This window comes from Saccopteryx bilineata, chromosome 8, assembly GCF_036850765.1.
Source record: "Saccopteryx bilineata isolate mSacBil1 chromosome 8, mSacBil1_pri_phased_curated, whole genome shotgun sequence".
Classification (NCBI taxonomy): domain Eukaryota; kingdom Metazoa; phylum Chordata; class Mammalia; order Chiroptera; family Emballonuridae; genus Saccopteryx; species Saccopteryx bilineata.
In genome coordinates, this window is record NC_089497.1 from 86339886 (window position 1) to 86603174 (window position 263289).

At 39.9% G+C, this 263289-nt stretch overlaps 3 protein-coding genes and 3 non-coding genes across 16 annotated transcripts; 3 read left to right on the forward strand and 3 right to left on the reverse strand.

The window, feature by feature from the left end:
• Nucleotides 1-306: 306 nt before the first annotated feature.
• On the reverse strand, nucleotides 307-78113 carry PRKCI (protein kinase C iota). The gene is made up of 18 exons (XM_066241077.1): nucleotides 77775-78113; nucleotides 52643-52764; nucleotides 46123-46212; nucleotides 43595-43645; nucleotides 41442-41527; nucleotides 39975-40115; nucleotides 39307-39361; nucleotides 37704-37762; nucleotides 27426-27602; nucleotides 26904-27001; nucleotides 25171-25257; nucleotides 21669-21804; nucleotides 9951-10038; nucleotides 8850-8975; nucleotides 7558-7637; nucleotides 6279-6368; nucleotides 5790-5905; nucleotides 307-2926 (listed from the first exon to the last, which is right to left on the reverse strand). The coding sequence occupies exons 1-18, from the start codon at nucleotides 77873-77875 to the stop codon at nucleotides 2839-2841; spliced, it is 1791 nt and encodes a 596-aa protein (XP_066097174.1). The 5' UTR covers nucleotides 77876-78113; the 3' UTR covers nucleotides 307-2838.
• Nucleotides 3678-3782, forward strand: LOC136312366 (U6 spliceosomal RNA). Its single transcript, XR_010726961.1, has one exon. It is a non-coding gene; the product is annotated as a U6 spliceosomal RNA (small nuclear RNA).
• Nucleotides 78114-103048: 24935 nt separating the features above from the next.
• PHC3 (polyhomeotic homolog 3) lies at nucleotides 103049-184518 on the forward strand. 11 transcript variants are annotated; one of them, XM_066241883.1, is made up of 17 exons: nucleotides 103070-103101; nucleotides 103890-103979; nucleotides 106399-106564; nucleotides 111591-111746; nucleotides 113252-113329; nucleotides 128686-128844; nucleotides 130889-130987; nucleotides 140525-140771; nucleotides 147828-148699; nucleotides 148985-149032; nucleotides 153530-153680; nucleotides 156965-157215; nucleotides 158921-159080; nucleotides 164719-164833; nucleotides 168971-169103; nucleotides 169195-169426; nucleotides 175924-184518. In XM_066241883.1, exons 3-17 carry the CDS (start codon nucleotides 106421-106423, stop codon nucleotides 176076-176078), a joined length of 3000 nt encoding a protein of 999 aa, XP_066097980.1. In that variant the 5' UTR covers nucleotides 103070-103101; nucleotides 103890-103979; nucleotides 106399-106420; the 3' UTR covers nucleotides 176079-184518. The 11 variants fall into 11 exon arrangements, 10 of the variants coding, with proteins under 10 accessions (XP_066097978.1, XP_066097981.1, XP_066097980.1 ...); XR_010726912.1 differs by lacking the exons at nucleotides 103070-103101; nucleotides 103890-103979 and adding an exon at nucleotides 103123-103796 and having other exon boundaries at nucleotides 175924-183614; nucleotides 184011-184518; XM_066241881.1 differs by lacking the exon at nucleotides 103890-103979 and having other exon boundaries at nucleotides 103049-103101.
• TRNAP-AGG (transfer RNA proline (anticodon AGG)) lies at nucleotides 133992-134067 on the reverse strand. Its single transcript has one exon. It is a non-coding gene; the product is annotated as a tRNA-Pro (tRNA).
• On the forward strand, nucleotides 170378-170525 carry LOC136312374 (small nucleolar RNA SNORA57). Its single transcript, XR_010726967.1, has one exon. It is a non-coding gene; the product is annotated as a small nucleolar RNA SNORA57 (small nucleolar RNA).
• GPR160 (G protein-coupled receptor 160) lies at nucleotides 179983-223812 on the reverse strand. Its single transcript, XM_066241894.1, has 3 exons — nucleotides 223672-223812; nucleotides 190611-190722; nucleotides 179983-187871 (listed from the first exon to the last, which is right to left on the reverse strand). The coding sequence occupies exon 3, from the start codon at nucleotides 187799-187801 to the stop codon at nucleotides 186794-186796; it is 1008 nt and encodes a 335-aa protein (XP_066097991.1). The 5' UTR covers nucleotides 187802-187871; nucleotides 190611-190722; nucleotides 223672-223812; the 3' UTR covers nucleotides 179983-186793.
• Nucleotides 223813-263289: the final 39477 nt, after the last annotated feature.

Below are 263289 nucleotides of genomic sequence, written 5' to 3' on the forward strand. Positions count from 1 at the left end.
CATTTCTCTTTTGGATCAAACTTTTATATACTTTTTTTTTTAAGTTTTTTATTTTATTTATTCATTTTTAGAAAGGAGAGAGAGAGGGGGAGAGAGAGAGAGAGAGAAGACAGAGAGAGAAGGGGGAGAGGAGCAGGAAGCATCAACTCCCATATGTGCTTTGACCAGGCAAGCCCAGGGTTTTGAACCGGCAACTTCAGCATTTCCAGGTCCGACGCTCAATCCACTGTGCCACCACAGGTCAGGCCAAACTTTTATATACTTTAAACAAATTTCTGATGTTATATAATTAAAAACTGTCCCATCTTGATGGATATTAAGCATTTTATTTAAAGATTTTAAAGTAAAAAAAAAAAGGTACACAAATACAGACTACATTATGATGACCAAGGCAGTATATTACATGACAAAAGTCAAAACAAATTAATAAAGCAAATGTATAAACCAAAATACCTGATAGCCAATTTAGGCTGCATACACATAAAATGATCTGACCACATGCTTATACAAAATAAATTTTTTCTTAGGACACCATTCTGTCTACTGCCTTTTATCCCTGGTGAGTATTTTCAGAGAACTTCTATATAATATAAAAAGAATTGGCATGGCACTTAAAGACTACAAAAAACAGAACACAATTAAAAACATATTTGTAATGCAATTCTGTATAAAATATACACAGTAAATCTTATTAGTTTTTAAAAAAAGTTTTAAAAACAAAGACTGCCCTGAATAATGGTTAAAACCTCATCACAGAAAAATGCTCATTGTTTGCAACATTATTGGTAAAAAACTGAACTTTTTTTTTTTTTGAGAAGATATCTATCATGAAGAAGTCATTTATTTAAAATAGTAGATAAAATTGTAATCCACTGCCTACCCCTTCTCAAAAGGTTTTATCATGAGTACATTTTCTAATATTTAACTATAGGACAAAATAAAAGAATAACTCAAAGTTTTCTCAAAATGTGGTTCAAAGACCCAACAGAATTCTAAGGTAGGCCCAGTAATATGATTTTAAACAAACTTATTCCAGATTCCAAAATTTCAGAAATAATGCCCAAGGGCCTAGGGGAAACAGCACCACCTAAAAGCAAGATCATAAGCATATTTCTGACATAAGATGTCAGAATTTTCTGTAAGTTTATGATTTGAAGTGAATACTGCTTTTTGTTTTAAAACAAGTTTCAGGTATTAAAAGAAACATATATACCTCTTAAATAAACATGTGGATGTATATAAACGTTTTTCTTTTGAGGTTTTCATTGCTTTCAGACTTATTTAAAGAAAAGAGTACATAGAGGGCCAGAAACTTTGGAAAAACTACATTTCTAATGAAACATAGCATCCAAAAATGAAGATATTAAATGCCAACAAATTTTAAATCATTCTAAGTTAAAAACATGATAGCTTTCCTCAAAATTCAGTTTTACTAAGATTGGGCAATTATAAGTAATCTATATGATTATGGTTACTTTTTAAGTCCCTTTTCATAAAAAATATTAAAAATAAACAACAGAAGGGTACTATCTCTGGTATCCCTTTAAATAATGCATTGCTAAATACTAATATCAATAAAACATAATCTGAAGAACTCTACCCCTGAAATGTATTCTACTCTGTATTACATGTGTTAACCTACTTAACAAAAACTTGCTTAAGGAGTTGGAACTGTGATGTGTGTGAGTGTAAGTGTGTGTCCTGAACATTTATTCGTGTTTAGTATATTTCATGATTTCACTGAAGACTCTATAAACAAGGTCCAAAAGTATGAATAATGTGTTTGGGGGTAAGAAATAAGCATGTTTAATACATTGTTTGGAAGATAAATTCTTTTCCTTGTATTAAATTATAAGGAAAAATGGTAGACATTCCGTCTCAACTGGATAAATGGAATATTTTTATAAGTCTGGAAATAAATAAGTGCCTTCTTATTTAATCCAACCACAAAAAGCAACTACGAGATTTACTCTCCAATAAGAAATAAATATTACCATTGCACATTTTTGTATCTACTTTAAATTTCTATTTTTTGCTTTCTATATACTAAGACATTTTCCATCCAACTGCATCCTGGATCCTTAAATTACATTTACTATCATTCCAGTTAAAGTTTTGGCTAAAGGAACTAGCTCAGAAGCTAACCCCTTACAATATTAAAGAAATCATTTGTATTAGTTTTTAAAAAATAGCTAATGATTTGAAATCTGATTCTTAATAAAATGTGCCTATTTTTTCCCTCAAGACGAATCTGCATTCCCCAATTCTTAGCAAGCAATACCTTTTATTACCAAGCAATTTAATAACTGATGCCTTAAAAATCAGTAATTATCCAAGGCAATGATAAAATTTAAAGCCGAATTTTTAAACACAAAGAATTCAGAAACTAACAGGTGATATAACAATTTTGAATTAATTTTTCATTCCAAAATAAAATACTGAAATGACTTAAGGAAGAATGACAAAAATCAAAAAGTCATGGGAGGCTTATGATGTTAAGCCACCGTGTGCCTCAATGCAACAGACACTCTTTAAAAAGCAGTGGTAAGTAGTTCCTTCAAAGGAAAGAAACAACCTTGTTACTCACCAGTAGGCTGTTAGATTACCAGTAAAACTAAATTCTGACATAATTGTCTGGAAACTAGTCTAAGTTTATTTTCATAGTTAAGCTGAGATGTATTAATTGACTCTTATAGTCAATAAATAAGATATTGAGTGATTTTTTTGTAGGTGGCAAATATCAAATGGTTCATCATATCCAGGCTGGTAATGGGTTTTTCATGCATTAAGTTGCATTAAGTGGCAAAACAATCAAAATGCAAAGTTGAGAAATGAGGATCAGACACATTCTTCCGCAGACATCAAAAGAGGATTGATATACTCAAAACCTTCAAATTCGGACTGATCAATCTTCCTCACAATATCACTGTTGGAACAAAAATAAATTGTCACAATCAAGACTTCAACATATTATTTAAATGATAAAATAAGATTAAGGAACAAAGAGTAAGGCTAATTTATATAAATTATGAAAAAAGTTTTACAAGTGTTTAGATTAATCCCAAAACATTTTCTAGAATAATCAAGAGTCCAGAATTTTTAAAAAGGCTAATAAATTCACAAACAACTTTAGAACCAAAAGATAGTCCAAAAACGAAGGCTGAGATTTAGGAAGGCACAAGTTGTCACAATTCTAGTTAATCTTAACTTTTGACCTGCAAACATTCATAGTTATGGGTAAACCCAGGTATGAATTAGTATGCAAGTTAGTAGTCACCTCAACAGCCAGATGGAATATATAGTGAAGAAAAGGCCCAGAAGAAGTTAACCAAGAGGAAAAAGGCAAAGGCAATAGGAACAGGTATACTGAGAGCCCTGAATAAAGAGAGAACACCACAGACAGGTAACAGGGCATGGGAGGGGGAAGTAGAACATTCTGTACTCTACTCTGGGCTTCCCGTTAATTTCTAAGAAGAGTGAGCAGTACTACCAAATATTTTAATACTTTAGTGTACACATCACACTGCAAAGCACAAAGTCCACACATGATATAGACCTGTCCTTCAAAGAATGAAGGTCCCTTAAATTACAGAAAGCTACGAGAGAAAGCAGTATCAGTTCAATTTCACACAGGACAAGCTAAGCCCTATTCTAACCACAGTTCTACGGAAAGGGTGGAGCTCGCTCCAGCAGCACGTACACTAAAACTGGAAGAACACAGCAGCTTAAGATGGCCCCTGCGCAAGGATGACGTGCAAATTTGTGAAGCGTTCCATAGTTTTTTGAGAAGTACGGACTGGCAGCTGCAGTACAGCATGGGAAATACAGCCAATAACAGTGTAATAACTATGTATGGTGCCAGCCGGGTGCGGGAAATGCCACAGGAACACCTGGTGGAGTATGTGACCGTCCAGCCACTGTGCTGTACACCGGGAATGGATACAGAATGATACTGAATGCAAGCTGTAATTAAAAAAAAATAAAAAAAGAATCAAGAAAGCAAAGCAAAACAATAGTTGAAAAAGTAAAAAAAAAAAAAGATGGCATTCATTTTACAAACACTTACTGAAGCACTAAGGTGTAGGAGAAAAATTAGGATATTTGAGCATGTTTGTAAGCAGAGGAAAAGAAGCTGAAAAAAGAAATTAAAGAAGGTGGAGTAATGGAGGCAACTGACAAAATAAAATCCTGAAGGAAAATAAGGGAACAGGTCTAGGAAAATAAGGGAGAACCCCTTGTAAAAAAAGGATAGCCTTCCAAGAATAGGGAAGAAGAAAAAGGTTGAGAAGAGTTAGAGAGCAATTCTGAGATGCAAGGTGGCCTAAAGTCAGCTGAAAAGGGAGCAAGCTCACGCCAGGGCGGCCTCAATCCTTGCAGTCAAGCTAAGGCACGGTTAAAGTATTAAGAGTGATGGAGACAGGGATAGGACTGAAGGCTTCTAAAATGTCGAGACAGTCTGGATCAGCTGCTATGAGAAATGGAATGGGAATGAACAAGATGTAAATGAATACCATGCTGTTAGGGCCTCCTTGAGACAAGAGAATGAATCTGTAATGGCAGGTAAAGGAACAAAACATCCCCAAATTATTCTAAGCCTGATTTTTAAAAGATGTGAGATAAACACAGAAATACGTCAGATCATTGCTGCCTGGACTTGATAAGCTGATGTAATCCTTTTAAAAAGCAATTTGGCAATACATATCAAGAGCTTTAAATTTTTATACCCTTTGAACTAATTCCCTTTCTAGAAATCTATCTTAAGGTAAGATCCAGGAACTCAAAGACGATCATCACCCAAATGAAAATCAGTGCAGCAGAGTGGAAAGAGCACAGGTGCTAGTCACTCAGATCTGGTCTGCGCCACAGCTGTGCTCCCTGAAAGTTAAGTTCCTTGGCTTAAACTCCCTGAGCCTTGGTTTCCTCATCTGTAAAATGAAGATGACAATAACTAGGTTTACAAGGTTGTTTTGAGAATTAGAGACAATGAGTGTAAATCAAAGCAGAAAATAGCAGTTATTGTCATCACTTATAATGGTGTAATAGATTCAAATGTCTAGTAAGTGAGTGGTTAAATAAATTATAGTATAATCCAGTGATTTTCAACTGGTGTGTCACAAGAATTTTTAAAACATGCAATATGTGAATAATTAGTCAGGGGTACTGATTTCTTTTCCCAGTTTGTCAAAAAAAAAAAAAAAAAATCAGCCTGGTGTGCAGAAGTCCCGGGTTCGATTCCCGGCCAGGGCACACAGGAGAAGCGCCCATCTGCTTCTCCACCCCTCCCCCTCTCCTTCCTCTCTGTCTCTCTCTTCCCCTCCTGCAGCCGAGGCTCCATTGGAACAAAGATTGCCCGGGCGCTAGAGTGGCTCTGGTTGCAACAGAGCGATGCCCCGGAGGGGCAGAGCATCGCCCCCTGGTGGGCAGAGCGTCGCCCCTGGTGGGCGTGTTGGGTGGATCCCAGTCGGGCGCATGCGGTAGTCTGTCTGACTGTCTCTCCCCGTTTCTAGCTTCAGAAAAATACAAAAAAAAAAAAAAAAAAAAAGACAACAGTTAACACTGGTTAATAGCCATCTGGTATGAATGAATCAAAATTATACCTTTTTTTCTGTCAAATTGGCAAAAAATTATTTTTTGGTGTGCCACAGAATTTTAGTAATTAGTTTATATGTGCCACAAGATGAAAAAGGTTGAATATCGCTGGTATGGTCTGATCATAAAACATTGTATAGCCACTAGAAATGGGATGTTCAAAGAACTTTAAAAATATTTCAGTCTACAGAATTACTTACTCATCATCTGGAGTGAGCTGGACCGGTTCATTAGTAAACTGAGAATCAAAGTTGTCCAAACCAAATTCCCCAGAAATATTTGGTTTAAAGGGAGGTACCACCTGTTTTTGCTCCATCTAAAAGACATATTGGATGACAGCTCAAGCCTGCATTCTTAGAAAAATTCTACCTATACATTTCTCCTCTGCCCTCAGCTGTTTCCCACTCTTATCAAAGTGCATCTCTAGGCAAGGTGCTACAATATTAACATTGATGGAAATGCCTTACAAATCTGAACACTGATGCAGGTCTCAATAATTATACAACCTGCTCCATTGAATTAATATCTAAGCTTTTATTGTTTTAAAAGCTTTTCAAAAAACATGTTAGAGAATGGTTTTAAGTAAACTGAGCTGTGATTCACTAGTTTTTCAATATTCTTTCAAGGTAATAAAATCTGGCCCAAGATAATAATGAAACCTAATACAGAAACAATCACAATTTACATACCATATCCCAATCAACATTTCGGAAGAAGGCATGTGCCTGAATATCGGCAAATCCTGTTTGAGGATGACAACCCAATCGTTCCTTTGGGTCCTATGGTAGTAAGAGATATTTCAAAAGTGAGTGAATATCATGCTTTAGAAAGAGTACATCACCTTTGTGACCTGTGTTTTGTGTCTATTAAATGATACCTGTGACTGGCATCAAAAGTAAAGACAGTCTTGTGGAACCGAGTCCTCAGACCTGTGGAGTATTGATGCTAAATCCAGGGAGGTAGTGTCAGAAATAAGTTGAAATGTAGGACACACAATTAGTGTCCAGAGAGTTGGAGAACTGTTGCTGTGGGAAAAAACCCTACACGTTTGGTGTTTAAATGTTACGAGTAAAAACAGTTCAAAATCATAACTTTAGATAGATCCTAAAACTCTGTAGCCTACCATCTGCAATAAACAGTCTGACCAGGTGGTGGCACAGTGGACAGAGCATTGGACTAGGATGCAGAGGACCCAGGTTCGAAACCCAAAGGTCTGGCTTGTGCGCGGGCTCATCTGGCTTGAGCGTAGGCTCACCAGTTTGAACAGTGTCACTGGCTTGAGCATGGAATCATGGACATGACTCCAAGGTCGCTGGCTTGAGCAAGGGGTCGCTTGCTCTGCTGTAGCCCCCAGTCAAGGCACATATGAGAAAGCAATCAATGAACAACTAAGGTGCCGCAACAAAGAATTGATGCTTCTCATCTCTCTACGTTCCTGTCTGTCTGTCCCTATCTGTCCCTCTCTCTGACTCACTCCTCAGTCTCTGTCAAAAAAAAAAAAAAAAAAATGGATGTATTCAGATTTGTTAAGAGCTAAGAAAATTCATTTCTTCTGAATTTTATCTAATCATAGGATTTGGGAAATGATAAACTGTACAAAACACTTCTGCTCAAGTGCAATAAGAGATTCTATGAATACTAATCAAAGAAAATTAAAAATTAGAGCAGAAAGTATAATTGAGACAATCTCCAAAGGTACAATTTTTTCCAAAATTTAGTACATGGTATCTATTATTTACATTAAAAACACCAAATGTAACAGATAGCTGAGGGTAAAATGGCAAAATGGAAAGGGAAACATCTCAGTATCTAATGTCAAATTCCTCTTTGGTGAAGAGACAAATTCCAGATCTAACTAAACAAAATGACATCTTCTGACATGTTGGAGTTTTATATTCTTGAACGTCTCCTTCTCAGTCCCATCTATGCAGAGATAAACCACTAAAGACTTTTATACAAGATTTATACCTTGTTGAGAAAACTCTTGAGGACACTTGCAGCTTTTACAGACAGAGAACGTGGTATGCGAATTTGTTTTTCCAAAATAACTAGAAAGATAAAATAATGGCATATTAACCTTTTACATGCTTTTAATCTTTTAATTTTTATGAGATATTTAAAAAATTTTAGCAGAAAAAAATAAGCCATTACATACACTACTTAAGTGTCTCCTGTGCATTCCCAGGCCCTTCACTCTTCCTTCTCAGAAAGCCTCTAATCTGAGCAATGTTTTAAACCATTTACATGCATGTTTTATTCTTTGACTACTTTATTGTGCCTTAATTCCCTCACCTGCAAAATTGGAATAAACATAATACCTGCTTCATAGGGTTGTTATGAGGTGTAAATGAGGTAATATTTGGAAAATGTGTGGCACATATTACTATTGTGGATTTGACTGGACATTGCCAAATTATTCTTCAAAGATGTGTTGGTTTTCTCTCCCACCAGCAGTCTATGAATTCCAGCTGTTCCACTACCTCACCCACATTGGTTTTATAACACTTTATAATTTTTCCCAAATGTATGGGGTATGAAAATGTAGTTCATTAATGTTTTAACGCACATACCCCTAATTACTGGTGACATTAAACATCTTTCTATATATTCCATGGCCATTTGGATTTCTCATTACATAAAAAACTTATTCATATCCTGTGATGACCTTTATTATTAAACACAGAATTTTATGGCAATCTTTTCACTTCTTTAGACTGTGTGTTGGTGTTCCTATGATTATCAGCTTGTTCCTGTTCTGGCCAATTCTGTGTGTTCCCAATGGTGGGGCTTTTTTTTTATTTCACCTTTTGATTCCTCTTATCTTCTTGGTACTCTACTTTTTCCCCATATTGTTCTTGAACTTATGTACTCAACCTCCGGTTCATGTGGAAAGACTGTCCTCTCTAGCCAAAGGATTCCTTCCTCCAATTACTGTTTGCGATATATATATAAGCTGAAGAAAACTACATTTTGAGTATGAGACGGTAACTGGCAAATGGGACTAAAGACTTCACAGGTAGAAAAAAATGTATAGAAAAAAATCAAAGCCTCACACATTAATGAGTATATTGTCCAGATTACTTTCTTCTTTCTTATTAAAGCAGCGGTTTAAAGCACCGTGGCTTTAGGCAACCCCTGTGTTTTGGTCGACCCCGACCCACAGATTGAGAACCGCTGTATTAAAGTAATAAACTGAGCCATCCGCATTCACGCTCTAGAATATATAATTTACAGAGAATCTGTAAAATACGGCAAATTACCTTGGAAGAGATAATCCTCCGTGTTCTGATCAGGATTATCCGAGCTCCCAACAATATCAAACGGAGACCTTCCTGCCATCATCTCAAACATTAGCACTCCCAGAGCCCACCAGTCAACACTGAAACCTTCAAAAAAAGAAAATTTAAAGCAATAAATTACCCAATTTGCATATTTGGAAGTCATTAATTTGAGATTCACTATATTACATGAGAAAGTAAACTCTAAATGCATTATAACCATTATGGTAGGCAAAGAGGATTATAAAGCATATTTCATTTAACAAGGGGAGGTACCAGAAATATAACTTTAAAAAAATGAAACATTAAGTTTCTTCTCCCAAATAAATCTATAATTTCAGACTCATATCCTGTATCTAATATTTTGTTTTGTGGATATAATTAAATTGCATTTGAGACTAACCTTCCTGGGTCTGAAACTTGATCTTCTGCTAGCTGATTACAGATCCGTGAAGGACCTTGGAATCAGATTATGAGCAGCTATCGGGAGTACCCACCATCCTCTATGTCTGCTGAAAGGAAAGGTCCAGAACTGAAGCAGTCAGATGTTTTCTTAAGATTTAAGATAAACATATCCTCTGGTTCCTGACAAGTGTTCAATCTTTCCACTATCCTTCCAATTCCTTACGGAAATATTCCAGGAACTCTGAACAATCTTCTTGAGGTTCATGACTCTGGAGGCACATGGATGAAGTTTAAAATTCCTACTCTGCCACTTTCTAGTTGTATGACCTTGGGGAAGTTAAACTTTTATACATTAGTTTCCTAGTCTGTAAAATGGGAATCAACAGTGCTTACCGCATATGATTGAGGGGATTAATTTATGGAAACTGTTTACAATGGTGCCTAGTAACCTTTAGTGCTTGCCACTAGTAAAACAGCTTTCAAATCAGTACCCCCAAATACTGTCAAAGTCCCACTGTCTCCAACCTCACAGTATGTGCTTTAATGTGAGTTTTAAGGGAATCAAGAAAGTTTATATTAACATCAATACTGAAATGCAATAGTATACTATAATGCAATTTGTACCACATTAAACACCCTTCTAGAACATAGCTAAAATACCACCTATTAATTTATTACCATAATCTTCTCCTCTCAAAATTTCAGGAGCAATGTAATTAGGAGTACCACAAAAAGTGCTGGTTGTATCTCCTGGCCGTAATCCTTCCTTTTAGTAAAAAAAGAAAGAAACAATGAGATCCCAAGATTCTATTTTAAATTCACCTCTTTTATATATTTCATCTATATAAGCTCATCATCTGTAGGTAATACATTATGCTTAAATATCACTAGCACAGTTGCCTTTATTATTAAAATCATGGATTTATTTTATTTTTTTTATTTATTCATTTTAGAGAGGAGGGGGAGAGAGAGAGAGAGAGAGAGAGAGAGAGAGAGAAGGGGGAGGAGCAGGAAGCATCAACTCCCATATGTGCCTTGACCAGGCAAGCCAGGGTTTTGAACCGGCAACCTCAGTGTTTCCAGGTTGACGCTTTATCCACTGCACCACCACAGGTCAGGCAAATCATGGATTTAAATAGCTTAAAGAAAACATGTTCTCATGATATGTTGCTAGTTCAATTAAAATAAAAATTTCATTTAAAGTAATTTATATTCAAGTAAAAACTTAATAGAAAAATTATTAGAGTAAAAGGAATCATATTTTGTGTAGAAAAGAAGCACTTTAAATCCCACCTCCTAATACAACTATTCCCTTCTGGTTATTGTTCCTAAGACATAAATTTTTTGGTTTTGTACTTTAATAGGTACAGGATGGAGAAAATTAAGACAAAACACACCAACATGTACAAAAAGAGAAACTGCACAATAACAAATGGAACAATCACCAAGAAGTTATAACACACTGTGTATATACATAACAACCCAGCCTCGGAACAGAGTAAAATCACAAAATCATGAGAAGACGTTCACAGTCCCTGCAATGGACTGAATGTTTGTGTCCTCCGAATTCAGCTGTTGAAGCCCTAATGTGACAGAGGAGGTGGAGCCTTTGGGAGGTAATTAGTGGTAGGTCATGAGATTAGAACCCCCAAGAGGGGAGTGGTGTACTTATAAAAAGAGGAAGAGCCCTCCTCCCTACCAGCCAAGGGAGGATACAATAAGAAGACAACCATCTGCAAACCATGAAGACTGCCTTGACCCGACACCGGGTCTACTGGCACCTCGATCTTGCATTTCTCAGCCTCCAGAACCATGAGAAATGCATGTTTGGTTTTGAAGTCACCTTGTTTTGAAGGAACCCAAACTGATAACATAATCTCCAATCATGGAAGGTGATTTTAACACATATATGTCAAAAATGATGGATCATACGGAGAAAAAATTAGTAAGTAGAGAAAGATTTGGACAAAACTTAAGAGCTAAAAATTATTACTAATTACATATATATATAGACTATGTATATCTATATTTGTGTGTGGAGAAAGAAAGAAGGAGAGAGAGTGTGTATGAAAGAGAGACTCCTTGCATGTAAAACAGAGAGCACACAGGGTGAGGCGAAGGCAGGTTCCCAGCTGTTGGTGTGGAACGTACTACATTAATAAACAACAATTCAAGAATGAACTGTAGTCTGTGTACTCACACTGTGAACCTACGTTTGCCCCACTCTGTATATCCTTTCTTAAGTACACACGGAATACTGACTAAAGTCATAAAAGAGACCTCAATACATTTCCAAGAACCAATACCACCGCTAGCCACAGGGAAATCCCATAAGAAATCAACAATAAGAGTGTAAACACAAGGGGAATAATATTAAATATACAATTAAGCATCTGCTTCTTTTACTTTACAAGCATATAATTTCTTATGTAATTACAGACTTCCTATTATGAATGACTATCTACAATTTAACTGAATGTATGTACCTAGAACTTAACCATTTCTGTCAAATCATACAGTACAAAATCAAAAGCAGGGGAGGGAGATCGACATTGAAAGTTAGAGAAATGCAAATCAAAACGGCAATGAGATACCACCTCACCCCTGTTAGATTAGCTATTATTAGCAAGACAGGTAATAGCAAATGTTGGAGAGGCTGTGGAGAAAAAGGAACCCTCATACACTGTTGGTGGGAATGTAAAGTAGTACAACCATTATGGAAGAAAGTATGGTGGTTCCTCAAAAAACTGAAAATAGAACTACCTTATGACCCAGCAATACCTCTACTGGGTATATATCCCAAAAACTCAGAAACATTGATACGTAAAGACACATGCAGCCTCATGTTTATTGCAGCATTGTTCACAGTGGCCAGGACATGGAAACAACCAAAAAGCCCGTCAGTAGATGACTGGATAAAGAAGATGTGGCACATATACACTATGGAATACTACTCAGCCATAAGAAATGATGACATCGGAACATTTACAGCAAAATGGTGGGATCTTGATAACATGATACGAAGCGAAATAAGTAAATCAGAAAAAAACCAGGAACTGCATTATTCCATACGTAGGTGGGACATAAAAGTGAAACTAAGAGACATTGATAAGAGTGTGGTGGTTACGGGGAGGAGGGGGGAATGGGAGAGGGAAAGGGGGAGGGGGAGGGGCACAAAGAAAACAAGATAGAAGGTGACAGAGGACAATCTGACTTTGGGTGATGGGTATGCAACATAATTGAACGACAAGATAACCTGGACTTGTTATCTTTGAATATATGTATCCTGATTTATTGATGTCAACCCATTGAAAAAATAAAATTAAAAATAATAATAATAATAAAAAATAAAAAAAAAAGTTGAGGCTTCTCCCCACGCCTACCCTTGCACACCCACCCCTGCTGCTCTGAGGTTCTTCATGTGTCCTTATTTGGGCATGTCCATGGATTTTTCTTTATAGGGAAATACAAGCTATTTTGTACATGAGTAAACATGACTATGATTTAAGTTGTTTTGTATTATTGGCAATGGCTTGACATACACTTTCAGGGCAAAGTCAGAAGCAAGGGATGCAGACTGTTAACTTGTAACAGAACTTTACTAAATGATTTACTTGTTGACTAAATATCGAAATGTAGGTCCATCAGCTAAATTATCTATAGCATAACAGAGACGTTACTATTAAATTCTCAGGCAGATAATAAAAAGTACATTCATTCATAAAATGGCCAAAGTTTTTCAGTCAATAAAATCAATGTTCATAAATTATTTCAAAATAAGACTGAAGATATTAATTCCAGTTTTAATATGCTTCTAGTCATCACTATCCTAAGCACTCCTTATATAAAAATATCTAGTGAGAAAGTGAAGAAATGAATTAAATTAATTAAACCTAAAGGAAATATTTCTAGAGAAACTACATAAAAATATTTTAGGGTTTTACATTTCCCAATAAATTGTTACAAGGAAAAGAAATTCATACAATATTTGCCAAGGGCCATATTTTAAGTAAGTTTAAAAGATTTCATTTATTCATTTTAGAGAGAGAGAAAAAGAGAAAGAGAGGTGAGGGAGGAGCAGGAAACATCAACTCCCATATGTGCCTGGACCAGGGAAGCCAAGGCTTTGAACCAGTGACTTCAGCATTCCAGGTTGATGCTTTATCCACTGCGCCACCACAGGTCAGACTTAGGTAAGTTTAAATACTAATTCTAAGTCATAAGACAAGAACATTCATATTTCCTGGGGATTTATTTCACATAAGCTTTAACATTAAAAGAGTATAAATGTGTTAATGAAAGAAGAGGCAAAGTACTATTAGCAAAGTCTTGGAACAGAAGTCCTAATCCTGGTATCTATCTTTTCCTAGTCATAAAACTAAGTAGCTTGCCCGACCAGGTAGTGCAGTGGATCAAGGGTCGACTTGGGATGCTGAAAACCCACGTTCAAAACCCCGAGGTCGCTAGCTTGAGTGTGGGATCATAGACATGAACCCCTTGGTCGTTGGCTTGAGCCCAAAGGTGACTGGCTTGGGCCCAAGGTTATTGGCTTGAGCAAGGGGTCACTGGCTCTGCTGGAGCCCCTCAGTAAAGGCACATATGAAAAAGCAATCAGTGAACAACTAAGGTGACACAACTATGGGTTGATACTTCTCATCTCTCCTCTTTCCTGTCTGTGTGTCCCTCTCTATGTCTCTCTTGCTAAAAAAAAAACCCCACAAAACAAAAACCTATATAGCTCCTGAAAAAGGAGGAAACACAAAAAAGGAGGTAAGCAAGAGAACCAATTTAAAGACCTACTGAATAAGACCTCTAAGATTTTTCGAAGATCCTGCTTAACTTGGTTGAGAATCTCTGTAAAGATTGAGAATGTGTAAGAAACCAATATGATTTTTCATTAAGAATAACAAAAGATTAAGTAATTTTTCTCTAATAAAATCTTCCAGGCAAAACACGACCCCCAAATTTCTTTAAATAAGAAAAGAGAAAAAAATAAAGATGGAAACAGAAAGAAAGCCTTAATTCATTTTTGTGAATGTCACTGTGTAATGCATGCCCATATAATAACTTAAAAATATGTAAAACAGATATGTAATTTATATAATAGTATACATAGTAATACATAATAATACATCTAGAATTAGGAAATTCTATGGATACTTAATGTTATAAGCATTTAACATTTACAAATTTTGTAAACATCTTTTTATATGACTTCATATGCTATGTTTTGTCATTCTATAATTTCCTCAATCATTCTTCTGACCAGTGGCCATTTAAATTATAATATTTATAGAGGTGATGTCATGGAAATGGCGCCGTGAGCAGCGCGTCCGACAAATCTCCCCAAAATCACAACAAATTTATCAACTAGAAACAGAAAAATTTATCCTCGGAGCATTCCAGAGTTCCACACAAACTGAAAGCGAAAGGACTGTTATCACTTGAATCTGAGAGACGAGGGTGTGGAGGAAGCTACCACAGGGACGTTCATTCAAGCCGCGGAGGGAGTGCGCCTGTGTGCTATCAACAAGACCACCCTCAGATGCCGATAAGAAAGAGGAAATAGAATATTATGGATACAAAAGAAAGACAGGTAACACAAATAGATGTGGAAAAATCTATGGAGAAAAGACTTAACATATTGGAAGCCTTGGAGCTAAATGACAGAGAATTTAAAATAGAAATTTAAAAAATACTCAAAGATATACAAGAAAACACAGAAAGGCAATTTAGGGAGATCAGAAAACAACTCAATGAACACAAAGAATATATTACCAAGGAAACTGAAACTATAAAAACAAATCAAACAGAAATGAAAAACTCAATTCACGAGCTGAAAAACGAGGTAACAAGCTTAGCTAACAGAACAGCCCAGATTGAAGATAGGATTAGTGAAATAGAAGACAAACAACTTGAGGCACAACAGAGAGAAGAAGAAAGAGACTCAAAAATAATAAAAAACGAGAAAGCCCTACAGGAATTGTCTGACTCCATCAGAAAGAATAACATAAGAATAATAGGTATATCAGAGGGAGAAGAGAAAGAAAATGGAATGGAGAATATACTCAAACAAATAATAGACCAGAACTTCCCAAACCTGTGGAAAGAACTAAAGCCTCAAATTCAAGAAGCAAACAGAACACCGAGTTTTCTTAACCCCAACAAACCCACTCCAAGGCACATCATAATAAAGATGACACAAACCAATGACAAAGAAAAAATTCTCAAGGCAGCCAGGGAAAAGAAGAGTACAACATATAAAGGAAGGCCTATTAGATTATCATCAGATTTCTCAGCAGAAACTCTACAAGCTAGAAGAGAGTAGACCCCAATATTTAAAGTCCTGAAAGAGAGGAACTTTCAGCCAAGAATACTATACCCATCAAAGCTATCCTTCAAGTACGAAGGAGATATAAAAACATTCACAAATACAGAAAAGATGAGAGAATTTATCAGCAGAAAGCCCCCACTCCAGGAAATACTAAAGGGGGTTTTCCAACCAGATTCAAAGAACAAAAGAAAACAACACCACAAGTAACAGCTCCACCAAGAACACAATAAAACCAAACTTAAACTGTGACAACAAAGGAAAAAAAGGGGGGAGAGGATGGAGATTAACAGTAGCAAAGGACGATGAAGTGCAGAAATACTCATAAGATAGGGTACTACAATGAATATGGTAGGTACCCTTTTCATTACTTAATGGTAACCACCCTTGAAAAAACCACCACAAAAACACTTGACTTAAAAAAGGTAGCAACAGAGGAAAGAAGTATGGAACACAAACAAACAAAAACAAATAATAGAAAAACAAAAGAGAAGAATCAAACAAGATACAAAACTAACAGAAAGCAATTTATAAAATGGCAGTAGGGAACCCACAAGTGTCAATAATTACACTAAATGTAAATGGATTAAACTTACCAATAAAAAGACACAGAGTAGCAGAATGGATTAAAAAAGAAAATCCAACTATATGCTGCCTACAAGAAACATATCTAAGCAACAAGGATAAAAACAAATTCAAAGTGAAAGGCTGGAAAACAATACTCCAAGCAAACAACACCCAAAAAAAAGCAGGTGTAGCAATACTCATATCTAATAATGCTGACTACAAGACAGAAAAAGTACTCAGAGACAAAAATGGTCATTTCATAATGATTAAGGGGAAGTTGAATCAGGAAGACATAACAATCCTTAATATATATGCACCAAACCAAGGAGCACCAAAATATATAAGACAGCTACTTATTGACCTTAAAACAAAAACTGACAAAAATACAATCATACTTGGAGACCTCAATACACCGCTGATGGCTCTAGATCGGTCATCCAAACAGAGAATCAATAAAGATATAGTGGCCTTAAACGAAATACTAGAACACCTGGATATGATAGACATCTACAGGACACTTCATCCCAAAGCGACAGAGTATACATTTTTCTCTAGTGTACATGGAACATTCTCAAGAATTGACCATATGTTGGGCCACAAAGACAATATCAGCAAATTTAGAAAAATTGAAATTGTACCGAGCATATTTTCTGATCATAAAGCCTTGAAACTAGAATTCAACTGCAAAAAAGAGGGGGAAAAACCCACAAAAATGTGGAAACTAAACAACATACTTCTAAAAAATGAATGGGTCAAAGAAGAAATAAGCGCAGAGATCAAAAGATATATACAGACAAATGAAAATGAAAATACGACATATCAGAATCTCTGGGATGCAGCAAAAGCAGTAATAAGAGGAAAGTTCATATCACTTCAGGCATATATGAACAAACAAGAGAGAGCCGAAGTAAACCACTTAACTTCACACCTTAAGGAACTAGAAAAAGAAGAACAAAGACAACCCAAAACCAGCCAAAGAAAGGAGATAATAAAAATCAGAGCAGAAATAAATGAAATAGAGAACAGAAAAACTATAGAAAAAATCAATAAAACAAGGAGCTGGTTCTTTGAAAAGATCAACAAAATTGACAAACCCTTGGCAAGACTCACCAAGGAAAAAAGGCACAGGACTCAAATAAATAAAATCCAAAATGAAAGAGGAGAGATCACCACAGACATCATAGATATACAAAGAATTATTGTAAAATACTATGAAAAATTATATGCCACCAAATACAACAATCTAGAAGAAATGGATAAATTCCTAGAACAATACAACCTTCCTAGACTGAGTCATGAAGAAGCAGAAAGCCTAAACAGACCAATCAGCAGGGAGGAAATAGAAAAAACTATTAAAAACCTCCCCAAAAATAAAAGTCCAGGCCCAGACGGTTATACTAGTGAATTCTATCAAACATTCAAAGAAGATTTGGTTCCTATTCTACTCAAAGTCTTCCAAAAAATTGAAGAAGAAGCAATACTTCCAAACACATTTTATGAGGCCAACATAACCCTCATACCAAAACCTGGCAAGGATGGCACAAAGAAAGAAAACTACAGACCAATATCTGTAATGAATACAGATGCTAAAATACTAAACAAAATACTAGCAAACCGAATACAACAACATATTAAAAAAATAATACATCATGATCAAGTGGGATTCATCCCAGAACCTCAAGGATGGTTCAACATACGCAAAACGGTTAACATAATACACCATATCAACAAAACAAAGAACAAAAACCACATGATCTTATCAATAGATGCAGAAAAGGCTTTTGATAAAATACAACACAATTTTATGTTTAAGACTCTCAACAAAATGGGTATAGAAGGAAAATATCTCAACATGATAAAGGCCATATATGATAAACCATCAGCCAACATCCTATTAAACGGCATAAAACTGAGGACTTTCTACCTTAAATCAGGAACAAGACAGGGTTGTCCACTCTCTCCACTCTTATTTAACGTGGTGCTAGAAGTTCTAGCCAGAGCAATCGGACAAGACAAAGAAATAAAAGGCATCCATATCGGAAAAGAAGAAGTAAAGGTATCACTTTTTGCTGATGATATGATCCTATACATCGAAAACCCGAAGGACTCCACAAAAAGATTATTAGAAACAATAAACCAATACAGTACGGTCGCAGGATACAAAATTAACATACAAAAGTCCATAGCCTTTCTATATGCCAACAATGAAATATTAGAAAACGAACTCAAAAAAATAATCCCCTTCACGATTGCAACAAAAAAAATAAAATACCTAGGAATAAACATAACAAAGAACGTAAAGGACCTATATAATGAAAATTACAAAGCATTGTTAAGGGAAATCGAAAAAGATACAATGAGATGGAAAAATATTCCTTGTTCTTGGATAGGAAGAATAAATATAATCAAAATGGCCATATTACCCAAAGCAATATACAAATTTAATGCAATTCCCATCAAAATTCCTATGAGATTTTTTAAAGAAATAGAACAAAAAATCATCAGATTTATATGGAACTATAAAAAACCCCGAATAGCCAAAACAATCCTAAGGAAAAAGAATGAAGCTGGGGGCATTACAATACCTGACTTTAAACTATATTATAGGGCCACGATAATCAAAACAGCATGGTATTGGCAGAAAAATAGACACTCAGACCAATGGAACAGAATAGAAAGCCCAGAAATAAAACCACATATATATGGTCAAATAATCTTTGATAAAGGGGCCAACAACACACAATGGAGAAAAGAAAGCCTCTTCAACAAATGGTGTTGGGAAAACTGGAAAGCCACATGCAAAAGAATGAAACTCGACTACAGCCTGTCCCCGTGTACTAAAATTAATTCAAAATGGATCAAAGACCTAAATATAAGACCTGAAACAATAAAGTACATAGAAGAAGACATAGGTACTAAAATCATGGACCTGGGTTTTAAAGAACATTTTATGAACTTGACTCCAATGGCAAGAGAAGTGAAGGCAAAGATAAATCAATGGGACTACATCAGAATAAAAAGTTTTTGCTCAGCAAGAGAAACTGATATCAAAATAAACAGACAGCCAACTAAATGGGAAATGATATTTTCAAACAACAGCTCAGATAAGGGCCTAATATCCAAAATTTACAAAGAACTCATAAAACTCAACAACAAACAAACAAACAATCCAATAAAAAAATGGGAAGAGGACATGAACAGACACTTCTCCCAGGAAGAGATACAAATGGCCAACAGATATATGAAAAGATGCTCAGCTTCATTAGTTATTAGAGAAATGCAAATCAAAACTACAATGAGATACCACCTCACCCCTGTTAGATTAGCTATTATCAACAGGACGGGTAATAGCAAATGTTGGAGAGGCTGTGGAGAAAAAGGAACCCTCATTCACTGTTGGTGGGACTGTAAAGTAGTACAACCATTATGGAGGAAAGTATGGTGGTTCCTCAAAAAACTGAAAATAGAACTACCTTATGACCCAGCAATCCCTCTACTGGGTATATACCCCAAAACCTCAGAAACACTGATACGTAAAGACACATGTAGCCCCATGTTCATTGCAGTACTGTTCACAGTGGCCAAGACATGGAAACAACCAAAAAGCCCTTCAATAGAAGACTGGATAAAGAAGATGTGGCACATATACACTATGGAATACTACTCAGCCATAAGAAATGATGACATCAGATCATTTACAGCAAAATGGTGGGATCTTGATAACATTATACGGAGTGAAATAAGTAAATCAGAAAAAAACAAGAACTACATGATTCCATACATTGGTGGAACATAAAAATGAGACTAAGAGACATGGACAAGAGTGTGGTGGTTACCAGGGGTGGGGGGAGGGAGGACATGGGAGGGAGGGAGGGAGTGAGGGGGAGGGGGAGGGGCACAGAGAACTAGATAGAGGGTGACGGAGGACAATCTGACTTTGGGCGAGGGGTATGCAACATAATTTAATGACAAAATAACCTAGACATGTTTTCTTTGAATATATGTACCCTGATTTATTAATGTCATCCCATTACCATTAATAAAAATTTATTAAAAAAATTATAATATTTATAAAAAAAACAACAGAAAATTTTGGTTATAAAGCTATCCTCACAGACAATATTTACTCAGAATATTCCAGAGGCAGTATTACTGGACCAAAGAATACAGCCACTTCTCAGATTACTGGTACATCCTCACCAAACTGCTTTACAAAAGGTTTAACAATATATACACACACCAGTGATATGTGAGAATACCCATTTCATTGAACTTTCTCGTAGACTATTATAATTTTAAAACCCGTATCTGGGATGCCAAAAAAAACCACTCACAACTGTTTTAATCTGTTCACTTTGTGACAAGGTTAACATTCTTCATATTTTTTGCTCTGCTTTATTTTCCCTTGATAAATTATGACTCCTTTATTATTGTCATTTTTCTTTTAAAATGAGAAAAAAAAACACTGGGGAAAAAATGAAAAATGACACAGATCAAAAGGTATTATAAACCTGAGTAATGGTACACAGGGGTTTACCTCCTAAATCTCTTGTTTATGATAAAAAATTTGCATAATAAAAATTAAAGTCAATAAAAATTTAATATAAGAAAGGGTAAATGTTTGACTTTTATACATAAAAAAGCAAAAACCCTTTAAGTGAAGATTTTCTTTTCCAATGGTGCTGAGTAGATAAGGTTAAATCTGCAGTCCTATTGGACTACCTTAGTTAACGTGAACGTTTAAATCATCTTCAGGCTCTGGAAGCACTTCGCTCAGGTGAGCAGGGCAACCCAATTCACATAGTTACATGCCTGCTGCTGAGTGAAATTAACTGTGTCCCAGCTCCCCTGACAAGAGTAGCACCCTAGACATTATGTGAAAAAAGACTAGACCCTTAAAACACTGTTAGAAAAAGAATAAAACACCAACAAATAAAGGATATGTCCTGAGAATAATGAAAACTCCTATTTTGTTCTATTGTACCTTATGAAATGATAAATATAAAAAAGTTAGATTACCTATGGAAATCTTAGATGCATTACTAAGAGTTACAATTAATGGCAAAAACTGGAAGGAGATATGCAAGTAGTTGTGTTGAGGGACTGTAGATAATTTTTATTTGCAAATTTTTAATAGTATCACAACTTTAAAAAAGTTACAAAGCATAAATAGAAATGAACTCATTATAGCACACAACACAGAAAATACAGAATTTTGTAAATGGTTAAAACATTAGTCCAGGGTGAGGCAAAAGTAGATTTACAATTGTAAACAGAAAAATTATTATTTATTATTATAGTTACTGTATTATATAATTTTCCATATGAACAACTGTAAACCTACTTTGCCCAACCCTGTATATTTGCCTGTGCTACAATTCCAAAAAGTATCCTAAACAAAGGAGCAATCATTTCTCCATCTTTAAATATGAAGTTATTTTACCAAAACAACTTTGTGAGCAGCTGAGACCTTTCGAATAACTAGAATTTTCCCTCACCTTACACATGCCGTAGTCAGTGAGTTTAATGTGTCCTTCTGAATCCAGCAATACATTGTCCAATTTCAAATCTCTATAAATTATCCCTCGTTCATGAAGATAATTTAATGCTAGACTGATTTCTGCAGAGTAAAATCTAAAATAAAATGAAAAATAACTGATTTGATTCAAGTTTTTAAATTGTGGTAAGTTTCTAGAGGAAGGTATTTAAAACCTACTCCCATCTGCAAATTAAAGCATTAAAATCATGTCAAAAGAATTTTCCTCCCAGTGTTTTAAGAAACAATACCAAACACAAAACTGAAGTACCTCTTTAAATATCTGAGCCCAAAACACAATTATACAAGATCCAGTATCAATTACACTCACACTTGTAACTCACACATGAAGTTACTATTTTGAAAGACTCAAACAGGGGTTCTTAATCTGAAGGGTCTTCAGGCAGTCCACTCCTAGAGCTGGGGTCAAGTTGCAGCTACCTGTGTACATACACATCTTCTATAGAGCTTTCACAGTCTGTATCATAAGGGACCAATGACCTCACAGAATGCTAAGACCCACTGATTGGTCTAGAATAGAAAGAAAACTAATTCAGTGGTCCCCAACCTTTTTTGGGCCACGGACCGGTTTAATCTCAGAAAATATTTTCACGGACCGGCCTTTAGGGTGGGACGGATAAATGTATCATGTGACCGAGACAAGCGTCAAGAGTCTTAGATGGATGTAACAGAGGGAATCTGGTCATTTTTTAAAAATAAAACATCATTCAGACTTAAATATAAATAAAACGGTAATAATGTAAGTTATTTATTCTTTCTCTGCAGACCGGTACCAAATGGCCCATGGATGGGTACCAGTCTACGGCCCGGGGGGTTGGGGACCACTGCTGTAGTTGACTACTTCAACCATAAAATCTATACCAAAATTCCTAGAAAAGTAATTAAAAGAAATTATTCTACAACCATAACTTTATTTATTTATTTGGGGTTTTTTTTTTTGACAGAGACAAAGTCAGAGAGAGGGACAGATAGGGACAGACAGGAAGGGAGAGAGATGAGAAGCATCAATTCTTCATTGCAGCTCCTTAGTTGTTCAGTGTTGCTTTCTCATATGTGCCTTGACTGGGGGGGGTTACAGCAGAGTGAGTGACCCTTGCTCAAGCCAGGGACCCTAGGCTCAAGCCAATGACTTTTGGACTCAAGCTAGTGACCATGGGGTCATGTCTATGATCCCATGCTCAAGCCAGCGACCCCTCGCTCAAGCTAGTGAGCTCATGCTTAAGTTGGATGAGCCCGTGCTCATTGAACCAGGGTCCTCTGCATTCCAGTCTAATGCTCTATCTACTGCGCCACTGCCTGGTCAGGCTACAACCATAACATTTAACATTAAAGAAAGAAGTTTTAAAACTGCCACCAACTTACTGGTGATAACCAGAACTTTTCACATGAACAATGAAATGAAAAAACCCAACCTAGTTTATTGCTGCTTTGGTGAATGTTATGACAATCTTGTTTGGAAGAACGGAATAAATGTCTTCTAGCTACTTAATTCTATGAATAGGAAACTTGAACCCTTATTCTGTACTTTGGTCCCTAGAAAAGCAAAGATGGCAAAAAACCAAAATTTGAACTTTAATATAGTAAAACTAGATTACATTCCCTACGTCCGTCCCATTGAACAAACAAGGAACAAATACTGGCTATGTTCACGAAATAAAATACCATCTGTGGCTTTGCTGTGAAGGGTAACCACTTGGTAAAGCCTAAATAAACAATAAGCACACAGTAAATTTATTTATTTATTTAAAGAGAGAAGGCAGGAGATAGACTCCCGCATGCGCCCCGACCAGGGTCCACTTGGTAACCCCTGTCTGGGGCTGATGCTCGAATCAACCAAGCCACTGGCTGCAGGAGGGGAAAAGAAAGAGGAGGAGGAAAGGAAGGGGAAGAGAAGCAGATGGTCGCTTCTCATATGTGCCCTGACTAGGGATCGAACCTGGGACACTCTATGCGCTGAACCAACTGGCCAGGGCCCACACAATAAATTTAAAAAGAATAGTTTGGCCCTGAGGTTAGATTGAAATAATATATACCTTCTTATAAAACTGTACATTAGCTCTTTTTGACAAGAAAAAAAAACCAACAATAAACTAGCAAGATTTTCACTAACCAAGTTATTTAAAAAAATAAAACCTCCAACCTTTGTTACAGACAGGTGCAAACTCATATGCTTCATTTTTTGATTACTCTTGTGAAGCATCAAAGAATGAGAATTACTAATTATGAGTAAAAACACAAAACATGGCACTAAACTTCTTATTCAAGCCTATAATCGTATCCCACCTAAGTCTTCCAACACAAAAATAATTTCCAACCTTGCATAATAGTATCAAAAAAAGGACACTAAACAAATAGTATTTAATATTCTTTGCTCTTATTCATCAACATGTATGGGATCAGAGGAAAAAAGCCAACAACAGACCAATTCAAAAATTATAATTATGGCCTGACCTGTGGTGGTGCAGTGGATAAAGCATCGCCCTGGAAATGCTGAGGTCGCTGGTTTGAAACCCTGGGCTTGCCTGGTTAAGGCACATATGGGAGTTGATGCTTCCTGCTCCTCCCCCCTTCTCTCTCTCTGTCTCTCCTCTCTCTCTCTCTCTCTCTCTGTCTCTCCCTCTCCTCTCTAAAATGAATAAATAAAAAAATAATTAAAAAATTTAAAAAAAAACAAAAAAACCCCAAAATTATAATTATGGCCTGAACAGGCTGTGGTGCAGTAAATAGAGCATCGGACTGGGATGCTGAGGACCCAGATTCGAGACCGGAGGTTGTCAGCTTGAGCACGGGCTCATCTGGTTTGAGCAAGGTTCACCAGCTTGAGCCCAAGGTCACTGGCTCGAGCAAGGGGTCATTTGGTCTGCTGTAGCCCCTGGTCAAGGCACATATGAGAAAGCAATCAATGAGCAACTAAGGAACCACAATGAAGAATTGATGTGTCTCATCTCTCTCCCTTCCTGTCTGTCTGTCCCTCTGACTCTGTCTCTGCCACACACACACACAAATTATATTTATAAGAAGAATAGCTGGAAATATATAATAGCTTAAGAAGAATTGTTTTATTACTGTCAATGAAAAACTGTCAAGAGAACTTGATAAGATTAGTAAGTACTTAAAAATTCATCAATTTTAGAGGCTGATGCTGAATAGCCAAAATGTTTAAAAACAATTGGGTTTAGTTGACTAAAGGGTTCTCCTTTAATACTGTTTAACTTTTCAATTGCTTATAATTATATTATTATATATGTAAGTATATAATGATATATATTTGTTATATATTATATCGTAAGCTAGCTTTTAGCTTAGCTTCTACACGACTTACAAAGAATTAACTAGTATCAAAATAAATGATTTATCTACTGTTTTCAACCTCTGGTACGTAAAAAGTCCCAGAGCACCCCCCTGCCCAATCCAACACAACAAATAATAATCAAAAATCTCACCTGGCGTGTTCTTCAGGAAGTTTTCTTTGCCGTTGCATGTGAAACATTAGATCTCCTCCATTTACATACTCTATGACAAAGAACAATCTGAAACACAGGAGAGAACACATGAAACCAACACCCAAACTAAGGCAGTGTAACTCTGCATTGTAAACACGATAGAGACCAGTCACAACATAGACAGCATTCTATAACTTACCCTAACAAAATCCCAGGAATTTGATGGGAAAAAAGGGTATTTGCAGTAAAAACTGTTTAGTCACAGAAGGATACAAGAAAGTAAAGCAGCACGATAATTCTGTAACCTGCCACATCTATATTACTGCCTGCAATCTAGAGCCGCTCACCCCCACCCTGATTTCACCATTTGACAGATAAGACACTTCAAGTACTCCTTAAGGCAGTGGTTCTCAAAGTGTGCGCCCTAGAAGATTTCTAGGTGTGCCCTATGGTATTCCAGAGAAATATGTGCCTGTTGGGGACCAAAAAACCAACAGGGTTTTTGGGAATTTAGATTTTTGGGGACAGAGGTGTGGGGAACTGGCTGTAAACCAACAGTCTGCCCAACCCCCCACCTCACTTGCCTGTTTAGGTTGCAAAAGGCTGTTAAGCTGTGGTGCTGGATTGTTTACACTACCCCCCATGTTCCCCAGAAAGACTGGAGGCAAGTTTCTTCTATCCTTTGGTGTAAAGTTAAGATGGTATGTATGGTGGGGGTTTTGGGTTGATGATTAAATATAAGGAATTGTCTACTAAAGCCTTTTGGATTTATATAAAAGAAGACTATGTGGCAATATCTAAAAAAGTTTTGAACATTTTACTATAATTTCCAACATCCTATTTATGTGAATTAGGATTTTCTACCCCCAACACAATTAAGAATAAAAAGAGAAGAATTCTTCAATGTATTGATGAGGAAATGAGAGTTTGCCTTTCAAATATATGCCCAAACATTGAAGAAATCGCTAGGACACATCAGACTCATGTTTCTCATAAACACAAGAATGAAAAAACTTAACACATTCATGCTGGGACCTGCCAAATTTACTAAATCTTACTAAGAATGTATCTATATATATAAAATAACTCTTTAGTCATTTTTTAAATTTTTTAATCCCTCTTTTTTACAAATTCTAAAAAGCATAATTCAAAAAACGTAACATAAAAATGTTTTTTAATGTCAGAATAAATTTAATTTTGTCGTATTTATTTCATTTAATTACCATAAAAGCACGCTTGGATTTAATTTTTTTCTTTAATATTTGACTTAATTATTATAACGTATTTCTCAGAAATTTGTATATAGTGCGCCTACAATTATTTGTAGGATTTTAAATGTGCCCCGACTTCACAAAGTTTGAGAACCACTGCCTTAAGGTAAAGAAGTAAGGATTTCCCCTATTAGTTAAACTCTGGTGGGCATGCCGGGTGGATCCCGGTCGGGCGCATGCGGGAGTCTGTCTGACTGTCTCTCCCTGTTTCCAGCTTCAGAAAAATACAAAAAAAAAAAAAAAAAAAAAGTGCCCCTTCCGGAAGTGGGGTGGGGGGACGCATGCGGCCCACGAGCCATAGTTTGGGGACCCCTGGATTAGAGTATGAGTGGCAGGAAATCACAAGCATACTACTGTTGTGTCTGTCTCCATGACTTCCATCCACTTCAGGAAGGGTCCTTATTGTGTAATATACCAAAGCATGTAAAGCCCAGTAATCACTTCATTATCTTCCAATCTTACCTGCTTTCTGTCTGAAAGCAAGAATGCAGCCCAACAAGAAAAGGATGATTGGATGCCTGCTCAAAAACATGCTTCTCTGTCTGTACCCAATCGATATCCTATTGTAAAATATGAAACAAATTTTTATCAAACTGAAATATCAACAAAACTACAATATATTTGTTTTTGGCAGTTTATTTACACAAATGCAATTATTATCCAACTAGGCTAAATATCAAAAGAATTAATAATCATGCAACAACAATTTATATACAAAGAGAAAAATACCACCAGTAAATATTTTAATATTATATAATGGTCTAGAAAACTTTTACAAAGCTCAATCAAGTACTTTCCCTTGATCATACTTTTATTTTTAAAAAACCTAATAATCATCAGATGTCTTTCAATATATCTTATATAATCCATTTGAAGCATTACTTAGAAAAGTAGATTGAAATAATACATTACATTGAGGTTTTCTCTGAAATGGTACACTTAAGCCAAATTAACAGCTTAGAAGTAATAAAACATTGTGCTTACCTCATCATCATTAACAAGCTCTTTTTTTACAACTTTCATTGCATAAATACGATCTGTTTTTTTTAATCGCACCAATAGTACTTTGGCATAACTTCCTCTTCCTATTACCCGGAGCAAATCAAAATCCTGAAGACCCAGACTAGATGAAGCTTTGCCACTCTCCCTGGTGTTCATAGCCTATGGGGAACATTTATATCGAAGAGTTATACTTGGGAAGTATTTTGCATAATAACCATACTTTTAACACCTACTTATACCTATGATGTTGTTTAAAAAATTTTTTTATTTAAGTTTTATTTAAGTTCTTAACGATTCTTTCTTACATCATTCCAAACAATGCAATCTAACAACTTCAAGAAGTGGGACGAATTCATGAGTTGAAGTCAGAAGGGTGGTGATAGCAATGGAGAGGAAGTTGAAATCTGAGAACTGTTAAAGGATGTTTTAAAAAGGATCTGGTAAAACTTTGGGATATAGAGGCAATGGTGAGTGGAGGTACCACTGAAAGAAAAATAAAGTGTGAGCACAAGATAAGACTGACAGAGCTGTTGATATAATGAGCTTAATTTTTCATTTTCTTTTTTTTTTTTTTAAAGTTTTATTTTTATTTATTTATTTATTTTTGGTGGCAGAGACAGAGAGAATCAGAGAGAGAGACAGATAGGAACAGACAGGAGGGGAGAGAGATGAGAAACATCAATACTTCATTGCGGCTCCTTGGTTGTTCATTGATTGATTTCTCATTTGTGCCTTGACCAGGGGGCTACAGCAGACCAAGTGACCTCTTACTCGAGCCAGCGACCTTGGGTCCAAGCTGGTGAGCTTTACTCAAACCAGATGAGCCCACATTCAAGCTGGCAACCTCGGAGTCTCGAACCTGGGTCCTCCGCATCCCAGTCCGACGCTCTATCCACTGCGCCACCGCCTGGTCAGGCAATTTTTCATTTTCTAGTTAGAATTTACAATAGGACAAGATGAAGGAGTCTGCTGAAAGTTGATATATGAAATCTGAGCTAATGAAAGGACACATTCAGAAGCATTGGGAAGTATGAACAGAAAAGAAGCACAGGAAGTCATTTACAATTAGACACTTAGGCTTCTGGTAATTTGTAGAAGACTGAAGATAATTTTTATTGGATAACTTCAAAACTCTCAGCATACTAATCAATATATGTACCCATGAGAGTTAAGTATAACTTTTCTGAAGAGTACCAAGAAAACTAAAAAAAAAATTTTTTTAAGGTGAGAGAGGAGGGGAGATAGTGAAGCAGACTCCTGCATGTACCCCAACTGGGATCCACCTGGCAACTCCATCTGGGGCCAATGCTCAAGTATTGAGCTATTTTTAGCACCTGAGGGTGATGTGCTCCAATGGAGCTATCCTCAGTGCCCAGGGCCACACTCAAACCAATCAAGCCACTGGTTATGGGAGGGGAAGAGGAAGAGAAGGTGGGGGAAGGAAGAGAGAATGAGGGGAGAAGCAGATGGTCACTTCTCCTGTGTGTCTTGACCAGGAATCAAACCCAGGACGTCCACCAATAGCAAATTTTAAGAAAGATAAAAAAACAAGCAAGCACATAAAAGAAAAATATACATTATAGAAACTGAAAATTCAAAAGACAGATCATACATGAAAATTTAGAAATAATAAACTGATTTGGTAAAAAGGTTAAATAAAGAGGAGTGAAGAAATATGAGATTAGGGCAGGTTAAGGAAGTGGAGATTGACTAGGAGGTAAGACAATATATAGACTTTATATGGTTAACTGGTAACTACAATGGAGAATCAAACAGGACAAAAGCACAGTGCCTTCACAGAAAATATAAGACTGAGTAAAGCAACAGAAATCATAAAACAGGAATGTCACCTTCAAAGAGCCTAAACCTACCCCTGCTAACATACAACTCTATATCCTACAAAAAAAGCCTTCAAAATAGGAGAGACAAAAACCTTTCAGACAAACAGAAACTAAGGAATTTATCACTAGTCAGCGCTCTCTAAAGGAAACAGAGTTCTTCAAGAAGAAAGATGATCTCATAAGGGAGGGCAGACACACAGGAAGTAATGTAGAATAAAAGAATAAAATGTGGATAAACATAAATAAAGACTGTTTAAAAACACTGATACTGCCTGTCCTGTAGTGCCTCAGTGGATAAAGTGTCACCCTGGAATGCTGAAGTCACCGGTTCAAAACCCTGGGCTTGCCCGGGTCAAGGTACATACAAGAAGCAACTATGAATTGATACTTCCCGTTCCTCTCACCCTGCCTTTCTCTCGCTCTCTCTTCCCTCTCTAAAATCAATAAATAAAATCTTAAAAAAAAAAAGCCAAAAACACAAAAAAGCCTGACACATACACACACACAGTATTTCAAAATATAATAAAAATAGTATCAAAGGCAGGAAGGGAGAGTGAGTAAATTTAAAGCGTTCCAAAGTCCTTGCATATTATGGGAAATGAGAAAAGTATAATTAGTAATTTTTATTGAATTTAAATAAGGATATAGGATGCAATCCCTTGAACAACCAGTAAGAGAATAGCAAAAGAAAGTTGAACAAATAGGTTCTGGTCAAGGTGGTGGAATAGGTAAACACTATGCTTGCCTCCTCACATGACCACATCAAAATTACAACTGAATTATAAAGCAATCCACTTGGAAAACGATCTGAAGACTAGTTGAACAGAGCTCCTATCACTAAGGATATACAGAAGACTCCACATGAAAACCTGTAGGAGCAGAGACCCAAGCAGGTTGGCCCCACACCCACGAGTGGTGGCTGAGAATCAGGAGGGACACCCTGGCAGCAGAGCTCTCACTTAGGAGCAAGTGGTCCCAGCCCCACACTGCCTCCCTCGCTCAGGAACCCAGTGTGGGGAAGAGCAGTTCCCACAATGGCTGGCTGTGGAGACCAGCGGTGACCACATCCCAGCACTGTGAGATGGAGGGCAGCTCGACCCCAGGGCATCCTTTTAAAGGGCTCAGGCAAACTCGCTTGTTAAAGGTACTAGAGCAGCTTGAAAGGCACCGAAGACATACGGGGAGAGATTGAGTTGTGTGGCTTCAAGGCAAGGGCTGCCACTGAGTCCTCCTCTCACACAGCCTGCAGGGGCAGGCGGGTGCCAAATCTGAACCTGCATTCACCTGGCAAACCTGCTAGCTCTACCCTGGTGATTCCCTGATACCCCACTCCACCCAACTTACACACTGCCTTTGGCTCTTTCAGAGGCTGTGCCTCACAAGCAGCCTCGGCCCCCACAGAGAGCTTTCTTAAAAACTCTCTAAGGCCTGCGGGACCCCAGACAGGTAGTGACTACCCTTGGTATGCCCTGTGCCTTTGCTTAGTAGTCTCAAGACCGGTGTGGGTGCTCACAACCTCAGGTTAAACTTTGGCTGCATCCACAAACCCCAGGGCCCAGTACACATAACTGCCAACATCAGATCACTTTGTAGCTCCTACCAGGTGTCCCCTGGCTGGGCAAAGTCAGCCGGCGACCTCCCTGCTCCAAAGCCCCTCCCGAGAGGCCCCAGAACCAACATACCTGGTGGCCAGTCAAAGACCACAACAAAACACCACTGATTAGCTCCACAAGTGGCATACGCAAACGGTGGTCTCAGCAGGCACCAGAACTCCACTGGGGCGAATCTCGCTATGGTTGTGGCCAGTCTTCACAGCCAGTCAGCCTGAGGGTCAGCCACACCCGCTGACCAACAAATAGTAATCAAGGCTCAACTACAATAAGCATGCACACACAATCCATACACGGGACACTCTGGGAGTTCCTGCCTCAGCTGACTAGAGAAACTGTGTCACTGTGCCCCACAGGACACCTACTACGTAAGACCACCCTTCCAAGTCTGCGAGACCTAGTAGATCTAACAGAAACAAACACAAGGAGGCAGCCAAATTGAGACAAAAAACATGCACCAAATGAAAGTACAAAAGAAAACTCTAGAAAAAGAACTGAATCAAACAGACACAAGCAATTTACCAGATACAGAGGTCAAAACATTGGTTATAAGAATGTTCAACGAACATACGGAAAGAATAGATCAACTCAGTGAGAACTTCAATAAAGAGATAGTAAACAGCCCTGGCTGGTTGGCTCAGTGGCAGAGTGTCCGCCCAGCATGTGGAAGTCCTGGGTTCGATTCCCGGCCAGGGCACACAAGAGAAGTATCCATTTGCTTTTCCATCCTTCCCCCCCTCCTTTCTGTCTCTCTCTTCCCCTCCTACAGCCAAAGCTCTATTGGAGCAAAGATAGCCCAGGCACTGAGGATGGCTCCATGGACTCTACCTCAGGCGCTAGATGGCTCCAGTAGCAACAGCCATCGGAGCAACAGCCCAGATGGACAGAGTATCACCCTCCGTGGGCATGCTGGGTGGATCCTGGTTGAACGTATGTGGGAGTCTGTCTCTCTGCCTCCCTGCTTCTCACTTCAGAAAAACACATTAAAAAAAAGGAGATAGTAAACATTAAAAAAAGACATGGCATTAAAGAAAGTCAGAAATGAAGAATTCAGTAACTGAAATAAAAAATATACTAAAAAGAATCAACAGCAGATTAGATGAAACAAGAATCAACATCAATGACTTGGAAGATAAGTTAGTAGAAAACACCCAATCAGAACTGCAAATAGAAAAAAATTTTTTTTAAATGAGTACAGTGTAAGGGAACTCTGGAATAACATCAGGTGTACTAACATTCACACCATAGAGGTACCAATGGGTGAGGACAGAGAGCAGGAATTGAAAACCTATTAGATAAAATAATGACTAGAAACTTCCTTAACCTGGTGAAGGAAATAGATATACAAGTCCAGGAAGTGCAGAGTCCCAAACAAGATGAACCCAAAGAGATCCACACCAAGATAAATCATAATTAAAATGCCAAAGATTGAAGACAAAACAGCAAAAGAAAAACAGTTAGTTACCTACAAGGAAGCTCCCATAAAATTGTCAGTTGATTTCTCAACAGAAACCTTATAGGCCAGAAGGATTGGCTGGAAATATCTGAAGTGATGAAAAGGAAGGAGCTATAATCAAGATTACTCTACCCAGCAATGTTATCATTTAAAAATCAAAGGAAAGATAAAGAACTTTCCAGATAAGAAAAAGCTAAAGGAATTCATTACCACCAAACTAGTATTTCAAGAAATGTTAAAGGGACATCCTTAAAAAGAAGAAAATAAAATATATAGCTATGAGTCACAAAATGACAATAGCTACATACCTATCAACAATCACTTTAAATGTATGGATTAAAAGTTACAATCAAAGGACACAGGATGGCTGAATGGATCAGAAACCAAGATCTATATATATGCTGTCTACAAGAGAACCATTAAAAATCAAAAGGCACACACAGACTGAATATAAAGGGATGGAAAAAGACATTTCATGCAAATGAAAACAAACAAAAATCTAGGGTAGCAATACTTGTATCAGACAAAATAGACTTTAAAACAGAGGCTAGCCTGACCAGGCAGTGGCACAGTGGATAGAGCGTCGGACTGGAACACAGAGGACCCAGGTTCGAAACCCTGAGGTCGCCTGCTTGAGCGCGAGCTCACTAGCTTCAGTGCAGGGTTGCTGGCTTGAGTGTGGGATCATAGACATGACCCCATGGTTGCTGGCTTGAGCAAGGGGTCACTTGCTCTGCTGTAGCTCTCTGGTCAAGGCACATATGATAAAGCACAATGAACAACTAAGGAGCCACAATGAAGAACTGATGCTTCTCATCTCTCTCCCTTCCTATCTGTCTGTCCCTATCTGTCCCTCTCTCTCTGTCTCTATTGCAAAAAAAAAAGAGGCTAAAACAAGAGACAAAAAGGATAATATATAATACAGGGATCAACCCAGCAAGAGGATAATCCTTACAAACATTTATCCACCCAATGTAGGAACACCTACATTCATAAAGTAAATATTGATGAACATAAAAGGTCAGATCAACAGTAACACAGCTATTGTTAGGGACTTCAACACCCCAATGACATTAATGCACACACCATTCAAACAGAAAATCAAGAACAAAACAGCAATCTTAAATGATGTATTAGACCAGATGAATTTGATATTTTTATAGCATTTCACCCCAAAGCAGCATATACATTCTTTTCAAGCACACACAGAACATTTTCCAGGAAAGATTACATGTTCAGCTACAAAGCAAGTCTCCATAAATTTAAGAAGACTGAAATAATATTAAGCATATTCTCTAACCACAACAGTATGAAGTTAGAAATCAATTACAAGATAACTGAAAAACACGCAAGGACACAAAGTAACAATAAATGGGTTAACAATGAAGATCAGCCTGACCACGTGGTGGCGCAGTGGATAGAGCGTCAGACTGAGATGCAGAGGACCCAGGTTCGAGACCCCGAGGTCTCCAGCTTGAGCGCGGGCTCATCTGGTTTGAGCAAAAAAAAGCTCACCAGCTTAGACATAAGGTCTCTGGCTCAAGCAAGGAGTTACTCAGTCTGCTGAAGGCCCGTGGTCAAGGCAAATATGAGAAAGCAATCAATGAACAACTAAGATGTTGCAATGCTCAACGAAAAACTAATGATTGATGCTTCTCATCTCTCCGTTCCTGTCTGTCTGTCCCTGTCTATCCCTCACTCTGACTCTCTTTCTGTCTCTGTAAAAAAAAAATAAAAATAAAAATAAAAAACAATGAAGATCAAAGAAATCAAGATACCTTACGAAAAATGAAAATAAAAACACAACAACCCCAAATCTATGAGACACAGTAAGAGCAGTCATAAGAGGGAAATTCATAGCAGTGCAAGCCTACCTCAAGAAACAAGAAAGCCTGACCAGGCGGTGGCACAGTGGATGAAGCGTCAGACTGGGATGCAGAGGACCCAGGTTCGAGACCCCGAGGTCGCCAGCTTGAGCGCGGGCTCATCTGGCTTGAACAAAAAGCTCACCAGCTTGGACCCAAGGTCACTGTCCCAAGCAAGGGGTCACTTGGTCTGCTGAAGGCCATGGTCAGGGCATATATGAGAAAGCAATCAATGAACAACTAAGGTGTCGCAACGAGAAACTGATGGTTGATGCTTCTCATCTCTCTCCGTTCCTGTCTGTCCCTATCTATCCCTCTCTCTGACTCTCTCTCTGTTCCTGTAAATAATAATAAAAAAAGAAACAATAAAAATCTCAAATAAACAATTTAATCTTATAACTAAAGGAACAAGAAAAAGAACAACAAAGCCTAAATGGAGAAGAACAAAAATAATAAAGATGAGAGTGGAAATAAGAGTCTAAAAAGGAATACAAAAAGATCAATAAAACCAAGAGCTCATTCTTTAAAAAGATAAACAAAATTGATAAATATTTAAAGATGCATTAAGAAACAAAGAGAGGGCCCTGGCCGGTTGGCTCAGCGGTAGAGCGTCGGCCTGGCGTGCGGGGGACCCGGGTTCGATTCCCGGCCAGGGCACATAGGAGAAGCGCCCATTTGCTTCTCCACTCCCCTCTCCTTCCTCTCTGTCTCTCTCTTCCCCTCCCGCAGCAAAGGCTCCATTGGAGCAAGGATGGCCCGGGCGCTGGGGATGGCTCCTTGGCCTCTGCCCCAGGCGCTAGAGTGGCTCTGGTCGCGGCAGAGCGACGCCCCGGAGGGGCAGAGCATCGCCCCCTGGTGGGCAGAGCGTTGCCCCCTGGTGGGCGTGCCGGGTGGATCCCGGTTGGGCGCATGAGGGAGTCTGTCTGACTGTCTCTCCCCGTTTCCAGCTTCATAAAAATACAAAAAAAGAATACAAAAAAAAAATAATAACTCTGTATGGTGCCAGGAGAGTACTAGACTTATCAGAGGCTATCACTTTGTAAATTATGTAAATGTCTAACCACTATGCTCTACACCTGAAACTAATATAAAGTAATTGAATGTCAACTGTAATTGAACAACTGGTTTAAAAAAAGAATTTCAAACAAGCTAAGAGGTAAAAGAGTAATAATAATTTACTCAGAAGAAGGCAAGAAAAGTAACATAAATAGGTAAGATATCGAAAACACAGTAAAACAGTAGATTTACACCCAGATCAGTAATTAGTTTAAACAGAACTACAAAACATCACTGGCCACGTAGTGATGATTGTTTTAACTGGGTAAATCATACTATTTTGTTTACTTTTATTTATAAATTTTCCACTATAAAAACTTGAGTGTTTTTTTTTAAACTTGGGTGTTTTACCAAGAGTAAAATATAACCTACTAAACATTAGAAAGTGAAGGAAAAAAGAAGAGGTAGTATGAATTAAATCTTTCATGACCAGAAGTAGAGTTTTAATATTGAAAAACAGAGATATAAACATTATAGGCACTAGAATGACTAAAACGGTTGCCTCTCAAAAGTCAAAGTGGGAGTGAAAGGTATGAGGCAGGATAAATCTGTTTTACTACAATTTATTTTAAAAACATTGGGCCCTGGCCGGTTGGCTCAGCGGTAGAGCGTCGGCCTAGCGTGCGGAGGACCCGGGTTTGATTCCCGGCCAGGGCACACAGGAGAAGCGCCCATTTGCTTCTCCACCCCTCCGCCTCGCTTTCCTCTCTGTCTCTCTCTTCCCCTCCCGCAGCTAAGGCTCCATTGGAGCAAGGATGGCCCGGGCGCTGGGGATGGCTCTGTGGCCTCTGCCTCAGGTGCTAGAGTGGCTCTGGTCGCAACATGGCGACGCCCCTGTGGGGCAGAGCATCGCCCCCTGGTGGGCAGAGCATCGCCCCATGGTGGGCGTGCCGGGTGGATCCCGGTCGGGCGCATGCGGGAGTCTGTCTGACTGTCTCTCCCTGTTTCCAGCTTCAGAAAAATGGAAAAACAAAACAAAACAAAAAAAAACATTGGTTATTTTAATAATCAATATTCAAAAATGAAGTATTTTTTATTAAAATTTTATTTTGTTTAAAAATCAATAAAAAATTTTTTTTGACAGAGAGTCAGAGAGAGGGACAGACAGACAGGAAGGGAGAGAGAGATGAGTTGAGAAGCATCAGTTCTTTGTTGTAGCATCTTAGTTGTTTATTGATTGCTTTCTCATATGTGCCTTGACGGGGGGGGGGGGGGGGGTCCAGCAGAACGGAAGAACAAGTGACCCCTTGCTCAGCCAGCGACCTTAGGCTCAGGCTAGCAACCTTGGACTTCAAGCCAGCGACCATGGGGTCATGTCTATGATCCCATGCTTAAGACAGCGACCCCGTGCTCAAGCTGGTGAGCCTGTGCTTAAGCTAGATGAGCCCACACTCCACACTCAAGCCGGAGACCTTGGGGTTTCTTTTTTTTCTTTTTTCTTTTTTACAGGGACAAAGAGAGTCAGAGTGAGGGATAGACAGAGACAGACAGACAGGAACAGAGAGAGATGAGAAGCATCAAACATCAGTTTTTTGTTGTGAAACCTTAGTTCATTAATTGCTTTCTCATATGTGCCTTGACCACGGGCCTTCAGCAGACTGAGTAACCCCTTGCTCGAGCCAGCGACCTTGGGTCCAAGCTGGTGAGCTTTTGCTCAAATCAGATGAACCTGCGCTCAAACTGGTGAGCTCAGGGTCTCGAACCTGGGTCCTCCACATCCCAGTGCGACGCTCTATCCACTGCGCCACTGCCTGGTCAGGCAATAAAATATTTAATAGTCAGAAAAAATAGTGGCAGTTAAGATGTTTAGTCATTTATACACTGCTTACAAAACTAAAGGGATATTTCAAAATGAATGCAAAGCTATAAAATATCTCCTAAGTTTTGTGAGCAGTACACTTAAAAAACAATTAGCCCATAAAATGGAAAAATCTGTAAGAATATTTAAATAATAATGCCAAGTATTCTAAATAACATTCTTATATACATTATAATTCTTAGATTATGGTATCTTAATATGAAAATAAATTATTCTACCAGATTTCTTAATTTAAATGAAATCAGTAATTTATTTATTAGATTAAATCAGAAAACTCTAGAATCATTAAAAATCATTCCTGTATTTTACCATTATAATCTAAAAATCTAAGCATGACAATGTGTTATACTTTCACACTGAAACCTTACGAAAAGCTAATGGTAGCTCAGGTGGCTAGAGCATTACCCCCATACACCAAGACTGAGTCCCACCCCCAGTCTGGGTACACACAAGAGGCCACCACCGAATGCACATCTAGGTGGAACAACAAATCGATGTTTCTCTCTTTTTTCTCGCCTTCCCCCTCTGAAATCAATAAAAATATTTTCATAGCCTATGACTGTAAGAAAATAACTTTATAAAAGTTAACAGCAATAAAACTAAAGTAACTTACCTCCTTTTCTTCACCAACTTGGTCCAAGCTCTCATGACTTGAAGGATTATATGGAATTACTAAAAACCCAATCCCAAACATAAAAAAGAGAAAAAATGCCATCCATTAACTGAGTTTAACTTAAAATTTTCTCTTTATTTGATTATTTCAGTTTTTTTTTTCCTGGTCTTCATCATTTAAAATTAAGTTTCTATCCACTAATAACAAAGTATATATAAATATGGGTTAAATTCTAATCTTTAATGAGGATAAAGAGAGCAAGAACTAATCAGTAGCCAAGTACTAATTTTACCAAATATTTTTGCTACTTTAAAACATTTCTCTTCTTTACAAATTAATCAATTCCTTCTATAAAGGTGATTCCATAAACCCTATTGAATTATTTTAGTATTCTATAAAGGTGATTCCATAAACCCTATTGAATTATTTTAGTATGAGTGAGATATGGTGGTGAGACACGGAGGCAGAGGGTCTTTGATTTTCGTTCCTTGTTTTCACACTCAAAATGCTCATAACTACTGTACCACAGTTCAAGTAAAGGACTAGTAAAGATTGGATTCTAGGCTTCTATTCCTGGAAGCCATTTGGGTCAGAAAAACAAAAAAAGCCTACATTTCATACAATCACCTTCTTCTATGAACAACAGACTGCATTCCATCTTTTCAGGAAAAACTACTTGCTTTTTATTTCTTTATTTATCCCATAGCAAGCTTCTCTGTCCCATTTAATTGCTCTTCAAATTTCTCAGATACACACTGAAGATTTTGTGTCTATTTGACATGTGAACTTACATGATCTTTTTTGAATTTTTTTATACTAAATCTGTATCTCTTATGTACTTCTTACTTCTAATAATAAAACTTAATAAAAACAGGTCACTTTAACATAGTCAACATGGCCCACAAAATCAGTATGCTTTCATTACTAAAAACAGCTAGGTTTGCTGAATTTAAAAGGGTCTCAAGGCCCTGGCTTGAGTGGTTGGCTCAGTGGTAGAGCAACGGCCTGGCGTGCGGAAGTCCCGGGTTCGATTCCCGGCCAGGGCACACAGGAGAGGCGCCCATCTGCTTCTCCACCTCTCCCCCTCTCCTTCCTCTCTGTCTCTCTCTTTCCCTCCCGCAGCCGAGGCTCCATTGGAGCAAAAGATGGCCCGGGTGCTGGGGATGGCTCCTTGGCCTCTGCCCCAGGCGCTAGAATGGCTCTGGTCGCGACAGTGACGCCCTGGATGGGCAGAGCGTCACCCCCTGGTGGGCATGCCAGGTGGATCCTGGTTGGGCGCATGCGGGAGTCTGTCTGACTGCCTCCCCGTTTCCAGCTTCAGAAAAAAAATAAAAATTAAAAAAAATAAATAAATAAAAGGGTCTCAAAAGATATTTATCTAAATTAGAGAAAATAGTCATTCATCGTGGTTTACATAGTTGCCTTTTAGAATGTCAAATATGTATGTTAAATATTGTGATGATATCACCATTGCAAAATATGGTTATCTAACATTTATTTGGGGAGAACAGAAATGTTTTTACACCTGGGTGAGTCACCTGAAGAAGTCTCTGAAAGATACTTTTGTTAAATGAAAAATGGTTCGCGACAGCGCCCTTCTTACCAGTTTGTGCATGGTCTGAGTGTATGGTTGACTGATCCATGGGCATCACTGGTTCCTATAAACATTTCCAAAGAAACAGTAACTTATTAATTGGTACAGGAAAAGTTCTTGAGATATACAAATGACAATAACCTTTAAATGGTAGATTTCATGGGGGATTTTTATTTAATTTTTCTTTATTAATCTGTGTTATATTTTTCTATAATTAACATGCTTTGATTAAATATTTAAAACAGAAAGTAAAAAATAAAAATTTTAAATGCAAAAATTCTCCCATAATCTGAAACTTTAAATAGCAAACACGAAGACTGATTGTCCTTACCTGATCTTTGCTTAGTGTTGATGCTAGAATAATGTGAGCTATAAACTAATGAGTTCAGCTTAAAGAAGAGGATAAAAAAATATCTCTTAAATGGTTCTCCCTGCATCTTTCTAATTTAGACCAGAGGATTTTATATTAGACCAAACAGAAAAGTTAACAATATCCTACAATTTGTAATGACAATTTCCAAATACCCAATGTGTGAAATGAACTGTAAAGTATTATTACCCACATTCTGTAACAACACTGTTGAGCTGGGATTCCTTAACACCTCTCACCTCCACATTTTAGCCTGTTCTGGTAGTATTGCCAAGTGATCTATTAAAAATAGACAACTGTGTCTTACCTGTGGCAAGGTATGTCGCCCACATTCAATTGTGACAAGTTTGTGGCACTTCTTATGAACCAGGAGTTTGCAGTTGATGCACTTATACCCTTGGCGTCCAAGTCCCCATATCCGATCAGTACAGATGGCACAGTGTGCCCGCTGGAAAGAGTAATTCAACAGAATTTAGTAACCACCCCAAAAAAGGGGGTCATAATTATTCCCCAACAGTTTGCTAAAAAAAAAAAAATAAGTGAAAATATATGGCTTTCTTCTCTAACTCAATTCTCTTCATCATACAGAACTTTTCCAAAGCTATAATGGTCAGGGAAAAATAAACAGAAAAGAGAGCTTGTTTTAAAGAGACAGGGAAGGCCTGGGCCGATTGGCTCAATGGTAGAGCATGTGGAAGTCCCAGGTTCGATTACTGGCCAGAGCACACAGGAGAAACGCCCATCTGCTTCTCCACCCCTCCCCCTCTCCTCTCTGTCTCTCTCTTCCATCCCCGCAACCATGGTTCAGTTGAAACAAGTTGGCCCCAGGCACTGAGGATGGCTCCACGGCCTCGCCTCAGGCACTAAAATATATAAAATAGCTCAGCTGCCAAGTAACAGAACAACAGCCCTAGATGGGCAGAGCACTGCCCCATGGAGGGGCCTGCCAGGTGGACCCTGGTGAGAGTACATGCAAGAGTCTGTCTCTCTGTCTCCCTGCCTCTCACTTAAGAAAAAATTACAAAATAAAAATATAAAGAGACAGTGAAATTTGAAACCATGTTGTTTTCTGTTTTAAGTCCAAGAATTTTAAGTCTTCATATCATTAGGTTAAGAATAATAACAATAGGAAAAGTGAGTTAAACTTGAAAAACATTTGGTGGAAAAGATGTACAAGGACCCTCAAGCAAAATTAATCCTTCCAGACTATTCAGAGGTAAAACCAATGCCCTGTTCTCTTAAAGAGAATACCTAAAGTGACTTTTCATTTCAAAGTTTTTAAATATCAGCACTACTGGGAACATAAATTTAGGAACCTTGGGTGGTGATTTCTATTTACATTAATAAATTCAGAACATGGCACTAGTTTTCTCTATCTCTCTCTTCCCCTCCCACAGCAAAAGCTCCATTAGAGCAAAGCTGGCCTGGGTGCTGAGGATGGCTCCATGGCCTCCGCCTCGGGTATTAGAATGGCTCCAGTTGCAACCTAGCAATGCTCCAGATGGGTAAGCATCACCCCTGGTGGGCATGCCAGGTGGATCCCAGTTGGGTGCATGCAGGAGTCTGTCTCTCTGCCTCCCCACTTCTCACTTCAGAAAAATAAATAAATAAACAAAAATAAATAAAATAAATTACCTCAAGAAAACAGGTGTACTGCAAAAACTGGGAATGTTAGTAACCTCACTCCTTTAAAATGAAATAACAAGACTACCTTTTTTTAATAATAGATAGGAAAAAAGTAGATATTATCAACATTCAACAAAGTCAAGTGTACCCGGTTGAATCGCTTGGCTTGAAAAGTGTGCCCATTTGCACAATAAAGCTTTCTCCAGCGGCGTGCGCCTCTGCGGTAGATAGATTCTGTGAAGTGTAAGAAAAAATAAGTGGGAATAAAAATCATTCATTAAGTCTGTAGTTTTTTTCATGATATTGATTGCAAGAAAAAACACTGATGAAAACCTCGAAGTGAAAAAATAAAACAGATTCATCAAGGGACTAGGTGAGAATAAAGCCCATGGAGTACGTATGTTTCAGTAACTACCATTGCTTTTCTGTTTTTTCACTTTCCCCCAACTTCTACAGAGGAGTTGAAAGGACAAAACAATAAATGCATCCTTCACCAAGACCCACCAGTGCCTAACGTCTGGCCACACTCCGCTCTCCAACCCCACTGTATGTGCTGCAGAGCGAGCCCTTGTTTTCCTCTCTATTTACACATATACTCTTCTTCCTGAATCACTTAAATGTAAGTTGCAGATATTTACACTTTACCCTTACAGAAGATTACACTTCACCCTTAAATTCCCACTGCCTGAGAGTAAGGACATTCCCCCTAATTCCACTTAAGCACAATATCATCACCATATCTTAGGAAATTAAAAGTAATTTAGTATTACCTAATATGCAGTTCAGATGCAAATTTCTCTATTTGTCCTCCATGTGTCTGTCATTCATAGCTTTCTTTTTCTCTCAAGGATCAAATCCAAGATCCAGACATTGCATTTGAATGCTGTAACTTTTCTTGAATGTATGCTAAAACATTCACTCTGCTTTATTTGTTGTTTTTCATGATGTTGACTTTTTTTTAACTGGCAGATGTTTTAAGTGCTAAATTCTGGATTTGTTTCCTCATTAGAGTCAGTATTAAATACTTGGGCAAAATTATGGAGATGTTTATTTCTTATTGCACCACATCAAGAAGTACACAAGTATCAGATCGTTACCCCCACTGCCGGTATTCGCTTTGGTAAAGGCAGTGATTGCTAGTTCTCTTTATTGTAAAGGTGCATTTTCCTTTTGTAAGTACCTCCTCTTACATATTTCTTTTTTTTTTTTTTTTTTTTTTTTTTAGAGAGGGGAGAGAGGGGGGGGGAGGAGCTGGAAGCATCAACTCCCATATGTGCCTTGACCAGGCAAGCCCAGGGTTTCGAACCGGCGACCTCAGCATTTCCAGGTCGACGCTTTATCCACTGCGCCACCACAGGTCAGGCCTCTTACATATTTCTAAGGGACATTTTATAACCACCAGAATATTCTCTTCCCCAACCTTTCATGCAATGGTTTTTATGTGAATACTTCTAAACAAACTAAAAGCTCTCACAAAATCAAATCTAGATTACCTGCATAAATTTAGTTCAGTCAATCACTACTGACCTAATATATATTATTTTGACTGTAAGTCATTAATAATAATATTCCAAAATAACAGTTAATACTGGGAAAGACTCCACTAGGTTTGTAAACTCATTTTAAAGGAAATGTAGCACTGGGTTTACTCTTTAAAATTAAGATAGAAAACACCAGTTGAAATGCTCTGAATTAGAAATCTTGAGAAAGTATAATACAGAACCTTACATATAGATGCTTTTATTTTTAATTATTTATTCTATTAGGAGTAACCAAAGCAGAAAGTTCTTGTTAATAGCATATTAACCTTAAAGAATATCCTATTTCAGAAACTTTCATGAACTACAACCCGATATATTTTAAATTTAAACATGTTAATGTTGGCTAGAAATTAAAAGAGCCAAGAGACCAAATTAATGGTTATCAAGCCTTCCCCCCAATGCTCTTGTTTATTAATCTTTATTATACTGAAGGAGTGGTGTCACTATCTCAACCAGCAAGTTTTAAAGAGGGAAAGTGAGTATGAAATATAGTGACCCACAATAGATTTGGAGATAGGACTCTGGAGCCAACACCTGCTACAATGGCAAGTCTTTCAAAAACTGCACTTGGCCCAAGAGAGAACAGCCACTTCATCAACAGCTCTGTAAAGGTAACCTACACTGTCTTTAATTCATCTGCTGAATCCAAATTTGGAAAAGAAACCAAATGAATGAAAAGTTCTATTTCTGATTTCCTTTCACTTGTGCCATTGTTTCATAAATAACTTTATTCAAAGGTATAGAGTATATCAACACTCACTGTCTTCTCCTGGGCAGGGCATTCCAGGACGTTCTGGTACACAAGGAAATACTGAAAGAAAATAAACTACAATTAACACAGCATATTTAAAACACACAAATTACATACACTTTTTTTTTTTTTTTTTTACAGAGACAGAGAGAGAGTCAGAGTGAGGGATAGACAGAGACAGACAGACAGGAACGGAAAGATGAGAAGCATCAATCATTAGTTTTTTGTTGCGCATTGTGACACCTTAGTTGTTCATTGATTGCTTTCTCATATGTGCCTTGACCATGGGCCTTCAGCAGACCGAGTAACCCCTTGCTTGAGCCAGCGACCTTGGGTCCAAGCTGGTGAGCTTTGCTCAAACCAGATGAGCTCACGCTCAAGCTGGGCAACCTCCGGGTCTCGAACCTGGGTCTTCCACATCCCAGTCCAACGCTCTATCCACTGCGCCACCGCCTGGTCAGGCAAATTACATAGACTTTTAAATTTGAATATCAAAAAAAATTGACCCGAATTCCAACCTGATCCTCGACAGTAGAGTATATGATCCATATTACTATTTTTTTAAAGAGTTTACCAATGCTACCTAAAAAGTTTTCACAAAATGAGCATCCATAAATAATGCATTAGAAATTCAAATACCTCATTCCAGTCCCTGTTAACATCATTGATTTTTTTTGTCCTTAGGGAAATCATTTACTATTTCCTTAAATTTTGTTATTGTAGTGACAAGTTTACTACTATGAAGAATCATAATTAAATAATAGAAATGTACACAAATATGAACATAAATCATTTTAGGTTTTTTAAAAGATTTTATTTATTGATTTTAGAGAGAGGAGAGAGAGAGAAGTAGGGGGAAGAATGTTTTCCATCTGTGCCTTGACCGGGCAAGCCCAGGTTTTCAAACTGGCAACTTCAGTGTTCCAGGTCAACACTGGGCTACCAGAGGTCAAGCTAAACCATTATAGTTTTTAAAAGCTGTATATTAAATTTAGGAATAAATTAACACCAGAAACAGTACTCAAATCCAACAATGTAAGTTTTATCTTGGGAACTATATATTTATAAACAAGTTAAGTCAGACCATTTTTTTAATATAGAGATAGACTATAAAGAAATAGTATGTTTATGAACATTTAGTCAACTATTTGTGGTCTGTGATGTACATACAAAAGGATATGGTTTAATAAAGAGCACAGAGTTTGGGAAACATAGTTCCTTATATAAACTAACTTCGGAAAATAGATCTGTGATATTGTATAAAAATAAAACTTAAAATACAATCTTTAATACCATTTATCAATCATTTGTTTAAACCAGGGGTCCCCAAACTATGGCCCGCGGGCCGCATGCGGCCCCCTGAGGCCATTTATCCGGCCCCCGCTGCACTTCTGGAAGGGGCACCTCTTTCATTGGTAGTCAGTGAGAGGAGCATAGTTCCCATTGAAATACTGGTCAGTTTGTTGATTTAAATTTACTTGTTCTTTATTTTAAATATTGTATTTGTTCCCGTTTTGTTTTTTTACTTTAAAATAAGATATGTGCAGTGTGCATAGGGATTTGTTCATAGTTTTTTTTTATAGTCTGGCCCTCCAACAGTCTGAGGGACAGTGAACTGGCCCCCTGTGTAAAAAGTTTGGGGACCCCTGGTTTAAACATTCATTATAGTTTTATTTCAAATAGAGATAACCTAGTTCTGCTAGGATCTCAACAAATTAGATTATGGATCCCTTCGGAATTCCAAAGTAGAAAAAAAGTCAAGTTACTATTTTTCAAAAAACTCAGTGTATAGAAAAGAATAAGGGAATGATAACATGTATTGAAATGATCCATTATACTTAAGGGAAATGTGTATGTTTCAAGCATTCGAGTTCCCTAGGTCTCCTGAAGCTCCACAAATGTTCCATACAAAAATGACACTATATTTCAATTAAATGCAGTACATTAAGTGGGTTCTACATGAGATAAAATATTGAGGGGTAGTATGGTAGAAAAAATAACACAGATCTGTAATCAGAATACCTAGATTTACAACCCAGGTTTATACTGTCCCAGTTACACGGTGGCTGAGTTTAGGTTTCTTATGACCCACCTCTCTGGCTTGCTGACCTTTAACATACTAATGTCTATTTTAACTATGTAAATAGTTTCACTGTTAACCTTTAAACAAAAGGACACTTAACACATTTTACCTTTAGAGATCATTATTTGCATAAACTGCAAAACTGTAAAACTGCAAGGGGATGACTTAGGTTCAACTAGGCTGCTGATTCTTAAGTTCCATCCTCAACTTTGCTGTGAAACATTGAGTTTTAATTATCCAAGGGGGCATAATCAAACAACAAATTTCCCAAGATTAAAAAAGCTGATTTTGTCACCTCTAGCAATTGAGAAACTACTGAATAAAGACATTTATAGAGCGATGAAAAATAGAGATTAAGAAATGACATCAGTATTATGCTTTAAATTGGTCGAGAATACAGGGTTGTTTTTATTTTTCTTAATTATTGCTCTAAAAGAAATGACTACTCCTTTACCATGAATCAAAAGTTCGGAATCCTTGTTTAGCTCGTAAAGCCTAAAGGCTTCTTCTAACTCCAACTGAGATGATACTGTACACGGGTCTCCTACAAAACATAGAAAGTAAAGTTCACTTTCTTAATCCTCTAAAGGTGATGATTAGTAAACAATTTGTTACATAAAATATTGAGAAAAAAATTAACATATATACAAAGAGAAATATTTGCCAAGGACAAATTTTTATTTATTTAGACATTTGGGTAATATAACTTCATTTCTATTTCTACAAAATATTGAGGCTCATAGATATCAAATTGTACACATATAAAACTATTTAATTCTAGCCCTGGCCGGTTGGCTCAGCAGTAGAGTGTTGGAAGTCCCAGGTTCGATTCCCGGCCAGGGCACACAGGAGAAGCGCCCATCTGCTTCTCCACCCCCCCCCCCTTCCATGGAGGATGGCTGGGCGCTGAGGACAGCTCCATGGCCTCTGCCTCAGGCGCTAAAATGGCTCTGACTGCAGCAGAGCAGCGCCCCAGATGGGCAGAGCAGCGCCCCCTGGTGGGCATGCTGGGTGTATCCCAGCCGGGCACATGTGGGAGTCCATCTGTCTGCCTCTTGCTCGCTTCTTACTTCGGAAAAACACAAACAGTACCCAAAACTATTTCATTTCAATAATGTACACATTCAAAATATACCTATCAGTACCTACCACTGATCACATTTTAGATTGTTACTGCAGTATGACTTTCAGTCAGGGACAAGCTTTCTGTTACTTGTTTCTTAAAAAGAAGCAAAAGTATTTAATAGTTCCATTGCCACAACATGGTCTGTTAGAGGTGCCCACGTAATCATTTTGTCAAATTCTTCCTTCACCTGAGAGCCTGCTCAAGAGACTAAAGGAAAGCAAGTGTGGCTAATAAAGTACTCTGGACTGAAGAATGGTCCTGTTTGAGCTTTTAAATGTAAATGTATAGTTTTAGTAAACTTACAGAATGGGGAAGGAAGGAACACCTCCCTCAGTCAGCCAGCTAAAGAACTGAGTCTTCCCTGGCAACCCACAAGAGGACACCTTTCCCAGTAGGATGGCATTCCTCGATGAAAACGTCATTGTGAACACAGCTGCGGCCTGAGCTGGGTCCTCAACCCTGTCATTCTTTTGAACATTCCTGTGGTTACCCCAATTGTTACCACATACTCGATGCTACCAACCCTGTCCAGACCTCAATCACTCTTAGCAGAGAATTGGTCTAGTACTTGAGAGAAAAATGAAGTCATCGCCTGACCTGCTATCTCAAAGAAATGAGTGTCCTGTTCTCTAGCTTGGTCACAAAAGCCCTACTTCCTTCTAGCTTCTCTGGGTATTGTTCCATTCGTCTTCCTTATTCCACTTTTATCTTGGCTTTGCCTGGCTCTGCTCAGGCAAAGGCATGTTTGAGTCTTCCTCTCAAAAATCTCTCTCCCACACAGTAAGCATCAAAATCTCTCTCCCACACAAGAATCACCAAAAATCTCTCTCCCACACAAGAATCATCAAAAATCTCTTAAAGAGGTAAAAAATCTCCCAAAGAGGTATCCTGCAGTGATTTGTACGCAGGCTCTCCCCCGGGCTCTAGATCCCACTTCTCTGTGTGACTTCAACAAAATTACTTCTCTGAGCTTCAATTTTCCCGATGTATTGTAGAAAGAAGGCTATTACCAATATTGCAAGTATGATGGGAAAACTAAAGATCATATATTTAAAATGACTCATAGTATTCTTAATCCATTACATGTCTGGCTTTTTTTATTACACTTTGATCAAAGGCCATAAATAGAATTAACTATTGTTAAAGATATCATTTTTCAAAAAAAAATCAATTTTTCCTTTTTGCTAGATATTGCCTTTTTTTGCCAAACCAATATCTACTTGCTGTTGGTTGACACCTAGGCCAGACCAAGAACCTATTTTCAACTTGTACCTAGAGACTGATACGTCTGAATAACCACAAGGAGTGTAGAAATAAGAGTTAATAACTGATATTACGTACATTCAAATCTATTTTGTTTTTATTGGACTGAATGTCTCTGATTCAAGTATTACTTTTTGGGGCCAACTGTTTAATGCCTGATAAAGCAGGACACATTACTCAGAAGTAAAACATTCCATAGAGTCATCATGAAGCAAAGATGAAAGGAAAAGCTATTTCTTAGCCTGACCTGTGGTGGTGCAGTGTATAAAGTGTTGGCCTGGAATGCTGAGGTCACCAGTTCAAAACCCCAGGCTTGCCTGGTCAAGGCACAAACTAGAAGCACCAACTACAAGTTGAAGCTTCCTGCTCCTCTCTCCTTCTCTCTCTCTTCTAAAATCAAGAAATTAAAATTAAAAAAAAATTTAAAGCCCACTTTACTGTTAAAATCTGAATTCACATCCTGAAACAGGCATATACGCACAGTGAGACTCGCTCAGTGCAACAGACTTCAAGGTAATGAAATCTATTTATTAACCACCAGAACTGGTCATTTTTCAGTCTATCTACATTTTCTTCTCACCTTTAAAAAGAAAGAAGTAAATTAGAGCACTGGACCTCAAAGTGTTTGGTAAATATGCAAGATCTGATTAGTTATGAGATAACCTGACAATACACAGAACATGAAACACATATACAACACTAGTTGTATTAGGTATTTCAACATATGACTAAATTCAATGCCCCACATTTAAAAGAATCAACATGGCCTAAAACCAAAGTTGGCAACCTTCAATATTTTTCTGAGACAGCACCACCGCACTCCTCTCCCTGTTGAGTCTGCCAGGTTTACAGACTCACTGCTCCCACCAGGACCTTCCCACTGGCTCTGGGCGTGGGTTCAGAACACTACAGATCACTGTAAAAGTCACTGCACCCCCTACTCTAAGAGGTTCCATTACTTAAAATACATATTTGTAAAAAATGTTCAAGAATGCTGTGATGTTAAAGTGGTAATAACCAGGGTAAGAAGGAAATCAACAGACCTTCATGGAAAGTTTAACCTTTTACTTGAATGAAGCAAAAGCTACAGTTTTGTTGTTTTTCTCCAGAAAATTAGGACACTTAATAGCTAGAAAAAAACTATGCATTGTAAAAGGATAAGACCATTTAATCTGATAATTAATTTAATTTACTATGTGAATTGGTTCATTAAAATATGCTATTTTTAAGAAAAAAACAGAATATAGCACCTCCCAATGCTTAAATCTCTAATAAGAGACATTAAACTACATTGTGGAAAGGCTCGTATTAACCTGTCACACAGTTCCCATTTTTCTTTTTTGGTGTATAGTATATTGAGTATATTGAGTACTGCTCTAAGCACTAGAGCTCCCTGGTGAAAGCCATGATCTCTGCTCTCACGAGCTTACATTCTACCACAGAAACAAGAAACAAACTGAAGAGGGATAAGAGGTTTCTTGGAAGACATGACATTTGAGTTAAGACCCAAATGACAGGAAGGAGCCATCCATGTGACAAGCTGGGAACGGAACTCTCCAGGCAAAGGTAATGCAAAGTATAAGGCGCTATTAAGGGATTTTAATGAATGGTTTCTAAATCAACTTTTTAATAAAATGCACTATCTAGTGATTCCTATGTGTAATACAATTTGAAAACCACTGACTGCAAAACCTCTAAATGGCAAATGAATAGAATGAAATAATCAGAAGAGGATTAAAATGAAAACAACACTGGTTCATGGTAAAATTCAGTTTATTGATGCTAACTATATTTTTTGTACTACGCTCAACTATAAAGTCTCATTTTCAGGCTGAAGACATAGTGTTAATATATCCATACCATTTATAATTAACAATATTGAAAATAACCTTGTGATAGAATTGGTCAAAAAGTTGTTGAAAAGATAAAGACACTCAGTTTTACCCTTAAATAATAAAAAATTTAGGACCTGGCCGGTTGGCTCAGTGGTAGAGCATCGGCCTGGTGTGCAAGAGTTCCGGGTTCGATTCCCAGCCAGGACACACAGGAGAAGCGTCCATCTGCTTCTCCACCCCTCCCCCTCTCCTTCCTCTCTGTCTCTCTCTTCCCCTCCCGCAGCCGAGGCTCCACTGGAGCAAAGTTGGCCGGGGCGCTGAGGATGGCTCTGTGGCCTCTGCCTCAGGCACTAGATAGAGTGGCTCTGGTCACAACAGAGCGACGCCCCAGATGGGCAGAGCATCGCCCCCTGGTGGGCTTGCTGGGTGGATCCTGGTCGGGCGCATGCAGGAGTCTGTCTGACTGCCTCCCCGTTTCCAGCTTCAGAAAAAACAAAAACAAAAATAAATAAATAAATAAATAAATAAATAAATAATTTAGAATATCAAGTGAGCATTACTTATTAAATTTCAAAAACTGTCAAGGACTCATAATACCCTTTGGCAAAGCCAAAGGGAAAGAGATGCTCTCAGTTGATGTAGCCATGTCATGATCTGGTTTAACTCCTTCTGACATCAAATTGTCCCTAGTTACCAAATTTATGATATGCATATTCTGCGAATTTGCCACACTGTGAGCCCTAAATGATAGCACAAAATTACATATAAAAATATTCCTTATAGCTTAGCTGTAGAGCGTCGGCCCAGCATGTGGATGTCCTGGGTTCAATTCCCAGCCAGAACACACAGGAGAAGCGCCCACCTGCTTCTCCACCCTTCCCTTTCTCCTTTCTATTTCTCCCTTTTCCTCCCACATCCAAAGCTCCATTGGAGCAAAGTTGGCCCAGGAGCTGAGGACGGCTCTATGGCCTCCACCTCAGGCTCTAGAATGGCTCCGGTTGCCACTGAGCAACGCCCCAGATGGGCAGAGCATCGCCCCTTGGTGGGCATGCCAGGTGGATTCCGGTCGGGTGCATGTGGGAGTCTGTCTCTCTGCCTGCCTGCATCTCATTTCAGGAAAGTAAAAAAAGTAAATGTTCATTATATACTGATATAGTAGTGAAAAATTATAAATAGTCCAAATGTCTACCAATAAGGGATTAAATAAATAAATCATGAAATATTATGCAGATTTTAAAAAGGTAATGATCCAAACTGATGCACAATGAAGTGAAAAAATGTCCAATACACAATGTAAAGGAAAAATATTGCTTCATGGTTTGTATATAATTTTTTTGTTTATAAAAGGCATGCTTATCAATAGTGCATAGAAACGAACATTTGTTGTTGAAAATATCTAGAAAGATATATACTGAACTGTTACTAGTGGTTTCCTTTTAGAAGGGGGATTGGAGAAGGAGGAAAGCAGCAAAAGGGCCAAGATAGTTAAACTTCATAAACATCTGTCCCAGTTTTTATCCCCAAATAGTGAATATGGATTACTTCAGAAAAACTTTAAATATGTCTTTAAAAAATGACAATCTACAGCTTGGAGCTCTACAAGTCAAGGAACATAGAAATGGCCCCAAATATTGAACTAAATATTATAATGACATTCCTTAAAATGAAATTTAATTCATATCATAATTAACAGAAAACCATTATACAATTAGTATATTTAGGGTATTTTAAACTACACTTCATTGACGTTCCCAATGTGTAAAATAAAGTCTAATGTAGTTTGTCAAACCTTCAGGGATCCATGCTTCTTAATCTTAAATATTCATGCAACTCACCTTAGATCCTGTTAAAATAAAGATTCCAATTCACTAGTCTGTGATAAGGCCTGAGATTCCCTTTCTAGTAAGCTCTGCAGACCACACTTTGAGTAGCAAGGATCTAATTCAAGTTCTTACCTCACTACTTCCTACACTTTAGATTTAGTGAGTTACTATTCTTTCCCACATACTGTATTCTTCAAACCTCTGTGCCCTTTTATTGTATCTTATTCTTCACTGTAAATGCTGTTCTTCTCATCTCCTCCACTTCAAGAACTTTCACTCCTTGTTCTAGTTTAGCTCAAACCTCACAGATACTTCAGGTATATATAGATGCTGCTTCTTTTGTATTCTAAGGCCCCTATACATTATGTTTAACTCACCGCATTTGCTGTTCACATGTCCATCTGCCTGTGACACTGAGCAGGTCTGGGGATAGAAAACACCTTATCCTCGGCACACAGATACTCAGCAAATACTTTCTGAGCACATGTCATTAAGGTATGGAGTTTCTGCCACCATTTTTGAAATAATGTTTGTCATAATCACTTTTATTCCATAATATTTTCTTTAAAGTAATATTCACTAAAAAATACTTTCACATTACTGAAGGTCTAGTAAAATATAAGACAACACATATTCAAAATTAAAGTAAAATGTAATACTACTTGATAGGATGTTTCCCTTATTCCTGGATAAAGAGGCACACTACATCACTCTATTTCAGGGTGCAAGGGGTAAACAAAGATGGTAGGTACCTTTAGGTAGTCTTTCAATTTAAATACTTTTAAAAAATGTTAAAATGGCATCAAAATTTTAGTATACCTTTTCTCCCCTTAAAAAATTAGGACTTTTATTATATTTTAAAAACAAATGACAGAATAGAATCTTAAATCAAATGCTTCCACTTGCTGCCCGCTCTTTGCCACTCACCTTCCTCATCAATCCATTTCATGGTGAAAAGCTGTTCGTTGTCAAAAGAACACATGTCTCGAACCTCACTGCAAAGCCCCTCAAAGGAGATGGAAGGTTCAAAATGTGTTATCATGATATCCCTGAAAAAGAAACGGAGTTTTAAGTTTGACAATGATAAAAATGAGTAACATTCTACACATTACTGAATGCTGAAAACTTGAACACATGCTGTTTCCAGTAAACCATCTCTGTAAAGTAAAAATTAAATTGGTAAGAAATGTTAATTCAATTTCCACGTAAGTGCTCTAACAGAGCGTAGTCTCACCACTGCTTTAATGTTATCAGAAGATCTTTTATTTTATTTTACTTTTTTGTGACAGATATATAGAGAGAGACAGAGAAGGACAGACAGGGACCGACAGATAGGATGGGAGAAAGATGAGAAGCATTAATTCTTCGTTGTGGCTCCTTAGTTGTTCATTGATAGCTTTCTCATAAGTGCCTTGCCAGGTGAGGGGGAGGGCAGCAGACTGAGTGACTCCTTGCTCAAGCCAGCGACCTTGGGGTCATGTCTATGATGCCACGCTCAAGCCAATAACCCTACACTCAGCTGGTGAGTCAGCGCTCAAGCCAGAGACCTCAGGGTTTCGAACCCGGGTACTCCACATCCCAGTCCCACGCTCTATCCACTGCGCCACCGCCTTGTCAGAAAATCATTGTTGTTGTTGTTTTTCCCCCTGAAGTGAGATGCAAGGAGGCAGAGAGACAGACTCCTGCATGCACTTGACCGGGATCCACCTGGCATGCCCACCAGGGGGCGATTGGGCGTTGCTCTGTTGCAACCAGAACTATTCTAGTGCCTGAGGCGGAGGCCATGGAGCCATCCTCAGCACCCGGGCCAACTTTGCTCCAATGGAGCCTTGGCTGTGGGAGGGGAACAGAGAGATAGAGAGAAAGAAGAAGGTAAAGGGTGGAGAAGGAGATGGGGGCTTCTCCTGTGTGTCCTGGCCGGAAATAGAACCTGGGACATCCACACACCCGGCCAACACTCTACCACTGAGCAAACCGGCCAGGGCCCAGAAGATCATTCTTTTATTAGGCACTGTACTCCATACATGAATAACTTCTGCCTTATATTTAACAGAAGACTGTTTCAAGCACTGTCCCAGATCTCCTCTTCCCAAAAAGTCTATCCTTTGTCTAAGAGATGGATCTTCAAAAATTTGACAAAGATCTGTCCTGTCTTCTTCCTTAGCCCTTACTTCCACATGACTAATCACCCATGAGACTGTCAACCATTCTTTCTATGGCATGACTTTTAGATCTCACACCTTTATGTTCACCTTTTTTCCAAAAAAATTCCCATAGGTCCAAATTAGTTTTTAAATAAAAAAACATAAGAATAAACACAAAAGTGTAAGCAAAAGTATGTAAGTCATATAGCAGCTATTCATTATAAAACTTAAAATGTAACAAAATGTTTTAGAGCAGAAGCCCAGGGTTTCCTCCAAGGAGCCATGAAAAGCCTCCAAATGATTTAATCTTGCAGTGGCCAACCATAGTCATCCTTCCAAAGGTAAGTTCAAGAGACAGAATGATGCTAATTTATCACTTCAATGATGATCTCCATATGTCACACTTTGTTCTAAGGGTTTTACAAAATTAATGTAGTTCATGTCCTTCTGTTTTAAACTCTTCAAATGCCTTTTGTCTCTCATGCAGAATAAAATCCAAAGCCCCTAGAAGTCTATAAGGCCCTGTGTGAACTGGCCCTGCTACCTCTTCTACCACCGAACAGATAACCCAATGTTTATAGTTCACCACATACCCCCGCTCGCATGTAAGCTTGATAAAAGTTCATTATACGTGTATTCCGAATGGCCAGCATAGTGCCTAGCACAGAACAGTTACTCAATAAGTATGTTTCCAAGAAACGAAGGAAATGACACTGTTAGAACAGAACTGTGAGCAAACATGGCTAATTGGCACATAGAGCAGGAAATAGAAAATTAAATGTTTTAATCAAAGGCAAAAAGTTGAAACTGCAGTCCTAGGGGCTACTGAAGATAAGAAGAGAGCCAAGCATAGAAATTGAATGGCCTTTTCTTAATAATCATTCTCTCCCTAAGCATCTTATGGATTTCCACACCTGCCTCTTAGAACCCTCTTGCCTTGGCTTTCATGACAGTATGCTTCCCTGGCTCTCTTTCCACAACTGTCTTCTTTAACATTTAAGTCTCCTTTTGTCTTGAATCACAAGACATTCTTTACACTGCTCTCATATTCATTAATTCATTCACTGATTCATTCTCTCTCTCTCCCTTACTCTCACTCTTTCTGAAACATACTTCACATTCAATGCTTTAACTATTATCTCTATGTAGGGGTCTCCTAAATCTATAATTGCAACTCTCTGTGCTATTGAAAACTCTTGATAATCTGGTTCTAATTTCTATTCTCAATTTGATCACATCATTCCCAACAAAAATACTCTACTACAGACATCTGGTTTAACTCACAGGCCTCACACATAAGACCCTGATGATGCAAGCTTTGATCCTGACACTTCTAAATTTAAGGCTTAGTTTATGAAGGGAGGTGGGGAATAAACCTTTAACAGACACTTCAACATCAATTTCCATTAAACCTTTTTCAACAAACAAACCCAATGGTCTATACCAGTGGTCGGCAAACTCATTAGTCAACAGTGCCAAATATCAACAGTACAACAATTGAAATTTCTTTTGAGAGCCAAATTTTTTAAACTTAAACTATATAGGTAGGTACATTCCGTATTGAGGTAGTGCCCGCATGTGGTACTTTGTGGAAAAGCCACACTCAAGGGGCCAAAGAGCCACATGTGGCTCGCGAGCCGCGGTGTGCCAACCAGGGATCTATACTTCTAAACCTGTCCAACATGTACCCTACGTTCCATCTTTTGTTATTTAACTCATCAAATATTGGTAACACATCCTCAATTAAACTGTAAACAACTGGAAAACAAACATTTGAAGCTTTTTAATATATTCAAACAATTATTAACATAATTAGGACTCAAACATTTCTTAACTAACTGTAGAAAAAATACTTTCCAGGAGAAACCTATCTTCCAGAAAATTCACTTAGGATAAGGAAATATCACTTTATGTTTCCTTTGCCTATAAACATTTATAGAATACTGAGTATGTTCCAGATGTTTAAACAAGCTCTCTATATATATATTGTTTCAAAATAAGCATCAAATTAGACATACTAATCCTATTTTACCAATTTATATAGAAAGCAAAATACTTTCAACTCTAGAATACTTGCCAGAGTCTCACAGTCAGGAATTAGAATATGAATTCAAATCCAAATCTAATGACTTTTGTGGTGGATGCTTTAACCTGACCTTCCCCTCCTGACCTGCCACCCAAATCACCCATTAGCAAGGGAACATGTATTACACCAGCTGCTGGGAGTATTACCAGTAGACAAACCCCAGTTGTCAGTCTCCTTCAAAGATTTCACTCCTAGCATATGGTCACACTCCCTTCCTAGAAACAGCCCACAACCAATGACTGATTCAATGTTGGGGGTATAAAGATTCTAGGCGTGATTCAGATAAGTCCTGAAATGTCAACGCATCTTCAGAACTCACTCTCTGGAGGGTCAACTGAGGTTTCTGTTGAGACTTCAGGGCATCTCAATTCTTTCCTACCTCAACTTGCTTCCTTCCTTCCCTTTTCTTCCATAGCTGTCAATTATAAGAGCACTCCTGAATAAACCTCCTACACTTTCCACAGCAGCTATTACTAGATATATTTTTGACAAAAACATAATGGATAAAAACAGTTAATCACACTTTGAAGAGGTGGCTAATGAAAATGTAAACCTTGTTTTGGAAATTAATCTACTTTAGTACATGAAGCTAGTTAACTGTTTGTTATTCAGATTCTTTGGAGAAAATACATTGCCAGCATTTATAAATTATACATATTTTAAGTCTCCCCCAACTAAACATAAAATCCATGAGAGCAGGCACTCTGTTTTGCTCACTGCTGTGTCATCAATACCTAAAGCAGTGTCTGGTCCAGAGATGATGTTCAGTTAATACATATGTTAAACGAATGGAGGTGTCACATGTTGGACTCTAAAGAAAACATGGAAAATGTAAAAATAAAAAGCATTCCAGAAAGGGCCCTGGCCAGTTGGCTCAGCACTAGAGTGTCAGCCTGGCATGTAGAAGTCCCTGGTTCAATTCCCAGTCAGGGCACACAGGAAAAGCAACCATCTGCTTCTCCACCCCTCCTCCTCCTCCTTCTCTCGCTTTCACTCTCTCTTTTCCTCCTGCAGACATAGCTCTAAAGGTTCAAGCAGTTTGGACTGACAAGGTGGCGGCTCAGTGGATGGAGCGTCAAACTGGGATGCAAAAGACCCAGGTTCGAGACCCCGAAGTCACCAGCTTGAGCACAGGCTCATCTGGTGTGAGCAAAAAGCTCACCAGCTTGGACCCAAGGTCGCTGGATTGAGCAAGGGGTTACTTGGTCTGCAGTAGCCCCACGGTCAAGGCACATTATGAGAAAGCAATCAATGAACTACTAAGGTGTCACAGTGAAAAACTGATGATTGATGCTTCTCATCTATCTCCGTCCCTGTCTGTCTGTCCCTATCAATACCTCTTTCTGACTCTCGCTCTCTGAAATAAATAAATAAATAAATAAAAATAAAAATTTTTAAAAGAAGCTAATTTGTAAAAGAAATAAAGTTCGAGCAGTTTGGCCCCAGGCACTGAGACAGCCTCAGATGATGAAACAGTTTGGTTGCCAAGCAACAGAACAGTGGTCCAGATGGTCAGAACATTATTTTTTATTTGTATTTTTCTGAAGCTGGAAACGGGGAGGCAGTCAGACAGACTCCCGCATGTGCTGGACCGGGATCCACCCGGCAAGCCCACCAGGGGGCAATGCTCTGCCCATCTGGGGTGTTGCTCTGTCACAACCAGAACCATTCTAGCGCCTGAGGCAGAGGCCACAGAGCCATCCTCAGCGCCTGGGCAAACTTTGCTCCAATGGAGCCTTGGCTGCGGGAGGGGAAGAGAGAGACAGACAGGAAGGAGAGGGGGAGGGGTGGAGAAGCAGATGGGCATTTCTCCTGTGTACCCTGGCTGGGAATCGAACCTGGGACTCCTACATGCCAGGCCAACGCTCTATCACTGAGCCAACTGGCCAGGGCTGTGCAACCTTTAATGAGCTACTTAACCTCTCTGTAGCTCAATTTCCTCTTCTGCAAAATAAGAATAGTATCTCATATGATATTATAAGAATTTAACATTGAGTGGGACACTTGAATTCATGTTAACACAATATGTCAAAATTAATAAAAAATTTAAAAAAAGAATTTAACAGATTGAGTACTTATAATCCTTACAATAGTTCCTAGCATATAGCATATTCTATATGTGTTTAGTAAATTTTAAAATATTACATATTCTTGAAATACTTTAAATAGAAGTGAAACCTCATTAGAGAGATAAAAATAGTCCAAACACAGATGCTTCTGGTTTAATACAATAGAGGAAACACACATCTATATCTTTCAACTGAAGGGCACACTGAAATGACAAATGAAAGCCTTTGAAAACAAAATAGGCAGAAGCAGCAGACAAGAAAGTAGGAGAAAGTCCTATATAACTGAAAATACATGGGATAAAACAGACCCAGAAACCATAGGAGCCCCCAACAACAAAAGAAGAACCTTAAAAAAGAGAAGTATTAATTTTTTAATTAATTTTAATGGGGTGACATTGAAAAATCAGGATACATATGCTCAGAGAAAACATCTCTAGGTTATTTTGACATTTAATTATACTGCATTCTCATCACCCAAAGTCCAATTGTCTTCCGACAACTTCTAACTGGTTTTCTTTGTGCCCCTCCCCTCCCCCAACTCTCTCCCTCACTTCTCCCGCTCCCTGTAACCCCCACACTCTTGTCCAAGTCTCTAAGTCTCATTTTAATGTCCCACCTATGTATGGAATCATACAGTTCTTAGTTTTTTCTGATTTATTTCTTTCACTCAGTATAATGTTATCAAGGTCCATCCATGTTGTTGCCAATGTCATCATTTCTTTTTTTTTTTTTTTTTTCCTGAAGTTGGAAATAGGGAGGCAGTCAGACAGACTCCCGCATGCGCCCCACCAGGATCCACCCGGCACGCCCACCAGAGGGCGATGCTCTGCCCATCTGGGGCGTTGCTCTGCACAATCAGAGCCATTCTAGCACCTGAGGCAGAGGCCACAGAGCCATCCTCAGCGCCTGGGCCAACTTTGCTCCAATGGAGCCTTGGCTGCGGGAAAGGAAGAGAGAGACAGAGAGGAAGGAGAGGGGGAGGGGTGGAGAAGCAGATGGGCGCTTCTCCTGTGTGCCCTGGCTGGGAATCGAACCCGGGACTCCGCAAGCCAGGCAGACGCTCTACCACTGAGCAAACCAGCCAGGGCCGAAGTCTTCATTTCTTATGGCTGAGTAGTATTCAATAGTATATATGTACCAAAGCTTTTTAATCCACTCGTCCACTGACGGACACTTGAGCTGTTTCCAGATCTTCGCTATTGTGAACAATGCTGCCATAAACATGGGGGTGCATTTCTTCTTTTCAAACAGTGCTATGGTGTTCTTGGGGTATATTCCTAAAAGTGGTATAGTTGGGTCAAAAGGCAGTTCGATTTTAAATTTCTTGAGGAATCTCCATACTGTTTTTCACGTGTGCTGCACCAGTCTGCATTACCACCAGCAGTGCAGGAGGGTTCCCTTTTCTCCACATCCTCGCCAGCACTTATTCTGTGTTGTTTTATTGATGAGCGCCATTCTGACTGGTGTGAGGTGATACATCATTGTGGTTTTAATTTTCATTTCTCTAATGATTAGTGATGTTGAGCATTTTTTCATATGCCTATTGGCCATCTGTATGTCCTCTTTGGAGAAGTGTCTATTCATTTTTTTTGCCCATTTTTTGATTGGATTGTCTTCCTGGTATTGAGTTTTACAAGTTCTTTATAAATTTTGGTTATTAACCCCATCTCAGACATATTGTCAAATATATTCTCCCATTGTGTAGTTTGTCTTTTTATTCTGTTCTTATTGTCTTTAGCTGTACAGAAGCTTTTTAGTTTGATATAGTCCCATTTGTTTCTCCTGTCTTTTATTTCAATTGCCCATGGAGATAAATCGGAAAATATATTGCTGCGAGAGATGTCAGAGAGCTTACTGCCTATATTTTCTTCTAAAATGGTTATGGTTTCACGGATTACATTTAAGTCTTTTATCCATTTTGAGTTTATTTTTGTGAATGGTGTAAGTTGGTGGTCTAGTTTCATTTTTTTGCAGGTAGCTTTCCAATTTTCCCAACACCTTTTGTTGAAGACGCTGTCTTTACTCCAATGCATGCTTTTATCTCCTTTGTCAAATATTAGTTGTCCATAAAGTGTGAGTTTATTTCTGGGTTCTCAGTTCTGTTCCATTGATCTATATGCCTGTTCTTATGCCAGTACCAGGCTGTTTTGAGTACAATGGCCTTGTACTATAACTTGATATCCGGAAGTGTGATACCTCCCACTTTATTCTTCCTTTTCAAGATTGCTGAGGCTATTCGTGTTCTCTTTTGGTTCCATATAAATTTTTGGAATATGTATTCTATATCTTTAAAGTAAGTAATTGGTATTTTAATCGGTATTGCATTGAATTTATAAATTGCTCTGGGTAATAGACATTTTAATGATGTTTATTCTTCCTAACCATAAGCACAGTATATGCTTCCACTTACTTGTATCTTCCCTGATTTCTTTTATCAATGTTTTATAATTTTCTGAGTACAAGTCTTTAATCTCACTGGTTAAATTTATTCCTAGGTACTTTATTTTTTTGGATGCAATAGTAAAGGGGATTGCTTCCTTAATTTTTCTTTCTGACAGTTCATTGTTAGTGTATAAAAATGTCTCTGATTTCTGAGTATTAATTTTATATCCTGCCACCTTGCTGAATTCATTTATCAGGTACAGTAGTTTTTTGACTGAGACTTTAGGGTTTTCTATATACAATATCATATCATCTGCATATAATGATAGTTTTACTTCTTCTTTTCCAATTTGGATGCATTTTATTTCTTTTTCTTGTCTGATTGCTGTGGCTAGGACTTCCAGAACTATGTTGAATAAGAGTGGTGAAAGGGGACACCCCTGCCTTGTTCCTGATCTTAAGGGGATTGCTTTTAATTTTTGCCTGTTGAGTATGATGTTGGCTGTGGGTTTGTCATAGATGGCCTTTATCATGTTGAGGTATGTTCCCTGTATTCCCACTTTGCTGAGAGTTTTGATCATGAATGGGTGCTGGATTTTATCAAATGCTTTTTCTGCATCTATTGAAATTATCATGTGGTTTTTCTCCTTCCTTTCGTTTATATGATGAATCACATTGATTGATTTGTGAATATTGTACCAGCCTTGCCTCCCGAGAATAAATGCCACTTGATCATGGTGTATGATTTTTTTCATATATTGCTGGATCCAGTTTGCTAATATTTTATTGAGGATTTTAGCATCTAAATTCATCAGGGATATTGGCCTATAATTTTCTTTCTTTGTGTTGTCTTTGCCTGGTTTTGGAATCAGAATTATACTCGGCCTCATAAAAGGAGCTTGGAAATCTTCCTTCCTCTTGATTTTTTTGAAATAGCTTGAGAAGGATAGGAGTTAGTAGTTCTTTGAATATTTGGTAGAATTCACTTCTGAAGCCATCAGGCCCAGGACTTTTCTTTTTTGGAAGTTTTTTGATAACTGTTTCAATCTCATTTGTTGTAATCGCTCTGTTTAGGTTTTCTGATTCTTCCAGATTAATTTTGCAAAATTATATGTTTCAAGGAATTTGTCCATTTCATCTAGGTTGTCTACTTTTTGGCATACAGTTCTTCATATTATTTTCTTACAATATTTTGTATTTCTGTTGTGTCAGTTGGTATTTCTCCACTCTAATTTCTAATTTTATTTATTTGAGTCCTCCTCTTTTTTTCTTGGTGAGTCTGCATAAAGGTTCATCGATCTTGTTTACCTTTTCAAAGAAACAGCTCCTGATTTCATTGATCCTCTGTATTGTTTCTTTAGCCTCTATGTCATTTATTTCTGCTCTGATCTTTATTATTTCCTTCCTTCTACTACATTTGGGCTTTACTTACTGTTCCTTTTCTAGTTCTTTTAGATGTAGAGTCAAGTTGTTTATTTGAGCTTTTTCTAGCTTCTTGAGGTATGCCTGTAATGCTATGAACTTCCCTCTCAGAACTGCTTTTGCTGTGTCCCATAAATTTTGAGTTGATGTATACTCGTTATTGTTTTTTTCTAGGAATTTTTTAATTTCTTCTTTGATCTCATTGTTAACCCATTCATTATTTATAACATGCTATTTAGTTTCCAAGTGTTTGAGTATTTTTCAGTTTTTCTGTTGTGGTTGATTTCTAGTTTCTAGATTGATTTCTAGATGCCATTGTGATCAGATAAGTGCTCGATATGATTTCAATCTTAAGTTTGTTGAGACTGCTTGTGTGCCCTAACATGTGGTCTATCCTAGAGAATGTACCATAAGCACTTGAAAAGAATGTATATTCTGCTGCTTTAGGGTAAAAGGTTCTGAAGATATCTATTAAATAGAGTTGATCTAGTGTGTCCTTTCAGTCTGCTATTTCTTTGTTAACTTTCTTTCTTGAGGATCTATCTAGTGATGTTAATGGGGTATTGAAATCCCCCACTATTATAGTATTGCTGTTGATCTCACCCTTTAAATCCATCAAAGTCTGCTTTATATATTTAGGTGCTCCTATATTAGGTGCATAGATATTTATAACGGTTATATATTCCTGTTGGATTGCTTCCTTTATCATTATGTAGTGACCTTCTTTATCTCTTACTATAGTCTTTGTTTAAAAGTCCATTTTGTCTAAGTATTGCTACCCCAGCTTTTTTTTCATTTCCATTTGCGTGAAATATTTGTTTCCATCCTTTTATCTTCAGTCTATTTTGCATCTTTTATTTTAAGGTGTGTCTCTTGTAGACAGCATATGTAATGGTCCTGTTTTCTTATCCATGCAGCTACCCTATGTCTTTTGATCAGATCATTTAATCAATTTACATTTAAGGTTATTATTGATATGTAATTGTTTATTGCCATTTTATTCTTTAAAACTGTATTCCTCTTTTTCTATATTCTTTTTCCACCTCTGATCTGTTTAAAACAGGCCCCTTAGCATTTCTTGCAACCTTGGTTTGGTTGTAGTGAATTACTTGAGGTTTTTTTGTCTGGAAAGCTTTTTATTTCTCTTTCAATTTTAAACGATAGCCTTGTTGGATAAAGTAGTCTTGGTTCTGCACTACTTTGACTATTTCTTACCATTCTCTTCTGGCCTCAAGTGTTTCTGTTGAGAAGTTGAAAGTCATCCTTATGGGGGGCTCCTTTGTAAGTGATAGTCTTTTTTTTTCTCTAGCAGCTTTTAATATTTTCTCTTTATCACTTAGCTTTGGTATTTTAATTATGATGTGTCTTGGTGTAGATTTCTTTGGGTTTCTCTTTAATAAGAGTTCTCTGTGCTTCTTGAACTTGTGAGATGTTTTCCTGCCTTAATTGAGGGAAGTTTTCAGCTATGATATGTTTGAACAGTCTCTATCCCTTGTTCTTTCTCTTCTTCTTCAGGAACCCCTAAGATGCGGATGTTATTTCTCTTCATGTTGTCACAGAGCTCTCTTAGTTTCCTCAGAGTTTTTGAGTCTCTTTTCTTCTTTCTGCTGTGCTTCCGTTCCTTTATTTATCTTGTCCTCTTACTCACTGATTCGATTCTCAGCTTCATCCATCCTGCTTTTAATTCCTTCCATTGTGTTCTTCATTTCTGATATTGTATTTGTCATTTCTGACTGTTTTTTTATTATTTCTATGTCCTTTTATATATTTGCTCTCTATTTAGGTGTTCATAATGACCATCTATTGTTGTTCTAATATCTTTGAGCATCCTAACAATCGTTATTTTAAACTCTGCATCTGGTAATTTGGTTATATCTGACTCATTCAGGCCCTTTTCTGGGATTTCTCTTGATTTATTTGTGTTGCATTTCTCTGCCTTCTCATACTGTCTGTGTAAAAGAAGGTGTTGGCCACTGGAGTCCACTGGTTGTGGCCTCTGTGTTCCCTATGTGTGGTCTATCTGCAGGCCCATCACTTCCTCTGCTGCTGCTGCCTAGGGCGTTCTGGTATGGGAGTTGCCGGTGCCTGCCCACTGGGGCTGTTGCTGTGGTCTCCACCTCTCCTTCAGGGGAGTGGCTGTGATCACGTGTTACTGCTTGGGTGTACAACCCTCGGTCTTGGCCTTCGCTGTCTTGCCCCCACGGGTGGCGTTATGCTCAGCCCTGAGGGCTGGGGTGAGCACCTTTGCTCAACTGTGGGTCTCCGCCTGATTCCGGGCTTTTGCCCCGCCCTTGCAGGAGGAGCCCGCTCGTGGGAAGTCTGTAAGCCTTGGCTCCACAGGCCGGGTGGGACTGTGTGCCCATGCTCAGTAGCAGGACTCCACCTGTTCTGGGCTTTTGGCTCCACCCCCGCAGGAGGAGCCAGCTCCCAAGTCAGGCCACAAACCTCGGTTCCATGGGCGGGGCAAGGTTGCGCTCCTGCACCCTTGCTCAAGGGCAGTCTCCACCCCTTCCGGGGCTCCCGTCCTTCTCCCGCAGGCTGGATTGCAGGCTGCCCGCAGCTGGGCTTGACCACTCTTGCACGTCCTCTCCTCCCCAGCCATGCAAGACAGAGCTCACACCTGGGCCTCAGTGGTGGCCAGCTGGCTTCCATCCTTGCCGACAGAACCGCGCTTCCGCGTCCCACCACTGCCTGCCCTTGGGCAAGCCCTCAGCCATGTGGGTGGGGGCACTGCAGCTCAGACCCTAAGACTCACTACTCTAGTACCGGAAGCTCCCTCCTTCTAAGCGACTCTGCTCTGAGTGCCGCGGGAGAGCTTGTTTGGCTGGTGTCCTACTTCTATTTGCTGGTATTGCTGTTTCCAGGGGAAATATTCTCTTCATATTTGGGGAGTGCCTCATCCCAGGGGTTAGGGTAGCTGTCTCTCAAAATGTTTCTCCCTGTGCCTCCTAGATTACACTCTCTTCCTGCTACTCTGGTCCTCCCCTTTCTCCCCATCCCCTGGAGCCCCGGGTGAGTGGTTGTGAGAGAGGTGTTCTGCACGGTCCCTTTAAGAAGAATCCTGGGTATGAGAAATCAGTCTCTTTCTCACAAACAATATCCTGACTTGTTTCCAGCTAAATACTGTCCATACGCCTCTTCTAGGCTCTGGGGCTGCAGGCTGGGACTTTGTTCCTGGGTCTCAGGACCGTCCCCTCTCTGCTAAACTCACTTCCCGCCACGCAAGTCTCTCCCGGCTGCCGTTCGGTCCGGGGAGCTGGGCAGCCCTCTCCGCGTTTCCGCTTTTCCTACCACACTCTGTGTGGTTTTTTCGGTGTTCCTTGGTTGAAGAGTCTTCTTAGTTTTGTCTAAAGTTGGTTTTTCCAGATGATGGTTCTTAAAATTAGTTTGTAATCCACTTTGGTTCTGGGAGGTGGAAGTTGGTACGTCTGCCTACTCCAGCGCCATCTTGTCTCCTCCAAAAAGAGAAGTATTATTGATACAAGATTACTTTTTCTTCTCTAAGCAGTTAATCCATCACTTGGCTCTTCAAGTGCATTACACTTACATAAGCATTCATCATAAATGCTTTTTTTTAATCACTTTAAAGAAAAAATACTGAGTTAGAAAGTAGAATGTTATAAACCTTTACAATGTAAAAATTACTAAGAAAAATCAAGATATGAAAAAAGTGAAAGTGTAAATGCAAAAATGTTTCTTTCCTAGTGAACAGTCAATACTCCAGCTAAAACAAGTAATATAAAAACAAAAGCAGAGAGCAAGATAAAAAATATCCCCAATAAAAAATGGGCAAGACCTTGGCTGGTTGGCTCAGTGGTAGTGTCAACCCAGCATGTAGATGTCCTGGGTTTGATTCCTGGAGAGGGCACAAAGGAGAAGCACCCATCTGCTTCTTCATCCCTCCCCCTCTCACTTCTCTCTCTCTCTTCTCTGCCCCTCCTGCAGCTATGGTGCGATGGAGCGAGTTGGCCCCATGGACTCTGCCTCAGGTGCTAAAAAAAATAATGGCTCTGGTTGCAACTGGGGCAAGGGCCCCAGAAGGGCAAAACATCGCCCCCTTGTGGGCATGCTAGGTGGATCCTGGTCCAGCACATGCAGGAGTCTGTCTCTGCCTCCCCTCCTCTCACTAAATAAAAAAATTTTAAAAATAAAATAAGGCCCTGACCAGTTTGCTCAGTGGTAGAGCATCAGCCTGGCATGCAGGAGTCCCGGGTTCGATTCCCGGCCAGGGCACACAGGAGAATCGCCCATCTGCTTCTCCACCCCTCCCCCTCTCCTTCCTCTCTGTCTCTCTCTTCCCCTCCCGCAGCCGAGGCTCCATTGGAACAAAAGATAGCCCGGCACTGGGGATGGCTCCTTGGCCTCTGCCCCAGGCGCTAGAGTGGCTCTGGTAGCAACAGAGCGACGTCCCAGATGGGCAGAGCATCACCCCCTGGTGGGCGTGCCAGGTGGATCCCGGTCAGGTGCATGCGGGAGTCTATCTGACTGCCTCCCAGTTTCCAGCTTCAGAAAAATACAAAAAATAAAAAAATAAAAAATAAAATTAAAAATGGACAAAGAACATAAATGGACATTTCTTCAAAGAGTATATACAAATGGCCAACAAACTTATGGTTCAACATCACTAATCCTTAGAAAAATGCAAATTAAAACCACAATGGTATATCAGCACACACCCAGTAGGATGGCTACTATCAAAAAACCAGAATAACAACTGTTGACAGGGACATGGAGAAAGAAGAGTCTTGTGCACTGCGGGGGGAATGTAAGAACAGAATTTCCATATGATCCAGGAAGTCCACATCTGGGTCTGTATACAAAAGAACAGAAAGGAAAGACTCCAAAAGATATATGGACATCCATATTCATGGCAGCACTATTCATAATAGTCAAAATGTGGAAGTAATCCAAGTGTCCATTAACAGGTAAATAGATAGACAATATGTAATATATAAACACAAAGGGTATTCAGCTTTAAAAAGAAACTCTGATACATGGTACACCATGGATGAACCTTGAAGACTTTATGCTAAGTGAAAAAGACCAGTCACAAAAAGACAAATACTGTATGATTCCACTTACGAGGTATCTAGAGTAATCAAATTCAGAGAAACACAAAGGAGAATAGTATTGCCAGGTGTTGGGGAGAGGGAAATGAGGAGTTGTTCACTATGTATGGAGTTTCAGTTTTGCAAAGTGCAAAATTCTGGAGACTGGTTGTATAACAATATGAGTGTAGTTATCACTACTGAAGTGTACACTTTCAAATGGTTAAGGTGGTAGGAAAATTTAATTACGTTTCTTTAACCACAATTAAAAAAAAGAAAAGCAAGAGAAGGTGTATTGTTTAATTTATAAATGTAACCACAAGAACTAAAAATAGAAGAGGAGGCAATGAAAAAGTGTTCAATTCCTTATCTTTCATATTGATCAACAGATTCAATAAAACAAAACAAAACTATAAAAGTAGTTAACGGGCGGTGGATCTGGCGATTTGGGCAAGACCACAGATGGAAAGATGTACTTGTACTTAAACCCTTCTCAATGGTATAGACTATTAATTTTTCTACCATGGAAAGAGAGGATTATAAAATTCATTTTCTAATAAAATAAATATAAGACAAAACAATTCTGAATTACTTTTATAAATTATTGCTTTAAAAACCATATTTTCCCATGTATAAGATGCTCCCAAGTATAATATGCACCTTAATTCTGGGGCCCAAAATTTGAAAAAAAAATGTATTACATAAAGTTACTGAACTCAAGTTTTATTCATCATAAAATTCATAACTCCTCATTGCTGTCAAAACTCCCATCCATTAGCTTGTCCTCATCTGTGTCTGATAACGAATCACTGTCTTCATATATTGCCTCGTCCTCAGCTCCATCCACGGTGTTTGAAATGCCACAACCACTGTATATGACACACCCAGTTTTTAGACCCCAAATTTTTCAAAAAAGGGTGTGTCTTATTATACATGTAGAAATACTGTATTTTAAACTTTATTTAAAAAATAAAAGTAGAAAACAATTCCTTTTTCTAATGACATCAAAAAGAATCTGCTTAATTAAATCAATTTTTCTTTCACAATACTCTCAGGGTTACTACCAGTAGGTAAGGGAAGGGCTGGAAGAAATGGATATATTTCAGATTAAATGAGAAGAAAAAGAAAGGTTCCCATAAAATTTATTTGGCAAAGAACAAGTTTGACATTATCTTTTCTTTTCCTTCTTTTCCAAGTGAGAGGAGGGGAGATAGGGAGGCAGACTCCCACATGTGCCCCAACCAGGATCCACGCAGCAACCCTGTCTGGGACCTATGCTCTGCCTATCTGGGCCCATGCTCTCAACTGAGTTATTTTTAGTGTCTGAGGTAGAGGATCCACAGAGCCATCCTCAGCACTCGGGGCCAATGTGTTCCAATCAACTGAGCCATGGCTGAGAGAGAGGGAGAGAGGGGGGGGGGAGGAGAGTGGAGAAGCAAATGGTCACGTCTCCTGTGTGCCCTGACCAGGAATCAAACCCTGGAGATTCATATGCCGACCCAATGCTCTACCACTGAGCAAACCAGCCAGGGCCAGAAATTATCATTTTTTAATGCAAAGGGAAAAAAATTAGTATGATCAGACATCCTCAAACTATGACCTCCTTATTAAATTCCATATGGAGTTAAAATTAACACAAACATAAGCGTGTCTACAAACAATAGAGATTTTTTAGAAATCTTATTTTTCAAGAGCTAAAACTCTTCAGAACATACAAATATTTTTAAAAGATCTGTGTAACCCTTAGAAAACATAAGTGCATAGATCCTAAAGAGACTCAATAAAGGAGTTATGTTTTATCAATGGCCACTCCTTAAGTTCCAGGAGCTAAAACATTTAAGGGAGTTTTATATAAACACTTCTCTAAGTGGGGAAGCAGCATGTTCGTATACTCCATAATCAACAAGCCCTTATCATAATACCAAAGCTAAAAATTAGCTGCAAAATAAAAATACAAATTAAAGGTATAAAGCAAATTATACATGAAAGATTTCTTTTTCTTGTTTTACCTTGAGCGTTAGCATAAATGACCTATTTCCACCAGTCTTCAACAGCGTCGTCTGCTTCACCAGAGATTCGCAAAATGACAAATTCAGATACACTTCTAGTTCAATTTTTTAAAAAGCATTTTTAATTTTGCTACTGGGCTTCAAAAGACAAACTACTTTAAGCAATTATTATGTTCCTATATTCTAATATAAAATCTAAAGTTTTTCCTTAGGAATAACTGCATTTAGAAATAAGCAAAAAGAATCACATTTAGCCCTTCTGGTATTTCAACATAAGCTTTTTTTCTAAAGTTAATGTATAATCAAAAACAAAATTTTATTTGAAATCACCAATATGCCCTGGCCGGTTGGCTCAGCGGTAGAGCGTCGGCCTAGCGTGCGGAGGACCCGGGTTCGATCCCCGGCCAGGGCACACAGGAGAAGCGCCCATTTGCTTCTCCACCCCTCCGCCGCCCTTTCCTCTCTGTCTCTCTCTTCCCCTCCCGCAGCCAAGGCTCCATTGGAGCAAAGATGGCCCGGGCGCTGGGGATGGCTCTGTGGCCTCTTCCTCAAGCGCTAGAGTGGCTCTGGTCGCAACATGGCGACGCCCAGGATGGGCAGAGCATCGCCCCCTGGTGGGCAGAGCGTCGCCCCTGGTGGGCGTGCCAGGTGGATCCCGGTCGGGCGCATACGGGAGTCTGTCTGACTGTCTCTCCCTGTTTCCAGCTTCAGAAAAGTCAAAAAAAAAAAAAAAAAAAGAAATCACCAATATAATAGATTTTGGCAGGATTATTCAGAGATGGTAAAACCAGTGGGTGAAAGGTTTTAAGGGAATAGAATATTCATTCATACAATCTCAAAGCATCACTCCCTAAATTAGTTATAAGAAGTCATAAAGCAACTTCTACTTTTTAATAATCAAGGAGATAGAAAATTTACTCAAAAAGATAACTGTGAAATATGAGTATGACAATAAAAGAATAATAATAATCTTAAAAAGCCCACCGATATAGTAAAAGGGCACAGAAACACTCAGCTTTGTACTGTGGTTTACTAGGCTGCAATGTTATCATCCATAAAGTGGGACAATGATATCTACCTCTGAATATTGTTGTGAAGATTGAACAAAAATAAGTTTAGGCTGTGGAGAGAGCCTCAGTGGATAGAGCATTGTCCCAGGGCACTGAGGTCGTGGGTTCCATCCCCAGTCAGGGTAGGACACTTAAGAGAAGCAATCAATGAGTACACAACTAAATGGAACTTAACTAAGTGGAACAATGAGTTTATGCTTCTCTCTCTCTCTCCTTTACCTTCTCCCTTTAACTCCCTCTCTCAATAAGTGAAAAAAATGTTTTAAAGTTTAAAGCACTTGGTACATGTGGGTACATCATAGAAGTTAGTTCTATGCTCTTTAACATACTTCAAAGGCAAAAAGACTGAGAATCTTTGAAGATAATTGTTTTCTCTAATTATTATTATTATTATTATTATTGACAGAGACAGAGAGAGAGTCAGAGAGAGGGACAGATAGGGACAGACAGACAGGAAGGGAGAGAGATGAGAAGCATCAATTCTTCGTTGCTGCTCCTTAGTTGTTCATTGACTGCTTTCTCATATGTGCTTTGACGGGAACTATAGCAGACCCAGTGACCCCTTGCTCAAGCCAGGAACCTTGGGCTCAAGCCAGCGACTATGGGGTCACATCTATGATCCCACGCTCAAGCCAGTGACACGGCGCTCAAACCGGTGAGCCCATGCTCAAGCCAGCGACCTCGGGTTTGGAACCAGGGTCCTCCACGTCCCTGTCCAACATCTATCCACTGCGTTATCGCCTAGTCAGGCAAGTTTTCTCTACTGACCTTATTTTATTAAACAATCAATCACTGCTAAAATTCAACACTGTCTGGAAAACCTAGCTAAATGGTTCAGATAAGAAAAATAAATGAGACATATAGAAGAGGTAAAACTGTTATTTGTAGATGACATTACTACCTCTAAATTCAAAGACAACCAACTAAGAAGTGATCAGAACTGCCTGGCCTGCGATGGTGCAGTGGACCCAGTGCTGACATGGAGTGCTGAGGTTGCCGGGCTTGCCTGGTCAAAGCCCACACAACAGGCAACCAATGAACTGCTGGGGTGAAGCTACTACTTCTCATGCCCACTCCCTCTATAAAATTTATAAATAAAATCTTTAAGAGAAAGAAATTATTAGAACTAATAAGGTGGCCAGTTTGAGTTAAACATACAAAAATATATAATAAAATGGAATAAAAGCAACAGAAATTTATAAAATATCTAAGAAAAGACATAACAGGAAATGTGCAAGACCTACAGGACCTTACTGAAAAGCATGGAGGAAATTAATAAGTTTTATACCAGATACTGGTAAGACAAAACTGTATATTATAAAATTAGCAGTTCTCAAATTAATCTATAAATTCAATGCAATTCCAAATCAAAATACCAATAAGATTTCTTTTCATCTGGAAGAGAAAATATACAATAGCCAAAACAATATGAAAATAGAAAATTTATAAAATGGGCCTTACCATAACATATATCAAAATTAGCTATAAAAATAATACAATAATCAAACCAATGATGTTATATGCAAAAACAAGTTTCTCCCCAAAAATCAATGAAAAAAATAGAAAATACTTATTCATCTCTGAGAAGTTTAGTATATAGCAAAGTTATCATTTCAAATCAGGATGAAAGAGCAATCCATTCAATATTAGTATTAGTAGAATATATTTTGAAAAAATTAAGTTGTATCAGTATACCATAAATAACTAAACCACCAAATACCAGATTTATTGAAAAGATAATTACTTAAGCTGTATAATTAATAGAAGATAAATAGAATATTCTAAGATGCGATACATATCTACCTAAGAGAGTAAACACAGAAGCCATAAAGAAAAGGACAGATATAAATAAAAATGAAAAACTCCAGACAACCAACAGGTTAGAGAAATGCTGGCAACTTTTAAAGACAAGATGTCCATGTCCCTTCCAATAAATTTTTTCAAAAGAAAAAGACTCCAAGAGAAAAAAATTGGAAAAAAACATGAATAGACAACTCCCAGAGGAAATACAAATGAATAACTATGTATAAAAAGATACTTGTTTTTTAAATAAGCATGTTTTGCCAATCTTATTTGCAAAACTTTAAAAGACCAATAACATGCAATGGGGGCGTAAGAAAATGCCTCATCCATACAGTTGTTGGGAATATAAATTCCCAAGTTTTTGGAGGATAATATCAAGTTTTAAAATAAGCATATCTTTGATCATGTTTGTAAGTATATTAAATATAAGAATGTTCCTTCAGCATAATTTGAAATAGTGATTTAATAAAAGCAATTTTATGTGTTCATCAACCAAAAAAAAGATTAAATAAATTATGGTGCAACAATACTGTGGAACACTATGTATGAATTACAAAAAAAAATAGATCTATATATCCATGTATTATGTATCTATGTATGTATTTATAGCTAATCATCTGTCTATCCTGATAAACAAAGATGACCATAAATGAAAACATCAATAGCAGGAACATGTGAAAAATATGTAGCCATTTAATTGGATAAGTGGGTGTGTATTTATTGGATAAAAGGGTGTACTTCTAGATATATAGATATGATATAGAATATCCCAAACTGTTAACAGTGGCTACCCTAGGGAGTGAGGAACATTCCACTTTATGTATTTCTGTATTTAAAATTTTTAGCTAAGTGCCTTGGCTTTCTAATCTAACAGTAGGCCACTGGTGGCATTTTTGTTTTATTATCATTCTCAGTCACATTCCGACATAGGTTAGCTGTCACGGACAGTGCATTGTGTGCATAGAGTAGGGACACCATGATTGGTAATTCCAAACATTTCTACCTGGATACTACCAAAGCACCTTGAGCTCAAAATTCAGTTACTTGTTCTAGGTAATAAATAACCTTCTCTCATAAACCTCTTCTTTCTATATTCCCTAGGCTCTCTCAATGAAGAAATGAGTTATCAGGCCACCCTCTCTTCCCTACAGGCAATCAGTCTCTAATTCATATTGATTCTACCCCCTAAAATCACCACTGAATCCATATTTCTTTTCCATTTCCTCAAATCTATCACCTGGACAACTTCCAAAGTCTCCAAATTAGTCTCATCCATGGCCAATTCATCTCCCATACCGGTTTCAAGTATGATCTTTCTAAAAATGAAAATCTAGCCTGACCAGGTGGTGGCACAATGGATAGAGCATTGGCCCAGGATGCAGAAGACCCAGGTTTGAAACCCAAAGTCACTGGCTTGAGCTTGAGCTCATCCAGCTTGAGCAGAGTCACTGGCTTGAGCATAGGATCATAGACATGACCCCATGGTCGCTGGCTTGAGCCCAAAGGTCGCTGGCTTGAACTTGAGCAAGGGGTCATTTGCTCTGCTGTAGCCACCTCCAGCCCCATCACAGCACATATGAGAAAGCAATCAATGAACAACTAAGATGCTGCAATGAAGAATTGATATTTCTCATCTCTCTCCCTTCCTGTCTGTCCCGATCTGTCCCTCTCGCAAAAAACAAAACAAAACAGAAAAACCCACATAATAATTAATTAAAAAATGAAAATGTGCATTTTATGTGCTTAAACTCTTCACCAATGAGAAAAAGTCTGAAACCTGCAGTACCAGATATTCAAGAGTCCTCAGGAACCAGTGTCTATGAACAGGATCCTTTGCCTCACTTCTCGTAAGTGCCCACTTCACACTTCATGTCCTAATAAGGAACGCATATGGGACTAAACAACCAAACTGATTTTAACTCCCCAAACATATCGTGCAGCTGTACAATGCCTGGAATGATGCCACCCAACATCTTCATCCATCCAGCAAACCTATTTATCCTTTAAAAGCCTCTAGGAAGGCTTCTCTCACCCCAAACTCCTTCCCAATATCCATTCTTGAAAGAAGTACCTTACACACACACACACACACACACACCTTTATTAATTCTTCTGTCTTTCCTCCTACAAGTTCCTCAGTTCTTCACTGGCAGAGTCTTGTATTATCCACCATTACATTTTCTGAGACCACTCTAGTACCACGTGCCTGGTTTATAGTAGGCGTTCAACAAAATTTTTAAAATTGAGTTTAAACACAAGTAATATGTGAAAATGTAAGTAAGACTGGAATTTTTAAAATTCATGTTTTAACTAGGCTCATTTCAATCATAAAAAAACAGACACTCAAGTTATCTTCCTTAAAAAGAGGTCTGGGAGCGGTATTAGAAAGCTGTCATGGCCTGTAGGGAGAATTTTTCGGTAAAAAACTGCTTCCCGCCTCTTCGAGTCATCAGAACTTCAACTTGCACATGGTCAGTCCTGGCCTCACCAGCCTCTTCCTTAACTCTACAGCTTCAGTCCTCTCTACTAGCAAGCAATTCACCTCCCTGTCAGCTCATTCCAGTGTCGGAGGGTTATTCACCTCCCTGTCAGCTCATTCCAGTGTCTGAGGGTGGTGTTGCTGTTGGTTCCTGGCGCCAGGCCACCATGTCTTCTCTCCAGTAAAGCAAGGACCAACTGCCCTGTAGCTCGTGCGCCATGCCAGAAGCTCCAGGACCAGTAACTTGGTTCCCCCAACTCTCAACTCAATACATTATTTTAATTTCTTAGAACCATTACTAAAGTAGATCACTAAAATTATTTTGCAATACTTTTTAAAAACAAGTCTTGCCAAGACTTGTTAACAGTAGAAAAAAAAAAAAAGTTCTGCCTATTTCTTCACTGAACCAGCTACACATTCCAAATGTGCAAGGAGTTAACAATCTTTTTACTTGTAAATGTGCACACAAAGAATCCTCTGGATTGTTAAAATTGTTCAACAGCATGGTTTAAAAAGCATTTTTTACAAGCTTTTTACAAAATATCCCTTACACTTATAATGCAAAGAAATGAGCAGTCTGGACATTTTCTTGTTAAATTTGATCCCAAAATATCAAGTAACTTTATATAAGGATAATCATATCCCATGGCAATCTATCATTAACCAACAAAACCTGTTTCTCTTCCTCCAAACTAACACTACAAGGTAGTGACTGAAGGAAGGCCACTCACTGACAAAATCCGTAGCAAGGAACCAGGGAGTACCTGCTGTGAGACAGGCACTCCCAGGTGCTCTCCAATAAAATCAGATTCCCAGCGCTATTAATCTCCTGCTTTAAACGTAGAAAAAAATCTAATTAAATGTCTATTATATATCCAGAGACATCACATTTGCATTAAGAGCAAATTTAACAAAATAACACTATACTCATCTTTGAAAAGAGAGAGCAATTTATTCACTAAAAAAAATGCTGCTATTCCAATATTTACTGGAATGAACTATTATTAGAAGGAACTAAGGGGAAGCTCTTTGATAACAGCCATTCAGAAGATCTGGAGGAAAATAACTTTTTCCAATGCAGTTTGTCCTTACATTTCTTGACAAAACGAAAGGATTTTCTATTTTTAAAATCAGGTAGCTATTCTACTTAGCCAACCTGTTTATTAACTATCCTCATTGGTGATTCATTTTAGTTTCAGCTGTGGTAATGAGCAGCTGACTATAATATCATAACCATCAGTTTAGACTGTTTCTAATAAACATATAATCTTAACAGATCTCTCATTTCTGTCCTCTAATTTCAGAGGACAGAAATCAGTACAATTTAGAGTGCTGATGTCTTTAAATGAGCCTTGAAATGAAGGTATTATTAGAAAGCTTTCATTGAATCGCTTCTCGGCCTTTTGGCTAAGATCAAGTGTAGAAAGCTTTCATTGAACTAAAAGCATTAAGGGCAAGGGGTTCTTCCATCCCTTAGCAAAAATTCGTAAGTTTAAAAAACAAAGAAGAAATTAACTTGAATGTCTTGGAGAAATTTTAGTCAAGTGTTAAAAAGTTTATATCTCTTTATTTTCTTTTTAAAAAGTAATTGGAGCAATAAACCAAGAAAATATGATAACACATTCCAAAAGTATAGCAGACTTTGATTTCTTTCCAAAGGAGAAGCTTACAATGATTTTAATTTACTAATAGGCCTATTTACATTTGTAAAACTAATAAAAATAGGAAAGAAGCACCATTCCATCTTTCATAGTTGGAATTATTGGAAACTATCTAAATTTAATAAGAATTTATATTACTTAAAGTCATAAAGGTAAACCAGAGAACTAAAAATAGATTAAGATATCACTTAATGTTGATAAATCACAAAACAGAACGATAACTTTTAAAGTAATAAAGGCAATTTCCAGAAGAATCAGAAATATATGGTCAACAGTAGTTTTTTCTGGAGGTTGAAAGGTGGGATAGGGAACACTTTTTATATCTGTACAATTTGCACTTTCCTACCCTGTGTGTATATTCATCTTTTAATCTAGTTTTTAAACTGTCAATAATCAGCTACCTAAAAAACAAACAAACAGATTCTGTATTTCATTCTCTGTACCTAAGGACTCATGGACTGTCGACTTTATAAAATGGAACATATTCTAAAGTGAAATATCTCATCTATCAAATTAAAGGTAAGATAAAGAAAGCAAAGCCTTTCCCCCACAGTGTGACGTTCATAGCTAACCATCCTCAACTGTGACAATTATGAATGTTTTTTAAAAACCTACATACAATTCTTGGTATTGTTTGAAAATCAAGCCCTCCTTGATCAATTTAAGCAAAAACTCTGAAACTGTCCAAAATAACCCCTGCAAACTACTTCTCGATACAGTCAAGCTAATAATACACACAGGTCAGAGGCTTGCTAGCAGCAAACTCAATCAGTAAAACATTTAAGGTCTTATTTATTATCTTTGAAATCACAACGAGAGGCATTTTGAAAGTTTGCTATCTTCACTGATCCTTTCAGGAATGTATGCACTGCAGTTTCAGCCAGGAGTGCTTGAGTTTTTTAATGCAATTTACTTTTGCTTGTACAAGCAGTTAACACAAGCCAAAACGGTTGCGTTTTCTGTTAACCCTTGGTTTCAAACCTTTATCCTCACACTAACATTTCACCTTTCTAATTCTCCTAAGTATTATTCTCTCAAAGAAATTTCAAACCAGAACTTAATTCAAGGAAAGGGGGACACGCCAGGTCACTGATGATGGAATATGATTTAATATAACCGCCTCAGAACTGTATTATTTCTGTAACTTAGGTAGTGAGTAAAGATCACAGATTTTTGAGCTGTGCCTAGGCTCGTCCTGTTCTCACTTTGCATTATCTCGCCCCTACCTAGCGGATGGTCCCTGAAGCAACAAGGACAAAAAAAGAGTTCACAAAAGTTTACTTTGCACATAAACAATCTCATCTTGGAGACACATAAGTACCTAATGCACATTCCCGAAAACGCATCAACCCTACTCTTAAATAATATCTCCTATGTCTAATTTACTGGCAGCCCGACCATAGTCCAGATACTTTGTGAACTCTTCTAGGGCTAGGCGATGAAGGTAAACCTGACTTAAGAGAACTGGAGGCTTTAGGCCTGCTGGAAATGAAAAGGGCCAGCAAACTGAAGCATTCCTGTCTCTTAAGCCACAGCAAACTTAGTTCACTGAGGCATCAACTCTCAACCCCAAATACGTCCAGACTTAATGACGTAAACCCTTGAAAATTTATTAGGCGGGTCTCTCGAACCCACTAGGTGGACCTACTCTATTCCAAGGTCTCTGCTCGGGACCCTCAGCTGGGAGACTCCCAGACACCCTGCGCCCTTGAGGGTGCTCCACGCCAGCGCCCCACGCTCCTCCTCCGAACTCCCAACCCGAGTACCCCGAGTCGCCCTCCCAGACCATCTCGCCAAAGCATCTCCAGCCCCTCACCCTCCCCGCCCCCAGGCCAGGTCGAGCTGGCCCTTCACTTCCCCCGCCGCCCCTATTCCGGGGCACTCACCCGCGGTAGTAGGCTTTCACCCGGACCTGGTGAGAATGGTCCCCGAAGCTGCCGCCTGCGATCGGGTGAGACATGGCAGTGCTGTCCCTCTGGGTCGGCATCTCCTTCCTCCCCCGCCTCAACGCCGGAGGCCGAGGGTGCCGGGGGCGCGCCGGGCGCGGTGGGGCGCTCCGCCGCCTGAGCCTCCCCCAGAGCCGCGGCAGTCCGCTCGCCTACCCGTGCTCCCCGCGCGCGGCGCCGACCCAAGGGTCGCTGGCCGGGACAGCCGGAACCACGCGGCTCCTCCCACCGCCTGCGGCCGCGGCCGCCACCGCCTCTACAGCCACCCGGACCCAGCACGCCTCCCAACCTGGGGCCCTCCCACCTCGATCTCTCCAAAGGCCCACATTCCGGGGGAGGGCGGGCGCAAACACCCAGCCAACTCGAGGACCTTCGCTGCCCGGCTGAACCATTCTTCCGGAGGGCAAGGAAAAGGGGCAGAGAGAATAGGAGATGCTAACCATGACAGCAAACACTCCAAGAGAGGGTCTTTCGTGGAAGGCGTGTCGGAGAGAAGGTGATGGATCTGTGACTATAGTTCTGTAAAAAGCCCTCTTTCTATAGGGAAAATGGCAGGGAACAAATGCTGCAGCATCTCACCCCAGTTTACTAACTTGGTTGCGTCCGTGGTCAGCCGACTTGGATTCCGGTAGATTTCCTGAGCGGGTTTCTGGGATTTGGAGGCCCGGCGGGATTATGGGACAGGAGGTTCCTACCTTCTCACTGACGATCTGTCTCTTGCTTGCTCCCCAGGAACCGTCGGTGTGGAAATTCTCAATCCAGCTTCGGTATCTCCAGTCACTGTAAATGAATGAGCTTCGTCACGATCTACATTTTTTTTCTGTGATGAAATCTCTCTTCCAATGGCATAAATCATTTCAATTATACAGTGCCTTTTTTAAAATATATATACAGTGCCTTTTTTTAGGAACAAAAATATGATCACCTGTTCAGCATAGCCTCTTTTATAGAAAAAATTAAATGATGTAACAAATGTAATAAAGGAAGAAACTCAACTAGATGATACGGTGGAAGACTGACTTTTATTCGTGGAACCCGTATCTAGGCCCTTGCATATTGCCATTGCATGAATCAAGTACGCGATGAATATTTATTCAATTAATCAATCCATTCATCAGCATTTTCTCTGTTCACATTGACTAACAAAGGATTTTTAAGGAATTCGTCCTTGTAGCATAATCCCTGACGTTCCACTGAGTTTGGCTCTGTCTCATACCGGAATTAGAGGTAACATGAATTCAGCCCCTGCATCAGTCATGGTACCAACCCATGCTATAAGGGCTGTATTAATCAAAGAAATAACTTTCTTTACAATGATAAAATAGGGTTGGGGAATGACTCATCAGAGTTATTTGTGACACTTAGCCTGGTATGTTCTTGAACTGTTAAGAACTTGGATTATGTGCCTTTAATAAAAATTCCCATTGAAAGACTTGCTATCAGGGTTTTTGGCAATTGGGATCTGCATCAGTATGTTAATATGAATCAATTAACTATGGAATATGAACTATTTCAGAAGTAAACAGGTGAAATTTTAATTGGATTCGTGGAATATTTAGTATGATTGTGACAATTTTGAAAGATTATATAATGTTCTAGAAAAGAAAATTTATGCTATACGGGAAGTGAGACTTTAGAAAAGTAGAGCAGCCTCACCAGGCGGTGGCGCAGTGAATGGAGCGTCAGACTGGGATGCGGAAGGACCCAGGTTCGAGACCTCAAGGTCTCCAGATTGAGCGCGGGCTCATCTGGTTTGAGTAAAAGCCCACCAGCTTGGACCCAAGGTTGCTGGCTCAAGCAAGGGGTTACTTGGTCTACTGAAGGCCCGCGGTCAAGGCACATATGAGAAAGCAATCAATGAACAACTAAAGTGTCACAACAAAAAACTGATGATTGATGCTTCTCATCTCTCTCCGTTCCTGTCTGTCTGTCCCTGTCTATCCCTCTCTCTGACTCTCTCTCTCTCTGTCCCTGTAAAAAGAAAAAAGAAAGGTAAGGCATGAGAACCTTTTTATTTTGGGCTCTTATTCCTTAACAACTTGAAAGATCCTTCATCATGGCCTCATAGTATGCTTTGAAGGTAACTATTTTTTTCACAACAGGCTTGTTGCCTACTTTGTCATCAACAAGAATCTATAAATATTGATAATTTGCATCAACCACACCATATAAATAAATTTTCCTTTTCTGAATGATGAAAGCTTTTAGTTATGATTATAAGGGAAAGCCTTAGGTTTTTTTAAAGCAGCATTATTGAGATATAATTCACATACCCTACGATTCATTCATTTAAAGTGTACAATTTAATAGTTTTTGGTATATTCACAAAGTCAGAAACTCATCAACACTAATACCAGAACAATTTCATTCCCCCAAAAGAAACTACACATGCATCAGCTGTAATTCCTCATTCTCCTTATCCTCTGGTAACCACTAGTGCATTTTTTGTCACTATGGATTTACCTATTCTGGACATTTTATAAAAGTGAAATTATACAATGTGTGGCTTTTTGTGTGTGGCTCCTTTGGCTTAGCACATATTTTTCAGGTTCATCCATGTTATATGATGTATCAGTTCTGCATTCCTATATATCACTGAATAATATTTCTTTGCATGTGTATTCTACATTAATGATGTTATGAACATTCATGTGTAAGTTTTTGTGTGGAATATTCTTATTCTCTTCAGTGTATACCTAAGAATATAATTGCTAAGTCCTGAGATGACTCTATGTTTAATATCTTTTTCTCTTTTTTTTTACAGAGACAGAGAGAGAGAGTCAGAGAGAGGGATAGATAGGGACAGACAGACAGGAACGGAGAGAGATGAGAAGCATCAATCATCAATTTTTCGTTGCGACACCTTAGTTGTTCATTGATTGCTTTCTCATATGTGCCTTGACCGCAGGCCTTCAGCAGACCGAGTGACCCCTTGTTCGAGCCAGCAACCTTGGGTCCAAGCTGGTGAGCTTTTGCTCAAGCCAGATGAGCCCGCACTCAAGCTGGAGACCTTGAGGTCTTGAACCTGGGTCCTCCGCATCCCAGTCCAACGCTCTATCCACTGTGCCACCTCCTGGTCGGGCTGAATCATCTCTTTGGTTTAAGAAAACCAGATTGTGTGAAAAGTTTTAAAAAGGCCCTGGCATCACATTAATCACATAACTGTATTTAGGAAAATTTGGCTTCCTTTCTAGAGATTGATCTGTTTTAATAAGAAAGTGACTGGTCAGCCTGACCAGGCAATGGCGCAGTGGATAGAGCGTCGGACTGGGATGTGGAAGGACCCAGGTTCGAGACCCCAAAGTTGCCAGCTTGAACCCAGGCTCATCTGGCTTGAACAACAACAAAAAAAAGCTCACCAGCTTGGACCCAAGGTCGCTGGTTCGAGCAAGGGGTTACGCAGTCTGTCGAAGGCCCGTGGCCAAGGCACATGTGAGAAAGCAATCAATGAACAACTGAGGTGTTGCAATGAAAAACTGATGATTGATGCTTCTCATCTCTCTCTGTTCCTGTCTGTCCCTATCTGTCCCTCTCTCTGACTCTGTCTCTGTCCCTGTAAAAATAAATAAAATAAAAAAATTATAAAAAAAAGAAAGAAAGAAAGAAAATGACTGGTCAGCCCGGGCCAGGCAGTGGAACAGTGGATAAGGCATTAGCCTGGGAAACAGAGGACCCAGGCTCGAAACCCTGAGGTTGCCAGCTTGAGCGTGGGCTCACCAGCTTGAGCATAGGGTCCCCAGCTTGAGCGTGGGATCATAGACATAAGCCCATGGTCACTGGCTTTAAACCCAAGGTAGCTGGCTTGAGCCCAAGTTCGCAGGCTTGAGCAATGGGTCACTGGCTTGGCTGGAGCCTCCCTGTCAAGGCATATATGAGAAAGCAATCAGTGAACAACTAAGATGCTGCAACAAAGAATTGATGCTTCTCATCTCTCTCCCTTCCTGTCTGTCTCTTCCTGTCCCTCTCTCTGTATCTCTCTCTCTGTCTTTCTGTCTCTCTCAAAAGAAAGGAAGGAAGGAAGGAAGGAAGGAAGGAAGGAAGGAAGGAAGGAAGGAAGGAAGGAAGGAAGGAAGGAAGGAAGGAAAGAAGAAAGAAAGGAAGGAAGGAAAAAGTGACTAATCAAAATAGGTAAACCTGTATATTCTGTTTTAATTAGCCTTACTAGTGAGCCCTGCAGCCAGGATCAAATATGAAACTCTGTCTGTCATGTTCTTTATATCACCTAATATACCCTGCTACTGGATCTTTCACGCCTGTTTCTCAACTGAGAGTCAAATAATTAAATTGAGAATTCGTAAAAGACACTGTGAACAAACCTCCACAGCCCATTTTCTTTCTGTTGTACTTACAATGATGCTTACTTATATTCTCAGTTTGGGGAAAGCCTGCTGCCCTTAGCATTTTTCAGTGGTTATACTGAGCATCTGGCAATGTCATCAAAAGGAGAGAAAAGTATTTAAAGTGTAAGTCCTAATCATTTGTAGGGACTTTTTGGCCTGTGGACACTAGGCCTTGGGCTGAATTATGTTCACCTTTGGCTAACTGCAATAAAGTTGATAAGAAAAAAGTAATTAATACTTAAATCCACAGGCTTAAAGTATTTAAAATATTTTGAACCAAAATTCTCTCATTTTATCATCATCAGAGTGCTTGTCCCTAGGTGGAACAGAAACCTGCTTATAGAATAGCAAATACGATAATAGTCAACACAAGTCCTGTATGATCATGTCCTAATATCACATTAATTGTTTTACTTAACCTTCAAGAGCAGAAGCTATGACCAAAACTCCTGATTCAAGTCCTGATAACTGAGGTTATATGAGAAAGTTTAGTTATTATTCTGTTAATTAACATAGATAGTGAGCAATACCCCCCAAGAGTTCCCTTTTCCCCTTCTTTCTCCTATGCCTTTACACTGCCCTATTGACATTGATCCAAAGTATCTCCAAGTTACGTGGGTACTCCCTTCACTCCAGCTGCACAAACTTATTTCCATTACAATTCCCAATCTCCCTGCCACACTACAAATAATGACACAGCAGTTTGGGCCTCCATTTATTTTGCCTTTGAAATAAAATATCTTCACTTTGAATTTAAAATAACTTGAAAACTCATGTCATATGTTCCTTGATAATCACAGAAAAGGAAGCTTGTTCATTGATGCCAGTGACACATATCCCTGTCCTGGTACATGTAATGCCCTCAACTTGGTCTGAAATGCTCTCCTTAGCTCAATTCTTGCCACTCCTGGCCGAATTCTACTCTCCTTCTTACCTCTGCTCTCAGGTGTTTATTCTTCATGTTTCCTTTTCCTCCACACTCCTACTCTACATTCTGTCTCCATATCAATTACAGTATGTATTGCACAGTATCATAGTTTATTTTCTTGCTGGCACATTCATAAGGTTGGAACTTATTTTGTTCATCTAGCACATAATAGATTTTGAATGTCTGTTGACACTGAACAATACCACTTTGCTTCCTTTTTGTTTTTTATCTATTAGAAAAGGATAAGCATTTGCTTTCCTTGATAAGGATTTCCTGGGACTGGACTAAATTTAATTCTTAAAATATAAAGTAGTCCTCTGTTAATGCAAAAAAACACATGAATGAAGAGATTTTTCCCCCATTGATTTGTTCCATTTATTTACTGCTTCCTGTAGGTGTCCTGACCAGAGATCAAAGACACGTTCCTGGTGCACTGGGACAATGCTCTGTCCACTAAGCCACCCAGCCAGAGCCAGAAGAGATTTTTTTTAATGAACCATCAGTGGAGAGTTCCATTAAGAAAAAGCCTGACCTGTGGTGGCGCCGTGGATGGAGCCTTGACCTGGAATGCTGAGGTTGCTGGTTCAAAACCTTGCCCTTACATGGTCAGGGCACATATGGGAGTTGATGCTTTCTGCTCCTCTCTCTTCTCTCTCTCTCTCTTTCTTCTCTCTCTCAAAATGTAAAAATAAAATCTAAAAAATACATTAAAAAAAAGAAAGAAAAAGAGTCATGGCCCTGGCCGGTTGGCTCAGTGGTAGAGCGTCAGCTTGGCATGCAGGAGTCCTGGGTTTGATTCCCAGCCAGGGCACACAGAAGAGGCGCCCATCTGCTTCTCCACCCTTCCCCCTCCCATTCCTCTCTGTCTCTCTCTTCCCCTCCCGCAGCCAAGGCTCCATGGGAGCAAAGTTGGCCCGGGCGCTGAGGATGGCTCTGTGGCCTCTGCCTCAGGCGCTAGAATGGCTCTGGATGCAACAGAGCAGCGCCCCAGATGGGCAGAGTATCGCCCCCTGGTGGGCATGCCGGGTGGATCCCGGTTGGGCGCATGCAGGAGTCTGTCTGACTGCCTCCCCGTTTCCAACTTCAGAAAAATACAAAAAACAAACAAACAAAAAAAAAAATATATAAAACATTTACTTAATGAAAGTCACTGAATATTAAAGGGATTTAAGAAAACTCAACATAATTGACTCCAATGGGGTTAATTAGTGCCAGGCACTATGCTCTCTCCTTTTCAAGAAAGTTACAATCTAGATAGAATATTAGGACATATACCAATAAAGAGGGGAAAATGCTAAATAGCAAGCTATGTGCCAGTAAATGACCAGAGGCAGATCTAATGATGCATTGGGCTCATACCCTGGGCCCCAACTCTTGAAGGGCCCCGCAAAACCCCAACTTTACCCTTTTTTCTAATGACACCAAGTTTGGTTTTGTGTGTGCAATTTAACATTAATAATAGTATATAATATTTTTATTTATTTAAAAATATGGTTGTTTTATTTTTATTTTCCCTGTCTCTTTTTTTAAGGGGGCCACTATTTTCTTCTGCTCCTGGAGCCTCAACCGACTTTAATCCGTCTCTGTAAATGACAAAAAAATAATTGCAACAGCTCCTGAGTACTACCTCATCTTCTTTGGTAACCAGAAGGACCCACTATGTCTGACTAGCCTGAAAGACACAAAATTGACTGGTAAAATGATGTTGAAAGCTTCCATCAAAACAAAGAAACTTCAGCCTGACCAGGCGGTGGCGCAGTAGATAGAGCGTTGGACTGGGATGCGGAAGGATCCAGGTTCGAGACCCCAAGGTCGCCAGCTTGAGCGCAGGCTCATCTGGTTTGAGCAAAAAGCTCACCGGCTTGGACCCAAGGTCGCTGGCTCCAGCAAGGGGTTACTCGGTCTGCTGTAGGCCCACAGTCAAGGCACATATGAGAAAGCAATCAATGAACAACTAAGAAGTCGCAACACGCAACGGGAAACTAATGATTGATGCTTCTCATCTCTCTCCATTTCTGTCTGTCTGTCCCTATCTCTGCCTCTGTAAAAAACAAACAAACAAACAAAAAAAAACAAAGAAACTTCATTTAGAAGTATCATTGTTTGATGGTGTTTGCGCACCATGTATACTGTCACTAATAGAACTAAACCATCACATGTAAGCTACCCTCTAATTTGAAATGGCAAACCTGTTCAAGAGGATGGCATATTCAATTGAAAATATAAACCTAGCCTGACCAGGTGGTGGTGCAGTGGATAGAATGTCAGACGCGGAGGACCCAGGTTCAAAACCCCAAGGTCGCCAGCTTGAGCTAGGGGTCACTGGCTTGAACCCAAGGTCGCTGGCTTGAGCAAGGGGTCACTCGCTCTGCTGAAGCCACCCTACCCCTCAAGGCACATATGAGAAAGCATTCACCAAACAACTAAGGAGCTGCAACGAAGAATTGATGCTTCTCATCTCTCCTTTTCTATGTGTGCCTCTCTCTGATACTCTGTCTCTGTAAAAAAAAAAAAAACCAAAAAAGAAAATATAAACCCAATCTAATAAAATTTTCCTTCTTTAGCAATTCACCCACCCCAGCACTGGCCTCCTTCAGGAATCTAGTATCTGGAGTGAACTCCTGGGACTCTCCCACAAGGTTGCCAACCTTTCTTCCCTTATGAAGGACTAGTTCATTTCTTTATCACCTCCACCTACTTCCTACTGAACTCAAATATTTTCATGTGGAATTTCTGCTGACCTTGAAATTAAACCATATCTTATTTAGGGTCACAGAGATACCAGGAGAAAAAGCAAAGCTCAGGCCTGACCTGTGGTGGCACAATGGATAAAGTGTCAACCTGGAATGCTGAGATCGCCAGTTTAAAACCCTGGGCTTGCCTGGTCAGGGCACATATGGGAGTTGATGCTTCCTGTTCTCCCCCCCCCCTTTTCTCTGTCTCTCTATCTCTCCTTTCTAAAATGAATAAATTAATTTTTTTAAAAAGCAGAGCTCAGAGTCTATAATGATATCTGGCTGCTTAATCACATACATAATGTCAAAGGGAACAGCACTCCAGAGATAAAGCTGCCTGTTAGTTCATCTGCACATTGTATTTATCACCCTGCAACTTAAGCATGAGATATTTTACTGACTTGGTATGGCTTCCTATTCTGGATAATAACAAATTATGAATCAGCCTGTAAATAAATCAACGAAGAGCTCCAGGCACTATGACTTTTTTTTTTGCTTTTTTTTTTTGCTTTTTTTTTTTTTTGCATTTTTCTGAAGCTGGAAACGGGAGAGACAGTCAGACTCCCACATGCGCCCCACCGGGATCCACCCGGCACGCCCACCAGGGGGCGACGCTCTGCCCACCAGGGGGCGATGTTCTGCCCCTCCGGGGCGTCGCTCTGTCGCAACCAGAGCCACTCTAGCGCCTGGGGCAGAGGCCAAGGAGCCATCCCCAGCGCCAGGGCCATCCTTGCTCCAATGGAGCCTTGGCTGCGGGAGGGGAAGAGAGAGACAGAGAGGAAGGAGAGGGGGAGGGGTGGAGAAGTAGATGGGCACTTCTCCTGTGTGCCCTGGCCGGCAATCGAACCCGGGACCCCTGAACGCCAGACCGATGCTCTACCACTGAGCCAACCGGCCAGGGCCCACTATGACTTTTAAAGCAAAGCTACCATCTTCATTAGACACCTCAAGAGTAGGAATCTTACCTTTTAAGTTCTTTTTGGCACTTAGAAAGTTTTGTAGGAATTTAACAAATATTAAGTTATTTAATTTAATGTAGTTTTACGTTGATTTATGTCCTTTTAAATACTAAAATTAATCTTAGTGTGATAGGAAAGAAACTGGAGACACCAAACAAGCAGAGCAAGTCTTCATTTTCTTTTTGCCTCGTTAGAGCTGGGACCTGAAAGGTTAGTTCAACTTGCTGAGCAATTAGTTTACTCAAGTCAAACATAACTTCTAAGGAGGTGGCTCTCATGTTTCCTAACTTGAACTCTTTCAGTGAGAATCATATGGTAAAATTTACCAGCTGGAAATGATATCTTCCGGGCCAGTCTTCTCAAACATACATGCAAATTAGGGATTTTGTGAGAATGAAGATTGTGCTTTAGAAGCTGTGGGATGGGATCCAGTTTGCATTTCAAACCAACTTTCCCCTGATGCTGATGCTGCTGGTCCACTGATTACAACTTGAGGAGCAAGAAGTCTAGCCCTCATTTTACAAATGAAGTCCGGAGAAGTGAAATGAGAATGATTTTATCATTGAGCCAATAGTTTTCATTCATTGACAGATGAGGAAGAGAATTAAATTCACAAAACTCTGAGGTTTGTTTTTTATTTGTTTGTTTTCTGTGATCCAAATACATACTAAAATGCTTTCTGTATTCACTGTTATTAGAGAATCACTTCAACCCACACATAATTTGTTCTTATCACGGTCATTTAACATGCTTGCTGTACCCTGTAGAGGCTTAACAGTGTACTGAGTATCATGTTATGGCATATTTTTTCTCATTAGCCAATCTTTTATTTAGTCTTAATTTTATTTTTTAACTCAGTCAAACAGTTCCAAAGATGTTGGTTATGTTCTGCAAGGCATTATTTAATATGAGACTAGATTATTCCATCTCCTACCTTCACCTCATAACTAGAAAGAAAGATTGAGGTAAGAAGAGAAGCAACATGTCTTTATTTTCCGACTCAGTAATTCATAACTACAACAGAATTTCTTTGAGTGTTAGTTTAATTTACTGAGTTCTTGAGGAAATTCTGCCAAGCTTTTTAATGGTGTGTGTGTGTGTGTGTGTGTGTGTGTGTGTGTGTGTCAGAGACAGAGATAGTCAGAGAGAGGGACAGATAGGAAGGGAAAGAGAGATGAGAAACATCAATTCTTCGTTGCAGCACCTTAGTTGTTCATTGATAGATTTCTCATATGTGCCTTGACTGGGAGTCTACAGCAGACTGAGTGACCCCTTGCTCGAGCCAGCAACCTTGGGCTTAAGCTGGTGAGCCTTGCTCAAACCTGATGAGCCCACGCTCAAGTTGGTGACCTCGGGGTCTCGAACCTGGGTCCTCCGCATCCCAGTCCGATGCTCTATCCACTGCGCCACCGCCTGGTCGGGCTTAATGCTTTTAATAGAATTTTAAAACAGGAAATGGTAATATTAAGAAATATTTAAATATATATACTTTATTTCTTTTTTTTTTTTTTTGTATTTTTCTGAAGCTGGAAACGGGGAGAGACAGTCAGACAGACTCCCGCATGCGCCCGACCGGGATCCACCCGGCACGCCCACCAGGGGCGATGCTCTGCCCACCAGGGGGCGATGCTCTGCCCCTCCGGGGCGTCGTTCTGCCACGACCAGAGCCACTCTAGCACCTGGGGCAGAAGCCAAGGAGCCATCCCCAGCACCCGGGCCATCTTTCCTCCAATGGAGCCTTGGCTGCGGGAGGAGAAGAGAGAGACAGAGAGGAAGGAGGGGGGTGGGGTGGAGAAGCAAATGGGCGCTTCTCCTATGTGCCCTGGCCGTGAATCGAACCCAGGTCCCCCGCATGCCAGGCTGACGCTCTACCGCTGAGCCAACCGGCCAGGGTACTTTATTTCTTTATTTTTATTTGTTTTTTGACAGAAACAGAGAGAGATAAAGAGAGGGACAGATAGGACAGATAGGAAGGGAGGGAGGTGAGAAGCATCAATTCTTCATTGTGGCACCTTAGTTGTTCATTGATTGCTTTCTCATATGTGCCTTGACTGAGGGGGGGCGGGAAGGCTACAGCAGAGCGAGTGACCCCTTGCTCAAGCCAGCTCCCTTGGGCTTCAAACCAGTGACCTTAAAAAAGAAACCCACAAAAAAACCCAGTGACCTTGGGCTCAAGTCAGCGACCATGGGGTCATGACTATGATCCCATACTCAAGCCAGTGACTCCTTGCTCAAGCTGGTGAGTCTATGCTCAGGCTGGTGACCTCAGGGTTTGACACTCTATCCCAAGGGTAGTCAACCTTTTTATACCTACCGCCCACTTTTGTATCTCTGTTAGTAGTAAAATTTTCTAACCGCCCACTGGTTCCACAGTAATGGTGATTTATAAAGTAGGAAAGTAACTTTACTTTATAAAATTTATAAAGCAGAGTTACAGCAAGTTAAAGCATATAATAATAATTACTTATCGAGTACTATATGTCAGATTTCGCTAAGTTTGGCAGAATAAATCTTTATAAAACAACTTACTATAGTTAAATCTATCTTTTTATTTATACTTTGGTTGCTCCACTACCGCCCACCATGAAAGCTGGAACACCCACTAGTGGGCCGTAGGGACCAGGTTGACTACCATTGCTCTATGCACTGTGCCATTGCCTCAGGCTAAATGTATATGCTAATAATTGTACCTAGGAAAGTAAATAGAGGATCACTAGAAAATGAGAGAATGTGCTTCTTCTTTAGAGCATCTAAGTGTAAGCTTCCTTATTATCTCTGAAAGGGGAAAACAGAATGAAACTTTAACCTAATAGCTTCTTATTTTAAACATGAATTATCTAGGCCCTGGCTGGTTGGTTCAGTGGTAGAGTGTTGGCCTGGCGTGCAGGAGTCCCGGATTCAATTCCCGGCCAGGGCACACAGGAGAGGTGCCCATCTGCTTCTCCACCCCTCCCCCTCTCCTTCCTCTCTGTCTCTCTTTTCCCCTCCCGCAGCCAAGGCTCCATTGGAGCAAAGTTGGCCTGGGCGCTGAGGATGGCTCTATGACCTCTGCTTCAGGCTCTAGAATGGCTCTGGTTGCGGCAGAGCAATGCCCAGATGGGCAGAGCATCGCCCCCTGGTGGGCATGCCGGGTGGATCCTGGTCGGGCGCATGCAGGAGTCTGCCTCCCCGTTTCCAACTTCAGAAAAATACAAAAAAAGAATTATCTTAATACACAAATAATATCAGGAAATAGCTGGTATTTCATACAATAAAGTGTAAAATCCAAATTTTTTCCCTGAGTCAAGTCAAAGTAGTCTATTTAGGAAGGCCACATATAAACCTGCAATAAACAATAATTCAAGAATATTCAAGAATATTCAAGATTATTATAATGGCCGAGTAGCTCAGTTTGTTAGAGTGTTATTCTCACATGTAGAGGTTACAGGTTCAACCTCTGGTCAGGGCACATACAAAAACCAACCAATGATGGCATGAATAAGAGGAAAAACAAATAAATATTTCTCTCTCTCTCCCTCTGTCTCTGTCTCTCTCCCTTCCTCTTTCTCTCTCTAAAAATCAGTTAAAAAGAAAAGATTATGCCTGACCTGTGGTGGCGCAGTGGATAAAGTGTCGACCTGGAATGTTGAGGTTGCTGGGTTGAAACCATGGGCTTGTTCGGTCAAGGCACATATGGGAGTTGATGCTTCCTGCTCCTCCTCCCTTCTTTCTTTCTCTCTCTTCTCTTTAAAAATAAATAAATAAATAAAATCTTAAAAAAAGAGAGAAGAAAAGATTATATGATATTCCAAAGCAATAGGGCAGTACAAAACAAATTGTTAATTTTGTAGAAGAGTAAGTAAAATCTATAGATATTCAGAGAAAGGAGTAATTATGTACAGCTATAGGACGGAGAATTTTTTAAAAATCTGATAGCGGTTATCTCAGAAGATAAGTGTGCTACGAAACAGAAGCATTGTCTTTTATCTGGAAAGGACTTTGTCAAGGACTAACTGAAAACATTCTCTGTTAATTTGTACTAGTCAGGATGTGAGTTCAAAGCGACCTGGGACCTTCTGTTAAATTTACATGAGATAGGTCACAAACTACTATTTAGCCCTCCAAGGTCTGCATTTCCTTATTGGCAAATGAGGGGGTCCACAATCTCAAAGACCCATTTATAAATCTAAAATTGTAAGATTTTGGGACCCCATGAAAACTTTTGGTTTGAAAAATTCACTACACTGTGAGTTTCATGTATAAAACTTCCCCAATACTTAGGAAAGTCTATGGCACTTGATACTTGTTGGTTAACAATAGGAATCTTCAATCAGTGTGTCATTCATTGAATGTGTTTATTGAGAATTTAGTATGTCATAGTCCCACAGTAGACATGGAAGTAGAAATACAAAATAACTTGTCGTCAAGGAGTGCACAGTAGCAGACATATGCCAACTTTTATTTAAAAACATGTGAGGGCCCTGGCTAGTTGTTCAGTTGGTTAAGAGCACCTTCCTCGAACAACAAGGTTGTAGGTTCAATGTTTGGTCTGGGCACATACGAGAAGCAACCAATGAAAGCACAACTGAGTGGAACAACCAATGAATGTTTTCCTTCCTCATCTCCTCGATCTCCCTTCCTCTCTCTGTCTGTCTAAAAAACAAAATAAAATAAAATAGAATAAAATTCTGGCTGGATAGCTTGGTTTGTTGGAGTGTTGTCTGGTGTGGAGGCTGCTGGTTTAATTCCCTGGTCAGGGCACATACCCGAGCAGCTTCAATGTTCCTGACTGTTCTCCCTACCTCTCTAAATAAATAAATAAATATAAATAAATAAATAAATAAATATAAATAAAAACATGTGATAAGGGCTAAGATAATTCAATGGGGAAAATGAACTTAAAATGATTCAAGTTCTAAATGTAAGTGCTAAAATTATAAAATTCTTAGAAGAAAAAATAGTAGTAAATCTTTGTGACCTTACATTAGGCAATGATTAATTAGACTGACACTAAAAGCATAAATAACAAAAGAAAAGGATAAATTGCACTTCATTGAAACTAAAAACATTGGTATTTCAAAGGACATCAATAAGAAAGTGAAAAGTGTCCTGGCCATTAGCTCAGTCAGTGAACAGAGTGTTGGCCTAGCATATGGATGTCCCAGGTTTGATTCCTGCTCAGAGCACACAGGAGAAGCAATCACCTGCTTCTCTCCCTCCCTCTCTCCCCCTTCTCTTGTTCTTCCCCTTCCGCAGCCAGTGGTTCAATTGGTTCAAGCGTGGCCCCCTGGGCACTGAGAATAGCTCGGTTGATCTGAGAATAACAGCTTCAGGTGCTAAAAATAACTCGGTACTGGAGCACCTGCCCCAGACAGGGGTTGCCAGGTGGATCCCAGTCGGGGTGCACACGGGAGTCTGTCACTATCTCCCCTCCTCTCACTTAAAAAAAAGAAAGTGAAAAGTTACCCTACAGAATGGGAGAATATATTTGCAAATCATATCTCTGATAAGGGAATAGGGTTCAGATATATTAGTAACTCTTACAATTAAACAATGAAAGACAAATAACTCAATTTTTCTTGGTGGGCAAAGGATTTAAATAGACATTTCTCCATAGAAAACATACAAATGGCCAATAAAAACATGAAAAATATTCATCATTAGTTGTTAGGAAAATGCAACTCAAAATCACAGTAAGATACCACTGACAACCACTATTTTGACTATAAGCAAAAGACAGATAATAACAAATGCTGGCATAGATGTGCAGAAATTGCAAACCTCAAACCTTCTGGTGGGAATGTAAATTGGTGCAGCTATTTTGGAAACAGTTTAATGACTTAAGATGTTGAACACAGTTACTATATAACCAACAATCCCACTTCTGATTATATAACCAAGAGAATTAAAAACATATGTCTGGCCTGACCTGTGGTGGCACAGTGGATAAAGCATCGACCTGGAAATGCTGAGGTCGCCGGTTTGAAACCCTGGGCTCGCCTGGTCAAGGCACATATGGGAGTTGATGCTTCCAGCTTCTCCCCCCTTCTCTCTCTCTGTCTCTCTCTCTTCTCTCTCTCTCTCTCTCTGTCTCTCTCCCTCTCTCTCTCTCCTCTCTAAAATGAATAAATAAAATAAAAATCTGGCTTAAAAAAAAAACATATGTCTGCACAAAAACTAGTGCATGAATGCTCATAGAAGCATTATATATAATAGCTAAAAAGTGATATGAAATCAAATGTCCATTAACTAAAGAATGGGTAAATAAAATGTGGTATTTCCACAAAATGGAATAGTATTCATCTATAAAAAGGAATGAGGTGCTGAACATATTATAGTGTAGGTGAAGCTTGAAAATATTAAGGTGCCTGACCAGGTGGTGGTGTAGAGGATAGAATGTTGGCCTGGAATGCTGAAGACCCAGATTCGAAACCACAATGTCTCTAACTTGAGCGCTGGCTCACCAGCTTGAGCACAGGGTCTCCAACTCGAGCATTGGATCACAGACATGACCCCAAGGTCACTGGCTTGAGCCCAAGGTCACTGGCTTGAGCAAGTGGTCATTTGCTCAGCTCTGAGTGTAGCCTTCTCTTTTTCCCTTTAACCTCTTCTTATGGCTATTTTAGGTGGAATTAATGCTGAGTGTAAAAGCAAAGCAGTGAAAACGCCTAGCATGTGCCTGATGAGAAATGCAATGAGGCTAAAGGTGGTTGAAAGTAGGGGAAGGTGTTTTTTTGTGGGTTTGTGGTTTTTTTTTTCCGAAGCTGGAAACAGGGAGGCAGTCAGACAGACTCCCGCATGCGCCCAACCGGGATCCACCCGGCATGCCCACCAGGGGGCGATATTCTGCCCATCTGGGGTGTCGCTCTGCTGCAACCAGAGCCACTCTAGTGCCTGAGGCAGAGGCCACAGAGCCATCCTCAGTGCCCGGGCCATCTTTGCTCCAATGGAGCCTCGACTGCCGGAGGGGAAGAGAGACAGGAAGGAGAGGGGTGGAGAAGCAGATGGGCGCTTCTCCTGTGTGCCCTGGCCGGGAATCAACTTGGGACTTCTGCACGCCAGGCCGACGCTCTACCACTGAGCCAACCGGCCAGGGCCGGTGAAGGTGTTTTAGAGCCAGAAAAAAAAAGACTTTGGGCCTGACAGTGGATAGAGCGTCGGACTGGGATGCTGAGGACCCAGGTTCGACGCAACGAAAAACTAATGATTGATGCTTCTCATCTCTCCGTTCCTGTCTGTCTCTGTCTATCCCTCACTCTGACTCTGTCTCTGTAAAAAAAAAAAAAAAAGACTTTGTAAGCCAAGGAAGGACTTTTAGCTTTAGTCCTAAATCAGCCGAAGTTTTAGGGGAATGTGAAGATTTTTGTCCTTTAAATGAGAACAGAGGAGTGGTGGCACAGAAAAGACAAGAATGGTAGCTCTGGGACCTCAAGATAGCATGCAGATTCTTCATTAAGTGTAAATTAAGGCCTGCATCTTAGAGGACTTCTTGTGGTCTACTCACTGATAATGAGTTTCTAATGATTATTTGATGTCTATATTTTAATTGCTTGCACCAGCAAGTATTTTGATAAAACCAAACCTTTGATGATTTCAGCAAAATAAGGTACTTATTGTGGAAGCAGTAATCTCCAGTCTGAGCACTACATGCAGACTCAAGTAGGTATATAACTTGCTCTGTGTTTATTTCCCTTGTAAGGAGCAAACGACAGCTTTAACCTAATGGACTTCAGAGTATTATGAAAGTAAATAAATATTTCAAAGCTCATTAAAGTTCATTGATGGGAAGTACCCTTTTAATCCAAAACTTCACTATGTAAATTGACAGTGAATTATTATTCTTTCCTTGAGTCAATTTTTAGTGTTTCCCCTCTGGTCTTTCCCTTGAACATTTCTACAATTACAACAAGAAAAATTCTTCTTAATTCTTACTCTGAAAAAATGTTTCTCCAGTATATTGCAGTAAGAGTAAACTATTTTAAAAAAAAACTTTATTTATTTATTTTTATTCATTTAGAGAGAGAGAGAGAGACAGAGACAGGAAGGAAGGGGGGGGGTGAGAAGCATCAACTCATAGTTGCCTCACCTTAATTGTTCATTGACTGCTTCTCATATGGGCCTTCACTGGGAGGTTCAAGACAAGCCAGTGACCCTTTGCTCAAGCCAGCAACCTTGGGCTCAAGTGAGTGACCTTGGGCTTCAAGCCAGTGACCTTTGGGCTGAAGCCAGCGACCCCTTGCTCAAGCTGGTGACCTCAGGGAGCCTGGAACCTCAGCGTTTCAGGTCAATGATCCATCTACTGCATCACCACCAGTCAGGCAGTAAGAGTAAACTTTAAACAAGTGCATATACAGTAATTCACTGCAGTTATAAAACATTTTGACAAATACAATCACATTTAAATTAATTGATTTTTCTCAAAAGCTCATCTGGTAAAGATTACTGTAATCTCTGTTTTAGTGATGATGATTTATTTAGGTTAAATGAATTGCCAAAGAGCACCAGCTGGAAATGTACAGGACTAGTTCTTTTTTTTTTCTTTCTTTCTTTCTTTCTTTCTTTTTTTTTGTGTGTGACAGAGACAGAGAGAGGGACAGATAGGGACAGACAGGAAGGGAGAGAGATGAGAAGCATCAATTCTTTGTTGCGGCACCTTAGTTGTTCATTGATTGCTTTCTCATATGTACCTTGACTGGCGGGCTACAGCAGACTGAGTGACCCCTTACTCAAGCCAACGACCTTGGGTTCAATCTGGTGAGCTGTGTTCAAACCAGATGAGCCTGCGCTCAAGCCAGTGACCTTGGGGTTTTGAACCTGAGTCCTCTGTGTCCCAGTCTGATGCTCTATCCACTGCTCCATCGCTTGGTCAGGCAGGGCTAGTTCTTTTTTTGTTTTTGTTTTTCCAACTTATTGATGGATGTCTTTAAAACACACTTCCACTGTAAGCCACCGTGGAAGTGCCTTGACTTGATCTAGTCCCCCCAAGTGGAATATTTAAGAGTTTGCTGGCCTTTATTGTATTTTTTTCTGCCAAGTTCTATAACAGAAACTACCAGGGAAGAGTTAATCTAACTGCTAGTAACACCCAAGGGTAAGAGAGAAGTTAAACCAGCCTCACCCTCAGAGTGTTGAGATCCGAGATGTCTTTTTTAAAAATTAAATTTATTGGAGTGACATTGGTTAATAAGATTATATAGGTTCCACATGTACATTTCTACAGTACATGCTCTGTATATTGCATTGTGTGCCCACCACCCAGTCAAATCATCTCCTTTCACCCTGTATTTGGTCCCCTTACCCATTATTACCCCACCACCACTTCCCTCTGGTGACCACCATACTGTTGTCTGTATCTATGAGTTTCAGTTTTCTATCCCACATGAGTGAAATCATATGGTTCTTAGCTTTTTCTGACTGGCTTATTTCACATAACATAATGTTCTCAAGATTCATCCATGTTGTCACAAATGGCAGTATTTCATCTTTTCTTATGGCTGAGTAGTAGTCCATAGTGTGTGTGTGTGTGTGTGTGTGTATCCAATATATATATACAATATATATATATATATACACACACACACACACCATATCTTCTTTATCCAATCATATACTGAAGGACACTTTGGATGGTTACATGTCTTGGCCACGTTATTAACCAAAAGGTATTTGACCATGAATAATGTTGCAATGAATATAATGGTGCATATATCTTTGTGAATAAATGTTTTCACTTCCTAATGAAAGATTCAATGACAAAGATAATATATCCTATAAAGAAACCAGTGTTTTCTATATACAATTTCCAAGTAAAAACTTTATTAGTTTAACTGATAATAATTATAACACAATCCTTTTGTGAATCATTTATATGTAAATTTATGGTTCATTTTCTACTTGTCAATTAATTATAAAGACAGCATCTATACAAGTATAGTTATTTTTTTCTGTAAAAATATGTATTCTTTATCCTTATCTAAATTCTCAGATATGCATCCTAACCCCTTTTTCAAGCAAACCCTATTCAACTCTTTTAAGCCACCCCATGTGATTTATTCCTCTTCCTTTAACTATCATATTGCTTCCCTAGTCCAGAGTTTCCCTCAGCCTTTTTATTGCAGTAGCCTAGTTGTCTCTGTTAGGAGATAGTTTTCTATCATCCTCTCACATTTCTGCCATCATTTTATGTACTGACTACCTTTGTTCTAGACTACCCTTTCAAGATTGACTGTATAGCAAACAGCCTTGGAATATAGAGGTAGTGTGTCCTTCCAGGGTTGCTTATGGTGCAGCATAATAAAGATAACATCTCCCTCTGGGACAAAAGTCAAGAGCACTACTGTTCTTTGTGAAAGATTTTTCCATGAAGTTCTCTCCGATCTTTTCCTAGAAAAAAGTAAACTAGCTTCTTTCTAATATTTAATTTACAACTATCTCAAACAAATTCTAACAAGTTATATCTCATTGTAAACATACCTACTGTTTTTAGTGCATTTTAAATCTGTTATATTTAGAACTTAAGAAGTATTTGAAGCCTGACCTGTGGTGGCGCAGTGGATAAAGCATTGACCTGGAATGCTGAGGTCACCAGTTCAAAACCCTGGACTTGCCAGGTCAAGGCACATATGGGAGTTGATGCTTCTTTTTTTTTTTTTTTTTTTTTTTTTCCATTTTTCTGAAGCTGGAAACAGGGAGAGACAGTCAGACAGACTCCCGCATGCGCCCGACCGGGATCCACCCGGCACGCCCACCAGGGGTGGTGCTCTGCCCCCAGGGGGCGATGCTCTGCCCATCCTGGGCGTCGCCATCTGGCTTGAGCATGAGTTCATCCAGCTTGAACAAGGGGTAGCTGGCTTGAGCATAGGATCACAGACAGACCTCATTGTCACTGGCTTGAGCCCAAGGTCACTGGCTTGAGCCTAAGGTCCCTGGCTTGAGAAAGGGGACACTCGCTCTCCTGTAGCCCCCGGGTCAAGGCACATATGAGAAAGTATTTAGTGGACAAATAAGGAGTTGCAACGAAGAATTGATGCTTCTCATCTCTCTCCCTTCCTGTCTGGCTGTTCCTATCTCTTTCCCTCTCTGACTCTCTCTCTGTCAAAAAAAAAAAAAAAAAAAAGAAAGAAAGAAAGAAAAGAAAAAAAAAGAGGTATTTGAACTAAATCTAGATAACCCATTCTTGAGCTTCACAGTCTTAAATAATCTTAGATCTCAATGGGCTGAAGTGATGAAAGACTCCCACATGAGGTTATGAGGTTATTGTTCTCCCTTGAGATAATGGGCTTTTATCTCTCAAGATATTAACCAAAAGGTATTTGACTTGAAGTAATTATTTTATCACAGATAAAAAGGATTAATAGCAGACAAGTGGTCATATGTATTTAACTTTTTCACCTCCATCAGTCTGTAAAATAACCAACAACATTCCATGCTGGTCACAGAAACCGCTCAAATTCCATGTCTTTGAATACTTGTTTCTGTATTTATTTAGTGATGATGTTAGGCTATATTTGGAATAAATATGTTTTTTTTAAAAAATAATTTTTATTCTCAAAATCTGGGATCCATCTGGGTTGGGTTTTCTTGTTGTTGTTATTGTTTTTTACAGAAATAGAGCGAGAGTCAGAGAGAGGGATAGACAGGGACAGACAGGAACGCAGAGAGATGAGAAGCATCAATCATCAGTTTTTCGTTGTAGTACTTTAGTTGTTCAGTGATTGCTTTCTCATATGTGCCTTGACCAGGGGGCTACAGCAGATCGAGTAACCCTTTGCTCAAGCCAGTGACCTTGGGTCCAAGCTGGTGAGCTTTGCTCAAACCGGATGAGCCTGCGCTCAAGCTGGCGACCTCGGGGTCTTGAACCTGGGTCCGCTGCATCCCAGTCCGATGCTCTATCCACTGCGCCACAGCCTGGTCAGGCTAAATATATCTTTTTAAATTTATTTTTTAAAGATTTTATTTATATATTTTAGAGAGGTGTGTGGCGGGGGTGGGGAGTGGAAAGCATCAACTCCCACGTGCCTTGACCAGGCAAGCCCAGGGTTTCAAACCCGCGACCTCAGTGTTCCAGGTCGACATTTTATTTATTGTGCCTTCTGCATCACCACAAGTCAGGCTTTCTAAATTTATTTTTCCTTTTTTCTCCCTAAATTTGTTTGCTGCTGTTTCTTTTTTTTTCTTTTTTCTTGTATTTTTCTGAAGCTGAAAACGGGGAGAGACAGTCAGACTCCCGTATGCCCCCGACCGGGATCCACCCGGCACGCCCACCAGGGGGCGACGCTCTGCCCACCAGGGGTCGATGCTCTGCCCCTCTCGGGCTTCGCTCTGTCGTGACCAGAGCCACTCTAGCGCCTGGGGCAGAGGCCAAGGAGCCATCCCCAGTGCCCAGGCCATCTTTGCTCCAATGGAGCCTTGGCTGCGGGAGGGGAAGAGAGAGACAGAGAGGAAGGAGAGGGGGAGGGGTGGAGAAGCAGATGGGCGCTTCTCCTGTGTGCCCTGGCCGGTAATCGAAGCTGCTGTTTCCTTTTGATGAAAAGAAAGGAAAAGAAGAGAAAAGAGAGATAACAATTCCGGACTCAGTATGTAATACAACCTGTTTATTTTGGATGAAGAGGTAACAGATGCTGAAAACTCCACTTCTTCAAAGTAGTCCATATTGCATCTACATTAAGTCCTAGTCTTTGTTGAAAATGACTTGAGGTTCTAATCTGTGAGTTTCTCTTTAGCTTCAAAGGATTCATCCAGCCTGGCCTGTAATAGTGCAATGGATAAAGTGTCGACCTGAGATGCTAAGGTCACTGGTTTGAAACCCTGTTTGCCTCGTCAAGGCACATATGACAAGCAAACAATGAATAACTAAATGAAGCAACCAAGAGGTGACACCTCTTCCTCACCCCCACCTCCTCTCTCTGTAAAATCAATAAATAAAATCTTTTTTAAAAAAGACAATCAATTGGCAAAACAATTTTTTACTTTTGGTTTTTCTTTTCCAGGCTCAGGCTCTGGTTCTTACATTTATTTAACATCTAATTTAAGGTATATTTCACTTTATGGGAGAGGATTTTTTAGATGTTTTACTGTAACTGAAATAAATGTAGAATTACTCATAAGATCCTGGCTGCCTTCATGGAGTTCATCATTTTGTGGGATGATCAAGTAAAGCCTAATACTCAGTTTTCTTAATAACTTCTCTCTTTATTCTTTCTTAAGAAACCTATCACTACTGCTAAGAAAACAGTGCCCTTCACAAATTCACAGAGTCTGTTTGTCTTTTTGACTTCTCTTTTTGAACTCCAAAGCTGTCTTTGATGTTCGGTTTAGTGTATGTACAAAACTAAATGTTCACAGTCAGGATCTCAAGTTCACGAACAAGTTCAAGATCATGGTCACATTCAGGTTCACATTCAGGCCCATGTTCATGGTGCAGCTCAGCTCCAGTTCTGGCTCCAGCTCAGCTTCATACATTTATTTGAACCTCAGATTCTCTTTATGACTTCTCCTTTTAACTCCAAAGCTGCCTTTGATGTTCATTTTTGTGTGTGTACAAGAAGCTAACAGTTCAAAGTTCAAGTTCATGGTAAAGCTCCAGTTCAAATTTGCAGTCAAACTCATAGTCATGGTCATGGTCATGGTCAAGTTCAAGTTCATGCCAGTGTGAAAGTTCAAGTCCAGCTGCAGTCAAGTTCAAGTTCAAAGTCATGCTCAAGTTCAAGTTCAGGGTCAAGTTCGAGTTCAAGTTCAAGCTCACAGTCCTCAGGGTCATGGTGCAGCTGTTGCTCTGGCCACAGTTTAGGCTCACACTCTGGCTAAGTCTCCAGCTCAGGTTCTTACATTTATTTGACATTTGTCTATTTCACTTTATGGCAGAGGATTTTTTTTGAAGTTTTATTCCTAACTAAAGTAAATGTAGAATTACTCATTCCAAAAATTGAAGAAGAGGCAATATTTCTTAACACATTTTATGAGGTGAACATAACCCTGATACTAAACTTTTAGAGCATACAGGATCATAAAAGGTCACACAGTTAGCAAGTGGAAGAGCCAGGATTCATATCTAGGTTTTCTAAAGCCCTCCTTATCTAACAACTCTTCTAGGCTGCCATTATGCTAAGCAAACATTAAGCATAAAAGCAGAATGAAAGTGAAAGTATATGGCATCTTCAAGTGTTTATTGAGCACCTGCGTGCTTGAAATAAGGTTTTGCTGCACAAGGTAAATACTCTGGACTGGGTGGATAGGAGATCAGAGTTCAGATTCTTCTTTTGCCATGGATTCTTCCTCAGTGTGGGTCACATGGTATCTAATCTCTATTCTAGCTTCAATGTTCAATGTTGAAGAAACACAGCTGACTGTATACAGTGCCGCCCACAGGTAGATAAGGGAATATAAGACTGATAAGCATATTATTCACATACTGAGAGGTGACAGAACTAGACTGTCTTTTCAGTCTCAATAGTATTTGGTTTAGTAAAAATATTTTGTTTTAGTATATTACTTTCAAGGAATAGACAAAGCAAGTCTTCACATGGTATCATTCCAACTTACAGGGTACACTGAAATTTTATGCCTCATTCATCCAAATTTTCAAGCAGTCATTCTCTCAACAGGTATTTAATACCTACTGAATATTAGGCATACTAAATAACATTTATTGAGCAAATTTAGGCCTTGATAAAAAGTAAAAAAAAAAAAAAAGAGGACTTTTTTAGACTTTGCATGTCACTTTTTAAGATTTTGCAACATCTTATAAGGTGTTGTTGTCCTCCCCCCCTCACCTTTTCACATTATGGAACTAAAACTTGAAGCAGTTCAATCACTTGTCAATGATGGCTTGGTAAAGTAGTTAGCCCAGGTATTCAAATCTAGGTCTGCTGGACTTTCTGTCTCACCACATAGGATTCACAGTCTAGTTGAAGCATAGGACAGTGTATGTACTGTATTAACTACCCTGAAGGGGTCCAGCATGGGCTGATTAGTGACACGGAATAGAGGTCAGTAAACTTTTCTGTAAAAGGCCATAGAGTAAGCAGATCATCATACTATCTATGGTACCTCCTTAGTTCTGCCCTTGTGACACAAAAACAGCCGTTGACAATATATAAATGAATGAGCATGAGTGTATTCTAGTAGACTTTATTTATAGTTAGAAAATGTAAAAACCATTCCTAGCTTGATCACTGTACAAAAACAAGAAACAGGCTGTATTTGATCTGTGAGTCTGTGTTAGTCAGTTTAGGCTTGTGATATTGTGATTTATAATACGAAATATATATTAGGTCTTCCACCCCATTCCTGGCACAGAGTTCTTAACACTGTTGTAATTCCTCCTTCTTAAGGAAGGGGAGAGGGACTGGAAGTTGAATCAATTACCATCAACAGCCAATGATTTAATCAATCATGATTATGTAATGAAGCCCTTTTAAAATCCAATAGGACATGGTTTGGAGAGTTTCTGGGTTGGTGAACCCATGGAGTTGTTGGAAGAGTAATGTGCTTGGAAACAGCGCTGGTAACTTCACTTCTTCCCACATACCTTGCCCAATGAACGTCTTTCATCTGACTGTTCTTGGAATATAGGGTCTTTTTATACTCCTTTTTGTCTGTCTTCTCCTGTCTCACAGAAGTTGCTATATATCTATATACCTATAGATCTATATCTATGTCTATATCTATATCTATTAGTAAAACCACATTAGCAAACTAGCGGCCACTCCTGCTTGTTCCCTGTAGTATTCTTGTTTGCAACTCCTACTAAGCGCTCAGTACATTCCTGTGGAAGACAGTGGATAATCAGCATGACTCCTTAACCATCTACCATACCAGCATCCTTAACTCTATCTTCAAGAGAGAGAAACTGCTGGCTCAGATCCCCAAACTCCAGTTCGCCCAAGGTAACAGCCTTACAGCCACTAAAGCATTTCCTTTCCCTCTGAGATCTTAGCATCCAATCCTCCTGGTATTATCTTTCATCTCACTCTTTGCAGTTTGCATAGGCTTTGGCATGCTTTGTATGTTCTTCAAAATTTTAATTTAACAGTAGAAGCAGAACTTTTTTTTATCTTGGGTACAGACCCCTCTGCAATAGGAAGACCCTAGGCAAGAGAAACCAAGGAGTTGGAGGCGAGACACTTTGGTATCTAAATTGGTGAAACCCGGTCAATTCCCACAGACAGATGGGCTTGAATTTAGACGGGGGTATTGGAAGCCAACGACCCCACGTGACCCTGGGGGCCTCCGGCTGGGCCGACCCCGCCCCTCCGCCCGCCGCCGCCAAGGAGGCGCATGCGCAGCCCGTGTTAGTGATGGAGGAGAGAAGATGGCGGAAGCGGAGTGAGTGACTTGCTGGTGACTGATGTCGTAACTGGGGGTAGAGTGGGGGCAGCGACACGTCCCCCAAGGGGAATGCTCAGGGTTCGTTCGCGGGCAATGAGGGGAAAGGGAGACCCAAGAGCTTCCGGATCGTGGAGGAGTCCGCGAGGCCCGTGTCGGGGGCCGAGGCGACCTGTGAGGGTCCAGTTACCTCCAGGCGGGAGCGCCTCTTCCGCCGACTGGTCGCGGATCAGCAGGGCCCTGCTCTCAGGGTCGGCCCTGGGACCCCGGCCAGTGGGGTCTTTCGAGGGATGAGTCCCTGTGGGCCTCTCGGGCGCTGTCATCCCTGCGAGCGGGCCCCGTAGGCACTGCCCGCGCCGGGGCCCCGCGGAGGCTGGCGAGGGCCGGGCGGGCACTGCCAGGCCTCCCTCGCCTCCCCCCTTTCCCGCTCCGGCGCCACCCCAGTGCCCCCCTGTGGGAGAACCGGACCCGTGGCGCTGCCCCCCGCCCTCCCCTCGGAGGCGTGGAGGAGCTGTCCCAGCGCCGGCCTCACGGCGGCGGGGGTTCGGTGCGTCTGGCCAGGCCAGAACTCCCTGGAAGGGACGGTCTCGTCCCCCTCGGGTCCCCGGCCGCAGTGCTGGGGCCTCCCCCGAGGGCCACGTTCCTCTGTGGCGGTGTGACGGTATGCCGAGGAGCGACGAAACACCGTTTCCTGGGTAGGCCTCTTGTGCACTAGGACTGCCGGCTGTGTTTTGCAGGAATTGCTCTGCACAGACGGTGGAGTTACAAAAATTGTTCTTTTGTGCCAGGTCTACAAATGCATTTCAGTGGTTTGGCCGGTTCCACTCACCGATGCTTAGAATTGCGCCTACAGTTTGGATTCTCTGTGACCATTTTTGGTTAGTTACTGAACTGCTTACCATAGATAGGTCTTGGGTTTGAGGGTATGGTTGAGTGGAATGGCACTCAGAGGGGACCAGAATTTAAAACTGGCTTTTTGCATATCACCGGTACGAGGTTCAGAAGTGTTATGACAACCAGTAATATAAAAAGTTTACCTTATTTACCACTAAATCTGTATGATGTTGAACACTTAACATATGATGCTGTGATTTGATGATCGGAGGGCAGTTTGAAAAACTATTTAAAAATCCAACAGAGAAGTGTAAAGATGTATGAGTCATTTACTAATAAAAAGTTAAGTATAGTCAGCCCCCCCCCGCTTTTTTCCCTTCATTTTTCTGCTTATTAAATTGGGATTTAAAAAAACATTTGATTCCTTGAGTGAGCATATAAATGTTATTTACATAAATGATATAAAGAACAAATAAAACTTGTATATAAAAGGACACCATATGGGAATAGTGTATCTGTACACAATTAATGCCACATTGCTTTATCTTTTTCTGAGGTACAAAGTGTTCTTGTTACATTCTTGTCAACACTGCTAATGTGAGGTGGGCCAAATTTTGTTTCTCTGAAGAAGAAAAGACGGATAAGAAAGGCAGATAACACCAGCATATTCTCCTGTGCTTTTAATCATTGTGGTGCATTTCTCATCCGGCACAGAAACTACTTCTATCTGGTTTCTGACAATATTAAGGCCCTCTGAATTCACTTAAAATAAAATGTTTTAATTTATTCAGATACAAATTCTGTACTTAGGGGAATTTTATACAACAGTGAAGTGAGTTTGTAGTATTAGAAGGAAAAAACCCAAAGTTTTATACAAAAATGTACTTTTATTGCCCATACCTGAGGAAAGGGACATAATTATGCTGTTTCCAAAATCTGGGACAATTCTTTGTGAAGAAATTTGGTAAGGAAGTGAGTGAATTGTCAGCTGCTTCTCTGTTAACCAAGAGTAATCTGCCTATAAGTGCAACTCATTATACTTATTAGATGTATTAAGGACAGTGTTGTAGATTAATTAGAGGGAAAGCTAGTGTGCTGTAAAAAAACTTACTAATTTATTTTCTAAGAACTTATTTTATTTATTTATTTATTTATTTATTGTATTTTTCTGAAGCTGGAAACAGGGAGAGACAGACAGACTCCCGCATGCGCCCGACCGGGATCCACCCGGCTCGCCCACCAGGGGGCGACGCTCTGCCCACCAGGGGGCGATGCTCTGCCCCTCCCCTCCGGGGCGTCGCTCTGCCACAACCAGAGCCACTCTAGCGCCGGGGGCAGAGGCCAAGGAGCCATCCCCAGCGCCCGGGCCATCCTTGCTCCAATGGAGCCTTGGCTGCTGGAGGGGAAGAGAGAGACAGAGAGGAAGGAGGGGGGGGGGGAAGCAAATGGGCGCCTCTCCTATGTGCCCTGGCCGCGAAACGAACCCGGGTCCCCCGCACGCCTGGCCGACGCTCTACCGCTGAGCCAACTGGCCAGGGCCTTATTTTTCTTTTTAATATATTTTTTGGAAGTGAGAAGCAGGGAGGCAGTCGACAGACTCCCGCATGCGTCTGACTGGGATCCACCCGGCATGCCCACCAGGGGATGATGCTCTGCCCACCCTGGGGTGATGCTCCCTTGCAGCTGGAACCAGTCTTGCGTCTGAGGTGGAAGCCATGGAGCCATCCTCAGCACTGGGGCCAACTTTGCTCCAATGGAGCCTTGGATGCCAGAGAGGAAGAGAGAGACAGAGAGGAAGGAGAGGGGGAGGGGTGGAGAAGCAGATGGGCACTTCTCTTGTGTGCCCTGGCCAGGAATCAAACACAGAATTTATACACACCCGGCCGATGCTCTACCGCTGAGCCAACAGGCCAGGGCCTAAGAACTTATTTTTAAAGCAGATGTGTGTGTGTATACACATTTTATATTATATATATATAGTAGCCAAAACCTAAGCTAATTATCACAAGCCCTTAGGCATCCTATTTTAATGTATAGATAAGAATGACTTTAACTGGTAATTAGTATGGTCAAAAGAATGTAAATATGTATTTTAAAGTACTCTGATGTTGCTTGAGTTTTTATTTCCCTAGGTAGTTTAGTATTGACTCATGACCTGTTCTCGTTTCAAAATTACTCAACTCATCTTCTTTCAGTAATGAAAAGATAAATTTGAGGCCGGCTTTGTCTGAGTTACATATCCTGAATCATTTGAATTCAAATTTACTTGGTATTAAGTATTAAATATGCTATGTATTTGTGAAGTACTTTTTCTTTCTAAATGTTTATGGTGACTGTGTTCTGTGTTGTGTGGACCTTCTTAGAAACTTAGACTGTTGATTATTTCTTTGGAATTATTAAATAATCTTTAAAATCCATAAGGTAATGCTTTTGCCAATACAAACCCTTTGTGTTATCCGCCAGATTTAAGGACCACAGTACAGCTATGGATAGTGAACCAAACCCTGGAACATCTTCTGTGTCGACAACAACCAGTAGCACCACCACGACCACCATCACCACTTCCTCCTCGCGAATGCAGCAGCCACAGATCTCTGTCTACAGTGGCTCAGACCGACATGCTGTACAGGTATTTTGTTATGATGGGTAGACTAAGACTTAGGATGCCATTTGATTTGCTTATGCCAGGTGAATCTCTTGTTTGATATCCAATGAATTATATGATATCCTCTAAATAAGTGTAGTTAGAATTCTAGTCTTTGAAACAATTAAAAAGTTATTTAATAATTATTCCATTGAGAGGGCTTGCACTTGTCAGAGTGAGGTTGGAAAATTATAGTTGGAAGGACTCTAGATGCTGCTACAATGTGGAGTTACTGATTCTAGAGCCCCAACATGCAAAATGGCTGTAGGTTTTTTAAAAAATTTTTTGGCTTATTTTATATTTGAATCCATAACAGACTTATCTAGGGAGATCTATTCAGGTCTATAGTTGTGTTAAGAGGTTCATTTTAAACTTAAGTGATCTAAGATCCTAAGCAGAAGGATTCATTCTAAAGCTCATAGGGGCAGAAGTGGAAAGGAATATTTAACTAGGTAAAGTCTTAGACTCTTTACTCAGTTGAGAAAATTAAGTTTACTTAGTTAACCTTTATAATAATGGAAGTTGAGGCACTATGATATCATAGAAAGGGCAGGGGTACTGCAGTCTGATATACTCTTTGTTTGAATTTCACTTTCTTTTACTTTTTTTTTTTTGTATTTTTCTGAAGTTGGAAATGGGGAGGCAGTCAGACAGACTCCTGCATGCACCCGACTGGGATCCACCCGGCATGCCCAACAGGGGGCGATGCTCTGCCCATCTGGGGCGCTGCTCTGTTGAGACCAGAGCCATTCTAGCGCCTGAGGCGAGTCCATGGAGCCATCCTCAGCGCCTGGGCCAACTTTTGCTCCAATGGAGCCTCGGTTGTGGGAGGGGAAGAGAGAGACAGAGAGGAAGGAGAGGGGGAGGGGTGGAGAAGCACATGGGCGCTTCTCCTGTGTGCCCTGGCTGGGAATCGAACCCGGGACTCCTGCACGCCAGGCCGATGCTCTACCACTGATCCAACTGGCCAGGGCTGAATTTCACTTTCTTTATCATTAGTAGCTATATAGTCTTGAGTGGAAGGCATATTAGCCTCCAGAAACTGTAAAGTGAGGATAACTTTCCTAAACTCACAAAGCTGGTAGGTTCTCTAATTTTAGAGTTGTGCCCTTAACTACTTTATTTTTTCCATTATACCTTCACATTTTCTCTAGAATCCCCATAATTCCATTCTACCCTGAAAATAACTTTGTAATGTTTATAGTCTTCTCTCTGTTCATTTTTCTAAAGTGAATATCCCAGTATAGTGGCTATTCAACTATTGTATTTCAGGCTTCTGAAATTACCAAGGGTGGAATCAGAGTTGTTGGAGATCTAGTCAGTTAAAAAATTCAAATTGGAATGTAGATTGTCTTTTTTTTTTCTTTTGACAGAGACAGAGAGAGTCTGAGAGAGGAACAGACAGGGACAGACAGACCGGAAGAGAGAGAGATGAGAAGCATCAATTCTTTGTTGCAGCATCTTAGTTATTAATTGATTGCTTGTTCATTGATTGCTTTCTCATATGTGCCTTGACCAGGGGGCTACAGCAGAGCGAAGGACCCCTTCCTTGCTCAAGCCAGCAACTTTGGGCTCAAGCCAGCGACCTTGGAGTCATGTCTATGATCCCATACTCAAGCCAGCGACCCTGCGCTCAAGCTGGATGAGCCCATGCTCAAACTAGTGACCTTGGGGTTTTGAGCCTGGGTCCTCTGTGTCCCAGTCTGACACTATATCCAGTGCACCACTGCCTGGTCAGGCCAGACTGCCTTTTGAATGTTCTTCATCTTCCTCTGAGGCAAGGAATATAGGGAAGAGTATCTAGATCTTTGACAGATGATGTAACATTTTAACATGCCATTTTGGTCTCTAGTTTTTACCTAAGCTGATGTGTTAATAAAAATAGTGTTATGTACAGTAGGGAATATAGTCAATAATATAATAACTTTATATGGTGATAGAAAATTACTAGACTTGTACTGGTGATCACTTCTTAAGGTATATAGATGTTGAATCACTATGTTATACACCCGGCAGTGATATATTATTTTGTCAACTACCCTTTTTTTTTCTTGTGACAGACAGAGAGATACAAAGAGAGGGACAACCAGGAAGGGAGAGAGATGAGAAGCATCAATTTTTCATTGCAGCTCCTTAGTTGTTCAGTGATTGCTTCAACTGTCAAAAAACAATTGAAGCATCAATTCTTCGTTGCAGCATCTTAGTTCATTGATTGCTTTCTCATATGTGCCTTGACCTGGAGGCTACAGCAGACTGAGTAACCCCTTGCTCAAGCCAGCAACCTTGGGTCCAAGCTGGTGAGCCTTGCTCAAACCAGATGAGCCCGTGCTCAAGCTGGTGACCTTGGGGTCTCGAACCTGGGTCCTCCACGTCCCAGTCTGACGCTTTATCCACTGCACCACTACCTGGTTAGGCTCAACTATACTTTAATAAAATTTTTTACAAATGTTTCTGGAGATATATAGATTTCTCATAAATAGCACTAATATTAGTTTGTATGATATAGAATTGCTTCTCCTAAAATGCAGTCAAATCAATATTTATTGAAGTAATTAAGTAGTTTTTTAATATTATCCAGCTTTCTTTTTTAGTCCTATGAATACTCTTTATCTTCCTTGTTCCGTAACAAGACAGGAACAATGTGCTAGATCTTTTTAAGTCTTTATTTTTATTTATTTATTTATTACAGAGACAGAGAGTGAGTCAGAGCGAGGGATAGACAGGGACAGACAGACAGGAACGAAGAGAGATGAGAAGCATCAATCATTTGTTTTTCATTGCGCTTGCAACATCTTAGTTGTTCATTGATTGCTTTCTCATATGTGCCTTGACCACGGGCCTTCAGCAGACTGAGTAAACCCTTGTTGGACCCAGCGACCTTGGGTTCAAGCTGGTAGACTTTTGCTCAAACCAGATGAGCCCACGCTCAAGCTGGAGACCTAGGGGTCTCGAACCTGGGTCCTCTGCATCCCAGTCCAACGCTCTATCCACTGCGCCACCGCCTGGTCAGGCCAATGTGCTAGATCTTGAACTTGTATTTAAAAAGTCTTTCTCCCAAGAGTATAGCATTGAATGGTAATGAAAGACTATGCTGACAATAAAAAAATTACTCTGAGAAAAGTATCTGTCAAATAGATCAGTGGTCCCCAGCCTTTTTTGGGCCACGGACTGGTTTAATGTCAGAAAATACTTTCACAGACCAGCCTTTAGGGTGGGGTGGATAAATGTATCATATGACCGAGACAAGTGTCAAGAGTGAGTCTTAGACGGATGTAACAGAGGGAGTCTGGTCATTTTTAAAAAATAAAACATCGTTCAGACTTAAATATAAATAAAATGGAAATGTAAGTTATTTATTCTTTTTCTGTGGACCGGTACCAAATGGCCCATGGAGCGGTACCGGTCTGCAGCTTGGGGGCTGGGGACCACTGAAATAGATGACTTATTTGTTATGGAATTAGAACATATATAGATTTACCTGACCAAAGACATACTGTTATATAGTACTGTTCTGGAATGCTCTGCAACCAGCAGCCAAAAGCCTTCAGATCGGAGTCTGAGGCAGGGCAGCAGTCCGTACCTGGACAAACGAGGTAAGAATAAGTGGGCGGAAACAACAAGGACATGTGCTTTCTCGGAATTGTGATAAAGACATTCATGGCTTTGTGGTTCAAGGTGTCCCGAGTAATACCTGTGTAGGGTATGGCTCCATTACCTCGTTAGCTCTGTGAAAACTCTGTGAAAACTCTGTGGTTTGGTGCTGCTATTAGGGTTCTGTATTGTTTCCGAGTCCCTGTGGGCACGATGTGACTTTGGGATGCGGTTGCAGAGGACCGGCATCGTTCAGCTTACTGGTGTGGACAGATAAAGGATTTTTCTCTTTTAATAGAATATTTGACTTTTCTACATGTATTTTTTTATGAAGTTTCAGGCTCAGATTTTATATTGTACTAATAAATATTCACAGCAACACTTTTTCAGGAATATTTTTAGGAAGAATAGTTTTATTTGTCAAAACAATTGAAACAATCTGACATTTAAAAAACTTTTATTAAATGTTTGAAAATTTAAAAAAATGTTTGAAAATTGCACGTGAAAAAGTCTCAGTAATTTTCTAAAAAGTAAATTGCTTTATAATTTTGTTATTAATATAATACCTACTCAGAATTCTAAGTTTTTCCAGACATTTAAAGAAAAATACAAATGAGAGGGTAAAGGTCACCTCTTACCCAGTTATCCATTGGTAGTCTTTTAATGTTTTCCTAAATGAACTCAGATTTTTTAATGTAATAAAGGCATTTTATTCTATACACTATTTAGTAACTTGCTTTTTTCACCTTATGATATATATGGGAATTTTTTGTTAATAAATATTTATGTGTGCTGTTCAATACAGTAGCTACTAGCTGTTTGTGGCTATTTGCATTTAAATTAAAATTAAGTAAAATTAAAAACTTAATTTCTTGGTTGCACTAAGCCACATCGTAAGTGCTCAGGAGACCTATGTGGCTATGGCTACTATATTGAACAGCACTGATCTACTATTTATAGTGGCCACAGGGTTGTACATATTCCTGTCTACACCCAAGCCTTGAACTCTACCTAGTTTTATTCAAAATGCTTATACCAGTTCACATTCTTATAGATATTTATGAGAATACCTGTTTCCTCAGTTAATAGCAGTATTCCTTTAAATCTTTATCCATCTAAAGTTTGAAAATAGTATCCTGTTTTAATTGGTATGTTTTGTCTACTAATGAGATTGAAAATCTTTTTGAGTGCTTGTTTGGCCTTTTTTTCTTTTGTAAATTGGCTATACTAGGTAATTTTAATTTGTACGAATTAATTTGTACAGTCCTAGTGATGTGTAATTAGGAGAGAACTCAGTGAGCTTGATGACATTGAATATTAAACTAGTGAAATTTTAAACTATGACTTTTTAAAAAGTATTTTACAGTTAGGGTTAAGGTTAAAATGATGGTTTGACATTGGTTCAATTGACTTACCACAGGTAATTCAACAGGCATTGCATCGGCCCCCCAGCTCCGCTGCGCAGTACCTGCAGCAGATGTACGCGGCGCAGCAGCAGCACTTGATGCTACACACTGCCGCCCTGCAGCAGCAGCACCTGAGCAGCTCCCAGCTGCAGAGCCTCGCTGCCGTTCAGGTGAGACTGAATAAACGCAGTATGATGAGGCCCAGGGTGACGTTATCTGCAGGTAATTGTGGAAAATAAATAGGTTTGGTATTATTTCAGAGTTCTCAGATGTTTCATGATCATGTTCTCTCAAGGAAATATAATGGGCTGCCAAATTGAAGTTAATTAAAAGAAATAATGGATATGTTTTATATGTTCTCTGTTGGCTGACTTTGTCCCATTGCTTTTTTATCTTCATTGCAGAAATGCTGTGCTAGTGTCATGATTTTGTGCACAAAATTCTGGGTACAACAGTGGAGACTTAGGGTTACACGGCTTGTCTTTATATTTTAACCAGGATGCAAGTAATTTACACTTATTGAAAACTATCCAACAGTATAAAATTGTTTATAAGAGGTAAAAGTAGGTGTTCCTGTCCTACACTCACTGCTGTTTTCCATTTTTAGAGGTGGCCACTCTACTAATTTAATATGTATCCCTCTAGAAATTTTCTATATAAAGAAATGCATGTACATATTTATAAAATCTAATCATACTATTCCTACTGATAACAGGATGATTGTATGATTAAATAATACTTGTGTTTTCAAAGAGAGTTTTATTATTTTACTGTTTAAATACAACTATAGTATATGTGAGATTTAATCTTAAATCTTACTAGAGGGGAATACCAGTTGACCGAATCTGAAAAAGGTTTATTTCTCTTGTAAACACACCCCCAGCTGTTGCTTTCTCTTGGTAGTGTAATTTTAAATAACATCATGTTCATGATATGAGTTAGGAAACTAAAAGCCACTGGCACTTGATGTAGCTTCATTTTTTTTTTTGTAATATCAGAATGGTGATTGCACTTTAAAGAAGACAGGCCTGTAGAGAAACTGATAATGAGCTCAGCTATTAAAATAAGATTAACCAGGCCCTGGCTGGTTGGCTCAGTGGTAGAGTGTCGGCCTGGCGTGCAGGGGACCCGGGTTCGATTCCCGGCCAGGGCACACAGGAGAAGCGCCCATCTGCTTCTCCACCCCTCCCCCTCCTCTTCCTCTCTGTCTCTCTCTTCTTCTCCTCCTGCAGCCAAGGCTCCATTGGAGCAAAGATGGCCCGGGCGCTAAGGATGGCTTTGTGGCCTCTGCCTCAGGCTCTAGAATGGCTCTGGTCGCGACAGAGCGACGCCCCGGATGGGCAGAGCATCGCCCCCTGTTGGGCGTGCCGGGTGGAATCCTGGTCAGGCGCATGCGGGAGTCTGACTGTCTCCCCGTTTCCAGCTTCGGAAAAGTACAAAAAAACCCAACAACAAACAAACAAACCAAAACAAAACAAAAGATTAACCATTGGGTCTTTCTGTTTCCACCATTAACCTTTTTTGATTTTTCTTAATCTGTTTGGATAAAGTTTAATCTTGTTGACTGTAAAAAGAATTAGTTTTGACTTTTATTGTGGTTTTGTGGTATCCTGATACCAGAAAGTTTTTAACTTCATGTTTTTATAGACATATTATAAAATCCTTATTATTCTAGGCAAGTCTGTCCAGTGGAAGACCATCGACATCCCCCACAGGAAGTGTCACACAACAGTCAAGTATGTCCCAGACATCTGTAAGTATTCTAAATTTTTTTCCTGGACGTAAAAATTTAATTATTGTATTCCAGAAGTAAACTGTTAATATTTGCAAAGCTGTTAATTGTATATTTGTTGAAATGCTATTTAAGTAACAAGTACCTAGAAATAATAAGTTTCAAGAATTTAGAGCTAATGTTAAACTTATGAAAATCTGAGTTTTAACAGTATTTTTGTATTACTTCTTATACGTTTTCCCACTGGTTGTGTTCAGATCTTTTGTGGTTCTAAATTATTATAGTTTTCAGTATGTACTGAAACCTGAAATATACAGTGCAGTGGTATTAGGCCATGCATTTACTGTGATGTATGACAGAGTGTCACATTCTTGGTGAATAGCTACATGTTTCTAGCTTTTTCTGTGAAATTCACATTTTAGAAACTACTTTTCAGTTTATGCTTACTTGAGTTATCTGGGTCACATTTATAAGTATCTACTCAAGATAGTGTAATTTATTTTGAAGAAGGAGTAAAAGAAATCTGGTTTGCTGTAGTGCATATATAATATACTGGGAAATTGTGCGAAGATTCCTGGTTGAAAGAAATTTAAGGCATGGTAATACTTGTTTAACTTTTTTTTTCTTTTTTTGTATTTTTATGAAGTTAGAAGCAGGGAGGCAGAGAGACAGACTCCCGCATGCGCCTAATTGGAATCCACCCAACATGTCCACTAGGGGTCAATGCTCTGCCCATCTGGGGCATTGCTCAGTGGCAACCGGAGCCATTCCAGTGCCTGAGGCGGAGGCCATGGAGCCATTCTCAGCGCCCGGGCCAACTTTTGCTCCAATGGAGGCTTGGCTGAGGGAAGGGAAGAGAGAGACAGAGAGAAAGAAGAGGGGGAGAGGTGGAGAAGCAGATGGACGCTTCTCCTGTGTGCCATGACTGGGAATCGAACCCGGGACTTCCATACGCCGGGCCAATGCTCTACCACTGAGCCAACCGTCCAGGGCCTTTTTATTTTGATGTAATATCAAATTGCAAGAATAATAAAATTTATTTAGATTCACCAGTTAGCATTTTGGCTCATTGCTTTATCATTTATTTTTTTCTCTTTACATATTTATATATTATCTTTATCTGAATCATTTGTGGGTAAGTTGAGACATGTTCCTTTATTCATAACTATTTTGACATGTATTTACTAAGAACAAAGTTGTTTTTTTAGGAAGCCCCATGAAAATGATCAAATTCAGGAAACTCCACATTAATACAATGCAGTATATATTAAAATTTCAATTGTCCTATAGTTGTCAACGTCATCACTATAGATGTTTTGGACTAGATAATTCTTTGTTTTGGGGGACTGTCTTGTGCATTATAGAATTAGCAGCAGCCTTAGGTTCTATCCACTTAGATGCCAGTAGACTGTGGCCTTCCTCCTGCCCCCATTGTGACAACCCAGAATGTCTCTAGATGTTGCCTAATGTTTTCTGGAGGCAAAGCTGTCCCTGGTTGAGAACGATTGAGTTAATATTATAATGCCCTTTTTAGCTATTTTTTTCTGATCCAGTATGGTAGTACTTTGTTGCTTTGTAAAATTAATTCCAACAGAATAAGTTTGTAGATGGCTAATGAATTGAAAATGAACTTGTGCTCTACTTCTTTAGCTAAGGAAAGTACTCTGGAACATAAATAAAATTAATTTAAAAAGAAATTATTTAAAACTTAAAAATGTTAGCCTGAAGAAAATGAAAAATCAAAGTAATGTAATCTTGCCCTAAGCATTAATACTATATTTATGGTTATTGATGTCAGGTATGTCATTAATTAATACATTGGTTGTTAAGGAAAGGACTAGTAAACATTTTGTGGGTTGGTTAAAAACATTATAGACGAATTATTTATTCCATGAAATACTGGAGTAACATTAGACAACACAGAAATAAGTGTTTTTTAATATTTTTCCCTTCACATTATTAAAAGATATCCTTTTGAAACTATTCTCTCATTGTGATTTTATCTATGTGACTTTCATAGAATCTATAATTCCAGTGATTGTGCTTAATTTTTATGACATTGTTAGTGCTACTTGTCATAAATCAGGCAGCCTTGTGTGATGAAGTATGCCAGAACCTGTGAGTGGCTGGTGGGGAAAAAGAAGTAATTTAGGAGAAAGGATTACCAGGAGATAAAAAAGAATAATCTTTTGTATTTGTTTTATTTTCTATCCTAGCTGAGCAATAGCTCAAATTGACTAGTAGCCTAAATTATGATACCCAAGGTTGCTTAGTAAGTTTAGGTCAAGCTCCAAGAGGGGTAGAACATGGTAGCGGAAGTCTCTTAAGTAGTGATCATAATGATCCATCAGGTGGCAGTCTAGTAGTTTTCAGAGTTTCGGTTACTTTGAGGTAGTAAAAAATGGCTACAAGGTAGGTTGTCAAATTGCCAGCCAAATAGGTTGGGGTTTAGAGTAGGAGTGGGATCCCAATGTGGAAATGGAATATATATATTTTAAAATTTTATTTTATTTTAATTTATTGGGTTTACATAGATTCTAGTGTCCCCCTGAATACCGCCCCCTTCCCCCCCTCCGTGTTCCCCACCACATCCGCCTTGCCCTCCTCCTCGCAACACCCACCCCCTGGTTTTGCTTTTCTGCTCTCATCCCATTCTATCATCCCCTTTCCCTGGTCCGTTTTCCCTCTAGACCCTTTGATCCACCTCTGTCTCTATTCCGTTCCTTAATACATATTGTTCATTGCATTCCTCAGATGAGTGAGGTCATATGGTATTTTTCTTTCTCTGCCTGGCTTATTTCACTTAACATAATAGTTTCCAGGTCCATTCATATTGTTGCAAAAAGTAAGATTTCCTTCTTTTTCATGGCCCCATAGTGTTCCATTGTGTATATGTACCACTGCTTTTTTGTGTGTGTGTGTTTTTTCCTGAAGTTAGAAACGGGGAGGCAGCCAGACAGACCCGCATGTGCCTAACCGGAATCCACCCGGCACGCCCACCAGGGGGCGCCGCCCCACCACAACCAGAGCCGCCCCAGCACCTGTGGCAGAGGCCATAGAGCCATCCCCAGTGCCCAGGTGGGCGAACACCTTGCTCCAAAGGAGCCCCGGCTGCGGGAGGGGAAGAGAGAGACCAAGAGGAATGGGAGGGGAGGGGTGGAGAAGCAGACGGGCGTTTCTCCTGTGTCCCTGGCCGGGAATCGAACCCGGGACTCCTGCACGCCAGGTGGATGCTCTACCATTGAACCAACCGGCCAGGGCCTGTACCACTGCTTTTTAATCCACTCGCCCACTGATGGACACTTGGGCTGTTTCCAGATCTTCGCTATTGTGAACAATGCTGCCATAAACATGGGAGTGCATTTCTCCTTTTGAATCATTGATGTGGTGTTCTTGGGATATATTGCTAAAAGTGGGTTGGCTGGGTCAAAAGACAGTGTCATTTTTAATTGTTTGAGGAATCTCCATACTGTTTTCCACAGAGGCTGCACCAGTCTGCCTTCCCACCAGCAGTGCAGGAGGGTTCCCTTTTCTCCACATCCTTGCCAACACTTACTCTGTTGTTTTGTTGATGAGCGCCATTCTGACTGGTTTTAATTTGCATTCTCCAATGATTAGTGATGTTGAGCATTTTTTCATGTACCTATTGGCCATCTGTATGTCCTTTTTGGAGAAGTGTCTATTCATTTATTTTGCCCCCCCCCCTTTTTTTTTTTTTTTTTAACAGATACAGTCAGAGAGAGGCTATAGACAGACAGGAACGGAGAGAGATGCATCAATCATTAGTTTTTTTCATTATGACACCTTAGCTGCTCATTGATTGCTTTCTCATATGTGCCTTGACCGCAGTCCTTCAGCAGACCGAGTAACCCCTTGCTTGAGCCAGCGACCTTGGGTCCAAGATGGTGAGCTTTTTTTTTTTTTGCTCAAGCCAGATGAGCCCGCGCTCAAGCTGGTGACCTCGGGGTCTCGAACCTGGGTCCTTCTGCATCCCAGTCCGATGCTCTATCCACTGCACCAGTGCCTGATCAGGCTCTTTTGCCCATTTTTTGATTGGATTGTTTATCTTCCTGGTGTTGAGTTTTACAAGTTCTTTATAAATTTTGGTTATTAACCCCTATCAGACGTATTGTCGAATATGTTCTCCCATTGTGTGGTTTGCCTTTTTATTTTGTTCATATTGTCTAGCTGGGCAAAAGCTTTTTAGTTTGATATAGTCCCATTTGTTCATCCTGTCCTTTATTTCCCTTGCCGTGGAGATAAATTAGCAAATATATTGCTGCAAGTGATGTTGGAGAGCTTACTGCTTGTGTTTTCCTCTAGGATGCTTATGGTTTCACAACTTACATTTAAATCTTTTATCCATTTTGAGTTTATTTTTGTGAATGGTGTAAGTTGGTGGTCTAGTTTCATTTTTTTTTCTGGTAGCTGTTCAATTTTCTCAACACCATTTGTTAAAGACACTGTCTTTATTCCATTTCATGCTCTTACCGCCTTTGTCAAATATCAATTGTGCATAGAGCTGTGGGTTTATTTCTGGGTTCTTTGTTCTGTTCCATTGATCTGTATGCCTGTTCTTATGCCAGTACCAAGCTGTTTTGAGTACAGTGGTCTTGTAGTATAACTTGATATCAGAAAGTGTGATACCACCCACTGTATTCTTCTTTTTCAAGATTGCTGAGGCTATTCGTGTTCTTTTTTGGTTCCATATGAATTTTTGGAATATTTGTTCTATATCTTTGAAGTATGTCATTGGTATTTTAATAGGAATTGCATTGAATTTATAAATTGCTTTGGGTAATATAGACATTTTAATGATGTTTATTTTTCCTAACTATGAACACAGTATATGCTCCCACTTGTTTGTATCTTCCTTGATTTCTTTTATTAATGTTTTATAATTTTCTGAGTATAAGTTTTTAACCTCCTTGGTTAAATTTACTCCAAGGTACTTTATTTGTTTTGTTGCAATAGTAAAGCGGATTGTTTTCTTTCTTTTTTTTTTTTTTTGTATTTTTCTGAAGCTGGAAACCGGGAGAGACAGACAGACTCCCGCATGTGCCCGACCGGGATCCACCCGGCACGCCCACCAGGGGCGATGCTCTGCCCACCAGGGGGCGATGCTCCGCCCCTCCGGGGGGTCGCTCTGCCACGACCAGAGCCACTCTAGCGCCTGGGGCAGAGGCCAAGGAGCCATCCCCAGCGCCCGGGCCATCCCTGCTCCAGTGGAGCCCCAGCTGCGGGAGGGGAAGAGAGAGACAGAGAGGAAGGAGAGGGGCGGGGTGGAGAAGCAAATGGGCACTTCTCCTATGTGTCCTGGCCGGGAATCGAACCCGGGTCCCCCGCACGCCAGGCCAACGCTGTACCGCTGAGCCAACAGGCCAGGGCCGGGGATTGTTTTTTTAATTTCTCTTTCAGACAGATCATTGTTGGTGTATAAAAATGCCTCTGATTTCTGAGTATTAATTTTATATCCTGCCACCTTGCTGAATTCATTTATCAGGTACAGTAGTTTTTTGACTGAGACTTTAGGATTTTCTATATACAATATCATATCATCAGCAAATAACGAGAGTTTTACTTCTTGTTTTCCAATTTGGATGCCTTTTATCTCTTCTTGTCTGATTGCTGTGGCTAGGACTTCCAGAACTATGTTGAATAAGAGTGGTGAAAGAGGGCACCCCTGCCTTGTTCTTGATCTTAAGGGGATTGCTTTTAATTTTTGCCTGTTGAGTATGATGTTGGCTGTGGGTTTGTCATAGATGGTCTTTATGATGTTGAGGTATGTTTCCTGTATTCCCACTTTGCTGAGAGTTTTGATCATGAATGGGTGCTGGATTTTATCAAATGCTTTTTCTGCATGTGATTTTTCTCCTTTCTTTTGTTTATGTGATGAATCACATTGATTGATTTGTGAATATTGTACCAGCCTTGCCTCCCCAGAATAAATCCCACTTGATCCTGATGTTTGAATTTTTTCATGTATTGCTGGGTCCGGTTTGCTAATATTTTGTTGAGAATTTTAGCATCTAAATTTATCAGGGATATTGGCCTATAGTTTTCTTTCTTTGTGTTGTTTATGCCTGGTTTTGGAATCAGAATTATGCTCGCTTCATAAAAGGAGCTTGGAAGTCTTCCCTCTTGAATTTTTTGAAATAGCTTGAGAAGGATAGGAGTTAGTTCTTCTTTGAATGTTTGGTACAATTCGCCTGTGAAGCTATCTGGCCCAGGGCTTTTGTTTGTTGGCAGTTTTTTGATAACTGTTTTGATCTCATTTGCTGTAATCAGTCTATTTAGGTTTTTGATTCTGCCAGATTGATTTTTGAAAGATTATATTTTTCAAGGAATTTGTCCATTTCACCTAGGTTGTCTAATTTTTTGGCATATAGTTCTTCATAGTATTTTCTTACAATCCTTTATATTTTTTCCATGTCAGTTATTACTTCTCTGCTCTCATTTCTAATTTTATTTATTTGAGTCTTTTCTCTTTTTTTCTTGGTGAGTCTGGTTAAAGGTTCATCTATCTTGTTTACCTTTTCAAAGAACCAGCTCTTGGTTTCATTGATCTTCTGTATTGTTTTTTTAGCTTCTATGTCATTTATTTCTGCTCTAATCTTTATTATTTCATTCCTTCTACTTCATTTGGGCTTTACTTGCTGTTCTTTTTCTAGCTCTTTTAGTTGTAGAGTTATTGTTTATTTGAGCTTTTTTTAGCTTCTTAAGGTATGCCTGTAGTGCTATGTACTTCCCTTGCAGGACTGCTTTTGCTGTGTCCCATAGATTTTGAGTTGTCATATGCTCATTTTCATTTGTTTCAAGGAAATACTTTATTTCTTCCTTGATCTTATTGTTAACCCATTCATTATTTAATAACATGCTATTTAGTTTCCAAGTAGTTGAGTGTTTTCAGTTTTTCTATTGTAGTTGATTTCTAGTTTCATGCCATTGTGGTCAGAGAAGATGCTTGATATGATTTCAATCATCTTAAATTTGTTGAGACTCATTTTATGCCTTAATTTGTGGTCTGTCCTAGAGAATGTACCATGAGCACTTGAAAAGAATGTATATTCTGCTGTTCAGGGTGAAAGATTCTGAAGATATCTATTAAATCCAGTTGATGTAGTGTGTCCCTTAATTCTGCTGTTTGTTAATTTTCTTTCTTAAGGATCTATCTAGTGATGTTAGTGGGGTATTGAAATCCCCTACTATTTATAGTATTGCTGTTGATCTCATCCTTTATATCCACCAAAGTCTGCTTTATATATTTAGTTGCTCCTATATTAGGTGTGTAGATATTTATAATGGTTATCTCTTCCTGTTGGATTGTTCCCTTTATCATTATGTAGTGACCTTCTTTATCCCTTACTATAGTCTTTGTTTTAAAGTCTATTTTGTTAGATACAAGTATTGCTACCCCAGCTTTTTTTTTCATTTCTATTTGCATGAAATATTTTTTTCCATCCTTTCACTTTCAGTCTATGTGTATCTTTTGTTTTAAGGTGGGTCTCTTGTAGACAGCATATGTACGGGTCCTGTTTTCTTTTTTTTTTTCTTTTCTTTTTTTTTTTCCTTTTTTCTGAAGCTGGAAACAGGGAGAGACAGTCAGACAGACTCCCGCATGCGCCCGATCGGGATCCACCCGGCACGCCCACCAGGGGCGACGCTCTGCCCACCAGGGGGCGATGCTCTGCCCATCCTGGGCGTCGCCATGTTGCGACCAGAGCCACTCTGGCGCCTGAGGCAGAGGCTACAGAGCCATCCCCAGCGCCCGGGCCATCTTTGCTCCAATAGAGCCTTGGCTGCGGGAGGGGAAGAGAGAGACAGAGAGGAAAGCGCGGCGGAGGGGTGGAGAAGCAAATGGGCGCTTCTCCTGTGTGCCCTGGCCGGGAATCGAACCCGGGTCCTCTGCACGCTAGGCCGACGCTCTACCGCTGAGCCAACCGGCCAGGGTGGGTCCTGTTTTCTTATCCATTCAGCTACCCTTTGTCTTTTGATTGGAATATTTATTCCGGAAATGGAATATTTTTAAAAAATGGAGTCAAATGGGAGCAGTGGCTCTCAAATGGGCTTTGGTCTAGAAAGTCCTCTGGGCCAGACACGTTTTGTTATCTCCTTTTTGGAACACCAGTGGGTGATTGGGAGTTAAATGGCTTTTCTTAGCAGACTTGGTTTTTCTCTGGTGACAGTTAGAATTAGTGCCCTTGGGAAGAGAGCTTCCAGTAATAGGGCTTAAGCAGTAAATTCCTTTATATGAAGTGTACAGCCTGAGGCATGAAGTGCCAAGATTTTCCAGGGCTTTAAAGTGAAGGGGACTTAGGCCCTGGCTGGTTGGCTCAGTGTTGGCCTGGTGTGTGGAATTCTTGGGTTCGATTCCCAGCCAGGGCACACAGGAGAAACTACCATCTGCTTCTCCACCCCTCCCCCTCTCCCCTCTTTCTCTCTCTTTCTTCCTCTCTCTCTCTCTCTCTCTCTCTTCCCCTCCAGGAGCCAAGGCTCCATTGTAGCAAGGTTGGCCTGGGTGGTGAGGATGGCTTCATGGCCTCCACCTCAGGCACTAGAATGGCTCCGGTTGCAGCAGAGCAATGCCCCAGATAGGCAGAGCATTGCCCTCTGGTGGGCATGCTGGGTGGATTCCGGTCAGGCACATGCAGGAGTCTTTCTCTCTGCCTCCCTGCTTCTCACTTCAGAAAAAATAAAATACAAAAATAAATAAATAAATAAAGTGAAAGGGACTTAGGAGTGTTGGGGTATAAATGACAGACAAAATAATGGAAACTGTTATGAGCATCTGGTTCAAGTCAGAGGAACAAAGGTGAAAGTAGAGGAGAGCCTTATCAGTGGTGGAAAGGAGAAGTTTCTTTTAGTTGGGCCAGCTTGACTTGCAGAGGTGGGTGATGCTCTACCTTCTCTCATAGGTTGGGCTGGACATGTTATAAACATTTATTCTTTGATCTCACAACTTCGATAAAATGGAATGCAATGTAGGTAGTTAGGAAGTAACTAGTTTTGTGTTTTTTTTAAGAAAAAGGAAAATTTTCTGTCTGTACTTTGTGTTCTACTTCTTTAAATAGTACTCTCAGACATTTTAGCTATCAGCCAATCTTTTTTTTTTGACAGAGACAGTGAGAGGGACAGATAGGGACAGACTGACAGGAAGGGAGAGATATGAGAAGCATCAATTCTTTCTTGTGGCATCTTAGTTGTGCATTGATTGCTTCCTCATATGTGTCTTGATGGGGAAGTGTCTACAGCAGCCCTGATGACCCCTTGCTCAAGCCAGCAACCTTGGGCTCAAGCTGGTGAGTCTTGTGCAAACCAGATGAGCCCACACTCAAGTCAGCAACCTCGAGATTTTGGACCTGGGTCCTCTGTATCCCAGTCCGATGCTCTATCCACTGCGCTACCACCTGGACAGGCGCCAATCATTTTTTGAAAAAACTTTTATTATGTTTTTGTTTAGCGTGTGTGGTCTGTGCTTACTGGAGTCATTTAGCCTCTCTTTCCCTCTCACCCTGCTACGTTTCCTCCCTCCCTCCCTCCTTTCCTTCTTCCCTCTCTCCCTCCCTCCCTCCTTCCGTTCCCCATCACTGACTGAAAAGAAGTACAAGGGATTATTATTGCAGAGTGACCCAAATTATCAAGCTTTTGAGTTATGGGAAGGTTCCCTGAATGCCAAAATACATGAGTCAGAAAACTTGGCTGTAGTTTTACACTGCTAAGTGATTTAATTTTGGGGACAAGTCTTTATTCAGAATGTCTCTTTATAGAGTGATATAGAAAAAGATTATGTTTTGGGAGGGTTTATTAATAATTCACTATATAGCACATAAAAAATAGAGTTGAAGAAATAGAGTTGAATTAATGTTATCACACTGTCTGCATTTTTACTCTGTTTTGTTAGGGGCTATGCCAAAAATTATTTCTCTCTCTCGTTTTCTCTCTCACACACGCTCACACTCATACTCATGCTTTTGTGATGTGCATATGTATTACATTAAAACTCTGAAGTATGTCTTAAAATAACAAAGCATGTATTAAGTTAAACTTAATGAATGAAGACACTTTTCCAGAGTGCCTTTCCATATATTGGGTATATGAAGATGAATAACTCATGGTCCCCACCCTTAAAGAAATAAATTACTGCTTAGAAGGTAGACGTATATGCCAGAAGTATATGGAAGGTAACAGGAAAAAAGGAGGGAAACATTTTTACTAGGGATGTGGGGATGCCTGAGGAAGCTTATTAGAGCGGAAGATTTTTGACAGGGAGTTGTTCACTACATGAGAGTTGGGGCTCCGGGATAGGGAATGATGAACCTAGTCCAGAGTGTTGTTCCCAGGGCCATGCAGGCCTGAGAAATCATGATACTGCAGATAGCTTCGTATGGCTAATGTGAAGGATATTGTATTAGATCTAGGGTAGTCAACCTTTTTATACCTACCGCCTACTTTTGTATCTCTATTAGTAGTAAATTTTCTAACTGCCCACTGGTTCCACAGTAATGGTGATTTATAAAGTAGGGAAGTAACTTTACTTTATAAAATTTATAAAGCAGAGTTACAGCAAGTTAAAGCATATAATAATAATTACTTACCAAGTACTTTATGTTGGATTTCCGCTAAGTTTGGCAGAATAAATCTTCATAAAACAACTTACTCTAGTTAATTCTATCTTTTTATTTATACTTTGGTTGCTCTGCTACCGCCCACCATGAAAGCTGGAACGCCCACTAGTGGGTGGTAGGGACCAGGTTGACCACCACTGGATTAGAGGAATGGCAGGACATGATTCTAGAGTGAGTCAGCAGAGGTTGAATGTTACCCAGAAGGTTTTTATTTTCTTTTTTATATTTTTGATTAAATTTATTGGAGTGATATTGGTTACTAGGATTATATAGGTTTCAAGTATACATTTCTATGATACATCATCTATATATTTTATTGTGTGCCCACCACCTACACAGTCAGATCATCTTCTGTTACCATGTGTTTGGCCCCTGTCACCCTTTACTAATCCTCTACCTTCTCTTTCACAGAAGGTTTTAAATGATTGATTAATATTAATAAAATCGGGGAAAGATTATCTGGCAAGGAGGAGATGGCAAGATTCTAGGTAGGGGGATCACTTTGTAGCTTCTTAAGCAATCTAGGTGGAAGTGCCATGGGTTCAGATTCTCAGACCAAGTGATTTAAAGTCAAAATGGAAACAAGGAGAATAAAGGTATAGAAACATTAAGGTGCATGTGTGGTAAAGGGGAGGGAAGAGTCAGAATGACTCCCAGAGAATCTGTGTTGGGGGATTTTTAAAAGATGCCATGGCCATTTGAGAAGAAGTTGGTTATTAAGAAGGAAAGGAATAATAGTGTGATATTTGAACATGTTGATTTTCAGTTGGTAAGAGACATACAGTAAGATATATTCTGAAGATATTTGGATCTGACGCTCAGAAAAGAGTTTGTCATCAAGGATTGAGAATAATCATGATTGACTTCTTTGAAACTATGGGAATAGATGTGATAATTTAGGAATTTAAGGAGAAAACTGTTGAGGACAAAGCATGAACATTTTGGAGATGGGTTAGAAAGAAGGTTGAGGCCCTGGCTGGTTGGCTCAGCGGTAGAGCGTCAGCCTGGCATGCGGGGGACCCGGGTTCGATTCCCGGCCAGGGCACACAGGAGAAGCGCCCATTTGCTTTTCCACCCCCTCCCTCCTTCCTCTCTATCTCTCTCTTCCCCTCCCGCAGCCAAGGCTCCATTGGAGCAAAGATGGCCCGGGTGCTGGGGATGGCTCCTTGGCCTCTGCCCCAGGTGCTAGAGTGGCTCTGGTTGCGGCAGAGCGACGTCCCAGAGGGGCAGAGCATCGCCCCCTGGTGGGCAGAGCATCGCCCCTGATGGGCGTGCCGGGTGGATCCCGGTCAGGCGCATGCGGGAGTCTGTCTGACTGTCTCTCCCCGTTTCCAGCTTCAGAAAAATACAAAAAAAAAAAAAGAAAGAAAGAAAGAAAGAAGGTTGAGAAGGAATAAAAATTCTGAAAAGAATTCACTGAATTTGTCAGATAGAGGGCATTGATAAATGCTAATGGAGTGTTAGGGTGTGCTAGGAGTGAAAACCAGATTGCATACTAATTCTGTATATTATATTATGTTCATGTACTGAATTACAGGCTTTAAGTATTTTATTGAAATTAAGAAATACTTAAAAGATGAAACTAAATTTAGAGAATTACTGAACCACCTCTTCTATACCCTATACAGTTTTTAAAAACTTTTTATTTTAAAATCATTATAGACCCACAGGAGGTTACAAAAATAGTCCAAAGAAGTCCTCCTTTATAACCTTCATTCAGTTTCCTCCATTTACTGGTTCATTTTAACAAACGTCCTTGACTAGTGCAAAATCTAGTGTTTGGGGTGGAATATGGAACTGTATAGGGGGTGTAAATTTGCATTCTGTACCTCCACATGGTGCAAGCCTGCAGTTTTGATTTTAATAGGAGCTTTTCTCCCCACACTGGGAGCAAGGCAGATGGCAAGCTGCCTTGCTGTTCCTTAGCGTATGAGGTGGAGCTTCTCCGGCTCTCTTTTTACATATTGAGCAGCCGTTTTGAGGATCTTGGCTCAAAACAAGGGTTTTACTTCCGGCTCTCCCTGAAATAGGCTCAAGACCAGGTCTTCTATATCTGTAGGCTGGTATCTCCTTAGACTAGCTTGGCCTCAGCTGGAACTTTTATGTCTTTGAGTTTCCTCTTTTTTGGCACCTAGAAATTTTCTTCTCTCCCTTTTTAAAAATTCAGCTATACTAATTTTCATGCATATTTAACATTTCAGTGAGTGTATTTGGGAAGATGGATATATGAGTCCAGTCTGCATTGTTGCTTGAATTATTTATTAGAAAATGATTTCTTAATTTCTATTTTTTAAATTTTATTCTCTGCTTTGTCCACAAAAAGGATTTGAGGTTGGATTATATTAATCTTTTTTATTTTATTTTATTTTTTTTAATTAAAAAATTTTTTTTTGTATTTTTCCGAAGCTGGAAACGGGGAGGCAGTCAGACAGACTCCCGCATGCGCCCAACTGGGATCCACCCGGCACACCCATGAGGGGGTGATGCTCTGCCCATCTGGGGCGTCGCTCTGTTGCAACCAGAGCCACTCTAGTGCCTGGGGCAGAGGCCAAGGAGCCATCCTCAGCTCCCGGGCCAACTTTGCTCCAATGGAGCCTTAGCTGCGGGAGGGGAAGAGAGAGACAGAGAGGAAGGAGAGGAGGAGGAGTGGAGAAGCAGATGGGCGCTTCTCCTGTGTGCCCTGGCCGGGAATCGAATTCGGGATTTCTGCACGCCAGGCCGATGCTCTACCACTGAGCCAACTGGCCAGGGCCTATATTAATCTTTTTAAAAATATTTTTTATTTTTATTTTTATTTTTTTTGCATTTTTATTTTTTTTGCATTTTTCTGAAGCTGGAAACAGGGAGAGACAGTCAGACAGACTCCCGCATGCGCCCGACCGGGATCCACCCGGCACGCCCACCAGGGGCGACACTCTGCCCACCAGGGGGCGATGCTCTGCCCATCCTGGGCGTCGCCATGTTGCAACCAGAGCCACTCTAGCGCCTGAGGCAGAGGCCACAGAGCCATCTCCAGCGCCCGGGCCATTTTTGCTCCAATGGAGCCTTGGCTGCGGGAGGGGAAGAGAGAGACAGAGAGGAAGGTGCGGTGGATGGGTGGAGAAGCAAATGGGCGCTTCTCCTGTGTGCCCTGGCAGGGAATCGAACCCGGGTCCTCCGCACGCTAGGCCGACACTCTACCGCTGAGCCAACCGGCCAGGGCAAAAATATTTTTTATTTTTAATATGGATAATACTTGAAGTGGTATGAATTTGGAAAGATAAAAAAGGTTATGCCCAGCCCTGGCCAGTTGGCTCAGTGGTAGAGCGTTGGCCTGGCGTGCAGGGGTCCCGGGTTCGATTCCCGGCCAGGGCACACAGGAGAAGCGCCCATCTGCTTCTCCACTCCTCCCCCTCTCCTTCCTCTCTGTCTCTCTCTTCCCCTCCCGCAACCAAAGCTCCATTGGGACAAAGTTGGCCTGGGTGCTGAGGATGGCTCCGTGGCCTCTGCCTCAGGCGCTAGAAGGGCTCTGGTCGCAACAGAGCAGTGCCTCAGATGGGCAGAGCATCGCCCCCTGGTGGGTGTGCCGGGTGGATCCCAGTCGGGCGCATGCGGGAGTCTGTCTAACTGCCTCCCCGTTTCCAACTTCAGAAAAATACAACAACAACAACAACAAAAAAGGTTATGCCCTATTTCTTATTTACTCTAGCCAGTTTGCCTTCACAAATAAAACCAATTATTAGTCTCTTATGTATCCTAGAAATAAACTATGTACTAGTTTATTCTTTAACAATAGTTTTTTGTGTTTTTTTTCTTTTGTATTTTTTTTTTTTTTTTGTAATTTTCTGAAGTGAGAAGCGGAGGGGCAGACAGACTCCTGCATGCACCCGACTGGGATCCACCTGGCATGCCCACCAGGGGGCGATGCTCTGCCCATCTGGGGTGTTGCTCCACTGGGAACAGAGCCATTCTAGCACCTGAGGTGGAGGCCATAGAGCCATCCTCAGTGCCCGGACCAACTTTGCTCCAGTGGAGCCTTGGCTGAGAGAGGGGAAGAGAGAGATAGAGAGAAAGGGAGGGGGAAGGGTGGAGAAGCAGATGGGTGCTTCTCCTATGTGCCCTGACTGGGAATCGAACCTGGGACTTCCACATGCTGGGCTGACACTATACCACTGAGCCAACCAGCCAGGGCCAACAATAGTTATAAGGTTTAAAATAGTGTTTATAATTTAATTTTATTATTAGTGTTAAGGATTTTTCTATCCGTTTGACAAGTAGCAATTGTAGTTTTTTCTGTGATAGCTTTTGAAGAAGAATGTTATGCTAATTATATGTTACATGTATATTTTTATGTATGTGAATGGATTATCTGTGTTTTAATTTTTGTTCACTTCAAAAATCCCTCAGAATGTGACAATTGACAAAATAATGTAAACTGTTAATTTGAATGTTTTAAGTTACATGGAGTATTAAAATAATGGAACATTAGCCCTACATTTTTGGGAAGTAGTGGAAATAATATTTTCAGATACTGGAATCTTATTGAAACAAACATTGAGGATATCCTTCAAAAATGTTCTAATTACTAACCAGCAATTGCTATTGTTTCCATTTGTGCAAAATAATTGCCCAAAGAAGTGAGGGCAGACTGTCAAAGTTAAAGTCCTCTCTTTTAGGTACCTTAGCTACTGTATATACTATTGATTGCCTAACTGCAGCTTGGTAAAATTCAGTGACATGGAAGCCTATGACCTAATATATTTTCTTCCTTAGATCAACCTCTCCACTTCTCCTACACCTGCACAGTTAATAAGCCGTTCCCAGGCTTCCAGTTCTACCAGCGGCAGTATTACCCAACAGACTATGTTACTAGGGAGTACCTCCCCTACCCTAACTGCAAGCCAAGCTCAAATGTATCTCCGAGCTCAAATGGTAAGATGTGAGCTACCAAACTTTTTTAGTGTTTAAGGACTTGAGAGAGAGAGCAAAATGTTTCTTGATTTGATGCAATTAGAGGCATTTTTAATATTTAAGAAATGTTTAACAAATTTTTTATGTGCATGTGCTTAGCTCTTGTCCATTTATGTCATGAAAAATTCTCTAATTGGTAGGCCTTCTTGGTATATCAAATAGTAATCGGCAATGTTCAGAATTGGCCAGATCTGTAACATAGGAGTGATTATTTTTAATAAAAAGTTTTATTGATTTTAAACCATTTTTAACATTTAAACCTCTGAAACTAAGATGCATTTTATAATTGGTAGCATCTTACAGTTATAATTGGTACTTATAGTGATACATAAAATCATTGTATATGTTTGATCTTATATTTGATGAAATATTTAAAACTTGGTTGTTAACTATAAGTTAGAATTTATATTATGGCATCTTCTGAAATTTGGGTTGGAGTTTCTGGTAATTTACCAGATGATTCTTAGCTTTGGCTATTACCATCTCAAATTTTGCAAGATGATTTGTGTTCTTAAGCTCACTTTGATCCTTTATTAATATAGGAATGTTAATTTGGCTGTTCTTTATTTAAGAACCTACTATTTTCTCAATTTAACTGTTGAGCTTCTTTAAGAAATGTAGAAATTGGTTGACATTTACTTTATTTGATGTCTTTACAGGTAGCTAGAAGGAAACTTTGGGTCTAGCATATATTTATATACTTTCATTTCTGTCCAGTGAACTAAATATATATCTGGATCCCCAGATCTCCACTCAAATTTCAAAGAAATTTTCCCATCATAGTTCTAACAGGAAACAATGACATAATCCACCTTTTATTTATAGATTACTCAATAGACATTGTCACATTTCTGGCTTTTTTCTACCATGAGTTTTTATTCAATTAATAATATGCTTCAAAATTAGGCTGAACCTTTTGAAATGGTTTTAATTTGACTATTTTTGACCCTTTGGAACTTTCATGTGGGTCAAACTAAATAGACCATCTCTTTAGGTTTAGTGCTTTCAGCTGTTTGCACTAGAAATTTACTTCTTGTGAAAGTTATACTTTGTTCAATTCACTTAAATTTAATATGCTATAAAGAACTGAAGTTAAAAAGATCCCTTCATTGGTAATTTTAATTTAAACAGAAATGGTGTTTGAGGAACTGAGTAACTCCATGCAGTTTTGAAATAGAGTATTTACACATTCTTGGAAACAATTGTCATAATTTACTAAATTGGACTGGATAATCTCTAAGTGGATTGTATTAACTTTTTAAGTTAATGGCATTCTGTTTCAACATTGAAAAAAGCAGTTGAAAGGAGATGGTGATTCTTAGTAAATAAATTATGTACTTCCCTTATTATTACTATGTTTTTGATGTGAAGCTTTTTTTGCAGGCTGTGGTGTTGTTGAATTTTGACATGCTCTGGCATTTACATTTAGAATAATTTTTTTTTTTTACAGATAGTTTTAAAATCAAGAGTAACCTTGGTTTGTACTGTAGATTCTAAATAGCTGAGGGAAATACAGTAGTGTGGCATATGGCATAGCTATCTTTTGTGATAAAGAGGACAGAAAAGACTTTTGGGGTTTCTTTTCATGTTTCTCACTTTAATTTGTATTCAAGAGTAGTGACTATGGCTATTTTAACTTATGTTTTAGGAATTCCGCCATGATAGTTTTGAGTTGGGAGAAATTTAACCATAATAGCTTATTTGGGGCAAATATTTGGTATGAGGATTTCATATTACTGAAATAAATACTTTTTCTGAGCACTGATTTTTTCTTCTACTCATCAGAATCATGAGCTATTTCAAAAATGTTTATGATTTTTCTCAGTTCTCTATTATCAGAAACTTCTATTTGTCATGTAAAACCCTTTTGCTTAGAAGGCAGTCCTAAACTGCATTGTCTTTCTGTCACAAATTTCAGTCTCCCTTGCTTGCTATACATTGTGTGTGAGACACGTTCTTTTGTCTTAGGGTATTTTTTTTTTTTTTGGTTTTTCTGTCTGTACAGCTGATTTTCACACCCGCTACCACTGTGGCTGCTGTCCAGTCTGACATTCCTGTTGTCTCGTCGTCATCGTCATCTTCCTGTCAGTCTGCAGCTACTCAGGTGAGCTTGTCTAGCTTCATAATGTGGTGCTGGAGGTTTGGATCTTCAGGTTAAAGATAAATATAGATTTGTGTTGAAGTTACTGATGATCTCAGTGCTCTTTGTTATACATTTCAGATAGAAACTTAATAAAATACAGTAAGAACGAGTTTTTGCTATAACATTGTGTTTAGTTTTATTGTAAAGCCAGATATATTTCTTATTCTGTGAGATGTTATTGTGTAGATTTCTTTGCAAGCAGCTATGTAATAACTAAGTCAAGATATTATAGATTTTAAGATGGAAAGTGAATTAAATTGGGTAAATTTTAAATTTAAAAAATGGAATAGAATAGTACTTTGGTAGTGTGGAAGAAGGTGAACCTTAGCTTTCTCCTCACACCATTCACAAAAATAAAATAGAAGTAGAATTTAGACCTAAAGGTAACAGCCCACACTATGAAAGCTGTAGAAGAGAACATAGGGAGTATTGTCACATCCCTAGGGGAGGCAGAGCTTTCTTAGGTCACAAAAAGCACTAACTATGAAAGAAAATAAATTGGACTTTATCAAAATTAAAAGCTGTTCTTCAAAAGATATTGTTACAAAAATGAAGAGACTAAGGGAAAATGTTTACAATACAGTATATATATCTGACAAAGGAGTTGTATTCAGAATATGCAACGTATGCTTATAATTCAGTAATAATATCATGAGCAAGTCAATTAAAAATGGGGAAAAGAGCCTGACCTGTGGTGGCGCAGTGGATAAAGCGTCGACCTGGAAATGCTGAGGTCGCCGGTTCGAAACCCTGGGCTTGCCTGGTCAAGGCACATATGGGAGTTGATGCTTCCAGCTCCTCCCCCCTGTCTCTTTCTCTTCTCTCTCTCTCTGTCTGCCTGTCTCTCTCTCTCCCTCTCTCTCTCCTCTCTAAAATGAATAAATTAAAAAAAAAAAAATGGGGAAAAGATTTGAACACTTCACAGAAGAAGATATGTGAAGGCCAACAACCACATGAAAAAATGCTCAACATCATAAATCATTATGGAAATGCAAATCAAAACCACAATTATATCACTAAACACTTACTAGTATGGTTGAAATGAAAGAGACTAGAGAGAATGTACAACCACTTTGGAAAACAGTTTTTCAGTTTCTTATAAAGTTAAATATATGTTTAACATGTGACCCAGCAATTCCACTTTTAGGAGTTTACTGTGAGAGATTCTTTTTTTGTTTTTGTATTTTTCTGAAGCTGGAAATGGGGAGAGACAGTCAGACAGACTCCTGCATGCGCCCCACCGGGATCCACCCAGCACGCCCACCAGGGGGCGATGCTCTGCCCCTTCTGGGCATCGCTCTGCCGCGACCAGAGCCACTCTAGCGCCTGGGGCAGAGGCCAAGGAGCCATCCCCAGGGCCCGGGCCATCTTTGCTCCAATGGAGCCTTGGCTGCGGGAGGGGAAGAGAGAGACACAGAGGAAGGAGTGGGGGGTGTGGAGAAGCAAATGGGCGCTTATCCTGTGTGCCCTGGCTGGGAATCGAACCCGGGTCCCCCGCACGCCAGGCCGACGCTCTACCGCTGAGCCAACTGGACAGGGCCTACTGTGAGAGATTTGAAAACATATATCCACATAAAGATATATAAATGAATGTTTATAGCAGCTCTATTCAGAGTAGCCCCAGACTGTAAACAACCATTGTTCTTTAACTGGTGAATGGATAATGCACTGGTCGGCAAACTGCGGCTCTTGAGCCACATGTGGCTCTTTGGCCCCTTGAGTGTGGCTCTGGCACAAAATACCGTGTGCCGTGCTCCCTCGATAAGGAATGTGCCTACCTATATAGTTTAAGTTTAAAAAATTTGGCTCTCAAAAGAAATTTCAATCGTTGTACTGTTGATATTTGGCTCTGTTGACTAATGAGTTTGCCGACCACTGGGATAATCAAATTGTGGGATATTACTCAGAAATAAAGAAGAAGAAACAACTACATTATAATTAGCAAAATAAGCCAGACACCAGAGAGTACATACTCTGTGATTCCATTTATATGAAATTCCAGAATAGGCAAGACTAATCTAGAGTGAAAAAAATTGGTTGGTGGTACCTAGAGCAGAATGTGGGGGAGATTGACTGGGAAGGGTCATGAGTGAACTTTCTGGGTAATGGAAATACCTTGATTGTGTGTGTGTGTGTGTGTGTGTGTATTCATATTATATATGTTAAAACTCATTGAACTGGTTCATTTATTTTCCTGTGTGTAAGTTATACCTCAGTAAAGTTGGTAAAAATGAATTGAGTAAATTTTAAATTAAAGCAGTTGAGTAGAATATTACTTTAATTCCATTTTGGTATTTTTCCATAGAAATTAGTCTGTATATCTTAGGATCATCCTTAGCTTCCTATTTTTGATTTAGTAGTCTTAGTCTTCTGGTAAAAAGCAAAAAATGAGAATAGCAATAATATTCTTTGATACTTTTTATAGACTTTCTTATATTATTTAATAATAAGGTCGATTTAATGTATTAGCATATAAACATGTTAATCAGTTAAATTCAAATTTTTTCTAACGTGTTCTGTAAATCCTGAACTTTGTTGGACTTGAGTTTTCATATTTACAAAATAAGACCTTTGTTTTTGTTAACTTTAAGGTTTTCTTTCAACCTTTTTTTTTTTTTTTTTTTTTTTTTTGCATTTTTCTGAAGCTGGAAACAGGGAGAGACAGTCAGACAGACTCCCGCATGCGCCCGACCGGGATCCACCCGGCACGCCCACCAGGGGGCGATGCTCTGCCCACCAGGGGGCGATGCTCTGCCCATCCTGGGCGTCGCCATGTTGCGACCCTCCTGGGTGTCGCCATGTTGCGACCAGAGCCACTCTAGCGCCTGGGGCAGAGGCCACAGAGCCATCCCCAGCGCCCGGGCCATCCCTGCTCCAATGGAGCCTTGGCTGCGGGAGGGGAAGAGAGAGACAGAGAGGAAGGCGCGGCGGAGGGGTGGAGAAGCAAATGGGCGCTTCTCCTATGTGCCCTGGCCGGGAATTGAACCCGGGTCCTCCGCACCCTAGGCCGACGCTCTACCGCTGAGCCAACCGGCCAGGGCTTAAGGTTTTCTTAACTCTAACCTTTTATAATGCCTCTTTATGGAATGGATTTGTTGAAGTAATGATTTTCCTGTTTTTTTGTTGTTGTTGTTTTGGTTTTTTAAGACCTAACAGAACTAGACCAGTGGTTGGCAAACTCATTAGTCAACAGAGCCAAATATCAACAGTACAACGATTGAAATTTCTTTTGAGAGCCATATTTTTTAAACTTAAACTGTTTAGGTAGGTACATTGTTATTAACTTAATTAGGGTACTCCTAAGCTGGCCTTTGCTATAAACGTCCTCAGTCTGATTGAGCCGCATGTGGCTTGCGAGCCGCAGTTTGCCACCACTGAACTAGACCATTATCAACCTACAGAATATTTTCAGTTTTATTTTTTATTTATATTTTGTTCCAATGAAAAAACATTTTTTTCACAGAGTTAGAGAATCAGAAAGGGACAGATAGGGACAGAGAGAAAGGAAGAGAGATGAGAAGCATCAATTCTTCATTGCAGCATCTTAGTGTTTGTTGATTGCTTGTTTATTGATTGCTTTCTCATATGTGCCTTGATAGGGGGCGTAACCTGGGGGGGGGGTGACCCCTTGCTCAAGCCAGCGACCCTGTGCTCAAGCTGGTGAGCCCATGCTCAAGCCGGTTGAGCCCGTGCTCCAGCTGGCAACCTTGGGGTCTTGAACTTGGGTCCTCTGTGTCCCAGTCTGATGCTCTATTCCGAGTCACCACCTGGTCAGGCACAATTTTAATTGATTTATAAGATGCATGCAATAAAACAAGGTAAAATAAATAGAAAGCTTGCAAGAAAAAAAGCACAAATAAAGGAAAGTGGCATGGAGCTAGGAGTGAGGTTGCTATTCAGATTATATGCTTAAAATTCTGCACAGACTTAAGTTTAACTCTCATTTTGGTTATTTATTAGCTGTATAGCTTTAGACAAGTTAACAAACATCTCTAAATAGTCATAATACTTGCAGGGTAAGTTGAAGAATGTATAATATGTGTGCTTGGTATCTAGAACATAATAGCACTCATTAGTACTTTTTATTTTATTTTTTTTGCAAGGCGGGACTAAGAAGACCTGAGTCCAAATTCTGACTTCAGCAGTAGTTGCCAGCTCTGTCACTTACCAAAATTGATTAATTTTGGACAAAGTCGTAGTATAACATAGTGTTTATAAGTTTGGACTCTGAAGTCAGATTTTCTGGGTTCAAATACATGCTCTACCACTTTTTCTTTGGATATCTTTAATTTCTTGCTTCAATTTCAATAATATAAAATAAAATAAAATAAAATAAATGTTTACAAAATCATTATAATGCTTGTTTCATAATGTTGTAGTGAGGATTAAATGTGTTAATAAGTGAAAAACAGAATAGTGTCTGATACATAACCCACTAAATGTTAGCTTTTATTAATACCTTTGCTAAGCCTCAGTTTTCTTCACTGTAAACTAGAAGTGATAGCTCAGAGTTGTTATAAGGAATAAATGAGACAGCAATTATAAAGAACTTAGCATACTGCCTGACACATAAGATATCACATGCTGCTAATTACTATTTTTGTTATATATTATTTAAAGATGAGTCACAAATTATGCTTCTTAGCTTGAAGTTGCTAATAGTGAAGGGAGAAGCACAACCATTTAAAGGATTTCCAGTTTCCGAGGTAAAGTAAACCAATTGGGAAAATACAACTAACATGCTTTCTAGAGCTCAGTCTTTCTTGTGATTTCTCATGGAGAAAACATCTTATAGTGTCTCTAATAGTATAATGAGCATAATACAGTAATTTATAAAAGTGCCTGGAGTTAGATATGATACAGGTGTGGCTCTGTGATAATATGACTTAATTCAAGGATAGACTTTGAAGAACCAAAAGTTTTTCTCTGCTTGCTTTTGAAATGGCATTGAGGCTCTGGCCAGTTGGCTCAGTGGTAGGATGTCAGCCCAGCGTGTGGAAGTTCCCGGTTCGATTCTCGGCCAGGGCACACGGAAGTGCCCATCTGCTTCTCCACCCTTCCCTTTCTCCTTTCTCTCTGTCTCTCTCTTTCCCTCCCACAGCCAAGGCTCCATTGGAGCAAAGTTGGCTTGGGCACTGAGGATGGAACCATGGGCTTGCCTCAGGTGCTGGAATGGCTCCTGTTGCAATGGAGCCACACCCCAGATGGATAGAGCACTGCCCCCTAGTGGGTTTGTCGGGTGGATCCCAGTCAGGCGCTTTTGGAAGTCTTTCTGCCTCCCTGCTTCTCATGTCAGAAAAAAAAAAAGGCAAAGGCATTGAATGAGCTGGCAGTGGTAAGGTTTGCTAATACTTTGAATGTTCCAGTGGTGACTTTCCTCAGGTTCAGAACTGTTTTGAAAAATTTGTACTCCACTTTGTTAATTTTAAAGCTTATATATTCAGTTTTTAAAGTAATAGTGCGTAATTGAGGAGTAACCAAATTTGAAATTTTATTTTAAGTCTTTAAGTCATAGAAGTCAGAATGACAGTTTTTCCTTAGAATTTTACCCATATTTACTATTTTAAATGCTCCATCCCTTCTCCTGAAAAAAAATTTTTAATAAAAAAATCTTATTTTCAAAAATATCATGTTTGGAAAAAAAGTATATTTCTAGAAAAGTAAGGAGTCTTACTTTGGCTATGTGGGAAGTACTGTAAGAATTGAAAAGAAAACAGTCCTTTGGATTTAAAATCTAGAAACTCAGATCTACTGCCAGCAATGTGACAGTAACTCTTAGTTTCCTTATCTGCAAAGAAGGGATGCTACTGTAATCCACAGTGTTTCTTGGATTCAGATTGAAAAATTGGTGTGCGAGTGTTTGGGTAAATATAATATAATTTCATAATTGTAAAGTATGAAATTAGCAAAAATACTTAACAGGAAATTTAGACTTTTTTAAGTCAGAAAGTTTCCATAATTTGATGATAGGAAAGTTTAGATGAAATGAAAGTTGGACATCAGACTGCCCTAACATTTGTGCTCTTCGAAAGTGAAATGTTAAGGAAATCTGAATATGTGCCATCTACATTAAGTTTGTAATATTGTTTAGAAATACAATTTACATGTTTGAAATTTATTGTAAATATTTAAGCCCAGATGACCATAGATATTATAGCCATAGTCTAAAATTTTTCTATTCATATAAAAAATATTTAGTATATAACATACATTATTATAAAATGTACACACAGATTTTATTTTTCAGGATTCTAGAAAACAAAAGGAAATTTAGAAGGAAAGAGTACCTTATTCTATAGAAATGGACTACTGCAGGTTTTAGGGTTCATTGTGTCAAATCCTCATTTACATTGTGAATATATATGCTTTTCATTTGAAGGAAATGTTTCAGTTTTCAAGTTTTTAAGATTTTGCTAGTCCTGGCTGGTTGGCTCAGTGGTAAGAGCATTGGCCCTGTGTGTGGAAGTCCTGGGTTTGATTCCTTTTCAGAGCACATGGGAGAAGCAACCATCTGTTTTTCTATCCCTTTCCCCATCTTTCCCTCTCTTCCTCTCCTGCAGCCATGGCTGGCTCAAATGGTTGGAGCAGAGTTGGCCCTGGGCACTGAGGATGGCTCCATGGCCTGGCCTCAGGCACTAAAATAGCTCGCTTGCTGAGCAATGGAGCAGTGGCTCAGACAGGCAGAGCATGTGGGAGACTGTTTCTGCCTCCCCACTTCTCACTTAATTAAAAAAAAAAGGCCTGACCAGGCAGTGGCACAGTAGATAGAGTGTCAGACTGGGGCACGGAGGACCCAGGTTTGAAACCCTGAGGTTGCCGGCTTGAGCATGGACTCATCTGGCTTGAGCACAAGCTCACCAGCTTGAGTGTGGGATCATAGACATGACCCCATGGTCACTGGCTTGAAACCCAAAGTCGCTGGCTTGAGCAAGGGGTCATTCAATCTGCTGTAGCTACCTGGTCAAGGCACATATGAGAAAGAAATCAGTGAACAACTAAGGTGCTGTAATGAAGAATTGATTCTTCTCATCTCTCTCCCTTCCTATCTGTCTCTCTGTCACACACACACACACACACACACACACACACACACACACACGATTTTACTATACCTCCATTAGATATTTGTTGAGATTTTTTGGTAAAATATGAAAAGGTTTTAATGTTAGCCAAAGAAAACCATAAATAGAATGAAATATGGAAGAGAAAAAAAAGGCCATATAATATATGTTCAGAATCAGATACAGGAGAATACCTCAGACTTGTGCAGTTTCTGTTATGTCTGCATCACATAACTGTGGGGAGTAAAAAAATGAATTTGAGGGATGAGAGCCTGCCAGCCATAGTCTCAGTATTTCACAGAGACAGACATGAGTAATTCTAAACTAAGCTAGACATTAGTGCTATCGCCATTATGGCCCAGATTCTATAGGAAAAGCATTAGATGGGAGGAGAAATGATATATTTCTAGTGAGGAACTTTGGAGAGGATTCTTTGGGAGAGTGAGTGGGATTTTTTACCAGCCCTGAATGGCATGTGAGCAGGAGGAACTTGAGCAAGGGCTCTAAAATGCAGGAAGTGCAGGGTAGTTTGGAAAAGGGCAAGTAGAACGCTTTAGATAGAATACCAGGATAGTGCACTGGAAGAGTGGAAGGTGGGCTCGAAGAGGTTTGGGCCTCGACTTTGAAGGGCTTAGAGTGGCAAGCTGAGAAACCTGGATTTTATTTTTGCATTTAATTTCAACAATACAGTTTTTAGTCCACTTATGCTATGAAATATTTGACAGAAATCATAGAAGATGCTCCATATGGTCTCACTTAGAAGATTCTTTCAGTAGCTTAGAATAGAACTCATGAATACATCAACTGCCCTGAAATAAACATTTGTTTAGCACCTGCTATTGGCTGAGCACTGCATTTGGCACCTAAAAAGAGAAGGTATAGCCTTTGAAATGATATAGTTGTAGAGAGAGAACACACATGAAACTGAAGAACATTCATAGAGCAGCAGTATATCTTTTACTTTGTCACTTCAGAATCTCTTTTACTCCTGTTTCCCTCTGAGGGCTAGTGCTAGCATAAATGTGTTTGGTACATTCATTCCAGGTAGGCAAGCACCTAGCTAGGCATATTCAGCCTGGCTGTTGGGAAGTGTTATAACCTCATGTGATCGTACTTGGTATGATCGTTGCCACCGTCTAGATTAGCAATATGTTTAGAATAGGTCCAGGTATAGGCAGGAGCCAACCAGAAACCTGAATTTCAAGGCCATGTACAGTCTTTTCAGTTCATGAGGTCAGGTTCTCAAAGGCAAGCCAGTGTTCTATACATCAAGATTACTGTTTCCTTATAATCTCTATAGAGCTGGTAAATTTTTTGTTATCTCTTACTTCTATTAAGACAGCAGTATTGTATCTGTTGGTGGTGGGAACAAACATGACACCAGGTGGTAGACTGGTGGGGTCAGGCAGCAACATCGGTACTTGAGTTCTGGCTGGAAAAGAATTCAGAGCCAAGACCCAAACTATAAGAGAAGATTTATTTAGAAAGTCACAGAGGTGGAAGAAATGGGCTTTAGGATACAAGTTACAGAGGCAAAAGAAGCGGAGCTTAAGAGAAAGAGGGAAATGCGCCTTGGGTTGGGGGGGGGGGAGTGCAGGGCAGACTCCCAGGAGGGAGACTGGGAGCATGCTGGGTCTTTAGTCCTAAGGGCTTAGGCTGGAGACTAGGGGAGGTCTCAGGGGAGTATCTCAACAGAATATTCATCAGCTCTCTAGATATATCCTTTGAGGGAGGTCCTTAATCAATGCAGCTGGTCCCTCAGGTCAGCTGTGATCATGTTTGCTTGTCTGGTTTTGCTTTCTGGGCCTACAGCTGAAACACACTCAACCTAGAGACTGTCGTCCTTGCTTCGGTGACCTGTACCCTGCCCATCGCCCTTGCTCTACTCATGTCTGTCTAACTGCCTACCACATATCCACACTTTCTAAGTATGTGAGCTATGAGGTACTTGTAGCCTTAATGTTTCACAGTCCTGACATGGAACAGTTGGGCTGATACTGAAGGAACTACCCGTTCTTCCCCACACACCTTGGGCTCCCCCACCTCTGCACCTTTGCTCACGTTTCCCTTTTATGATATTTGGAACGGCCTTTCTCTTTCTCCTCTTTGGATATCTCCAAGCTGGTAATGATTTTAAAATGCAATATGTTGCAGAGTAATTGACTCATAGTTCAGATATATATTCTGTTTTCATTTAGTTCTTAATGATGTTTCTTTCCCTTAGTGTCTTTTTTTTAAAATGTCAATATTTAAGGTATGATTTCTTAGAGTGATTACTCCCCTTTCCTTAAGGATTAGTCAGTTGTTTCAAGTGCTTGGAGCTTTATGTATGAAAAGCATAATATAAATGTGTTTTTATTATTGTTATAATGGTAATAATTACCACATCAATTAATATCATCTGTTTCATCTTTATTTTTTGTTATGTGGTTCTCAGGTTCAGAATTTAACATTACGCAGCCAGAAGTTGGGTGTGTTATCTAGCTCACAGAATGGTCCGCCAAAAAGCAGTAGTCAAACTCAGTCATTGACAATTTGTCATAACAAAACAACAGTGACCAGTTCTAAAATCAGCCAACGAGATTCTTCTCCAGAAAGTAATAGGAAAGGAGAAAGTCCAAGTCTGGAATCACGAAGCACAGCTGTCACCCGGACATCAAGTATTCACCAGTTAATAGCACCAGGTAGGACAAAACTTTTGTTGAAAATAGTTGCATTATTCATTTTCTTCACAGGAACAGCAAAACAAAAGATGCTCATTACTTGATTAAGAATGACACTTGTAAAGCATTTTAAGATATGAATTTTATAAGTTAAAAAAGAATATCTCAATACTGTAGATTGAAAAAAATCAGAAGAGCTCATCAGCTAAAACAAATTATAATAAACTTGATTTTTTTGGGTCATTTGACATTTGATTGACATTATTTACTAGTCTTCATTATATAAATAAAACCTTTTAGCTTTAGGAACAAGATTTGTCTGTAGTCATTTAATATGCTTTAGTGGAACAAAATTAAAAGCCTTTAAAAAAGCAAGTAGTTTTTGTTGTTTAAAATGGTCATTAGTGGGAGGAATTTTTTACTTTCCAAAAATAAGGATTATACACAGTTTTTTTCCTTACCATGTTGCTTTTTTCCATTTTGGATTTCATCTGTGAGAAGATGTCAGGGAATCAGCTAAAGCCACTTTCATTCTCACCAACATTTGAATCCCATGTGCACTTCTGTTATATCTTTAGATAACCTTGCTTCATGGTTCTCATGCTGAAAATGTTGGGGGCATCTGGAGTGAATTTCCTTACCATCTGGTCTGTTCATCTCAAAATTTGTCAGTGTTGAGTTTTCTTCACTTCTAATAAGATAAGGGATTATCTGCTTTCTTTAAAGTTAGCACTGTTTGCTTGTTTCACTAATTGCATCGTTTTACCTGTTCCTGACCTTCTTTCATAGTTATTATTGCTTCTTTTGTCTCCCTCATGCTGGATTTTTTCCTTTGCTTCTCTAGCATACTTAGGTCACCCTAATCATTAGTATATATGCTTTTTTACCAGTATAACTATTGTTAATGGAAAGTGTGTGTGTGATGCACTGGTCTAGACACCTCACATAAGTTTCATCTTTTAAAAAACCCTCTTTTCATCCAGCCTCATCAGTCAAGCATCTTCTTTCTACCCTTTTATAACTCTGCATTACTTTTTAAAGATTCATTTTATAGTACTGAAGTCTACATACTTCTCCTTTTATGTTTCTCTGTGCTGATATTGTTGGTGGTCTCTAAATCACCCAATCTCGAAATGTTGGAATTGTTTGATTCCCCAAGTTAGAAATCTCTCATTACTCTGAACTTGTATAGCATTTAATGCTTTTTATGACATTTTTTTCTTTTATAATTATTTTTATACTTACTGATCTTAGCCTTTCTACTAGACAGTAAGACTTGTGTGTCAGGCACTTTACATTTATTAACTTTTATTTTTTTCTACAGTGACAGAGAGAGAGTCAGAAAGAGAGATAGATAGGGACAGACAGACAGGAACAGAGAGAGATGAGAAGCGTCAATAATTAGTTTTTACGTTGTAACACTTTAGTTGTTCGTTGATTGCTTTCTCATATGTGCCTTGACCGTGGGCCTTCAGCAGACTGAGTAACCCCTTGCTCGAGCCAGTGACCTTGGGTCCAAGCTGGTGAGCCCTGCTCAAACCAGATGAGCCCACGCTTGAGCTGGCGACCTCGGGCTCTTGAACCCGGGTCCTTGGCATCCCAGTCCAACACTCAATGCACTGCGCCACTGCCTGGTCAGGTCATTTATTAACTCTTGTAATCATTTTTCAGATTCACTTTTTCGTCTTTTTATCTTGATAGTACTAAATTGTGCCTTTTATGTACTTATCTGCAATAGTAAGTATATATTGGATTAAGAGTTGATTTTTTTTCCATTTGAATTGTGGAAGTTATAGCACAATTGTTTTCTGTGTGTAGTAATTAGAGATCACTGCTTAGAATTCTTAAATCTGAATCTTAGGTAAGTGCAGGCTTTGTTTTAATGTATAAATTTAATAAACTTATTCATAGTCTAGTTAGATGTGAACTCTTTTTTTTAAATATCTGTGTGCCAGGTTCTGTCCTGTGTATGGCTTGATAAGGATTCTTATACTGAATTGTCCAGAGTATTCTCAGACTCAGAGCCTCTGGCCAGTATAGACAGGAGTCAGTGAGAAGCAGCAGTGACTCATTGTGTTTGGAATGACAGCTTGGAACAATTTTTAGTGATTCCATAGTTTTGATTATAAGGGAGCGTAGGTTAATTTCCTTCCAAAGAGAATGTTACCTTCAGAGAAACCTAGGAACTCTTTCAGGGTTAGTTTAGGCAAGGAGATTTACTTTCAGATTTTTAGTCACCCTGAAGTCTGGTTCTAAGAACCTGAACTGGTTTTAAATTGACACTTATTCTTCTCCTTTTCATTGATAGTGTGATAATATTCTTATAGTCATCTTCCTCTAATGGTCAATGTTTTATGTAGGTATGGAGGAGAGCAGTAAGCTAAAACCATCAGTCTCAGGACAGTTGCAATTCCAAATTTAGATATTAGGTATATTAACCAAACTCTAGAATTCCACGGTGCTGTTTTTTAGAAACAAAACCAAATGAACATCCTAAGACTTTTAAACCTTTGCCGCTGCCAAATTATAAATTTATTAAAATTTATTCAAGCCTTACACTCCTCTTTTTGGTGGGAAGTTAGTCTGAAGCTACACTTTTTTTTTTTGAGATTCTTTATTGGTAATCTGTCCTGTTCCTCAGTTAGGAAAAAGCTTGTACCTATAGGTCACTTTCAGATACAAACCCCCCCCCAAAACAAACTACTGTGTTAATGTAGTATAGTCTAATAATTACTATAATGGGCATGGTTATTATTTTTCTAGGGTGCTAAAATCATTTGGTTTTTAGCCTGACTTGTGGTGGCACATTGGATAAAGCATTGACCTAGAATGCTGAGGTCACTGTTTCAAAACCCTGGGCTTGCCTGGTCAAGGCACGTACAGAAAGCAACTTCGAGTGGATGGTTCCCACTCCTCCCCCCATCTCTCTCTCTCTTTCTCCCTCCTCTCTCTCTAAAGTAAATAAGAAAAAAAAATCATTTGGTTTTCTTTATCATTTCTTCTTGAAGGGGGAGTTCCTGCTTGACAGTTAATAATTCTATTTCTAATATATAAAGAATGGCAAATGTCTGGTAATTATCCTTAACTATATTAGAGCTCTAGGTTGTTGTTTTTTTATAACAGTTCATGGGGTTTCTACAAAATTAATGTAGTTGGGAAAAATATACCTTTTTATGCAGACATTAATTCAGTGTGTAATGAAAGGCCTGTGTTAGTCTTAAGCTCAGGCTGCTGTAAAAAATAGCATAGACTGGGTGGTTTAAACAACAGTTCTGGAGGTGGAAAGCCAGAGATCAAGATCTAGTAGGGTTTAGTTTTTTTTTTTTTTTTTTTTCTGAAGCTGGAAACAGGGAGACACAGTCAGACAGACTCCCGCATGCGCCCGACCGGGATCCACCCGGCACGCCCACCAGGGGCAACGCTGTGCCCACCAGGGGGCGATGCTCTGCCCATCCTGGGCGTCGCCATGTTGCGACCAGAGCCACTCTAGCGCCTGAGGCAGAGGCCACAGAGCCATCCCCAGCGCCTGGGCCATCTTTTTTTTTTTTTTCTCCAATGGAGCCTTGGCTGCAGGAGGGGAAGAGAGAGACAGAGAGGAAAGCGCGGCGGAGGGGTGGAGAAGCAAATGGGCGCTTCTCCTGTGTGCCCTGGCGGGGAATCGAACCTGGGTCCTCCGCACGCTAGGCTGACGCTCTACCGCTGAGCCAACCGGCCAGGGCAGGGTTTAGTTTTTGATGAGAGCTTTCTTCCTGGCCTACAGATGGCTGGCTACCTTCTGGCTCATCTCATGTGGCCGTCTGAGTGCTAGGAGAGAGGATAGTGAGCTTTCTGAGTCTCTTCTTCCAAGGGCACTAATTTTCTTAGGTCAGGGTCTCACTTTTCTGACCTCATATAAGCTTAATTACCATAGTTTTCACTCCATAAGACACACCTGATCCTAAGACACACCTTGGGTTCTAAGGAGGAAAATAAGAAAAAAAATATCTTGAACCAAATGGTGTGTTAAAATATTTAATAAAATACTGTATTTTTTGCTCCATAAGACGCACAGGCATTTCCCCCTCCACTTTTAGGGGAGAAAGTGCGTCTTATGGAGCAAAAACTATGGTACTTCCTTAGAGGTCCTGTCATCCAATAGTCACATAAGCACTTAGGCTTCATCACAGGGATTCTGTGAGACACAGACCTTCCTGCCACAATAGGATCCCGGACTCAGTGCTATGGTTCTTGTGATTTCAGGCAAGTAACTTAATGCTCAGTTTCTTCACCAGTAATGTATTTATTGGATTAGTGTAGTACCCTTCTGCATGGGGTGGTTCTAACTATTAAATGAAATAATGTATTTAATAATTTACAGTAATATTGATAGTAATTAAGGAGTTCTACATAAATGAGAGATTATGTCAATCATAAATTTTCCAAATATAATGCCACCCTGACAATAATAAATTGTTAATTAGAATCAGAAAAAAACAAGCATGATAGACTTCTCTAGAGCACTAGGGCTTTTCCTGTATAGAAGTATTGTTTCAGATATTCTCATAATTATTTTGTAATAGATGTGCTTGTCAGTCGGACTTGTGGACTAATATAATAGACTCTGGTTTCTGATTAAAGAAAAATTTATGGGAAAGGATAGATTGTTAATTTGTTGAAGTATCAGTTCTAGATTGCTTACTTCTAGAGCACAAAAATAATTTTTTTGTACTTAAAGAACATGCTAAATTTTGATTATATTCAAAAATTGCATTAAAATGGGCCTTTGCTGTGCTTGCAAACATTGCTTCCTTATCTGTAAAAGGGGAATAATAATACCTGTCTACTTCATAGGCATTTTCTTTTTTAGTACAATGAGCAATGTGAAAGGACCTTGAGCCCGTTGGAGGAAAGGCACTACTGTATATAGAAACACAAGATTTTGTTGAATACTATGTAGAGAATCTTGATCAACACATTTATAAGATGCTGACATAAATTTTCAGTCTTAAGTTTGAAGTGCTAGTCTAGTTATGTGAAAATTATTCTGTTAGATGAATTTGTAGAAATTTTTATTTAAAAAATTCTTAGGAGTCAGTGACTCTGGAGGGGAAAGGAAGGCCTGGGATTTCCTATAGCACCATCTTGCTGATGTCATCCTCTGATTTGGATGCTATAAAGGAGTAAATTATAGTATGTGAACTAAAAATAAAATCCATGGGTATTTGTTGAATCTTCTATATGCCTCTTTTTTGAGATGTTAATCAAAAGTTAATTTCCTTAATGGATCTCCAAAATTTTAAATAACCAACCACATGCAAAAATGTTAAAAAAAAAAGAAGTTTGGAGTTTTTATAAGGCCTTTGTCACGAATGTGTGAGATGTTTATGGTCTTTATCTTAACATTGAGATTAAGAAAAATTTTCTGCCCTTTAGATCTATTTTCAATGTATAATTTTTTGCATGATAGTAATATTAAGCAGTCTTTTCAGTTTATCTTTTAGTGAACCCAGTGTCATTTTTAAATTTTATTTTCAATTATAATTATACAAGATTATAGTAGTTTCACTTGTACAACATAGTGATTGTACACTTATATATAGTTAGCCCAGTTTCCATTCTAATTTAGAGAGGATTTCACCAGCATCTCCCTGTGTGTAAACATAAACATCAGTATGCAAAAGAGGCATAATGATGGGGATACTTGATTTTGTTCATTCGTTATATTTATTATTCCTGTTGTGGTTGGCTCCTCTGTGGAGATAACTGGTACAATTGCTTATAGATTAGTGTAGGTTTTTTGTTTATTTGCTTGTTTTTGTCAGGAGGAAAAACGTAAAACAAGATCCTTTATTTAGACAGCATGAATTTTTAAAATTGATTTTTAGAGAGACAGAAGGAAGAGAGAAACATCAATTTGTTGTTACACTTACTTACATATTCATTGGTTGATTCTTGTATGTGCCCTCACCAGGTATCTATGCTACAACCTTGGCATATCGGGACGGCACTCTAACCAACGGAGCTAACCAGCCAGTGCTTAGACAGCATGAATTTCTTTTTTTTTTTTTTTTTTTTTTTTACAGAGGCAGAGATAGACAGGGACAGACAGACAGGAACGGAGAGAGATGAGAAGCATCAATCATCAGTTTCTCGTTGCGTGTTGTGACTTCTTAGTTGTTCATTGATTGCTTTCTCATATGTGCCTTGACCGCGGGCCTTCAGCAGACCGAGTAACCCCCTGCTGGAGCCAGCGACCTTGGGTCCAAGCTGGTGAGCTCTTTGCTCAAGCCAGATGAGCCCGCGCTCAAGCTGGCGACCTCGGGGTCTCGAACCTGGGTCCTTCCGCATCCCAGTCCGACGCTCTATCCACTGCGCCACCACCTGGTCAGGCAGCATGAATTTCTTATTGCTTCATTCTCTTTGCATACAAAGCTAGTGGCTCTCATAGATTTGGAAGGGCCCCTGACATTTCATTTCTTACTTACATTGATTATTTGACTGTGCTCTAGGAGTGACACATCTGTTTTGCTTAACTGAATTAAGCAAACATTTTCTCCTCCTGGGTCAAGTCTTGGCTCAGTTTGGTAATTTATTTGGGAAACTTTATAAGTAATTACATTGATGATTAATTGGAAGAATACTGAGATGCAGATTAGAAAGAATGAGACTTTTATGGATTTTAATATCGCATTTTTGTGATTTTGAAGTTATCTTTACATAAGTTATACTTGTTCAACAATACTCCTTTTCTCCCCAAAGAAGGAATTCAAGTGGATAAAGCATGTTAAAAGTTAATACAGATATCCTGGGGACCTATAAAATTTAATAAGAATAAATTATGTGTAGATCCAGATTTATAAATTGATTATTTTAGTCAATTTTCTTTTGGAATTTATCACAGTACAGCTTATTTTATGAAATTTATAGTGTTCCAAAGACAAGTTGTTTATGATTACATTTTCAAGTCACTGTTGTCTGGAAGACTTAATAGATTTCTGATATTTATGCCTTTATGATGTAAAAACTTTCTTTTAAATTTATCATAAAAATTATTTATTTTTGAAATAAATGCTAATTGTCATTTTTTCTCTCTCACAGCTTCATATCCTCCAATTCAGCCTCATCCTCTAATAAAACATCAGCAGATTCCTCTTCATTCACCGCCTCCCAAGGTTTCCCATCATCAGCTGATATTACAACAGCAGCAGCAGCAAATTCAGCCAATCACACTCCAAAATCCAACTCAGGACCCACACCCACCCCAGCACTGTATACCACTCCAAAATCATGGCCTTCCTCCAGCTCCCAGTAATGCCCAGTCACAGCATTGTTCACCAGTTCAGAGTCATCCCCCTCCTTTAACAATGTCTCCCAGCCAGTCACAGTCAGCACAGCAGTCTGTAGTGGTGTCTCCTCCACCGCCTCATTCACCAAGTCAGTCTCCTACTATAATTATTCATCCACAAGCACTTATTCAGCCACACCCTCTCGTGTCGTCAGCTCTCCAGCCAGGGCCAAACTTGCAGCAGTCCTCTGCTAATCAGGTGCAACAAACAGCCCAGCTGAATCTCCCATCCCATCTTCCACTTCCAGCTTCCCCTGTCGTCCACATTGGCCCTGTTCAGCAATCGGCCTTGGTGTCCCCAGGTCAGCAGATTATGTCTCCGGCATCACATCAGCAATATTCATCCCTGCAGTCCTCTCCAATACCAATCGCAACCCCTCCACAGATGTCGACTTCTCCTCCAGCTCAGATTCCACCACTGCCCTTGCAGTCTATGCAGTCTTTACAAGTGCAGCCTGAGATTCTGTCCCAGGGCCAGGTTTTGGTACAGAATGCTTTGGTGTCGGAAGAGGAGCTTCCAGCTGCAGAAGCTTTGGTCCAGTTGCCATTTCAGACTCTCCCTCCTCCACAGACTGTTGCGGTAAACCTGCAAGTGCAGCCACCAGCACCTGTTGATCCACCAGTGGTAAGCCCTTGGAAGCTCTTTGACTTTCTTGCTGAACTGAAAGTAAAAGTTGTTTTCTCCTACGTTTTATATTATGTCGCTAGAGCTACATGCCTGTGAATTTAAAAAGCTTGAAAGTTCCATCTCAGTATGTGACAAACATGCTGTATGGGCAAAAAAATCGCCATTTGTTGTATGGTTGCATGCTTGATAATTTGTGATGGTTATTAAAGTCCCTCGTTAATTTTATTACTATTTAAACAAATCCATCTGCTATCTTTACAGAGTTGATTTTTTTTCCCCAAGGGAATGCATTTGAACCAGTGTCATCTGCACAAAGTTTTTTCTCTTAAGGTGATTATCCTTCATAGATCCCTTCTGTTGGCTTGTATGTTCTTAAACGTATGGTTTATCTAGCTAACCTTTTTGGTTGTATGCATTCTGAAGTCCTGGGCCTTTTGTTTCAAGGTGGAGGTATGCTTGTATGATGCAATTTTTTGGTAAAATTATATTTTGTAATTAAAATTGTAATACTATTCTAGGAAAGGATGCAACTTTGCAAAAAACAACTTAGAACCTCTTTTAGAATTATTAAACTTTTGATTTTTAAATTTGTACTAACATAAAATATATACTTAAAATATTTCTCATTTAAAAAGCTAAGAAAATCGCAGTAGATGAATTGAATATTGAGAATGCAGAAACCTATTGGGAGGAGTAAAAGTTTTGAATAATTGAGATTGTGATTAAATTGATCAGAATAAACCTCTAAAAAATGGTACATGTTGCCTAGAAAGAAAAATTGTCTTGAAAAATGTTTTTCTTTAAACATTCTCTAAAGGACTCTTAAAATTTATGAAATAACAGTAAAAATTGAATAAGGAAGGTCTCAAAATTTTTAAACAGAATGATTAAATTCATTATTGATTTATAACTGAGAAAATAGTCTTCCCAAAAGGAATTTTATGTCTTCAGTAAAGACCTCACTGAAGAGACTTGATTCAAGACCAATAACCTATTTGCCCAGAAAGGAGTTTCACAGTCTGTTCCTTAATGGGAAACATGTTGGTTCTCAGGATGCAGATCTAGATCTTTATTCTTGTTATTAAAACTGACCTTAACTGGCATGAAGAGATTGAATTCCATTTCCTGTTCACTTTTATTAAAAACAGAACTCGATAAAAACAACAATGGGCATCTAGAAGAAATAGGTTTGTCATTCAGTTATCATGTCTCTATATTTTCTTTTAATGGAATTTTAGAGTGTTTACAATGGATATAGTAACAAAAAAGAGCTTTGAAGTGTCTAGTACTTTCAAAGAAATCAGATTAAAACAAAAAATATTTTTTTAATTTATTGATTTTAGCGAGGGAAGGAGGGGGAGGGAGAGACAGAGACAGAGAGACAGGAACAGAGATCTGTTTCTGCATGTGCCCTGACCTGGGTTCGAACTGGCAACCTCTGTGCTTCGAGTTGATGCTCTAACCAACTGAACTATCCGGCCAGGGCAAGAAATCAAATTTAATTTAAATTTATAGTCTTTCTAGTTCAGTGAATTGCTTTTAACAAGTAAAAATAAAATTTCTTTATATGCCTTATATTTTTCTGATTGTTTTTGTTAAGGTAAAGTTTGGAGGATCATATTTGGGATAGAAATATAAAAAACATAACACTTAAAACTAAAAATATTTACGATCTTAATTTGTTAGTTCCTGCTCTCAAAATTAAAAAAAATTTTTGTTATCTCATTTTTGGAAGATTTTTTTTTTTTTTTTTGTGAAAGTAACAACTTTTCTGCTGTCACTGGTATGGTCATACTTGTTATCAGTAGTTTCATGTTTCACTCTTATACCTTTCTCTGAGTACCTAGTGTATTTATTAAATTGCTATATTTTTCTTTTATTATCTTTGACCATGTTTAAAAAATATAACATTTCTTCATAAATTATACTTCATTTCCTGGTTGTTTCAAATATTTAAATGTAAAGAGGTATATTTACTTCTTTAAAAATATTTTTTAGAGAGATATATTTACTTCTTTAGAAACTTGAAATTTTGAAAGATAATTGAATTATTGAAATAAAATCAGTATGATTTTAAAGAGATATATTTGTAAAAGGTGTAAAACTAAGATTTTTTATTGATATTTGGGTACAATAAGATGTGAAAGTAGGTAATTTAGAACTAATCAATATTTCATGATTTATTTAAGAAAGGGAGAGGGACAGGACTAATATACTTTATTGAGGTCAGTTTAGCAGGCATCACTACTTTTAGAATAATTATGAACTATAAATAGAAATTGTGATATGCAGTTTCCTAATGATCTTATCAGCAAAACCTCTACTTCATTCCTTTATTCAGTATTTTAGTTATTGCCATTAGGTTTTTTATGCTGATGGTGGTAGATGTCCGTGACAGATCTGCTTTTGTCTGTTTCTTTTATTCATTAACTTATTTTGCCTTTACATGGGTGATTTGGGAGAATGTATAGTTAGGCTTAACTATAAGGAATAAAAAGTATTTAACAGTATTATTTGATGGATTATTTCAGAATATACTATTTGTGGTGTGCCTCTTTTTATCCTTAACAACTCTTATTATTTTTAAAAAATCAAGAATTCTCTACCACTCCACCAAATTAAGGTAATCACTACTACAAGCAGATACCCCTCACTAGAAGGTTGTTTTTCCCCCTTTAACACCAGGACTTTTTTTGGATGACTTTCTCTGTATTGGCCATTACCATCATTTAAAAAATACTATCATGTACAGATATTAGCAGCTATCATTATTGTACATTGTATAATAACACAACTGCTTTCACTTCTGAGAAACCTGACATGAGGTAAGGAATCTGTTGGTGAAAAACATTTCACCAACAAAGTTGTGAACAAATACTTAAATATTGCCTACTGGGCATATGAAACCTGTATAATTATGTTAACTAGTGTCACCCAGATAAATTAAATTAAAACAAAAATATTGCCTACTTAGTAGCTGATTTGGATCACACTTCTAGATATTATATTTGATGTAAAATTATTAATAGCAGTAGAATTAAAAAGCTTTTAAGGCAAAAGATTTCTTAGAGGTAGAGGCCTGGAAAGATGTTTTGTTTTGTTTTTAAATTATCGCTTTTGTTAGATAAGCCATTGTGAATGAAATTTTGTAGTCCTTTTTATGACATCTGGTTTATTTTGGTTTCAGGAATCTTGATCATATTTATATACTTCAAACCAAACTTTATCAATAGTTTAGTTAAAAAGATATACAATATTAGATATCACTTAAAGTTTGTAAATGTTGAAAAGTTTTTATTTTAACATTTATTAGAAATATTAATTAGTTTGAGTAAACTTAAAAACTAACAGCATTTGATTTGTAAATGTAACTAATAACCTTTGTACATAAAAAAAGGGAGATGATGCCCTGGCTGGGTAGCTCAATTGGTTTGAATGTTGTCCCAATATACCAAGGTTGAGGGTTCTATGTTCTATCCCTGGTCAGGGCACATACAAGAATCAAACAATGAATGCATAAATAAGTGGACCAACAATACAGTGTTTCTCCCTCTGTCCTTCCCTTTCTTTTTCTCTTCCTCCCTTTCTCCCTCTCTCCCTTGCTTTCCCCCTGCCCCCCTTCTTTTCTTAAATCAATAAAAAGTTAAAAAAAAGGAGGGAGTAGACTGCTTTATGGCTCTTCTAAAACCTATCTTTTAAACACAGTGGTTAAAAAAATAATGTGACAAATTAAAATACCTGTGTCAATCTCTAGAAGTGGACTTTGAAAATTTAGTCTTAATGTTACTGAAAAATTAATAGTTATATTTTGTTAAATGGTTCCTTCTTTGAATGCTTTTGAGTCCATGTTTAAGTTCAGTCTTTACCATTGAATAAAGATAGTTAAAGACTTAAAAGCTTTCCTTTGTAAGAGACTAAGAGACATGGACAGGAGTGTGGTGGTTACCGGGCAGTGGGGGAGGGGGGAAGGGGAGGGGGAGGGGCACAAAGAAAACTAGATAGAAGGTGACAGAGGACAATCTGATTTTGGGTGATGGGTATGCAACATAATTGAATGACAAGATAACCTGGACATGTTTTCTTTGAACATATGTACCCTGATTTATTGATGTCACCCCATTAAAATTAATAAAAATTAAAAAACAAAACAAAACTTTCCTTTATAATTAAGGAACTAAAATTAGTATCTTGGATTAGAATGGTATATGTGTATTATTTCAAGGACAGATGTTTTCTGTTTACCTGATATTTGCTTATATAAAAAATTAGATTTTTGAGTAGATCAGATGATTAAAGTTGTAATTGCATGAATACCTTTTTTGTAGGTACTCAGATAGTTCTTTTCATGGTTTAATCTTTCACATAAATATATATAATAAGGAACCTGGGATGTAGTACATTTCCTGATGATATATTGTGTGTCATTTTGTAGACTTACTTAGTGTGCTTGTAAAAAATAGCATCTATTTTGATTTATCAGAATTAGATGTTAACAGAAGCAATAATAAATTCCCAAAATAGAGTATATAAAATCAAAACATTTGTTTTAATTCTCAAAATCAAAAATGTTAGGTTCTGAATTGATTGTCACTTTCTTGGAAACTAGCCATTCATAACATAGACATTGATCTACAACTTGCTTTTATGAAATATTGTTAGGTACATATTTGCAAAACTTCATTTTTAAAGTTTTCTTTTCAACCTGCCGAATAGTCATTTTGCCTTGTTTTTAAATTCAAAGCACTTAGAATTTTTAAAATTACGTTAGGAACACCTTATTAAATGTATTTTTAGCAACATTATAAGGCATTGTGGTTTTTGTTGCAGGTTTATCAAGTAGAAGATGTGTGTGAAGAAGAAATGCCAGAAGAGTCAGATGAAGGTGTCCGGCTGGACAGAACCCCGCCACCACCCACACTGTCTCCGGCAGCCATCACTGTGGGGAGAGAAGATCTGACTTCTGAACATCCTTTGTTAGGTAAAGAAATAATCTCAACTGGGGGGAATTTTCTACTAGATAAATGTTAGCAATGGGAAAGTTGTGTTTTCAAGAACAATTAATGAGGGACCACTCAAATGAAAAATATACTGTAGCTTCCTAATCTTTGTTGGTTTGTACAGATATATTTCATATGTTTAAAAATGGGAATAAATTAAAGTTCTATCAAAAGATTTCAATTAATTTTTCCCAAATCAGTAAGCATTCTAAGTTGTATTGGCATTCTTCATAATTGTTTGTGAGCTAGTCTAGACTACATGAATGCTATTAAAAGTGCTTTTTCCTTTACAGTACTTAAATTAAACCTCACTAATTCTTATTAGAGATAGATTAAAAAATTATTAAGGTTAAGCATTTAAAGCAGGGGTCAGAAACCTATGGCTCACGAGCCAGATGTGGCTCTTTTGATGGCTGCATCTGGCTTGCAGACAAATCTTTTTCCTTCCCTTCCCTTCCCTTCCCTTCCCTTCCCTTCCCTTCCCTTCCCTTCCCTTCCCTTCCCTCCTTCTTTCTTTTCTTTCTCTCTCTCTCTCTCTCTCTCTCTCTCTCTCTCTCTCTCTCTCTCTTTCTTTCTTTTTTACAGGGACAGAAAGAGAGTCAGAGAGAGGAAGAGATAGGGACAGACAGACAGGAATGGAGAGAGACGAGAAGTATCAATCATCAGTTTTTTTTGTTGCGACACCTTAGTTGTTCATTGATTGCTTTTTCATATGTGCCTTGACTTTGGGTCCAAGCTGGTGAGCTTTTTTGCTCAAACTAGATGGGCCTGCGCTCAAGCTGGTGACCTCAGGGTCTCGAACCTGGGTCCTCCGCAGGACCCAGGATGCTCTATCCACTGCACCACTGCCTGGTCAGGCTCACAAAGAAATCTTTAATAAAAAAAATAATAATGTTAAAAATATAAAACATTCTCATGTATTACAGTCCATTCATTTCTTACCGCTCATGTTCATGGTTATGGGTGGCTGGAGCCAATCACAGCTGTCCTCCGGGACACCACCAAATTTTTATTGGATAATGCTTAACGTACACGGGTTGTTGTATGGCTCTCACAGAATTACATTTTAAAATATGTGCCGTTCATGGCTCTCTCAGCCAAAAAGGTCCCCGACCCCTGGTTTAAAGTCTTATTCACTACCTCAGTGCTACTTTTAAGTTCAAATAAATCTTTTGTATGCTCCTTCTCACAATATCAAAGTGACTGTGAATCCTAGGTATTTTATTAAAATATTAGTATAGTCTTTAGCCCAGTGTCTTGGTCCTAAAAAAATACATTCCATGTTAATTTTTTTTAAATTTATGAATATTTTATTTAGGTCAGGGGTTGGCAAACTAGCTCACACTTTAAATTTTTCCCGCTGTCTGTTTTGGTGTGGTCAATGAGCTAAGGATGGTTTTAAATTTTTTAAATGGTTGAAAAAAATCAGACGAGTAATATTTCATGTCATATGAAATATAGATTCCATTGTCCTTTAATAAAGTTCTCTGCAACACAGCCACGTTCATTTTTTCAGATATTATCTATGGCTACTTTTCTGATGTTGCAGCAAAGATGAGTAGTTGCAGAAACCATGTTGTCCTTTATAGAAAATTTTTTGACCCCTGATCCAGATAATACTATTGTCAGTCAGGCGTCATTGTAAGTACTTTGTTCTACTGAATATCTCTTGGTCCTTGTGATCATTTCAGGTAAGAACCATTACTGTACAGACATGGAAACAAATCATACTAGGACACTGACTTTGCTTCCAAAGCAGCCATGGCCCTCTCTTTTTTTTCAACATGGCACGTCTCTAACCCTTCCATCTCTCCAGCTCTTATTCCCTTACTGCAGTTGTGAATCTCTGGCAAGCATAGGAGGTGGAAATCAGTTTCCTTCCAAATTTTTCCCCTCCTGAAAAATAGTGAATGTTTAGTCAGTAAAATTATATCAAATATTCAGGACAAGTTTAGTATTATTGCCTCTGTATACTCAAAATAATACTTCAAAAGATTTAAGAAAATTAGAGTATGAAATCTTTTTTATTTTCTGTACACAGAAAATAGATTTATGTTGCTGCAAATTTTCTGGAATTTTGTTTAAAGGCAGAAACAGAAGTTTATAGTTATTGGATAATAACATTGCATTGTACCTGTAATTTAATTATTTAATAAGCATTATTAATGGTACTCAAAGCAAATTGTAAAATGTTTGAAATATCAGAACACAAGAATATCTTCACACATGAGGCAGAGAATATAGTTTGAGATCCTGTCAGGCATATACACCTGGCTAAGTTGTCTAAGGACAATGTAGACTTGAATCTTTCCCTAATTTACTTCATACTTATGCTTTTGTAGTATATGAAGGGGAAAAACAAGGTAGGTTGGTATTTAGAATAACTCATCAAATCATGAAATAAATGAACCTGTAAAATAGAAGGACTTGTTTCCATCTAGGATTCAGTTTTCATAAATCTCTGCTCCTTTTTTTTCCCTCAGATATCTGTACTCACTGATATTCCTAGCTATCAGCTGGTTCCGTCTTTCCACTTTAATACAGGCAGTAAAGGTTCAGTGCTGTTGAATGGACGGATAGGTAAAGCCTCCATCACAGGCTGTCGGGGCTATCTTACTGTGGTCTTCAAGAGTTTGAAAGGGAGGAATCGCAGTGATCCAGCCCAACATTTGGCAATTGCCTGGTAGTAGTGTTCCTCAGATTGACACATACAGTGCCACTGAAGAGTTAAAAAAAACCCAAAAACACAAAGAACATTTCTGCATGGATTTGGATTAGCCTCACTGCTTGAAATAAAGGTGATGTAACCTGTGTAGTTCATTAAAATCTTATTCTATGGATTTCATGCCCCCTTTTATTTAAGCATACTTTCTAAGCACCCCCCCCCATACCATTTGGAATATATAAACAGTAACATAGGGAATTTAATACCTATATTGCTTACAATTTTTGGAAAAGCAGCCATTTCAGTAATTATTCTTAAATTGACATTCTAAAACATAGTCGTGTCTTATGGGATAGTTCCTTTTAACCATAGTTGGAATGATAACTGAGTAAGTGACCCCCTTATTCTGTAAAGTGGGTATAAAAGTGGTTTCTATCTTGAAAGGTCATTGTACAGATTAAATGAGATAGTACAGTTTTTAGAATGTTTTTTTAAGCACCAGATATTAACTGTTATTGTTATTAATGATTATTATTTTTTAAATTTTCTTTCATATTTGCCTGGGCAGAATGCTAAAGATTAAAAAAAATTTTTTTTCAGAGCAAGTGGAATTACCTGCTGTGGCATCAGTCAGCGCTTCAGTGATTAAATCTCCTTCAGATCCTTCACACGTTTCTGTTCCTCCTCCTCCACTCTTACTTCCAGCTGCTACCACAAGGACTAATAGTACATCTATGCTTAGTAGCATTCCCAATATAGAAAACAAACCTCCACAGGCCATTGTTAAACCACAGATCTTGACCCATGTTATCGAAGGCTTTGTGATTCAGGAGGGATTGGAGCCGTTTCCTGTAAGTGACAAGCAAATGTATATTTTTAAAATAATTGGTGTAACATTATTTTAAAATTTAGCCTATTATTCTGTAATAAAAAGCTTATAATTTTATTTTAAAAAATCACATGTAAAATTTATCTCTGTATGTATCATGTATATATTATATACTTCTAGAATTTTATGCTAGCTATTTAGATGTATAAACTGAGGAAAAACTTGAGGATGTAAAGATATCAATTTTATACTTTTTAGAGAAAGGTAACTGGAAGTTTATTCCAATGAAATAAATTTTCCTATGTGTTCTTTTAAGGGGACTGAAATGACACTTAAAATGTCATTTTTTAAAAATTGTGTTTCTTGTATATTATGATACTTTGTGAACTTTAACTTGAGTACAGAAAGTAACTTCCCAATAACCTAATCCTTCTGAAGTTACCCAGTTGATGGTTTATATTGAATAGTTAGCAAATAGATATTCTCGCTATTCTTATATCTCAGTCTTCAATCAGATTTTTAAAAATGCTTTAAAATGTTCACTTCAAAGTAGCTACTATTAAAGGTCTTATAATTTGAGACTAATTGTATATATTTTATATGCTACTATCTAGAGATGAACATTTTTCCTTAGAAAATAAATCAAAGATGAGTGGCCAAAATCAAAGAAAACAAAATAGTGTATTTTGAAGATACTTGAATCATCTGACTTTTGAGATTTATGGGTAGGAAAGGTCTTGTATTGTGATAATTGGTTGCCTGATCAGTTAGTTTGTTGTCAGTTTACCATGTATGTAAATGGCAAGGTTTCATTCTTTTTCATAGCTGAGTAATATTTTACATATACTGTATGTACCACTTATTTATTAAGTCTGTGGATGGGCACATGGGTTGCTTCCATATCTTGACTATTGTTAATGATACTGCTGTGAACATAGGGGTGTATATGTCTTTTTGAATTAGTGTTTTGGATTGCTTTGGCTAAATACCCAGTGATGAAATTGCTGGGTCACATGGTAGTTCTTTTTATAGTTTTTTGAGGAATCTCCAAATCTCCATACTGTCTTTCATAATGGCTATTTGCACTCCCACCAAGAGTTCACGAAGGTTCCCTTTTGTTCATATTCTCGACAACATTTATTTGTTGACTTTGATCATATCCATTCTGAGTGGTGTGAGGTGGTATCTCATTGTGGTTTTTATTTGCATTTCTCTGATGATTAGTAATATTGACAGTCTTTTCACGTCTGTTGGCCATCTGTATGTCTTCTTTGTAGAAATGTCTGTTAATGTCCTCTGCTCATTTTTTGCCTTTATCTATATTGTACACATAATAATGATCTATCCTGAGGAGATAACCTTATAGATAAAAAGCTTTACACATGAAAAATAAATCTTAAAAGTTGTTGCAGAAGAAAATTAAAGAAACTGGCAAGTAAAAATTTATTATGATTTTAAAGGAAAGACTTTTTCATAACTAATTGCCTAAACTAGGATGCTAGGTTCCCATTTGACACTTTGAAGCATCCATATTACTGACAACCTGGACTATAAGTGTTAATGTACAGATGCCTAACCTTTTGTTAAGGAATTAAGCATGTAATGACTATTGGATCAACCAAATGAGCAAATTATCACAGATACCATTCTTTCCAAGAGGTTTTTAACCAACTTATTTCTGAAAGTCTTTAAAAAGATTATTTCATTATAATCTGTTTCTTTTAAAGGTGAGTCGTTCATCTTTGTTAATAGAACAGCCTGTGAAGAAAAGGCCTCTTTTGGATAATCAGGTGGTAAATACTGTGTGTGTTCAGCCGGAGCTACAGAATAACACAAAGCATGCAGATAATTCATCTGACACAGAGATGGAAGACATGATTGCAGAAGGTTTGTGGGTTTTACTTAAGATACCCTTACATTAACTTTGACTTTTACTTAGAAGTATTTACTTAGAAACATTCTCATGTAATGCATTATTTGACTAAAATAATGGGAAAGCTAACCAGACTCTTTCTTAATGACCAAATTTTATTAATAAAAATAACAAGATTGGTGTTAATTTGAATAATGTCATTTTGACTTTTGAAAGAGTGTGGGTAGGAAAAATTCCATTACACATGAAAGTAATTCAAATTTTAGAATCAAAACAACCAATTTTCTGTCTTCATTTTTTTCTAAGCCAGCTTAAATAAATGACTGTTTTATTGAGTTTGCTTAGAAAGTTAGAGCTTCTAGGTTGTTTGGTTTTAGACTTTCCATGTTCTGGTGTTTGATATCAGTTGAGTATTACAGCTTTATTAAGGATATACTCTTTTTTTTTTTTTCTTTTTTTACCTTTTTATTCTTTTTTTTTAAATAAATTTTTATTAATGGTAATGGGATGACATTAATAAATCAGGGTACATATATTCAAAGAAAACATGTCTAGGTTATTTTGTCATTAAATTATGTTGCATACCCCTCGCCCAAAGTCAGATTGTCCTCCGTCACCCTCTATCTAGTTCTCTGTGCCCCTCCCCCTCCCCCTAACTTTCTCCCTCCCTCCCTCCCATGTCCTCCCTCCCCCCACCCCTGGTAACCACCACACTCTTGTCCATGTCTCTTAGTCTCGTTTTTATGTTCCACCAATGTATGGAATCATGTAGTTCTTGTTTTTTTCTGATTTACTTATTTCACTCCGTATAATGTTATCAAGATCCCACCATTTTGCTGTAAATGATCTGATGTCATCATTTCTTATGGCTGAGTAGTATTCCATAGTGTATATGTGCCACATCTTCTTTATCCAGTCTTCTATTGAAGGGCTTTTTGGTTGTTTCCATGTCTTGGCCACTGTGAACAGTGCTGCAATGAACATGGGGCTACATGTGTCTTTACGTATCAATGTTTCTGAGGTTTTGGGGTATATACCCAGTAGAGGGATTGCTGGGTCATAAGGTAGTTCTATTTTCAGTTTTTTGAGGAACCACCATACTTTCTTCCATAATGGTTGTACTACTTTACAGTCCCACCAACAGTGGATGAGAGTTCCCTTTTCTCCGCAGCCTCTCCAACATTTGCTATTACCTGTCTTGTTGATAATAGCTAATCTAACAGGGGTGAGGTGGTATCTCATTGTAGTTTTGATTTGCATTTCTCTAATAACTAATGAAGCTGAGCATCTTTTCATATATCTGTTGGCCATTTGTATCTCTTCCTGGGAGAAGTGTCTGTTCATGTCCTCTTCCCATTTTTTATTGGATTGTTTGTTTATTTGTTGTTGAGTTTTATGAGTTCTTTGTAAATTTTGGATATTAGGCCCTTATCTGAGCTGTTGTTTGAAAATATCATTTCCCATTTAGTTGGCTGTCTGTTTATTTTGATATCAGTTTCTCTTGCTGAGCAAAAACTTTTAATTCTGATGTAGTCCCATTGATTTATCTTTGCCTTCACTTCTCTTGCCATTGGAGTCAAGTTCATAAAATGTTCTTTAAAACCCAGGTCCATGAGTTTAGTACCTATGTCTTCTTCTATGTACTTTATTGTTTCAGGTCTTATATTTAGGTCTTTGATCCATTTTGAATTAATTTTAGTACACGGGGACAGGCTGTAGTCGAGTTTCATTCTTTTGCATGTGGCTTTCCAGTTTTCCCAACACCATTTGTTGAAGAGGCTTTCTTTTCTCCATTGTGTGTTGTTGGCCCCTTTATCAAAGATTATTTGACCATATATATGTGGTTTTATTTCTGGGCTTTATATTCTGTTCCATTGGTCTGAATGTCTATTTTTCTGCCAATACCATGCTGTTTTGATTATCGTGGCCCTATAATATAGCTTACAGTCAGGTATTGTAATGCCCCCAGCTTCATTCTTTTTCCTTAGGATTATTTTGGCTATTCGGGGTTTTTTATAGTTCCATATAAATCTGATGATTTTTTGTTCCATTTCTTTAAAAAATCTCATAGGAATTTTGATGGGAATTGCATTAAATTTATATATTGCTTTGGGTAATATGGCCATTTTAATTATATTTATTCTTCCTATCCAAGAACAAGGAATATTTTTCCATCTCATTGTGTCTTTTTCTATTTCTCTTAATAATGCCTTGTAGTTTTCGTTATATAGGTCCTTTACATTCTTTGTTATGTTTATTCCTAGGTATTTTATTTTTTTTGTTGCAATCGTGAAGGGGATTATTTTTTTGAGTTCGTTTTCTAATATATCATTGTTGGCATATAGAAAGGCTATGGACTTTTGTATGTTAATTTTGTATCCTGCGACCTTATTGTATTGGTTTATTGTTTCTAATAATCTTTTTGTGGAGTCCTTCGGGTTTTCGATGTATAGGATCATATCATCAGCAAAAAGTGATACCTTTACTTCTTCTTTTCCGATATGGATGCCTTTTATTTCTTTGTCTTGTCCGATTGCTCTGGCTAGAACTTCTAGCACCACGTTAAATAAGAGTGGAGAGAGTGGACAACCCTGTCTTGTTCCTGATTTAAGGTAGAAAGTCCTCAGTTTTATGCCGTTTAATATGATGTTGGCTGATGGTTTATCATATATGGCCTTTATCATGTTGAGATATTTTCCTTCTATACCCATTTTGTTGAGAGTCTTAAACATAAAATTGTGTTGTATTTTATCGAAAGCCTTTTCTGCATCTATTGATAAGATCATGTGGTTTTTGTTCTTTGTTTTGTTGATATGGTGTATTACGTTAACCGTTTTACGTATGTTGAACCATCCTTGAGATTCTGGGATGAATCCCACTTGATCATGATGTATTATTTTTTTAATATGTTATTGTATTCGGTTTGCCAGTATTTTGTTTAGAAGGATATACTCTTTAATCAAGAGGTGATTAAATTTGTTCAAGGGAAAGTATCACTAAATCTCCTTTATGTCAAAGAATCCTGTATTATAGACTTCTCATAGTAAATATTCCATGAAAGTCAAAGTGGTATATAAATGACTGTAGGAGAGCAACTACCAGTAAATTAAAAAATGCCATATTTTATCTTTTATTGATTCTGATGATGGTACTGCAGTTCATACAATTCAGTTTAATTATATAACATTTAATATAATCAGGGGTGTACAGTAGTGAATTAACATCTGAGTCTAAGTAATTATCCTCAATATATTAGTATGCTGTTTTGTTCTTTTCTTTATGAGAAATAAAACTGATGTTCTGTTTTTGTTAGGTTTTTAACATTTATAACATACCTGTTTGAGATCTCCCCTCTCTCACCAGCAAAAACATTTTCTTCTCCTTTATAAAGTATTCCATTAGCAACTATTGCATATTGTCCATTAGAGTAATACAATATTCCTGAAAGTTAGGATATAAGGTCCAAGGAATGTGGTGTTGGGCCACATCTCTAGGTCATTGGAAGGAGCAATTTTAATTTTACTTGTTTTGAGACTGTTTCTTCTTCATTGCTATTAGTAGCAATAGATGACTTTTTCTTATAAAGGTAGTCTTGAGAATTTCCTTAAAATGATCACTTGCCAGTTTATGATTTGATCAGTCATGACGATGTATACTGCTCACAAAAATTAGGGGGTATTTCAAAATGAATATGAAGCTATAAAATATCCTCTAATATTTGTGAGCAGTGTATTTGGATGTCCTTTGTATTTGTGTGTATTTGAATAGTTTTTGCTAGCTTCACTTGACTTGGTACTCTGCCATTTGCTTCTCCAGTAACACTAGGATATTGTGAACTTAAACTTATTGAGTACATGTTTTCCAGGTCTGCATTTCAGAGCCTCTTTCATCTTAACAAATCTTGGTTAATGAATAACATAGAAGAGCACATATGGAGTTCACAGAAGACTTAGTTAGTGGAGTGCTTTTTTGTGTGTGTATTTTACATAACTTGGCATAGGAATTATGAGGATGCAAAAAAATGGAAAAATATAGTGGATTTAAGAATTTAAGTTTTCATTGAAGTATCTCCTAAGCACTTATAGTTGTTCTTGGTACTCTTAGTTTTTTGTTTTTTTTAATTTTTACTTATTGAGGAAGGGATTTACTTATTTTTACTTATTTTACAAGAGAGGAAGGGGGGGAGAGAGAGAGAGAAAGAAAGAGAGAGGGAGGGCGGGAGAGAGGGAGGGAGGGAGGGAGGGAGGGAGGGAGGGAGGGAGGAAAAGACAGGAACATAGATCTTTTCCTGTATGTGCCCTGATCAGGAATTGAACTGGCAACCTCTGCACTTCGAGATTTCGAGATGATGCTCTAACCAGGATGGCACTCTTAGTTCTTATGTAGAGAATTGGAAATAGAACTCTCACTTTTTTGTAGTCTTCAATTCTTTTTTTGTAGTGTGGAATTCTTTGGGAAGGGCATTTTAAACTCCATATTACAGATGAGGAAACTGTGAATCATAAAGATTAAGTTGCTTGCCTGCAGGTGACTGCTTCTGAATAATACTTGAGGCTTTAGATAGGAAGTTTCTTTGGGTTGTAGTATGGCTCAAAGAAGGTTATCGATAGAGAGGTAGAGAAAGGGCATTCTGGCTTAATAGAAGGCATCTTGACCAAAAGAAGCAGAGGTTAGAAATTACAAAACTATTGGTGATTTAAAGATTAAGTAATTTTTATATGATATAACTAAAAGGAAGTGTAATGTAGGGAGTGCTTAATAATTAGATGTGTCTACCTCTGTCTAATTTTATACTGTGGATCTTTGAGAATGTTAATTATTTTACATGGTTTTCTAACATCAGACATCAAAATGTACCTTCTATTTGAGGTCATCCTTATTCTCTCCAGTTAGGATTAAATATTTTCTGCTATAGAAATTACAGTGCTTAATAAAGTTATTTGCACATGTTAGATATGTTGAATTCTTACTACAATGAACCTTTAAAATGATTGGCTTATGTATATAGAGGAAACTCGATAAAATTTTTATGCAGGAGAAAGAAGGAATTTATGGAGGCTGGTTGGTTTGGTGACTTTGCTCTGCCAAAGTGGCTGTGGATTGAAAAGTTCAAAGATCACCTGACCAGGCAATGGTGCAGTGGATAGAGCATTGGCCTGGGATGCAGAAGACCAGGTTCCAAACCTCTAGGTTGCCGGCGTGAGCACGGGCTCGTTTGGCTTGAACCGTGGGGTCGCTGACTTGAGCATGGGATCCTAGACATGACCCCATGGTTGCTGGCTTGAGCCCAAAAGTTGCTGGCTTGAAGCCCAAGGTCGCTGGCTTGAGCAAGGTGTTACTGGCTTGGCTGCAGTCCCCCAGTCAAGGAACTTATGAGAAAGCAATGAGTGAACAACTAAGATGCCACAACGAAGAATTGAGGCTTCTCATTTCTCCCTTCCTGTCTGTTTCTATTTGTCTCTTTCTCTGTCTCTCTCTCTCTCTGTCTCTTTCTCGCTAAAAAAAAAAAGAAAGAAAAAAAAGTTTAAAGATCATTCCTTTAAGATTTCTGGAGTGTTTAAACTAGCAGACCGTCCAACCAACACAGAGGGTAAAAGAAAATTTGCCAAAATTATATTTGGAAGTTTTTTCCTTTGTTTCTTTCTTTTTTAGAGACATTAGAAGAAATGGACAGTGAGTTGCTCAAGTGTGAATTCTGTGGGAAGATGGGATATGCTAATGAATTTCTACGGTCAAAACGATTCTGCACTATGTCATGTGCCAAAAGGTATCTCTATTATTTTAAATTTCCTAAAGCACAAACCAACAACCACTGTAACAAACCAAAAAACTTTTAGAGTTTACCAATAGTCAGACCTATCCAATATAGAAGAATAATATCAAATAGACATTATGTGGAGCTACTTTCGTATTTAGTTATTAAATTTTGCTGAGTGAAAATTACATATTCATAACACAATTAGTTTTACAGCATAATCTAATATTAAAGTAGCAATCTTGTGGTGGTAAAAATATGCTTGGGAGAATCCCTTCTGTGAATAGGCTAGTGTAGTAGTCCCCACATAGCAGAACAGTTTTTGTTTTATCACCTGATATTTAAAACAATATTGAAATACTTAGATTTACTTTGTTTTTTTTTTAAATGTTTTCTTTTGTTTTAACTGTACCCTACTAATTTTAGGTTTCTAAATAGGACAGCTATTGTATGTTCCCCACATTGTTACATTATCAGCAAAGTATCTCTTTTCTAAATCTGTATTTTCATTAGTAATATTACAGGCAAAATAGTATTGACAACGAAAGGAATGCTTAGTATCCATTGATCCTGTCTCAAGTTTAGTTTACACTTTTTAGAAAACCCCTTTGATTCTGATAATGATAAAATATTCATTAACAGGAACCTCATTAAAGCAATGTAGAGAGGCCAGAAGGGGGAGCTCTAATACCCTATGTTGTTCATAAGGTACACTGGGAAACTGTTAATAACCCTTCCCAACCTACTTTTCCACTATATATAAGAATTTCCTCGCCTTCATTGAGGAAATAGAATAGAATAGAAAAATGGACAAGCGTAAGGGAAGAAGTATATGACTCTTCATGGCTCACTATGGTTGCATGTCCTGGGTTGCAGTTCCTTGTTCTCAAATAAAACCATTTTGCTAAAGAAATACATGGTTGACTTTTTGTTTACAGTCAACATAATAAATCCTAGTATTGGTATTTACCACTAAAGGTGAAATGTATGCAGTTTGTTTATTTTGAAATTTATTCTCTGTTCCAAAAAGTTTAAGACCTTAATTTTATATATCTAGGGAATTTCTTGTTGAACATATTATTTAGTATGGTATCACTAAAATATAGTTAGTAAAACTTAGTATTATAAGTATTATACTATTAAATAAGTAAAAGAATTTTCTTCCTAAAATGAGTTCATTGGTTTCAGATATTCTTTCATGTGATTGATAATCCTAATAAAATTATGTAACTCCTATTTAACTTGGGTGTCTTCCACTTTGTGTATATACCACAAGAAAGTATAGTGGCTCTGTGGTTCTAAATGATTAAAAACTCTAAAGGAAAAGACTGCCTTTCAGAGTACTTTAAATTTCTTGACTTTTTAGAAACATTTCAAGTCTTTTAACACTGCCATCACTTTTCTCCCAGAGATGAGTGCTGAGCTGTTACAGAGTTACACTTTTATGTGAACCTCTTTAGAAGGTAGGGGCCTAACTTAGGGAAATGAAGATAGGAGAGCACAGAGGAGAGGGTAGATTGGTCAGGAAGGACTGCTGCTGTTCACACAACTGTCTCGGAGACAAAATACTTAGGGACTAACAACAGCAAATGTAAAGTTAGTGTCTCTTTTCTGATCGTTAGTCAGTGGTGAAAGTAGTTTTGTCAGTTGGTAAGAGTGAAAATTAGAGGCCCTGGGCGGTTCCTCAGTGAACAGAGTGTCAACTTGGCATGTGGATATCCTGGATTTGATCCCCAGTCAGGGCACACACGAGAAGCACCCATCTGCTTCTCTCCTCCTCTCTCTCCTTTCTCTCCTTATCCTCCTCTCCTTCCTCTCCCACAGCTAGGGGCTCTAGTGATTTGAGCATGGCCCCAGGTGGTGGAGATACCTCCATTGGAGCTCATTGGCCTCAGGTGCTAAAAATGGCTCGGTACGAGAGCACTGGTCCCAGATGGGGTTGCTGGGTGAATCCAGGTCGGGTTGTATGCGGAGTCTGCTCCATTATCTTCCCTCCTCTCATCAAAAAAAAGAAAAAAAGAAAAAAAGAAAGAGTGGAAATTAGAAACCCACAGAGCCGAGCTCATTAGTGAGCATAATGAACACAGCAGGAGCTTGTTAAATTGTTTGAGGGTGAAAGGAGGTGGCCATCAGAACACTTTTTTTTTTATATTTTGAGGGGGGGAAAAGACCTGTTTATCTCATAATGCACTTTTACTTCCACTTCCTGATATTTTTATAAAATGTACATGAGGAAAATTAATTTTGTTCTCTGTACCTGGGTCCTAGAACAGTTATAAAATAACCTCGATAGAAAGATGGAAGGCAGGTCTAGCTCCCTTGCAACTGCTCAGGATCTCCTGGCTTTCAGACTATTGTAAAATTCACAAATACTACAATTAAATAAGCATGAGAGGGCAGGACAAGTTAAATACCAACTACCTAGGGAAAGAGCATTATCTCAACTAGGTTTGCAACTAACTGGGTATTTTCTCATACCAAGTCGCTATAAACTGACCAGTCCTGCTTCTGCTGTGATACCCCAGCCGGTGAAGATATTAAAGGTGCTCTCTTCTCTTCAGTCTGATTTCTTTCGAGAGGTCAGTAGAGAGATTGAGTCAGACATGTCTTCCTTTCTGCTCTTCTATTTTTCTATTCTGTTTCCTCCTTTTCCTCCCAGAGGCTACCCAATTGATTCCAAATGAGTGAGGATATCTTCATTAGAGAAAGCACATAAGTATGTGTGCGGGGAGGGGAAGATAAGAGATCAAGATAAGGGATGAGCTTGCATATTTTCAGTAAACTTGGAGCATCTACTGCATGTCAGGTGTTATGTTGAGCACTGGTGACACACAAATGAAGAGAGGATATTACTGTAGCTAGTAAAAGACAGGACAAAGTATAACACGATTTTTCCTCTTACTCAAAGTGCCTAATAGGCAAGGCTTTCGATGTGAGTATGGCCACCCCAATAAAACACCTCATTGATTTAAAAAAAAAAAGTTAAGTTGAGATTTACTCTGGTCATTTTTCTGAAAAACCTTCTTAGAGCAAAAGAGTTTTGAAAATAAATTACAGTGGCAGTTTTATATGTGTAAAAAATGAACTGCATGTATTATTTTTAGTCTTTCTGTAGCTTTTCAGAAATATGTTTCTTGGATGATTTCTTTTCGCTCTTCTTTCTAGGGACAGGGGTGACAAACTGCCCAGACTGAGTCATTCCTGTAGCCTATTTTTGTATGACCTCTAGGTTAAGGATGGTTTTTAAATTTTGAAGTGGTTGAAAAAATTCAGAAGTATAGCCTGACCGGTGGTGGCACAGTGGATAGAGCATCAACCTGGAATGCTGAGGTCCCAGGTTTGAAACCCTGAGGTTGCTGGCTTGAGCACAGGCACACCAGCTTGAGTGCAGGCTCACCAGCTTGAGCACATGGCTGCCAGCTTGAGCATGGGATCATCAACATGATGGCCCCTGTTCTAAGGTCTTGGAACCCAATAAATGGCACAAAACTGTTCTCACTGTTGTTATGCCTTATAAAAATTTATGTTAAAAGATATTAGTCTATTTGATAAAATAAAAATCTTCCAGTCAATTTTAAATAATTAGATATTTTTAAGTTTCTTGAAGAGTGACCTATGAATTCCTTGGGTAATTTTGAAATCTCAACTTTATATTTTCAGTCTTTGATTACAGTGATATTTTAAAAATCTTTTACTAGCCATTTGAAAATTTTCTCTTTATTATATTAACCTATTTTTATTAATCCCTACTCAGAACATATTACTTGGGAATATACTCATTTGGATAAACATCTGAATAGTTAATTCATAAGTTCTTTTTCTCCTGGAACCTTGAATTATTATGCTGTTGTAGAAATCAGTTGTTTTTTCTATTTTGCAGAAAGTTTCCCACTATCAATGCTGTTATTAGGAGAAAATATCAATACTTGCCCAGTATTAGATTGAGAGGTACATTATACAGAGACCAGTTTTTGACTGCTAGCATTAGTAAATTTGTTGAACACTGTGGTTTTCTTTCTGAGATATTATAGTTCTTAATGAAGTATTATGGCAGTTACTGATTCACAAATTCACTTTAAAGTCATTATTAACTACTAAATACAGTATACCATATATCACTTAATATTTTTTCTTACTTGAATTTCTTAGGTACAATGTTAGCTGTTCTAAAAAATTTGCACTTAGTCGTTGGAATCGTAAGCCTGATAATCAAAGTCTTGGGCATCGTGGCCGTCGTCCAAGTGGCCCTGATGGGGCAGCAAGAGAACATATCCTTAGGCAGGTCTGTAGAAACCTTGCTTCGATGTACAATACCCTTTTCTGTAATGCAAGGAAAGTACAATGCTGTATTTTACTTGTACTACATTTTCCAGCTTCCGATTACTTATCCATCTGCAGAAGAAGACTTGGCTTCTCATGAAGATCCTGTGCCATCTGCTATGACAACACGTCTTCGCAGGCAGAGTGAGCGGGAGAGAGAGCGTGAGCTCCGGGATGTGAGAATTAGGAAGATGCCTGAGAACAGTGACTTGCTCCCAGTTGCACAAGCAGAGCCCTCTATATGGACGGTTGATGACGTCTGGGCCTTCATTCATTCTTTGCCTGGTATGTAATTCAGCACTCAGCATTAGTATTTTTCTTGTGCATTCACACACAGAAATAATGTTAGATCCATCCACACTTATTGCACGAAAGGGCTAGAGAAATTCTTATGTGTATATATTAGTTAAATGACATTTGCTATTGAAATGTGATTTGTTTCCTCTTGCTTATTCCCTCAGCACAACTGGGTATTTTCTCATACCAAGTCGCTATAAACTGACTAGTCCTGCTTCTGCTGTGATACCCCAGCCGGTGAAGATATTAAAGGTGCTCTCTTCTCTTCAGTCTGATTTCTTTCGAGAGGTCAGTAGAGAGATTGAGTCAGACATGTCTTCCTTTCTGCTCTTCTATTTTTCTATTCTGTTTCCTCCTTTTCCTCCCAACTTAACCATTTTAAAAAGAAATAAGAGAGACTATAATTTTTTTTTTACATTTTTGAAAACTAAGACCTTTTAGAATATTATGAAGTTTTGGTTTCTTTTAAAAACTCACACTGGTTCTTTTAAAGGAATCTGCATTCTTTGATTCTTTACAATAAGTAGATATCAAGAACAGTTCTGAAATTTGATATTTTTAAGTAGACAACTAACGTTCAGTTTTGATATTCTATCCCAATATTGAGGGTAACTTTCTTATGTTTTTTTCTGCTCTCTCATTTTGGTATTCTTTCTATTAGCTTAGTCTTTATGTTCTTTAATCTTTTTTTCTTTAATGCAACAGTAATCTTTAATAGCCATTTTCTCCAATGGGCTGGCTTCTAAAGACCACCTTTGCTCATGATGAGATCCCACTGGTTATATAAGACAATATATTTTTAAATCAACAAATCTTATCATTCACTCTGACCTTATGAATATGGAACACAAGGTGATTTAAAAATGTTCCATTTTGGTTTTATTGTGAGTCATACTTTTTTTTTGACACAAACTTTCCCAAAAAATATATCCCCTTTACCCTCCTCTTCTTGGCGGGGGTCGGGCGTGCGGTCCCGATCCCCGTAATGTACGGAGGCAGAGGGAAAGGGCCCGGCCCTCTCGGCGTCATGTCTTCGGTGCCGACGGTTTCCAGTCTGCCGGTTCTATCCTCAAGCGCCGGGACACGGAAAATAAAAATAAATAAATAAATAAATAAATTAAATAAATAAATAAATAAATAGAAAGAAAAAATATATCCCCTTTGAGGGCGTCTCTAAGTTTATTAAAATTAATCCAGCTATTTTTGCTAATTAATCTTTTTATGAAGGTGACCACTGTCTTAGATACAAACTTACAGCTAATGTGCTGTGAGAGTAAAGAAAGTATATTCAGCAGTACTACTGCTTTTAAAAAATATCTGTGAGCCACTTGACTTTATATACAGAACTCTATGAGATTTTATTCACTTATTTTTTCAATAGCTTATTTGAGAAATGCTAAATAAGTTCTTTTTTTAAAGAAAAACAAGATGTGGTCACTTTTAAAAAAAGAAGAAATTGTTTAAAGGGGGATACATTTTTCATGGGAAGATTTTTTAGTATGCACCTAAGAAAACTTATGTGTAAGTTAAGTGCTGATCAAGTAGATTGAGAGTCTGCTTTAAAACAGATGTAGTAGAGGATGATGAGTCTTTACTTATTGTGGTTTTAATACTTAATGAAATAAACTTTAGATTTTAGACCAGTTTAGATATCTTGAGATTTAACCATAAAAATTTATACTAACTTCCTAGGCCAGACTTTGATCCTGTCATCTTCAAAAGTAGTCTCGGCCTTCCACGGGGGGCTTCCAAATAGCTGTTTGTTAGCTGGACTTTTCATCAGAGGGAAAGTGTTTCTTTTCCTCTGGGGTGGGTGGTCTGAAGAGGGTGGCTGGTTAATGAACAAGTAATAGTGCCCATTCTTCTGCCACTTCATATGCTTTCTCAGGGCGAATTTCCCCAGCATCCATTTGCCATGAGGCTACTCCTGGCTGCTTGGTTAGAACAAAGGCTAACTCTTTTGTCTCATTCGAATAAAAAAAATTATCATTGCTTCTAACTTAAGGTGTTGTCTTATTGAGCTCATCAAGACACTTTTTTGTTGCAAGTGTATAGAGAACATTACATGTCATTAAAAGGAGATTGCCTTATAATTAAGGATTGCTTGGGACTGTTTAGGAGTCTGCTTAATATGACTGCTTTTCTTTTACTGATTAAATGGGAGTATTTCCAAACTGCTTTGATAGGTTAAATAACAAGCTTATTTGTGATCATTGTATCTTTCTCAAAATTTTTCTCTGTGCAATACCTGTAGCTTAAGGGTAAATCTCATTCCAGAACAAGCCTTTCTCGTCATTTCTCTCTGCTCCTTTGGCCTTTGTAAACTTCCTTTTGAGCCTCTTTCTTTTTTTTTTCTTTTTTATTTTTTTTTTTTTTTTTTTTTTTTTTTTTTTTTTCTTTTTTCTTTTTTCATTTTTCTGAAGCTGGAAACAGGGAGAGACAGTCAGACAGACTCCCGCATGCGCCCCACCGGGATCCACCCGGCACGCCCACCAGGGGCGGTGCTCTGCCCATCCTGGGCGTCGCCATATTGTGACCAGAGCCACTCTAGCGCCTGAGGCAGAGGCCACAGAGCCATGCCCAGCGCCTGGGCCATCTTTGCTCCAATGGAGCCTTGGCTGCGGGAGGGGAAGAGAGAGACAGTGAGGAAAGCGCGGCGGAGGGGTGGAGAAGCAAATGGGCGCTTCTCCTATGTGCCCTGGCCGGGAATCGAACCCGGGTCCTCCGCACGCTAGGCCGACGCTCTACCGCTGAGCCAACCGGCCAGGGCTTGAGCCTCTTTCAAAACCTCATTCAGGGCTGTTTGTTTCTGTGTTTTTTTCCAAGTAGTCTACTCCCAAGGGTTTTTTTTTTTTTTTTTTTGCAGAGACAGAGAGTTAGAGAGAGGGATAGATAAGGATAGACAGGAACAAAGAGAGATGAGAAGCATCAATCATTAGTTTTTCGTTGCGACACCTTAGTTGTTCATTGATTGCTTTCTCATATGTGCCTTGACCGTGGGCCTTCAGCAGACTGAATAACCCCTTGCTCGAACCAGTGACCTTGGGTTGAAGCTGGTGAGCTTTGCTCAAACCAGATGAGCCCGTGCTCAAGCTGGCGACCTCGGGGTCTTGAACCTAGATCCTCCGCATCCCAGTCTGACGCTCTATCCACTGCACCACCGCCTGGTCAGGCTACTCCCAAGGTTTTTTCATAGAATGAACAAGCTTGTAAATTTTGTCATCTTTTGTATTTTGTTTCTTTCTAGTTGAGGGTAGGCTTTCCTCTTTTATCAGGGCACCTGTATTTATTCCTAGAGTTTTCTCTTGCTCCTCTTTGTATAATGTCATCTTCTGAACCATTCTGGTGGGACTATAATATAGCCAATACACAGTACACCCAAATCTCAGAGCTGTTACCAGAATGAAAAATATTTTCTAAATTTTTGTGTATTAAAAAGTTCTCTACAGAAAAGATTCTTTTTACTTAATTGCAGTTATCTTCTTTAACTCTTCCTTGAAACAGTGAACTGCCTTTTGCAAACATCAGTTTATTCTGTATTTACTAATCTGTGAATCTGCAGTAGATTCGGTTCTTGTAGGCATATAAAGTGTAGGAATTGTATAAAACATGACTCTTGACTGGTTTTCATAATACTAACATTGGAGCTTGATTATACTATACATAGTATTGAGTGACGGGTGATATCTTTTTACCAACCTTACTGAAGTCATCTTTTGTGCAGGGTGAGTTTATTTTGGGTTTCTCTGGAAAAGTGACTGGGTGCTTGCCAAGTTCAGTTGAGACCCGTGCCCATGTGTTGAGATCTGTGCACATCCTGATAGCTCCTTTTGGTGACATAAAGCCAACTGAGTTAGTGCAGTTGGGATATGTTTTGTACATATCCCTAGGGTGCCAGTCATTTTACAGAAGTATATTCTAATGTCAGAAACTCATAGAACTTTAGCTCAATATACTTTGAGCATCTAGAATTTAAAAATTCATTTTTCTCTAATGATTTTCTAGAAGCATATTTGCTTCTTTTTTTTTCCTTTTTTTCTTCTTAAAGTTACTTTATTTTTATCATTTCTATGCTAATGTATAGTATAACCCCCCTGCCCCCACTTTCTTTGTTGGCTTAAGAAAGTTGTGATCTAAAATTCTGAAGATAATGTATTCATATATTATCATGTTGTTTCCAAAACATTTTTTGTTCTGTATTATTTTGCTGATACATTTATTGTCCACCTACAAGAAGACATTTGCAGAAGGTTCTCATAATGCAGAGGAATAAGAACGTGTTACATATTTTCCCCTTGGAGAACTCCTTGTTTCTATTCCCAAATGTAGCTCTTCTGGTTCTCATTACTTCTTATTGTTCCTGTTTTCTGACCCTAAGTAAGTCCTACTCTATCTTTCTCTCTCTTCTTTTCTTTCCTGTGTTCTTGTAAATAAGACTGAAGAGAGAAGAACATTAGTTCTTTCAGATACAGAAGGATGAAGTCACAACTAGACGCAAGATTAGTCAGTTTGTCTGCCCAGTTCTGAGAGCTACCTCTGGGAAAAGAAAAGGGGCTTTTCTGTGGTGAGTAATCCCATTTTAACTGTATAATTTATTTTATATGGCACATGGCAAAACCATAATAATTTTGCAGAGGATACTTTTGAAATGTCAAGTTTAAAAGTCTGAGAAATTATTAAAATCTAGAAATTGATAAGCTGACAGCTGTAGAGGAAACAGGAAAAAGAAATAACCAAGAGAAAAGATGGCCACACAGCTGAACACAGAAGAAAGTGTTTGTATTACTCTTACAGGTAGTTCTCTATAGCAGATTCAATTTTTTGTTTATTCACACATTCAGTCCTTACTCCAAAATATATACATTTAGAGCCTATAGTGCTTTGTGCTTGGTGCTGGGGTTATAGGCATGACATCATTATCTATATAAACAAGAGAATGATACATTTACAATAGAAAGATAATCATTTCTGCAAAGCTGTAGTATCCAATAGTGTTATGTAAGCATTTCCATTTTTTATCTTTTTCTTTGTTTTCTCTTAGAGTGCTAAGTCTAAGGAAGCTTCTACATTTTGCATTTTTTCCTCTCAGTTCCTTAATTAAAGAAACTTGCGGCCCTGGCCGGTTGGCTCAGTGGTAGAGTGTCGGCCTGGCGTGCAGGAGTCCCGGGTTCGATTCCCGGCCAGGGCACACAGGAGAAGCGCCCATCTGCTTCTCCACCCCTCCCCCTCTCCTTTCTCTCTGTCTCTCTCTTCCCCTCCCGCAGCGAGGCTCCATTGGAGCAGAGTTGGCCCAGATGCTGAGGATGGCTCTGTGGCCTCTGCCTCAGGCACTGGAATGGCTCTGGTTGCAGCAGAGCGACGCCCCAGATGGGCAGAGCATCGCCCCCTGGTGGGCATGTCGGGTGGATCCCGGTCGGGTGCATGCGGGAGTCTGTCTGACTGCCTCCCCGTTTCCAACTTCAGAAAAATACAAAAGGGGGGAAAAAAAAGAAACTTGCTAGTTTCTTTATACTTAGTGGCGAAGTTTAGTGAGTAACCTGACTGCAAAATTTGGTAGATAATAAAAACATTTGGGGTTAAAGTAGATGCTAACATTGTGTTTGTTACCGGATAAAGCACCTGGTTTAGATTGATAGCTAAAATATTGGTTATTTGGCAAGAGATTAGACAGCAAGCTCCTAATTTCAATTATGAATTGATGTTTCAGAAGTGGAGATGAGCCCAATGTTATTAAGATTTGAAGTTGAAATTATGAGTTTAGCAGTGTAATACATTTCAGCAGCATTGCCGTAGAGCGAGCAAGTGAGCGATACTACAATCCTAATGGATTGGTTCTGTCCTGAGTGAACAAAAAAACTGTTGTAGATGTGCTTGCCAGTTGAAGGTTGTAAATGAAAATAAGGCACAAGTGATAATGAAAATGGTACTCTGGTACATGAGAAAATATTTCTAAATCGTTAAATGACAGAACATTGTATTTTATTCCTTTGTACCTGTATGTGAAGGATATGTTATAGAAAGATAAGTTTATGAGATATAAACTTATCTAAACTTATCTAGTTAATCTAAAGTCGTTATATGTGTGGCATCGTCTTTTTTGTGAAGATATACTAAATCTAGACTGATCAATCTGTACATTTTACCTGACTCTTACTAATTATTTCTATATTATTTTTAGAACAAGAATTCCCAGTAAAGTGCTTTACCTGGATTTTATATTAATTTTTATTTTCAGAATGCAAAGAAATACTCTCTTCAGGAGTGAACCCAAGACTGCCATAAATAAACTTCATTTTTTTCTCAGCCAGTGTTTTACATTCTCAGACCCAACGAGAGCTCAGCCTGTGTTTTACATTCTCAGACCCAATGAGAGCTCAGCCTGTGTTTTACATTCTCAGACCCAGTGAGAGCACAGCTGTGACTATAGGAGTGACATCTAGTTGTTGTCTATTGATTCTAACTTCTTTGCTTTCATCGAATTTCAGGCTGCCAGGATATCGCGGATGAGTTCAGAGCACAGGAGATTGATGGACAGGCCCTTCTCCTGCTAAAAGAAGACCATCTTATGAGTGCAATGAATATCAAGCTAGGCCCAGCCCTAAAGATCTGTGCACGCATCAACTCTCTGAAGGAATCTTAACAGGATCGTGAGGCTTTGAGATAACAGCAGTTTTACCCTTCTTAAACGAACTTGTAAGGTAAAGGCTGAAGTTGGCCTAGAATATTATCGCTTACTGTGGTGGATAGCCAAGCACATTGGGATCTCCACATCAAAAGCTGAGATTTCTTCTACAGATATAATAATTCATCATACATTTTCATTAGCCAACATTGGCTAATTTTAATTTTATAGGTTACATACAGCATTGAAAGACTTGTTATAGAGGGCCATGATATTTTTCAAAGAAACGTGTTATAGTAGATAATTTTTTAATAAGTAATGTTTATCATTAATATAAAGAACTCTTTTAAAAGTAATTTAATGATTTACATTTCTCCTCTTTTGATCCTGTTCTGTTATACGTTTTTCTACCCTATAAGTTTTCTATGGGTTGTCCTGAGAGATGATTTAGGAATAACTTAGGAATCCAGTGACACTGGAATTGTATGCAATGGGATAATGTGCATTTTAAAAAAACCATGTCTGTTAGAAAGTTGCTTTGTCTATAAAGAAGGATTGCATTCTAGCATGAGTAATACTGATCTACAGGTCAAATTTTGGTTACTATTTCAAACTTGACCTAGAATTTCGTGTATCTGAGAAAATTTTCTTCTTCATTTTTGTACATTTAGAGCAGTGGTTCTCAACAAAGGTCATTCTTTGCTGCCCAGGAGACATTTTGGTTCATAGCTTGGAGAGTGAGGGAGGGTTGCTATTGATATCTTACACCCAAGGACGGGGATATTGCTATACATGCATATAACGCACAGGATAGCCCTCCAACAAAGAGTTATGTGGTCCAAACTGTCAGTACTGGAGTGCCAAGGTTGAGAAATTCTGGTGTAGGAGTGATGAATGTTTCTCTTTATTTACCCAAAGGGATACATTATACAATGGAAATATTTCAGATAGCATCAATATTCTGCAGAAGTATTTTTCCCAGTATTTGCATACTAGAAAAGGAGGGGAAGCCATTAAACTGGTTGATAAAATGGACTGAGATACAAATGATCTGACTCCCAGAAGATACTGATTCATATTATCGTTCTTATCTCTATTTCTCTGTACTGATGGAGGCATAACCTTAGGAACCAGTGTACATACAACCTTTGCTGGCAAGGCAGTAGCTTGTAACAGATATATGTGTTTGACCTTTGGAGTTTTTCTAATGAACATGATGGGTCTAGCTAGAAAACATATTCCTTTTCCTTACCTAAACCATTGCATGCTTTCTGCAAAGCACTTACCAAGTGGTGTCTCTTGGATAATGAGATCTAAGTTTGTATGTACATGGTTTAGGGGGGGGAATTTTAAAGCAAAACATTTCACTGAACAGTTAATGCTCTTTAGAGTTATGACACTAGAACAAATTGTTGGGGGAGCCCTGAGAGTTTTGTAGCTAAATTTATATCACAAATTTGTTTTAAGCGTTTTTCATCTCTCTGTACCATACAAAGGAAATGTTTTAGTAATCAAAGGAATATACATAGATATTTGGCAAATGTGGGAGAGAATCCGTGGGTTTCAGTCATTGTCACTGCTCTTTTCAACAAGATTATGTTGAGCTAGTAGAAGACTAAGGATGTCATTAAAGACATCACAGATATTTATCTTTTGGCTTTGTGTACATTAGAGAATGTTGATTATTTTTATACAAAAATACAGCGGGTAATTTTTTTAATCTTTAGATGCCTCTTGTTTGAATGTATGCTTTGTGGGATTCTTTTGTGTAGTATTTTTTTTAAAAAAGATGTTTACTAATAGTTAGATGTAGGATTAGAATGTGTAATATAGTGTAAGGCTCATGTTTCAGACCTACAATAACTTGTAGTCTATGTTACTTATTTCTTTACATCACATTTTTAATTATTGGATAAAAGTTTCAAGTAAAGGTAGGTACTCTATAGTCAATTTGTCATTTATTAGCATTTAATCATAGTGACAGAGTTGTCATATGCTTGACTTTTTCCCTCATGTTGTATTTCAGAACACAGGTACAGGCTAAGCATTAGTAGGAAATGGTCCACTGATTGGGGGTGGGGCACAAAGAAAAATCTCCCTGGAATTAAAACTTTATCATAGATAATCCACAAACAATATAAAATTGATGGTTTGGGGATTGAGTTCCCTTACAATAGTGGTTACCTCCCATAAGTATATTATCTATAGCCTTCAAGGTGTTAGCTTTGAACTGTTATAGGTTCTCCTTTTATTTACACCCTCTTCTAATAGCAGTCATTATGTACTTACTAAAAGCCGTGCCTAGCACCGTGTTAAGTATCCATGAAAGTTTACAAGAGGGTTTTCCGTTTGAGAGCACCTTATAATCTTAAATCTTATAATAATCTTAATGATAGTCTAGATCGTCTATGGTCCCCACTCAAAACATACCAGAAGATAAACTTGGTTTTTTCAAGTGAGTCATTTTATTTAGAAATGGCTCATTTGCTTTGGTTCTTACCTTTGATACAGCTGTTTCTTTCAAGATGACTAAACGCTAACAGTGGGTGTTCACCTCTCTCCTGAGCTTTAAGCACAGTTTTAGCATGATATGGGTGGGAAGAGGACTGTTATTTTCACTATCCTTCATGTTATTGTTTTAGGATTTTGATTGAGGAGAGGGAAGGACAAGAAGAAAGGGGATATGGTTAGTTCTTCCTGCCTTTGTTACTTAAGTTGGCATTTTCTAACTTTAAACTGATGCACTCTTTTTCCAATGAGGGGAAAAAAATAACGCTACAGGTTTGAAATTTTATTTGCTTTAAGCCATGTGTTTCTAAGAAAGTAAACAAGATAAGATAGCTGGTTTGTAAAGATTATTTTTATTTTATTTTTTGTAAAAATTATTTTTTACGTGACGTGGATTTTCATCAAGCCTTGTATAGGGTGGGTCTGACACAGCTATGAAGCTTTGATTAAAGTCAGTATAGTATGAGACAGATTGCTGTCCCAAAACCTGTCACTTCTTAAGTGGCATTTAACTCTTTCCAAGATGGTACTTTTAATTTGCTGTGGCATCCTCTAAACAGACTTTCTTAGTCCCACTGTAAGGGCTGTCACCTAGTAGTAGAGAAGGTGGACTGGGAAGAAGGAATTTTAGTGAAGAAACTTGAGAATGCAAGAGAGGCAGACAAGAGACCTGCCACTTGTTAGTTTATCCCACTTCAACACTGAAAAAATTTCTGCACTTTTGAAGTTAATATTCATGTTTTAGCTAGTTTTAAATAGAAATTATTTTAAGTAGTCAACTTTTTTGTTTCCTGGGGTGTTGAAACACTTAGAACTGTATGAAAGAAGTATTGTTATGCCCATGCCTTTGACTATATAATTTTTGACATAGCTTATCTTCATATATCCAGTGTGAAATTACAGCCTGACATTTATTGAAGTACCAGTGTTAGGTTGAAATCTGTCATAGTATCCCGTATCACTGACGTGTTCAATTAAAAGTTAAGTCCCACTATTTGCATTTGCATGGTGCCACCATGGCCCAAGTGTGATAGGGAGGCAATATATAGATTGTATAGTCTTAGGTTTTATTTACATTTATGTAAACAATTTTGGAAAGAGTAAACTATTATAGATGTATATTAATGACGTATCCTCACAGCCTATCAAGGGGATGAAATCCCTGACTGGACGTTTTAAAGATCTAAAATTCATTCCAAAACAGCCTGGTTATATTTTGTGGTTTGAAGATCTTCACCCTTAGTGAATGGCAAGAACACACGCTGCATGTGTACAGCTGGCATTGAGCACTACCTGATGATAGCATGAAAGAGCCTTACTCACCCCTGACCTCCCCTAAGCCTCCTCTAGCCCTGGGAAAACTCAGCATGAAGTCTTTCTTCTTAGAGACCTTTACCTAATTTTTGTGTGTGTGTGTGTGTGTGTGTGTGTATGTGTGTGTGTGTGTGTGTGGTGGGGGGGTAAGTTTAGTGAGGTAACTGGGACAGGGCTTTCTAATACCTAACAGTCATGTTTTAATGAAACCTTAGGGCAGTGGAAACTGGCCCATCTATGCACAATGTTTGCTCAATCTGTTTCCTGTGCATTTTCTAGGGGAGAGGTTTTGGAAGTGGAGGAGACAAACGGGAGGAAAAGCATTCCAGACCCAAGAGGATAGCACATTTAACTGAGTGAGGTTGTGTAGTCTAGATATGGCCTTCGATAGTTCACAATAATCCATTGTAATGGTTGGATCTCAGTTATAGCAATAACAGGTTATAGTTTTAGTATGTCAAGCTTTACCTGTAATCAAACTCAATTCTTTCACTCTTTAAAGTGACCCTGCTCTTAGGAGCATATTAAAAGTTCCAGTGATACATGTTAGTGATCTTTTACTTCTGAAAAAGGTGACAACTATTACAGTTGGAAAATATGTCAAAAACTCAAAGGTTAATCATTATAATATCAGAATTATTGAATTTTCACTTTCAGATACCACAGTTGAATCAACCTTGTAGATTTTTATAAAGAAAAGCATTTTTAAGATTATATTTTATTTGCTAGGTTGTGTCTCAGACTAAGAATTGGATTACTAAGAGCTGTAAGTTTCTCTTTATCAGTGTGGATTTCAGTAAACACAAGCCTACCTCTATTTCTTTGATGCACAGTAGTGCGGATCATGAAATAAACTGTTTGATTCACATTTGTCAATATTGGTATTTTATGAATCTATTTAGAACATTTGATTTTATCTTTAAAGATTGTGATTCAATTTTTATAAGCACAAATACAGCATTAGGAAAAATAAATATGCAATTTTACTATAATTTAACCTATTAAAAGCTGTACACTTTAATTTTTTGGGAAGATATTCCTCTTTTGTTAGAAGTTCAGAAAATGTATCACTATATAATTTTCTTCAGAGCAGCAATACAAGCCATTTCTTCAATAAAAAAAAATGTTAAATACTATGAGAAAGCTTTTTTTTTGCAAGTTGTAAAGCACTAAGGCAAATGTAATTTTTACCACCAGAGCAAAATGTTTGGCTTTTTCTGGACTTTCACTTTAGTCCACATACATGAAAAGGGAGTGGCCTCCCTCCTGCTCAGATCTGAAGCCCAGCTTCTCTACTGAGGACTGTCCCATTCTACTCTTAACACATGAACCTTTCAAGTGCTGTTTATGGAACCTTTGGGAAATGTTTTCCACAAGTGTTTCATTTTCCCATTTTTATAGTTTATGAACATTTGATTTGATTTAAAGAGGACAGTGTTAATCTGAGATGCTAGAGAGGAGGTACACTAGAAAAATGTATTTTCTATTGTCTTTGAAGTACAATTGCTTTCAGTGATACTGGTGGCGTAAATATAAATATGAATCCAAAGAAAGAAAACCTGTGCAAAGGTTTTTAAATGTATTGTTTAAAAGAAAGTAATGAGTGAATCTTAATTTGGAAGAAAAACAATCTATAAATTTAAAAGTTATGCTAACATGGCATAGTTTTAAATTTAATATAGTAAGTCCTTTTAAATCACCTATTTAAATTGACTCCAGTAATCTTCTTAAGGATTGATAGTAGCCACCATAACTGGTTTATAAATTATACTTTAGGGAATATTATCAGTGTTAAATCCATGCTTTTTGGAGCTTTAAGTGATGGAGGTGAAGAAGTTGGTGTTTCTGAGGGGGTGGGGCTGGGGGTGAAATAAACTGCAACCTAGCTTAGAAAGAAGGAACTTTTCATTGCAGTCTTGCCTCAAGCAAACCAGGAGTATCCATTGCTTAAAATATTTGTTTAGAGTTGTGGTAAAAGTCATAATTCTTTTTGCTTTAGGTAGTACTAAGTAATCTTCTTCAATAGTTAAGTAATAGATGAACACAATCACTAAATTAATCTGATGAATGACTGGGCTTTTACATTCATTTGGTGAATTAGTTCTGTGTGACACTCCAGGCAGCTTTTAACCTGTTTCCTCTTATTCGAAATGTTGATTTTAGTTTAAATTATCTCTATGGTTCCTCCCAGCTCTAAAACGATTATTCTAGGCCTCTAGTGGGGTGTTTTTAAGTTGCTTCTACTTAATTCTCATTTCCTTTTTCACGGTTAATTTCATATGTCAGAACTATTGCTAAACAATAATTATTAAGCGTTATTTCCTGGGTCATCTAGTCTTAGTTGGACTAAGGAATAAGGCAGAAAATTCAGACAGACAAGCAAATGAGTACATTTTTATAATGCTAGTTAACCACGGAATGAATATATGAACACATATGCATTATCATTCAGACATTTATCCACTCATTTAGCAAACCATGTGAATGCCTACTATGTGCAGTGTGCATGAGTTAAGGAACTGGTTAAAAGTAAACAGAACTTCCCAAACAAAATTTTTATTATAAACAGACCTGGACAGAATTATTATTACTTAATGTACGAATGTATAGATGGGACTGAGAGGGAATTTTTGCATGCACTGGCAGAAGGATTAGGCTAGATACATCCTAGAGGTCTGAGTGAATCATGTCAATTCATGTAACATTCTATATACTAAACATCAATCAGTTGTATGCCCATTTAGGTTATAAGACTAAGGGTACCAACATTAAGGATTTATATTTTGAGGCTGCTATGACAGCCCATGTTCCTAAGAATTATTTTGACATTTATTCCTGAGTTGCTATGCAAGGTATATGTCAGAATGAAAGAGAGAAGCTGGTGCTGAGTTACTGTTCATTTCAACTACTGAAGCTGTACACCCACTGTTGACAGTGAAATGAGTATCTAAGACTGAAAAATCGCAAGAGATCACTGAATGGCTTTGTTATTTTTAAATTTTGTTTGGGTTTTTATTTATTTTTAAAGCAAGAAAGATTGCATAAAATAAATTTTATTACAAATATCCTTCTTAGAAAGCACATATCACATAGTAAAAGGGTTTCCTTTAAAAGGCAGAAGTAGTAAACATCCAAGAATTACATGTTTAATTAATTTGACAAATATTTGGGGAGTAAGCATTGAGTGGGGTCATTAACTGGATAGAGAGTCCTTCTCACCTTAGGATTCTGCAAATTACATTGTAATTCCTGTTGTCACAGCTTTACACATTAACAGATTGCTTGATACTAACATTCTCTATAAGGATAAAAAAAAAGAAAATACTAATATATATTTTTTTAATTTTAGTGAGAGGAAGGGAGGCAGAGACAGACTCCTGCATGTGCCCCAACCGGGATCCACCCAGCAAGCCCACTTGGGGGCATTGATCTGCCCATCTGGGGCCCTTGCTCCATTGCAACCGGGGCCATTCTAGCACCTGAGGTGGAGGCCATGGAACCTGGGGCCAACTCACTCCAATCAAGCCATAGCTGTAGGAGGGGTGGAGAAGAGAGAGAGAGAGAGAGAAGTGAGAGGGGTGGAAAAGCAGATGGGTATTTCTCCTGTGTGCCCTGGCTGGGTATCGAACCTGGGACATCTACATGTTGGGCTGATTCTCTACCACTGAGCCAACCGGCCAGGGCCTGAAAATAGGTAATATTAAAAAGACCTTTTATGCATCACAGTCATAGGTTCTTTTTTTTTTTTTTTTTGTATTTTTCTGAAGTTGGAAACGGGGAGAGACAGACAGTCAGACAGACTCCCGCATGCGCCCGACGGGATCCATCCGGCACGCCCACTAGGGGCGACGCTCTGCCCCTTCGGGGCGTTGCTCTGTTGCGACCAGAGCCACTCCAGCGCCTAGGGCAGAGGCCAAGGAGCCATCCCCAGCGCCCGGGCCATCTTTGCTCCAATGGAGCCTCCCTGCAGGAGGGGAAGAGAGAGACAGAGAGGAAGGAGAGGGGGAGGGGTGGAGAAGCAGATGGGTGCTTCTCCTGTGTGCCCTTGCCGGAAATCGAACCTGGGACTTCTGCATGCCAGGCTGACGCTCTACCACTGAGCCAACCGGCCAAGACCCACAGTCATAGGTTCTTATAGCAGGAAAATGTCCAAATACATGTTAGGATTAGAATCTGTAACAAATTCATTAAAAATAGGAACACTGACATCCAAGTAACCAGTAGTCTGGGTTTAAAATTATTTTCCATGGCACTGTTTAAAATTTAATTTCAACTTACCCAATTAAAAATATTTTATGTGTTAAAATATACTATATATTGCATAAATACTTTTTGTATATGTATTCTTAATATTTAAAGTCAGTGGAGTGTGCAAGGATGGTATAATTTTGGACATTTAACTTCCAATACAACCAGATTCCCAATCACCTTATTCAAAAGCATGGTCCCAAAGCAGATCCCCAAAACTCTCCTCCAAGTCCGGCATGGGCTGGTGGCGCGGGTTGGAACTGCAGACAGCAGCGCGGGATGGATGCTGACTGCCATGACTGACACGGAGGCCAACCATTTCGGGCCTCTTGCTTATTACATTTTTTGTTGTTTTTCACAAAGGCAAATTGTTGTGATAAATTGCTTTTTTAAAAAAAGATTAATATTTGATGCTTCCAGCACATTAACTCATTTTTTTTTTTTTACTCCTTTTGGTTCTTCACATTGTTCTAAAATAGGACTTTGATATTAAAACCTCAAAAGCTCATCTACCCATGATGAACTGAGCATCACCAAGGGGAAAAAACACATTTTTTATCTTTACAGAAAACAAATGTTAAACTTATATATAGATGTATTCTTTACATTGGATATTGTATTAAAGTCCTCCTTACAGGAAATTAAATAGTTTTAGCACTCTTAGCATTAGTGTTCCTAGATTGGTGTCTATAGCTACAGTTTTCAAATGTATAACCTGAAAATGAAGCTAAATTTGCATTTTAAGAGCACACCATGATCTATGTAAAAAGATTGTCCATTTGGTGTATTTTTTTAAAACAATGATAAGGCACTTTGATATTAACAAGTAGCACGTGTATTAATTTTAGATTTTCCTGTTTGTTGTGTCTGTATTCAGTGAAGTAAAATTAAGCATTCAAATGTTTGTTGGTGGCAACATTAACTGTTAAATTAAAGCACCTTATACTCTGCTGCTTAAACTTGCTTGTAATTGCACCTGTGTTACCTGCACATTTTCACATATTGTTGTAACATTGCTTCATGTGGGTCTGGATGGAAGCTTAGTGGGTCTACAGGATCGTTTATTTATATTGTTTATAATTCCATAATATATTGTAGGCCAGCTGTTAAGTTCATTTCTTTACAAATAAAAGCCTCTTCCATTTGGCTGGTCTATTGAATAATTTCATTTTTTAATTTAAGCTTATGAGGCATGGAAAATACTCTTAAAGTGAACAAACAAAAATCTTAGTAAGGGGTTTGAAATAGTTATAAATTTTCCTGATTTAAAATCTGCAGATTAAATTTCTACTAATTAAGTGCAATATAATTTTAAATACTTCAGTTCCATGTTATGGCCAATTAGAAAGCAATACATTCAGAGGGTCAGGTTTAGACATTGACAGATTAGAGCAGTGGTAGTCAACCTGGTCCTTACCGCCCACTAGTGGGCGTTCCACCTTTCATGGTGGGCGGTAGCGGAGCAACCCAAGTATAATATATAAATAAAAAAATTTAGCTATAGTAAGTTGTTTTATAAAGGTTTATTCTGCCAAACTTAGCGAAAATCCAACATAAAGTACTTGGTAAGTAATTATTATTATGTGCTTTAACTTGCTGTAACTCTGCTTTATAAATTTTATAAAGTTACTTCCCTACTTTATAAATCTCCATTACTGTGGTTAGAAAATTTTACTACTAACAGAGATACAAAAGTGGGCGGTAGGTATAAAAAGGTTGACTACTTCTGTATTAGACAATGACCATGTAGTTCAATTTAATTTACAAAGTGACTTCACATTATTTGCCAGATTCCTTTACTCCAGTAGGTCTCAGCCCAGGACAGTTTTGTCCACCATGGGGAGGTTGGCATTGTCTGCAGCTATTTTGATTGTCATAACTAGGGACGAAGGTGCCACTGACATCTACTGGGAGGAGGGCATGGATGCTACTAAACATCGCACAATACACAGGGCAGTCTCCACAAAGAATTATTCAACCCAAAAGATCAACAGTGAAGATAAGGAACCCTACTTAATTTACGGTGACACACTGCCAATGTAATTATGATATGACATGCAAGTGACATGTAAGTTGCAACTGAAAATAAATCTGGTATGCCATGGAAAGAGACCTTGTCACTACTCCCAGTTCTGTAAGATAACTCACTGAAACCTTGCTTCCAGAAATATTTACATTAAGAACAGAGATGTATTTTTTTAATTAGCTAAATTTAAATTGAGTTAATCTTCCCCTTGAAGACTATAACAAATCATTTTAAAGATCTTGATTTATCTGCTCTCAATTTAATAAAAATGTTTAAGTTTGTATCAAAGTTGTCAGTGAATCTCGATTTATGTAACAATTAGCATCCCATAGTTTTTTTGGATAACATCAACATCAGTATGGCCAAATGTTGACTCATTCACTTCTGTGTTAACATTTGTAACATGCAGTTTTGCTGAACAGGTATAAAATTGTTTTCTTGGAATTATCTTGTTAAGAAACAAACAAAAAGATAGTATCATAGCCCCCAACTACACATTCTGAAAAAGTATGAACATGGTACGGGGAAAGCTGAGGGAGGCTTTCAGTTCATTCTTTTTATGTCCTGAGTTGTCATTCTTTCTGGTTTATAAAGTTATGATTCTTATCATAGTTGTACATTTTAACATGGAAACATATTAACAAATTATTATTGATATAGGCTTTTCAATTTGCTCGAGATTATGAATTGCAAGTGGAATGAAGCAGCATCTCCAGTTGACAAATGGATCCACAGGTAATGCCATGTCTCTTAAATCAAGCTTGTGACAGTTAAACCAGTAAACTGTAGCAATGAGAAAACTATTGACAAAGTACAACCACGGAATGTTCATCTCAATATATGCTGGAATCTGTACTTTAAATAAAAGGATAATTATTTGAAGTAGCACAAATGGTAACCAGGTACCAAGAAAACAGACAATGAACTTGGGCAACAGTGTTTTTTTAGAGTTCATAGTATAACCAGAGTGGGATGAATAGGGAAAATATAGGATAGTCTCATTCATATAGGAAGTTATCCTAATAGCCTGTACCAAAGTAATAACTTCTGACCAAGAAGTTATAAAAACCATAAGTAAAATCATCACTACTGAAAATGACAGCCAGTAACTTTGAATGCTGACGTAGAAAGGACATTGATAAGAATAAATATTCTGTGCCTTCAGATTTTGGTAGATGGCTGGATTTCCCAAAACATAAGTGAAGACTGAAATCCAAATTACAGTTACTGTAAAGAAATAAAATAATTTCTTAAATGGAAAGTTGGTTTTACAGAAATGCAGATGGTAATCTATACAAGCTATCAGGAAAACTGGATAATACAAAAAGCCATAAGTAAAAGAAATAATTTGAGTGAACAAGCAGATGTGATATTTTGTAAACCTAATGCCTAAAAGTACAACATCCCTGAAGTAGGATATAATGGAAATGTTTACCAAAAGTAAAACATCAATGAAAGCTAGCGAAATGCAAAAATATTCCATAAAATTTTGATAGGTGGTTTTTCTTCTCATTCCCAGTGTGAGGATGTTTAGTAATATTTTCCCAAGCATAATGAAGACTAGCAGACAGTTACCACCTAGGGGCTGATTTGTTTGATGTAACTGGTACTGAGAAGAGCAGTTCTCAGAACAAAGAGCAGTCATATTTTTAGTTAAACTTCAGAAGGCCTGCTGACTTATAGAATAAAATACTTCTTCATTTTATTTTCCATCCCTGCAAAGAAAAGTGAAAAAAATCTTGATGTTATTTTGATTCTATTTTTAACTTCTTTTTTTTTTAAATTTTAGAGGGGGGAGAGAGAGAGAGAGAGTGAGAGAGAGAGAGAGAAAAGGGGGGGAGGAGGAGGAAGCTTCAACTCCCATATGTACCTTGACCAGGCAAGGCCAGGGTTTTGAACCGGCAACCTCAGCATTCCAGGTCGACGCTTTTTCCACTGCGCCACCACAGGTCAGGCTAACTTTTTTTTTTAATGACTGATTTTAGCAAGAAAGAGAAAGAGAGACAGGAACACTGTTCTGTTCTTATATGTGCCCTGACCAGGGATCGAACCAGCAACCTCTCTGCTTTGGAACAGTGCTCTAACCAACTGAGCTATCAGTCTAGAGCTGATTCTATCTCTATTTTAAAACTTTACAAGACAAACACCTCGATTCTCAAAATCTAGTTTAATCCAATCATTTCCACAAATAATTATCTGAGAGGAATTTATATTTCTCATAAACCAATACAGGCCTGAACAGGTGGTGGCACAGTGGATAGAGCATTGGACTGGGATGTGGAGGACCCAGGTTTGAGACCCCGAGGTCACCAGCTTGAGCGCAGGCTCATCTGGCTTGAGCAATAAAAACCCCAAAACCAAAAAGTCACCAGCTTGGACCCAAGGTTGCTGGCTCGAGCAAGGGGTTACTCTGTCTGCTGAAGGCCCATGGTCAAGGCACATATGAGAAAGCAATCAGTGAACAACTAAGGTGTCACAACAAAAAACAGATGATTGAGGCCTCTCATCTCTCTCTCTGTTCCTGTCTGTCTATCCCTTCCTACCCCTCTCTCTGTCCCTGTTAAAAAAAAAAAAATACAGAATATGGCTTGGCCGGGCGGTGGCACAGTGGATGGAACGTTGTACTGGGATGTGGAGGACCCAGGTTCGAGACCCCGAGGTCGCCAGCTTGAGCGAGGGCTTATCTGGTTTGAGCAAAGCTCACCAGCTTGGACCCAAGGTTGCTGGCTCGAGCAAGGGGTTACTCGGTCTGCTGCTGCCCCACGGTCAAGGCACATATGAAAAGCAATCAATGAACAACTAAGGTGTCGCAACGAAAAACTAATGATTGATGCTTTTCATGTCTCTCTGTTCCTATCTGTCTGTGCCTGTCTATCCCTCTTTCTGACTCTCTCCCTGTCTCTGTAAGAAAAAAACAAACAAACAAACAAAAAAAAACCCCAAACAAACAAAAATACAGAATATGAAGAATTAATATGTAGACTTGGGTCATTTTTTTTAGATACTGATTGTTCAGAACTCCCAGTTCCAAAATCAAAATGTTATATATAAATTACTAAAACTTCCATAAGTACAAGTGTTAGTAAGTGTAAAAAGACAAAATACTTTCAACTACTGAAACAGAAACACAGGCTAAAAGTAGCAGCCTGTAGCTAATCCCCAGAACAATCACTGATAGCTATTAACGGGAGTCCCACTGACTCAAAATGATGTTAACCTTACCCATCCACCCCTCCTTTTGTCTTTCTGTCTGTGAAATAGATGCAGTGCTAATGGGGCCCTCTAGTATAGCAGTTTTCAAATATGTTTTAGCTGCAGGATCATCATTCAGATTAAATCTCTGAAGCTCAAAGATATGGAAGGTTCAGCTGGAAATAATGGAAACACTGGTAAAGGCAAGAAAGATTTATCTTCCAGATATGATCTTTCAGGTGAGGCACCTGGAGAGATGAGAGTCTACAGGGAAGGAACGGGCCAGGCCGAGTCAGCAAAGGTGCAGGAAGTGGAGGAGGATCAGCTACAAGCCATCACTTTTTACCCTATGTTCTCGATAAACCACTAAAAGTATTCAAGATTGAAAGATTTTGTTCTTTAAACCAGTGGTCCCCAACCCTCGAGAAAGAATAAATAACTTACATTATTTTCGTTTTATTTATATTTAAGTCTGAACAATGTTTTATTTTTAAAAATGACCAGATTCCGTTACATCCGTCTAAGACTCACTCGATGCTTGTCTCGTAAGTTCGACAATTATATTTAAAAATACCAGTTTTTACGTCGGTCGCATAATTTTATTTTGTGCATTTATCCGTCCCACCCTAAAGGCCAGTCCGTGAAAATATTTTCTGACATTAAACTGGTCCGTGGCCCAAAAAAGTTTGGGGACCACTGCCTTAAACAACACCCACCCCAACCCCCAACCCAACCCCAGACAAGACAAAAATCCTTTGATAGGCCACTCCTCCTGAATTTTCCCTTGAAAAAATGTTCACATTAACTTCAGGGATTCAGAGATTTATAAGATATGGTTCCTTTCCTAAACAAATTTTTTTAACTGTATTTTTCGCTCCATAAGACGCACCTGACATAAGACACCCCTAGGGTTTTAAGGAGGAAAATAAGAAAGAAAATATTCTGAACCAAATGGAGTGTTAAAGTATTTAATAAAATACCATATTTTTTGCTCCATGAGATGCACGGGCATTTCCCCTCCTCGTTTTTGGGGAAAAGTGTGTCTTAGGGAGCAAAAACTACGGTACTTATGAATCAACACATACAACTTAAGAAGTTCATGTGGGAGTCCTTTTCAAGGCACCTTTGGGCTTGCTTTGTGGTTTGACCAGTTTAGAAGTATTAGCAAGGCCCGAAGGCAGCAAACCGGGTTTTCTTTTCACTGACCAGTTTCTGCTCTTCTGTTTATTAACACCCTAATTCCTAACAACACACATACTTACTTTGCTTTCTCCAGCAGGTCTTTCTCAGCTGATGACCATCTTATTTCAGTTTAATGCCTTCAATGATCTTACTTTTGGATCCTAGTATTCCAAAATGCCACACGAATAAGCTCTGTGTGAAAGACAGAAAATAAAAATAACCATTATTTATAGCTCTTAGTGACTGCATTTTGGAATAATTGGCTCCAGATCTCTGTTTAGAAAAACTGAAATTTGCTGTGGGATTAGAGCCAATAACTAATTGCTTAAGATCTTTTCTCCAGCAATAGGAAGAAAGAGGATACTTAGATTAAAAGTCCAGCAAAGACCCTGGGACAGGGTGCATGTAACATGACCTCTAAAGAAGTCTTGCTTAGACTGCAGTTTTCACCCACAAGTTTTGGGGTGTAAACTAGCAGTTCTCCTCACACCTGTTAGATTAGCTATTATCAACAAGACAGGTAATAAGTGCTGAAGAGGTTGTGGAGAAAAGGAACCCTCATTCGCTGTTGGTAGGAATGTAAAGTATGGAAGAAAGTATGGTGGTTCCTCAAAAAACTAAGAATAGAACTACCATATGACCCAGCAATCCCTCTACTGGATATATACCCCCAAAATTAAAAAAAAATTAGTACATAAAGATGCGCACCCCCATGTTCATTGCAGCATTATTCACAGTGGCCAAGACATGGACACAACCAAAAAGCCCTTCAATAGAGGATTGGATAAAGAAGATGTGGCACATATACACTATGGAATACTACTCAGCCATAAGAAATGATGACATTGGATCATTTACAACAACATGGATGGACCTTGATAACATTATACGGAGTGAAATAAGCAAATCAGAAAAAGCTAAAAATTGTATGATTCCATACATAGGTGGGACATAAAATTGAGACTCATGTACATAAATAGGAGTGCAGTGGTTACCAGAGGGAGGGGAAGGGGTAGAGGATTGGGGGAAGGGTGGGACATAAAGACAAATATAAGGTGATGGAGGATGATTTGACTTTGGGTGATGGGTATACAACATAATCGACTGCCCAAATGATGTGGAGATATTTGCCCAAAATCTATATGCTCTAGTTGACCGATGTCACTTGTTAAATTTAATCATCTAAATAAAAACAAAAAACTAGCAGTTCTCATAGTTTGGTTATAGGACCTTTTGACACTTATTGCATGTAAACATAAGTCACGTTTTTTAAAATGAAAAATTACTATGTTCTCTCAAACTGAAAAATGTAACGAGCATAGTGGCATTGTTTCACATCTCACAAACTGCTTTGGTATCTGGCTCAATAGCAGACAGCTGAATTCTCATCTATATTTATTTTTTTTTAAATAAATTTTTTATTAATTTTAATGGGGTGACATCAACAAATCAGGGTACATATGTTCAAAGAAAACATGTCCAGGTTATCTTGTCAATCAATTATGTTGCATACCCATCACCCAAAGTCAGATTGTCCTCCGTCACCTTCCATCTAGTCTTTGTGCCCCTCCCCCTCCCCCTCTCCCTCCATTCCCTCCCCCACCCCATAACCACCATACTCTTGTCCATGTCTCTTAGTCTCACTTTTATGTCCTACCTACGTATGGAATAATGCAGTTCTTGGTTTTTTCTGATTTACTTATTTCACTCTGTATAATGTTATCAAGATCCCACCATTTTGTTGTAAATGATCCAATGTCATCATTTCTTATGGCTGAGTAGTATTCCATAGTGTATATGTGCCACATCTTCTTTATCCAGTCATCTATTGAAGGGTTTTTTGCTTGTTTACATGTCTTGGCTACTGTGAACAATGCTGCAGTGAACATGGGGGCTGCATGTGTCTTTACGTATCAGTGTTTCTGAGTTTTGGGGGTATATATCCAGTAGAGGGATTGCTGGGTCATAAGGTAGTTCTATTTTCAGTTTTTTGAGGAACCACCATACTTTCTTCCATAATGGTTGTACTACTTTACATTCCCACCAACGGTGAATGAGGGTTCCTTTTTCTCCACAGCCTCTCCAACATTTGCTATTATTACCTGTCTTGTTGATAATAGCTAATCTAACAGGTGTGGGGTAGTATCTCATTGCAGTTTTGATTTGCATTTCTCTAATAACTAATGAAGATGAGCATCTTTTCATATATCTGTTGGCCACTTGTATTTCTTCCTGGGAGAAGTGTCTGTTCATGTCCTCTTCCCATTTTTTTATTGGATTGTTTGTTTGTTGTTGAGTTTTATGAGTTCTTTGTATATTTTGGATGTTAGGCCCTTATCTGAGCTGTTGTTTGAAAAGATCATTTCCCATTTAGTTGGCTGTCTGTTTATTTTGTTGTCAGTTTCTCTTGCTGAGCAGAAACTTCTTAGTCTGATGTAGTCCCATTCATTTATCTTTGCCTTTACTTCCCTTGCCTTTGGAGTCAAATTCCTAAAATGCTCTTTAAAACTAAGGTCCATGAGTTTAGAACCTATATCTTCTTCTATGTACTTTACTGTTTCATGTCTTATGTTTAGGTCTTTGATCCATTTTGAATTAATTTTAGTACAAGAGGACAAACTGTAGTCGAGTTTCATTCTTATGCACGTAGCTTTCCAGTTTTCCCAGCACCATTTGTTGAAGAGGCTTTCTTTTCTCCATTATGTGTTGTTGGCCCCTTTACCAAAAATTATTTGACCATATATATGTGGTTTTATTTCTGGACCTTCTTTTCTGTTCCATTGGTCTGAGTGTCTATTTTTCTGCCAATACCATGCTGTTTTGATTGTCGTGACCCTATAATAGAGTTTGAAGTCAGGTATTGTAATGCCCCCAGCTTCATTCCTTTTCTTTAGGATTGCTTTGGCTATTTGGGGTTTTTTATAGTTCCATATAAATCTGATGATTTTTGTTCCATTTCTTTAAAAAATGTAATTGGAATTTTGATGGGAATTGCATTAAATGTGTATATTGTTTTGGGTAATATGGCCATCTTGATTATATTTATTCTTCCTATCCAAGAACAAGGAATGTTTTTCCATCTCATTGTATCTTTTTTGTATCCCTTAACAATGCTTTGTAGTTTTCATTATATAGGTCCTTTACATTCTTTGTTATGTTTATTCCTAGGTATTTTATTTTTTTTGTTGCAATCGTGAAGGGGATTATTTTTTTGAGTTCGTTCTCTAATATATCATTGTTGGCATATAGAAAGGCTATGGACTTTTGTATATTAATTTTATATCCTGTGACCTTACTGTATTGGCTTATTGTTTCTAGTACTCTTTTTGTAGATTCTTTGGGGTTTTCGATGTATAGGATCATATCATCTGCAAAAAGTGATACCTTTACGACTTCTTTTCCGATATGGATGCCTTTTATTTCTTTATCTTGTCTGATTGCTCTGGCTAGAACTTCTAGCACCACGTTAAATAAGAGTGGAGAGAGTGAACAACCCTGTTTTGTTCCTGATTTAAGGGGGAAAGCCTTCAGTTTAGTGCCATTTAATATGATGTTAGCTGATGATTTATCATATATGGCCTTTATCATGTTGAGATATTTTCCTTCTATACCCATTTGTTGAGAGTCTTAAACATAAAATTGTGTTGTATTTTATCGAATGCCTTTTCTGCATCTATTGATAAGATCATGTGGTTTTTGTTCTTTGTTTTGTTGATATAGTGTATTATGTTAACCGTTTTACGTATGTTGAACCATCCTTGAGATTCTGGGATGAGTCCCACTTGATCATGATGTATTATATTTTTAATATGTTATATTCGATTTGCCAGTATTTTGTTTAGTATTTTAGCATCTGTATTCATTAGAGATATTGGTCTGTAGTTTTCTTTTTTTGTGCCGTCCTTGCCAGGTTTCAGTATGAGGGTTATGTTGGCCTCCTAAAATGTGTTTGGAAGTATTGCTTCTTCTTCAGTTTTTTGGAAGACTGAGTAGAATAGGAACCAAGTCTTCTTTGAATGTTTGATAGACTTCGCTAGTATAACCGTCTGGGCTTGGACTTTTATTTCTGGGGAGGTTTTTAATAGTTTTTTTCTATTTCTTCCCTACTAATTGGTCTGTTTAGGCTTTCTGCTTCTTCTTGACTCAGTCTCGGAAGGTTGTATTGTTCTAGGAATTTATCCATTTCTTCTAGATTGTTGAATTTAGTGGCATAAAGTTTTTCATAGTATTCTACAATAATTCTTTGTATATCTATGATGTCTGTGGTGATTTCTCCTCTTTCATTTGGATTTTGTTTATATGAGTCCTTTCTCTTTTTTTCCTTGGTGAGTCTTGCCAAGAGTTTGTCAATTTTGTTGATCTTTTCAAAGAACCAGCACCTTGCTTTATTAAATTTTTCTATAGTTTTTCTGTTCTCTATTTCATTTATTTCTGCTCTGATTTTTATTATTTCCTTTCTTCAGCTGGTTTTGGGTTGTCTTTGTTCTTCTTTTTCCAGTTCCTTAAGGTGTGAAGTTAAGTGGTTCACTTGGGCTCTCTCTTGTTTGTTCATATAGGCCTGAAGTGATATGAACTTCCCTCTTATCACTGCTTTTGCTGCATCCCATAGATTCTGATATGTCGTATTATCATTTTCATTTGTCTGTATATATCTTTCGATCTCTGTGCTTATTGAAGAGGCTATTTAAAACAACAGAAAATAAGAAAGTGCTCTTGGGAAAAAGAAATATGGTGGCAGAAATTATAAAATGAATAAAACAGAAAAGGAAATGCAAGATCCCTCCCAAAAAACACAGAACAAGAAGACAGAAAAGGCTAAGAAAATTAGAGAACGAATCCAGCAGATGCAAAATCTGAATATTGAGAGTCACCGAGAGAGACAGGAAAAGACAATTCACAAACAGGAGAACAGGCTATTAGACATGAAAAAGGAGTCTGCATCACTCATAAAAACTTTTTTTGAAAACTCAGAAATTGAAAGTGCACTGTCTGAGAGAGAAGGTGGTGGCTGTGCCAGTGTCACCTGTGCCAGTGTCAAACACCTGCCGGCTGGTCCCCAGGGGGAGGGGCGTGTTCATTCAGCAGGCTCCCGCCTGCCTGTGGCTTTGCTGGCTCCCGCTTTGTCTCTAGGCTTAATCAGCAGCATGTCACTCAGGGTTTTAGTGGCGATGACGAAGGCCTGGAAGGAGGCCTTCTCAGGCTCCAGACCAGCATCTGCTGTGGCACAGTGACTTCACATGGGGCACTGATCTCAGTGAGGTCCTCCGTGGTGAACACACAGCCCACATTCCCCTGGATGTGAGGCAGTTTCTCCAGAACAATTGTTTCCCAGATGCCCCCCATGGCCTTGCATATCATGGTGGCCTCACACATCAGCACCATGGCCTTCCTGCAGTGGGACGTGTGGGTCGGCCACATCTGCTTGGAGCCCACACTGTCTGCTCCCACAGTGAAGCATTCTGGACAATCATCCAGAAGCTGGGTGAGCCTAAGGAAGCAGTTGGACTTCCAGGTCACCCTATCTTCCCTGGGCATCACAGATTGCCATGCAGGGTTTGACAGTGACATCTTTCTCAGCAGTGTGTTACAGTAACAAGAGCAACACACTAGATTTTTCAAAGACTCTAGGCCAGTCATCTGGTAGAATATTGCACAATCTGGATTTGTCCATGTATAATAATTGCTGCTTCAGTATCAGATGAACATTCCCCACAGGAATACTATCTGTATTATGCATCCCATTATGCCCTTTTGTCTCATTACTGCTCATGTGAAGTTAGATCACCTAATTAAGGAAGTGCCTGCCATTTATCTATTGTATGGTACCTTCTCCCTTATGTGATCAAAAAGTAATCTCCAGGGTAATGCCTTCAGGCTATTAGACTGTGCTGTTCCACAGCAAATTGTCACCAACGTTTCAGCATCTACTTACCATCCTTACCGGAATCTATTATCATCTTGGGAATTACAAAACAGTGATTTTCTAAGTCTATAATTCCTTCTGCTTTTACCAGCTGGCAATTTTTCCCCTGGAGATATACTCTGGATTCACAGACTTACTTTTATTTTGTGTTATAATCACTGCCACCCTTATTCTTTTGAATGCCTAAGTTTCCCCAAACTTAGTCTAAGAGTTTCTTCAAGCTGGCCTCTGGGTCCTCTTCACACAACCCCATCTTTAACAATTGTTTTCAGATCCACCCAGGGACCTGATAACCATCCTGGACTGTTACATGGGAAAAATTAACTCATACTGGATTTGAGCCATTACATTGTGGTCTAATTTTTAAAGCATTTTAGCCCATCCTACTTAATACAAAATACTTCTAACTGTTCTTTTTCATAGCCCTCCATCCTTGCTGTATATGTCCGTGCTTCTCTTGCAAAATTTTGTCCACTGTAAGCCTTCATTGTATCTTGTGCCTGTTCCCAGCCTCATATAAATATTCTTACACAGGTCACTGACTTACATAACATGGTATTCTGCATAGACTTATATTATAGTTATTGATGGCTCAATGACCTTGTGAGTCACCATGGCTCAGGAGCTTTTATCAGCTGGGAATAGGCACAGAGGCAATCATTCTCCATTTTGAATTTCATACTTACAAAATTAATTAGCCTTCATTTGACTTTGTCCAATTTGTAAGTACCCAATTTATCCAGGTTATTTTGACTACCGTTTCTAGTATCTCTGGTACATAAACATACATATAATACATCACTGGTCATGGATTAAAATTGATTAAATAGAACTAGGTCCCAGACTGACCTCTAAGATTCACTGAAAAGAGCTGTCCCAAACTAACATTACATCCTTGATAATGCCTCTCTGTGACCTTCCCCCATCTAACTATGGTATCATCCGAACTAGACTATGTTTCCCTGGGTCACTGATGATTACATTAGTCTTGGTTAAATCAACAGCATGAGAAAGTCAAGATATACATGCCTTGCTTCCTCCAGATCCTTACAATGTTCTCAAAAGAATTAGGTTACATTGATATGATTCCATTTTCCATACAGCTACCTTTAATTTTTAGCGAATGCCCTATGTTTGCTTGCAAATTAATTTTCTGGTGATGTATACTTTCATATAGCCCTCCCTCACAATGTAACTGTGTCTTCTTATTTTTACCACCAATTGTACATATATATTTACTTCATCATTTTGGTGGGAACAGATAATTAATATAAGTTCAATGTTCAGAATTAGGAGGAAAGGCATTCCATACCTTGTTCTAGTCATTCAGTTTTTGCTACCAAATTTTAAGAAAGATACCAGTAAATAGGAGTATACCTAAAGAAGTCAATATATATGGGAAAGGGCTTCATGAGAAAAATAGTTAAAGGGTAATAAGAATGGGAGTTGTTCAAAAGTAGGATGTGTTAGTTTGGGAGCTAGTGTCTGCACCAACAGAAATATCCCAATTCACATGCTTTAGCAAACATGCTTATAAAAGATGTTTAGTCTTCAAAGGACATTGAACTAGAGATTGCCTCCTAGTTCTCAATGATTAGCATCAATTTTCGTCTTGCACTTGAGCAAAGGAAGGGGTTTAAGCATTCAGTGACCTAGAAAGTACCAACGGAAAATCTGCTCAATAGTTCCTGAGACCTCACTTGTAGCCCCAAGTAACTGAACACACTCCTAGTGCGACTCCAAAAACCAAAGATGACAACACTGCTCAAGTTCAGTTGTTTGTGGTTTCTAAATCCATGGCTCTGTTTGTCATTTCTGAGAAAGTGAGCCAGGCCAAATCACCTGAGGGAGAAGCTTTTTCACCAACACGCAATCTGGAATAGGATCTATTTCTCTCACAAGTCTTTGACAACAGCACCCCAGACCTATGCCAACTTACTCTGCTACCATAAACCCTCGCCTGTTTTGTTTCCATTCCCTTAAGAATCGGAAATTAAAAGATATACTTCTCCTCAGGTACGTATGTATGTATGTATTTATTGTATTTTTCCAAAGTGAGAAGCAGGGAGGCAGAGAGACAGACTCCCTCATGTGCCCAACTGGGATCCACCTGGCACGCCCACCAGGAGGCGGTGCTCTGCCCATCTGGGGTGTTGCTCCGTTGAACCGGAGCCATTCTAGCGCCTGAGGCAGAGGCCATGGAGCCATCCCCAGCACCCGGGCCAACTTTGCTCCAATGGAGCCTTGGCTGCCCGGCCAACTTTGCTCCAATGGAGCCTTGGCTGCTGGAGGGGAAGAGAGAGATAGAGAGAAAGGAGAGGGGGAAGGATGGAGAAGCAGATGGGCACTTCTCCTGTGTGCCCTGGCCAGGAATCAAACCCAGACTTCCATACACCAGGTTGACACTCTACTGCTGAGCTAGCTGGCTAGGGCCTCCTCAGGTTTATTTTTTAAAAGCATGACACTAATGGTAGAAGTTTTAGAAATTAAGTTTTGGGAGACAGGTAGGCAGGCTGTTTAAGTCAACCAATTCTACCTAAATACGTACAGTGCTTTTTAGTTTATAAAATGTGTCACGAAGATTATCTGATTCAAAGTGATGTCCCTAACCCTACGTACATTCCATAAGTGACACCAAGATGTTCTAGTGTTGGCACCGAGGAATATGGTCTTTCCCCTAATTTGAAGCAAGGAGAAAGCCCCAAGAGATGAAAAAGAGTCTTTTCCACATGAACAGAATAAAAGAAAAAAAAACCCATATGATCATCTTGAGAACCACAGGAAAAGCTTTTTTTTGGTGACAGAGACAGAGAGAGTCAGAGAGAGAGACAGACAAGAAGGGAGAGAGATGAGAAACATCAATCCTTTGTTGCGGCTCCTTAGTTGTTCATTGATTGATTTTTCATATGTGCCTTGACCATGGGGCTTCAACAGACCAAGGGACTCCTTGCTCAAGCCAGCGACCTTGGGCTCAAGCTGGTGACCTCGGGGTCTTGAACCTGGGTCCTCTGTGTCCTAGTCTGATGCTCTACCCACTGCACCACTGCCTGGTCAGGCCACAAAAAAAGCTTTTGACAATATTCAACACCCATTCATGATAAAAACTTCTGTGCAAAGTAGAAATTGAGGGAAGTTTTCTCAGTTTGATGAAGAACCTATGAAAAATCTACAGCTAGTATCATACTTATTTTTTCTTCCTTTCCAAGTGAGAAGAGGGGAGATAGACTCCTACATGTACCCAAACTGGGATCCACCCAGTAATCTCCATCCGGGGCCGATGCTCTGCCCATCTGGGGCCATGCTTGCAACTGAGCTATTTTTAGCACCTGAAGTGGAGGCTCCACAGAGCCAGCCTCAGAGCCAGAAACTGATGCACTTGAACCAGTTGAGCCATGGCTGTGGGAGGGGAAGACAGAGAGAGAGAGAGGAGGGAGGGGAGAGGGTAGAGAAGCAGATGGTTGCTTCTCCTGTGTGCCCTGACAGGGAACTGAACCCAGGACGTCCGGGAAACACGTCAGGCCAATACTCTACCACTGAGCCAAACAGCCAGGGTTCTAGTATCATACTGTATTATAAAATACTGACAACTTTCTCATGAAAACTGGGAAGACAAGGATAACTGCTCTGATCACTTCACAGCATAGCCAGTAAGGTGAGAAAACAGGCGTATAGAGATTAGAAAGGATAAAGTAAAACTATGTGTAGATGATATGCATATATACAGAAAGTTCTCAGGCACCTGCCCAAAATTTAATTGAATTAATAAGTTAATTTAGCCTGGCCTGTGGTGGAACATTGACCTGAAGCACTGAGGTTACAGGTTCAAAACTCTGGAGGTGCCCAGTTAAGGCACATATAACAAGTAACCAATAAACAACTAAAGTGAAGCAACTATCCATTGATAGCTCTCACTCCCCTTCACCCCTGCTCTGTAAAATCAATGAATTAAATCTAAAAAAAAAAGGTAAAAAGAAATACACACACACACACATTTAGTGAGCAAGAGAGAGAGGGGGACAGATAGGGACAGACAGACAGGAAGGGAGAGAGATGAAAAGCATCAATTCATAGTTGCAATTTAGTTGTTCACTGATTGCTTTCTCATATGTGCCCTGACCAGGAGGCTCCAGCCAAGCCAGTGACCCCTTGCTCAAGCCAGTGATCTTGGGGTTTCAAACCTGGGTTCCCCTAGACCAGCGGTTCTCAACCTGTGGGTCGCGACCCTGGCTGGGGTCGAACGACCAAAACACAGGGGTCGCCTAAAGCCATGACGACCCCTGTGTTTAGGCGACCCCTGTGTTTTGGTCGTTCGACCCCCGCCGGGGTCGCAACCCACAGGTTGAGAACCGCTGCCCTAGACCGATGGTGTAGCCACTGTTCTATGGCCTGGTCATGCGGTAAAATATTTTTAGAAGATAATTTAGTAAAGCTGCCGATTAATTTTAAAATTGCATATATACATATGTAGGTAAACAAAATTTGATAATATAAAATATTTATCATAGATTCAAAAACATAAAATACAAGGGAATAAGTCTTTTAAAATATGTATAAAACATTAATGCTAAAAGTTATAAAACACTGCTGAGAAAAACTCAAGACCTAAAAATAATATTGTTAAGATGTCAATACTCCCCAGATCAATAAGATTCAGTGTAGCTCTGATCAAAATCCAACTTGGCATTTTTGTAAAAACTGACAAGCTGATTCTAAAATATATATAGAAATGCAAAGGGAAGGGACAGTCAAAAAATTCTGAAAGAGAGCAAAGTTGGAGGCCTTACCTTACCTGATTCTGATACTGGTAGACTACAGAACAGAAGACAGTGTGGTACTGGCTTAAAAACAGACAAACAGAACCAAGTAGAGCATTTCCTGATTTACAAGAAATTACCAATGCAATTCAGTGGAAGAGTCTTCTCAGTAAATGGTAAGGACCTACTGCCTTGCTGTAGGAAAAAGAAGGACTTCAATCCCACCTCACACCATACACACAAATTAATTCAGGATGGATCACAGGCCTAAACATAAAAAGCTAAGTTTCTAGAAGAAAAACGAAAGACATTATTTTTGCAACCGTGGGGTAGGTGAAGAATTCTTAAGCAAAACCCAAAAGCACTGACCATAAAAGAAAAAAAATGAATAAAGTGGTCTTCTTAAAATTTTCTATTCATAAGAAAATGAAAAGGCAAGGAACACAGTGGAAGAAAATATTCACAACACACATACTGAACAGAGGACTTGTGCCCATACTACCACACCGATAACTATGTAAATAGTGCTTACAAATCAACAGTAGAAAGAAAACTCAAACAAAATGGGCAAAATATTTGAAGACTCTTCAAAAAGAAAATGTACAAATGGTCATTAACCCTTTGAGCAGTGAGGTTTTTGTTAACCTTCTGAGTGAGGACGTACATGAACGCTCGTACTACTCAAAGGGTTATATATAACCAGGTGCTCAATATCATCAGTCATCAGCAAAACAGCTAATTAAAACCACAATGACATACAATTTCACACCCATTAGAATTGCTACATTAAAAAGACCAATACCAAATATTAGAAAACATACAAGAATGCAAAATGGTACAACCGCTGGAAAATAGTTTGAGACTCAAACATACACTCAAACAATACATATTTCTATGATCCAGTACTTCTAACCCTAGGTATTATCCCAGGAGAAATTAAAATACTTGACCGCATTGCATGACAATACTAAACACTGACAAGGATGTGGAGCAATAGGAACTCTCACTGCTAGTGGGAATATGAAATAGTACAGTCACTTTGGAAGTTTCTTACAAAATTAAATATATTCTTATCATACAAGCCAGCAATCACTGTTCTTGGTAGAGCTGAAAACTATGTCCATACAAAAATCTGTACAAAAATCTATCAAATGCTGTTTATAGCAGCATATTCATAATTGCCAAAAGCTGAAAGCAACCAAATGTTCTTTAGGAAGTGACTGAATAAACTGATTATTCATCTTAAAAAAAATATTAATCCATGAAAAAACATGGAGGAAACAACATGCATATGCCAATCTGAAAAACCACTCTACTGTCTAATTCCAGCTATCTGGCATTCTGGAAAAGGTACACTGAGGATGACAGTAAGATGATCAGTCGTTGTCAGGGGTTGGCGGGGAGGACAGATGGCCAGGTGGAGTACAAAGTATTTCTAGTATCATTCTGTATAATACCATAATGGTGAATACATGTCGTTAGGTCCAATGACCTATGACCAGAGAGCACCCAAAAAAGCAAATGTGGTGGCTGGCGACCTTCCCAATAATGTTCTGGACAGGTGGGAGCAAGGGGTTTGGGGTGCATGATTTCCCTCAAAAAATAGGCAGAACACAAAGGGTGTTCAGGGTGGTGAAAATTTTCTGTACGATACTATAATGATGGATACAGTATCCATCAGTATGGTCATTATACTTTTGTCCAAACCCACAGAATATACTCCAAAAGTGAACTCTAATGTAAACTATGTACTGTGGGTGATTATGACGTGTCAGTGTAGTTTCACCGACTGTAACAAGTATACTATTTCATGTTGAATGTTGGTAATGGGGGATGATATGTATGTGTGGAGGCAGGTTATACACAGGAAATCTCTTTGGAAAATTGTACTTTGTGCTCAATTTTGTTGTGAATGCAGAGTTGCTCTAAAAGATAAAGTCAATGAAAAAAAAAGACTTGTAAAAGGTTAGGCAAATATTTCTTTGGTGTGTAATTAAAAGCAAAAACCATAAAAGAAAAGAAATTGATAACTTAGACTTCAACAAAATTGTAAACTTTTTGTTTTTGTTAAAAGGCACCATTATGAAAACAAAGAGGGATTGGCCCAACAGCTCTGGTGGTTCGAGCATTGTCCCGAAGCACAGAGGTTGCTGGTTCGATCCCTGGTCAGGGCACATGCAGGAACAGGTCAACATTCCAGTGTCTTTCTCTCACTATCTCACTAAAAACAATAAATAAAAAATTTTAAAAAGAAAATAAAGAGATAAGTCATAGATATGGAGAAATATTTGCAAATCATGTATCTGATAAAGAATATGTCTCTAGAATTTAAAAAAATATTTGAATGTTTTTCATTCAAGTATTTTTCCTTGAATATTTAAAGATATTTGAAACTCAGTAGTAAGATGATGGTGACATATAACCCAATTAAAAAACAAATAGGCCAAAGAGTTCGGTATTTCACCAAAGATGACATAAGTGACTAATGAGCACATGGAAAGGTGCTCAACATCATTAATCACTGGGAAATGCTAATTCAAGCTGTGATGCAATACTACCACAACAGCAGCAGAGTGGTTATAACCAAACTAACAACACTGAGCGTGGCCAAAATGTAGACATCGAACCATCCTGCATTGTACAGCCACTTTTAGCAATTTCTTAAAAGGTAAAAGTAAGAGGGATCCAAGATGGCAGCTTACACGCACCTCCTCCCAGGACCAAACTGGAGTTACAACTAAATTAAAGATCAATCATTCTGAATAACCAGCTAAAGACTAACTTATTGTTTTACAGAAGACTAGTTTATACAAGAGGAGTCTTATAATGAAGGATTCACAGAAGCCACTTCAAGACTGGTAGGAGGGAGATGCAATAAGGGCTGCCCACCCCTGTGGGCAGTGGCTGAGGCTCTACAGGGACATTTCAGTGGCAGGGGTTCCCCCTGAGAAGTGTAGGGCCTAAAGCCCAAGCCAGGGTCCTCAGCCCAGAGCAGCGAAGATCAGAACAAAGGGCCTGGAGATAAACTCCTGCCACTGCAGTCAACTGATATCTGACAAAGGAAGCAAGAGCATACAATGGAGTCAAGAGTCTCTTCAGCCCTGGCCGGTTGGCTCAGTGGTAGAGCATCGGCCTGGCGTGCAGGAGTCCCGGGTTTGATTCCCGGCCAGGGCACACAGGAGAAGCGCCCATCTGATTCTCCACCCCTCCCCCTCTCCTTCCTCTCTGTCTCTCTCTTCCCCTCCTGCAGCCAAAGCTCCATTGGAGCAAAAGATGGCCCGGGCGCTGGGGATGGCTCCATGGCCTCTGCCCCAGGTGCTAGAATGGCTCTGGTCACAACAGAGCGACGTCCCGGATGGGCAGAGCATCGTCCCCTGGTGGGCATGCCAGGTGGATCCCAGTCGGGCGCATGCGGGAGTCTGTCTGACTGCCTCCCCGTTTCCAGCTTCAGAAAAAAAAAAAAGAGTCTCTTCAGTAAGTGCTGGTGTTGGGAAAATTAAACAGCTACCTGCAAAAAAAAAAAAAAAAAAAAAAATGAAACTAGACCACCAACTTAGACCATACACAAGAACAAACTCAAAATGGATAAAAGACTTAATGTAAGTCACAAAACTATAAAAAATCTGAAAAGAAAACACAGGCAGTGCCATCTCAGACATCTCTATCAGCAATATTTTTGCCGACATGTCTCCTCAGACAAGGGAAACTTCTCCGAAGAGGATCAAAGATAGATAACCAATAGATCTAAGAAAAAATGCTCAAGGTCACTAATCACCAAAAGAAATACAAACTAAAACTGCAATGAGATAGCACCCCACACTTGCCAGAATGGCTTGCCTCAATAAATCAACAAACAAGTGCTAGCAAGGATGTGGCATAACAGAATCCTCATGCACTGCTGATGGGAATGTAGACTGGTGCAGCTACCATGGAAAATAACGGCGTTTCCTCAAAAATTTAAAAATGGAACTGCCTTTTTCTTCTTTAGGTGAGAGGAGGGGAGATAGCGAGACAGACTCCCACATGTGCCCTGACCAGGATGCACCTGGCAACCCCTGCCTAGGGCTGATGGTCGAGTACTGAGCTATTTTTAGTGCCTGAAGCAGATGTGCTCAGACCAACCAAGCTATCCTCAGCATCTGGGGCTACACTCAAACCAATCAAGCCACTGGCTGTATGAGGGGAAAAGAGAGAGAAGGGGAGAGGGAGAGGAGGAGAGAGAGAGAAGGGGGCGAGGGCAAGAAGGGGGAGAGGGAGAGAAGAGGGAGAAGGTGAGAAAGGGGAGAAGGCAAGAGGGAGAGGGTGAGAAAGGGGAGAAGGCGAGAAGGGGGGAGGAGAGGAGGAGGATGAGGGAGGGAAAGAGAAGCAGATGGTCGCTTCTCCTGTGTGCCCCTAACCGGGAGTTGAACTTAGGACATCCATATGCCCGGCCGATGCTCTATCACTGAGCCACTGGTCAGGGCCATGGAACTGCCTTTTGACCCAGAAATTCCACTTCTGGGACTATATCCTAAGAATCCCTGAACACTAATCTGAAAGAATACATGCACCCCTATGTTCATTGCAGCATTACTTACAATAGCCAAGATCTGGAAACAGCCCATGTTCCCATCAGTAGACAAGTGGATAAAAAAGCTGTGGTACATACACACAATGGATTTTACGCAGCTGTGAGAAAGAAGGAAATCTCACCTTTTATAACATCATGGATAAACCTGGAGATTATTATACAACATGAAACAAGAAAAAACAAATACCATATGATTTCACTTATATGTGGAATCTAATGAACAAGTTAAACATGAACAAAATAGAAACAGAGCCATCAATACAGGAACAGACTGACAGCTGTCAGAGGGGAGGGGGTGGGGGACTGGGTGAGAGAAGATGAAGGGATTGAGCCAAAAAAGACAGACAGACAGACACAGACAACAGTGTGAACAGCCAGAGAGAAAGGGGGGGGATATTGGGTGGAAGTGGGCAAAGGGGAGAAATAGGAACAAAAGAGACTTTGTTTGGGGTGTGGGTACAGGATGTAATGTACAGAGGATGTTATATGGAGTTTCACACCTGAACCTGTACCCCAATAAATCCAATAAAAATATAAATGAAAAAATGAATAAACAAGGAGAACTTTAATTACGAAAAAAAAGTTAAACATAAAGGTGCTATATGATCTAGTAATTATGCTCCTAAGACACTACCCTATAGAAATAAAAATAGAAGTCTACAGAAAAACCTGTATATAAATTTTCACTGAAACATTGTTTATAATAACCCCAAACTGGAAACAATTCAAATGTCCATCAACTGGTGCACGAATAAACAAAACGTCTCCCTGTCGGATGGAATGCTCTTCAGCAGTGCAAAGGAACAAGCCGCTGGTGCGTGCTGCAAGGAGGTGGACCTCAAGAATATTACAGTGAGTGGAAGGAGCCAGACACAAACCACTCCATATTCTACGAGTTCATTAATAGGAAATAGTAAAAAAAAAAAAAAAAAGAAAGAAAGAAAAAACAAAGGCAACAGACGGAAAGCAGTAAGACTGGGCGGGGGTGAAGACTGGCTGTAAACAGGCATGAGGAAGCTTTGGGGGTGATACAAATATTCTAAACTTAGATTGTGGAGATGGTTGTACAGTCTATAAAAATCACAGAATTGTACACTGACAATGGAAGAATTTTATGGTACGTAAATTACACTGCAATAAAACTTTAAAGGACTTGCACAAGAATGTTCACAGCAGCTATATTTATAACAGCCCTGAACTGGAAACAGTCCAAATGGTCTTCCCAGTGATACAGTAGGCAATTAATTAGACAGCACGGGCACAGCAGAAACAATAGGCCAGGTACAAAAGGCCACCAGGCAGCAAGCCCTGGGAACCTCGCAATGAGTAGAACTAGGAGGACAAGTATTGTAGGGTGGGACCTGGAAGCCAGGGTGACGCTTCCTATTCATGAGGGTTAGACCTCCTGACCTTTCACATCACTGGTCATGTGGTTCCGACACTCCCTGAACTTGCCTCCACTGCTATGTTGCTAGTCACAGGGAAGTCCCCCTTAGAGGAGGAACCCAGGAGCTGGAGAACAGCCTTATTCAATCCCTTGCACAACCACTCCCTTAAGCATTAAGCCCTCAAGACAATGAGGTTCCGAGGGCATCAAATAATCTTAAGAACAAAGTCTCAGATGTGTTGACTATGAGACAGAGTTTTGGTCAAACTACGGATAACATCTAACACTCAGTTGTGGTTCGGCAAGGCCCAGAAAAGCAAGGCCAGGTTGGGGCAATGCCACAGCTAAAATCAGGACCAGCTGCAATGACTAATGACCTCTGCCCTGGCACCGACCATGACCCTGAGGAGACACACCAGGAAAGCTGATGAATATTTTATTCTATTGAGATCCTCCCGAGACCTCCAGACAAAAGCTCTTAAGAGTGAGGATCCACTGAAATGCTCACTCACTAGCTCTCTCTCTCTCTCTGTCTGGAGCACTCCTGTGCCTTTCCCCCTCTACTTCCCCCATGCTCATTTTCCCTTTCTTTTTCTAAGCTCCAAGGACCCTTCTTTTGCCTCTGTAACTAGTTTCCCGAGTCCACGCAGCCCAGCTGGCTCATATCTTCCACCTCTGTGACTTTCTAAATAAACTTGGGCTTGTATTTGAGTTCTTTGGCTCTGAATTCTTTCCTAGCCAAAAACAAGAACTGAGGTTGCTGAACAGAGGTCCAACATCTGGTGTCCTTTGCCATTAACATAAGGAGAATGGATAAATTGTAGTATAATCAAAGAATGGAATATTAACTATTGATGAAGAACAAAGTACAGAAACATACAATATGTGTGAATCTCAAAAACATGTTGACAAAAGAAGCCATTTCTGTTCTCTATTGTATACTGTATTCCATTTATAAAAGAGTCTACTCTTTAAAAAAAAACTATTCTATTGTATTCCATTTATAGGAAGCTAAGTACAGGCAAAACACACTGGTGATGCCAGAAATCAGAACAACAATTACCTCTAGGGTAGGGAGACTGACTGCAAAGAGGCACGAGAAAACTTTCTGGAGCATGAACATGTTCTGTATCTTGAAAGGGATGTTGTTTACATGGGTGCATATGTTTATCAAAAATGACAACAATTAAGATCTGTACATTTTTCTTATGTACCTTAATAAATGTTTAAGTGATTAAAAATAACCCCCCAGGCCCTGGCCGGTTGGCTCAGCGGTAGAGCGTCGGCCTAGCGTGCGGAGGACCTGGGTTCGATTCCCGGCCAGGGCACACAGGAGAAGCGCCCATTTGGTTCTCCACCCCTCCGCCGCGCTTTCCTCTCTGTCTCTCTCGTCCCCTCCTGCAGCCAAGGCTCCACTGGAGCAAAGATGGCCCGGGCGCTGGGGATGGCTCTGTGGCCTCTGCCCCAGGCGCTAGAGTGGCTCTGGTCGCAACATGGCGACGCCCAGGATGGGCAGAGCATCGCCCCCTGGTGGGCAGAGCGTAGCCCCTGGTGGGCGTGCTGGGTGGATCCCGGTCGGGCGCATGCGGGAGTCTGTCTGACTGTCTCTCCCCGTTTCCAGCTTCAGAAAAATGAAAAAAAAATAAAATAAAATAACCCCCCAAAAGACTTATTACTAGACAAACCATGACTCAATCAATCACACATTTCCAGCAGGCAAAGTGTGTGTGCGCACCTTTTGGAAATCATAACATGTAAAACAGTATAAATGAGTGCCTAATGATTTAATACTCATTTTAAAATATTTTAATGACATCATGTAAATCACATATATTTAGCATGTATATATTATAAAACGTAATTAAACTCATTTATTCTTTGTATAATGTCTCACTCATTTACTCCAAAAATATTTATTGTAGAAGCCATCCAAGTTCAAACTGTGACTCAATCTGACAAATACAACGCTGATATTTCACTTTTTTTTTATGTCAGAACCTGAGTGTACCTTACAGAATAAACTGTACCAACATGAGTTTCCTGGTCTGCTCAAGGGAGGAAAAGTGTCAGATGACCCAACAGGCCCAGACTTCTGAAACAAAAACAAGTTTGGTGCCAATCAGATTCAGCAGATGGCCCATTTCGGGCCTCCACTAACTCACTGCAGGGCCCTCTGCTCCACTGCCTGCCCCCTCCAGCCACTGGAATGTACTTGTGTGGTCATGCCCTGAAGGAGGCTGCTGCCTGGCCAGTGGCATCTATTACAACTCAGGACTCAGGCCAGAGGAAGGAAATACCACCACAGGCAGCCGCCCACCTTTCTGGTAACTTCCTGCACTCTCCCAGACTCCCTTAGGGTCACACCTTTGAGTCAGACCTAAGCCAGGTTTGGAGGTATGATGACTAAGGGCACAGCCACTGCCCCCAGAGACTGTCTACAGAGCACACCACCCAGTGCCTGGGAGGTGTAGTGTCAGGGCGCCTCACTCTCCTGGTGCGTTATAAAGACTTTCAACTGTTCACGCCTCTGACTCCACAAAGTTATCACAAGGAATTAATCAGAGTCAAAGAAAATAATTACTGCAGGAGCAGCTCACTTCAGCATACTCCTAATAGCCTATAGAACATTCTCCTGCCCCAAAAGAATCAAAACAACTAAATGCCTAACAATAGGGAAGTAGTCCAGCGAATTAGGATAGTCTGCAGTCATGAGAAACAAGCTTTCAGAATAAAGAACTGGAGCATGCTGACACACAGTGTGAAAAGACCAAAGATAAAGCGGCATATGTGTCAGGGCCCTCCTGGTGCAGCGGAGCTCCTGCCTCCTACAGATTCCGCTGACCTTGAGTAGGGGTCACTGAGGGCACAGGCTCCAGTCCTCAGACAGTCTTAGGTGGGGCAGGGGAACTGAAAACCAGTGATACAGAACAAGTTGCCCCAAGACAGATCGCCACTTTGGCATTCAGATTCTCTCAGCTGAGAGTAATCAAGGTCCAGACGGCTCAGGAAAACTCTTTGACCTTATCCCGTACTGTCTAAAAGAGTTCAGACAAATGACTTGAAGCGACCATCATAAAATGACTATCTTTTAATAGGAACTGGGTGTGACTGACAGGGAGGAACCAGCAAGGCTCATTTGCTCTAAATTCTCTCTCTGTGCCATGGTTTCAAGATGACACAATATACATTTATTTACTCAACAATAACTCTTTTCATCTCTCTGTGAATTCTCTTCTCCGTCCTTAGTTCTGAATGACATACACACCTCATTGTGCCATAACGTCTTTGGAATTTTCATGCTTAAGTGAATCCCCTGTGCCAACGTCAATTTCCAATTGACTTTCTTCTATTACTCTGCTGTGTGTCATTTGAATTATTTGACCAGTCAGAAAAATATTAAGGGAAAAGAGGGGAGATTTCCCCACCTCTCACAGAGTATTACCCAAACATTAGGTAAACAGAACAAAAATGTGCATATATCCACAGATCAGAGGTAATTAATGCCAGGCCACCCAACAGGTAAAGTGATTGTAAGGTCATGGCCTTGTAAACCAATAGTTCTCCAACTTGAATGTGCAACTTGTTGAAAGGTGGATTCTGATTCAAAATGTCTGGGGTGGGCCTGAGATTCTGCATTTCTAACAAGCTCCCAGGTGCTGACCACACTGCTGGGTCATGGCCACACAAGGAAAATAAGGCTGAGGATGGCACACATCCTGAGGGAGAGAGCCAAGTGGTTCACAGTGGTTCACAGTGGCTGTCTCTGACTGGTGAGGAAGGCTGTGGATTTACTTGGCATACTCTCCTATGCTTACATTTTCTACAGTGAAAATTATTGCTTTTGTAATCAGAAAGGAAACCGTACAATTCAAAACCTTTAATTCAGTAATTATTCTTAATAGGAATCCATCCCAAATAATGTGAAATAGAATCAAAAGGTAAAAATACTGTCTCTACTCAAAACAGTTCTGACACCAAGTGTCAGTTTTTCTACACCAAGCAATTCTGACAGTAACTAGGTGGAGTTAGCACAGACCCCATGAAGGCTTCATCCCACCAGACTGCTACCCACCACAGATGCCAGTCACAGGCCCCAGGTTCTTCTACCAATGGCTGTAAATCAGGGATTCCCAAGACCCCGTCCTCAGGTTCGATAATTTGCTTTAATGGCTCACAGAACTCAGGGAAACACTTTACTTAGTGGCCTCCAAGAGGAAAGCTTCATTGATGTGAGCCAGAGAAGAGATTTATCTGCTGAGACAGACTCCCCATGGTGAATGAGGGCCCCAATTGTATAAATAATGACAGTGGTTACCGGGGGCGGGGTGAGGGGAGGGTTCTGGGGGGAGGGGGATAAAAAAGGACCACTACAAGGTGACAGAAAACGATCGACTTTGGGTGACAGGGACACAATACAATCAACAGTTCAAATGCTACCGAAATGTTTACCTGAGACCTCTGTACTCTTTTTTTTTTTTTATAGTGACAGAGAGTCAGAGAGAGACATATGGGGACAGACAGACAGGAAGGGAGATGAGAAGCATCAATTCTTTGTTGCGGCACCTTAGTTGTTCATTGATTGCTTTCTCATATGTGCCTTGATGGGGGCTACCGCAGAGCAAGTGACCCCTTGCTCAAGCCAGCGACCCCATGCTCAAGCTGGCGACCTTGGGGTTTCAAACATGGTCCTCCGAGTCCCAGTCTGATGCTTTATCCACTGCACCACCACCTGGTCAGGCAAACCTCTGTACTCTTATTGATCAATGTCACCCCATTAAATTTAATTTTCTAAATTATAAAAACAAACAAACCAGAAAGGTTTAGTAGAAAAAAATAATAATGACAGTCTAGTGGCCATCAACCAACAGGGACTTCTCATGTACTCCGTCTACCAGGAAAAATCTCAGACTGAACTCTCGGCTTCCTGTACTATGCCCTGCCCTTTACATTGAGTCAGCTATTATAAGGGAGTTCCTGGTTTCAGCTGAGACCTGACTCACCCAAGCAGACCTGCGCAATTAGCCTGAACTGGTGATGGCTAGTGAAACAGTGTCCGCCTGGGATGCAGAGGACTCAAGTTCTAAACCCAGACGTCACCAGCTTAAGTGCAGGTTCATCTGGCTTGAGCGCAGGCTCACCAGCTTGAATGTGGGATCATAGACATGACCCCATGATCACTGGCTTGAGCCCAAAGGTCACTGGCTTGAGCAAGGGGTCACTGGCTCAGCTGGAGCCCCCCCCCCCTCCATCAAGGCACATATGAGAAAGCAAGCAATGAACTAAGGTGCTGCAATAAAGAATTGATGCTTCTCATCTTTCTCCCTTCCGGTCTGTCTGTCCCTGTCTGTCCCTCTCTCTCTGTCTAAAAAAAGAACTGCACAATTATATCCTTATTTGCATTTAGACTAAACAGAACTGCTCCATAATGACCAATCAGGCTGTGTAATGCTGACTGCTCAGGGCTGCATCCTCCAGTCACACCAGATTCATGAATCTGGGTGTCTTCCTTTCATAAAATGGACCTGCCTGGGGCCCAGAGTGGGAACTTCCTCCATAAAAGGTGGACTTCTCTTTGTCTGCTTAGAGCACGCTTCAGTTTCTGCCAGAGGCTGCATCTCCCTGCTTTGCAACTGCTCATACAAATAAAGTCTCTCCATTTTCTAATATTCTTTTTGGGAATTTTTGTTGACACTATTACTGTAATGATTTATTATAAAGGCTACAACTCAGCAGGAGCCAAATGGAAGAGATGCATAGGGCACGGTGTGGGAACAGCTTCCGAGCCCTTTCTGGGCACACCACCCGCCCCGCACCTAGATGTGCTCACCAACTGGAAGCTCTTCAAACCCCACTGGTTAGGGATTTTATAGATGCTTCAGTATATAATCACGATTGATGAAATCACTGGATTCAACCCCCAGTCCCTCTCCTCCCTCTGGCCCTCAGGGGGTGGGACTAAAAGTTCCAAACCCCGAATCACAGGCTGGTTCCCCTGGCAACCAGCCCACCAAGAAGCACCTCATTAACATAAATTCAGGTGTGGTTGGAAGGGACCCTCGGATAACAAGATGCTTCTCACAGGTGCTCTATGCCAGAAAAATATATCACAGAATCAAAGGGTTATGTACATTCAACTTAGAATGACTTCCAATATCAAATAAAGAGTAACCACTTACTTCCCTAATAATATTAATATTATTATCCCTAATATTAAAAAAGGGCTAAAAAAGGCAGAAATTAGCATGCAACTATTATAAATAATATTTGTAAAGACTGGAAAAATGCTATGATAAATTTTAATCACTATGACAACTTTGTCAAATGCTAACATAAAATGAATTAAATTTTTATAAAATACTAAAATTTATTACATTTATAGAAAACAAAAATCAAAGCAAAACAAAAGTGGGAGGAAATATGCCAAAATGTTAATGTCTTTGGATCCTTGGATGGCGGAGTCCTAGTTTCTTCCCCTTCTACCGCCTGGAATGAAATAAACTGAAAGGCGGAGAGAAGGAGCCCGGGCAGGAAGAGGCCCCGGGAGCAAGGACACCGACAGGAACCGTCGGGGGCAGCGGAGAGGAACGTGTTCCAGGGCCGGCTGGACGGGCGCAGACTCGGGCCTCATCCTGAGGGAGGGCTGGGGCGGGCGGCTGTTTGACTCTAAGGAGAATGCTCGGCTGGGAGTGGAGGAGGAGAAATGAGAAAGGCAATCAGCTTAGTGAAGGTCTGGGGCGGGGGCAGAAGAAGTCCAACAGTCCAGGCACCCCGCTGGCACTTCTGTAAGTGGGTTTGGACAGAAGCTGTTCCCGGGGCTGACCTGTGCCTTGGCTGCCTCCCTGGACGTACTGGATGCTTCTCGTACCCTGAACACCTCAGCTGTCACTCTCTCCTTTCCTCCCTACTCTGTCACTGCTCCCCAAGCCTCCTCTAGGGCATAAGGAATACAAACTCACTTTGCCTTCTCCAATCAAGTTGTATGAATAATCCATTCCTATGTTCCCATTTCTGGCCTGAACTCAGTTCACTTTTATACTTCTGACACACAAAAAAGGCAGTAAAAACAAATGCAAACAAACCTGTACCCTGGCTGAAGATCAAATCAGCCCTTTTTAACACTATAAAAAGTGCTATGTAAATATTAGTTATCAGCACCTTTAAATCTGCTGGGGTACCTGTTGGATTTCACTGCTAAAGGCCAAGTCAAACCCAGTTCTCAGGTCTTCACAACATTCCTACGGAGTGTGCTTACCCCAGCTGACAGAAAAGGCTCAGGGCGCACTGAGGACTTGGTGGGCTATGAGTCCCCGCCAAGCGGTGGCCCCGGTGGGGCTAGGACTTCTGTGTCTGCCCCAATTCCATGCTGACACCAGTCTGCACTTCCACAATAGGATGGAGTCTGCGCCCACAGAGAATGCCAGGGGACCCCATCTCTTTTCCTGAGTCAGTGTGGATTTTAATCCCCAAACAACAGAGCCAAAGCCCTGGGTTCAAAGCCAACGGCTCCAGCCCAGTTCTCTTCACCAACCGAAGCTGCTGCTGCTCCAAACTCCCTGTGAGCCCTCCTCATGGAGAACGTTTCCCTAAGGCCACAGGCAGCCTCTGGGCAGCCACGGCTCCCTCTCAGCACTGACAGCATCTCTATCTTGTAGCTTTCCTTCTAAAATTATGGGGGGAAATCCCCCAAATACAGACAGATGTGAAGGAGACAGGGCTCTACCAGCAGCAGCAACAGCTGACGTACCGCAGTCCTGACTCCATGCCAGGCAGCGACGTGCCATTTAACCCTCACACCCCTATGCAGTAAGTACTTCCAGTTCACACAGGAGAAGACTCAGGCACAGAAAGGTTTAAAAAGTAGTCAAGGTTACTCAGGCAAGCAGTGGAAGAACCAGAAATAAACCCAGCAATCTAGCTGGAGACCACACTGCTACCTCACCTTTGTTTGCTTCGGCCGATAATTGATCAACCCACTTTTCTTCACCACCTGACTGTTTTGACCAGGGAGTTAGTGATCACCTGCCTACCAGACACACACTCAGACACCAGCATCACAGGGGTCTCCCTGAAAAGATCCAATCTACCAATGACCAGGCCCTGTCTCTAAACTCCCTTCTTTTCACCAAACAAGGCACTGGACTGGCAGCCCCCTCTGCTGTATTTCCGTGGCACACTGCACACTGGGGTAGCGAAAGGGGCCCAGACGAGCCACCCCAAGATGGGCCCTTTGGCATGTGGAATAGTTTGAGCTGAAGGCAGCTGAGACCCTTTTACCTCTCTCATCAAGGTTTTAAATTAGGGACCTTGCCCATAATAAGAGTTACCACCAGAAATAACTTTTTATGACCTGCCTATAGGGCAGGGCACACTTCTAGTTACTGAACATCTGTTCTTATCCTGCGAATGACCCTTCTCACCCTTCTCAAGTCCCAAGGTGCCTTCCCTCATTCTTGGCTAAGGATGCCATCTATACCTCATTTTCCCTTTCTGACTGAACCTCTCATGTATGTGGGGTTCCCATATTATGCATGTAATTAAATTTCTTTTTCTTTTGATAATGTCTCATGCAGATTTATTATATCAGCTAAAGGAACCTTGAAGAGGAAAGTTTCTACATCTACCACAATGTACACACCTAGACCAGTGGTCGGCAAAGTCACGAGTCAGCAGAGCCAAATATCAACAGTACAACGACTGAAATTTCTTTTGAGAGCCAAATTTTTTAAACTTAAACTATATAGGTAGGTACATTCTTTATCGAGGGAGCACCCGCACGTGGTATTTTGTGGAAGAGCCACACTCAAGGGGCCAGAGAGCCACATGTGGCTCGTGAGCCACGGTTTGCCGACCACTGACCTAGACTGACAGTTCTAGTGACCAATTCCTCAAAACAGCATGTAACATTTCCTCAAAACCATTCCACAAGGTTCCATTTGTGGTATTTCCTCTTCCTTTTCTTTGCATCCCATCCCCACCCCAGCTGTGAGCACGTAGATTCAGGGAAGGAAATAAAGATATAAACAAAAGCTTCAAGTGTAATGAAATTCCAGGATACAGACAGATTTGAGAACATCTGTCCCATGACTCTTTTTTAGCAAGAGAGACAGAGACAGGGATAGAGACAGAGAGAGGGACAAGTAGAGACAGGCAAACAGGAAGGGGGAGAGATGAGAAGCATCAATTCTTCATTGTGGCTCCTTAGCTGTTCACTGATTGCTTTCTCTTATGTGCCTTGACCAGGGGGCTCCAGCTGAGCCAGCAACCTTTGTGCTCAAGCCAGTGACCATGGGGTCATATCATGATCCCATGCTCAAGCCGGCGACCCTACACTCAAGCTGGTGAGCTTGTGTTCAAGCCAGATGAGTCTGCACTCAAGCCAGAGACCTCAAGGTTTCGAACCTGGGTCCTCTGTGTCCCAGGCCGACACTCTGTCCACTGTACTATACTGCCTGGTCAGGCTGTCCCATGACTCTTAACCAATGTTTCAAGAGAAGGAAATCAGGTCATCCTTGGATTTGCATCATAGTGAGCTCTCAAAGGCTGGACTATGGGAGCCTCAGTTCCTGATCCCTGCGGAGCTTTTAAACAGGGCTATGCTTAAGCAGTGTGTAGCAGCAGCAGACCTTCCATTAGGTGTAGAGAGCTGGGCAGAGAAAGGAGTGAGGAGACCTTCCCAAGTCCTGGGAACCCTCAAGGTAGCTACAGAGAGCAAATGCACAAGCTCAGAATTCATTTGGATTTTAATACCAGGCTACTTAAAGAAAGACAGCTTCCCTCCCCTGACCAGTGGTAGAGCAGTGGATAGAGTGTTGACCTGGGATGCTGAGGTCCCAGGTTCAAAACCCTGAGGTCACAGGCTTGAGGATGGGCTCATCCAGCTTAACAGCGGGGTCACTGGCTTGAGCACAGGATCATAGAAATGACTCCATGGCTGCTGGCTTGAGCCCAAAGGTTGCTGGCTTGAACCCAAGGTCACTGGCTTGGCTGGAACCCCAATCAAGGTACATATGAGAAACAATCAATGAACAACTACAGTGATGCAAGCACAAATTGATGCTTTTCATCTCTCCCCCTTCCTGTCTCTCTCTCAAAAAGAAAAAGAAAAAAAAGAAAAAGAAGAAAGCTTCTTGGTGTGCCATCCTCACAGGACATCCTGGAAAACACCCTCTGTGCACAAGACCCACCTTTCCACTGACAGAGTTTGTGGTTTGGGATTCTGCTGCCTTTCCTGTTCTCTACTGCAGCTTGCCCACACATGCACTCCGTTTTTGTTCTGTTGCAGGAGCAGTAAACTCTAAAGTTCTAGAGTAAACGAAGTAATGCATAAAGCTATGGGGTGTGAGAAAAATGATGACATACCTTGTATTTTTCTGACATGGAAACTATGCTGAGTAAACATAGGACTCCTCATTCCCTCAAAGGAATATGTCTTCTTGGGATAAAAGTCTTTCCATCTGTCTTGTTATCCCATTTTGTATAGACACACAAAGACCTCTTACTGTAAGAAAAACAATAACTTTTTTTTTTTGTATTTTTCCGAAGCTAGAAACGGGGAGAGATAGTCAGACAGACTCCTGCATGTGCCCGACAGGGATCCACCCGGCGCGCCCACCAGGGGGCGACACTCTGCCCACCAGGGGGCGGTGCTCTGCGGAGACCAGAGCCACTCTAGCCACTCTAGCGCCTGGAGCAGAGGCCAAGGAGTCATCCCCAGCGCCCGGGCCATCTTTGCTCCAATGGAGCCTTGGCTGCGGGAGGGGAAGAGAGAGACAGAGAGGAAGGAGAGGGGGAGGGGTGGAGAAGCAAAACAATTATTTAAGGGTGAGTGTCCCCTGCCTCATGGATAGGGGACACTTAGGGAGTGGTGGAGACCAGGGAACTGGTGTGCACTACCCGTCTCTGCAGAAGGCTGCTCCAGTACTACCTCCAGAAACTCTTGAGGGCAGAATATTTGAAATCTCCCAGGTTTCAGCACTGGTTCAGTTTTCTTTTTAACTCTGTGCTGGCCTGGTAAAACATCTCTGTTGGGTGGATGCAGCCCATGTCCCCAGTTTATAACGAGGGCAGTCGAACGTGGTAAAAAGATATCTTGCCCAGATTAACCAACTCTTGGGTGTATGGCTCCATTGTCTGCTAAAGGTAGTATGGCTGGAAACTCTAAGATCCCACAGATTTGAATTTAAATCCTGGCTCTACTTCCACTAGCTGCCAGACCTCCAGTGAACTATTAGCCTCTCTCATCTACAATTCCATCTGCAAAACGGACTGATAATACCCAACTCTGAGAAATTTGTGAGAATTAAAAACATGTGTGTGAAGACTACTATGCACTCTCAACAAATGATGAATTTCCTTCCCCATATCAATAAAGAAATGACTTAGCAAGTCTCACTTAGCGTCTTTAGATTTCAATGTTCTCATCCGTTAAAAACTAAAACAACCCTCCATTACCGCTGCTCCGCCTCACAGGGGGGCACGAAGTGACGTAGATGAAAACAAAGTGTTTATATATTAAGTAGAGTTATTGACTTGATTGCCAACACCCCTTCCTCTCCTTTCTAAACCAACGAAAAAGTAATCTGCTTTTCTAATGTGTTTTTATCCTCAAATAATGTGATGAAGGGAGAATATGGTATCACATTTGTGGTAATTCCTTAAAATGGTTACTAGAAATTACTCTCCAGAGTCCAATTCCACCCTCATCACACAGAGCATGGAAACATTATTACGTCACTGCCTGGCCACTTAAGGGCCAGGAATTGTCTTCTTTCTCCATGCTCCTGTTTTAGAGAACTGAGGCACAAAATAAAGTGACTTAACAGTTGCATATTTCCTTTTGTCACACAGAAAACTGACCTACATGGCAATTTCACTTAAGAATCATCATGAATTCAGTATTATATTTTCCAACTGTAATGAGGCTTTTGTTAATTCCCTCATACATTGCAAGGAAACTGGACATGCATTCACTCAACTGAATCTTTAAAGCATCTTTACAACTTCTTTCACACGAGCAAATCTGCATGAGGCAAGTTCTAGGTTGAGGGGATTCATTAAACTTCAACTTTCAGCTATCACAGACAGCATTTATGTGGCTTGTTTTCTCTTAAAAGCAAAGAGGCATTAAAATCAGTTACACTGAAACTTCTAAAAAATGAGGGTTTATCTTTAAGAAGTACGTCGCTCCTTCCTCCCCCTCTATTGAACTTTAATACCTCCCTTGAACAATCATCACTTTTTCAAATTACGAATGAAGTATGACAGTTTTAGGAGGAATTATGTGATAAATCCAGAGGGGAGTAGAAACAAAAGAGTTGGATGAACATAGTACAGATATTATTCCACACATCCTCCTTCTTCAAAGCAGGAGGAAAGGAAAAGGATAGTGCAGAATATTTTAGGAGTCAGTTCTTTACTAAATATTTACATGTCATGATGTCTAAAACAAACAGGGTAAGCACATAAAAAAGACAAACACAGATAAGATCTCTCAGGTAATAAGATCCACTCACCTGGTGATCTGTTTTATAATATACACTTTTAATGGATGCACACAATACTTCCAGAAGTGTACACAAATTTTAAGTGTATGTGGGTGGGTGTGTTGACTACTCTGAGCTGTTTTTTGATGAGCATCACTAGCAAAGGATTTGGGCAGTTCATAAAAATTGCTAACACATTTTATACAACCTGTCCCTTTGCAGACAACTGAACCCTCAGGCCTGTTAATACCCTTGGTATAAAAAAAGCTGACCTAGCATCCACCAGCATCAACTTGATCCGCTTAGTGCTGTCACACTCAGCAAACACCCCATGCCTTCTGAGCAAAGCAAAGTGGCACTCCAGAAGAGAGAAAAAGACTTGATGGGTCTAGAAAGGCAGCCTTTACATCCAATTTACAAAGAGTGAGCATCTGTGAAGGCCTTGAACCTAGAATCACTAGCAGCTAACTTTCAAAACTACTTTATACAAAAAAAGCTTCACAGATGGTGGTGGTACTTTTAAAGGAAAATGGCAAACATACACAAGTAGAAAGGGCAGTGTAAGAAATTCCATACCCCAAACCAGGGGTCAGGAACCTATGGCTCTCGAGCCAGATGTGGCTCTTTTGATGGCTGCATCTGGCTCGCAGACAAATCTTTAATAATAATAAAAAAATAACGTTAAAAATATAAATCATTCTGATGTATTACAATCCATTCATTTCCTACCGCTCATGGACAACACCAAATTTTTATTGGATAATGTGTAATGAACACGGGTTGTTGTATGGCTTTCATGGAATTACATTTTAAAATATGTGGTATTCATGGCTCTCTCAGCCAAAAAGATTCCCAACTCCTGCCCCAAACCCTTCATCCAGCTTTTCACCTAGTTCCCCCTCATTCCAAAGGTAGTGCTCTTCAAAACTGGGGTATTTTGAAGCAAATCCTCAACCTATATTTCAATATCAATGTTTATTTCTAAAAGACAATAATTAAAAAAAACTCAAACCTATAAGTATGATACCATCACCTAAAGTACCTAAATCAGTGGTTCTCAACCTTTCTAATGCCGTGACCCCACAATACAGTTCCTCAAGTTGCGGCGACCCCAAACCAAAAAATAATTTTGGTGGCTACTTCATAACTGTAATTTTGCTACAGTTATGATTCGGAATGTAAATTACCTGATATGCATTATGTATTCTCATTGCTACAAATCAAACATAATTTAAACATAGTGATTAATCACAAAAACAATTTTTAATTATATATTGAGAAATATTTATTACTAATGGACATCCTTACCTAGTGTATTGGGGCTACCATTCCGTAAATAGCTGCTTAACTAATGGATCTGTTTTTTCCAGATTAGTAGCAAGTTTTCTATATAGAACAGTGTGAACTACGTCATAGGATACACTGCAGTTTCTGTACAGCATGGTATCTTTCAGGGCTCTTGCACACTATAAAGCAGCGGTTTCTGCGGTGGAATCCACATCTCATTTACTTCAATGGGAGACCCGTAGATTCCGCAGAAGAGAGATCCCCTGTACAGCAGAAATGCAGTTCCGACACATTTCTTCCTCTCCAATTCAAGTCAATGGGAGGCCGCAGCAGATTCCGCTCAAATATAGAGCATGTTGCTTAATTTTCTCCATGCTGGAACTTTTCCTAGAGCAGAAAAATTCCAAAGGTGGAATCCGCCACTCCCAATAGACTGAAAGAGGCCTCACACTGAGGAATCTGCTGTGCGGATTCTGCAGTGTAAAAGATCTGCCTCCTATAGAAGTCTATAGACTGAAAGAGGCCTCACACTGAGGAATCTGCTGTGCGGATTCTGCAGTGTAAAAGATCTGCCTCCTATAGAAGTCTATAGACTGAAAGAGGCCTCACACTGAGGAATCTGCTGTGCGGATTCTGCAGTGTAAAAGATCTGCCTCCTATAGAAGTCTATTGGGGGTGGCAGATTCCACCTTTGGAATTTTTCTGCTCTAGGAAAAGTTCCAGTGTGGAGAAAATTAAGCAACATGCTCTATATTTGAGCAGAATCTGCTGCGGCCTCCCATTGACTTGAATAGGAGAGGAAGAAATGTGTCTGAAAACTGTCATTTCTCCGCCTCTTATTGAAATCAAAAGGAGGCTGCGGTGGATTGTGTGGTAACCCGAGATTCTCGGGAGCTCTCTTCCACAAAATCCACCGCACTCCCAATGAAATCAATAGGAGGCGGATTCAATGCCGGAAACCGCTGATTTCAGAAGTTTCCTCATTCAGAATATGGGGAAATAGTGGGAGATATGGGAGATAATTATACATTGGGGAACAGCGTGAACTACATCTTATAGTGGTCTCTTATAGTATAAGACCGATGTAGTTCACACTGTGTAAATGTGATGGTGCTTTGTGTAAGTGTAAGCTGCTTTGTGTACTGTGTAATGATTACAAACAAAGCACCTTACACAGTATTGTGTGTACGGTGTGTGCACTGTTTTTACATTATTAACCTTTTTTACACCAGCAGGCTGTCCTAGGCTTCGGCCCTCCTGCGCTTGCTGCACCCACCCACTGATGAGGTCAGCAAGCGCCGGACACATGTAATGCGCTGCTATGGACTGTGGAGCGTCCCCCCCCACCCCCCTTCCCCCGCCCCTTAGGCCCTGGACAGATGATGCAATCACGTCTGCGCATGACCGCAGGCATTCAGTTTGGAAAGCACAGCGTTTAAGCTGAATAGCGCTGCTGCAGACGGTAGCAGGGCTTCTCAGCGGCTAAAGCCATTGGAAATATGTATTTTCTGATGGCTTTAGGCGACCCCTGTGTTTTGGTCGTTCAACCCCTGCCGGGGTCGCAACCCACAGGTTGAGAACCACTGACCTAAATAAAACAAATATTCTTAATGCTACCAAATAAGCAGTACAAATTTCCTCTGTTGGGTCAATTTTTAAAAACTGTTATTTTAAAATTAAATCAGGATCCAACCAAGGCTCACAACCACAGGTTCCCCATCCCTGTGGTTTTCATTACAGCCAGGCTGATCCGCACTGGCAATCCTCAGTAACTCTGTATCAGCCGTTTTTAAAATTAGAGGTTTTTAAAAAAACCTGAAAAAGCACAAATGAAACAGTTTGACCTGAAGCAATTAAGCAGTTTGAGAACCAAACATATGTCCATTGCAATTCTCATCCGTGTGCCTTTACATCTCAGGTTTCAGCAACCCGCCCCTTGCCAAGTCATTTGCACAGGTTAAGGCGAAACGAGCGTGCTTTCTCCCCACTGGACTTTTCCTCAGCAGGCCGGGTCCGCACGGTAGTCTCTGGAATGGGGGGCAGGCGCTGCCGCCACCTACCCAGGCCACCTGGTCTGGTAAGAAAAGGAGCTTCAGCCAACGATTTCCGGAGGGAGGTCCAGGTTATTTAGAGAGAATTTTGAACCAGTCCAGGCTGGTCATTAGCGGAACCAACCGAGGAGCCACTGTCTCCAACAACAAACAGCCCTGTAAAGCCCTGGGGCTCAATCCCACAGCCCCTCGCGCGCGCAAGGGCTCGGTCCCCAACCCCGGGGGCCAGGAGAAGGGGCGCAGAGTCCGCCCCGACGCAGACCCGTGCGGCTGTGTGCGTGACTGTCTACGCCCCCTCGATGTGCCAGGAAGGAGTGAGAATGACACACCTGCTTTTACGTTTAGAAGCTATCTCCCTCGGAAACAGAGGGCGCGAGTCTACGCCTGCCCCAGGCCACCGTCCCTTCGCGGTCTCCCCGCCCCCCACACGACAGCGCCAGGCGCCCAGGCTACGAGGAAACTCCAGCCCAGGCGCTCGGCCGTCGGAGGCTTTCAGCCAAGGGCCCCTGCCCACACCGGGACCTGAGTCGTGGAGAAACCCCAGCCCCCGAATCCCGGGAAGGGGAAAGAAGGGCGAGTCCTCTCCCCGGACGCGCAGGGAGCCCGTCGGGGAGTCGCGAGCGGCGCAGTGCCGTTTGCCCACCGGACCGGGTAGGGGAAGCAGCGGGGCCGGCCCCACGCACTCACCCGAGGTGGGGCGCCCCCGACTCGCGACGCCCGTGTCCCGGTCGTTGGGCACCGACCAAACACGCAACGAGACCGCTGCCCCGGTCCCTGCTGCGCTCCGCCCCAGGGCACCGCCCGCAGAGGGAGGCTCTCCGACCGCGCGCTCCTGGGAGGAGGGGCAGAGGTGGCGAGCGCAGCCGCGGGGACCCCGAGGCGACCCTTTCCGCGGTACCGCTCGCTCCGACCAGGAAGTACGGACATCGCGTTTGTAGCCTTGGGGCGCGCACACACCGGCACCACCTTGCGAGAGACCGGCCCGAGGGCGCCGCCTGCCGGCGGGCGCCAAGAGTCCATAGAAGCCGCCACTACAGACCCCCGGGAGAGGAGCCGGAGAGGAGCCGGGGTTGAGGCTGGAGGAAGGGACAGCTCCAAGGTGCGGGTGGAGGGTCGCGGAAGCGGGAGCCCCCTGGCACTCAGCGAGACCCCTTTCCTCGTGCCAGGCATTGAGGCCCCAGCCCAAGGAACTTCCATCTCCCCAGCTGGGTGGGCAGAGTGGTCATTGACAGTTGTCTCCAGATGGGGGGATGTACGTACGCAGGGTGAGAGAACTTGAAACGTGTGTCCCTCTAAGCAACCGCCTGGAGTGCTCGGTGCCTTCCGAAAATCTGCAATAGCACTTTTACAAGTAGCACACTGACACTGCATTCTTTCTTGAGTCAACAGTGCTAATTTGAAACTTAACAAATGTTGAGCACCTTGGACTTGCCATGTAAACATTTAAAATAGTGCCCAATTTACTCCTCCTCTTTTTTCCTGTAGAGCTGTGAACAAGGGGAGTGGCTTGGGCCTTAACCACCTGGAGAGCCTGGACTGACCTTACAAGGAACTTTGTGAAGGCCTGCAGGTGGGTGCTGTAAGAACTGTGATGGGGTGATAGCCCGTGAGCTGCTAGGAGAACTGAGGAAGAGCTTGACCCAACCAGGTGAGGTCAGAGAGGAATTCCTGGAGAAGGGGAGAGGTGAGTTGCGGCATGAAGGACTGCGGGATTCACCAGGATGGGAGGTGTTTCGCCAAGAGTGCACCGTGGCAAAGCCAGGAGAAAGCTGGGCAGAGAAAGCATGTTCTATCAGCAGAATGGCAAGTGAGTGAGTAGAGCTGAGAAGAGGATGTGAGCTGTGTTCGAGCTGGGGGCGGATGGGCCGGATCATGCTCCTGTGAAGAGTAACAGCTGCCATCTTTGGAATGTCTAGTACAGGGGTCCCCAAACTTTTTACACAGGGGGCCAGTTCACTGTCCCTCAGACTGTTGGAGGGCCGGACATTAAAAAAAAACTATGAACAAATCCCTATGCACACTGCATATATCTTATTTTAAAGTAAAAAAACCAAAACGGGAACAAATACAATATTTAAAATAAAGAACAAGTAAATTTAAATCAATAAACTGACCAGTATTTCAATGGGAACTATGCTCCTCTCACTGACCACCAATGAAAGAGGTGCCCCTTCCGGAAGTGCGGCAGGGGCTGGATAAACGGCCTCAGGGGGCCGCATGTGGCCCACGGGCCGTAGTTTGGGGACCCCTGGTCTAGTATAATACTAGAGCCGGACATGCGTCACTTCAATCCAGGCTCACACTAACCCTACTGTGAGGGTTATGACTCCCTTTACGATGGTGGAAAATGAGGACTAAAAAGGAGAGATGCTTTTAGAAGTGACAGGACTGGGAGGAGGTATCTCTGAAGCACCAGCCTACACTCTTAATACCTCTTTCCAAACAATCCAGGAGGTTGAATTTGACTTCAGATGCTCCCAAGCATCCCCAAGTATCCCCAAATGCCTACTTCTCTCCCTCCATTTCCAAGGCTGTGTCACCAACAGCCTTCATACCCCGCCCTAGAAAAGTATATGGCTGTGCTCACCGGGCCCCTTCCTAAGGGGAACCTTTTCTCAGGCTGGTGGAAGAACTGTGTCAGAGCCCCTGGCTGTTCTCCAGTATCCATTCTCTCTTTCCATAACAGCGTTGAAGCTGAGTACAGGGCTGCCTAGAACAAAGATTACATTTACCTTACTCTCCTGCAGCAAACTTCATCAACAGGGCCCCTAGAAACCACTTACTCCAGAAGCACTTGGGAGGCAGCTGTTCTCCCCCAATACCTCCATTTGATATTCCTCCTGGGACAGACATTGCTAACTGCAGCCTCAATACCCATTCCCACCTCTTCCTTTTTAAGAGAACTCACAGATCTTGTTCAGAGAGGCAATGAGCCGCACTAAACATTCGCTTTTCCAGAGGCTCTTGCGGGGCAGTCACTTGACTCAACTCTGGCCAATTAAATGTAGGAGGAAGTCGCCTACAAAGTCCTGAAATTTTGCTTTTCTGACGCCATACCCACTATGCCTTTGGTTGCCTCTGGCCGTGAGGTTACTGTGAGGTTGAGGGGCAGCAGCCGTTTTATAACCACATTGCAACACTGAAGAGAAAAGGAGGAGCATTGCCTACTGCAAACTGCCCAGCTTTAGACTTATTACATGACAAAAATAGTCCCCTTATTTGATTAAAGCACTCTTGGTTAGGCTTTGTTACAAGCAATTGAATGCAATCCTAGTGGATACACTATATTTTCCAAAGAGAACCCTCAAAAATCAATCTAGCCAAAGCTACCTACTACAGTGTTGTAGCAGAAAGAGGGTAGGTTTTGCCACAAGACAATCTGAGTAAGTTTCAGCTCCATTTAAAAAAAAAATTATTATTTTTTTAGCTAATGACATTCGGCAAATTTGTGAAATTATATTATGTATTGTAAAATTAAAAAGTTGTCATAGAAACACAAGGCACAATGCCTGGTATATGGTGAGTGATTAATAATCGTTGAAATCATTTTTATCATTGAGAACAGTTTTTGGTCTCCACCAAATTGATACATGGCCCATGTGTAGATTCAGAATCGCATATCCACTTTCTAGTTTCACGCCTTAGACAAATCTTTCTGCCTATTCAGATCTTAGATGCTTTGTAACAGCAAAGTCAATTTTAAAGTTTTACTAAAAACCACCACTCACCTAGCATCTTGAATCCTCATTCCTAGATTATATATATCAATACTTTACCAAAAATGCTTTGTAGTGACCAGTCATGAATTATTGACACACTAGTTTAACAGGTACAGGTGCATATTTCTGTTTGATTCTTTTTCAAATAAGAAACTCTAATTTCAATGCTTTTAGGTTTTTAGTTTTAACCAAACAAGATGTCTTAATGGCCCCCCAAAAAAGATGCTTTTATTGAAACTACAACATATCCCTTTATGCTAAAATTGAATAGCATTAAAAATTAATGCTTAAAATTGTTTGCTTAGATTATTTTTGTAGTGATTGATTTTGAAGTGATGGAGAGAGAAGCCTGTATTTGTTGTTACACTTAGTTGTGCATCCATTGGTTGCTTCCCCTATGTGCCCTGACTGGGGATCGAACCAGAGGTGGGCTTCAAATAATTTAACAACTGGTTCTCTGCTTTAATGATCATTTCAGGTATTAAAAAAAAAGATATACCAAAAGGTAGTTTATTATTTCATGCATTTGATGCTTAAATAAGAATAAAACAGGTACACAAAACTAGATTATGTTATAAGAAAGAGTTTTAACATATTAATGAAAAAATATTAAATAATACCTGGCAAAAAAACAATAAAACTGTTAGGTAAGATATTTCCATATTGCTTCTTGATTGGCATCCTTACTTGCAATTTTCTTAGCTTTTATCCCATCATCGATCATCATCGGCTGTGTGTTTTATCCTTAACCATCTTTTCACTGTAGGAGTAGGATCCCGTTCCTTTAGAATGTAAATTTGTGATTTCCACATTGGGCGGCTGTCCAGGTGCCCACCTTAGAGAGAACCCTGATTACAAGTGCCATTTTAACAACCAGTTTGCCATACTCAACAGAAAGATATCGGTTCTGCCGAACTGGTGCGAACTGGCTGAATCCCACCATTGGATTGAACCCACAACCTTGGCTTTCAGGAGGACGCTCTGTCTGAGCTAACAGGCCGGGCCATTTGCTTAGATTTTTAATTTAAAAAATAATATATGCTGTCAATCATTACAGAAGTATTTACATAAGTTAAAGAAAAGAGTGCCGTAATTTATTTAACCTGCCTCTATTAATGGATATTTAAGTTATTTCTAGTTTCTCTCAATTACAAACAATATTGTTTTGAACATCTTAGTCCCACAGTCTTGTCAGTTCATGTACCCTGACCACTTTTCCCCACCGCACTGCTCCCACACCAGGTCCAAGCCATCATCCGTCTCCTGACTGGGTTACTGTACTGGAATAGCCTTCTGAATGGTTCCCTGTATTTGCCCTTCCTCTCCTTCAATCCGTCTGCAACATAGCAGCTGCAATAGTCATGTCAAAGTGTAGGGCAAATATTCTTTGCTCAAAACTTTCTTGTGTCTTCCTTCTCACTGAGACTAAAATCCTGGCCTAGAAAGCTATCCTGTCTGCCCCTGTTAACATCACCTCTGTGAGCCATCTCTTTCTGTACTCCCCTCTGCTCCAGCCACATTGGCATCCTTGCTGTTGTTGTAATGTGTCAGTTGGTTTCCACCTCAGGACTTTTGTACTTGCTGTCTCCTTTTTTTTAACTCTCTTATTCCAAATACCACACGACTTAGTCCTTTACTTCTGTAGGTCTTTACTCACATAAGAGTCTTCCCTGACCACGGATCTCAAATTAGAAGGAGTCCAGTGCCTCCTGGTGCCCTTCCGTGCTTTCTCCTTCCTCCTTAGCACTTCTCAGCTTCCAACACACCGACCGTGTCTTTGTTACTGTCTGTTTTCCCTCCGCCCTTCCACCTCGGAATCTGAGTTCCCAGAGGGTAAGGGTTTATTTTTTTGATGGTAGGGATTTTTGCTTGTTTTGTTTAATGCAGTATTCTGGGCCCAGCACAGTGTGCCATAAATACTTGTTGAGTGAATGAAAGTGTGTTTAAATATATAAGGTATGTTCCAATAAATATAACTTCTAGGTCACGGGGATTTATGTTTAAAAGTTTAATCACTCTGCCAAATTGCCCTTTAAAAGATTGAAACAAAATTCCTATCATCACTATGAGTGTGTTTCCCCTCACACTCATTACTTAGACCACATACCTGGTCTTTCTTCAATTTTATTTGAATGGTTTATCAATCACAGTCTTAATGACAAACAACAGGATCCACTGTGGCTAATGTAGGAAAAGAAAGGAAAAGGATGTCTGGGCAGACCAGAGAGCCGGTGCGCCTGTGCAGACAGGAACAGTGCCCAGACCTCACCTCGTGGCTGCTACAAGGAACGCCACACTCACTGCTGCTGCCTCTGTCTGGGTCAAGATGCCCCTCTTGTCCTCCTAAACCTCCTGATTGGTTGTTTACATTAACAGTATCAACCCTACAACTCATTCTGCTCTGTAATGGTAACTCTTGCCCTTGTTTACCTTAGTGTGATATTTAAATAGATTTATTGCTCACCAACAATCAATTAAGGCGATATCTTTCCCATCTTTTTTTTTTTTTTTTTTTTTTTTTTTTTTTTTTAAGTGAAGGACAGAGAGGAGGGGAGCATACAGGGACAGACAGGAAGGGATAGAGATGAGAAGGAAGCATCAACTCGTAATTGCAGTACCTTAGTTGTTCTTTGATTGTTTTTCATGTGTGCCTTGATAGGGGGTGGGGGGAGGGTCCTCCAGCCAAGCCAGTGGCCACTTGCTTAAGCCGGCAACTTTGGCTTCAAGCCAGCAAACTTTGGGACCATGGGGCAACCATGGGGTCATGTCTATGATCCCATGCTTAAGCCAGCAACTCCGTGCTCAAGCCGATGACCTTGGGGGTTTGAACTTCGGTCCTCAGCATCACAGGCCAATGCTCTATCCCTTGTACCACCACCTGGTCAGGCCCATTCTTGAATTCTTTATCTTGAACTGTCTTTTGATTATCTAGATTTTTCAAACAACTTTTCCAAGGGTTGATAGGTAGCATATTTTCTGAGTCATCAGTGATCATTATCTTGTCTTTTCTTTACCTCTGCCTCCTGTTTTTTCTCAAGCTCATCTTCCAAGGCATAGGTTATTTTTGCAGATATATCTGTACTTCTTCCTGATTGGTTCCATTTTATTTTCCCTTCCTCTCTGATTTCTCATATCTCTTCCTGAAGCTCTTATGCAGTGAGTCATAAGCTTTTAATTCTTTGAGAGTGAAGTATTTTTCTTAAATAGTCTTCTATACTTGTCTTTTTTTTTTTTTTTAGTTCTGCGATACACATGACAAGTTTTATTGTTTTTGTATTTGATCTCTATATGTGGAGAGTTATAGGTATCTGTGTCTGTCTTCAGAAGCAATTTGGAGAGGGTCAGTGGAGTGAGCAAGCATAGTTTGTAACTTCTTTTATTTTAATATTATTTTTGTGACAGACAGAGAGAGGGACAGATAGACAGGAGTGGAGAAAGATGAGAAACATCAATTCTTCGTTGCAACACCTTACTTGTTCATTGATTGCTTTCTCTTGTGTGTCTTGACCCGGGGGCAGAGCTAGTGACCTCTTGCTCAAGCCAGTGACCTTGGGCTCAAGCTGGTGACTTTGGGCTTCAAGCCAGCAACCTTTAGGCTCAAGTCAGCAACTATGGAGTTGTGTCTATGATCCCACGCTCAAGCCAGCAACTCCACGGTCAAGCTGGTGAGCCCCTGCTCAGGCCGGCGACCTTGGGGTCTCGAACCTAGGTCCTCCACGTCCCAGTACGATGCTCTGTCCAGTGCACCACTGCCTGGTCAGGCTGATTTATAACTTCTTCTTTTTTTGTATTGATTTTAATTGATTGTATACATAGATTCAAGTGTCCCACTGAGTATACCCCTCCACCCCCGTGTCCCCCCTTTTTAATGAAAATAGTGCCTCATTATGCTCTTTCCAAGTTATCTACATTGGTCTGTTTCTCAGTGAGATAGTCTCCCTCCGCATGAGCAGGTTGCCCAAGTAGAAGGTTGTTGTTATGGGCGACTATAATGATTCACAGATAATAGGTGCTTTGTCTACTGATTTTGTGTTTAACTGTGCTTAACGGACCCTGGTCAGCACCTGAAAAACTAGTTTTAGTTTCCCTTTTGCTGCCTCTCACCTCCACGCAACTTCATTAAGACAGAACCCAGACCCCAGAGAAAATAAAAATGTCTTATGAATTCAGTTTTATCATCACCCCACTTTCCTCACTTCCCACATTCCTCTTTGCCCGCCCAAAATTCTGTTGTGTTTGGGTTTGTTTTGTTTTTAATGGTTAACATTTATATTTTTAAGGGAGAGGAAGGGAGATAGTGAGACAGACTTTCGCATACACCCTTACTGGGATCCACCCAGCAACCCCCATCTGGTGCCGATCCTCAAATCAGCTGAGCTATCCTCAGTGCCCAGGGCTGATGCTTGAACCGAATGAGCCACTGGCTGCAAGAGGAGAAGAGTGAGGAGACCGAGGGGAAGAGAAGCAGATGGTCACTCCTCATGTGTGCCCTGACCAAGTATCGAACCTAGGACCTCCACGTGCTGGGCCAATGCTCTATTCACTCAGCCAACTGACCAGGGTCCACAACTTCTCCCTTTTAAACTAGAATAAATTTCCTCTTAGTCAGTATCCATCTGTAGGAGGTAAGCAGGCAAGATACACTGTGCAATGAAGAAAACAATGTAGAGCTTTCAATTTGGCAGAGAAGACAGGCTAAGTTCATGGCAGGCAATAAATAGCTTCACAACTTGAGAGTTTCTAGCTTATTTCTCTTTATAGGAAAAATTTGGTACAAAGTCAAAATTCAATGGTTAGCGCCTTGGGCCCCCAGGCACTTATCAGTGCCTGGCCTTATCAGTAACAGGTTTCAGCAACTGCTGTTTTCTAGTGAAAGTGTGTGTACAAATAACTCTGAAACCAGGACACCAAGTGCAAGGTGCTGATGAACTGGAAAGTGTCCTTTGTTTTGTCGTGTAGCAGTACTCGAAGATTACTGGTCAGCTTCAGCGTAAAAATTAGCGATGCTACCTTTGGAGTCAGACTCCTGATTTTAAATCCTGGATGACATAGATTTATCTAAGTTTTTAATGCCTTTTTAAAAAAAATTTGCAAAATGAAAATAATAAGGCATATCTGAAAGGGTGCTATGAGGATTAAATAAAATCATGTGTGAAGGATGCTTTGTACTTATATCTGGCTCAAAGGAAGGACCCAATTCATGTTAGCTGTTGTTTTTTATAGCAAATTTCTGTTTACTCTCAGTTATCTGACACTTTACCGATTCTCTGGCTAATTAACTATTCTGGCCTCTTTGTATAATATGGGAGAAATGGCCAGTTTTCAAATAATTAAATGACTATCTTTTCCACTAGCTTCAGCTCTGTGAAGAAGGATCCATGTATTATTTGTCTTTGAATCCTCAATGTCTAGCATAATGTAGCTCATACCCTTTTTAAAAGTCATATATATATGAACACATATATACATATGTATGTATGTCACATATATATACATATGTATGTATGACACAGCGACACAGACTATATATATGTGTGTATATGTATGTATGTATGTATGTGTGTGTGTATATAGATAGATAGATAGACTTTTTTTTTTGCGTGTGAGAGAGAGAGAGAGAGAGAGAGATAGACAGGGACAGACAGGAAGGGAAAGAAATGAGAAGCATCAATTCTTCGTTCCGGCTCCTTAATTGTTCATTGATTACTCTTATATATGCCTTGACCTGGGGCTCCAGCCAAGCTAGTGACCCCTTGCTCAATCCAGCGACCTTGGGCTCAAGCTAGCGACCATGGAGTCATGTCTATGATCCCGTGCTCAAACCAGCGACCCTGGGCTCAAGCTGGTGAGCCCGCGCTCAAGCTGGTGACCTCGGGGTTTCAAACCTGGGTCCTCTGTGTCCCAGACCAATGCTCTAACCATTGTGCCACTGCCTGGTCAGGCAAAAGTCATATTGAATATAAGAAGATACACTTAATTTAAAAGATCTGAGCATTGTCCTGGTGGTTATAAAAGATTTAGGACACTGGTCTATTAGCAATTTATAACATGAAATTAATGTGGCTTTTGTGTTTACCATTCTTGAGGACCTCATTCAACAGATATTACAAGCCTCCTCTAAGGAAGGTATTGAACTGTGTGCTGGGTGCTTCATGAGACAGATAGGACAGACACAGTTCTTATGCCCACAGAGTTTTTTACATGGAGATGACCTTGCATGACTACTTACAAAATCATGTACGTGTAATTGGAGGAGAAGCAGGGGGCGACTGTTGGAGGCCTCTTGGGCAGTGAGTGATGTGCAGGGTGACAGCAGGAGCAGGAGGAGCTGATGCTGAGCAAAGAGGGTGAGAGAAGGTAAAGGTCAGGCTTTCTGGGCACTGGAAATAGCCTCACCTGAAGACTGCAGGACAGTAAGGAGACAACATAAAATGGTAGAGGAGCTGAGAGATGGCTGGTGTGACTGGGTCTGCAGGTGGGGGACTAGTCAGTTCTGATCTGGAGAAGTCAACAGGGATGAGAGCATGGCAAACAAGCCATGTGCGGGACTTAGAATTTTATTCTGAATGCATGAAAAGATCCCCCAGAAAGACATGACTTCTGGAATTTGCTTCAAGTAATCTGAGAACATAGGAGAAAGTGGGTGGGGTATACATGAAACAAAATTGGCCAATCATTGATCATTGTTGAAGCTGTGTGATGGGTATATGGAAGTTTATTATATTCTCTATTTTTTGAGTATTTAATTTTTTCCACGATAAAAAAAAAAAAAAAAAAAAGAAGCCTAACCAGTGGTGGCACAGTGGATAGAGTTATCAACCTGGGAGGCTGAGGACCTAGGTTTGAAACCCCAAGGTTGCTGGTTTGAGCCCAAGGTTGCTGGTTTGAAGCCCAAAGTCACTAGCTTGAGCCCAAGGTCACAGGCTTGAGCAAGAGGTCACTGGCTTGGCTTGAGCCCCCCAGTCAAGGCACATATGAGAAGCAATCAATGAACAACTAAAGTGATACAACTACAAGCTGATGTTTCTCATCTCTCGTTCCTCCCCAATAAAAAAGGAAATAAACATCCGTTTGGCTACAATAAAGAGAAAAAGAGAAAGCAGATGTCAGGAGACCTAATTTTGCTATAGACCAAATGAAAGAGAAGGTAGTCTTAAACTAGCAATAGGATTTGAGGGAAGTGAATAGATTCTAGTGATAATTGAGGATTTGAATAGAATTTGGTGATTGATTAAATGTGAGGAGGAAAAAGGTGATGTCACGAATGGGATTTATTTTTTGGCTTGAGCAATTAGCTAGAAAAGCTCTCAGGAGAATGTGTGATCTGCAAAAAAAGAGGATTTGGGTATATATTTTTTTATTTTTTGTATTTTTCTGAAGTTGGAAACGGGGAGGCAGTCAGACTCCCGCATGCGCCTGACCGGGATCCACCCGGCATGCCCACCAGGGGGCGATGCTCTGCCCATCTGGGGCGTTGTTCTGTTGCAATCAGGGCCATTCTAGCGCCTGTGGCAGAGGCCACAGAGCCATCCTCAGCACCTGGGCCAACCTTGCTCCAATGGAGCCTCAGCTGTGGGAGGGGAAGAGAGAGACAGAGAGGAAGGAGAGGGGGAGGGGTGGAGAAGCAGATGGGCACTTCTCCTGTGTGCCCTGGCCGGGAATCGAACCCAGGACGGGTATAATTTTAATACTTCCTCTCACTAACTGCCATCTCCAGGTTAAGGTAAGTCAACAAATATTTGTTGCATTAAGAGTGCAAACATTTGCATTCTTACTATGTGCTAGGCTCTATATTGGGAGATGGATTAGGGTAAAGAGAAATATGCAATTATAAATATAATAAACTACCATTAATAGAGTGTCTGTAGTGGAAGAGGCATTTTATATACATTACCACATCCCTGCAAAGTATGTACTATTAGGCCCATTTTATAGATGAGGAAACTGAGATTCAGAGGTTATGTAACTTGCCCAAAGTCACACAGCAGGTGTCTGAGATGGAAGTCATGTCAACTTTTTTGAGTCCAAAGTCTGTGGTCTTTCTACTACATAATTCTGCCTTACAGGAATGCTGAAAAAGCAAGTGAAGACAATCCAAAGAAAATTCTATCCATTTCACAGGTTTTATTCTCAGATTTGTCCTGAGGTTGACAACCACAGTTTCATGACCCATGTCTAATGCTAATATGCTGTCTGGATATTAATGTATGAAAATTCTGAGACAAGTCAAGCCAATTCATCATGTCCATCATAAAGAACCACAACTATCTCTTAATCAAGTTAAACTATCATTTTCCAAGTGATATGTTTAGCCCTTTGAATCCCATTACTGGAATAATGTGCCAGGATTTTATGTGTTTCTTCCTCGGAGGACAGTACCATTATTGTTTCAAGACGAGCAGCAGGCAAGATATTTAGCACTTTCTCTTCCCTGCTATAACTCCAGTGACTAGAAAGTGACTATTTTGTCAAGTATTTGTATGCCTGCATTTATTTATTTTTAAAATCTAGGCGATTATTAAACAGGAAAATATATCCAAATGTTTGTTTCAAGAACATAAGGTGAAATGTGGCACCTCTTTTCCCCATAATCTTAAAAAAAATCTAGATATGCAAAAAAACAGACCAAAACAAAACCCAGTATGTAACAAACCTCTGTGTTCCCCTCACCCAGCTTCAACAATTATTAACTCATGGCCAGGCCTGTTTCATCTATACCCACCCATTTCCTCCCACATTTTGTTCAGAAGTAAAGCCCAGACTTCGTATCATTTCATCCATAAATATTTCAGTACGTATCTTGGAGAGATAAGGACTCTTTGGGGCCAAGTGTTTTGTCAAGCATTTCCTGAGACTGGTTTGTGGGAACATTTGCCAAGAAATGGCTCAGATGATTTCCAGAAGGCTGACCTGGGCAAGGCAGGGAGGAGGGTCCGATAGGCAGCTGTGAGCCCTGGGGATTGTGTGAGCGGCAGCTGCAGCACCGGGCCCCCTCGGGGAAAGTCGGTCCCATTCTGTGACGGCCACGACTTCAAATCATGGCCCTGCTCTTCATTGTTAGCTCTCTCCTTTAAAAATGGTGTTTAATTTATAAGTTTAATAGGGTGACATCAATCTATTAGAGTACATAGGTTTCAGGTGAACGTTTCTATGGCATTTGAACTGTTGATTGCATTGTGTGCCCATCACTTGAACTCAAATCATTTTCTGTCACTCTGTATTTGTCCCTCTTTACTCCCATCCCCACACCCCCTTCCTATGGCAACCACTCCACCTTTATCTCCCCACCGCCTGTTTTGGTGAATCTGAGGCTTAGATGGTGTTTTGCTGACCCCAGGGGTAGAAACTCAGCAGAAGCGGCGATGTGGTGACCGCCATTTGGAGTGACCACCCTTGTGGAGCACCTGCCCCCTTTGCAGTGTCCTTGCACAACAGCCAGCTCGCTTTAGCGGGACTAGTAACAAGGCTCTCCCGGGAAGGGGGCAGGGAATTCCTGAGGGTGGAGTCTGGGTACATAACTGTCTCCCCACAACACCTGGCAACACCCCACAACAACGTAGATGAGTAGAAAATGGTTGTGGGATGAAGGAAGGAATGGACAGCAAATGGAAAAAAAAATGCCAGGGCTTTAGAAATGATTCACATAACAATAAAGAAAGTAGCAAGGAAATAAACAGCTGTGGAGTGTGTGGTAGTCAGAATAACAGCTCCTGGGAGATGCCTGCATTCTAATCCCCACAGCCGAACGATGTTGCTTTATGCAGCAAAAGGGACAGTGCAGATGTGAAAAGGTTAAGTATCTCCAGGTGGGAAGGTTATCTTGGATTATCCAAGGAGACCCATGTGATCGCCAGGGTCTGTTTAAAAGAAATAGGGAGGTGGGGGACCCAGAGAAGGAGGTGTGACCACAGCAGCAGGAGTGCAGCGAGTGCTGCTATGACGATGAGGAGTATGGGTGGCCTCTGGAACCTGGGAAAGGCAAGGGAACTTCTTCCCTAGAGCTTCCAGAAAAAACAAACAAACAAACAAACAAACCCAAACCCTGCTGACACTTGATGTCAGCCTCTACCCTGCTTGGATTAATTTCAGACTTCCCGCTTCCAAAGCAGTAAGAAGATACTTTTGTGTTGTTTAGAGCCACTAAATGGAGGTAATTTGTTGTAGCAGCCTTAGGAGATGAAATTTGGAAACTTTCTTCACCCCAGTTCCTTCGCAAGGTAGAGATGACGCCATTACAAATCAAGGCATAGAAGACTCTATGGAAAGAGTTTAGGATATGCTCCTAAGGCCATCCTGCTGTCTCCAGATTATCAAGTATATTCTGAATCTGCCTTCTTTCCTGTATGCGTGCCTCGCTCCTCAGTTCTGCCACGGCCTCCTGTCTGCAGCCCGCTATCCAGAGCAGAGAGAGGGCCTTTCCATCAGAGCCTCTGACTGTGAACCTCAAGCCTCCCTTGCACCCCTGGCATATAGAGCCCTTTGTGCTCTGCCCTTCGGCCTCTCTCACCTTACCCAGACCATGCTCCCCCTCACTCACGATGCCTCATTCTGAACAGGCAAAGTCCTTTCCTGCCTGTGGGCCTTGGCATAGTCTGTCCCCTGCCGGGAGCCGTTTTCCGGCTCTCTGTGTGACTGGACCTTTCTCCACCAGGCATCTGTTTAAATGCACCTCCTCTGATAGACCTTCCCTAAACCTGAGCCAAAGTACTGGCCTTACCCTTCCTTGCTCTCTGGGCCACTTTAATTTATTCAAGAATACTTATTACTCTGAAATTATCTTGTTTGTATATTTGTTTATTGTTTATTTCACTTCATTGGAAAATAGCTTCTACCGCCCTGCTCTGGTGAAGAGGGAAATTGAGGTCCCCATAGCTGTCTTTCCCATGCCTTGGAAGTTGTATCTCATGGATGATTTAGTCTTAGATCTCTGGATTTATTTTTTAAAAGTCATAACCAATTAAGACTGAGTTAAATAAGAAGGTGAAATACTTTGCACATGACTCTGAAATGTCAAGGGATTGGCAGAATTTGGCATCGTTTGATCTGGTAATTCAATGATGTCCCCAGTGCTGGGCTTCTCTCCGTCTTTCTTGTCTTCTCATCTCCATGTGGACTTCCTTCTTAGGCTCCATGTGGTGGCAAGATAGCTGTCAGGAGCTCCAGGCCAAAAGCCCTATTGGGGTTGACGGCTGCCACACAGGTCCTGGCATTCACTCTGATCAGATTAGGTTGGGAATGACTTAAAAGAATAGTGACATTTAAAGTAGAACTTAAAGGAAGTATGAGAACTGGTAAATTATGGTGGAATAGCAGAGATAGCCTGGGGAAAGGCAGAATATGTGAGAACTTAGTTGTGCAGGGAAATGAAAATCTCCAGGTCATCAGAATCCTGTGTGGTGCGCAATGGGGGGAAGTGGGTAGTGACGCGCCCGGTTTTCATCTCAAACTTTAGACAGCACCCACCCAATCTCCATGGGTTTGACAAAAAACTGTCCTGCTACTCTACCTGCTCGTATGAGTTGAAAGTATCACCACATAAACTGCAAAAGATTGATTGACAAACACTCCACCCCTAGAGTTACCAAGTTATATTAAGTTCTTAGGAAAAGTAGCCAAGGACTTAATATTTCCAGTCCACGCCCTTGGTCTTTTTAGCAAGGATGAGTGTCACTGGAAGTTGCCACCCTGTTGGCAGGTAGTGATTGGCGGCCCCGGAATGACGTTTGCCTTTTGACTCAGCAAGGCCCTAACTGTTTGTCTCTGTCGGCTTTGGCTCCCCGGAAGGCAGGCCCAGAGATCAGGATCTGGAGCATGTTGTTTATTGGCTGTGATCTCAGGAAACAGTAATTGGGAGAAGGGTAAAACAAGGAAGATGGTATGGGTTGAACTGTACCTCCCCCACCAAATTCATATGTTGAATTCCTACTCCCTCAAAATGTGTCTTTATTTGAAACTAGTATATTGCACATGTAATTAGTTAAGTTAGAAGGAGGTCATATGGCATAGAGGGGGCCCTAACCCAATATGACTGATGTTTTTATCTAAAGGGGAGATTTGGAACAGACATGCACACAGGTAGAACATCATGTAAACATTAAGGCAGACCCGAGGGCGCTTCTACAAGCCAAGGAACACCAAAGATCTCCAATAAAGCACCCGAAGCTAGATTAGAGGGACGGAACAGGTTTTGGTTTTTTTTTTTTCCACAACCTTCAGAAAGAACCAACATTGCTGACACCTTGAATTTGGACTTTTAGCCTCCAAAATTATGAGACAATAGATTTTTGTCATTTAAACCACCCAGATTGTGGGATTCTGTTCTGGCAGTCCCAGCAAACTAATAGAGAAGGGAAAGTGACAGTAAAGCATGTGCTATCAAGCAAGTTAACAGTGTGACAAAATGGATCTTAACCCCAAGTGGGGAACTCTGCAGACAGTGTACAATGTGCACCTCAAAATTATCCTGCCAGGCACAACTCAGCAATAAAAAGACAACTGAATTTAGAAATGGACAGGGATAGAGATTTCTCCACAGACTGTGCAAATGGTCAGTAAGTACAAGAAAAGATATTTAACATCTGCCTTAGTTTGTTTGAGCTGCTATAACGGAATACCATAGACTAGGGGGCTTAAACAACAAGCAATGATTTTCCCCAGTCCTAGAGGCAGGAAGTCCCTAAGGGTGCTGGTACGGTCGTGTTCCTGGGGAAGGCCCTCTTGGTTTACTGAGGGCTGTCTTCTCCCTGTACCCTCACATGGAAGAGAGAGAGCGAGCTAGCTCCTCCCTCCTCTGAACAGGACATTAACCCCATCATGGGGCTCTACCCTCATGACAGTTAACTCCCAAATCTCACCTGCAAATACCATGATTTTAGGGATTCAACATATGAATTTGGGGATCATAAACATTTTGTCTGCAGCCATCATTAATCATTAGGGAAATGCAAATCAAAACCACAATGAGATATCACTTCACACCCACTAGCACCGCTAATAATAAAAAGAGTACATAGTAACAAGCCTTAGAGAGGATGTGGCAAATTGGAATTATTATCTATTGCTATATGAAGAAATGAATTTATTGTTAAAGTCTGAGGGCCTCTAAGACTTGCTGGAAAACCTGGAGAATCAGGCGCAAACCATGGGCTATCAGAGCCAAAGCCCATGTCATGGCATTTGTTTTGAAAGCAAGCACCTTCAGCAGTGCAAGCTCGAAATGGTTAAGATCCCACACAATTTCTAGACGAAGGCAGGATTAAGCAGGATTTTGAGTCCAGGGCTACTCAAATCCAAAGTCCACACCTTTCTTATAAAGAAGTTTGCAATTTCTTTATAAGTAAAATGGATACATGATGGCAGAAAGGTAAGCATGAATGAGAATGCCACCAGGAACTTAGTGTCCCTAGGTGTCAGATGCAGTTTCAATGGTATTATTCTGAAATGCATTCACACCCTGCAATCGTATCTGTGTCTCAAACAACTAATCGCTGAGGTTGCTGGGCAGTTGTATTTACCAGGCACAGCTGGTCCACAGTGAGCAGGTAAATGATTTACACACCTTAGGCAATCTCCTCAAAGCTTTTGCCCCTCCTCCATTTTGTATAAACCTCCAGATTGAGGTATTTGGTCCTGTTCGGGTCTTCTGTCTGCTTCCATTTTTAAAGCCCTTCCTTCACCTTCACGCTTTTTTTTTTTTTTTTTACATATGTGGCTCTATGTATCACAAAATTGTCCTTATTTCCAGTTATCTATGTCAAAGGCCTTTGAACATTAAGCTGCTCCAGAATAGAATAGCAGCTCTCACACTTTTTAGTCTCAGTGCTCCTTAAATAGTCTTAAAATTATGGAGGACGCTGAAAAGCTTCTGTTTCTGTGGGTTCTTTCTATTGATACATACTGCATTAGAAAATTTTAAAATTAAAAAATTTAAATACTTATTCATTTTAAAGTAACAATGAAAGATTACTGGTTACCATAGTAACATGTTTTTATGAAAAATATATTTCAAAATAAAAAACATGGTCAGAAGAGCATCACTATTTTATATTTTTAATGATTCTCCTGATGTATGGCTGGATAGAAGAAACCCAGAGCCTCAGACCAGCCCCGCATTTACTCTGTCCTGCATATTCCCTCCACTGTACACTGGGAGAGAAATAAGCGTAAAAAGGCAATAGTATCTTAGCATTATTACAAAAACAATTTGCCCTTGCAGAACTCCTGGAAGGGGGTCCTCTAGAATTCCCAGACCATGTGTTGAGCTCTGCTGCCATTTTTGGTGCAATTCATTCCCTTGTGTAGATCCAGAATTCCATGCGGCATCATTTCCCTCCTGTGTGGATAACTTCCTATTACCCCCCCCTCTCTCCCTCCCTCCCTCCCTCCCTCCCTTCTTTCTTTGAGAGAGAGACAGAGAGACAGGAATGGAGAGAGATGAAAAGCATCAATTTTTCATCACAGCACCTTAGTTGTTTATTAATTGCTTTCTCATATGTGCCTTGACCGGGGGCTCCAGCTGAGTCAGTGACCTTGGGGTCATATCTATGATCCCATGTTCAACCTGGCAACCCCGTGCTCAAGCTGGTGAGCCCGTGCTCAAGCTAGTGACTTCGGGGTTTCGAGCTTGGGTGTCCTGCATCCCAGTCCGATGCTCTATCCACTGCACCATCGCCTGGTCATGCTTTCTTTGATATTTCTTGCAATGTGGTTCTGTTGGCAATTAATTCTTTTAGCTTTTGTATGTTTGAAAAGTCTTTATTTTGTCTTGGTTTTTGAAAGATATTTCCATTTGGGTAGTAGAATTCTAGGTTGACAGTGTTTTATTTCAGTATTTTAAAGGTGTGGCTACACTGTCTTTTCACTGGTATTGTTTCTTTTTTTATTGAGATGTAATTGACATATGTGAACTCTGAGAAAGAAGACACCTACTAAGAAGGGCTCCTGGTGGCAAACTGGGCTCAAATTTAAGGGGTGGAAGTTGTGGAGACTGACAAAAGAAGGTGAAGGCATTAGCTAAAAACATACATACATAGTGCACAGACGTAGACGACAGTGTGGTGATAGCCAGAGAGCAAGGGTGTGGGGGCAAGGTGGAGGTGGGCGAAGTGGGAGACATGGGGACAGAAAGAGACTGCTTGGATGGAGGGCACATGATGCGGGTGTACATGATGTTTTATTGAGTTTTTCAGTTGAATCCTATATGGTTTTGAGAACCAGTGTCATCCCAATAAATTCAATTAATAAACAAGCAAACAAAAAAACAAAAACAGAGCCTAGCAGCCATTTGTACCCAGGGGCCTCTCACATAAACTGTACGGACCTGTCTGCCTGCACTGTGTTTCTGCCATCTGAGACAGACCTTTGTATAAGGCCTTGGAATCCTGTTTTAAGGAACGGGACTGAGGCTTTCCTCATCCAATCAGAGCAGTGCAGTGCCAACCAACCACAGTGGCTCTATTCTGACTGACCAATCATGACAGTGCCTTTTGGGCCAATCAAACTGTGAGGATGTGGTCTTTCTTTGCATAAGGACAATAAATCAGAGACCAGAGATAGGGACTTCACTCCATATAAGCCAGCTTCCCTCTGGCTCTGAGAGCACACTTTCCCCCTTTTTTTTTTTTTTTTTAAATTTTATTTTATTTTATTTATTTTTAATGGGGTGACATCAGTAAATCAAGATACATATATTCAAAGATAACATGTCCAGGTTATCTTATCGTTCAATTATGTTGCATACCCATCACCCAAAGTCAGATTGTCCTGTCACCCTCTATCTAGTTCTCTTTGTGCCCCTCCCCCTCCCCCTTCCCTCTCCCTCTCCTCCCTCCCCCCGTAACCACCACACTCTTATCAATGTCTCTTGGTCTCACTTTTATGTCCCATCTACGTATGGAATAATGCAGTTCCTGGTTTTTTCTGATTTACTTATTTCACTGCGTATAATGTTGTCAAGATCCCACCATTTTGCTATAAATGATCCGATGTCATCATTTCTTATGGCTGAGTAGTATTCCATAGTGTATATGTGCCACATCTTCTTTATCCAGTCATCTATTGACGGGCTTTTTGGTTGTTTCCATGTCCTGGCCACTGTGAACAATGCTGCAATGAACATGGGGCTGCATGTGTCTTTACGAGTCAATGTTTCTGAGTTTTGGGGGTATATACCCAGTAGAGGGATTGCTGGGTCATAAGGTAGTTCTATTTTCAGTTTTTTGAGGAACCACCATACTTTCTTCCATAATGGTTGTACTACTTTACATTCCCACCAACAGTGGATGAGGGTTCCTTTTTCTCCACAACCTCTCCAACATTTGCTATTACTTGTCTTGTTAATAATAGCTAGTCTAACAGGTGTGAGGTGGTATCTCATTGCAGTTTTGATTTGCATTTCTCTAATAACTAAAGAAGATGAGCATCTTTTCATATATCTGTTGGCCATTTGTATTTCTTCCTGGGAGAAGTGTCTGTTCATATCCTCTTCCCATTTTTTTATTGGATTGTTTGTTTGTTGTTGAGTTTTATGAGTTCTTTGTATATTTTGGATATTAGGCCCTTATCTGAGCAGGTGTTTAAAAATATCATTTCCCAATTAGTTGGTTGTCTGTTTATCTTGTTATCAATTTCTCTTGCTGAGCAAAAACTTCTTAGTCTGATGTAGTCCCATTCATTAATTTTTGCTTTCACTTCTCTTGCCTGTGGAGTCAAATTCATAAAATGCTCTTTAAAGCCCAGGTCCATGAGTTTGGTACCTATGTCTTCTTCTATGTACTTTATTGTTTCAGGTCTTATGTTTAGATCTTTGATCCATTTTGAGTTAATTTTAGTACAGGGGGACAAACTGTAGTGCAGCTTCATTCTTTTGCATGTGGCTTTCCAGTTTTCCCAGCACCATTTGTTGAAGAGGCTTTCTTTTCTCCATTGTGTGTTGTTGGCCCCTGTATCAAAAATTATTTGACTATATATATGTGGTTTTATTTCTGGGCTTTCTATTCTGTTCCATTGGTCTGAGTGTCTATTTTTCTGCCAATACCATGCTGTTTTGATTGTCGTGGCCCTATAATAGAGTTTGAAGTCAGGTATTGTAATGCCCCCAGCTTCATTCCTTTTCTTTAGGATTGCTTTGGCTATTCGGGGCTTTTTATAGTTCCATATAAATCTGATTATTTTTTGCTCCATTTCTTTAAAAAATGTAATTGGAATTTTGATGGGAATTGCATTAAATTTGTATATAGCTTTGGGTAATATGGCCATCTTGATTATATTTATTCTACCTAACCAAGAACAAGGAATATTCTTCCATCTCATAATGTCTTTTTCGATTCCCCTTAACAATGGTTTATAGTTTTCATTGTATAAGTCCTTTACATTCTTTGTTATGTTTATTCCTAGGTATTTTATTTTTTTTGTTGCAATCGTGAAGGGGATTATTCTTTTGAGTTCATTCTCACATGTTTCATTGTTGGCATATAGAAAGGCTATTGACTTCTGTATGTTAATTTTGTATCCTGCGACCTTACTGTATTGGCTTATTTTTTCTAGAAGTCTTTTTGTGGGTTCTTTGGGGTTTTCGATGTATAGGATCATATCATCTGCAAAAAGTGATACCTTTACGTCTTCTTTTCCAATATGGATGCCTTTTATTTCTTTGTCTTGTCTGATTGCTGTGGCAAGAACCTCTAGTACCACATTAAATACGAGTGGAGAGAGTGGACAACCCTGTCTTGTTCCTGATTTAAGGGGGAAAGCCTTCAGTTTTGTGCCATTTAGTATGATGTTAGCTGATGGTTTATCATATATGGCCTTTATCATGTTGAGATATTTTCCTTCTATACCCATTTTGTTGAGAGTCTTAAACATAAAATTGTGTTGTATTTTATCAAAAGCCTTTTCTGCATCTGTTGATAATATCATGTGGTTCTTGTTCTTTGTTTTGTTGATATGGTGTATTATGTTAACCGTTTTACGTATGTTGAACCATCCTTGAGATTCTGGGATGAATCCCACTTGATCATGATGTATTATTTTTTTAATATGTTGTTGTATTCGATTTGCTAGTATTTTGTTTAGAATTTTAGCATCTGTATTCATTAGAGATATTGGTCTGTAGTTTTCTTTTTTTGTGCCATCCTTGCCTGGTTTTGGTATAAGGGTTATGTTTGCCTCATAAAATGTGTTTGGAAGTATTGCTTCTTCTTCAATATTTTGAAAGACTTTCTGTAGAATAGGAACCAAGTCTTCTTTGAAGGTTTGATAAAATTTGCTGGTATAGCCGTCTGGGCCTGGACTTTTATTTTTGGGGATGTTTTTAATGGTTTTTTCTATTTCTTCTCTACTAATAGGTCTGTTTAGGTTTTCTGCTTCTTCTTGACTCAGTCTAGGAAGGTTGTATTGTTCTAGGAATTTATTCATTTCTTCTAGGTTGTTGAATTTAGTGGCATAAAGTTTTTCATAGTATTCTACAATAATTCTTTGTATATCTATGATGTCCGTGGTGATTTCTCCTCTTTCATTTTGGATTTTATTTATATGAGTTCTTTCTCTTTTTTTCTTGGTAAGTCTTGCCAAGGGTTTGTCAATTTTGTTGATTTTTTCAAAGAACCAGCTCCTTGTTCTATTAATTTTTTCTATAGTTTTTCTGTTTTCTATTTCATTTATTTCTGCTCTGATTTTTATTATCTCCTTTCTTCGGCTGGTTTTGGGTTGTCTTTGTTCTTCATTTTCTAGTTCCTTAAGGTGTGAAGTTAAGTGGTTCACTTGGGCTCTCTCTTGTTTGTTCATATAGGCCTGAAGCGATATGAACTTCCCTCTTATCATTGCTTTTGCTGCATCCCATAGATTCTGCTATGTCGTATTGTCATTATCATTTGTCTGTATATATCTTTTGATCTCTGCACTTATTTCTTCCTTGACCCATTCATTCTTTAAAAGTATGTTGTTTAGTTTCCACATTTTTGTGGGATTTTTTCCCTCTTTTTTGCTGTTGAATTCTAGTTTCAAGGCTTTATGATCAGAAAATATTCTTGGAACAACTTCGATTTTTCTAAATTTGTTGATGTTGTTTTTGTGGCCCAACATATGGTCAATTCTTGAGAATGATCCATGTACATTGGAGAAAAATGTATACTCAGTCACTTTGGGATGAAATGTCCTGTAGATGTCTATCATATCCAGGTGCTCTAGTGTTTTGTTTAAGGCCGCTATATCTTTGTTGATTCTCTGTTTGGATGACCAATCTAGAGCCGACAGCGGTGTATTGAGGTCTCCAAGTATGATTGTATTTTTGTTAGTTTTTGTTTTAAGGTCAATAAGTAGCTGTCTTATATATTTTGGTGCTCCTTGGTTTGGTGCATATATATTAAGGATTGTTATGTCTTCTTGATTCAGTGTTCCCTTAGCCATTATGAAATGGCCATTTTTGTCTCTGAGTACTTTTGCTGTCTTGTAGTCAGCATCATCAGATATGAGTATTGCTACTCCTGCTTTTTTGTGGATGTTATTTGCTTGGAGCATTGTTTTCCAGCCTTTCACTTTGAATTTGTTTTTATCCTTGTTACCTAGATGAATTTCTTGTAGGCAGCATACAGTTGGATTTTCTTTTTTGATCCATTCGGCTACTCTGTGCCTTTTTATTGGTGAGTTTAATCCGTTTACATTTAGTGTAATTATTGACACTTGTGAGTTCCTCATTGCCATTTTATAGATTGCTTTCTGTTAGTTTTGTGCCTTGTTTGATTCTTCTCTTTCGTTTTTCTATCTTTTGTTTTTATTTGGTTGTGTTCCATACATCTTTCCTCTGTTGCTATCTTTTTAAATCATGTGCTTCTGTGGTGGTTTTTTCAATGGTGGTTACCATTAAGTAATGAAAAGGGTTCCTACCCTGTTCATTGTAGTGCACTATTTTGTGAGTACTTTTGCACTCCATCGCCCTTTGCTACTGTTAATCTCCATCCTCTCCCCCCCTTTCTTATTGTTGTCACAGTTTAAAGTTGGTTTTGTTATGTTCTTCTTGGAGCTTTTACTTGTGGCTTTGTTGTTGTTGTTGTTTTTTTATTCCTTGTATCTGATTGGAGAACCCCCTTTAGTATTTCCTGGAGTGGGGGTTTTTTGGTGATAAATTCTCTCATCTTTTCTGTATCTGTGAATGTTTTTATTTCTCCTTCATATTTGAAGGATAGCTTTGATGGGTATAGTATTCGTGGCTGAAAGTTCCTCTCTTTCAAGACTTTAAATATTGGGGTCCACTCTCTTCTAGCTTGTAGAGTTTCTGTTGAGAAATCTGATGATAATCTAATGGGCCTTCTTTTATATGTTGTATTCTTCTTTTCCCTGGCTGCCTTGAGAATTTTTTCTTTGCAGTTGGTTTGTGCCAATTTTATTATTATGTGCCTTGAAGTAGGTTTGTTGGGGTTAAGAAAACTTGGAGTTCTGTTTGCTTCTAGAATTTGAGGTTTTAGTTCTTTCCACAGGCTTGGGAAGTTCTCATCTATTATTTGTTTGAGTATGTTCTCCATTCCATTTTCTCTCTCTTCTCCCTCTGATATACCTATTATTCTTATGTTATTCTTTTTGATGGAGTCAGATAATTCCTGTAGGGCTATCTCATTTTTTTAAATTTTTGAATCTCTTTCTTCTTCTCTTTGTTGAGCCTCAAGTTGCTTGTCTTCTATTTCGCTAATCCTCTCTTCTATCTGGCCTTTTCTATTAGCTAAGCTTGTTACTTCGTTTTTCAGCTCATGAATTGAGTTTTTCATCTCTGTTTGATTTGTTTTTATAGTTTCAATTTCCTTGGAGATATACTCTTTGTGTTCATCAAGTTGTTTTCTGAGCTCCCTAAATTGCCTTTCTGTGTTTTCTTGTATATCTCTGAGTATTTTTAGGATTTCTATTTTAAATTCTCTGTCGTTTAACTCCAAGGTTTCCAATATCTTAAGTTTTTTCTCCATAGATTTTTCCTCAGCTCTCTGTGTTACCTCTCTTTCTTTTGTATCCATGATATTCGATTTTCTCTTCTTTAATGGCATCTGAGGGTGGTTTTCTTGATAGTATTAATGAGATTTTATAAGGAATAAAAAGATAAAAAAATTAAAAAAAATTGCGTTTTTTAAAAAAATTAATCATTAAATAAAGAAAAATAAAATAAGATAAAAATTTGAGGAAAAAAAGGGAATAATTCCTTCCCCTCCTTTTTTCCTCTCCTCTCCTCTCCTCTCCCCTCTTTCTTGAGAAAATCTTGTGATGAACTGTGAATTATATTGTACTAAATAGAACAAACAATACCTGTAGTGGAGGGCCTGAATTGGGGAGAAGTAATAAAGGGGTAAAGGAAAAAGAAGAAAAAGAACAAAAAATAAAAGAAAAAAAATATTTATATATAAAAATAGGGGGGAGCAGTATAGACCCACAAAAAGCAAATTAGGAAAAAATTTGGGTCAAAAATAAAATGATTTGCTTTTAGGTGTTGGCTGACTCAGAGTTTTGATGAGAGGAATAAGAGGGATACAGGAAAAAGGGGTGGAAAATTAAAAAATTACTATTGTATTTAGTGGAACAAGAACTAGATAAAATGGAGAGACAGGGATGGGAGCACTGCTAATGTGTTAAAAAGGTGAAGTAAAAACCCTCCAAAATGCCACAAACTTAAGTTTGAGTCCCAGATAAGATAATTTGTTCGTTATTGAGGTTTGAATGAGAGAAGACGTAAAGGAGAGAGGAAGAGACTAATATAGAGGGAGAAAAGAGAGAGAGAGAGAGAAAAGATGGAACCACTTAAAGAAGAAAAAAGAAAAAGGAGGAGAGAGAAAGAGAGAGTTAGGAGTTTTGGATTGCAACCCTCATAGAGAAAAAGGAGGAGGAAAGAAGAGATAATGGGAGATGTAACACTTATGGGTAATGTAGTTCAAAGAGAGGCGAGAGTAAGACTGAGAGAGAATTAAATGACCAAATTGGAATAGAAAAAAAAAATCAAGAATGAAGAAAAGAGACACAGACGAACAAATATAATAAAATGGGATAGGTTATAAAATCTGCAGATTATTCTTGATTTTGAGAGGTTGTCGTCTTGCTTTTTCTTTTCTGTCTTTCTGGTCGGTGACTTTGTACCCCGGGTTCTGCCCCTGTGGCACGCTCTGGAAGAGGTTTGCAGTTGATAATTCTCTATGGCGATGTCATGTATTGGGCTTCAGTCTCGTTGGCAGTCAAGGCTCATTAGCATTTATAGGCTCCAACAGTGAGAGGGTCTCTCACTGTGAGAGTGTTCCTGGAGCCTCTCTCCTAGTCTTTCCTTCCACAATTAGAAGCCTGATAATCCAGCTATGTGGTTGCTGCTGCCTCTGCCTGGATAGTAAGAGGCTCAAAGAGCTGGCAACTCCCCACTCTATTCCCACTCAGCACAGGGCTCTGGGTAAGGCTCAGTCAGTCAGAGCTGCTAGCATAATCAGGTGGGGCTTCCTCCCACTCAAAGACCTCTGGCTCTGCCCCTCTGTGGGATAACACGGGTGCCCACTCCTGAGGCGTTCGGAGGAATCTCTTGCCCACTCTCCGTGCGCGCCCACCGGGATGTCAGACCAGCCAGGTCACACTTCGAGTGAAATCCCTACCCACACGGAAAAGATCGAGCGTTGGAATTGGCTTTCGCTCTATCCCCGTGCAGCTTTCCCAGGGGGCTAGGGCTGCCTGAGATTCCGCTCCTGGCCCGCTCACAGACCTCTGACTCTGCTCCTCTGTGGGAAAACACGGGCGCCCACCCCTGAGGAGTTCGGAGGAATCTCCTGCCCACTCTCCGTGCGTGTGCGCTGACCAGAATAATATCAGGCTCAGGCAGGACGCCTCTCACTCCGAGAAAGCCCTCTGCCCACACGGAAAAGTTACTGGGTTGGAATTGGCTTTCGCTCTGTCTCTGTGCGGCTTTCCCAGGGCGCTGGGGCTTCCGCTCCTGGCCCGCTCACAGGCCTCTGACTCTGCTCCTCTGAGGGAAAACACGGGCGCCCACCCCTGAGGAGTTCAGAGGAATCTCCTGCCCACTCTGCGTGCGTGCGCGCTGACCAGAATATGAGGCTCAGGTGGGACGCCTCTTGCTCCGAGAAAGCCCTCCTCCCGCACAGAAAAGTTCCGCCGTTGGAGTTGGCTCCAGCTCCCTCCCCGTGCCCGGTCCCCTCAGCACGCTGGGGCTCCTAGGAGATGCCGCTTTTTGCCCACACAGAGGCCTCTGACTCTGCTTCTCTGTGGGTTAGCACGGGCTGCGCCCACTCCTGAAGTGTTCGTAGGAATCTCTTGCCCAGTATCCACGCGCGCGCCAACCAGGAGATGCGGAAAATGGCTGCCCCACTTGTCTTTCTTTGTCTGGGTTTGGCACGCGTGTTAGCTTGAATTGCCCAGGTTTTTCCGCGGCTTGAATCTCCGTGCCACAGCCTGGTTTGGCTGTTTGTACCGCGGCCTGGATCTATTCACTCCCTATGCCCGCCTTAGTTTCTATATTCTCAGTTCTCAGTGAAAGCCATCCTGTTTGGATTAGAGAGGAAGGCGGAGCATTTCTTACTCCTTATTTCCCCCGGGGTTTGACCATATATCTAGCCAATCTTTCGCTCGATCCTACCTTCGGGTGTGTTGTGAAGCATCTGAAGACTCCAAGGATAGGTTTTTCTGTTTCTGGTTGAAGAACTTGTTGAGTTTATGGGGAGATTTTCGGTATCGCTTCCTATTGCGCCATCACTCTGATGTCATCTCCCACACTTTCCCCTTTTAATCAAAGACTGAAGATGGCTGAACTGAAATACTGAAGCTGTCTCAGCAGAATAGAGCAGAGAGACCAAGGTACAGTGCAGCAGACCAGCGCAGCGCACGACACTGCACTGCAGAGCAGAGCTGAGCTGAGCTGTCTAGCTGGAGGGGCCTGACTCCAAGACCGCCTCTCAGCTGTGCTGTTCTCATAGCCATGCTGCATCACACTTAAGCTGTTTTGCGCTTAACAAAGTTTCCTTCTTCACTGCACCCTAAATTGGGGTTCCTGTTGGCATTGAATTGGCAGCAATGACCATCACTTGACACATATAACATTTATTAGTTTTAGGTGTACAACATACTGACTCGGTATTTGTATATATTGTGAATTGATCACCACAGTAAGTCTAATTAACAACCATCACCATACATGGTAACGTATTTCTTTTCCTTTGATGAGAACTTAAGATCTACTCACTTAGCAGCTTTATTAACTATAGTTAACATGCTATCAGATTTAGAAGATTTTCTTTTATTTGTAGTTTATGCTGAGTATTTTTTAAATGATGAATAGAGTTGAATTTTATAGAATGCTTTTTCTGAATACAGTATATAGAAATTATATATTTTCCTTTTTTCTGATAATGAATTATATTTATTTTCAAATGACAAGTCACCCTTGCATTTCTAGAATAACTCACCTTGTTTGTATGTGTATATTTACTTATATATGGAGATTATATACTATATTTATATATAAAATATATATGTGGTTATTCTAGAAATGTAAGGATGGTTTGTCATTTTGAAAAAATATATATAATGAATCACTAGATTTGATGTTAGTGTTTTATTTAGGATTTTTACATAAATATACTTGTTAAAAATTGCCTTATACTTTCCCTTTATATGTCATTGTCATATTCTTTTTTTATGACAGAGACAGAGAGAGGGACAGACAGGAAGGGAGAGAGATGAGAAACATCAATTTTTTGTTGCAGCACCTTAGTTGTTCTTTGATTGCTTTCTCATATGTGCCTTGATGGGGTGGGGGTGGGGGGTTCCAGCAGAGCGAGTGACCCCTTGCTCGAGCCAGCAACATAGGGCTCAAGCTGGTGAGCTGCACTCAAACCCGATGAGCCTGTGCTCAAGTCGCGACCTCAGGGTTTCAAACCTGGGTCTTCCACATCCCAGTTTGTGCCACCACCTGGTCAGGTGTCATTGTCATATTTTATATTAAGTTACACGAGCCTCATAAAATTAGTTGGAAAGTATTTCTTCTTTTTCTGTTTTCTGGAAGAGTTTGTATAAGATTGGTGCAAAAGTTCTCTTAATTTAAAAGGAGTTGACTCATGCTGGTGGCAGGAGTGGGCACGGAATCCGGCCCAACTCATCTAATCATTTTCTGACCTTGGTTGGCTCAAATGATGAAGGTAGCCCCGGCCAGGTTGATGAAGTACAAGCCGCAGGCTCTTACTGCTGGATGTATCAGGACCATGTTTCTTTGATACTGGAGATTTGGTGGGGAGAGTGTAACAAGATTGCCAGATATTGTTGATTATTGAAGTCATGTGATGAGACACAGGTTCATTACTCAACTATTCCATGTTTGAAAATTTTGGGATAAAGAAAAGTTTAACACAAATAAATTGGTTTTTATTTTATCCTTTAATAATTGAAAGAATTTCCATGAAGTCTTCTGACTCTGGAGTTTTCTTTGTGGGAAAATATTTTTGATCATATTAAATTTCTTTAAAAGACATATCACTATTTCTATTTTTTCCTCATGTTCATTTTGGTAAGTTGTGTTTTTCTAGCAACTTATCCATTTCATTAATATTATCCAACTTCCCCTATTCTCCTCAGGAAGACTGCTGTTCTCTGATTGTTTTTCCTGTAAAAAAATTCCCTTGGATCATTTTTGGTAAATCAGATTCTGTATTTTATTACAAGTTACAAATGTGCATATGTATATAAATGTATAAATTGTGCTTCATCTATTTGATTGTGTGCATATTTTCACATTTTAAATACAAATAGGGATGTGTTTTAACCATTACTGCTTATAATTACTATTAATTATGCATGGGTGAATTTGGCCATAGTTGTTAATATTGTCAGAAGGTCAGTTGAGTTTTTATATTGTTAGTTCTTAACATATTGATTTTATAATGTAAAGGAAGCTCAAATGATTAGATTATGGTTCTGCATTGGAATGAAAAGTTACTGGTATGCAGAAATATATAGTGATGTTATTAGCAAGTTCTAAATTTGATATCAAAGCAAGAACCATGTGCTTTCTAGGACCCAAGAAAGAATGACACCACAGTGGATGTAGTTGGGTTACATCTTGTTACTGAGTATGTGCCATAGGATTGCTTATCACATGTCAAACAGTGAACTGAAAACAGAATAAATCACCAATTCTTTCAGAAAAAATGAAAGAAATGTCAGAGCAACACAGGTTTATTATTAAAGCACTGTACCATAGCTCAATTGGCAGTGTTATTTTTTTTTAGTAGTATACAAAATTATGGTATACTTTACAATTAATGGCTTCTTAAAAATCAGTAAAATATGGTGATATATGTATATATATATATTTATATTAAGAGGAAAGACAGAAGAATAATGTGTCTATTGCCCACTTAACAGAAAGAATACCTAAAAAAGAGGTTTCTGTGGGTTAGAATTGGAATTCCTGATTGCAGTAATTTGTGCTTTCTTATATCTATGCCCTTTATCATGTGAACCTGTATTCCCTCCACTAGAGATAGTGAACATTTCCCCTTGACTTTGGGCTTGACTCTGTGACTTGCTTTGGTCAATGGGATTTTAGTGGATGTGGCCTGACCTATACTGAATTCCTGGGCTTACCTTGTGCTTTTGCCATCACCAGGAGAAGACTTTCCCTTGCATAGCTGCTGCTCCTTTGGCCTGGGCACCAGAATGAGCATATGTTGGCTAGACCTGAGTCCAAACCACTGTAAGAAGTCAAGTCCAACCAGGCTCACAGTGTGAAGCAAAACCACCTAGCCAATCCACAGCTGGTCCATAGGAATATAGGCTGGACCATTTCTCACCCCTACCATCTACTTCATCTCAATCCTTCCTAGCATCACTCTCATCCAAGCCTGAGATCATAAAGGCTTGAGCTACGTGGGAAGCAGAAGGGCTAAGTTAAGAGAACTTGTAAATACTTCAGTAAGTAAAGGAACAGTTTTGAAGTAGCATGAGTAGAATTTAGTGACTGATTATACATGGAGACTAGGAATAACTGAATTTCCATTTGGGCCAGAGGTTATTATTAAGAGGTACATCTCTGCAGGAATGGAGAGGAAAGTTCCGTTTGGGACATGCTGATATTGAAGTGTCTGTGGGATTTAGGCCCAGAATGATATGATATTCAAGGGGAGAGTGAAAGATTTAGGGTCACATTTAAAGACAAGAAAATAAGTATAATCTCCTGAGAGAGTGTATGTAATGAGTATGGACCAAGGAAGGAATTTGGGGAGTCCCAACATTTAAGAGGCAGATAGAGGACAAGGGGTGGCCAGAAACTGAGAAGAACCAGTAAAAAAAGCCAGATTGTGGATGCTGAGGGAAGAGAAAAGTTTAAGAGGGTAGGAGGTACCCTGGCCAGTTGGCTCAGTGGTAGAGCGTCAGCCTGGCGTGCAGGAGTCCCGGGTTGGATTCCTGCCCAGGGCACACAGGAGAAGCGCCCATCTGCTTCTCCACCTCTCCCCCTCTCCTTCCTCTCTGTCTCTCTCTTCCCCTCCCTCAGCCGAGGCTCCATTGGAGCAAAGTTGGCCCAGGCACTGAGGACGGCTCCATGGCCTCCGCCTCAAGCGCTAGAATGGCTCTGGTCGCAACAGAAAAATGCCCCAGATGGGCAGAGCATCACCCCCTGGTGGGCATGCCGGGTGGATCCCGGTCAGGCGCATGCGGGAGTCTGTCTGACTGCCTCCCTGTTTCCAACGTCAGAAAAAATACAAAAAACAAACCAACAAAGAGGGTAGGAGGTAAGGGACTGGTTGGTGGTCAAGGTGATGGATGATGCAGAGATGAATGAAGGTTAGAAAGAGGCTATTTGATTTAGCTGTTGGGAGAGGTTATATTTATCCAACTATCTTACTATTTGGGGGTCTGGGCACCTTTGTAGGCTAAAGGACAAAAACCAGTAGAAGAAGCCACTGGAATGAATTCCTTTCTTGCTTGACATTTAAGGTGTCCTGCAGTATGAATCCCACCTGGCTTTCTAGACTCAATCTGCAATATTCCATATGATTAAGACAATCAGCACACTTAATATTTTCCACATAATGCCCCATTATCTATCTTTGCTTTTGTTTGCTTATTTGTTTGTTTTTACTCAGGATATAGCCTTGGCCTGCAATATTTCCATAGATCATCTATTGATTCCACAGCCTATTGGTCCTCCCAGGCTCAAACATCATCTCAATGCCTCTTTCTGATAGCTTAAATGATTGTGATTTCCTGACTTTAAAATTCCCAAAGCACCTTGTATCTCTCTAATCGTATCTAAATCAAACTATGCTCTTGAATGAGTGTTATTTGGGTACTAGTCTCATTGCTCCTTCTTTATAGTGTAAGCTTTATGGCTGGGGTTGTTATCTCTGCAGCACTCACTCAGCACAGGGATTTATACACAGGAGGTGCTCAGCAAATAGCAATTGAATTTACAATGAAGAGGTGAGAATAATTTTTTTTTAAATTAAGTGAGAGGCAGAGACAGACTCTTGCATGCACCCCAACCAGAATCCACTCAGCAAACCCCCTACCGGGTGATGCTCTGCCCATCTGGGACTAGCAATGGAGGTGAGGCGATGGAGCCATCCTCAGTGCCTGGAGCCCACTCTACTCAAACTATTTGAGCCATGGCTGCTGGAGAGAAAGATGGAGGGGGTGGGGTAGAGAAACAGATGGTCACTTCTCCTGTGTGCCCTGACCAGGAATTGAACCCAGGACTTCCAAACACCAGGCTGATGCTCTACCACTGAGCCAACCAGCCAGGGCCAGGGGGCAGAATAATTTTTTATGGAGATTGAGGTACAATGGTCAGGAAATTACTTTTCTAGCCATGAATCCACCGTCAGTGGATAATGGCGACTATTCATTCAGTGTTAGGTTGGGGAAATAAGACACAGAGCTAGCTGCACTTGGAGGGAAACTTACACTCACCTGTGAAGTTCTCTCTCCCATCCAGGATGTAATTACATCATCTGTGCAAAGAAAATGAAGGAAATGCTGCTACATACAGTGTTGAAACGTCCAACACAAAAGAGTACATAAGATAATTCTATTTACAGGAAGTTAAAAACAGGCAAAACTAATCTACGGTGTCACAAGTGTGCCCAGTGAAGAGGGGAGGAGTCAGGCCGCTGAGGAGGGTCACACCTCTAGACGCTGGTGTCCTGCTTCTTGGTCAGACTGATGTTGCATGATGGGTTCACTTTGTGATAATTCACGGAACCATGCACTTACAATCTGTGCACTTTCCTTTAGGTATATTTACATTTAAAATATTTGTTGTACATGTGTTGATTTTTAATATCCAATTAAGCTGTTTTAGTAACAGGATATTAAAAGGCAGCAGCAAGTCACCACAACATTAAAGCAAGTAAGCCACCTGCTCTAAATACACAGTTCTTGGCCACCTTGACCTGCAAGAGGGTCTTATGTTGCTACAGGAGTGACTAAGTTTTAAACAGATCTGTTTGAAAATATTTCTATCAATATAACTACTTGTTGTTTTAATAAAAAAACAGCCAACAGCCTGACCAGGATAGAGCATCGGACTGGGATGCAAAAGACCCAGGTTCAAGACCCCAAGGTCGCCAGCTTGAGCGAGGGCTCATCTGGTTTGAGCAAAAGCTCACCAGCTTGAGCCCAAGGTCGCTGGCTCAAGCAAGGGGTTACTCGGTCTGCTGAAGGCCCACGGTCAAGGCACATATGGGAAAGCAATCAATGAACAAGTAAGGTATTGCAACGCACAACGAAAAACTAATGATTGATGCTTCTCATCTCTCTCCGTTCCTGTCTGTCTGTCCCTGTCCAGTCTTCTCTCTGACTCTCTATGTCTCTGAAAACAACAACAACAACAACAACAAAAAACAGCCAACAGGAAGGAAATGGGATTGTTCTTGGCTGCACAGAACAATGTCTTGGGTTGTTTCCTCTTTGTAATGTGGCAAGTGGGGTGGGGTAAACAAAAATGAGCATCCTGATGGATCTTATTTTAAGCAGGTTTAACTCTAACTCTGATAAACACAAGATACGTAAGAGATAAACGGGATGCTTACTTGATATTGATAGATGTCCCAGATTTGAAGGCTCTGCTGGAACCCTCGATCCCAACAACTGGATTTGTAAACTCCTGGAGGGCAGTATTGCCAATTTTGGAAATCATTTGTTGATGGTAAATGGCAAGCTAGGGAAGAAGTGATGGCCACTGGGAAATCCTTGCTTATTGGGTAAGCACTATCTCTGCATTCTTTCTACCTCCTCAGTCTCTCCTTCACAATCTCTCCCCAACCCCCACAGCACCAGCGTTTTGTCTCCTTATAGCACACAGGGTTCCTTCTGCTCAGTGGTCCACGTTCCCGCCAGGCTGGAAGCTTTGAGGTGGCAAAGAGAAGCATCTTCTCTTGGAGGAGAGATGCTTCTCCTTCTGTACCATGTGCTTGTGTGGGCGGAGCTGGTTTCTTCCTCCTTTGCTGGACTGTGAACAGTCGGGCGTGGGGACGACAGGTTCCTCATGTTTGCATTTCTTTGGTACATAGTAGAAACTCAGGAAGTGTTGGCTGAATGAAGAATAGAAGGGATGGTGGATCAAGTCTCCCAGTTTGAAGATTCTTCAGATGCCCAGCCTCCTCACTGCAGCAGAAAACTGTAATTGCTTTTTGAAAAATCAACCTGTGGTCTAGATTGTGAATCTAAATGGCATTCCTCTGTTCCTGCTGGTCACCACATTCCTCTCACAGTGTACAGAGTGGAGTAAAGAAGTGAGTTAGCAATGGACCTGAAAGTTTCAACTTGTTTCCAGGAGTGGGTTCCCTTGCTATAGGAAAACTAACTTTATAATTGTGGCTTGGCATTGATGGAAACTTTAAAACAAACATTCCATGCTCCCCTCCAGTACTGTCACTTTGGTTAGAGACGGAGGGAAGCACTAGACATCTTCAGAGTCCTTGCAATATACTGTTTTAGGAAGTAAAATTTGCAATCTACCCTTTGGAGAGAGACTCAGTGGGGATAGGATGGAAGGTGAGGAAGAAGGAAGTGTACAGGAATTGGAGAAGTGGAGAACTCTGACACTTCTCTTATTAAAGGTCAGTGAGGAAGAAGTCATTAAGAATAAATTTCAATCTTGTGGACCTTGCAGAGTATATGCAACTAGAGAGCAGGGATGGGACATGCTGTCTGCCTTTGGGCTGCATCCTGCCAACTGCTCTTCACAGCTGTGAAGTGGGACAGATACTGTGTAGCCTCTCTACACAAATGCAGACCAGTTTCTACATACTGATTGTCCTTTTCCTCAGCTGTAGACTAATTTACTTGTCAGTGATCCTTTTTGTTTTTTATTTATTTATTGCTTTTTAGAAAGAGAATGAAAGAGAAGGAGAGAGAGAAAGAGGGGGTAGAAGCAGGAAGCATCAACTCATAGTAGTTACTTCCTGTATGTGCCTTGACCAGGCAAGCCTGGGGTTTTGAACCCATGACCTCAGCATTCCAGGTCAACACTTGATCCATTTTACCACCACAGGTCAAGCAATCCTTACTTTTTCTTTGCAGTGCAAAGTGCCACAACTCTAAGAGGTGAAAATTTGTATTTGAAGAAATCGGGAAGTTCATCATAAAATCTTCCTCTTCTAACCCTTCTTATGTTGGTCATCAAACACATTGGAATGTAAAATCTCTGTAACCAGTGTTTGGCATTTTCCTAGTGTAGGGTTAACATCAATGTACATTTCAAAGCTTGAAGTTGATGAGCAGAAATACAAATTCACTATCATAAGCTGGTCAATGTTTTGGTCTTCTGGAAAACGTTAATTCTGTGGTTTCACAGGACATATTCTTTTCCCTAGACATCACCTTTTGCATATTCTAAGTGCAAGGTACATATGGTATGATGCCATTGACTAATACCTTTCTCCACCTCAGCGAATGCGCAGGCACACACAATAGGGCTATATATATGAGTTTTTATAGAGGTTGTCCTTGAAGGGTAGGTTTGGGGGTTTTCTTATTTTTGCTTTTAAGTATTTTCAGTTTCCTGTAATAAGAAATTTAAAATTATTTGAAAACAACAAGATGGGAGTTGTGGCCTAGAATTGTTCCTCATCAGACCATTTCATTGTGGTTAGTGCAGTCAGGGATGCAGATTTGACTGTGGTACTTCCTCGCTTTGAGCGATTCCCTTTAAAGGCTCTTCAGTGTCACTATTCATCCTTATCATCCTGTGTCAGTCAGTCATCTTTCAGTTCCACACGACAGCAACCTCACTGAAAACAGCATAAGCAAAAATGAGGACTTTGCTCACTCATGTAACTGAGCAGTCCAGTGTCGGCTTTAGGCAGGGCTGGGAATCCAAAGGTGGCGTCAGTACCTTGTCTTTCCTGGTTCTGCTCAGGTTGGTTTTCTTTCTAGACAGGCTCTGCCCATGTGGAGGCAACATAGCTATCAACATCTCCAGGCTAGGCCCTGGCCGGTTGGCTCAGCGGTAGAGCGTCGGCCTAGCGTGCGGAGGACCCGCGTTCGATTCCCGGCCAGGGCACACAGGAGAAGCGCCCATTTGCTTCTCCACCCCTCCGCCGCACTTTCCTCTCTGTCTCTCTCTTCCCCTCCCGCAGCCAAGGCTCCATTGGAGCAGAGATGGCCCGGGCGCTGGGCATGGCTCTGTGGCCTCTGCCTCAGGCGCTAGAGTGGCTCTGGTCGCAATATGGCGATGCCCAGGATGGGCAGAGCATCGCCCCCTGGGGGGCAGAGCACCGCCCCTGGTGGGCGGGCCGGGTGGATCCCGGTCGGGCGCATGCGGGAGTCTGTCTGACTGTCTCTCCCTGTTTCCAGCTTCAGAAAAATGAAAAACAACAAAAAAAAAACATCTCCAGGCCCACATGGTCCTTAAAACTCAAGATCCTGAGGAAGTGAAAGGACTTGGATCAGTGTAGGCTGGTCGCTCTCCCTTGGGGCCAGTCACCCTAGAATGGAGTGAGGACATCTACAGAAGGGAAGGGATGCTCACCCCCCAGGGTAGAAATCTAGAGGCCAATCATGTCCTGCCACTGGGATCCCTCTCCAGACCCATCTCTCTCTCCCTCCAATCTCCCTCCCTGTCTTATTTATTTTTGTGGTTCTGCAAAGACCTTTTCTGAATGGTTCCTTCCAGAGCAGGGCACTGCTCTCAGCTCCATCACCTCAATGGAATCAAGTGGGCCAGACAGATTGCCCACGGTCAGCGTGACTGGGGAGTGGGCTCTAGCAGGTTCACTTCTCCAGCTATTTGAAATATTGGAGGATCTGATTAGCTAGGTTAGGGTTTCTTAACCTGGAGTTAACAGACCTCTAAGAAACTTAGAGAATTCAGGGGATATGTGAATGTGGGTGGGAAAAAGTTAATTTTCATTATAATTAAAATTTAGTTTGCAATTGCCTTTGATTATAAATTCAGGCAACCACCCGGAGTTTATTAGGCAGTAATTATGGATTTGTCAATAATTCTATAATAATAATTCTAACAGGTATTTTCATATTTTGTATCCTAGTTGTTGCAGAGATCTTAATATATTGTTTATGCTACTTCAATGTCATCACAGTTGTTAAAACTCCCTGCTAGATCTGGTTATTAAATGAATTTATCAAATGAACTATCACTTTTCAGAATTTTGGTAACTTATACTTTAATATCTTTTCTTTGTAATCCCATCCACTTTATTTCCTGTACATACTTAAAAACACTGTTCTAATAAAGGGTCCTTGGCACATAACAGTTGATGTGTTCTGGTACCAAAGTGTGATGGTCTGAAGAGAAACTTAAGACTACCTGCCCTCTCTAATACCACGCTAAGAATAGAGATTACAGGCCTTTTGGACAATCCTTTCTCTTTTTTTTTTTGTATTTTTCCAAAGTGAGAAGTAGGAAAGGGGAAGGGCAGGGGGGGCGGCAGACAGACTCTCGCATGCACCTGACTGGGATCCACCCGGCATGCCTACCAGGGGGCGATGCTCAGCCCATCTGGGGTGTTGCTCTGTTGCAACCAGAGCCATTCTAGCCCCTGAGGCAGAGGCCACAGAGCCATCCTCAGCGCCCCGGCCAACTTTGCTCCAATGGAGCCTTGGCTGCGGGAGGGGAAGAGACAGAGAGGAAGGAGAGGGGGAGGGGTGGAGAAGCAGATGGGCGCTTCTCCTGTGTGCCCTGGCCAGGAATTGAACCCGGGATTTCCACATGCTGGGCCAACGCTCTACTGCAAAGCCAACTGGCCAGGGCTTTGGACAATCTTTAAAGTATAAACCTAAGAAAAGAGGTCCTCTCTGACTGAATTTTATCTGGCTGGAAAAGCCATTTGATTTAAATTCAAAAGGTCTCTGGGCTAGGCTGAAAAAGTAGACCTCAGAAATTCACAAATGCCACAGACATTGCCTTACGAGCTTCCCAAAGATGATGAATTAATTTCTTTGTGCAGTTACCTGCAGAGATATGCACTAGAGCAGGATTTGGGCTATAGAAACTCTTAGGACATGCTCTGTAAGGTTGTGAGAGCCTTTCTAACAAGTTTTGGTGATAAGGCCTGTCAAGGAGGTAAACTCCTCATTGGAATCCCTGTTCTCTTTGATTTACTTGTCTTGGTTCCAACAGGAAACAGGTGGTTCTGAAACTGAGATACTCTGAGGAGACACTATACAAAGATCTGGGACAGGCAAGCCACAGGAGGAAGCACAGTGGTTCCAGCAACTGCACACTAGTAACAGCAGAGCTGGCCTCGTCCCCTGGCCAGAAGGGAAGAGAACAGGGAGTGGCAACTTGAAGGAAAGTAGGAAGTTTGGAAGTGGTGACCCTGGACTGCTGATGCAGGCACACTGGGGGAGAGGCAAAAGAAGACACCCTGACCATCCTCAGATCTCTGGCCAGAACATTGCTTGGCCAAACTCATCCGGAAGCCAGGAGGCAAAGGAGCCCGCGGCTGCAGCCCATTTATCAGCCTCACGGGGCAGAACACAGAGTGGAGCTGGAGAGCTGGAGATACCCAGCACACTGGGAAAATCCTTACCATAGCACTCATCACACTGTTTACTGGTCCCAGAGGGCCAAACTGTACTTTTTATTCATGGCTATGCCTAGTAAAATTCTGGCACATGGTAAGTGCTCCGTATTACTGAATGAATGAACAAAGCACTGAAATATTGCTGAAACAAAAAGTAAAAGCAAATTATCTACTACACATAATTAGGAACTGAGTATTTACTTTCAGAGAGTGGGTATTTAAAATGTTACAGAAATACTTCTTAGGTATGTCACAGCTTCATAGTATAGTTAAGTATAGTCAATCCTCATTATTCATGGAGTCCATATTTGCAAATTTGCCCACTTTCAAAAGTTTTATGTGCTTTCATGGTCATGTGTAGAGAGGTGAGAAATTTGAACTGCTCTATGTTCCCAAATTGAGATTGACAAGGCGACACACAGCTTTGTTTGTTTTCATCTTGTTAACAAGTGTCTTTTGCTCTATTTAGAGCATTTTTTAAATTTTTGTATTTTTTTTTATGATTTTGCTGTTTAAAATAGTCCGTAAATTTAGTGAAGTGCTGTCTAGTATTTCTAAGTGAAAGAAGGCTGTGATATACCTTATGCAGAAAATATGAATTAGATAAGCTTTGCTCAGGCATGAAGTTAATAGTGCTTCATGTTAGTAAATCAACAAAACAGAAAGGCACCTCAAATAAGTTTATGTATGGTTGGTTGATGACAGTGTGGCCAGAGGCTTACAGAACAATAGCCTGGGGAAAGATTTGTTACTTGCATTTTGGTGGTGACTTTATAGAACCTAACTACTACGAGTAATGATAATCAATTGTACTTGTTGGATTCTAGTTCCTAATATAGATTCAAAGAAAGAAAATTCAATTTACAAAAGATAGAAGATGCTTTTTCTAATCAGCAGCTAATTGGTACAAAACCAGAAATGGGAATAAAACATTAAAACCCATCTGTGCATAATTTCAATGTGATATATGAAAATTTATTATTTTCTGAATAGTATTTGATTAAACCAATATCAATTAAAATTGTCTAGAAGGCCACATAGTATGAAAACTAAAGAAATCAATGAAGGGGAAAGAAAAATAATCTATTTAATACATTGACTTTAAGAACAGTCACAGTGCATTACTCTTGTTATTTGGACTCAGTTGGTGAATTCAATCCTGCTTGCTTAGGCCTCTTTATACTCACCCCACAATAAATCTTACATGATCCAAAAGCTTCATGCTTCTACTTTAAGTAGCATGGCAAACGTGAAGTTTTTGTTTTTTGACAAGAGACAGAGAGTCAGAGAGAGGGACAGATAGGGACAGACAGACAGGAAGGGAGATGAGAAGCATCAATTCTTTGTTGCAACACCTTAGTTGTTCATTGATTGCTTTCTCACATGTGCCTTCATTGGGGGGCTACACCAGAGCGAGTGACCCCTTGCTCAAACCAGCAACCTTGGGGTCAAGCCAGTGATCTTGGGCTTCAAGCCAGCAACCTTTGGGCTCAAGCCAGCCACTATGGGGTCATATCTATGATCCCACGCTCAAGGCAGTGACCCCGCGCTCAAGCTGGTGAGCCTGTGCTCAAGCCACCAAC

Excerpts from the sequence above, each read along its gene's own strand:
- GPR160 (XM_066241894.1), bottom strand. The coding sequence starts at position 187,801 with ATGACTGCTCTTTGTTCTGAGAACTGCTCTTCTCAGTACCAGTTACAT.
- PRKCI (XM_066241077.1), bottom strand. The coding sequence starts at position 77,875 with ATGCCGACCCAGAGGGACAGCACTGCCATGTCTCACCCGATCGCAGGC. Across the intron at positions 41,528-43,594 it reads GCCCTGCCCAGGAGAAGACA|AATCTATCTACCGCAGAGGC; the intron begins GTGAGTGTTGAT and ends TACACTTCACAG. Across the intron at positions 8,976-9,950 it reads TTTGAGAGGAGAAGATTATG|GTTTCAGTGTTGACTGGTGG; the intron begins GTAATAAATTAA and ends CTTTTTTTGAAG.
- PHC3 (XM_066241879.1), top strand. The coding sequence starts at position 103,765 with ATGCCGAGGAGCGACGAAACACCGTTTCCTGG. Across the intron at positions 148,700-148,984 it reads CACCTGTTGATCCACCAGTG|GGAATGCATTTGAACCAGTG; the intron begins GTAAGCCCTTGG and ends TTTTTCCCCAAG. Across the intron at positions 153,681-156,964 it reads TTCTGAACATCCTTTGTTAG|AGCAAGTGGAATTACCTGCT; the intron begins GTAAAGAAATAA and ends ATTTTTTTTCAG.